The sequence below is a fragment of the Drosophila mojavensis genome, unplaced genomic scaffold, assembly GCF_018153725.1.
Source record: "Drosophila mojavensis isolate 15081-1352.22 unplaced genomic scaffold, ASM1815372v1 contig_16, whole genome shotgun sequence".
Classification (NCBI taxonomy): domain Eukaryota; kingdom Metazoa; phylum Arthropoda; class Insecta; order Diptera; family Drosophilidae; genus Drosophila; species Drosophila mojavensis.
The window spans coordinates 5,240,501-5,475,748 of NW_025318693.1; the positions used below are offsets into that span (position 1 = coordinate 5,240,501).

The 235,248-nt window shown below is 39.9% G+C and overlaps 31 protein-coding genes, 3 long non-coding RNA genes and 3 other non-coding genes across 57 annotated transcripts; 20 read left to right on the plus strand and 17 right to left on the minus strand.

Annotated features, from left to right (window-relative positions):
- Positions 1–5,591: 5,591 nt before the first annotated feature.
- Positions 5,592–8,301, plus strand: LOC6573359 (beta carbonic anhydrase 1). Of its 2 annotated transcripts, none has more exons than XM_044007322.1 (4): positions 5,592–5,675; positions 7,023–7,107; positions 7,183–7,370; positions 7,439–8,301. In XM_044007322.1, exons 1-4 carry the CDS (start codon positions 5,607–5,609, stop codon positions 7,838–7,840), a joined length of 744 nt encoding a protein of 247 aa, XP_043863257.1. In that variant the 5' UTR covers positions 5,592–5,606; the 3' UTR covers positions 7,841–8,301. The 2 variants fall into 2 exon arrangements, with proteins under 2 accessions (XP_043863257.1, XP_001999442.1); XM_001999406.4 differs by lacking the exon at positions 5,592–5,675 and adding an exon at positions 5,863–6,178 and having other exon boundaries at positions 7,439–8,154.
- LOC6573358 (ras-related GTP-binding protein A) lies at positions 8,010–9,550 on the minus strand. The gene is made up of 4 exons (XM_001999405.4): positions 9,442–9,550; positions 9,270–9,369; positions 8,825–9,209; positions 8,010–8,766 (listed from the first exon to the last, which is right to left on the minus strand). Exons 1-4 carry the CDS (start codon positions 9,451–9,453, stop codon positions 8,328–8,330), a joined length of 936 nt encoding a protein of 311 aa, XP_001999441.1. The 5' UTR covers positions 9,454–9,550; the 3' UTR covers positions 8,010–8,327.
- A 205-nt stretch (positions 9,551–9,755) lies between these two features.
- On the plus strand, positions 9,756–10,778 carry LOC26528159 (GILT-like protein 1). Its single transcript, XM_015166891.3, has 4 exons — positions 9,756–9,868; positions 9,924–10,055; positions 10,117–10,428; positions 10,497–10,778. The coding sequence occupies exons 1-4, from the start codon at positions 9,791–9,793 to the stop codon at positions 10,596–10,598; spliced, it is 624 nt and encodes a 207-aa protein (XP_015022377.1). The 5' UTR covers positions 9,756–9,790; the 3' UTR covers positions 10,599–10,778.
- A 1,505-nt stretch (positions 10,779–12,283) lies between these two features.
- LOC6573357 (GILT-like protein 1) lies at positions 12,284–13,472 on the plus strand. The gene is made up of 5 exons (XM_001999404.4): positions 12,284–12,590; positions 12,655–12,783; positions 12,847–13,008; positions 13,087–13,224; positions 13,293–13,472. Exons 1-5 carry the CDS (start codon positions 12,498–12,500, stop codon positions 13,395–13,397), a joined length of 627 nt encoding a protein of 208 aa, XP_001999440.1. The 5' UTR covers positions 12,284–12,497; the 3' UTR covers positions 13,398–13,472.
- Positions 13,473–15,160: 1,688 nt separating this feature from the next.
- LOC6573356 lies at positions 15,161–59,121 on the minus strand. Of its 2 annotated transcripts, none has more exons than XM_032728926.2 (5): positions 58,131–59,121; positions 36,995–37,028; positions 17,533–18,555; positions 17,164–17,465; positions 15,161–17,098 (listed from the first exon to the last, which is right to left on the minus strand). In XM_032728926.2, exons 3-5 carry the CDS (start codon positions 18,455–18,457, stop codon positions 15,647–15,649), a joined length of 2,679 nt encoding a protein of 892 aa, XP_032584817.1. In that variant the 5' UTR covers positions 18,458–18,555; positions 36,995–37,028; positions 58,131–59,121; the 3' UTR covers positions 15,161–15,646. The 2 variants fall into 2 exon arrangements, with proteins under 2 accessions (XP_032584817.1, XP_001999439.1); XM_001999403.4 differs by having other exon boundaries at positions 17,164–17,468.
- Positions 21,756–23,206, plus strand: LOC122756772. Its single transcript, XR_006356624.1, has 2 exons — positions 21,756–22,631; positions 22,697–23,206. It is a non-coding gene; the product is annotated as an uncharacterized LOC122756772 (long non-coding RNA).
- A 487-nt stretch (positions 59,122–59,608) lies between the features above and the next one.
- LOC116804872 lies at positions 59,609–60,042 on the minus strand. Its single transcript, XM_032733658.2, has 2 exons — positions 59,884–60,042; positions 59,609–59,805 (listed from the first exon to the last, which is right to left on the minus strand). The coding sequence occupies exons 1-2, from the start codon at positions 60,022–60,024 to the stop codon at positions 59,683–59,685; spliced, it is 264 nt and encodes an 87-aa protein (XP_032589549.1). The 5' UTR covers positions 60,025–60,042; the 3' UTR covers positions 59,609–59,682.
- Positions 60,043–61,622: 1,580 nt separating this feature from the next.
- Positions 61,623–63,090, plus strand: LOC6573354 (phenoloxidase-activating factor 2). Its single transcript, XM_032733874.2, has 4 exons — positions 61,623–61,779; positions 61,835–62,010; positions 62,079–62,335; positions 62,386–63,090. Exons 1-4 carry the CDS (start codon positions 61,638–61,640, stop codon positions 62,972–62,974), a joined length of 1,164 nt encoding a protein of 387 aa, XP_032589765.1. The 5' UTR covers positions 61,623–61,637; the 3' UTR covers positions 62,975–63,090.
- A 3,184-nt stretch (positions 63,091–66,274) lies between these two features.
- On the plus strand, positions 66,275–82,862 carry LOC122756850. 3 transcript variants are annotated; one of them, XR_006356705.1, is made up of 3 exons: positions 66,275–66,328; positions 66,930–67,466; positions 82,553–82,862. It is a non-coding gene; the product is annotated as an uncharacterized LOC122756850 (long non-coding RNA). The 3 variants fall into 3 exon arrangements; XR_006356706.1 differs by having other exon boundaries at positions 66,286–66,339; XR_006356704.1 differs by having other exon boundaries at positions 66,284–67,466.
- Positions 82,863–82,936: 74 nt separating this feature from the next.
- LOC6573353 lies at positions 82,937–89,978 on the plus strand. Its single transcript, XM_001999400.4, has 4 exons — positions 82,937–84,389; positions 84,468–84,710; positions 88,592–88,729; positions 88,803–89,978. Exons 1-4 carry the CDS (start codon positions 83,036–83,038, stop codon positions 89,081–89,083), a joined length of 2,016 nt encoding a protein of 671 aa, XP_001999436.3. The 5' UTR covers positions 82,937–83,035; the 3' UTR covers positions 89,084–89,978.
- Positions 84,866–91,091, minus strand: LOC6573352 (protein NASP homolog). The gene is made up of 5 exons (XM_001999399.4): positions 90,946–91,091; positions 86,542–86,866; positions 85,868–86,472; positions 85,532–85,809; positions 84,866–85,466 (listed from the first exon to the last, which is right to left on the minus strand). Exons 2-5 carry the CDS (start codon positions 86,841–86,843, stop codon positions 85,170–85,172), a joined length of 1,482 nt encoding a protein of 493 aa, XP_001999435.1. The 5' UTR covers positions 86,844–86,866; positions 90,946–91,091; the 3' UTR covers positions 84,866–85,169.
- Positions 91,092–91,376: 285 nt separating this feature from the next.
- LOC6573350 (dnaJ homolog subfamily C member 8) lies at positions 91,377–92,611 on the plus strand. 3 transcript variants are annotated; one of them, XM_015166890.3, is made up of 3 exons: positions 91,377–91,566; positions 91,801–92,051; positions 92,113–92,611. In XM_015166890.3, the coding sequence occupies exons 2-3, from the start codon at positions 91,944–91,946 to the stop codon at positions 92,485–92,487; spliced, it is 483 nt and encodes a 160-aa protein (XP_015022376.1). In that variant the 5' UTR covers positions 91,377–91,566; positions 91,801–91,943; the 3' UTR covers positions 92,488–92,611. The 3 variants fall into 3 exon arrangements, with proteins under 3 accessions (XP_015022376.1, XP_001999433.1, XP_043863473.1); XM_001999397.4 differs by having other exon boundaries at positions 91,378–91,566; positions 91,731–92,051; XM_044007538.1 differs by lacking the exon at positions 91,377–91,566 and adding an exon at positions 91,716–91,730.
- On the minus strand, positions 92,536–96,409 carry LOC6573349 (helicase SKI2W). The gene is made up of 3 exons (XM_001999396.4): positions 94,029–96,409; positions 92,902–93,969; positions 92,536–92,843 (listed from the first exon to the last, which is right to left on the minus strand). The coding sequence occupies exons 1-3, from the start codon at positions 96,339–96,341 to the stop codon at positions 92,640–92,642; spliced, it is 3,585 nt and encodes a 1,194-aa protein (XP_001999432.1). The 5' UTR covers positions 96,342–96,409; the 3' UTR covers positions 92,536–92,639.
- Positions 96,410–96,744: 335 nt separating this feature from the next.
- On the minus strand, positions 96,745–98,042 carry LOC6573348 (uncharacterized protein C11D3.03c). 4 transcript variants are annotated; one of them, XM_015166889.3, is made up of 3 exons: positions 97,788–98,042; positions 97,562–97,703; positions 96,745–97,495 (listed from the first exon to the last, which is right to left on the minus strand). In XM_015166889.3, the coding sequence occupies exons 1-3, from the start codon at positions 97,862–97,864 to the stop codon at positions 96,812–96,814; spliced, it is 903 nt and encodes a 300-aa protein (XP_015022375.1). In that variant the 5' UTR covers positions 97,865–98,042; the 3' UTR covers positions 96,745–96,811. The 4 variants fall into 4 exon arrangements, with proteins under 4 accessions (XP_015022375.1, XP_043863472.1, XP_043863471.1 ...); XM_044007537.1 differs by having other exon boundaries at positions 97,562–97,693; positions 97,788–97,806; XM_044007536.1 differs by having other exon boundaries at positions 97,784–97,798.
- Positions 98,043–98,135: 93 nt separating this feature from the next.
- LOC6573347 (nuclear pore complex protein Nup98-Nup96) lies at positions 98,136–105,463 on the minus strand. The gene is made up of 9 exons (XM_001999394.4): positions 104,846–105,463; positions 102,102–104,654; positions 101,512–102,036; positions 101,272–101,442; positions 100,952–101,139; positions 100,567–100,855; positions 99,485–100,496; positions 99,017–99,426; positions 98,136–98,955 (listed from the first exon to the last, which is right to left on the minus strand). The coding sequence occupies exons 1-9, from the start codon at positions 105,123–105,125 to the stop codon at positions 98,456–98,458; spliced, it is 5,928 nt and encodes a 1,975-aa protein (XP_001999430.1). The 5' UTR covers positions 105,126–105,463; the 3' UTR covers positions 98,136–98,455.
- Positions 105,464–105,732: 269 nt separating this feature from the next.
- Positions 105,733–127,732, plus strand: LOC6573346 (dedicator of cytokinesis protein 1). Of its 2 annotated transcripts, XM_015166887.3 has the most exons (17): positions 105,733–106,290; positions 114,194–114,305; positions 117,579–117,735; positions 117,801–118,070; positions 118,138–119,440; positions 119,512–119,800; positions 119,865–120,215; positions 120,288–120,462; positions 122,246–122,359; positions 122,987–123,830; positions 123,901–125,226; positions 125,289–125,520; positions 125,582–125,668; positions 125,872–125,950; positions 126,009–126,185; positions 126,255–126,399; positions 126,461–127,732. In XM_015166887.3, the coding sequence occupies exons 1-17, from the start codon at positions 106,245–106,247 to the stop codon at positions 126,787–126,789; spliced, it is 6,036 nt and encodes a 2,011-aa protein (XP_015022373.1). In that variant the 5' UTR covers positions 105,733–106,244; the 3' UTR covers positions 126,790–127,732. The 2 variants fall into 2 exon arrangements, with proteins under 2 accessions (XP_015022373.1, XP_001999429.2); XM_001999393.4 differs by lacking the exon at positions 122,246–122,359.
- A 90-nt stretch (positions 127,733–127,822) lies between these two features.
- On the minus strand, positions 127,823–145,607 carry LOC6573345 (shootin-1). 4 transcript variants are annotated; one of them, XM_001999392.4, is made up of 8 exons: positions 145,521–145,607; positions 134,924–135,130; positions 134,676–134,862; positions 134,308–134,605; positions 134,131–134,243; positions 133,872–134,061; positions 132,969–133,374; positions 127,823–128,327 (listed from the first exon to the last, which is right to left on the minus strand). In XM_001999392.4, exons 2-8 carry the CDS (start codon positions 135,108–135,110, stop codon positions 128,158–128,160), a joined length of 1,551 nt encoding a protein of 516 aa, XP_001999428.1. In that variant the 5' UTR covers positions 135,111–135,130; positions 145,521–145,607; the 3' UTR covers positions 127,823–128,157. The 4 variants fall into 4 exon arrangements, 3 of the variants coding, with proteins under 3 accessions (XP_001999428.1, XP_015022370.1, XP_015022371.1); XM_015166884.3 differs by lacking the exon at positions 145,521–145,607 and adding an exon at positions 135,200–136,126; XR_001449561.3 differs by lacking the exon at positions 132,969–133,374 and adding an exon at positions 133,572–133,767 and having other exon boundaries at positions 128,268–128,327.
- Positions 136,782–145,612, minus strand: LOC6573344 (eukaryotic translation initiation factor 4G). The gene is made up of 6 exons (XM_032727999.2): positions 145,521–145,612; positions 142,184–144,039; positions 141,671–141,889; positions 140,686–141,612; positions 139,481–140,616; positions 136,782–139,416 (listed from the first exon to the last, which is right to left on the minus strand). The coding sequence occupies exons 2-6, from the start codon at positions 144,018–144,020 to the stop codon at positions 137,113–137,115; spliced, it is 6,423 nt and encodes a 2,140-aa protein (XP_032583890.2). The 5' UTR covers positions 144,021–144,039; positions 145,521–145,612; the 3' UTR covers positions 136,782–137,112.
- A 2,985-nt stretch (positions 145,613–148,597) lies between these two features.
- Positions 148,598–173,787, plus strand: LOC6573341 (protein Skeletor, isoforms B/C). Of its 2 annotated transcripts, XM_015166882.3 has the most exons (14): positions 148,598–149,674; positions 160,703–160,779; positions 160,844–160,995; positions 169,295–169,406; positions 170,702–170,835; positions 170,911–170,995; positions 171,094–171,294; positions 171,504–171,524; positions 171,609–171,933; positions 171,991–172,205; positions 172,272–172,543; positions 172,611–172,741; positions 172,796–172,959; positions 173,026–173,787. In XM_015166882.3, the coding sequence occupies exons 1-14, from the start codon at positions 149,458–149,460 to the stop codon at positions 173,194–173,196; spliced, it is 2,277 nt and encodes a 758-aa protein (XP_015022368.1). In that variant the 5' UTR covers positions 148,598–149,457; the 3' UTR covers positions 173,197–173,787. The 2 variants fall into 2 exon arrangements, with proteins under 2 accessions (XP_015022368.1, XP_001999426.2); XM_001999390.4 differs by lacking the exon at positions 171,504–171,524.
- On the plus strand, positions 155,123–155,288 carry LOC6573343. The gene has a single exon (XR_047493.2). It is a non-coding gene; the product is annotated as a U1 spliceosomal RNA (small nuclear RNA).
- LOC6573342 lies at positions 158,001–158,166 on the plus strand. Its single transcript, XR_047492.2, has one exon. It is a non-coding gene; the product is annotated as a U1 spliceosomal RNA (small nuclear RNA).
- Positions 173,788–175,981: 2,194 nt separating the features above from the next.
- LOC6573340 (larval serum protein 1 beta chain) lies at positions 175,982–178,600 on the plus strand. Its single transcript, XM_001999389.4, has 2 exons — positions 175,982–176,264; positions 176,328–178,600. Exons 1-2 carry the CDS (start codon positions 176,055–176,057, stop codon positions 178,482–178,484), a joined length of 2,367 nt encoding a protein of 788 aa, XP_001999425.1. The 5' UTR covers positions 175,982–176,054; the 3' UTR covers positions 178,485–178,600.
- Positions 178,601–178,957: 357 nt separating this feature from the next.
- Positions 178,958–179,123, plus strand: LOC6573339. The gene has a single exon (XR_047491.2). It is a non-coding gene; the product is annotated as a U1 spliceosomal RNA (small nuclear RNA).
- A 1,169-nt stretch (positions 179,124–180,292) lies between these two features.
- On the plus strand, positions 180,293–183,003 carry LOC6573338 (terminal uridylyltransferase Tailor). The gene is made up of 9 exons (XM_001999388.4): positions 180,293–180,525; positions 180,899–181,000; positions 181,067–181,541; positions 181,604–181,828; positions 181,893–181,999; positions 182,059–182,194; positions 182,252–182,428; positions 182,506–182,707; positions 182,770–183,003. The coding sequence occupies exons 1-9, from the start codon at positions 180,433–180,435 to the stop codon at positions 182,945–182,947; spliced, it is 1,695 nt and encodes a 564-aa protein (XP_001999424.1). The 5' UTR covers positions 180,293–180,432; the 3' UTR covers positions 182,948–183,003.
- On the minus strand, positions 182,986–184,124 carry LOC6573337 (dephospho-CoA kinase). The gene is made up of 3 exons (XM_001999387.4): positions 183,907–184,124; positions 183,526–183,817; positions 182,986–183,453 (listed from the first exon to the last, which is right to left on the minus strand). Exons 1-3 carry the CDS (start codon positions 184,016–184,018, stop codon positions 183,147–183,149), a joined length of 711 nt encoding a protein of 236 aa, XP_001999423.1. The 5' UTR covers positions 184,019–184,124; the 3' UTR covers positions 182,986–183,146.
- Positions 184,125–184,222: 98 nt separating this feature from the next.
- On the plus strand, positions 184,223–186,522 carry LOC6573336 (THO complex subunit 4). Its single transcript, XM_001999386.4, has 4 exons — positions 184,223–184,658; positions 185,394–185,598; positions 185,665–185,862; positions 185,927–186,522. Exons 1-4 carry the CDS (start codon positions 184,386–184,388, stop codon positions 186,082–186,084), a joined length of 834 nt encoding a protein of 277 aa, XP_001999422.1. The 5' UTR covers positions 184,223–184,385; the 3' UTR covers positions 186,085–186,522.
- Positions 186,523–186,695: 173 nt separating this feature from the next.
- Positions 186,696–189,934, minus strand: LOC6573335 (jupiter microtubule associated homolog 1). Of its 2 annotated transcripts, none has more exons than XM_001999385.4 (2): positions 189,823–189,934; positions 186,696–187,612 (listed from the first exon to the last, which is right to left on the minus strand). In XM_001999385.4, exon 2 carries the CDS (start codon positions 187,588–187,590, stop codon positions 187,228–187,230), a length of 363 nt encoding a protein of 120 aa, XP_001999421.1. In that variant the 5' UTR covers positions 187,591–187,612; positions 189,823–189,934; the 3' UTR covers positions 186,696–187,227. The 2 variants fall into 2 exon arrangements, with proteins under 2 accessions (XP_001999421.1, XP_043863112.1); XM_044007177.1 differs by lacking the exon at positions 189,823–189,934 and adding an exon at positions 187,786–187,810.
- A 530-nt stretch (positions 189,935–190,464) lies between these two features.
- LOC6573334 (60S ribosomal protein L35a) lies at positions 190,465–191,530 on the minus strand. Its single transcript, XM_001999384.4, has 4 exons — positions 191,440–191,530; positions 190,923–191,156; positions 190,625–190,852; positions 190,465–190,556 (listed from the first exon to the last, which is right to left on the minus strand). Exons 2-4 carry the CDS (start codon positions 191,148–191,150, stop codon positions 190,533–190,535), a joined length of 480 nt encoding a protein of 159 aa, XP_001999420.1. The 5' UTR covers positions 191,151–191,156; positions 191,440–191,530; the 3' UTR covers positions 190,465–190,532.
- Positions 191,531–191,587: 57 nt separating this feature from the next.
- Positions 191,588–193,470, plus strand: LOC6573333 (polymerase delta-interacting protein 2). The gene is made up of 4 exons (XM_001999383.4): positions 191,588–191,961; positions 192,100–192,562; positions 192,633–192,974; positions 193,028–193,470. The coding sequence occupies exons 1-4, from the start codon at positions 191,852–191,854 to the stop codon at positions 193,364–193,366; spliced, it is 1,254 nt and encodes a 417-aa protein (XP_001999419.1). The 5' UTR covers positions 191,588–191,851; the 3' UTR covers positions 193,367–193,470.
- LOC6573332 (39S ribosomal protein L44, mitochondrial) lies at positions 193,387–194,566 on the minus strand. The gene is made up of 2 exons (XM_001999382.4): positions 194,425–194,566; positions 193,387–194,370 (listed from the first exon to the last, which is right to left on the minus strand). Exons 1-2 carry the CDS (start codon positions 194,489–194,491, stop codon positions 193,472–193,474), a joined length of 966 nt encoding a protein of 321 aa, XP_001999418.1. The 5' UTR covers positions 194,492–194,566; the 3' UTR covers positions 193,387–193,471.
- A 67-nt stretch (positions 194,567–194,633) lies between these two features.
- LOC6573331 (SWI/SNF-related matrix-associated actin-dependent regulator of chromatin subfamily B member 1) lies at positions 194,634–196,223 on the plus strand. Its single transcript, XM_001999381.4, has 2 exons — positions 194,634–195,036; positions 195,100–196,223. Exons 1-2 carry the CDS (start codon positions 194,765–194,767, stop codon positions 195,938–195,940), a joined length of 1,113 nt encoding a protein of 370 aa, XP_001999417.1. The 5' UTR covers positions 194,634–194,764; the 3' UTR covers positions 195,941–196,223.
- On the minus strand, positions 196,133–198,126 carry LOC6573330 (histone deacetylase 3). Its single transcript, XM_044007176.1, has 4 exons — positions 197,857–198,126; positions 197,550–197,770; positions 197,400–197,488; positions 196,133–197,341 (listed from the first exon to the last, which is right to left on the minus strand). The coding sequence occupies exons 2-4, from the start codon at positions 197,705–197,707 to the stop codon at positions 196,278–196,280; spliced, it is 1,311 nt and encodes a 436-aa protein (XP_043863111.1). The 5' UTR covers positions 197,708–197,770; positions 197,857–198,126; the 3' UTR covers positions 196,133–196,277.
- A 130-nt stretch (positions 198,127–198,256) lies between these two features.
- Positions 198,257–209,642, plus strand: LOC6573328 (biotin--protein ligase). Of its 4 annotated transcripts, none has more exons than XM_015166875.3 (12): positions 198,257–198,918; positions 198,975–199,309; positions 199,535–199,547; positions 199,764–200,647; positions 200,708–200,859; positions 201,749–201,905; positions 201,961–202,164; positions 202,225–202,410; positions 202,482–202,631; positions 202,699–202,842; positions 208,596–208,927; positions 208,987–209,642. In XM_015166875.3, the coding sequence occupies exons 1-12, from the start codon at positions 198,777–198,779 to the stop codon at positions 209,162–209,164; spliced, it is 2,877 nt and encodes a 958-aa protein (XP_015022361.1). In that variant the 5' UTR covers positions 198,257–198,776; the 3' UTR covers positions 209,165–209,642. The 4 variants fall into 4 exon arrangements, with proteins under 4 accessions (XP_015022361.1, XP_015022362.1, XP_015022363.1 ...); XM_015166876.3 differs by having other exon boundaries at positions 198,987–199,309; positions 199,535–199,691; XM_015166877.3 differs by having other exon boundaries at positions 198,258–198,918; positions 199,535–199,691.
- On the minus strand, positions 202,808–204,081 carry LOC122756760. Its single transcript, XR_006356609.1, has 2 exons — positions 203,399–204,081; positions 202,808–203,347 (listed from the first exon to the last, which is right to left on the minus strand). It is a non-coding gene; the product is annotated as an uncharacterized LOC122756760 (long non-coding RNA).
- LOC6573329 (kinase suppressor of Ras 2) lies at positions 204,524–208,253 on the minus strand. The gene has a single exon (XM_001999379.4). It carries the CDS (start codon positions 207,968–207,970, stop codon positions 204,959–204,961), a length of 3,012 nt encoding a protein of 1,003 aa, XP_001999415.1. The 5' UTR covers positions 207,971–208,253; the 3' UTR covers positions 204,524–204,958.
- Positions 209,643–209,728: 86 nt separating the features above from the next.
- LOC6573327 (SURP and G-patch domain-containing protein 1) lies at positions 209,729–213,847 on the plus strand. Of its 2 annotated transcripts, XM_001999377.4 has the most exons (7): positions 209,729–210,374; positions 210,434–211,182; positions 211,385–211,511; positions 212,359–212,816; positions 212,879–213,437; positions 213,492–213,621; positions 213,681–213,847. In XM_001999377.4, exons 1-7 carry the CDS (start codon positions 209,824–209,826, stop codon positions 213,705–213,707), a joined length of 2,601 nt encoding a protein of 866 aa, XP_001999413.2. In that variant the 5' UTR covers positions 209,729–209,823; the 3' UTR covers positions 213,708–213,847. The 2 variants fall into 2 exon arrangements, with proteins under 2 accessions (XP_001999413.2, XP_015022360.1); XM_015166874.3 differs by lacking the exons at positions 211,385–211,511; positions 212,879–213,437; positions 213,492–213,621; positions 213,681–213,847 and having other exon boundaries at positions 212,359–212,531.
- On the minus strand, positions 213,788–229,550 carry LOC6573326 (bumetanide-sensitive sodium-(potassium)-chloride cotransporter). Of its 2 annotated transcripts, none has more exons than XM_001999376.4 (10): positions 228,799–229,550; positions 224,063–224,153; positions 217,059–217,446; positions 216,765–216,998; positions 215,655–216,706; positions 215,352–215,593; positions 214,845–215,287; positions 214,669–214,780; positions 214,335–214,608; positions 213,788–214,261 (listed from the first exon to the last, which is right to left on the minus strand). In XM_001999376.4, exons 1-10 carry the CDS (start codon positions 229,068–229,070, stop codon positions 214,145–214,147), a joined length of 3,225 nt encoding a protein of 1,074 aa, XP_001999412.1. In that variant the 5' UTR covers positions 229,071–229,550; the 3' UTR covers positions 213,788–214,144. The 2 variants fall into 2 exon arrangements, with proteins under 2 accessions (XP_001999412.1, XP_043863110.1); XM_044007175.1 differs by lacking the exon at positions 228,799–229,550 and adding an exon at positions 224,228–224,299.
- Between the last annotated feature and the right edge of the window lie 5,698 nt (positions 229,551–235,248).

Below are 235,248 nucleotides of genomic sequence, written 5' to 3' on the forward strand. Positions count from 1 at the left end.
TGGTCGCGCTGCGGGTTGCTCTCTGACAACTGAAACTGAAACTGGGTCAATTTTATGTCACATGCAAAACATTGCCGCTTGATTTACGACTGCCAAGAAATGGACAGCCACTGCAACTGCAACAGCAACAGCAACAACAAGAACAACAAATGCCACTGCAACACATTGAGTTTGCGGATGCAAATACAACAAAGTCCAAGACAAAAAGAAAGAGAAAGACATCGAAGCAGTGATGCAGAGAGGCAGAGAGGAAGAGAGGAAGAGGCGACGCTGTCATCTTTTGTCATGGCCATAAAATGTCATTTTGAGCGTGTCTCGCTCTAAGGCGTGCTGGCCGACTGTTTCCACTTAACTGCGCTCGTCGCTGCCGTCGCATAGTCGTTGTTGTCGTAAACTCGCGCATTTCACTGTTTGCCGTCCTTTGACATGTCTGTCGATCTGCATGCCTACCTGGCATAGCCTGGCCCTGGCCCTGGACCCTGCCTCGGCCACCTAGCAGCAAGCGGATCAACCTTTGTCTTGCCTTCTATGGCAAATTATGCAAAAGCGCATTTTACTTAATGACCTTTCCACATCTTCGACCCTGTGCCCAGTCCGAAAGGGGTTCAGCGCTTCTTTCCAATATTTGTGGGCGTTTTGTTATACCAGGTTTATGGCCTAAAACACTTTTGCATCATCATCAGTGAGCCGAATCTGTTTGGGCGTTAATATACTCAATGCCTATCAGTTCTTGAGCATCCAGCAGGCAGAAAGGCAGGCAATCAGGCCGACAGCAGCCGCTGAGATCATGCGTAAGTAAATAACAGAGCCGCTTCAAATTGGGTCAGGGCACACCTCTTTATAGCTCCCGGCTCATTGACAGATCGCGCTGACTGCCCAGCCAGCCGGCCCAGCAGCACATTTACATCTACATCTCACATAACTCATAATAAGCAACGCCCACAAGCCAGATAAACACAAAATCTGGCCCGCATTGACGCGCCTCACAACATTTTCACGAGTCCACACCAACAGTTATAAAACAAGAAATGCTATGCAAACATAATAAACAAGAAACATAAATATAGAATGAGGTAAAATTCACATTGTTGGCGATTCAGAAATTGCAAATATTTAAAAACAATAGAAATGCTGTTTCAACTCTTATGGCTTGTCAAGTGGAAGAAAAAGATGAAAAAACAAAGAAAAGAAATATTCTTTTAAATATCTATATATAAAGATGATTTCAGTTTCTGTTACAGAAATGAATATATATTTTTCCATATTAAACAATTTATACAAATATTTATTTATATAAAAAACTTATACAAATATTTATACATATTAATTTATTATTTATAAAAATAAAAAACTTCGATTATTTTCATCGACTTTTATTTAAGCAAATTCAATTTTTTTTTTTTTTTAGATTTATGTGATGTGCATAAATCTAAAAACAAAACAAAATTTGTATAACTATCTAAATATAGTCATAACTGTACCTACTAATCTGTAGCATCTGCTGATTCGGAAAAAAAAATACTATAACAGTTATCCTATTAAGGCACAAAACAAAAGAAAAAACTATTAATTTAAACTATATGCATCGGCTTTCATTATTTCTCTAGCTTATTTCTAATGATTCCAAAATATATATACATGCTCAAGTCTTTATCATTTAAACTTATGTAGATTGGATACTGTATAATCATAGCTTAGCTTTAACTGTTTGCAACTCAATTAAGAATTTAAAAATTTCGTTTAAGTGTTAAGTATTCAAACGCAGTCGCCGATTGCTCTTAGGCGAATAAAGCGCGTTTTGGCCAACTGAATTGACATATTTAGGTTAAAGAGATGCGACTTAAGCCCACTTTTGATCTCATTTGCGTTGCAAAGAGAAAAAGCAACAACAACAACAGCAGCAGCAGCAACATAAACTGTTAGCATTCTGATTCACTTTCATGCGCAGCGCGATCGTCGATTCCGATTGTGATTGTGAGCTAAGCCGAAAGACGCATAAACAAATAAAAGTTACTCCAGGCACCAACACACACCCATACACATAGACACTCACACACAGGCACACACAAAGCCACACGCACAGAACGAAATGCAACAACAATTACAACAAAGCTGAGAATGAGATTTTATTTGCTTAACCAACGCTGTGAATATTTAATTTGCACACACACACACAAACAGGGACACACACAGACATACACACACCGCTTTAACGACGCTGCTGACCCACTTTTGAAGCAGAGGCAGCTTAAAAGCTGGCGGCAGAGAGCCATACAACGCTAATAAGAACAGCAATGCCGCCATTACGAATACAAATACCCTCATACATACGTATCAACACACACTCACACACATACAGCGAGGCAGCGCCAAAACGCGTTATTGTTGCTGTTGGTGCTATGTGCGTGCAGAGGAAAGATACTCACTAATTAACTCAACCAAAAGTCAGCCAAAAGAATCAACCAACTCATTTGCAAACTGTGTCTGTGCGAGTGAGAGCCACATAAGCCAAATGGCAGCCGTAGAAAGAGAGAGAGAGAGAGCGAGTAAGGCTGTGGTGAAAGGGCATGCGAGAGCAGCGTACAGGTAACACCCATATAAATTATGCTTAGGAAACCCCAAAAAGAAGTTGGCCAAAAAATACAATGACATCATTTCATCAATTCAGTTAGTGGGTTAGTTAGCTGGGAGCGAAAGACTAACACGAATCTTAAGAGATCTGATTACATGCATAACAAAGAAACGTTTTTCCACTGAAAAGAACTATTGTATAATTTATATATTATCTTGTTGCTTTTGAGTTTTTGATATCTTCGTTATACATACATATATAACCATATTTAAGGATGAGAGACTTAAATAACGTATAGATCTCTATATCATACAATTGTGAAGTATTTTTGAAATTAAGAACACAATATTTCATCTTACATGAAAAAAGGATATTTTTATAATTCGATTTTAAGAGCTGCACTTGATGAATCAATCGGTAAATCCCAGCGCACCTGCAATAAAATGATCATCTTGCTCATTCTTTTTCTCTCTGCCTCTCCCTCACTCTGTCCCTCTCAGAATTTCACAACACCTACACAATACTAATACGCACGCACCCATCACGCAGACTTGTGCATATGTTATCTACCTCATTTATTGTTCAACACTGTTAAGTAACCATCATCATCCAAGTTTTGTTTATGTTCGCTGCTTTGGCCCAAATTCTTGAAAGCTGACAGCAACCAAGACACCAACACAAACAGACGCACACACACACATGCACTAGAGTGAAAGGAGGAGTGCGAGGGGCTGCTGAGGGCCGAGTGGCAATTCCAGTTCCATTCCCATTCGTACTCTCCCGCTGTGCGCTGGCTATGTAAACTGCTGCGGTTCTTTTCTCGTTTCAGTTTCAGTCGTTGTTGTTGCTGTTGTTGTTCGGGTAATCATTGTCATGCTGGCGATTCTGTTTCATTATTTCGTACCCACGCTTTTGCCTTGGCTACTGCTGCCTCTTCCCTATCTGCTATATCTTCATTTTCTGATGATGATAATGATGATGACGATGATTCCACTTGATAGCAGTTGTAATGAGCTTTAGCATGAGCGTTAGTGTTCTGCCCGCCTGATCATCATCATAATCGTGATTTTCTCAAAAGATGCAGATGCTGGCACCATCGTCATCATTTGTTGGTCACGCTGCGGTTTTCTTTCCTTGCCCCCCTGGACAAATTTACTTTTTGTCTTCTTTCTTCTCTTCCTTCTTTCGTTTTCATTGCTTTTGCTTGTTTAACCAATATTTTGCCGCTCGATAATGAAAGGAAAGCAAAACAAGAGACGAGCCGAGCCAAGCCGAGCCGAGTGCCCCCAAAACAACAATACTTTATAATCATCAAGAGTGAATCTGCTTGGGCTTCGACTCGCCTTCGAGCTGGTGAAATGCTTACTATTATTGTTGTTGCCGTTGTTATTGTTGTTGCTGTTGCTGTTGCTGTTCTCCATCTCCGCAACTCCACTACAGCATTTTGTCGGAAACCCCCCGGGCTGTGGCAGCAACTTGAAATTTTGTTGGCTTTCATTCTGTTACGGGGGATTTCATAATATTTGCACTGGATGTGCGAATGCCTCTCTTACTCTTACAGGTGTGTAACCCACTTTCAGACTCCAAAAAGGCCTGAGAAAATTCTTAAATGGTTAATGAAAGATGCGACGCACGTTTCCAGGAAACGGCATCCACCCAGTATAATGAAATACTCACTCTCTACAAAGGGCGATCAATTACGAGCAACAACGGTCGACGTCCTATTATTAACAATATACATACAAACTTAAGCTTTCACCATTTTTTCTGTCTGCCTAAAAGTAGGCAATTCAATGGTGAAATATATGAATTGGATTGAGTTACATAAAAGAAAATATTTTTTTTTATTTTATTTTATTTTATTTTTTTTTTTATTAAATACGTTTGTAAATATTTTAGAATGGAGAAAATTGATATTTGAAATAAAAATATGTTGTTTTTTTTTTATAATTATTGACATTTTAGTAGTGGTTTAAAAATATGCTAAGATCAGATCCGAAAGGAAATATAAGATCATTTTCAATTGACGAATTCTATGTTTTTCACACATGTATTTGAAAGTATTATTGAATACTTAGTAAATCTTATCATTACCATTATATTATATCATTTATGCCACATATTAATCGTATAGATAAAATCATGTACCTAAACTGTAAATTGCTAATCGGCTCAGTTGAAAATCCCTTCATAGGGAAGACATTTCTAACTACCGATGATTATTGAAAACATATTTCTAGTTCCAGTTAATATTTGTAAATATTGCAACTGCTAACTAAGTTAGCCGGCGCGCCCAAATGGGCTGAATGAATAGTAAAAAAGCACACAAAGGGGTTACTAAACTACCCCGTATGGCTTTAATAAATCATCAAAAAAAAAAAACTTCCAGTTAAATAGAAATACATATCTATTTATAAACCATACATATTTACACGACTCTAGCTGAACTACACCCTGTTTTAATAAATATATAACTAAGTGATTACCCAATGACCTTGCATAGTCATTTTTGATTAAGCGTGCATACATACATATAGATGAGGAACAAAATCAAATCATCTAAGTTTCTATTAATGATAATGAAACGCACATCAGAAACCGTGTCCAGCGCTCAAGGAAGCCATAAAATAAACAACAGCAATCGTATCAGCTACACTGATAAGTGTCGCATATGTCGCATATGTAGTGTATTTGGGTGTTGTCTGTCTGGAAATTCGCTAGCTGCCTCTTCCCGATTCAATTATGCAATTGATTCGCTCATTTTTGCCTCAAGCTACAAAGTTACAGAGCAAATATTGCAGCATGTTGACACAAAAGAGGGCCGCGACGCGCCTCGACAGTGGCCCAGTTAAGGTGTGTTCTAGTTCTCGTTCTCCTTCTCTTTCTCTTTCTCTTTCTCGTTCTCGTTGCTGCAGACGCAATTTATCGCTGACGCGCGACGTCATCAGCCATATGCGAGCCCCTCAATTTTCTGATAGAAAAACGTGCAAAGGTCGCTCTCTGAGCGAGTGGAACAGCTATGATAGAGTAGAAAATGTGCTCACGTGCTCACGACGCAAAGATACGAAGAGAAGGCGGAGACACATTCAAGTGTAAAAATAAAGTATACCAAAGCATATAATATAATTACCTATATTTAATAATTATTTGTAATTTTACTAATATATCAAAATACATTAAAAACGGCGTTCACTGAATAGATAGCCTAAGCACTCATTCTAGTCGTGAGCGTAGTTTCCACTCGCCATGCGAACGCTCTCTGAGAGTCCAACTGGACTGTCAACATTGCCAACAGTCGCTGCTCTCTCGCCGCAGTCGTCGCGTGTTTTAGAAGCAACAATTCGATTTCAAATGCTCCGCCGACAGTTTTGGTTGGTGCTGCGACGCGATTCCAATTGGACTCGAACAGTTGAGCGCAACACATGTGAAATCATTTCCAAGTGGATTCAATAATAGTGCCAAAATTAGGACTGCTTATCAACTAGTTGGCGTAATTAGCATAAGTCGCACATCATGGAGCGCATTTTGAGAGGAATTATGCGTTATCGCAACACGACCCGAGAGCAAATGGTCAAGGAATTTCAAAAAGTTCGCGACCATCCAGAGGTGAGTGGCTGCACCTTCGAGAGCTCGCACAAAGCCCTTGCGGTCACTGAATTTGTTAATTTGTCATTGAGCGAGCTGTTTTTTAATTAGCTAAGCCAAATAATCATTTACTGAAGCATAACTGCGACTAGTGCGGCATGCGATTTCTTGTTGTTGTTAGTTGTGTGGGCAATTATCACAGTCTTTATGGCTTGACGAACCAAACTGAACTCCAGACACTTCGAGAGAAGCTCGTAGCACGCTTATCTCGCGTGCTGTTGCTTTGCCCCTCTCTCTCTCTATCTCTCTCACACACTCTCTGTGCATGTGTCATAAAAGGCATTTCAAAAATGCCTCAGCGTATGCCTGAGGGTCTTCTAGAGCTTACACTCTTGGAACAGGCATCATCCGCTCTCTTTCAGCCGCTCTCGCTCTCAGATCGTCCAGATTTTGGTAAACAAACAACAAAGGCTAACCGGTTGAGTTTACTCAAGTGCAAAATATTTATTTGTGTTTATTTTTAAACGTTTAACATGAGTGCTTTTACTTTTCCAAAATATTTTGTTAATTAATATAATTAATATAGATATTAACAAATAAAAAGCTTTCAGGCTCACTTTAAGTTACCTTGCAAATTGTTGAAGTATATCAGATTTTCGATGCCCTGCATGTTTACATTGTTTTCCATGAGAAAGAGAGAGAGACTGACTTTGACAATTTCATCATATCCCATCAAGCACTTTGGCTTATGTCCAAAAAATTGACACATTGACAACTTGAACACAAACTGCGTTACTAAATATACATATTTTATCCAATCTGAGCGCTCGATATCTGTTCTAATATTAAACGTTGCCCTTATCAGCCGAAGGCCGTGTTCTTCACCTGCATGGACAGTCGCATGATACCCACGAGATACACGGACACACACGTTGGCGACATGTTTGTGGGTGGGTACGACACACACATCGAATCACAACTAAACCAATATCTTTTCTGACACCTGCCCTCGTTCTCATGTTTAGTGCGAAACGCGGGAAATCTGATACCGCATGCCCAGCACTTCCAGGACGAGTACTTCAGCTGCGAGCCAGCGGCATTGGAGCTGGGGTGCGTTGTGAATGACATCAGGCACATCATTGTGTGTGGACATAGCGATTGCAAGGCCATGAATCTATTGTATCAACTGCGGGATCCCGACTTTGCGTCCAAGGTAAGCTTGGGTCCAACTTGTCGCAGAGAATTGGAAGGAATATCTGAATCTCCTTTTCAATATTCCAGCTAAATCGTCGACTGTCTCCACTGCGTTCCTGGATGTGCACGCACGCCAATTCCAGCCTGGAAAAGTTTCAGGAGTGGCGCGATGCGGGCATGAAGGATCCTCTCATATTCTCCTCGGAGACGCCGCTGCGCCGTTTCGTCGCCTATATAGACGAGGAGCAAAAGTTTGCCGTCGAGGACAAGCTATCACAGATTAACACACTGCAACAGATGTCGAACATTGCGTCATACGGATTTCTTAAAACACGCCTCGAATCCCACAATCTGCACATACACGCGCTTTGGTTCGATATTTATACTGGTGATATTTACTACTTTAGTCGCGGAGCCAAGCGATTCGTTGCCGTGGACGAGTCCAGCGTAGATCAGCTCTCTGCGGAGGTGAGACGGTTCTACTCCTAGATCGGCCAATGCGATTCTCAGCCAGCTGTGCCTTCGATTTATGTGTCTGTGATATGTGCAACGCGATGTTGGGTCTTATATACATAGTTGTTCCCTATTTGTTACTCGATATACATATTATGTATACGTGTTATTAGATGTGGCATTTATATGTATATATGAATATGTCTTATGGTTAGAAATTTGTATTTATAAATGTTTCTTTTTACATAGTTTGGTGTTTGTTCTTGTATACAACTTAAGGCCTAATGGTTTAGTGTATAAAGCGCTCTTATAAATGTAGGAAATATTAAGGCCCATACTCGTTCGCTGAACAAGAAGCCGCTCGCTATATATATATATATGTTTATATGTATATGCATGGTTTGGGAAGCATTTAGACTTTCGCTGTGCAACAATAAACCGTGTGCTTTCGTAACGGAAAACAGACAGTAACAGAAATGGTTTAACATTAAACTTAACGACAATCACACAATCCGACAGTCCATCAGTGGTACTTGTGGTTGTGGTGGTTCGTGCCAACGTTATTCGGATTCTCCAGCTCCTCAAAGTACTTGCGGGCATTGCGTATGTTGACAAGCGTCGCTTCCGAGGGCAGATTGGGGTCCGACATGACCACCATGATGTAAGTGTTGCTGGTGAAGGTATCGATGAAAGCGGCAAACGCATTGTTGCGCACCTCCATCGATTGGAACTTAGCCCCCAGCTTGGAGCAGCTCAGCTTAAACTGTTTAATGATGTTCGAAACCTTTTCGAACCGATGCGAATCCCGATTCTTTTTGCTCTGACAGTGTGAGATGACTAAAAAGGTTGCCTTCTCGAACAGCAGCACCTCGTCCGCCTCAATCACATTGGCAAAGTGGGTCAAAGAGTTCTCCAGGGCTGCTACATTAGGAATTAGCATCGTGACAATCGACGACCAAGCTCTGTGGAATTAAAGGTCGATGAGCCATTAATATTTCATGAATCTATATATTCACTTACTTGTACAGTGTTTCATCCCAAATGCTGGTGCGAAAGCACGTCACATTTCCTGGTTTCGATAAGCCTATGAGATCTCCCTCGCGCACCTTAAACACAAGATCACGCTGTTCTTCGGCAAGCAAATCCATTTTGTGTACTAGACAAAATATCTTGGCATCCGGCGAGTTGTGAAGCAGTGCTTCGAGACAACTTTGATAGTAGTGCACATCGCGCTCCAGCTCCTGACTCTCGACATCGAATACATAGATGAGAACCTCAACATTGCGGAAGATGTTGTCGGGCTGCTGCGTACAATATTGCTGCATGAAACTTTCCTGGCCGCCACAGTCCCACAGATTGAGAACCAGGTTGCCCAGAAATCGGACATGAGAGTGCTCCACATCGACTGCAGATGGTTAATTAATAAGTTACTAGTTTGGGTGATACGGTATAAGTACGTATTTACTTGTTGCTCCCAGGCGTGTCGTATCACGGGCAACGTAGTTGGCAAAAATGATGGACCGCATACTGGTCTTCCCTGAGCCGCTCTTGCCCATAAGTAGTACCTGTTTTGCATACAACAAAAACTTTAAATTTCTATTCGAATGCTATTTATACAAGTTTTGATATTTATTTACCTTTTTCTTCATGTTTTTGCTGTTTTCGCAGTTTGTTTTGTTAATGAAAAGGCTGGGTCCAATCAGAATAAAATGTTAATGTAAATTATGCTTATCGTTTATCGGATCGACAGATTGTGGCGGTCGGTCAATCTTTTCTTTTGCAACGGTGAAACAACAAATTTCAGTTTTCTTTGCTTGTTGTATAGTACTGTTTACACTCAATCAAAAGCTGCTTGCTATAAGATGGTTACGCCAATTTTGAAATTAATTTCATTTGATATGCAGTGCGCATCAATTAAATTCATTATAAAATCTAGTTGAAATTTGCATTTCATGATAGTTGTTAGTTGTTTGGATATCAGGTCACATGTTTAAATTATATCTTGCTCTAGCTCTGCTCCACATTTTGCACTGCAACGGTGAAATATGCCAGCGTTCAAAACAGGTGAGTTTGATAAAAGTTTATTTTGAGAGATTTCAAATGGGAATTTTTTAATCAGCCTTTGGAAATGATTGTTTTGTACGAGTCCCTCTGTCCTGATAGCAAAAATTATATCAACAACTTTTGGCCCGTTTACCGAAAATACCATCAGTGCATCAATCTAACGTTGGTGCCCTATGGCAAGGCCTCAGTAAGTTTACGTTACAAAAATCTTGGTAAATGTCCATTATTTAATTAATTTTCACGCTCAGCCGTCTAGCTCAGCCCCGTTTGGTCATACATGCCAACATGGCGATTCTGAGTGCTGGGGCAATCGAATGCAAGACTGCGCGATTCACTCCAACTTGAACCAATTCGATCAGATGAAATTTCTAAAGTGTCAAATGAAAGATTTTCAACTGACAGTGAAAAAGAATTTCACGTGCGCTCGGGCCTTAAATATCGAGGATCACGTAGAGCGCTGCATGCGCCCAAGCGGCAGAGGGAATCAACTGCAGACCCAATCTTCGATTATAACCAATCGATATAGCTTTAGCGAAATACCTGCCATTGTATACGATGGAGTGAGTATTCATTAGTAATTAGTTCTATGAGTGTATATCTATATTTATTTCTATATACATTTATACAGGTATTTTCTGTAAATCTGCAGCGGTCTTCTCGAATGAAAGTCAGCCAAACTCTATGCAACATAATGGTTAAAAAGAATCTTTTATTACCCGATGATTGTTAAACTTTATTCGGATTTTACGGCCATATTAATATATATATATTTTTTCTAATTAGCTAAAATAATGAAAAACAATCATAAATAAGTATAGAAAGTTGTTCACTTATCATCGGGTATTATAGGTTTCATATGAACCATTTTTTCTGAATTTATAAATAAAATGTTGTACCAATCGAACTTGAAGCAAAAGAACTAGTATATTTTTATACTCATTCACGAAAGTGAATCAGTATATTGGTTTTGTGCAATGTCCGTCTTGCTGTCCGTCCGTCTGTCCGTCTGTCCGTATGAACGCAATCTATTTCGGCGCTATTGAAGCTAGAGACTTGAAATTTGGAACACATACTCGTGTATATCTCCGATTTATAAAGTGTTAAAATTTTCCCGATCCGCCCACTAGGGGCGTGGCAAATCGGAAAATGCATTTTCCGATATACCAGAAATCATGTTTGTTGAAGAGCTAGAAAGCTGAAATTTGGTATGTAGGTCCGCGTTGACCACCCAAGATCACGAGCTATGGCGGATATATCTACGCCCATTGGGGGCGTGGCAAATCGGATAAAACTGTATCTCCTAAAGTTGTAAACCTAGAATGCTGAAATTTTGCACGTCAGCTAATGGCATGATTCTATAAAGTCTGAAGATAAATTATAAGTCTACGCCCATTGGGGGCGTGGCAAATCGGACCTGAAGATATAGTGATTTTTTAAATTCTCCTATATTTTGGACACTATTGATGGCAGAGACCTCAAATTTTGTATATATACTCGGACTTATCACCCAAGACCAAAAAGTTTTGTCGGATATATGTCCGCCCACAGGGGGCGTGGCAAACCGCAAAAGTTTATATCTCCTAAAGTATAATAGCTAGAAGCTTCAAATTTGGATAGTTGAGTTACTGGTAGCCTCCTCTATCGATTCCCTAAAAATAATTTTTACGCCTCTTTAGGGGCGTGGCATATCGAAAAATACCCTGTAATTTTCACATTTTTTGAGAGTAAGCATTCAAACTTTGCAGTTAGGGTACCGTTATCTCTTTCTAAAAACTGACCAAAAATGAGGTGTCTACGCCCAGTTGGGGCGTGGCAAATCGGAAAAACCTGTATATTCTACAGTATTAGAGCGAAACTTAACTACTAAATTGTTGATGGGATGTGAATGAGTATTCCGCAGTCGGTAACGCCCGACTGCAACGTTCTTACTTGTTTTAAATAAAATAACTTCTTTCAGAGCTCATGCTCGAAATTGAGGTGTTGTTACAGCATGGAAGTGGTTTATTATAAAGCTATCTACATGTATACCCTGTATTTTGTATAATTTGAGCTTTTAAAGATAAACTCTTTTCATAGCATCTACGAAATGGGTTAATGGTTAAAAAGAACTTGTTCATATTAACGGTCGCTTTCTGGGCTTTGAGCTTAACGTCTTTCGGAAATTAACAGTTCGAGGGGGCAATAGTATACGAATTGTGAATTAAATTAAGAACCTGATCCCATGTCCATTACCCAGTTAACACCTAAAGCTGTAACTGTGCGTCAAGATTTGATATTGGAGTTCCGAAATTAAAACAGAAATGTAAAAACCGGCTTGCAAGAGTCAGAGAGAAATAGAGAGAGACGTAGAGAGAATGAGCACGCTCATTGAGTCCCATTTTAACTGTTCACAGTCGTTGTCCAAATTAAATCCAAAAATCGACAAAACGTTCAGTCGCAGAACTGAAATCGAATTGAACGGACGTAAAAACTTGGCTCGAGGCATACGAAGGTGAAGGCGGCACAACGACTTTTCGATTCTGAAAGTGCATCGAAGGTCGATTCTCATCGATTGGGCGAAACGCATTACATATTCACATATATTTGCATACTGCATTTCGGAACAGAAATCTGAGTATATTTTGTGAATATGAATAAGCTAATCACTGCCTTCTGCATTTTTGCTGTGCTCAGCTGCAGCCTGGCCGAAGAAACTCTGCGTGAAAAGCGACAAGCTGAAAAGGTGAGTAGTTGTGGAAAATTTAGATTTCCATTTCAAATCTTTCTTCGACTTTTGCATTCTTTAGCTGCACGTAACTCTGCTGTATGAGTCGCTGTGCCCGGACAGCAGGAAATTCATGCATCAGCTGGGACCCGTGCACGAGGAGCTAAAAGACTATATTGACATTGAGCTGGTGCCATTCGGCAAGTCTTCGGTGAGTATGGAGGGATAAGGGTGAAGAGACAGGCAGCTGCTAATACGATCCTCTTCTCGACAGTCTGAGCAAAACGGCGCAATCTTCCACTGCCAGCACGGACCGGCGGAGTGCGAGGGGAATCGTCTGCAGAGCTGCGTCATCAGCAGCAGCAACGACCAGGCAGCGCAGGTGAAATTCGTCGTTTGCCAAATGTTTGCCTCGAATTATGCAAATGCCGATAAGGTGCGTATGCGCGGATAGTTTACCAAACAACGGAGTTTGCTTAACCAGTTAGCGACCTTCACTATTCGCAACTTTCAGTGTGCCAGCCAGGCCAACATCCGCACGGACGTGGAATACTGCATGAAGACCCCGACGGGCACCAAGCTCCAGCTCGATGCGGAGCTCATCACGAATCAGTATCGGCCCAGCTTTGTGCCCACCATTGTCTACAATCGGGTAAGTGAGCGCCATTGAGAAGTCTTAACTGGGTTTCACTCTGGATTACGCACTGGCCCCAACAACAGGTATTCAATCAGCAGCTGCAGGACCAGTCGCTGCGCAACTTCCGGGCCACCGTCTGCTATCTGCTCCGCCAGCAGATCCCGCTGCCAGCCACTGTCTGCCAATAAAACTCCAACTTCTTGTGTATTTATCTGTAATGGCCAGCAAGGCCTCACCAATAAATGTTGTAATAAACCATCAAACTGTCTGTAGAAGTCAGAGATATGTAACTGATAATCTGATTGATGATAAGTTGGTTGAGTATTACGTTTTAGGATGTAACTGCAAACGAGGAATGGAATATACCCATCGGAAATCACATAAGTACACTTTCAGTTTAGCTTTGATAATGAACCGAACTGTTAACTATTGACACTGCTTTTATAGACCAAGAAGCAGGGTGATTACAATCTCGCAAATTCTGGTTTGACACATCTTCAAGAATATTTACTTATATACCTCATGATATAAAAATCTTATACCTTTTATTTCCATTTTTAGTACGAACAAAAAGCTTCTCTCTTACTAATGTAATCTTAGAGAAACAACAATTAAAATCACACTTAGATGCTATAATTGTAGTCTTATACATAGACTCTATTTACATGATATATACACTATTTTAAACTTGCTTGGATACAGACTCCAGATCTCAGGTACGCTAAATTCATTGTACATTCACTTGGTGTAGAAAGCAGGCAAATAAATAAAACTAAACTAAAATAAATCAATTCAGCTTGTGCCTGGTATACACAAAATTAAGATATTAAAGTTGAGCTCTTCATAAGTGTGTTGTTGTTGTTGTTGTGTGGACTGGTATAAAGCCTGATAGAACTGCTGACACTGCTGCTGGATCGGGGCGACATATGAACATATGTATATATACGTAATATATATTACTTTACTTACCGAGTCAAGTGCTATATGTGTGTCTTGAACGGGAGATAAAGTTGTTGACAGTTCAAAGAGTTTAGAGTGGGTATAAAAATAATTGTTTTGACTTTGAAATGTGTCGTTAATACCAGCTAATTAAATTAAGTGAAATTTAAAATTTCGCTACTTTTATGGCGAAGCTTGGGGAAAGAATACATTTAGCTGTCCTTTCTAAATATGCAAACGTGATATACTAAAAAGTGTATCTGAATATTCAGAATCATCTAGCAGCAAGAATATTGGCCAAGGCTTTAGCTAAAGCATAGAGAAGAGAAGCATAGTAAGAGAACGAATATATATTTATATCAATTGAACCTACAATCTGATTGATGCACTTGGATATCATGAGTAAGATGAGGGAATATTGTAATAAAATGCTCGTATTAGTAATTTAAGAGGTGTGATCAATCCAATAAATTAACCTTGTAAGAAGTTTATTTTTGCTAAGAGATTTTGGTCATTCGGGTTTCTTTCCATTCAGTAAATGCGTGTTCGTTATCACAAGGGGTCGGTCGTCGATGGAGTCTTGTAGAAACTAATCATCGTTCGATTAGTACAGCTCGGAAAATTTGTATAAATTGACTATATTTGCGAGTGCTTAATTCCTTAGGTCGTAATTTTCAATTAATTCTAATCTCCAATAAATAAATCATTCAATAGAAGTAATGAAGTGAGCATTTGGCCTAACATTTACGTCGATTGGCTTAAAGCTAAACGATAAATCTAGGCAATTCAACACCCCAACAAATTCACAGCTTCGCAAAACTGGATCTCGATGCTCAAAAGCAGTCCAGTTAGTCAAATACCTGAATTTATTACATTCGAACCGAATTGAACTGGTTTACATGTTAACATTAACTTCGATTGCAATTAGCCTGGTTTTTGCAAAACGAAGCAAGATATCAAGACGTCAACTCTTTCGCAATCGTATAGGTATAAGAGGAAGACATTGGCAAAGTATTCGTTACTTTAGTTGCATATATTTCATAAGAATAATTTATATAGATAGGTAAGATACAATTCATGGATTACATATGTATATATATTACATGCAGTGCGTAGAGCGTCTACTTATTTACAAAGCAAAAAGAATATGTTCGCTAACGTGCCAGGAAGCCCGATGAAAGCAAACAAGTAAATGTGAAGTTGGGGGACCAAACAACAACAAAAAAAAAAGAAAAAAGAAAAGAGATAAGAAATTAAATAATCAATAATCAATATAATGATTTGTGCAAAAAAGCAACATTTACACAATAATATCGTTAGGTTATTTCTTTGTATGATGGACCAACAACAAATGACTTATGCGGTAAACAGCTTAACAGTTAACCTAGGACTACGACTACAATTCAATTCAATTTCTTGCACTTCTCTCTAGCCCCTGTGCTGACGCGTGCGCAGAAATAACAATGTGGAGAGCCCTGTTTAGAGCCACGTCGATCACTCAGACCGGTGTCCCCGTTCCCGCGGCCTGGCCGATGCTGAGCGAGCGCCGCGGCGCCGGCTTGGGCGGCAGCTGGGGCTTGACAGACGCCGCCATGGCGACGGCGCCAGCGATTGCCTGAACGCGCTCCTTCTCCTGGAACTCAACGTAGCCGCTCTCGTCACTGCACTCGGAGTCGTCATCCGAAACGCTGCCGGCATCCGCTGGCTGCTTCGGGTCCGCCTCTTCCAGGCAGCTGACTGACTCTGCGGGCTTCAGGGTGATGCTGCTGGAGCTGCTGTAGTTGGTGGCGTCGCTATTGTGGCGCAGCTGCTGACGGCGCTTCGACTCCTCCAGTCTTTGGTAGAGCAGCATCTGCTCAAGCACCTGCTGCTGCACGTTGCTGCCCTGAGGCTTGTTGTACTCCTCCTGGTTGGCATTGGTCACTGTGCTGGCCGTCTCGCAGCCACTGGAAATGGAGCCCTCGTCGCTGTCCGGACTCGCCAGGCACTGCTGGCCGCTAGCTGCCCCCATTGGCGCTATGCCACTAGCTGTCGTTGAGCTGGAGGCATTGGACGAGATGGAGGACTGCGGCTGGTGGCGATACTGAAGGCTGGTCTGGTCACTGTTCCGTTTGCGCATCGAGCTGCGGTGCAGCATTGTGAGCATGGCCGCCTGCCGAAAGTAATGATCGTCCGCATCGTCCAGGAAGTCCTCCTCGCCGTCGCTGCAGACGCCGCTGCGGCGCAGATGAACCACATCGTCGTGGTCAAAGTCCGCCTGCGGATCGGCACTGGGATCGCTGTTGATGGTGGGCAGCAAGCTGTGCGGTTCCGCCTCCTCCTCCTCCTCCTCATCCAGCTCCACGGGCTCCACCTGCAGCTCGCTCAGGCTGCCCATGCTCTGGCTGCTGTTCTTGTGCAGCTGCATGTCAAAGTAGGGCAGCAGCTCGTTGCTTAACGTCGTGTCGAACTTGAGCAGCTTCTCGAACTCGTCCGAGTCGGAGCCATCATTGCCAGCGGCGGCAGCCGGAGCCGTTAGACTGCTGGTGGTCGTGCTGTTTGCCGGCTCCGGGCTCTCCAGCATCGGCTCTATTTGATGAGAGCAGCAGCTGGCCGCCGCCTGGATTTTGCCTGTGCGCCGTATGGAATGACCGCGACGGCAGCGCCGCCTGCCCAGCGTCATGGCCGGGTACAGTGAGTCGCGCTGACAGCAGGGCATCATTTCGGGCTCATTGGTGTCCTCGATCTCGTCGCCCTCCTCCTCGCCGATGGCCTCCTCGATGGCCATCAGCTTGGGCGCCGACTTGGAGCGTTCCAGGGGCGGCCTGTAGTTGTTGCCGCCCACGCTCAGCATGATCTTCCGCTTGGGCAAGCTGGGATTGTCGTACACGGCATTCGCCAGGCTGAGACGCGCATTTTGTTTCAGAATTTTCTCGCGCTTAAATTCACGCAATGCGCTTTCCAGATTTTCCTGCAAGGTAAACAAAGGAGATGTTTCAGTAGGTGCAATCAGATATATATGAGATGTCCACTCACCCGCAGTGTGTCGCATATGTCCTGGGCAATCTTCTCCTTGCTGCAGAGCACTGCATGGCAGCGCAGCTCGTGCTTCAGCTTCCTGCCCTCGTGCCTATAGATCCAGCAGAAGACGCGCGGATAGTTCTTGGGCGCACAGCAGTAGGTGATGCGATTCGACCAGTACTCGGTGAGGCCGTGCTGCCGTGTGGTGGCCTTCAGCCCGGAGGCGCACACCTTCACCCGCATTATCACATCCGGCTTGGTGTGCTGGGTGTAGTTGCGCCACAGTGTGTTCAGTTGCTTCTCCACGCAGCCCTCGCCTGCTGAAGACAGTGGAGAATAAGTTAAATGCTTTACAGATATCAAAGTAGAGCTCTTGGTACTCACCCTTGGCCCAGCCGGTGAGCACGTTGCCCAGATAGGACACCTTGTACTCGGGATCCGGTGTGCTGATGTCCACACTGTGCGTGCGCTTCCACCAGAGCTTGCCGAGTCCACGGGTCAATGTGCGCATGGCCTTCGCGCTCAGCTGATCCTCGGCGCGTCCGACATGCTCCTGCCGGCTGCCGTACTGCAAGTCGCGCGAATCTGTGGTGAGAGTAACCACATTGGTCACCTGCACCGTCTCATCGTCGCCGGCAATGTCGCCATCCTCCTTGGACATGCGCTTGAATCGCTCCAGATACGGACGCTCCGGTCCGCTCCGACGCCGGCCGCTGAACGTATGGAACTTGCCGCTCGCCTCATTGGCCAGACGCTTCTGCTCCTCGCGCTCGAACTTGCGCGCGTTGTACGTGTTGCCCAGCAGCCGGGCAATGCTGCTGCTCTTCACAAACTTGTGCTGGCGCGGCGGTGTGCCGATTGGCACTGCCGGCGTGGGCGGCAGCAGCAGGCTGCCGCTGCCCGTTGGCTTCGGGGGCGTGGCGGCAGTGCCTTGGGCGGGAACTGGACTGCTGCTCGATGACTTGTTGGCCAAACTCTGCTTTTTGCTGCTGCCAAAGCTGAAGAGTGTGCGACGTTCCTTGGACTTTTTCAAGGTGTTGCTGTTGCAGTTGTTGTTGCTGATGTTGCTGTTGCTGTTGTTGTTGGTGACATTTGGTTCATTGTTTGGTGTGACTGTTGCTGTTGTGTTTGTGTTTGTTCCTTTGGCGCTGATCGCTACGCCACTGGCGCTGCGTAAATCCTCATATTCGTTGTTGTTAATATTGTTGTTGTTGTGTGTGGCGGCTATGAAGTCGACTTCATCGCGACTTTCCAGCGACTCGACGGTGGGTGTCATCGCTGTGCTGTTGTTGTTGCTATTGGTTGCCATGATGTGTGCTTCGTAGTAGTTGTTGTTGTTGTTATTGTGGTTAAAGCTGCTGCTGCTGCTGCTGCTCAATATCCGTTAGATTGTGACATGTTACAGAGCTGCAACGAAAAAGAAGAAGAAGATAAGCATTAGCATTGAGCAAACAGGATTTGTCCGAGCGCATCCACTTGACTACTCAAACTATTTATGCAATTCTTAAGTGGATTATAAATTCAGTACAGCTGACTTCTTTATATCAAGAAAGAGACAGAGATAGAGAAGGAGAGAGATAGGTGGAAAACGAGTTCAGTAAAGCTCTTCTAGTATTTTCTTTACGTGTTACCTTCCATATAAATCCACTTACAAGTTATATACACACATATACGCTTTAAGTTCAAGCTATTAACACATTTAAGCAGCTCTGTTAATACACCCCAAAGTAACTCACATTAATTAAAATTGTTTTGTCTGTAACTGAAATAAAAAAGTGTCAATTTTATTATAGTGCCTTAATTGCCGCATAATTAACATCTTAACTAGCAGCTAAGTTGTTGTTGTTGTTGTTGTTAAGTTTTACATCCATTGTTTCCATATGCCCTATACGAATGGGAAGTTGTAGTAAATGATAGACTTATATGTACAAATCTGAAACATACCTATATATCTTTTATATATAACTGACTTTGAGTCAACTAAGAGCTGGGAACTATAAGGTTAAAATAATACAATCTCTTTACCAATTTCTATATATACTATGTATTAATAGTTATTAGTTTAATAAACTCGAGCTTTGGGAAATAATTACTTCCGCTAATCTATGCTTGTAGAGCATCTTCTAGTTGGGTTCACCCAACTGCAATATTTTCCTAGTGATGCCAAACTGAACAGGTTGGAATGTAATAGACTGTTATAAGAGCTCAATATGCAAATATTTATGGTATTGCTGAACTAACTTGTTTTTCTCAAAGTGCTGTCCAGGTGTATGTGTGTGCATGTGTGAGTGTGTGTGTTTGTTTTGGTGTGTTTTCAGTTTCCTTTGTGCGTTGTTTTTTCACATTATTTGGCTAAAATTGAAGCTGAGAAACACTCAAAGGCGAAACTAGGCACTAGGCGAAACAAAGCCATTAGCTGCGCGTATTAAATGGCTAATTATAGAGCTAAAACAGATGACGTCTGTAGTCGACATAGTAGCCGGCTGATGTGTATTACAATTAGCCTTTAATTGCCTGGCAATTAGCTGTGCCGGCAGTGCAACTAAAGGGCTGCAGGAGACAGATGCCTGCCCATTCGAATTCTCTTAATTAAACTTGATTAATATTGCAATCTGAGATAATCGCGTTTTGGCACAATGATTCCGAATTTCGCATAATTGCTTGAATTGGCCACAAGACAGCCGCATGAATATTTCTGCACGGTTCTAGATTAAATTCGGGGCTATTAACTGGCTTAGATAAGGCAGCCGAAAAAAATAACAAAATAATATTGAAATAAACAAAAACAACTCGTGCAGTTATTTATAGACTGTGAGCTCATCATGTGACTGCAATCGGTTCTTGTATTATTAGTCTACGCACTTCAGGCCTGTTTACTGCTCTGGCTCGTGTGGTCAACTGCAATCTACAACTGCCGACAAAATCTATTATATTAAGAGCTCTATCTTATCTGGGAATTGTAATTGTGCCTTTGCAGTGATTTTATAAGCTATAAACAGCTTTAGCCAATTGCAGATACCCATTTGAAGATGTCTCGTGATTTAAGGCGAAGCGGTAAGTAATCTTAATTTGTTATTGAAAACATTTCATAAATGTAGTAGCTGGCAACAGCTGAAGTGCCAACACTTGACAGTTTAATTTTAGCCGCAAATATGCCGTAGATAATCACATGTAGATTTCATTTGAATTCCCTGTGCAAATCCAATTTACTTGTGGATAGAATTCAGGTCTTCTCTATATCAGACAGTCGCAATCTAGTCTGAACTTTAAATATATATTGCTTATTGAATTATAAAAGTTCAATAAGTCAATTATAACCTTTAGCCAGGCCAAAGATAAATGGCTCTGATAGAGCTCAACTCAACTGTCGCTAGCCAAGTCTGACTTAACAACAGGAAATGGCCAACGGCAACGGCAACGGCAACGTTAGTCGTGCTGCCAAGTTGTGTATGGTAATGCAACGACCTTGAAGTTGTGCAGGTGTTTCTGCTGTTGGCCAAGTCGATAAAAATTTTCGTTTTGTTTTGCTTTTTTCATATTTTATGACATTTGCCCAAAGGTCTGGTGCTTTCACTTTTGCCATAAGCTCGGACAGACCATTGTCAAATATGCGGGCGACCCACTCATTCATGAACATCTGCACACACACACACACACACACACACACACACACACACGCATACAGAGAAAGACAGACATATTTGAGAAAGCCCAGTAGTCGAGCTACTGAACCCAGACTTGAGCCCCCCTCAGGCCAATGACATCGTAGTTTTCACTCTGCAGGAAAGAAAAAATTACAATATCTACGTAATTTATGTACACGTTAAAACACGCTGGAAAAAGGCAAAGAAAGCGCGCTGAATTTGCAAGAAAAGCCCAACAAAAGTAAGTAATTATTTGGCTGCGACTGGGGACGCCCCAAGACCCTAGACCACTATCCATTATCCATTATCGCATATGGCTGCTGTTTGCTTTGTTTCCTACTTTTTTTCCGACCCGAGACCCATAAGTGCAAACCTTTTATTTAGCTATTTATTTATTTTGTGCGTGAGCGCGCAGCGAGTTAAAGACGCCAACTAAATAACAAAAATAACAAAAAGTAAAACACAAATGAATTGTGAATAAGCGACAATTTGTTTCGTCTTTAAGGTCTACACAAAATGCAAAAAAACGTAATCAGGAAGCGCTCGCCACTTGGACAGTTGCTTGTGCGCGTAATTTCAATTTGCTGACAGACAATAACAGGAGCGCACTTTGTAGTAGAGGTAAATGGCGCCCAAAGTGTGCGATTATATAAGTCTTAGGCTAGGCATAAATAGAAAGATTTTACATAAATATGCCACAATTTCGCATCAGGAAATGTTTGCCTACACGGAAGATGACGGATTTAGAAACTTGGTTCCTAGAACCTGTATGATAATATTTGAAATAGTGAGGGAAATGCATAAATTGAATTTGTCATAAAATCTCTTTCATATGAAAATAAATCCTTAACTGTTTTGAGATATAGAACTTGGATGTAATATAAAATCCATATCATATGAAAATAAATCGTGAAATCTACCAACATATTATTTTACTTGGATATACTGTATGATAATATTTATCTTAAAATCTATATCATTTTCATATGATGTTATGATCTCGAGAGATCATGAAAATGGATCCTGAAATCTAGCGAGACATCAAAGAACCTGAATGTAATTTATGACATATTGTAATGTTTTCCAACTGGAAATGCACAAATTGAATTTGCCATGAAATCTCTTTCAGCTCAAACATTTTGAGTACTAAAAAAGATTTTTAACTATTTAGTTTATATTCTAGTTGACCTTCAGTTGAAATATATTCAAAAGTAAGCGGTGCCCAGACTAATTAGAATTCAACGTCATCCATTTGTATGGAATGCCAATAAATCTTTAGCACATTGCGTCTAACAATGGGCATTGAAAACAATATTTATAGAATGGCTGACGCTTATAAATTTGAAATACTTTAGCTATTTTTGCCACCTTCGAGTATATGAAACTTTTTGCCACTAGACGAATGAAACAGATATCAAAATGATTGATCATCAGATCGTATAATTTGTAAGCGTTTTGAATTTATTTATTTGACTTTCAGCATCAGACAATGGGATAAGCCCAGGCAGTTCATCAACTAACTCCAAAAACAACGATATTACAGAAACAAAAACTGTAAATTTATGTGTTACTTTTCTCTTCTTCTTTTCTATAATGTAAAAACGTCGAGTCATTTATCAAAATGTATTTTGTGAACAAAATTTAACAGCTAAATTTGCGTTAGCCGCTGGCTATCAAGTGTTTCCCAGGCAGCTTAAAATGCAAAACCGCAATACACTAACTACAACAACAACAACAACAGCAACAGCAACACAGCATCAGCTGGCTACTTTTAGATACATATTTGTCTAAAGTCAAGTTCCATGGAGGCAAGCACTTGAGCCACGGAATTCTCAATGGGTAACAAGCCTTTGTGGATACTACAGAAATGCAATTTATTATTATACTGCAAAGATCTTGCTCAGGTGCAGCAATGCCTAAGCTGAGACTGAGACGGAGACTGGGGCTGGGGCCCCGACTTGGAAACTGTGTCAGCAGCAAATTGAAAAGTTGATTTACAATAAAGAAAAAAAAAATACAACTCAAATAATGTTTACTTGGTATAGGCCAAATTGAATTTAGCCATGGCTCCGCGTGTGGCTCCAAGCAGAGATGTACGTGTGCCTCTCTCTCTCTCGCTCTCTCACTTGCTGTGTGTGTCAGCTGTCGGGCTAAATAAATCGTAAACACCGATTCGCTGACCGAGACACGTCGAGAGACCTCAGTCTCAAAGAATGTCTCAAAATAAATAACTACGATGAAAAGCAGAATGGAAAAAATAAATAAAAATAAAAAGCGAACAAAAAATTGGACTCGCTGCTAAATTAAACAGTTTCGCAACTCAATTTGGTTTTTTGGACATGTGTGTCACGAGGTGCGACGCGAGGAGGACTAAAGCAAAGCAAAAAGACTGCGACTCAAAATCCCAATACGAATATCAACTTAAGGCGACTCGACGCAAGCGACTGTAAATAAACACAAAATAAACAAGCCAATAAAGTCGGCTGCAACTGACTGCAAGATACTCGTTTGGAGTGTATGTTGATGGAAAGATTGAATTGCTGAAATGAGAAGTAATTAAACAAAATCTTTGATCACTATTGAAATAATCTTACTCAAATAACGTTATGGAATATCACATAAACCAAATATACCCGCTCTTTATTATGCGAGCGAGTAGTGAAATGGAAAGGAAGTACGTGATAATGCATCGGAATGCATTTAATTAAGTTATTGAATACAATTCGCGGGATGTGGAATGAAATGCAAACACCATATAAAAATTAAGCTAGATCTTATCTTATGCATAGATAAGCCTTGGAAACCCACTGCACAATAGAGTTAGGCTAAGGCATACCCTGCGCCATAGATGACTGTGCACTATATAAAAAGAGGGTCATCCTACTACTAAGAACTGTGAGAAAGATTTGGTTAAATCGAGTCAACTCATAATAGAACATGTATATACGTTATAATGTAACAAAGGAAAAGAGATTTGTACAGGGTATTCACGAAAGATAGATCGTTGAAAATATTATTTTTTATTATTATTATTATAGTAGTCATCTAAACAACTCATAATTTAAATGACTTTAAATAAACTAAATAAGGTATATACCAAAGAAAAGCACTTTTACAGGGTACTCATAGCGGATAGATAGTCTCGAATATAAATATAGACAGCTCATCATATAACATTTAAGTACACTAAAAGTAGTATATACCAAAGAAAGAGACTTGCATTGGATATTCATAGTAGATAGAATAACAAGTAAGAAGGCTCCAGTCGAGACTGCTCGACTAGGAGATACCCTGAACCCTCCAAGCTGATATTAAAAAAATTAAAATTAAAATTAAGTAAACTCGTACTGCGTATGGTACACACGAGTATGCATGCCAAATTTCAGCTCTCTAGCTCTTATAACTTCTGAGATCGACGCACTCATATGGACGGACGGACGGATGGATGGACGGACAGACGGACAGGGCTATATCGACTCAGCTCGTCGCGCTGATCAAGAATATATATATTTTGTGGGGTCTGCCACGCCTCCTTCTGCCCGTTACATACTTTTTCACAAAACCATTATACCCTGATTTCCCATTTTCAATGGGCTATATATATTGTTTAGGAAAATCTCTTACCTAAGTAGGGTCGTCAGACAGCGAGAACCACTCAACGAAGGTTGAAAACATGTTGAATAATGCTAAATAATTTCATAGGCCTCATTCCCAAAAACAATTTTAGACATCTGATCATAGATTAACAATATAATTATGTAATGAGAAAAAATCAGGCCTCTCTCCCCATACAGACATGATGATGTTACCTCATTATATGCCACAATTTTACTCGAACAGGTAGCACGGCCCAGCCACATTCACATGATAATTGCATTTCCTCTCCCGGCTACTGCGAGAGTACGAATTGTATGCAGTGCTTTTAATATCTCGCTGATAAAATCATTGGCCTCCACACTTATCTCACCTGCACAATTGGCACGAACTGCCAAAGCTCATGTGACTTAACTGGCAATTAATTCCACGAATTCCAGGCAACCATAAAAAAAAAGTTAAAAGTGAACAAACGAGCGTTTTTATTGACAGGATTGAAGATATAATAAAAATGAGCTCTTTTTTTTTTCTTAACTACAGCAAATTCACAGCAATTATGCGGCGTAATTTCGTACGGGTTGGCTAGAATGAATCTGACGCCCAGAACTAAACAACGTCGGAGTAGATCGAGACGGAATTGTATAAAAGGCGCAGAATTGCTTTAGTGTCGGAGCCGACATAAGTAAATGTTTAATGTTTAGCATTTTGATGGGCTGCAGGCGGGGTCAGGGGAGGCGTCGGCGTCAGAGTCGGTTTAATGGGACTCTGGTTGAACTGACATGAAGTTCATTTTGTTTGTCTTTATGTTTGTCAGTTAATTGAGACAGCAGCAGGTTTTGGAATAATTTTTTTTTTTTTTTTTTTTTTTTTTTTTTTTTTTTTATTTGTAATTTTTAGTCTGCGTAATTTTGTTGCTTATAAAATTTCTTGCTCTTTTAATATAATTTTTTTGTAATTCGTTTTTGAAAGTAAATGCCTTGACATCATTTAGTCTCTCCGTATATTTTATAATTGGCATTTATATAGCTAATTTTTCGCATTGTATCATTATACGAATATATTTCTAAATGGCAGGGCTGCCTTAATTGCCAGAAACTTCATTGAAATGCTAAGCGACAGCTGAGCAGAATTTTTGATTTATCGCAAAGGTCTAACAACAATTGTGATGGACTTTGGCATATCCTGTACTGGACAATGAATTGCATACATATTATATATCTATAAATACATATTTAAAAATATTTTATTTAATTATTTATTGCTGCTATCTTAGATTGTTTTGCTTCGTTTTTCGAAATTCTCTCGCAATTATCATGGCAGAGCTTATCTGGCTCTTCTCTTCAGCTGAGCCATAAGTACACACGACTGTCTGAAAAGGCATTCGCATAGTATTTCAAAAGGCGAAGGCCCCAAAATAAATGTAAATATTTATGCATAAAAATTATTTAATTAAAGTGCCTTCAGGCAAACAATCGAATAAAAAGCAAATAACAATTAAAATTTATATATGTATGTGTACATATAAAATATATAAAATATCTAGAGGGAAAGTTAAGCTTGAATGCTTGACGTTTTTGTTATTTTTGGCCAATTATTTGACATTTTCAGTTATCTGTCTGTTATCTGAGGGCTTTTTGCTTTTATCATAGCAAAAAGATTCGCATATAAATTTCGAGTGTCTTATTGTACAAATCATTTCTCAACTACAACAATGGAACACTTGCAGGCATGTCAAATGACGAGTTTCACCAGCTCGAAAACGAACTCAACAAAAAATTGCTCTGGGAGGAGAGTGCTCGACTGCCAAATGCCCTGCTCACAAATCCAAAGTGGAGTCAAGAACTTACATAAGTTTTTACAATTATGAAAAGAGCCCTCGGCTGGATATGGGAAGATTGGTTTCTTTAGCCTTTGTTATACCCGTTTGAAGTGCCTAAATGGCTGTAGGGTATACAAATAACCTGGCATATTGTTTGTCATCAGTCTGAAAGGGTTTGTTGCGAATGACATGGGCAACAATTTATTAGCTAAAAACGCTACTAAGGGGGTTAATTGAGCAATAACAAAATGCAAAGCATACGTCGGCATTTAGTGTGCGATTGTAATGCAGCAGCAACAAAAACAACACTGGCAATAGCAACAACAAGACTTGCAGTTTCAACAAGAAAAATCCATACTGTAATGGGAAGTTGTTTGTGTTGCTGCTGCAAGCACCTAGCGGCTGGCTGCAACAATTGTTGCAGCATGACCATTGACATTTTGCAATTGCATTTGCTTTATATTAAATGAAATTTTCCGGCTGTTTTTTAATTAACCTCAGCAGTGCCTGCCTGGCGGCAGTAAAAGTTAATCCTCCCAGCTGAAAATACAATTATCGGCTTATATTACGAGCTGAGAAAGTGTTTTCGATTTCAGCCAGCCTCTTGGCTAATCTCGCTTTCAATCTGCGTGATCGCTGAATCGTTTGCCAATATCATGGTAAAAACTGGTTTTCATTCAATCCGGCTAGAGCCTAGAACTGAAAATCATTATTTAGTATAAGTCTAAACTGAAATGAAATTTTTCTATTTTAAATAAAACTCTAAACAGTGCAAAATTAATTTACAGTTGGCATTACTTGACGTATTCTCAATATTAGCAGGGTTTTACCCAACACACTCCACGCGATCTGTGGCAAGAGTCGTGATTAGTTTAACAAAAGATTAGGTCGCAACACACTTGAGCCTACAGTGCGTATGCGTGTTAAGTATTCAGAGAATTACGTTGGCCAAGTCAGTTGGCCTGCACATGGACACGTCCATTGACTGCTTTGGCATTCAAATCATGTGATTGTCTAATGATAAATGCCATAAATAAAAACCGACCAAGACCGAGAGAGCTGGAGTTAGACGGACACAACACGCCAACGATACCGACCTGATACCTAAGGCCGTATATACATACATACATGTATATTTCTTGGGGCTTTTGCGTTTGTTTCGTGGCAAGTGTTTGATTATTTAGTGCACAACTGCTAAATGGCAGGCAAATTGGGCAAATTATTAAAATTGGCACACACAGCGCAACGAATGGGAAAGACTGAAACAGGAAAGAGTTATAAATATCACACAGGCTGAATAAATAAATGTTTCGCTTCGCTTTATGGAGCACACAAATGTTAATTAAACGCTCAAATCAGATGCAATAAACATCAGAGGATGAGCTGGATTAGGGCGCCATTTACTCGCTTAGCTGGCTAACTGGAAAAATGTGGATTGCAACTTATATAATCCGATTGCCATATGATATATGAATTATTATTCTTTATGGCTCCAATAACTGATTGAATAACGGATCACGTTCGTCACGAAATTATTCACTATATAAATTTATATGATATTCTTCTTTTAGCTGCTTAAGAATTATTGAATTTGAAAAAAACTTTTAGCAGATGATTCGCCATAATTAATTACCCATTTATTATTATTATTATTATTATTAATAAATCTGTTTTTTTCGGATAAAAATATGGTAATAGGCGTGTTAATGCTTCTTAAGGTGCGGCATTTGTTTTACAACAATTATCATCAATTGATGATATCATTAAAGGGTATTTGCACAGTCCGCTTGCCATCATTATTATTTTTAGACATTCTGCTGAGGCATTCACTAAAGATGTAAATTTTTGGCGGAGAAACAAAACAATCGGCGTCATCGGAGTTAATAGAATATTATATTGTACCTAACACCTTTTTTTCAGATATGGGAAAAACACGTAGAGAAGCTTAATCAATTATTGCGAAAGCAATTTAAATAAAAGAATTTAATCAACTAGAAAAAAGCTTTGCTTGTCACATTTAATTTTATTAACATATAAATACTTAATTGAATTCATTTTAATTTATTAGTTAAGCTATTAAAATCTTTGTGTGTGTCATTTAGATAAGTTCCGATAATGAGTAATACTTTTGTTTGTTTCATTATTGAAAATTGTCAACGGTTCAATTATTTTACTACTTTATTTATTACTTGTTCTTTCCATAAGTTGTTCAGCTTACGTCAATTTCGATTTGCAAGTCAATAGTGTTTGTATAAAGTATATAATTTGATCGATCAACTGCCGCATCGATAGAAAGCTCTTTATGATATCGGGCCACATTTGGGCTCTATTTCGCTTGGGCGCTCAAAATTTACCGATATTTGTATTTTGTCAAGCAATTAACGCGCATTCGTTGAATTTCGTGTGAAAATTTTCCACTATCTGGCAAGTAGACAGGCAGGTATAGGGACTGGGTGAATTGAACAGGGTGGGGAGCTGCCTTTGCAAAGATCAAGAGTCAAATTCTTTGGGCAAGATAAACAGGCAGCCGACAGTCTCTGGCCCGCCTGCTTAGTCATAGCCAGCAAATTGGCCAACACACATGAGCCGAATCGAATTGAATCGACTGAGGCCCAAAGCTAAGCGCAACTGGTAGCAAGCCAGGCAGCGAGCCAGTGAGCCAGCCAGGCAGCGAGCCATTAAGTTGCAAAGTGCGCTTGCAACATGCCAAGAGAGCCAAAGCAAATCCAATGCAGCTCCAGCTGTGTTGATATCGCCATGTCAGTCCACTGGCCATTAGCCAAGGTTGTTGAGTTGGTAGCCGGGGCTACTTGCAATCGCCTGATATTTAGAATCGTCGACTCTGCCGCGATCAGCGAGCCAGCATTAATGCCCTCTTATGGATTGCGCAGACGCCAAAAAATTGGCAAACATATTGCCAACAAAAAAAAAAATCACATACCCATACATCTAAGTGTGGGCCTGAGTGTACATGTATGCATGTGTATACTAGTTAGTATATTCATAGTTATGAATGTGCTCTAAACATGCGCCCAGACACCAACAACAACAACTACAGACGCCAAGTAAATTGCTTGAGCCCAGCCCGTGTTTGTGTTTTTCCTCAGCCGTTTTTGTTTCTGTTTTCTGTGTGTACTTGTTACGTGAGAAAATTTTTGAAAAGTTTGGATTTTGTTTAGCTATCTGTTGCTGCTGCTGTTGCTGTTGCTGCCGTTGTGCGGGCCAGCTGCCAAAAAATGTGAAACTACTAACCGTTTTTATACCCTGAACCCATTTTCAATGGGAAATCAGGGTATAATGGTTTTGTTGAAATGTATGTAACAGGCAGAAGGAGGCGTGGCAGACCCCACAAAGTATATATATTCTTTATCAGGGTGACGAGCTGAGTTGATTTGGCCCTGTCCGTCTGTCTGTCCGTCTGTCCGTCTGTCCGTCCGTCCGTCTGTCCGTCTGTCCGTATGTATGAACGCGTCGATTTCAGAAGATATAAGAGCTAGAGACTTCAAATTTTTTTTAAAATGTTCGTAATTACAGCGCGCATATCAAGTTTATCATTAAAAATCGATAACTCATCCCGATCTTTTTTATCGATAAAAAACCTTATCGAAAACCAGTTATAAAATTATATCTTCTACACCTTTATTGCTAGAGTCTCCAAAATTTTAAAGTATGCCTATATGCAATTTATACAATTTCGGTTTTTGTTAAAATTTACCCCCCACCCTTAAATTCACCCCCTCACCCTCACTTTTGTAAAAAGCGTATTTCAAATACTAGAGACTTGTGCTTTGGCAATTACATGCATATCCATGTCATAATCATAATCTGAAAGTTTCATGAAGATCGTACGTCCACAAAAAAGTTATTAAGCAATTAAGTTCTCATAGTAAGCGCTCACTGCCGCCCATGCGTGTTTATGCTTGTGTGTGTATATGTATGTAATTGTTTGTGTATGTGTGTGTGTGTGTATGTTTGTATGTATGTGTGTATGTATGCCTGTGTGTGCGTGCGTGCGTGCGTGTGTGTGTGTGTGTGTGCGTGTTTCTTGTGTAAGCTGAAAGACGCGAAAAATTATTGAAATAGCTATTACTCCAAGGGTTCAGGGGATCTCGTAGTCGAGCAGTCTCGACTAGAGCTTTCTTACTTGTTTTTTTTTCGTTTTGTTTCGCTTCTTTTTAATTTTTTTGTTTGCAACTTTATGGCTTTGTTGGCCAGCATACGACGAGTGCGGTCGCAATATGGTCTCAGCTCTCTGGCCACTGCATTCGCCTGCCAAACAGAGCCCAACCACACGGTGACCATGTGGCCGGCCCAGGTGAAAACCTTGACGTAGCTCCAGCGAAGAGTGCTCTTGATTATCGAGAGAGCATAGCCTATGGACATTAGATCTATAACACTTCCGCATAGAGTGTCTAGCCTAAAATAACTCATTTGATTATGGATAATTATAGAAATTATCCATGGCGAATGTAATGTTACCATGGTGAATAAAATTTAGTCATTATCTAATATTAATATTTTATAGAATTTAAATTGAAACTGCCAAATCGACATTATAAAGTGGAAAAATGGGCTCACTAAATATCAATGATTTTTTTTTTCACTTCACATTTAATTTGAAGCCTTCCATTTAACTCTGCAAATTGGCAAATTTGCTTTTCAAACTTAACAAAAAATTAAAATAAAATAGGACATTATTATGATGACATTTAGAACGTTCAATTAATTTTTATAAAAGCTGTTGATGGTTCCATAAGTTTTCTTTATTACTTTGCTTTACAAAACGAGTTTTGTATATGAATACAGTAGAATCCGGTTATAACGACTCTGTTTATAGCGTTCGTCTGGTTATAGCGACGACAATGCGATGCCTTGAGTGGTCCCCACAAAATTATATAACCAGATTCTGCTGTAAACAACATAAAGTCAAGGCTTTAAGGGTCTAGAGTCAAATATCGATAGGATTTTAGCAATCCTCAAACAACATTTTTCAGATATAAAACAACTCTAGAGTGATATTCTACAAAGATTAGTTTTTATTACAATATTCAACTACATCCACTCGATTTTATAGCTTCTACAAATCTAGAAAACCTGTAATTCTAAATTGCAATCATTTATATTTATGATTATTACAGACTTTTGAATTATCATTAAAATGCTCAACATTTATTTAAATAAAAGTGTGAATTTACGTCTTGAATTACAATAATATTGTAATTTTCTCTTCCTTTACAAATTATTTTGCAAAATAATTTGTAAGCAATATATGTATTTTTAACAAATCGAAAACCAATTGAATTTTATTTTATTTGTTTTTTTTTTTTTTTTTGTGTTTCATTTGTGTTTCGCGCTGAAATGTGCATAAAATTTTGCATTGTAATTGCTGTGTGTGTGGCGCAAGGGGGGAGAGGAAAGGTATTCAATTCTCTTGGAGAGCGGCGAATCCATTGAGTTAGGCACAGTCCATTGAATTTCAATTACCGTACAAATTGCTTACAAATTTCAATTGCAATTCGATTCCAATTTCAATACCCAGTAAATGCATATCGGTGACTTTTGAGTTGAGCGCTCGATCGATGGCTGGCAGCGCACATGAAATTAATTTGAAGGAAATATTGCCAAACGAACTCACAAATCGCAATTCGCTTCAATAAATATTTTGCAACAATAAAATTTGTTCAAATGCCAAACGTGTAATTTTTTTTTTCTTTCAGATCTAAGATTTAATTTTCGCAAAACGTGTGAGTCGCATTAAGTTAATTCATAAAATTTATTTATTAGCCCATTCTAACAAATTACGCAAATAAAGCCAAATGCCCTGTCACACAGCTTGAAAAAAGGTGTTTGTGTGCTTTTTGAGCTGTTTGTTGTTCACTTTTCACGTTTTTATATTACTTCTATTTTTTATTTTTTTGTAGTGGGAACTTGTTTAGATTAACATGTATTCGTGCTGTTTTTTTTTTTTTTTTTGTTGTTTGTTTTTTATTTTTTTTATTTAATATATCTTCAAGTTGCTCAAATTGTTTGCAATAAATTCATCGGATTCTTTATTTTGGATTCGCTTGTTGATTCACGCGCTATGAGCCCAGTCGATGTTTTCACCCATGCCTAAATTGAATAACAAGTGAATAGCTTACTGCGTGGCAAGACTACGTGATACCCTGTAATTTGTTGCAAAACTCATGTTTGCAAAAAACATATGCTAAAACTTTAAATGAGAGACTTGAATGAAGTATGTTATTCGAATGCCTTAATATTCAAAAAGTTAAATCCAAATAATTTATACAAAACCCTCATTTAATGATTTGCTAAACGGAGACTCAAAATTGTCATAAAAATTTAAAATTTTAATTTCATATATTTTTTATAAATATTAAATATAAATTAGCTTGCACTTTGTATACAAAAATAATAAACCTTAACTAGTTGAAATGTTCTTGTAATTAGAAATTACTCAAAGCCTTATTCAACTTATTAGAATGATACAATCGAGTATTTTTCTATATACGCCGATCCAAGCACGCACCCAGCTGCACAGCACGCAAATTGGTGTCATGCATGTCAAACGTAATAAAGCATGCCAATGATTAGGCCTGGATGAAATGCGCAATTCCGCATGCAGCTTGTAGAATGTGCCAAAGTACAGGCCTCTTACATGGGCAAATTAGCGGCACGCTTCGATCTCGCAACTAATAAAAATTACATCAAGAGTGACACACACAACATCTAATCGATATGGGAGATTGACGAAGCTAAGGCCCACTCACATGATTATGCGAAACTATAGTAACTAAAAATAAATAACAAAAAACAACAACAAATAACAATTGCTCAAATTGTCGTTAGATTTTGTTTTTAGATTTCTTACTCCGTTCCGCACATTAAACAGCTTAAATATCGCCGCACGAGATGTCGCTTGCTGGCAATTTGTTGCCCACAAATTGTGAGTGCAATGGGTACAATGCACAGGCCCACAGACCCAATAGCCAAGCCCCAAGCTGCGTTTACTCTTCCTCCCCTCCCTCCGGTTTATTTTGGGCAATGAATGCCCCACACGCAACTCAAGAGACGCTTCTCTGAGAGAGAGTGAGAGAGAGAGAGGGGGCTCTATTTTCCTTATGGGTTATGTGTTGTCTCTGGTATGCCAGTTGCTCGTTAAGCCAATCACTTGTGCATGCAGTGCACTCGCAATAACTTTATTTAATTAAAATACCAAATATATTAGCTAAATAGTATGAACTTCTTTCTTAGTACTTTTCCAAGCTTTGCCTAACGACAAAAAGTAGCAAATAATAAAAACAAAAATAGCGTAAATTCCGCTCATTATACTCGCTAATAATTCATTGGCTTGTGAGCTGAGTGAGCGAAAAAATATAAATATAAATTCAAATTAATTATTACAAATTAACACAAAAAAAATCAAAAATAAAAACTTAGCGCACGCGTCCAGTGAATAAACATAAAATAAACAATCGCCACAACAACAAAATCCACAAACCTATCACCTGAAGCTGTTTCGCGGCTTTTGCTGTTTGTTGGCCAATCAAACGAAACGTGCCAAGCGCAGATACAGATACAGACACAGACACAACGACAGCAACAGATACAGATACAGATACAGATACGAATAGTGATAAAGATACAGGCAATGTCTACATTTTGTGCTGACGCACATTGGACGCAAATGTCGTGGCCTTTTATTAGAATTTTAAGCTGTGGCCCCCCTGCCGTCCCCCCTCACGCTTCCATCGTCGGCGACCTCTTGATAATTAACAAAGATTGCCAGCTACCGCAGCTGCCAAACAGCTTAGCGAATTCATAATTGTTACTCCCCGGCGCTATTTGGAGTTATTGCTAGACAGGTCCAAAGTTTGGCTTTGTGCCAAAACAATTTACAGATCTTTAGCTGCGCTCATGCCCGAGCTGAAGCCTGAACTTGAGCCCGCTTCGGTGTGGTCAACGCGCTGGCCGTATTCACTTTTACTACAAGAATTTGGACATCAACTCTCACTGTGCTCGAAATGACATGTCATATGGATTCAACTACGCGCTGGCTACGTGCCACAGCCAGGTGAAACCGTAACCATGTCCAAGACAATTTCAAATGATATGCCGTGCTCCAGCTGCGCAAGAGAAGAGAAATTTTAGAACTCTTTCTTAGCCATGGACAGCTATTTATCATTATAAGAGCTTCAAACTAATTGCGATTTGTTTTCATTGACCCAAAATTAGAGTATATTAATTATATTATATCTATGTATATGTATATCTATCGAAAACATCTACATAAAAGTCTTCGCAACATTTTGGCATTTATGCTTAGCTATAAATTTTCGATTTTAATTGAAAAACTTTACGTCATAAACTTAAAATGGAGCCAAGCAGAGGCTAGTCAACCAGTTAGGGTATTTTATATTCAATCTCTGACAGCTGACGACATTTTGAATTTTTATGCAGAGATCGCAAGAGTTATGGAACGCATTTGTCAACTAAATTTCGTTGGATTTTTGAAATGGCCGATTTATGGATGATATTTTATTATTTTATTATTCCAGTCAAGTTCAGAGTTCAACAGCAATATCCATATAGATAATATATTCTAACATATGCGAGTGTTGATTAACTAATTTGAATGAAACTGCGATAATTGATATCTAACGACAAGTTGAGTAGGTGCAAACTTTTGCAGATGCTAATCTAGAATAAATTGCAATCAATATTGAGAGAGCTACAGAACCAGTTCCATATATAATATTTTTTTATTTTTTTTTTGGCCAAACAACAACTACAGGTTCATTTTTCATAATAATCCCCATATCTCATCAACAGTCTGCAAAGTTAATTTGATTATCACTTTTAATAATGAAAGATTGAGTTCTTTAGAACACGTGATGAAAGCCAAACGAATACACACCGTTGCTCATTAGGCGAGGAAAGTGTGTAATAATCAGAATAACAACAACTATGATTTTAATTCAATTTGTATTCGCATATGGCGAAAAACAAAAGCAATTATATGCAATGCATGTGCAAATTTAAGCTATTGTTCAATTTCCGCTTTTTTTTTTTTTTTTTTGGTTGACATGAGCTAATCGGTCTTGATGATGCGAGATACCCGTACGAGTTGTGCAATAATTTCAGTGTTTGCTTACAGCTAAAGATTCATAGATGGGATTCAGGCAGGCAAATCGTTGGACTGACCTCAAATGCTACAAACGAAATATGCACTCATATTAAAGTCCAACTCACAAATTACCACAAATCATATACACATATATATTAGTAACTGGCTCGACAAATGCTAACGATTTGCATAAGCTCGAACTGAGAAGCGCCACTTCGAAAAAGCTGTGTGTAGCTGGCATTCGACCTCATTTGCCATGGAATCGCAGCCGATGCTGGCTGGGGTATTTGGCCAAATGATCATCGCGAAAAGGCATCGGAAACCAGTTAAAGGTTAGGGCCAGCGCTTAGTAGGCCAACACTTGTAGCCAGCAGGTGTGTGCAGCAATTAGCTGCATGGAGCCAACGGAATCTTTGGCTGCAATTAAAACGCACCAGCTCAAACAGCGAACAGCAAGCGAGCGTCAACATTTAAATGCCGCTTAGCTGTTAAAACTGTTGACCCGGCCGACACAAACAACAGTTGTGCGTTGGAACAGGTGCCAACACCTAATGACGCCCTATGGGAATATTGCACATTGATCGCCGCTCATTATATAAGAAATATGCCCCCAACCCATTCCATTGGGCCGGCTGCTGACCCACATTTAATATTCTGAACGTGCCTCTAACACTAATAGCCCCAGAGTTGCGAATGGAGTGCGTGAAAACCGTTACGCTGAGTTCGCCCAAGCAACTAAGAGATTAAACATTGTTTTTGTCCAGCACCTTGAGCTGTTCGTACATTACACATACGAGCATACAAAGGCGAAGAAGCCGACGCTTAAATGCCCTTGCAAAGGCAAGTGAACTAAACAATAGAAACTATAAACTAATAAAATGATATGGGACTACAGAGAAAACAAAATTGATAAGATTTTGTTTAAACATAACAAAGACAGAATTGCCAGACTTGGCAAACTTTAGATAAACAATACAGCTAAAAGTAAATGAACTCAGTTGCTCATGTTAGTTATATGACATAGCTAGAGATAAACTAACATAGCCGTATCATAACTCCGATAGAATTGCCAGAGTTGGCAGGCTTTAGACAAACAATACTACAATGAACTAGCTCCCTATGTAAGTTATATGAAATAGATATAAATTGTCGGGTTGTTTGCGAATGTATAAAAACTTAGACTTGGCAGACTTTGGATAAACAATTGAATGAAATCAACTCCTGATTTTAGCTATATTATATAGATATAATACTACATAGACGTATCATAAATTCGCGTTTCATTTTGAGGTATTTGGTGTATAAATACTCAAATAAAATAGCCAGACTTGGCAGATTCTAGATAAACAATTCTAGTTATGCGTAAATGAACTCAGCTCCTTCAGTTAGAGTTATATGATATAGATATAAATAGTCATAGAAGTATCATAAATTTATCTCATATTGTTTGCGAAATATTGACGTATTTGGTGTATAAAAACTCTTATGATGACAGTCGCAACTAAAAGCTTTTATCTGTCAATCTACATAATAACAAAATAAATCCCATTTTAGGTCTTCAAATTTAGTAACAAGAACTAATAGAGTATAAATAACATGCTTATAGAAATGTATAATAAATGGTATTGTAAAAAGTATTATAAAATATAATTAAATAATTACCAGGTAAATTGTTGTTGTGGCTATTGTTGCGTGTCTGCAAAGTAAATGAAAGAAAGAAAATCATATTAAAGTATTTATATTTTTTGTTGATTTTATTTTTGTTTTTTTGTGCTATGTTCGTGGAGCTCTTTTACATCAATAAACATTAGCATTAAAACATGCATTTTTTCGTATTATTATTGATAATAGCAATAAAAGTGTTTCACACGCGTATTAAATATACTAAATGTTCGCATTGATGCTGCGGGCCGCTTTCTCGAAATAGAAAATGAAAACACGTTGGGCTGAAATATTTCTACAATATCTGCAATTATGTGAAGATTTATGGAAAATGAAAATAACCAACAGCCATGGTACAGCTTGATGTTTTCGAAATCGGATAACAAATAAAACCAAGACTTGATCAAAATCAGCTGTGAGCAATTCAATTGGACGACGCGGCAGATGCGTCACAGCAGCCACATAAATACACAAACTGTATGTAGGTTGATTCTTCAGCCTCTTTCTGCTGTTTTTGTAGTTTTTGTTTTATTTTTTTCTTGCCGCCTGACCATCGAGGCGTCGAGGCATGAATCAAGCAATTGTTTGAGCTTTTATTGCGGCTCGCAGAAGAGATACAAATTCGTAACGCACTCGAGATACATTCTCGCAAGTATTTTTATGTTGTGGGCTTGGTAATTGGCTGGGCCAACAGCCGAAAAAAACGGGTTAGTAGCCGGCCCAGGTGAGTGTCAATGGCTGCGCTTAAGCACCGGCCTCTCATGCAAAGCGCATATCTGTCAGATAAACACAGATATAAATGGGCCCCAGTAAACTTGACTAATTGTTTGCGCCATGGCCGTGTCGGCTGCTGCGGCGTTTTGGCCAATATATTTACACGCAACAGCCAGCCAGCCAGCCAATCGGACAGAAAGTCGGAGAGACAGTCAGCACTAAAAGTCATTTTGGAAAGTTCTCGGCCTGACCTTATTTCCCAGCACAACACCCAGCGCACTTTAAGCTCCATTCGGAGCAGGCGACGATAAGGCAGACGACGATGACGATGCTTGGTAAATAAAGCAAAGTGTGGCTAATAAGCCACCGCAACAGAACAAAACAAAACAAGTAAGAAGGCTCCAGTCGAGACTGCTCGACTAGGAGATACCCTGAACCCTCCAAGCTGATATTCTAATCATTCTGCACTTCTCTTATGCACACATGCATACACATGCATCCAGACGCACACCTAAGCCTGCGCTCTGCTAACTGCGCAGTAAGCAGCGACTGCGCTTGGGCTGCGCTGCAGTGTGGGCAATATTATGAGAATTTATTTGTTGAATAATTTCTTTTGTAGACACACAATCTTAATGAAACTTTCAGAGTGTAATTATATGGTGAATATGTGTGTACATTCCAAAGCACAAGTCTCTAGTACTTGAAATGCGTTTTTTACAAATTGGGGGGCGAAGGGGGCGTGGTATCTAAAATCTGTAAATTACAAAATCTTTGTGTCCATTAACTCTATATACAAGGCAAATTTGAAATCTCCAGGTTTAAAAGTGTTCAAACTAGGCCGAAAAAACCAAGTCGATTTTTCGATTATTCTCGATAAAAAAGTTATCGGATGAGTTATCGAAAAAATAAAGCAAACTCGTACTGCCTATGGTATACACGAGTATGCATGCCAAATTTCAGCTCTCTAGCTCTTATATCTTCTGAGATCCTTTTGCTCATACGGACGGACGGACAGACGGACAGGGCTATATCGACTCAGCTCGTCGTCCTGATCAAGAATATATATACTTTATGGGGTCTGCGATGATTCCTTCTGCCTGTTACATACTTTTCACAAAACCATTATACCCTGATTTCCCATTTTCAATGGGTTCAGGGTATAACAAGTAAGAAGGCTCCAGTCGAGACTGCTCGACTAGGAGATACCCTGAACCCTCCAAGCTGATATTCTAATCATTCTGCATTTCTTCTATGTACACATACATACACATGCATCCACACGCACGCATAAGGCTGCGCTCTGCTAACTACGCTGCGGCTGCGCTTGGGCTGCGCTGCAATGTGGGCAATATTATGGGAATTTATTTGTTGAATAATTTCTTTTGTAGACATACAATCTTAATGAAACTTTCAGAGCGTAAGCATATGGTTAAAATGTGTGTACATTCCAAAGCACAAGTCTCTAGTACTTGAAATGCGTTTTTTACAAATTGGGGGCGAAGGGGGCGTGGTATCCAAAATCTGTAAATTACAAAATCTTTGTGTCCATTAACTCTATATACAACGCAAATTTGAAGATTTAAAGTGTTCAAATTAGGCTGAAAAAACCAAGTCGATTTTTCGATTATTCTCGATAAAAAAGTTATCGGATGAGTTATCGAAAAAATAAAGCAAACTTGTACTGCCTATGGTATACACGAGTATGCATGCCAAATTTCAGCTTTCTAGCTCTTATACCTTCTGAGATCCTTTTGCTCATACGGACGGACGGACGGACGGAGGGACGGACGGACGGACGGACGGACAGACGGACAGGGCTATATCGACTCAGCTCGTCGTCCTGATCAAGAATATATATACTTTATGGGGTCTGCGATGATTCCTTCTGCCTGTTACATACTTTTCACAAAACCATTATACCCTGATTTCCCATTTTCAATGGGTTCAGGGTATAAACAGCAGCAGCTGCAACAACAACTACAACAACAGCAACACTATGATGCCGCACTTTGCGGCAATTGTGTAAACAGCAGAACAGCAGAACAGCAACTACAAAATAAAATACAAACTAAGCAAACTCACTTTGCGCACAGTTAGTCAGCCAGTCTATATACTCACAGTACTCAGTTCAGAAAGCGCCATAACATTCAGGTTAATATGCATATGTTTTACACACTCTACAGAAACTAATTCAAGTGTAAGTGAAACAAAAAAAAACAAAAAAAAAACGATTAAGCACGTTAAAGTATACTGCGCAAACGACGCCATAATACTCGCTCACGATCATAAAATTAATAAATAATTGATATTTTACGATTCGCCATATAATTAATCTATCTATCTGTAAGGCAGGCCAAGATTCAACATTAGTCGGAGCTATTTTATATAGTATATATACGAAATATCATTGTCCAGAGACAATATTGCAAAAATACAGATAGGAGGATAGCAAAGCAAATATACGCTTTTCATATATTGAGCGAGTATTAAACAGAAATTAAAATATTCAAATTGACTTTGAAGTAAATATTAAATAATAAAAATATATATGCAATTTTTTTAAATTAATTTCGAATTAAATATTCATTATTTATCAGAAATATAGGATCAAAGTAAAATGCGGAAAATCTAATCAAAACATTATACCCCGACTTCTTATTTTCAATGGTTTCAGGGTATAAAAAGTAAGTCTTAAGGCCAGACTTAACATAGGAACTCGCACAACAAAAATATAGAAATTTCCTATATACAATCAAGTCAACAGGTTTTCAATTGGCTTTTGGTTTCATTTTCAATAATAAACAATGTGATTCCTTTGAACAGTGCCAGACAGACAAAACGTGGTAAAGATGATTTTTAAATAAATATTATACAATTTGAGTGGGGCTTTTGTTAAAGCCGATGGGTGCGTCGCACGAGGCAGAAGGCGAATCATCAGCGTTTATGCATAATTTTCGAATACTCGTGAGTGCATTGATTCACGAAACTCACTCAGAAAATATGTTATAAAGCCAAGAGCTCAATCAAGTTTATTAGCATATCTGGCAAGAATTCTATTCAAATGCGACAAATTGTTGAGAAAGTCGCGTGACGAAGACGAGATACCCTAATACGGCATTTGGGATGGATAGAATTTAGCATGTCAATTAGCTGTAGCTAATAAACAAATATTCGTAACTAATTGAATTCCAAATGTTACTCAATTTTTAATATTCTCCGTCTGTATGCAGAGTATATAAAAATCAAGCTTACAAAGAATTTCATTCACTCTCGAGTGTTTAGCGTAGGCTGTACCTGTAGCTACTTACATTCCTTTGTATCTGTCTCTGTCTCTGTATCTGTATCTGTTTATGTATCTACGCATAACTTCCAGCTGGGTAGTTGGCTGTCTGACTGCTCCAGCAAATGGCTCGTTGATAATTTATATGTGTCGTCCGGCCCCCACAATCAAGTTACCTCGCTCGCCTTTGTTTCTACACGCATTTTTATAGATAAACTGAGAACTGAGCACTGAGAACTGGGGAACTGGGAACTCCACCAGCAAAGAGCAGCCAATTCAGTACGCTTCATTTCCGTTCATGTTGCCCACATCTTTTGATTTTCGGTTAAGAGCCAGGTTCGGTCTGTGTTTATGTTTGTGTGTATCTGGCTGGCTTTACAGGCCACCTCACAATCTTACATATGTAATTGCAATTGCTGAGCGACTCACGACGCGACTTCGAGTCGCGCACCTTTTAATTTGTGCGGCATTCCGCAGCGCTCCCCTCTGCAGTGCCTTATTTTAATGTTGTGTAAAGTTCTAAGACCCCGACGAGAGCGCAACGGAAGTGCGTTCATTATTTTTAATGATTTTATTTAAGGAGCCGGAGCCATCGTCGAGTGAGTCCAACGAGCCTCGACTAACTACCTGCTGCTGCACTGCGGCATTGCGGCATTGCGGCACTGCTGCATGTCCCATGTCCCAAGGTTCCTTTGCCCGCCGCATTTGAATAGTTTTCCCAGGACAGGACAATCTTAGCACGCAAGCGGTCTATCCAGATGCTCAGCTCGGCATGTGGTGGGTTTTTCGTTTTGGGTTTTCTGTTATTTTTAGTGGACAGGAAATCGCATGGGTGTTATTCCTAGGGACCTCTCAAAATTCCGCCTCAGCCCCGGAGGCAATTAGTGACTGCGAGTTATCCAGCCAGTCATCGATGGCTGTTGGCCGTTTATGCAAAGTATTTCGCAGATAAGAATGGGCACTCAGACACGATTTGGACGTAAACAAAGCAGTCGATGGCTGTAAACAGATTAGCTATTTGCAGACATATGACTTCATTGATCCAACAATTTCACATGACAACACGTAGTTAGAATTGCGGTTTCTCTTCAGTCAAGTCTCTCTCCGTCCGTCTCTCTCTCTCTCTCTCTCTCTCGCACTCTTTGTTGACCCAGCCATGCCCTCTGATCAATTGAGAGCCCTTAAGCCAAGCCGCAAATTGAGTTTTCTATAATTAAAAGCTGTGTACCCACTGCAACTGCAACTGTTCATATTGACAATTAGCAGCGACTTGCGAGACTTGAGCTAATTTTAATAATTGAATGCAATGGAAAAGTCTACAAGTTGACGTTGGGGTCTACGGAACTGCGCTCTAGCTACGTACATACGTACGTATGTACGTCAGCGCATATATAAATTATATTTTGATGCATATTTGCGGCATCGCACATTGACATTCAGTCCGACTGTCAGTCAACTTTGACCGCAGCAAATGCACAGGCCGGATAACAATTGTTGAGTTCAACGCGATGCGCATGAACGTCCCTGACTGCCAAGAGCCCAATTGTGGTGCTCGGTGGGGTTGGGTGGGGCCATATGCTGCACTGCACTGAGTCGGGCTGAGCTGGGCTGGGCTGCCAAGCCACTCACAATTATAAGCACAAACAAAACAACAGAGCTACAAAACGTTGCATGACAAGACAACAACAACAACAATTGACAGTTGCATGTTTGCAGTTTTATTTCTTGAGATTTTTTTAATTCCGCTGACGTTTGACTCACGATATGGCCTGAGCGCGCTTTAGAGAGCTCCACAGCTGTATGAAGAGATCAGCTACTGGGACTTGATTGTTATGCATCGATTTACATATACAGAAAGCCGCAGCTCAAACTGATAGATGGATAGACAAAAGTCATTCAGTCAGTGATCATCATGATGATCATGAGCAGCAGCATCATCATCTAGTTAGCTGCTTCTTCATTTGAATCAATTTAACCTGATGCTGTGTGTGCATGGGCGTGTGTGTGTGAGTCAAGCCATATTCATAATCGTATTCATACTCGCATTCGTATTCGTTTTTGTTTTCGTTTTTGATTCCCCAGCTACTGCTGCAGTTGATTGATCATTGACTGTATGCCGCGCCTAAAGTCACAAAATTCCATGAATTTTATTATAAAATCAGCTTTTCATAAAGGTCTACGATGTCTACTACTCACACACACACACACGCACACACGCAACTCAACATCAAAGGTCAAAAACACCGCACACAAGAGAGACCATGTGAAACCAGTTCAACTCCAACTCCAACTCCAACTTCAACCCCAACTTCAACTTTAATCCGAATGCACTCCAATTTCGATTTCAGTTTTCATTCGGCCTGCAGGTTCTTCTAATTCCTGGATAGAGCAGTTTCTGGATTTGTGTGTGGCTAGGCTGTGTTATGTGTTAATACGTCAGCTGAAACAGGTCTGGGCTCGGCTTAGAATTGATGTGGCTGTCTAGACCTACAGAATTAACGGCCATTTTGATATTTCAGATAATGCTCTAACGCTTTGTTGGAAAATTTTAATTTATTTTCTGTTTCTTGTATTTTTTCAATGATGTTTTGTTTCTTGTTTTTGTGCTGTGGCATTCATGGAATCTTTGATGGAATTTGGTTGAGACCCTGCCTCGTTCTAAGCCTAATAGATGGCCAGACAGCAGAGTGTAAAGAGTCCACCACAGGCACCAATAGGCGTTAGTTTAATGGCAGCAACAGGCGCAAATGCAAATGTCAGGGCGCATCGTTAAAGCCGAAGCTAATGGCTGGCTCATATATCAGGCCATGATCATATATCAAACAGTGCATAGAGAAAGACAACACAAGCCGAGATGCTGGCACGCCCAGCCCGAAATGCAACGCCTATTTCAGATGTTCTCCCTGTGTGATTTATTCGCTATTTTTTCCACTGCATATTTAATGAGTAATAACTACACACACACTCACACAACCACACATATACATACACAGTGAGCCCACATTATGTAATAGTAGACAATGCTTTTGTATTTGCTCAACAATTACAAGAAAATTAGCTGAGCTGAAACACATGTAGATAGATACTCGAATACTATCTATACTACTATGCATATACAAAGCAAAAAATGCAATCGCCCACACGATCTTCGAGCTGTCCAAAGAAATGAAAATGGGAATAGACATGGGCATGGGCATGGGCATGGTATGGCAATGGAAATGGAAATGGAAATGAAAATGGAAATGTTTGCTGTTGTCGGTTGAGTGCAAGTGGGCAGAATGTTGACTCCAAGTTCGCCTTCATACACAAATATAACAATGAGAGAAACAAGAATGATGGCAATAATAATGACAATAGCAACAACAATGCAGTGCAGTAATAAGCAATAAATGTATATAAAGGTCAAGTTTAAGTGCCGACAATAGAGAGAGATAGATGTAGACAAATTGAAAGAGGCAGAGAGTGAGAGCGAGAGCGACTCACAACAGATAAATTAATATTACGTATACGCAAACATTGTGTGGGTGTTGTAAGTCGACGGATGCTCAAACACAGACGCCAACTGTGAATCGAATGTGGGCTACATTCGAGCAGAAAAAAAAAACAAGTTAAGTCCACACGCAAATACTCTTAGATGTAAACTGCGCAACGAATCGAGCCGAAATAGACAAGAAAAATATTAGAAAAGCCAAACAAACTACAAACTGGGCCAAATAGATCCACATGTAGGTATTTCGAGGTATTATCACAATATACATGGATATATATCAGTCACACTCTACATACATATATGCCTGAACATTTGTTTGAGCTGTTATCGCTTTAGCTATTTATCCGCTTTTAATTGCTGGCAAATGCAATCAGGCGTAAAGCCTATAAGTGTATGCTGTCCGCCCTTTTAATGCCAGGAGAGGTATAATAATATCATACCGAAAAAAAAAAACAATGAAAGCAATTTCATAACTGTAATCAGTGAACTACACAGTTCAGCGTGCGTATGTATGTGTGTGTATCCAACGAGTCGTAGATTGATTCATTCATTAAATTGTGACGCTGACTGCACAACAAAAAAGTTGTCTCCCGGGGGTTGGGACCCCCAGAGCTCGGCGACTCTTTGACTCAGCGAACCTTGACCAAGAGCAAGTGGCAATTAAAACTTGATGCCCGCCTGCGTGTGCGTGTGTCTTATGAAAGTGCCACGCCCACCACCAGATAACACACACATATGTCCATTAGAGAAGACATATATGAGTGAGTGTTAATTAAAATCAATTGATTCGACCCACTACGCTCGTCGTAGACGCTCCACTTAAAGCTCTTCACGAGTCTCATAATTCCAAATAAAAAACTCTAAAATTAGCCACTTTCCGGCTAAACTGATGAGCCGTGATTTCCATCAAGTCTATTTCTGATTACATTTGTGCAGCTAAAAATAACTGAAGCTCTAATGACTTGCCACGACAAAGACATACAGATGTACATATATAAATATACTGATAAACATAAGAACAAATAGACCAACTAAGGAGGGGGTGGTTCAATAACTTGTGACATTTGAGAGTGAAATAGGGTTACTGAAATATTTGTATAATCTTAGCTATATATTTATATATATTAAATATATTTTTTAAAATTCATTCAAATAAATAAAATAGCAACTTAATTATTAACAAAAAAATATATATATAATTAATTTGCAAAAAGGAAGTAGGAAGTTATATATGTATAAGAAAATTAATAATTATTATAATTAGACAAGTTCGAAGCTTGTTTTTCAATGCAGACAGAGTGGACAGGTAGGAAAGCAACTCTCCTTTAAGGCTTATTGATTTTTTGCTGTTTGTTTTTTTTTTGTTTCGTCATATTTGTACCTTTGAGCGCCCTTAACAAGCGGCAAATACTGCCAAGTAGGCATACAAAAGTCCTACGACAGTAATAACACTAATTTGCAGTAATTTATTCGAGTCGTTAACATTCGGGCCTTGCGTGTCGCGTGCATGTGATTAGCGATAATCTGACGATATATATGCATATATATATATATATATATATATATATATATATATATATGTATATACTATGTATATATATGTTTATATTATATATATTAGACGTTTATGGCTGCAAAAGTGGACAAACGCAATGCACTTGAGTTAATTCTTTAAAGCGATTTGCAAACACACTATCGAGTTTATATTGCGCAACAGATCAAGTCTAAAGTATCTCTGATGTAATAAATTCTAATATATGCGAACTGATTTTTTTTTCCATTTCATTTTTGCTCGTTTGCTATTATTTAGTATGCATCATTTGTCTAAGTCGCTGCGGGTTTCAGGTTTGTCTCCAAATGCCATGAGTCTCATGATAAGACTGGAAAAAACAAACGCAGATAGCATAACTGCCAGCTTTCGAGACTAGATAAACTGAAATTTATGCGCCAGACGAGCTTAACTGAATAATACTCCAAATAGTTTACGGTTCAAAGAAACAGACGATCATCAAATCAAGTTAAATAGATTTATGACAAATTTGTAGTTGTTATAATAAGCAACTAACTACCTTAGTTGGTGTAAAGTAAGCTAATACAGATTGACTTTTGGCTAACTTAACTTAAAATTTCTAGAACAATTTAATTAGCCTTTAAATAACTCATTTGCTTAAATGTAACTAATTCCATATATACTACGTTTCAAAATGGCCTCTGGAATGAACAAATTAATATTCAATGCACATTTATAACAGCAACAAAAGCAACAAAAACAGTGCACAAACAATCGCCAACAAAAATACTCGAAATGAGGCCTTTGTCCAGCTAAGAAACAGCAAAAACAACTTGAAAAACCTTCGTGAAAAATTATCCACGACGTACAGAGAGAAAAAAATAAAAATAAATAAAAAGTTGTTTAAGCACGAACTTACACGAAATTGTCTTATTGTTGTTGCTATTGCTTCTGTTGTAGTTGTTGTTGTTGTTGTTATTGCTATTTCTGCTTTTGGGCAACATTTCCATTCATATGGCCAGCAAATGCGTTAACGTTAACAACAATTGGTTTGCCCGCTAGCCAAGCGCGGCAGCTTGATTTTTGGTTTTTGGTTTTGTGCGCAAATCAATTGAAAGCGTCACGTAATCAGCGCAATCATTACGGCCCGTAAAAAAAATATACAAAATAACAACAACAACAGCAGCTTTGGCAAAAACGTCGCGTCTTCAAGCCGAACAACGTCTCAACTTGACAGCACCAAATCAAATAAATCAAGCGTCGCACCCAAAATAAAATAAAAAGTCCCCAACCAAAACTTGCAGTTCGACCAAGCGAACAAGTTGTCCTCACAAATTGCTCGAAATTAGCTAAAGAGAGTTGCATGTAAATGTGGTACAAGATACGCTATAAGGCATATCTTTAAGATGAAATGTGGTACGATCCGTAAAGAAAGTTTCAAAGGGAAATGTGTTCCAAAAAGGAGTGGAAAAATTGGAGAGGAATCACACCAACTGCTCAATACTTGATCATGACTTTTTTTAAATACCTTAAATAAAAGTCAAAGTTCACGAGACTATACAGAGATCAATAGTGATGAATTTATCTGATTTAGCTGAGTTATATATGACGAATTCTAGCTAAGTATCAGATAATTCTTCAAATTAAAATATCAAACTCTTATAGACAGTTTGTTTCTAATGGTTTCTCTAATATATATATTATACTTTCCAACTTCTATACACAAAGTGACCTTTCCACATACCAAACTAATTAGTATATGTTTATTTACAGTTCAGTTTTAGTTGTAGTCACTCTATGTTTCTGTTCACCTCTAACAGGTTTTTCTCTCAAGAATCGCATTCCAAAATGCGCATTAGTAATTGTGGAAGAATGCACATACGTGATCGATTAATCGGTAATCGATAGCCGTCTATACATCTTCATTAAATTGACGTTGTGCTTCATAGCATATCAGATCTTCGGTGTTACGCTTTACATTTGCGAGTTGCACAACTCTCACTTCACGTTGGTAAACTGCATAACTCAAAAATCGATCAGCTCGTTAGTTAACCAACAAATTAGTTAATTATTTAAATATGAGCAACGGGATTTTGAAACAATCAACTGGTTTGCCAAAAGAGCAAGGTAGCAGACTATCTTAGCTATTTCAGCTATTTCATGGCAGGAAATTCGTTAGCCGCCTACAGCAGCTAAATTTAAATGGAATTTAGTGAGCAACGATTAATCACTCACGGATAATAAATTTATAGTTTCAGAAGTCTCTGAAAACCTGATTGAATATCACTCAATGACAGTAAATTGGCAATAGCTTCTATATTTGACAAAAATGGAAGTACAAATAGCTTGAATTTTCTTTGTATTCAGTAGCTACAAAAAATAAATTAAATAAATAAACAAACAAAGCGAACAGAACAATATGCGAAAATTTACAAAAACGCACCATAACAAAAGCTTGGTACACAAGTTGACACAAATTCGTTTGGATTAAATGCAGAAAATACGAGAAAATTACAAAACGGACCAAGTGGAAATTTAGAAAATTTTAAATATACAAAATATAACAATTATAAACGGACTAAAAAACTGGTTTATTCAAATTAGACCCACATCTAACCACTCTTATACATTATCATAGAAGTATATATTCCAAATTTCTAGTTTAGCTACAGACAGATTTAGGTATAATAATGAAAGAGCTAAGAGCTGACAAACAATTTCAAGGCTTCACATTGCTAACCTACAAAAGCTGAACGTAAAAATAAACAGAACAGCATAAAAATCAGAAAAAAAAAAAATAAATAAATAAATTGAAAAGCAAAAAAATGTATGAAGCCAAACAGAAATCCGCAAACGGAAATACTTCAAAACAAAAACAAAAAAACTAAAGAGACAAAAAATAAACAACAACAAAATTTTGGGTTTGTTTGCTGTGCATTGTTGTTTCTGTTTTGGGTTTGCTTTTGTTTATGCCGTTGTCAATTTGCACTACTTGTTTAAACAAAAACAAAAAAGAGACGAATAATAAATAATAAATAATAATACAAAACCAAAAGCCATGCTCAAATGAAGAGCGACGCTAATTGAGAACGCGGCGAGTGCTCGAAATAGAGACACCTAAATAGTAGAATTTCAGGCAATCGAGATTTTGTATTGAGTTAAGAACTTCGAGCACCATGAATGCGATACCTAATAAACAATTGGATCTGTTTCGCGCATGCAGCTCGAAAGGTGTTTAAATAAACACTTTTGTCTGACAGCTGAGCAAATTGCTGTTTATGGGGTACGGGATTTCCAATTTTCCATACTCGCAGCTGATATATAAAGTGAGTTAGTTGATTTTAATAAGTTTTTGTAAATAAAGAAACTAAAATATATTAATATGAAAAATTAAGCTGAAAAACTTGTTTATTTACCGAGTATTTTAAAAATATTTATCAAACTCAGATCAAAAATAAAACAAAACCGCTAACATATGCTCTAGATATTATATAGCATTATTGATAATCATAAAATATTTTTAGTTATTATATTCATTTCACTGGAAATTATAGAAGCTATCGATAAATCGAACTCAACAAGAACAACGACTAAAATTCTAGTCTCTATACGGACTTGAGCATTGCCCCTGAACATGAATGTTTCATTTCCTAATTTCTATTTACTATAGCTTCGATCATTGCTGCTGAATATAGGGTATATTTGTATACCCTGAACCCATTGAAAATGGGAAATCAGGGTATAATGGTTTTGTGAAAAAGTATGTAACGGGCAGAAGGAGGCGTGGCAGACCCCACAAAGTATATATATTCTTGATCAGCGCGATGAGCTGAGTCGATATAGCCCTGTCCGTCCGTCCGTATGAGTGCGTCGATCTCAGAAGTTATAAGAGCTAGAAAGCTGAAATTTGGCATGCATACTCGTGTGTACCATACGCAGTACGAGTTTGCTTTATTTTTTCGATAATTCATCCGATAACTTTTTTATCGAGAATAATCGAAAAATCGGCATTGTTTTTTCAGCCTAATTTGAACATTTTTAGACCTGGAGTCTTCAAATTTGCGTTGTATATAAAGGTAATCGATACAAAGATTTTGTAATTTACAGATTTTTGATACCACGCCCCCTTTCCCCCCAATTTAAAAAAAACGCATTTCAAGTACTAGAGACTTGTGCTTTGGAATGTACACACATATTCACCATATGAATACGCTCTGAAAGTTTTATTAAGATCCTATGTCTACAAAAGAAATTATTCAACAAATAAATTCTCATAATATTGCCCACACTGCAGCGCAGCCCAAGCGCAGTCGCTGCTTACTGCGCAGTTAGCAGAGCGCAGGCTTATGCGTGCGTGTGAATGCATGTGTATGTATGTGTGCATAAAAGAAGTGCAGAATGATTAGAATATCAGCTTAGAGGGTTCAGGGTATCTCCTAGTCGAGCAGTCTCGACTGGAGCCTTCTTACTTTTTTTTTTTTTTTTTTTTTTTATATATATATTTTTATATATTCTAGTTCTCACATGCAAGAAATTTCTATTAAATGAATTCTTCAATTTTATTGCAATTAAGAGTGTGGCATTCCCGCATACCCAATCAATTAGGAATCAAGTGTTTCTATTTCTCTTAACATGCAATAGATCTATGATTTTACCCAACAACAATTGGGTTTTTCTTCACGAGTCGCACTCATCAATATTCATTGTCCGGCGTCTATCGAACTAAGTCGCTCAGTTAGTTCCTGCTGCACCCAGACAGCTAACTATTTGTGGAAGCATTTTAAATGTCTGGCTAAAAATCAATTGCACAATTTGCCACTTGATTTTCCTTTTTCAATAAAGCCCAAACACACGTAGCGAGCAGTTAACAGACGCCAATTGCCACATTAAAGCCCCATTAAAAGAGCATTGAAAAAACATTGTAGAAAATTCCACTGGCGCATCATAAGTCTTTAACCTTTAGATAATAACATGGAAAGCCAGATAAGAAAAAAAAGGTGTAGAAGAAGAAAAAGCAAGGAATAACAATATAGTATATAAGAAAAAAAAAAAAAAAAAAGAAAAACTCAGCGGAAATTGGTGTAAAACTTGTCTTTGATGCGACGCGCGCTGCCAACGCCAACGGCACTCGCTCTTGGTCCGGCATGGGATCGGCTCAGATCGGAGTGGAGTCTGCCTGCAGTTGCTCCCATTATAGTTGTTGTTGCTGCTGGTGTTGTTGTCGTTGTTGTTGCTGCTGTTGTTGCATAAAAAGCCAATAGCATTTTGTATCACATTGCAAGGCGTTGCTGTGGCAGTTGTTGTTGCTGTTGCTGTTGCCGCTGGTTTCAGGTTCCGATTCAAACCAAGCCAAAGCCACATTTGTGGTGGCAGCTTTTCACTTCCGAGAGTTGTTGCTGCTGAATGAAATGGAGTGACTCAGTGCAGCAAGTAAACTTGACTCCTTGAAATGAGTTCATACCGTTCATTTAACCCAACATTGGCCAACGGTTCGTCGTCGTGGTTGTTGTTGTTGGGAAAATATAAAACCAAAACAAGATGAAAAACTTTCATAATTACAGAAGCAAGCACTCTTCAAGCAGGCATTCAACTTTTTGCAGACACTGTGCAAATGTGCGAAGATTGGCTCTTGCGCCGTTGCTGCCAGTAAGGAGCTGATTATTTAATCGAAATGATTATGTTTGCCATCGGCGATTAAATGTAATCGTCAAACAACAACAACAACAACAACAGCAATAGAAATACCAATAGCAGCGGTAGCTATTCAAATTGCCCGCCTTCCCAGCTCGAATTTGTTGCACTTTGATTGCCTATAATTAGGCAGGAAACAACACAAGTCACAAGATCCCAACTGATATCAGCCAATCAAATGCAACAATTTCACTGAGATTAGCGCACACACTGGAGAGTGCATCAAAAACAATGACAGCATGCGACAATTTGTTGTTGTTTATCATTCACAATGCGAGTTCGACTTGATGGGCGAGCCGAGGCGGCAGCTGCTAGTTAAGTGAAATTACAGAGTTACGTTCCATGTGAAAAGTGCGTCATTGGCTTTGTTTATTGAAGCTCACATGACAATTTATCCAAAAGAAATGCCAAGCAAAGTGAAAACAAATATTTTCTGCTTTAGCTATAGTCAAATAAATCGAACTTTCTTTGTGGTATAAATATATAATTTTAATTCCGAATATTTAAATACATCAGATTTCAGTTTACACATATAAAATTTTGTATAAGTCTCAATTGAATCCAAGGTATGTGGCTTTGAGTCTTTTCTTTTGATATTTAATATCCAGTAAGAGTTCTCTAGTCAAAAATGTCCGACCAAGAGATACTGATACCTAGCGAACAGCTGTTACAATTATTCATTGGATATCATATGAAAAACGCTCTATTCGAAAATGCTGCAGTAGCAGTTGCAGTTTTCAACGAAACACATGCACAAATAATAGATTCCTCCATCTTAAATAATATGACACTAAAATTTATAGAGATTAATGAAATGAGAACAGACAACAAAGCAGAAATCATAATTCATATAAGAATGAATATTTAACATTGCAAATATCTAGCTTTGGTGGTTTACGAGTTCAGAAAGACAGTCTAATGAATATATCGACTTCGTGTAGTCCGTAACACTTCCTTCTGCCTTCTGTCTTATACATTTGCACAATCACAATATAACCTTTCAAATCAATGTCAATAGCTTTTAGACACAAATGGTCTTTAATAGTATTTGCTCACATAACAATTGCCATGCAATTTGCTAAAGCACCGATAATATAGCTTTTGATTTATTATGACCAGCAATTTATTTAGATATCTGGCTTAGGTAACCAACGAGATAGCATACCAGCTGATTATACACGACGTTAGCTGCGAGGCTGTGAATCTAAGTTCCAGCTATGCATGAGCTGAATCTTCGGCTATAAAAACTATTCCACACACATTCGTATTTATCTGCGCCTATATGCTGCTTATACTAAAAATTTACACACAAACTTAGTGCGAAAAGCATTTCATAAGAATCTCAACAGAACGGTGAGCCATAAAAAACTAAACTAACTAAATGTGAAATACAACAAAGCAGCCACAGTCGCAGTCGCAGTCGCAGTCGCAGTCGCAGTCGCAGCCGCAGATACTGGGCAAACGGTCAAGAATGCGTGCTGTTTTATAAGATAGAAACTCTGGTCTTGGTTAGGTGTTCTAAGCCAGCTGCCAAGCACTCGGATTGCACAGCCCGCAATGTAAATACGCTTATCGTGGGCGAGGCTTACGGCTCGCAGCTTACGGGCCAACAGTCCATTGTAATAGTCAGCTGTCAGCTGCCAGCTGCGAGCTGTAAAAAAAAGAAAAAAAAAAAACACCTTTTTATCGCTTTTTGGTGCTCAGCTTTCGTCGCTTGAGGTTTCACCTGAATATTGATAGCATTTTTTTTATTTCCAGTTAGAGTTTAGCACATGTTTTAATTGCGTTTCCAAATTGATTTTAAATGCTTTGACACGGTTCTATGGCCATAATAAATGGTCAAGAAATGAAATATTAATGACCAGCTTTAATATCTAAGCCATGAGGCATTTCAGTCAACATTCAATATTCACTCTACAATTAATTAAAGCAGCACGCAAAGCCACCTGTCCAAGCGACGTTCAAGTACTTAATTATCATTCCGAGTAAGACAGATACTCAATAATAAGGTCAAATTGGCTATTTTAACCAAATGCCTTGAATACGCAGCAATAAATGTTCGAAAATTAATTAAAACAAAACGAACATTATTCACTGCAGCTGTTGTTGCTGCTGCTTCTTCTTCCCTTTCTTCTTTTTCTACCTCTTATCTTTCGGCTACACCTTAAGAAAACAAAAACCCCTTTAAATGTGTCCAAATTATGCAAATATTTTTGGCTTTTTCTTTTTACTTTGCGACGCTTTGAATTTGTTTACAAAAAGTTGTTTTTGAAATATAAAAAATGTATATAAAAAGAAGACAAAGAAATCAAAAACAAGTTAAATAACTAAAACAAAAAAAAAAAACGTTAAAAAACTTGTATTTTTGTCGGCGCGCTTCGCTGCATGCAGATACGCAGATACTCGGATACATAGATACACAGAGATACATCCGAGCCGCTTACAGTAACGGCTAAAAAGCTCGCTGTTTATATCATTTTAACGGCATTCGTTGTATGCAAAGCACACTTGTATCTGCTAGATACAAATTGCAATCAGGTGTAAACACAAATGCGCCGACAAACGGCGACGCGTGTGCGCGTAACTTGAGATACAATCTAGTTGTATACACACTCCAGATGAGTGGCTGTGTGTGTGTGTGTGTGTGTGTGCATTTATTTATTATTGTTGTTGCTGTGCAGCTTATGGTATTTAAGTTTGAAGTAAAGCAGCGAAGCCAGCTACAAAGTATCTTAGAGATTGCAAATGAGCAGAGGGCAGAGCGTTCTCGAATTTCCTTGGCATTAGAACGTTTTGTATATGCCAGATACTTTCAGTTGTAATGCCACATGATTAAGTGCCATCTAAACAGCCTAAACCATCAGCATTATCTAAACAGTAGCCAAATCGCCCAGATAAGACACTTGTAAAGCAATTTATGTCTGCTGACAGTTACAACTGCGTAATTCTTAGTGTGACTCAATTATTTAATCAATTTCATTAGAGCTGCTTAAGGTGTAGTAACAACAATGATTCATCAACAGATGACCTTGTGCTTAATAAATAGTTTACAACAAATTAGAGGTGACAGCGTGAAAAGACTTGAACCATAATTAATCTGTTTTCGACTTGAATTGAAGCTGAATTGAAAATAAACAAATGTTCTCTGGGAGACTTTACAACAGCCGAGTCGGCAATCTGGACACAAACTGTAGAATAACTGTTTAACTGTACAAGTTACGACGAGGGCTATAATCAATATAAGATCCGCCCGGCTTCAAGTGCTCTTAGGCAGTGCCTAAAGGCAAGCCAATGACAATCTAGATCAGATCAGAACAGAACACCCATATGTATATAATCTTCCCCACATGAATGACTGTGAATGTAGAACATGATTTCTAGACGATTTCAGTCTACGTGCTGTCCAGTGCGTTGCGCTCCAATAAGCGCTGCCCAGTCAATTGCTCAACAACCCAGAGTGGATCTTGTGATTGTACATATACATATATATATATATATATATATATATATATATATATATATATATATATATATATGTATATGCATATCCATATTTATGTATCGCTACGTACGCATGCTTAGCCATTTGCAGCCACTTCCATTGCCAAAGGGAATAACTCTTCTCTCTCTATCTCTCTCTTCGCTTTGCAAAAACAACCTTGTGCCATTTGCCTTTTACATATATGTATGGGCATGCGATATATATCGAAAAGCCATAATTAAAATCGAAAAGTGTTGCCCCAAAAGCCAGCCAACTCTCAACTCGCAATTCAAAAACCCAAAACAAAAAACCAGAAAACGCGCGCTTGCGTTTTGCGCACCTGTTTTCAGAGCTAGCTGCCACGCCCCGCACCGCTCTGCACCGCAACGCCCTCGCTGCTGCAGTGCTCCCTTGTCAGTTGGCCTGTCCGGCCAGTTTTGCGTTTTATGAAACAATTACGAGTTCCAATCGCACACAACAACAACAACAACAACAACAAGAGCAACAAATCGAAACCAAACCAAAGCTAAACCGATTCGAGTTGAGTCGCATCGACTGAAGCCCCCGACGGCTGCCAATTCGTATCGAGCACCAAGTGGCCAACAAGCAGTTGGCCAACTTGGGCAACTTGGCCACGAACCAGTGGCACGCAGGCAGGCAGGCGGCAGCCGCTCGGGGGACCCATAGACAAAGTATTACTGCAACGTTGTTGTGGGGCAAGCCAATGCAATGTGCAGCCGCTGCACAGTGGTCACAGTGGGCACCATCCAAGACAAAACGTTGCTCAAATGCAGTAAATTCTGAGCGGGTTTTCGTGAATTCTCTTTGAGAATTCAAATTATAAGCAGATAAAAACTTGAAATAAAATTAAATGTATACATAAATGTTTAAATTTGCGTATATATTTTTATATTTTCATATTTTTATATACTTCTAGGACTTTGATAGGCGTTAACCTTATTTGAGCCTCGCATTATCTTTTGATTATATATATTTCGCTTACTGAAGCATAAAGTTTATATAATTATTGACTGTTTTTAATTAATAGTTATTAGCTTTGAGCAGCTACAACAGTTCCAATGGACTTAATCCGCCGTGAAAACAATTTTCCGGAAACTACTATTCACTCTACTCTAACAGCTATGTTAAAAAAAATATGTAGTAGGAAATCCTTTAAGGATTTCAAAGCTGTTTGTGTCATTGCGCTTGTACATCTGGTTTATGGCCACAGTGCCTGCAAATCGTATGCTGTCTGGCTTTTGGCCCGGTTTGCCTACGATTGGAGGAGCTTTGATCGACGATTGCTTCGATTCGATCGCCTTTTTAGCTCTGGCATAAAATTGCATTGTTGTTGTTATTGTTGTTGCTGTTGCTGTTGTTGTGCGCCATTAAGGCAACAACTGCTACACAGACAGTGTAAGCGAAACCTGTAGAATTTACAATTACAACAACAGCAGCAATAACAACAACAACAATATCTGGTAGCTGCGTCAATGCTTTTTGCTTGCTGGCGCATTTGCAATTGAAGCGTGGCTCAAAGTGAGCGTCATGTGTCTCCACCTCACCGCCTCGCCCAGCTCCACGGCACACCACTGTTGCCACACACACACACACACACACACACATACACATCGGTGCTCAACGTGTTTTTTATATAACTTTTTGCATAGTTTGCATCAAGTTGTTGTTGTTGTTGTTGTTGGTTTTCATAAAGTTGTTGTTGACGGCTTGGCTTAAAAATGCTGCTGCTGCTGCTATTTGTTTATTTCTGCAGGATTTTTTTTTTTTTTTGGTGGGAATATTTGGGCTATTGAAGTTGGAATTTTGTTTTCCAGTTTGTATTCATTTATGCAGCTAAGCATTTGAATGAATGGAGCAACTGCCATGAGTCATGCTTCAAATTCAATTGCAAACAAATTGCGGTTAGTTTTGGCTTAGCCGGAGTTACTAAGACGAAAGCGCAGCTAATATTAACTGTGCGATTAGCTGTGCGAAAAATGTTCAAGTTATGTGTATACAAAAAATTATTTTATACATCAACTGAATTTATATATTTAACGATCTTTTACATTTATATTTATTCTTTATACAAAATTTTAATTTTATATAAATTTTAAGAGCTCTAAGATATAACTATATTAACAATATAGACTGAAAACTAATATTTATCGATTCAGTGAAACTTTTAAATAAATTTTTAGAGCACTATTTGAAGCATAAATACCAAAATTAATTAAGCTTATCTTAAAGTCATATATTTGATTGTAACTTTAAAAGCCTACCAAATTTTAGATGCAATTACTAAGTGGATCTACTTACATTCCTTAACTAGCCGCATGGGTTTCTTTAACTTTTTAGGCAGAGTTTTTAATTAGTCTGATTTAATGTTAAACAATTACGCTTTACTTGTCCGCCTGTGAGCCGAGGAAATGGGTAACAGCTAAAGCTCTTTCTCTCATGACTTGCAGCGTGTTCCGCAATTGTGTTGAGCAATTTGCTGATTATCTCATAATCAGCTTCGCCTCGCCTTACACTCAATTTGAGGCGAGTTGAGCTTAATGAAGCTGCAAATCGGTTCGGCAATCAGCTTTTGGTTACATCAGCCCCAAACGAAAACAATAATAATAAACAAAACCCAACAACAACTACAACAACCACGACAATATGAAAAGCCACCAAATAAAAGCAGATACATGAAATAAATTTGATTTACAAGAGAAAACTCGATTGCATATCAAATTTGGAATTTGCTATCAAATTTGCGCAAATCCAATTCAATTTTGGCGCGCAATTCAGTGAAAGTTGAAATATTTTTTTGGTTCGCGCGGAGCCAGTTCAAATGTTGGTCAATGATCCATTGGGGGGGAAGTTAATGCCTTACAAAGATAAAAGACTCCGCGAGGGACATTCCACAAGACCAGGTAGAGAGATTAGAGCCAAACAATAAAAAATATTAAGGCTATTACTCACCAATTCGGACAACAAGTGGCTTCACGTTCCAGATAAGGGCGAACCTCTCGAAACTGGTTGGGAAATTGCTGTTACAATTATTTTGGGACCTTAATTCACTTTCGTTATACGCGCGGCAATTGATTTGTTTAACGATAAGGCGTTTGGGCATTAACCCTTATGCAAACATATTTTCAACGAATTTGGTATTATTATTTTATTTTCTATTTTTTGCTGTTATCCAATTTCCGCGCACAGCACAATTATTATTTCTAATTTCTTATTTCGTGTGAATCGGCTTTTTGTTTTCTTTGTGTATCGTCACACTTTTCACCACTTGCAATTGATTATTTCTTCTTTTTCTTTTTTCTTTTTCTGTTGGGATTTTTGTGTGTTTCCTTCTATTTCTATTTTCCAAGCAAAAGCAAACAAAAAACGAATACAAACTATAAGTGTGTGTGTGAGCAGTTTGCAACTGTGTGTGCGTGCGTTCTTCTTGTCTCACTCTAACCGGTTTTCGTTTATGTTTGTGTTTATGTTTTTGCTGTTTTTCTTCTGCGCAGGCGCGGCGGCTGCAAAATGTTGCAATTGCAGCAGCGGCCAAACAAATTGATAATTATTTAAACACTGTTTAAAAAATAGAATTCGTTTGGAAGTTAATATTCTCTAATATTACACATATACATGCACATACACACACACAAACACCGAAACGCACAGTGTTGCACAGGTTCAGGAATGCAGGCAAACAGGTGTCGATGTCGCGTTGTTTTGGCTTCTTCCTCTTCTTCTTGGCCTGCTTTGATTTTTTGTATTTTTTGCAGTTCGCGCTGGTTATTGTATCAGTCGTTTATTGGGGTGTATTCATTTCGTTGTTAGTATTGCAAAAACTTTCTCATGTTTTAGTTTAGAGTCATTAGTTAAAATGTATCTTAATTCTAACGTTTAGTTAGAAAACAAATATTAAGCACACGCGCTCCGCACGTCTTCACGATTTGACTTCTGAAGTGCAACTGTCATCGAAAACAAAAAACGGCTTAAGTCGATAGCACGATAGACGTTATGTATCGATTGGCTTTGAGCCTATTCGAGTGTGACCATAGCACAATAGCTGCCAACTTGTTCTATAGAAATTAACCTGTTTTTGTTTTCTAAGAATAAATGCAATGTTTTAAAATTTATGTTTATCTTTTTATGATGGTTAAATAGTTGCAATAATAAAAACTCCCTCTTGGCTAGTTCTACAATATGAATATATTTAGCTCCGCAGACAACGTTAAGTGAACTCTGTTCGTTGTGCAGCCAACTTCACCTGAGCTGAAATTTGCGCGCAGCCAACTTCACGCGCAGTCAAATTGCGCGCCAACATTTCTATTTAAGCAACAATTATGGTAGCATAGATTTGAATGAGTAATTGTTATTAAATGCGTTTGTTGCTTTTATGATATCAAATGCAGCTTTTAATAAATGTTTAAGTCAATTTTTTTATGCGGAACATATATGCAGGAATATTTTGATTTATTTATATTATTATATTTGTATAATTTATATTATTAGAGAATTAAATTCCCTACTAATAGGGGCGGAAACGTTCTTCTAGACTTTTAAATATTTGCTTTGGTGTCTCATCATCGTATCCTGGCTCTATCTTATCAGACTGCACAGAGGCCAAAACTATGAACTTGGCGTGAGGGTTCTGAAATAAGAGAAAACAAAGTCAAATAAAAAACTTAGCAAGTTTTTCTACAATGTTCAGCTAGAAAAAAAAACTCACATCCTTTGGATGATCGTCCCTCCATAGGTCAGCTGACTCCAAATAGGCACGCAAGAGCATACGCCAATGCCAAAAGTTCTCTGGGCCATGCAACTTTGGTATGGCCGAGAAGTCCAATAATACGTGACCACCGCTGAACATTTCGATTCGTAATATGAATCGAAGTTTTGACTAGGCAACCAACTAGAGTCGGTCGATAGGGCAAAAGCTTTGCATGCTAAACTTTCTTTATCTAAGCTTAAAATATTTAAATGTCTTACGGTTCCTTTTTTTTTATTTTTTGTTAAAATGTTTATCGAAGTGTTAAGCGTTTGTTAACAACAAAAGCAACAACAATAATAATAATAACAACTATTATACCAGTGCTCATGCTAGTGCATGTTTGCACAATTAAACCATTAAATTGTTAAAATCAAATCAAAAATTGTCACAGCCAACACACACAATGAAACAAAAAAAACAAAAAAAAAAAAAAGAAAAGCGACATGAAAATAATCACTATCAAATTTGTCAGCGCAATTTATTTATTATCCAATGACCGCATATCGAATACAGGCAGAGTTTTTTCACTCTTTTTGCTAGCCTCGCGGCTTTCGGGTGAGTGTACAAAATGTATTCGTTATTATGGATGGATGTTTGTTTATTTAATTTTCACACATACACAAACGCACGCATACTAATATACATGTGAATAGCTACCACTCTTATACACTATAAATAAATTTGAGTTCATCAGCTACTTTGTTATCTTTGGCTTAACAAATGTCTACAGTATATTTTAGTATATTTTCATACTAATTATTGCATTTAGAAACGTATGTATAAATTATATTTTTAATAATTTTTTTTTTAATTATAAATAATTGTATATTTAAATAAGTATTATATTAATTAATATAAAATTACCATTTCTAATAAAACTGAAGGTAAATAAAATTTAATAAAATTAAATTAAAAAAAAAAAAAAATACTTTTCTGCTGAATTATACAGGCTACTCAAGATTTATAGTAGCTCAGGTAATACAGTATTTGGAATATAATCTAAGTTCAAAAAGAATTTAAATCAGGGTTTTGAGATATTCGAACTTGAAAGCGCCTATATGCGGCCTATATGCGCCTATATGCGGCTATATTTGAGGTATATTCATATGAAATATATTTATGTATATATTATTTGAGTATATACATATGAAATATATTTATGTATATACATAGTTAAGTAACCATTTACTGTCTCTTCTAAATATTAAATAAATTATTTATCGTCATTTATCATCTAGACATCGCTTGTTCAATTAACTGATTCATAAGAACTGATAAGTTTTAAAGGGGAATTTCCCTTTTCAAGAACATAGAACACCATTTTAAAGTATAGTTTTTTTGCAATATACTAAACTATTTCATATCTATCCATATTAATGGATGTGGAGCCTTTGAAGGACCTATCAAATTTCGATTTTCATAAAATGTATTCGCCTGCATAAAACCATTAAGCAGAGTGTTTAAAGCATTCAAATGTCGCATTGATTATCTCTCATATTGTTGCTGTTCTTTATGATTGCGGTTGAAAGCGTTTAATATTTTTTGTTTTTTTTTTTTTTTTTGCGTTATGCAGCTCGGAAAATCCCTGAGCTGGGGCTAACTCAAAACTGAGGTCGTTTGGCTGGTAATTTATTTGCTGGACGTACGCTCGGATCGCCCTATATAGCCAGCTGGCATGTCACTTAACCAGGTTAGTTGCCATTGTATAGGCGATGAATGCACTACTCTCAACACTTGGCCTGCTGCTCCTCCAGCTGCTCGGTGACACTGGTGTGCACGGCTGGAGCTTTGGCTCCCTAACCGAGCAGAGCGCACCCCAGCCCAGCGATGCGGGCAATCTGTATAATCACACGCGTAAGTCGAAGCTGTCGAGTGGCATATGAAGCACTTCTGACTTGACCTCTTGCAGTGCTCGCGCGACAATTGATTGTTGGCACCTTGGTGCCGCCCATAACGAGCATAGTGACTCCCGGCACAAGTAATTGCCGTTGCGTGCCTGCTGGATCCTGTCCGAATCCGTTGCCCACGCCTCCGAATGACGGCAGTGGTCAGCTGGATATACGCATTGTGAATAATGGCGGAGTGGTGAGTTGCTTGACCAGGACGACTAGGTAATCCAGGGACCATCAGTCTTATCCGTGCTCTGCTTTCAGCCCACAGCCAGCTCCACAGCGGCTCCTTTGACCTGTAACTATGGGCTTGTGGCCTGCTGCCAGCCGGGCAACTATCAGTGCGGATTGCGTTTTCCACCTCCAGCAGGCTCGGCCCTGGCTAGTCCCGGGCAAGCCAGCTTCGGCGCGTATCCCTGGCAAGCGGCGCTGCTGACCACAGCAGACGTGTATCTGGGCGGTGGGGCGCTAATCACAGCACAACATGTGCTGACTGCTGCCCACAAGGTCTACAATTTGGCGTGAGTACTTGGTGGCCCACACTCCGCAGCTCGTCCTAATTCTCTGCCAGTTTGAACTCCTTTAAGGTGCGCCTGGGCGAATGGAATGCGGCGAGCATTAGTGAGCCCATACCGGCGCAGGACGTGCTCGTCTCTAATGTCTATGTGAATCCCGCTTTCAATCCCAACAATCTGCAAAACAATGTGGCCATATTGAAGCTGGCCACGCCCGTCTCCCTTACCAGCCGCTCCACCATTGGCACCATTTGCCTGCCCACAGTCAGCTTCGTGGGACAGCGCTGCTGGGTGGCTGGCTGGGGCAAGAATGACTTTGGACCCACGGGCGCATACCAGGCGGTTATGCGTCAGGTGGATGTGCCCCTAATACCGAATGCCAATTGCCAAACGGCACTGCAGTCCACGCGCCTCGGGCCGGCCTTTGCACTCAACCCCATCAGCTTCATCTGCGCCGGCGGCGAACCTGGCAAGGATGCGTGCACGGGCGATGGCGGCTCTCCCCTCGTCTGCACCAGCAATGGGCTCTGGTATGTGGTCGGCCTTGTCGCCTGGGGCATTGGCTGCGGGCAGGCTAACGTGCCCGGGGTCTACGTCAATGTTGGCGCCTATTTGCCCTGGATACAGTCGACGCTTTCATTGTAGGCCCAAAGGCTCCTCGCTGAGTCATCGATTGCTTTCGCTAGCTTGATTAGTAGATCCCATTATCATTAGACGTTAATCAATTATAATAAAACACTTATTTATCTCCATCGTTCGAATCGATGTGTATGTGTGTGTATATGATATTTTAGCCATTTTTCTTTAGATATAATCTGAGCAGTCAACCGATTTGTCATTCAATCAATCAGTCAGTATATATAGTTCTTAAAAGATTATTCAGGTGGAGACAGACGGTAGATAGAGATGACCCTGCCAGTAATAGGCCGGGAGATTCTTGCTCACATTTTCTCACATTCATGGGCTTAAGTTGTTAAGTTAAGAAAATTAACTTTGAGGAATACAAATTATTTGAAAAACTTTTACAAAGATACTTTCATAGTGTCATATATCAAAATATAATGAGGAACAAAAAACAATAATTCACAAATTTAAATTCCAACTCACGTGAGTTAAACAGATATTCCATGCAACTAAGCGTATTCATCGAGCAAAATTATTTTTAGTCGAATGCTTACAAACTTCAGAGCTGAGATCATACGGAAAATACTTAAGTACAGCTCATAATAGTTTACAACTTTTCTTACTTAAGTCTATGACTTTACTTAAGTGCAGTTTAGAGAGAGAGTGAATGAAATAGAGTGAGAGAGATGAAGAGAGTGAGAGAGAAAGATAGGGAGAGAAAAATAAGAGAGAAGTAGAGAGAGGAAATAAAGAGAGTGAGAAATAAATAGAGGAGTGATGACTTAAAAATATATTTTAAGCTTAAGAGCAAAATAACAATTTAGTGGGGAATGTCTGTTAAAGCTGGAAAACTTAATATAAACTCTATTTTCCTGTCTCTTATTCTGAGTGCATCATCTCAATGAATGCATTTAAACATTTAATCTGTCAATTGACTCAAATAATTATTCTGATTTATGATTGCTGACAGAATAATCTAATAACCATTTGCATTGAAAATAATTACTTTACTAAAAAAAGAATGTAAATTGTTAGATATTAGGTCAAAGCAATCATTATTAGATTTGATAAAATGGTAAAATGTTTTATAAAAATAAAATGATAAAAAGAAAAATTAACAATAATAGAATAGAAGAGTAATATCATTATGAATAATACTAATAACAAGTAAGAAGGCTCCAGTCGAGACTGCTCGACTAGGAGATACCCTGAACCCTCCAAGCTGATATTCTAATCAGTCTGGACTTCTTTTATGCACACATACATACACATGCACTTATAAGCACGTGCTCTGCTGACTGCGCAGTTAGCAGCGACTGCGCTTGGGCTGCGCTGCAATGTGGGCAATATTATGAGAATTTATTTGTTGAATAATTTCTTTTGTAGACATACGATCTTAATGAAACTTTCAGAGCGTAATCATATGGTTAAAATATGTGTACATTCCAAAGCACAAGTCTCTAGTACTTGAAATGCGTTTTTTACAAATTGGGGGAGAAGGGGGCGTGGTATCCAAAATCTGTAAATTACAAAATCTTTGTATCCATTAACTTTATATACAACCCAAATTTGAAGTTTCCAGGTCTAAAAGTGTTAAAATTATGCTGAAAAAACCATGTCGATTTTTCGATTATTCTCGATAAAAAAGTTATCGGACGAGTTATCGAAAAAATAAAGCAAACTTGTACTGCCTATGGTATACACGAGTATGCATGCCAAATTTCAGCTCTCTAGCTCTTATATCTTCTGAGATTCTTTTGCTCATACGGACGGACGGACGGACGGACGGACGGACGGACGGACGGACGGACGGACGGACGGACGGACAGACGGACAGGGCTATATCGACTCAGCTCGTCGTCCTGATCAAGAATATATATACTTTATGGGGTCTGCGATGATTCCTTCTGCCTGTTACATACTTTTCACAAAACCATTATACCCTGATTTCCCATTTTCAATGGGTTCAGGGTATAAAAAGAAAAATTAACAATAATAGAATAGAAGAGTAATATCATTATGAATAATACTAATAAAAATAATTATGGTAATAAGCGAACAATCGGACCCCTCATGAGCCTTATCTATATATTTCGCATGAATTGTACCCACATTTGGCTGTATTTTTAGACGCAACAGCTACAACAGGTTGCTTTCAGCATTGAGACATGTGTTACCATTGTAGTCGTTGTTGTTGTTGTTGTTGTCCTTGTTGTCGTTGTTGTCGTTGTTGTTGAGCACACACAAATGCAAATGCCAGGGAAAGAGCACGCACACAGACGCACTCACTCACACAGAACAATGCGATTTTTTACACAAGGGCGCCTCCTTTCACGCCCTGCCAACGGCGTCTGAGTCATAAACAAAGAGGACGCTCAACTTTGCTCATTTGCACCCAATGCCCTCGGGTGTACTAACCAAACCCCAGCTTCGACCCAGCCCCCAACCCCCATTACAACGCCCTCCAACTGCCAACTGCCAGCTGCAAACCTCCATCCAACACCGCCCGACCCTGTGTGGCACTCCATGCCCCATGCTCCATGCCAAAGATGATATGAAATTTAAATGAGTTCGCGTTTTGCAGTGCCAATTGCACAAGAATGTTTTTGGACGTTCACACTGGGCTTATAAGCAGCAATTGGCGTTACTTGGCGCTAAAAAATAGTTGCCTTCTCGTCTCAGATAGCGACCCGAACGCACGTGGACGTTAATGCACAACGGAAACCGGAAATTTCAATTGTCGCACTGGCCACAGCAAAAACTGAGTAAGCCGAAAACTGCAAGCGGCAAATGACAGGAAGCGACAAAACAAAACAGAAACAGAGAAACCGTTACCCAATCAAAGACAATCGTTCTGCATTGTGAACTGCTAAATACCCTACACTAGGTATAATAATAGCAGTGGTAGATGATTATACATAATTAATGGAGCTCCAAATACTAAATGTTTCGCATTAAAATTAAATATAAATATCTTTAAAATCATATATGAGATATATAATATTTAAAATACGCATATTATTTATATTTGATTCATTCTCTATTCATGTAGATTACAATATTCAAGTAAATCACATATTTATACCCCAATGAATAAAAACAAATAGTGCTGCAGCAGAGGACGAGACAGAAGGGATTTCATAATCTTATTTCAAAATTTAATTATTTACGTGTCTGGTTGCCCGTCTGCCCGTGCGATGCAGAAATGCGCATCGTTCAAGTGTATGAGAAAAAACTCACTCAAATGTAAATGTAACTCAACGAAAGCAAACGAGTCACGAGTCCTTCGGCTCCAAGTCGAGTCATTTGAATGGCTCGTGCTTCAGTCCGTCCTCGGCTCTCGTGCGCAACAGACGTCGCTTTCTGCAGGCGCATGTAAACAGATAGTTAATAACATTTCAAATAGCAATAATAATAGCAATACCAATAGCAATAGCAACAGCAACAACAAGCACAACAACCAATAACCAAAAGTGTCGGCTAGAAAGTTAGCCAAACGAAGCGAAAGCTAAGAATCTACTCAGTCGCATTTGCCGCGTGTGAGTGCCGAAAGCAAGTGAAAGTGAATTTAAGCGAGTGCCGTTGCATTTTTGCAGTGTTGTGTAATCGTCATTTTGGCTAGTGCTACAGTATGTGAAATCGATTAATTAGCAATCGACATCGCCAGCGACAGCCGTTGGTATTTTGATCGTGACCCGTTACTTTAATGGCATAGCATTAGTCAGCCTGTGTGTGCCAGTGTGCGTTGGTGTGTGCTTGCGTGTTCATGTGTGTTTGTGTGTGTGTGTGTGTTCAGTGTGACACACTTTGCTGTTGTTGTTATTGTGCTTTGCTTGTCTTGGCCATTGTTGTTGCTCTTTGTGTGCGCTGCGCCTTATTAAATGTCCTTGATGTCGTCGCTATGTCTGACTGCCACGCCCCCGCGACTCTTAACAAAAAAAACTTTATTAAATCAAACCGTTTGTGGCTATTCCAGTGACTACACAGTCGCACGAAATTATCGCAGACCAAATGAAATAAACGAAATATGGAAAATTCCTGCAAGTACAACTGTGGAACTATGGAAAAATAAGCAAGCATACATTTTGGGTGTTTACGTCATGTTTGTCTACGCTTAAAGGCGTTTGTATGCCAACAGCCCTATTCATATACATATATAAATTCGTATATATGCATATATGTTATATGTAGAAGTCTGTTCCGTATGTGCGCCTGTGTTTGTTGTGCCTGTCTTTGTGTTAGCCTTTGTATTGGTACTCGATTAGGCCTCGGTATATCACGTCACATGCCACTAGCCTGACAGTGAATCCAAAATTCTGAAGGCAGCCGCCTCATAAATGCATGCCAAGTACTATTTAATATTTATATAGATACCAGCATATTATCCCCAACTGTATAAACTGTACAAACTGTCCAAACTGTGTGTAAACTGTTTGCCTAATGCAAATTCAACAAGCTGCACCTACCATTTCCTCTAATAAGCCAACTCGCTGAGCTGTTTGTACAAATTTACGTAAGTGTTGACATCCATTTGCATTCATTACAGACTTACTGCCATACATACATATGTGAATGCGTGCTAAATAGATATATACATTCATACCCAATAATATATATACCCAATCGAAACCAGCTTGAATTGTCAAATGTTATATATTCATATTTATGCTTGAGATTATTCATTCGATACATATAACCAAACGAAAGAAAACACAAACTCCTAACACTTGCGCTTCAAAATTTCTTTTATTCATATGTTGGTATATAAATTAGAAAATATATATGTATGTGTATTGATTACAAATTAGATGCATGTTTTTTACTAATAATGGGAAAGGTAACTTTAAGATGCAGTTATACAAATTTTATTGAAATATTTATATTATTTGTTTGTTTTTTAGTCTTTGGAAATCATATGATAAATCTATTTTTATTAATTTGCTTTAAAAAAAATTGCGTGAAATATCGAAAATATACTAAATTTTATACCTTTTTTTTTGGGCGTTAGTTATACAAGAATGTATACAGTCGACTCTCGAATTATCAATGTTTGAAATATTAAATGTTTGAACTGTTAAAGAGATTCTATAGGGGACTGCATTTAGAATCAAAAGCATTTATAGTTTCGATCTATGACCAGATAGATTATATTATCTACTTTATCTAGTCGGTAAAGTTCTTATCAACATGTTCTGGGTAAGAAAAGTATGAATAATTTTCTAATTACTGTGATTTTTCAATTTATTGGCTACTTTATATAACTCATCGGAGTAGAATTTTAATCTTCTTAATCAACATAATCTATAATACATATTGACAATAAGGTACAGCAGTAATTTATTGAAACGCTGGCGTTCACTTAATTGCATTAAAGTAATTTCAGCAAAGTGCAGTTACTACGTATCTAGGACACAGAATCGAGTTTAGTTTTCGCTTTTCGCATTTCACATTTTGCATTTGAACTCCCAGTGAAGCTGTCAATTTTGATCAAAATTTGTCGTTTCCTGTCCGCCTCACACATGTCAATTGACAAATCCACTCAGAATCTGAGGTATGCAAATGACATTAGCTCGCGCAGTGCTCATCAAGTCTATAAATAAATGAGAAGGATATGGGCGGATAGTCTGACATTTGAGTAGACGATGACATTTTCCTGACATGCATGAGCATGTCCTTTATGTAAAAGTATGTCTCTGGCTGTCTGCGCGCGTGTATGTGTGTGTATGTGTGCATGTGTGTGTGTGTGTGTGTGTGTGTGTGTGAGAGAGAGAGTGACAGAGCGTGGATTACTCATTTCGCGTTTAATGCGTAAACATAATTTTACTTTCTCTAACGTTCTGCCGCAAATTCTAACCATCAACAGCCAGCCGCCAGCATCCGCCCTCCCGATGCGTGCGGCTGGAAGATACGAGACTCGTTATGTCACTCCGAATGGTATTCCGTAATCAGCTAAGCAAATGCGTCAACTGCATCCGGGCCAAGGAGGCAACAACTTAGTTACCCGATGCTGACATGCATGTTAATTTGCCTGGCAACCTGACACTGAACAATGCTTTTGTATTAGGCAGCGCGCATGCAGTGGATGCCCGTGAATGGAATCATTTCCACATAGAAAAGCAATGCAATCAGCAATACGAAACTCTATAAATTAAGTTTGCAGAAAAACTAGATAAATTAAATTAAATTTGCTTGCGGAAATTTTAAGGATCAACATTAATACTGGCGGACAAACTGATATATCAAGACAGAACAAAATTAATATTACATAATACATACAAATACAAATACAAATACATATATATTCTGTTCGTGTATTTAATGGCATACTACTAGATCATAAAATTACCGTTAAGTGTCCAAATCTAATCAATAATAAAAGTCCAAGCACTCAGCTCGCTTGTGCTAATCAAGTAAATACATGACGCATATAAACTCTTGCACGAGTTTATAGTTTACGAGGTCAGCCACGCCTCCTGCTGTCTTACACACTTACAGTGAATGCGGGCTATGTAAACAAAACAATAATGGGCTAAGTAAATGTACATGCTCCAAATATTAATATTTATAGTTTGGCATTTATTATTTATGTACCGCATAGCAGGGGAACAATGCGAACACGTTGTTTTTCCAGGTGCTCAAAGTATACAAAGTATTTTCTACCTTTTGCTATTTATCTAGCTATGTACATTGTGGCCATGTGCTACCGAAGATTTGTTATGCAGGTGATGCACTGCTGCAGACTTTTAATCTTATCCGTCTGTCAGATCCGCTTTATAAACGTGATGTTAAATCTCGGCGGTTTTTTATCTGGCACAACAATAGTTGGCACTGTCAGCAACGGCAGCACTAGAACAGCAGCAGTCCCAGACCCAGCATTGTACATGGGCGTCATCCTGGCCAACAGGATTGCATTCACGGCCCACGTTCCGTTCACCTGTCCACCTACATTTTCACCACCTGCCTGCACTCACAGCGCAAAGTTTTTGTCCCCAATGTGAATCGAATCATTTGACATGTGGCACGCGTGTCATGGACTTACACACACACACACACATAGATAGCAGGTGTGTGTGCTGGTGCGTGATACAAAGGCAGAGGCTGAGGCAGAGGCAGCTATCAGTTCACTCATTCAACCATACAGCCATACATCCGTCCATTCGTCCATTCATCGAATCGTTGCTGTTTGCTTTCAAATTTTTGCAATCGTTTTTGACATATGTCGCTAGCATTTCACATCAGACTCTTAGAATTTGGATAGCTTTTGCTATTAGAAAATTATTTCAAAAATTCCATCTCTTCTCCAATGCTTTGCAGGGTATCTCTGCTGTCGGTCATTACAATATACTGGCTGGTCCAGACCTGCATTTTCTTCATATTAGCTGCTATTGCCAATTAACTTAATTAAAGCTCATACTAAAAATAAATATAAAACTAAACAAAAAGCTTTACATTAATTAATTACGTTATTTTTTTTTTTTTTATATATTGACAGTAAACGAATTTTGTAAGTCAGCGCAGTAATTTCTTCAAGTGTACGCTCACATAAGATAATATTATGTAATGTATATAGAATTATGTGTGCTTATACATCCGACGACATTGCTTAAGGCAGTCATAAATTTGTTTTGGCTTAAGATTCCATTAAAGAAAACATTGCCTACTTTTAGGGTCCACGTGCTCAACGATTAAACATTGAAGCGCGCTCACACACATACATACATACATATATTGCGCCGTACAATTATTTATGAGAGCCGAGCCATTTATTCGTATGGACATTTTTCGACCGAAATTTCATGTGGAGCAGTTTTGATTTATTGCCCAATCTTGCCATTTGACATGACAACAATAACAATGAGACCTGAAACACCGCTGCAATTATGGAACGACAGCGTGGGCGGCATATTCTTGCTTTCCACGCTAAAAAATATTAAAGAATGTTGCGGTTTCACATATATATGGTATGTGTGTATCTCACTTACATTAGTGAACGAAATAAACCGCTGAGTTCACTTTAAAGGACTTTAAAACTAATGAGCGAAAAATCTAAAAAATTTGAGTAATAGCTCTTGGGGGTTAAAGTTGCTTATTTTTACAGATATAATATAAAAGTCGAAGCGCCTACAGACTCAAATCGCATAAGACAGCATTTAGATTTGAAATTTAGCGAGAACAGAAGGTTATAGTTGCTATATCTCCGCTAGCAAGTTATTCATTTTAAATTGTATCCTCTTCTGTTGGCTTCCCATTTGCTCCCAGCGGAATTGACAGATTAAGCTGTGTGTTAATTCACTAGCAGCCCGGCAGGCCAATCAGATTAATATATGTAAATAAAGTGACATAAATAGATGCGAATTGTTGCTTAAATGCGACTATCGCAATTCCCTTAAGTACATAGCTTTAATTTAAATATAAATTAATATATATATATACATATATATATATATATATATGTTTGCACATATGTATGTCTGCACATTACAGAAGATATTTGTAAATATTCGCATTCTTCTCCGAATTATTATTGCCAAGAGGACAAACAAATGAGGAAAGAACCCCCATTGGATTACTTTGGATAATGAAATGTCGACAAAGTTCAAACTGTTGTTGCCTGTTTAATGTTGCTGTTATTATGGTCAAAAGCTTTTAAATTAAGTCAAAAAAAATAAAAGAAGTAAAAATGTCGCTTGTTATACTAAAGTGACTGACTCTCTGTTCCTTGTCCTTAACTTAATTTGTAGCCAACGTTAGTCATCTTTGGCTGAATTTTCAAGATCTGCTTAAGGAGTGATTTCAATGCATCGAATGAAAAAATATTTTCGGGAATAGAAATTCTATTTTTTTTTTATTTTTATTTTTTTATTTTTATTTATTTTTATTTTTTTATTTTTATTTTTTTTTATTTTTATTTTTATATTATTTAAACAGGCTTTTTACTGCCTAATTGTCAGCTTAACAAGTTGAACATAAAGAGAAATTCTATGAAAACATATTTTAATGACACTCACTTATATTTTTTGCTCTTATCACTCACTCTTTTATGCTGTCATTCAGTTACTATCTCCACTCTCTCTCTTCTCTCTCTCTTCTCTCTCTCTCTCTTCTCTCTCTCTCTCTTCTCTCTCTTCTCTCTCTCTATCATCCTCTTTATTTTCGCCGATTTCTTTAAAATTTATTGCTATACATATAATCAGTTTCTCAGGTTTCCTTTGCCTTTGCCTTGAGCAGTAAATTTAACATCTGTCGATACAAAAAACAACCAAAAAGGGAAAACTGTAAAAAAAAAAAAAGAAAACCCTTAAGTAAATTAAGCAGATGTTTACCGACCCACGAAAATTCAAAGATTTTTTGGAACAGAATTTCGTGAGCCCGGTCTCATTAACGTCAGCTTCGGTAAGCTTCTCCACTTGCACCTCCCACAGTCGGCCATCCCATTGTTCTTTGGCGTAAGTTGAAATCTTTCTTTGCGCTTTTGTGTAAATGTTTTTAGTTTTGTTTTGTTGCGCTGCCTGTGTTTGCGAAACTTTTGGGCAACGCTCAATTGAAATTCACATTTCCAGATTGGCAGAGCCAAGTACTTTGAAATTCAATATGGCTTATAAACAACGTGTGCCAAGTATTGTAGAAGGAGTATATGGCAAATGCTTATATAGATTCCAACGAAATCTGCTTGAAAAATGAGCGCAAAGAAGGAATAAAGGACGAGCCCAAAGACTTGATAAATTGCGTTATTCGAGTCTAAGCAAAGACACGCAAGGCCAGATGTGTATATGTATATATATGTGTATATATATTATATACATACATATATATGTATATATATATATATCTCTTCTACTGCACATAAGCAAAGACAAACATGGCTTGAATCGTTATCTTAAGTGCTACAAGTGCTTGGCCAGCTGACTGGAATTGTTTTGTGCTTGACTCGAATTGATTTAGGTTTTCGTTACCAGCTGCTTTAACGCTTCATTGGCCAGGCAGACAGACAGACAGTCAAATGAACACACAGAGAGACAGACACTGACCAAACGCACTGAATCATGCAAACAAACAAACAAACAAACGCAGATCAAATCGAGAGTGCCCTTGGTAAAGGCGCTGATGATATCCAGCACAATGATTTGATTGACTTGATTGGTAATCAATAATATTGCATGATATGCCAAAATGAAATATCTATATCTAGTCTCATTATAGACAGACAGCGGAATTTTAGTACCAATTGATGATATAGATACATATATTTCATTTATGACTGACCTAATTGGAAATTGATATGTGACCCAATCGAATCTGAGTGCTAATTGTATTCGTGGCATATGTCTAATATACCCCAATTTCTGCTTATACTGGGTATAGCAAACAAACCAAACCAACAAGCGGTTACTTTATCGGGCCTTTCATACGCCCCGTTGTACGCGATTTTGTGAGTTGCAATTTCAATGATTCATTGATGTTTGCAATGCAATTGAAAATGTGAATTATTAGCCTACAGCCAATGGAGAAATGCTCGTAAATTCAACAACAATCATATTATTCAAAACTTACATAAGCATATAATATACACATATATAAATATATACATTTTCATTTCCATTCAGGTCAAAGTTCAGTCCTAATGCTTGCTCTGTGCTGTTTGGTTGATCGCCGTTCCAATTAAGCGCTTATTACGTATACGAGGGGTATACTTAGCTGCTAGCTGGTTAAGTGAGCATTGACGTCAGTGCCGCAATGGGAAAGACAGCTGCAACAAACGCAATTCAACACGCAATGCGATTGCCAAGTGATTTTCACATGATTTCCAGGCAAACAACGTGGCCAAAAATAGAAAATGACACAAGCTGCTGGCAATGTAAACTTGGTTGACACTTGGCTCCTGCTGCTGCTTCAGCTCCTGGAAGGAAACTTTCGCACTATTCAAACAGAATCGAGGACTCGGAAGCTCTCAGCAGCAGACGCAGTGCACCTAATGTCACCGAGTTTGGCATTTGACAGGAAGTCGACCTGTCCCATGGCTTCAACAAGTCGCAATTTATGCAAAATTATGCAGCCAGGCGTTCTAATTGTTGCTGTCTGCCAGGCTCACAACTCACAGCTCGCAATTGCAATGTTGATTTAGTTTATGGGCGCGCGACATGCAAAGGCCGATGGGGGCGGCCAACAGGGTCTCCGATCTGGGCAAAAGTCAATTTCAGTGGCGTCGTTTACCGCATTTCCGTAAAATCGATGGCTAAAGCCGAACTTCTGGCATTTGCTGCACAAAATAACGTAGCATTGCGTTTATTTTTTGTCCACTGGACTTTTTGCTGTTATTGGCTGCAAGGCAAAGTTATTGAGTTTTGCTATGTTTGCCTACACAGCGTATACGTGATATTTGTGCATGTAAAGCAAACTTGGGTTCAGCTGGCAAAGCAGCAGCTGTTCAAGTAGCTGAGTACCAGAGGAAAAACTTTTGGCTTAAATAAATGTTTATAAGTATATAACAATACCTAACTTTTCGTTTAAAGCTGGAACGAAATTTAAATAAATTCTAGAGAATTTTGCATTTCTACTCTGCTAATATATAAGCTGTAGTGCTCGGTTAGCCGCCTTCTACATGCGGATATTAAGATATAATTTCATTTAACAGAGCCATAAATATTAGCAAAGTGCGCAGCCATTTCGCAAATCGATTCAACTTGGCTGCGCTTGAAAACGGTTTAAGCAAATTGCTGCGTTAGATAAAAACAGACAACAAATGAGCTAGGAAATTGTTTTTTCCATGCCAACAGACAGATATGCAATCAGCACGGCAATACTATATATACTTATACTCAACCGATATCAGGCGAAACGTGCACCAGCTGGGAGATGTTTGAATATTAATGTGTTGCTCGTTCTATGAAAATGCAGTGCCATTCGTTTTAGCACCACAGACACACACACACACACACTTATATACGAATACATATGCTTGTAGCCTCTTCGGTGTGCATATGGAAACGTTTTGCTTTAAATAATATAATCCACGCAATTCGATTGCTGTCAACGTGTCGTATGCGCAATTTTGCGCAATAAAAAATTTGTTGATAACTGGCGAGCATTTGCATGTATAAGTGTGTGTGTGTGTGTATATATGTATATATGTGTATGTTTGTGTGTAATGTGATTTATATTTAACACATATTAGAAGGTCCTAAGTCAACTGCGAAATTGGCTCTGCCAAAGATTGGTCGATAATGTGACGAGCCCAGCAAAAAATTTAGCAAAATTCTGAAATTTTTGCTGCATCATTTGGCAGGGAGCTTAAATATTTATATTCAATTTGACATTTAGTAGCCTTGGGCTCTTAAATTTCAAATGCAGGCCAAAGAGAGCAACAGCAGGAGGCCTAATCCTTCTCAGAGCAAAGAAGCAAGACAAAGAAACAGCGGAAGCTGTCTGACAGCGGGGTCAGTTCCACTGCTCGGGGGCAGTGCTGACAATGCTGTCAGTGTCGCCAGTCGCTACCCAACCCCCCCCCTCCTCCTCCCCCATCCACCCTTCCAGCCGCTGCCTTGGCATATCTTGGCTATAGGCACAAAAATTTTCTTCTTCTTTTTTCAAATTGACCCGCTTAACAGACGCTTTGACATCATCGCTAGATACAAACAAACACACACAGACACACGAAATATCCATGTGATTCACAGTCAAGTATAGCTCTGCTATAAAGCAGGTGCATTCCCAAATGACATATGTCCTCTGCCCGGCTCGAAAATTTACCTAATGAACTACAAATCATTGCCAATCTGACTGCTTCATCAGCGGCACTTTGCTTAATTAGAAATGCATTTCAGGCTAATTATGCAATTACAAGAGGCTTGCCTCAAGTGTGACGTAAGATACGAAGAAAGGGTTATGATGACGGTATGAAGAATAAACTAAATATAATATTTATTAAATGTCTCTTTAAAGATGATATCAGCAAATGTTGTGCAGTGTATAAAAAAAAGGAAGAAGGCCACATTCCATTGCTATTCACTTTAAGTTGTTCCTCTCTTTTTTAGTTCCCAGCTTTGTTGTCCGTCAATGTGTCATCATAAAATTCTTATAGTCACATTCCCTATTAATATGCTTTAAGAGGGGGAAGACTATCGAGCGTCCGCCCCTTTGAGTTCGGATGCCATAAAAACGTTCATGCTGCCTGCGCATTAAGCAAAACTCTGGCAAACTTTACGACTTTAGATTCGGATTTGGCTTTGGCTTTGCCTTTGGCTTTGGCCTTGACGCTTGAGACTTTGCGTCCTGGTTTGCTTTTACGGAAGCAAACGGCAAATCGAAAACTAGGCGCCCATAGTTAAAAAACGCATAAATTCTTATGTAGGGCGCCAGTTAGTTATAAATAATCGAGAGAGACGAAGAGAGAGAAAGTGAGAGAGAGAGAGAAAGAGAGAGTGAGAGAGAGGGAGAGTGAAATAAAATAAGTGCACAAATGACGGCCTTGAATGTGTTTATTTTTGGCAGCGTTGCCCGAATTGCATTTCATGTTTCACATTGCGCATACGACGGGCTGTGCGCCCGCCAATCGGGCGGCGGAAGCACCACTGACAACTTCCATGACAGGCAGCTGGCCAAGAATTGTGTTAGCGCACAAGCGGCTGCTGCTGCTGCTGCTGCAGATCGACAATTACGAAACTCGAATACCCTTCAGATGGCGCTGCTCTCTAAGCCTGCAATTAGCTCGCAATTTGCGTCCTCACATTTTATTGCCGCCTCCTTTCGAGCAAGCTCGAGTGCAACCAATGGCCACTTAAATTTAATGGCCACCTTTTGCACCACTCGAGCTGCTGTGACACAGTTAGCACCACACACACACACACGCACTTAGAGAGGGAAAGGCATAGACACACCCACGCCAATGAAATTATTTTCTGTTGGCAGCAAATATCTATTATCTATATGTGTGTGAGTGCGTGTGTGTGTGTTCGTACAATAAACTGCTTTTATCTAGTTATTGCTGTTGTTTACTCTACTAGAGCCATTGCCATGAAAACACTTTTCATATTGTACAAATGTCTGTCTCCTCAACAGACAAACTATTTATTTAGGCCAAACATATACATATACATATATGTATTAGATTTTGCATGGAATATATTATTAAATATCGCATTTGCTGCAAATTTTATAAATTTAATGGTTAGACGCTTTTCTATACTACGTCGGACGATTGCTTTAAGCAACAATATGTACCTGCCTCTCCATCTGTCTCTCTTTCTGTCTGCCTAACAAGTGCAAGGGACTTAAGGGAATTTAAGTTGTCTAAATATGTATATTCAGCAGCATTCGTTTGGTATTTATATTAAGGTAGAACGTAGCTGGAGTGCTTGCAGCAGCAGAGAGTGTTCCCATTGGTCACTTAAGGCTCGACTGCAACGATCGTTACCTAAGGCCGGGCTCTACATTTGAGCACAACGTAGGGTTTGAATGATAGTCGCCCTATATAAAGGGCAGCAGCTGCAGCAGCTCTTCAGTCGTCCAGGCCTGTTGGGGGTCAGTTGTGCATTGCAATGAAATGAAGTGAAGTGAAATTTTTGGACGAAATACTTGAAGGAGGAAATACTTAGAAGAAATACTCAGAGGAACTACTGAGAATAATAGAATAAGAATTTCCTCTAAGTAATGGAAATTCTTAGAAGAAATACTCAGAAAAATTCTTGAAGAAAGCACCTAGAAGAAAATCTTGGAGGAAATACTTTGCGAATACTTAGAAGAAATACTTGGAGGAAACAGAGTATTTATTTTAAATAAATACAAGGCTAAATCGACTAAGCTCATCGTCTTGATCAAAAATATACATCTTTATGCAGTCAGCCAGGCCTTCTTCTATCTATTACATACATTTAACGAACCCGTTATACCGAAATTTCCCATTTTCAATGGGTTCAGTGTATAATAAAGGAAACTGGACAGTTAAACATTTTTCTTGTACATATATCATGAGGCGGTCACAACGACTTGTTTCTAATCGATAATAACAAAAAGTTAGCGGCTCTATGTTTATTATGACCTCTAAGTTCTATTACAATTTGACTCTTGCTAAGTTTTACCAAGTTGACGGAAGCAAAGGGCTGAAGCATTTAACGTACGATTTACATGCTATATTATTTATCACAGATTTCTTATTAAAGTTTTTAAATTATTTATATGCGAAATATGCATTCCAAGCTTTATCCCGATTAGTTTAAGTCTTAAGCACAACAACACGAGCAAGCCAAATATTTAACTGCAAGCGCATTTGAAGTATCATTCGCTTAGTACTAAAAACAGGCCCACTTCTATCCTAAAGATTCCCCTAGGCCAACTTATGCGCATAATTAACTGGAAATTGCATGAAATAAGTTTTAATTAACTTGGCAATTTGCAGGCAAGCCATTTTTTTGCGCTGCTTGAGAAACGGCTAGCAGACTAAATAAATAACTTGGCAACAACTTAGGCAGGCCTTGGAGCTTGCTCTCGCTCGGACGTGCAGTCAGATGAGGCAGCCTCTGCGAGTCGGTGCAAGAAAGTGCTGTCGAGGCGTATTAACAAAAACTTTCGTAGCTGCGGCGCCCGAAAGTAGGCAATGAATTTTACGCTTTCAAAATATAAATTTGCATTGCCTCATTTGCAATGCGACTGGGCAGGACAGCTATAGGACGAGTCATGGACGTGACTGGGGGCGCCTGAAGTAGTGACTTTGTCTGCCTCGACCAACTCATGATGACCCCTTTTGGGTGAAGCAGGAGGAGGAGGAGGAGGCGGAAAGGGCCAGCTGGGGCTGGTAAGCAGAAGAATAAAAATTGTTGGGCCGCCGTTAATTGTCAAGGCAACAACGTTGCCACGGCAACAACAACAGTAACACCAGCAACAACAACAGCAACAACAATAACAAATGCGCAATCAACTCGCCTGTCACTTGCATAAGTGTGTGTGTCTGTGAATAGGTGTCTGCGTATGTGTCTGTGTGTAATAAAGTGCCATTTTAATTACATGCATAAAATGTCGCAGTACTTGAAAAAAAAGAGAATATAAGGGAAGTTAAGTCTCCCGGCAATTGTTGCAACACATGTTGTTCAAAGTGGATGCAGCTGCAACGCCGCCAGGGGTTTAAAAACCAAACCATTATGTCGCTTTCAGAGCTTAACAAATAAATTGTGATTAATTTTGTAATAATCCAAAAAATTCATGACACATATTTTTTTAATACAAATAATTTGTTATATTTATTTTAGAGAATGACTCGTTAGTGTAAAGCAGACATTTTTTTATCAAATATCAGTTAGCTTTTTCACGCAGATTTTGCATTGATTATTTAATTAATATTGAGTCAATATTATTGACTCAAGTAATTTTTATATTGTGAACAAATATTTGTAAATTTTATATAATTCAATTATATATGTATCTGGTGCATTTCTCTGACTGTTTAGCAGCACAAAATGCAATGAGTAGCAGATGAATAACTATATAAAAAGGATAGACGGTTCATTATACAACTCAAATTCAAATTTAATAAAATTCTTATTTTTTCATAAGTATATCTGCTTATCACATTTAGATACTCGACACTTCAGTGATCAAATATAGATATTTCTGATATATATCTACATATTAATGATTCTATATTTGAAAGACTAGCTTGCAATAATGAAAATATTTAGCCGTAGCTAAACTTAAGAAAACTAATTTTGTGAGACAATTAGAAAGCCATTCTCAACTAGAGTAAAATAAAAGTCAATAAATTCTATAATTACTTAAATTTAATTGTGAATCTCATAACTGTTTTAGTTGTATAAGACTTTCTGGCATGGCATCTATGGTTTCGTTCTTGTGGAAAAGTTTTTATACCATTTTCTTATTAGAAGAGAAAATGTGTTAAGCTGCTCTCAACTTTTTCAACTCGAACCGGAGCAGGACAAAGTTCTCCTAGACTGCTTTAAGTATCCAATGCAACTATAAACTTTTGGGAACACACTCAAGCATACACCTAAACATCAGTGTGAGTGTGCTGGGTCCTGATTGTATTGCTGAGAGCTTGTGACATTGAAGTAACTTCAGGGCGGGCTTACTGGCGCCGCCTGATGACGCCTGATGCCCGTGGGCAAACTCTTCTGAGAACGACAATATTGACTATCGAATTTTAACCAACATCGAGGAACAAAACACAATTAACGGCGCCTCAATAACAGCTGCCGTTCATCCAGTAGCATGTGTGTTAATTAAAATCCTGTCAAGACTCCAATTAGCCTCTGGGTTGAAGACAGCGATGACAAAGCCACACTCCATCTATTGGCATATCAATTATGCACGCAACAGATTTGCATGCCGCTTTATTTTGTTTCCATTAAATATTTATCAAACTGTTCGAGCGGAGAGCTCTCACAGAGAGATATGTCCTGTAAAGACCTTTGCCGCAATCTACACGGAAAGTCACGTACAGAGCAGCCTAACGGGCCAGGACGACATTACCCACTTAGACTCCAGGCTCTCGTTGCAATCAGCAATAATTTATAACGTTATAAATAATAGAAACTGTTTTAAATATTCCACTCGAATGGTGCCAGCTGCAGGCTATGCCTTATATACCCAACTAAATAACAAAGACAATAAAATCTCATGTCAATTTGACAGATAAACAAGAACATAAACCGGTATCAAACGAGTGGACATAATTAATTCTCGTTTCATTTGGAAACATACAATAAAAAAGTAGTCTTACATGGCATTTATGCAAAGGCTGAAATTAAAGAAGTAGCCGATTGAGAAATACCCTGTACTGAGGAGGCAACTGCTATATTATACAAATCTCTTATGGTAATCTAGCTTTGATGTAGATTATACTTCAAATCAGATCTGCTTATAATTGTTGATTTAAAGAGCATATAAAAGGAAAAAAAAATAAGTGGTAAAGTACTTAATCTATGTCATCTACTAAGACAATCCTATTCTGTCGATCTGCACGCCTCTTGGTCCGTCCGTCTGTATTTTCGCCTGTTCGTCTATTTATCATTGCACTGATCTCGGTAAGTTTTAGAGGAGGATCGTACGTCATTCTATAATAATTTTATATTTCCATGAATCGATCAATTTGATTCCGCTGAATTTTATTAACTTTATCAAGTGTCTTAAATTAAAATTTAGATTAATATTATTTTCGAAAATAAGACGAAAAAGCCCTAGAAACCAACATTGATATGATTTATATCAGATATTGCTTTCGAGGGTTTTTCGTCTCATTTTCAAAAATAATATTAATCTACATTTTAATTTAATAATACAAATCGGATTGAAATGTTTAACATATGATTGGAGCGTCCTGGAACAATATTTGGGATCCGTTTATCTACTGAAAATCAAGTCTAAATAAAACAAAGTGCAAATATAAAATATGTATTAAAACCTTAGTTATTTGGTCTTTCGCGCACCGCAAATAGTTTCGTTTAGTTTAATGAAAAAAGTCAAGGAAACCGCAGTTGCGGCATTCCAGCTGCTGACCGCGGAATAAAGGAATGCAAATGGCATGCGGAATGCAGGGATGTGGCTATGATATACGGTTGGAGCGGATCTACTGCACCTGCTACATAAATGTGTGTGTGGCTAAGTAGATGGCGAAAATGAATGCTCCTACCCTTTTTTATGGCCTGGCCAAAATTTGAATTGCTGCAACGGTTGCAGCTAACCCACCTTCACTTGGCAGCCAGTCGGATTTCCGCTGGGCGTTGAGGTTGTGAGGCGGCCGTACAAAATGCAGCAAACATACTTTGGTCTCCAGCTGAGCCACAGGGCCGGACGGGGTCGGAACAGGTCGGGTTGGGGCGGTTCGGGCCGGTTCGGGTCGGCTCATGTCTGAGGAGCATTTGGAATTCCGAGTGTGAGCAGCATAAAATTGAATTAGTTTCGGGTCATTGTGCTTGGAATTGCAAATGCAATTATGCTTCGTATTATTCATATCGTAGACAGCGCATAAAAGCCGAAGGATAATGCAATTTACATGCCATAAGAGGGCGTTATTATCTTCATGTTACACATGAATCATTTTTGATTAGTTTGCAAGATTCTTTGGTATTCAAAGGGGCTAATCTATCTCTTCGTCTCTTCCTTGCAGTCTCTTGAAAATTCACTTTCGCATAATTTTATTTAAGTATTTTACAAAGATTTTTCATGTTCTTCTGTATGATTTTTGTTTAATTTTTAATTTAATTAAAAGGTATATTTTTTAGGAATATCTACTAGTCAGATTTTCTAGACTTCATTTTAAATAAACATTATTATTTCTAGATAATAACAGATAGATAACAACAAACAGTTCATAATTCATATTTAAATACATTTAGTCTTATCTTTTACTGATATCATTACCATAATGAATCCGTCTATGCATCCCATAATGAACTTAGTAAATGTTGCTTTGATTGTTCCATTGTTGCACGCAGTAATAAGTAGTAATAAAATTAATATTAGCGCTAATCGATCTATAAGTAATTACTAGTTTACTTTGTATTTCGACTTTTTATCTAACTCTCTCTATCTCTATCTATCTCAACTTCTTCAAAACTCATGTTGTACATTTGTTTTCTCTACTTCTTTTTTTAGAGCTTCAAGCTAAACCAAAAAAAAATTTGTATAACGTAGAGAGAAATCATCAGAAATCAAAAACCAAATAACCATAAGAAATAACCATAACAAAAACTGTATTGAAAAAAAAGCAAACAAACAAACCAAACATAACTGTAAATTGGTATATACAAACGAGCCTGTTGCAGCAAACAGTAAACAAACAAACAAACAAACAACAGCAATAACAAACGCCGCTAGTAGTTTCCTTTTGTGGCACAAGCGAAAATTACATTTTGCATAGTAGACTTTTAGGCGTCGCACTCAATTTAGTTGAAAAGCAACAACAGCTACAACAGATACAAGAACAACAAGAACAACAGCAACACCTCAATAGCATCCATCTGAACATCCAACATCAAGCAAGCAAGCCACAACCACAGCCACAACCACCACCAAACCACCACGAACCACATGAGCTTGAACAAGATCAAAAAGCGCGACAGCTCCGATTTATGACTGATGCGTGCCAAGGGCGCTGGCAGCGCTGTCGGCATCGGCGTTGGCGTTGGCGTTGGCGTCAGCGTTGGCAGCGGCAGTCGGTACAAGGTGACGGCCCGATGTGTGCCAGAAGTGAGCATCACATCGCCCACCAGTGTCAGCCAGCTCCAGCTGCAGCAGCTGCAGCAGCAACAACAACAACAACATGATGCACCCAACAAACACATAACGCTGCTGCGCAGCCGCTCACAGCCAACGTCTAACAGCATTTTCTCGCCAGGCTTAGGCTTGGCAGCGGGCGGCGTCACTCTGGTCGAGGAGGAGGACTTCAGTTTGATAACAGCGGAACCAGCCAGTGGCAGCGGCGCCAGCAAGAGCGTGCTGCAGCGCCAGCTGGCAACAACCAGCCAAGTAGACGAGCAGCAACAGCAGGAGCAGCAGCAGCTGGAGCAGGGGCAGCAGCAACTGCAGCAACAGCAGGCGCTTGGCGAGATTGAGGCGCCCAACGAGCTGACACCGCTGGTGGAGGAGCGGTGCGCCGCTGCCACTGCCACAAACGCTGTGGCATCTGCACAAAATCCAAGCACATCGAACACGACCAATCGGTACAGTCACAACTCGAAGACGACGCGCTCCTGGCCCGTCATCTACCGCAATCCGCATCACTGCGACTACGAGGCGCTCTACGTGCAGCAGCAATCGCCGACGCCGCCGCCGCCGGCACAGCAGTCGTCGCAATCCTTTAAGCAGAACTGTTACTCGAATCAGTTCAAGCAATCGATTGTCTACTCCAGCAGCAATGAGGATCTGCCGGGTGGGCCGGAGGTAGCGGATATTACGCCACGCCAGACCACATGTTACTACTTTGCGCCCAGCCGGCACAATAGCATTTATGAGCATCCCTCGTCCGTTGTTGGCGGCTCCTTGCAGTTCGACGCGGCCAGCAACGCAGCGACCACAGCAGCAGCAGCCGCTGCCGTCGAGAGCCTGAGGAGGAGCAACAGCATCCTGCTCAGACAGAACAGTTGCGCCAAGGTTATACAGCGCAGGGGAAGCGGCAGTGCCGGTGCCGCTGCCTTGGACACATCCACATCGCTTAGCTCACACATGGACGGAATGGGCATGGGCAGTGGAACCGGAGCCAGCGCCTGCTGCTCCAGCTGCTGCATGGGTCCCCCACCCGTGCTGTTTCTGTTCGTCACGCTGCTAATGACCACCAGCGCCACGGCCATGCTCTGCGCCGCCATAATGACTGACCACTGGGAGCACGTGACGTGGGATCGCACTAGTCTGGACCGTTACTCGAATCGGTCGGGTCTGCATCTGGAGTGGCTATTGGACGAGCAGGTGGCCATGCTCAAGCCAGACAAAAGAGGCAAGTCAGATAATTCGAAATTGAATTCCAATTAACATTCGTAAACTCTGATGAAATGCTTTATCAATTACTTTCCAGCTGACCACCGTTTCCGGCGCGACTCCGTTTTCCTGGTGCCCATGCACGGCGGCATCTGGACGCTGTGCATTGATCTGCCCATAGCGCAGCTGCAGGAGCTGCGCCGCAATCCGAAATTTCCGCGCGGTGCGCCGCCCTGTGTCAACTACCTGGCCGGATCGATGGAGAATGCGCGCGGCGAGGAGCAGCGCAACGATTGGCAGCACAGTGAGTCACAGGTCATCACACTGCAGCCCCATCTGAGTACGTATTGTGGCGCAATCCAGCCCCGGAGCCTAATTTCCAAACAGCTCTTACCTCTAGACTCACACACACTTTAATTTGAACACCTTTTTTTTTGGTGAATTAACAACTTTTTGTTTTGTGAGGCAATTTCGTTTTTATTATTAATTCAATCGTTTTGCTCTCGATCATTTTGTTTCTTTTAAATAGTATAAAAACATTATTTTATGTACGCACTTAGCACTAGTTGTGATTGTAATCTTACAGACTTATAGAAAATGGTTGTTGTGAACATCAAAAACAAATAGCATATTCTTAAATAGAACGAGGCTTGGGATAGAATAAGCTTGTGTGTGTGTGTGTTTACGTATATATGTGTGAGTTTTAAGTAGTTGATGTGTTGGTGTTGTTGTTTGTGTTTGTGTGTGTGTTTGTATTAGAGTGTGTCTACAGCTGGAATGTGCAGTCTTCGAGCGATGCCTAAACAGCAGCACGCTTGGCCGGCGAACAGAGAGCTTCGGCCTCCGAGCTGGGCTCCTCGGGCTTCTTGCGTTTGATCAGATGCGTGATATCTGTGGGCTTGGCCGAGCTGCTGCTGATAGCCGACGACGAGGCAGCCGACGTTGCAGCCGAAGAGGAACTTGATGGAGCTCCATTGGCAGCGGCGCCGCTACCAGCTGCTGTCGATGATGAGGCAGCTGAATCTCCACCGGCGTTGCTGCTGCTGCTCATTGGCTTTATGTAGCTGTCCAAGGCGGCGCGGACCTCAGCAATGGTCTGAAATGATTTAGTATTAGTATCGACTCTGCGTATGGTTAAAATCTTCCTGAATTGTGACTCACCTGCGCCTGTGTTTCTTCAATCTCCTGAATTTTGACCAGAATCTCCTGTCTAGTCTCTTCCAAGTCCAGCATGTTGTTCTTGTCACGCTCGGTGGGATTCTCCTTTTTCTTGATTTCGGCAATTTCCTCCTCGATAAGCACGCTGGAATTGCGCAAGGCACCGGCGCCCTCCTTGTTCTGCTGCTGCATGAGATGAGTTAGTCCGATCTTGTAGTGCAGCTCGGCCAGTGCACGGCGATTCCTATTAGGCAGCTCTGCATGTATCTTCAGCGCCTTATCTGCAAGTCGTACACAAGTTAATCACACATTCAACATTCTATTAGCTCAAACTATTACCGTAATCATCACGAGCAGCATCCAGAATACCATTCTCAAATTCAATATTGGCCAGTTCGGTTTGCACGTCAGCCAGGTAAGGCAAGCCGCTGAGACCCTGTCGCGAGAATATCTTGGCCGCCGCCTCGAGTATCTCCCAAGCCAACTGCAAGCTTCCGCTTACACCTTCGGCGTCCTCGTTGTCCTCCTCTGCCTGGTCCACATCCATGGACCCTGGCCCGCCGTTGCTGGTACTTGGAGCCACTTCACCATTGGAGGTGCTTGGACGCTCATCTTCGGCGTTAGATGCTGCAGAATTGCTATTGCTGCTGCTTACTTCATCGACTCCCGTAGGTGGCTTGGTGCCACTGGCAACATCTGACTTAGCCTGGTCGGCATCGCCTGTGGAGTCCGCCTCGTCGGCAGTACCTTCTTTAATGCTGTCCAGTTTTTTGCCTTTTGCATCACCATTTGCCTTAGCCACCGCTGGCTTCTCTCCATTGGCCTCGCCCTCTTCGTCTTCCTCTTCGTCCACATCCTCATCCTCATCATCATCGGCTGCCTCATCGGGCACATCGATTACTTTGTTCTCATCCAGTGCCATCGCAATCAACGCCTTTGCATAACTGCACGAAATAACGAGAGAATACATGTTGATTATTTCGATCTGATTGCTATATCATCGAACTACTCACAGTAGCAGTGGCTGTCCCAACTCGTCGGCCAGCTCACCGTAAACTTCCTCGTATAGCTGGCACACTTGACTCAGCTCATCGGCTGCCTCGTCGTAGCTCTTCACTAGAAAGTTACGGGATCCCAGACTGAACAGCTCCTTGCCCTTCAGGATTTTTTCGGCACGTATTTGCTCCGGATCTAAAGCACTTTCTGAAGGCTGCTTATCGGGCGTGGTGTCTGCAGCAACGGGCTCATTAGCTGTTTTCTCTGGCGCTGCATCGGCAGCACCGGCCGTGACAATTGCTTCTGCTTCAGCGGACATTTTAACGTTCCTAGTGAATTTAACTGTAATGGGATAGAAATATTATATGTGAATTTGTGTATGGCAAAATTTAAGTTGTATTATAAACATTTTTAAATATTGCATTTTTTGTTTTTTGTATTTTTGTAATGCATTTATAATCACAATTACATTCGCTTAAACACATAATAGTTTGGCGCCTAATCCAATTTGAGTCCTTAAGTAAATCCCTTGCTCCCACAACTGAAATCGAACAACTTTTGTAGAGATTGTGCCCTAGACGTCACTTTCGATGTATGTAGCGAGACCGAAGAGAACCGCAATTTAAAAAACAAAACAAACAACAATTTTATCCACACGTTTTACTCGTATTTTTCGCATTTCATATCACAGCCAAATAGCTAGCTTACTGTCCCGCCGCAGCTGTCACAGCACATACATATGTACACAAATTCATTTATCTGGCTCACTGATTCACACGCAGTGGCTTAAAGCGGCATCGCCTCACCTCACGCTGCCCGCACCTTTCACAAGTCATTAACACAAATCCCCAATCGAAAAGGATTCCGAAATTGTTGAAAATCCTTTTGAGTACATTAAGCAGAAAAAAACAAGCAAGCTCCAAACGGTTGTACCAGAACTCTAGATGACCTACAAGCAACAAGTTATATTGTGGAAATAGCTTGAAAAGAGAATTTATCGATGTTATTTATAATGATGTATTCATAGGGAACATCTCTCTTAAAAAACAGTGATTTTCAGCAACATTTCTTTAGATTCACAGTTTAAAACACAATCTAATTTCCAGCCTCTTCAAAATGTAAGTCTCCCAGAGCCAATAAAAGTCTGTTTGTGCTTGGTTACATACACTTCTATAACATCATGTTGCCTCGTATTAAATCACACACAATGGGTATAAAAGCCGAAAGAGCAACAACTAGCAGAAATGAGTACAATAAACGTCCGTGAATCCACCCAGGCAATGACATCAAATGCATATAGTAATTACCAGCAGTTCCTGGGTTTAATGCCAGACCATTGTCGATATCGAACCGCACACGTGTGTCCCCCGACCCCAATCAGCTCACCATGTTCGTTGAGTCGCCTTGCGCACGTATAAGAAAAAAAAGCAACAAAAAATGGGTCATCGTGTGGTTGGGGGCTTGGGTGTGCGCTGGATGGGTGGAGCTCACCCACTCCACCTCCTGCAAGCATTGTAAATCGCAATTGCCACTTTGGTTTTTGGACGAGTTAGTTCTAAAGGCTGCCGCGGTGGGCTTTTAATTGGCCCAGTTAGTGTAGCGCATGGAGTAATTGGTTTTATCAGTGTTTTGATTGCGAGTATTATGGGCTAGTTGAAATTAATGGCACGTGCCAGATGGATTTAAGGCTCTTGGGCGACATTGAAAAGCGAGCATATGGGGCGACATGAGCAAAAAGATAGAAATTGGTATATATCGAGTTAAGCCTAACGCTAATGAAATACTGCAAGATATAAAATATATATAAAAGATGTACATATATACAAATATATAAAAGGTTATACATTTGGTCATCAAAAATCATCCAACAATATCTAATATCTAACATAATCCCAAGCTTCTACATCCATAACACAATCGGCTTATACGTGTAGCTCTCGCTTTCGCTTTCGCTTAACAATTCATTCTTTATGTTTCGTTAATCTTTGTAAATGATATCAACTTGAATACATCAAAGTAAAAGCCACAACTAATTAAAATTTGTCTTGATTGAAAAAAAAAACACAGGAATGCAAAACCTGTCCATATCCTGCTCACTAGTCTGTCTCATCATACTGGGCAGCGCCGCATTGGTGGGCGCCTTTGGCGTGTGCCAGCGTCAAATAAGCGCCATCCTTATTACGGGCGTCATGTATCTGCTTGCTGGTGAGCTCAACCGGAAATCCGACGCCGGAATGGTATCCATTTGATATCAACTAATTTCCTTCTCTGTTCGCAGCTCTATTTGCGCTATTCACGCTGATGATAATTCACTTTAAGCGACAGCAGGGACGACCCATGCTGGACAGCGACTACGATGGCACCGTCGATGGCATTGTGGCCCGGCCGGGAGGTGTGGCCATTGTGGCCAAGCCGTTGCTGGGCGCTCGGGTATTTCTAACCTCGTGGAGCCTGGATCTGGGCTGGGGCGGCGTAGTGCTCTGCGCGATCACGTCAGTGCTGTGGATTCTGCTCTCGAAGATCATGCGCTATAACCCATTCTCGGCTCTTATGATTTAGCTAAACGCCCTGCCGCTCGGCGGCTACGGCAACTATGATAGCTACGATAGCTATAATGGCTATTATGGCAGCTACGGCAGCACCAACAGTAGCAGCAGCGGTGCTAGCGCCAGTTTCCTGCTGGCGGGCGCCTCAACGTCGACGCGGCATGCGGAGCACCGGGGCAAGGGCAAATACATACTCTGAACTGTCCCAGATCGCAACAAACAACTAAAACCTTGATCTTAACTCTCCTGCTTCCACACTGTATGTTTAACGGCTCATCATTTCGATTTGTTTTGAATGCGCGCCCTTTACTCAGTTGACAGTGTTGGAAAATGTACCAAAACGCGACAACCGCAACAAATCAATGCCTTGTTCTTATATTATATACGTATACTTATAAAACAAAACAAACTTTATCTGAAACTTATATTGTAAATCAAATTTACAACTATCTATCTCTATGTCTATATGAAACACTCGCAATTTTTGTATACATTATCTTTAAATACTTAGCTAATCTACACCAAAAAACTTTACACACGCACACACACACACAATTATAGGCCACAACTACATTTGTTATATAGATTTGAGATGGTTCGGGATTTATTTACAAACTCCCAAACTGGGCTTTTGCTTCTGAAACGCTTAACTAGTAAAAATTTCGCTTGCTTAGCAAATTTCTAGCATATTTCAAAAACTAAACTTACTGGGCCTTTTCAAAATTCTTGGCTATACTAGTTTGTGTGTTTCCAAATAGCATTAACCAATATATCAAACTAATACAACTATCAAAATATATAAATACTATTCATAGAGTGCTTTAAGCTATGGTTTACAAAACTTATTCTATTTGTATAGGTGCATCCACTTGGGAAAAAAAAAAAAAAAAACAAACAAACAAAGAAAACCAACAAGTGTATTTTTATGCAATTGCTTTGCCTTAAACAAAAAATTAAAAGACAAAACCTAATTATATTAATTAAAATTATTTAAAACAACATTAAAATTGTACAATTTTTATTTGGGACTCTGAAAATTGGGAAGACAATTACGATCGATCTATTTATAAAGCAGGCGACACATCTGCCGAATGTTTATTAAATTTTAAATGTTAAACAAAATATCAGGCAAGAAGCGATCGCAGGTTCATTAGCATTGAGCACGACTGTTGCTGCTGCGCTGCGTCTGCGGCTGCTTAAGCAAATATGTAAATGAACTCGCAAAATAAATTATATATCAAAATGAAAAAAGAAGTTAAAAAAGAGCCCGCCAAATTCAATAAGTTGCAACGAGGATCTGAGGATCTGGGTCAGGGGAGCGAGTCATACATAGCTCAACAGATAAAATGGCTCAAGTTGTTTTATTAGCACGCACTGCAAACAATTAAATACACACAGCTATATAAGCATGTACGTACGTATGCATGTATTTGTGTACATGTGTAAACGGCAAAGAGATCGAGATTACAAAACAACGCAAAAAAGTTCATTCACCTGTGTGAGTGCGTGCGTGTCTGTGTGTGTCTGTTTTTTTTTTTTTTTTTTTTTTTGTTTTGCGCGCATCGCAAAGCGCTTGTGTTTGCACGTGTGTGTGTGTGTGTGTGTGTGTGTGAGCCCGCCATTCGCCGCCTGCTACTGTCACACGCTGAAAGACACACACCGGTAACGCTAACGGACTTTTTTTAACCCAAAAAACTACAAAAACAATTCGCATCTTCGCAGACAACAAATGGAATTGCAACAATTTATAGCGATTTTGTACATTAGATTCGCGAATCCGAAAATTCGCATGGTCGACCTTACATGTGTGTGTGCCGCTATGCATGTTTCTTTAAGGCGCCTAAATAAGCAATATTTCACTTTATGAACACTTACCTGTAAGTGAAGAATCTTTAACAAAAAACAATTAACAAAATTTGCACAATTCGAGCACTTAAATTACGCTTATTTGCAAAAATTATATGAGTAAGCGCCGCGAAATGCTAAAGAAGATAGATGAATCGTCGCTTCTTTATCGATAACTAAGCAACGTTTATGGTCACACTGTGTACAACTTATCGATAGTAGCTCAAAACATACCAAATTATATCATTAATGAATGTTCAAAATGTTCTTTTATTTTAGTTTGTTTACTTTGATACTAAATTACAATTTAATTTAAGATACAAATTTGGTTTTCTCTATCGATACATTAAGGCCTGCCAGCGCGTCTTACTATCGGTAAACCAGTGTGCGCACACCAAATTCACTTAATCAAATCGACTTGCCTTCACGATTGAGTGTGTCTTTTAACAGTGATTATACAGCACTGAAATTGAAAAAAAAATTGTAAGCACTGGCTGTAGATTGTGCATTTTCTTAACAAAAAGCAAACGAAAAAGTATAAAAGGAATAAATTAAAGCGTAACTGAAACAAAAAAACACAAAATGTCCTCTTCGACGCCGAGAGATCAACCCTGCACTTCCAAAGAATCATTCGAGGACTTCTATTCCGAAGTAAGTTTCGTGATGCTATTCACTGCCGTGGGTTTGGCGGTGGCAAACCCAACGCCAACGCAAAAGCGAACGGCTATGGCAAAGGCTAATCAAAAGGCAGCACGAAAAAAAAAACAGAATTTTCTTATACACATAAATAAACGATTTTGTGACTATTTTCGCAGGTGAAAGAAATTGAAAAACGCGATTCAGTACTAACTCCTACTCAACAAATTGATCGTTTACTTCGTCCAGGTTCCACATACTTCAATCTTAATCCTTTCGAGGTGCTGCAGATTGATCCAGACGCCGAGGTGGCCGACATAAAAAAACGTTATCGTACCCTCTCCATACTGGTACATCCAGACAAGAATCCCGATAACCAGGAGCGCGCTCAAATGGCATTCGACATTGTTGCTCGTTCCTGGAAGATATTGGAAAACGACCTAACACGCAAAAAGTGCTTGGATGTGTACGAGGAAGCCAAGGGCCGTACAGATCATATGGTATGTCCATAGCATTCATTTCTGTTTTCAAAACGATTGTATGCGAACGAACGTTTTTTAGATTGCCGAAAAACGTAAAAAACTCAAAAAGGAAGGCAGATCCTTTGAGCAAATACCTGAAGACGATCCTGCTAAATATAAACACGCCATTTACGTAATGGTAATGAAACTCTTTGCTGACATGGAACGGCGAAGGCAAAAGCTTGATCAGCGGGACCAGGAGGAGCGCAAGCGAAAGCGCGAAACCGAAATCGAGGAAGAGGAACGCATCAAAGCGGATCGTGAGTGGCAGCAAAATTTTGAGGAATCTCGTCAAAGCCGTGTGAACAGCTGGCACGATTTTCAGTCCGGCGCTGGCAAATCGAAGAAAACAAAAAAGCAAAAGCATATGACCGGCATGATGGTGCCCCCAAAGTTTAAGCCTGAGACGCGATGAAATTTGTTTGCGACTGTCACCGTTAACCGCCCCATTATTTTACACATATTTTTACATTTTTATAAGTATCCTTTGGAGTTGTAATAATTGACATGATCATAATATGTAGTTTTAGGAAAACAAACATTTGTCTTTTATGTTTTCTTTTTTTTTTAGAGCTCCGTGTACAAACTGGCTGTGAATACAATATCCCGCTTTATGGCCGCCGAGGCCTCTTCCATTTTAGACTGCAAGCCGGGATTACCAATTCGAATGGCTGCAGTTTTAACATCCCGAAGTGTTTCGTCCAACTGCTGAATACATCTCACTATGATGCCTTCCTGTACCTCGGTTAATTTCATGATCTCAGCGAAAGGCTAAAAAATGCGATTTACGAGCTGGTAAACAATTGGAATCAATTTAGATAAATCTTACCTTGTTCTTGGCCCACTCGTAGACAACCTCGAGCAGACCAAAATTTAGATTATTTTCTGCCTCAACTGCCGCTTGACAGCGCTGTTCCTCGGCCAAGATGGTATCGTTGATTTGCTCGAACGCGGCAACACATTTCTTTAGTGGCTCTGGGATAACAGGTTCGCCCTGAATTTTGGCCTGAAACACCAGACCCGACAATAGTGCAGCTATTTCCGCCGGCTCCAGATCATTAAACATATTGCAGAGTATTAACTCTGTAATGAGCAGCTCATTTTGGCCCATTTCACAAGCCACCTTGCCCTTGAGTGTCACCTCGTTCTGGTCATCGATATAATTGAGGGCTCGCAACACCTGCAGCTTGTTGCAGTAATCCGGATAAAGGGTTAAATTCTTTGCCGAATTCTTGAAACGCAACTCCTCAATGCTAATCTCTAACATACGACGCTCGTACACCTTGGCGAACTCCTGTTCAAAGCCGGCAATATTGGTATGCGGCAGCACGTTGCCCACCTGGCGTGCCAGATGATCCACATAGTTCAGCATAGCTACTTCGGTTTCCGCATTTACGTTTATTTCCTTGGACATGTTGATGTATTTGATGCTGTCCGGATTGGCATTGTATGCTTCATTTAGCTGATGCAGCTCCGTGACGGCCTTGACGACTGTTGCGCTAGGCGGCGAATCCTTAAAGCGTTCCAACTGCCGTTGCTCCCAATTGCGTATTATGACATCAGCATCCACTTTAATTGTTGATTTTGTAATCGTTAGGATATCAACGGCTCTGATGTCTAGCACAGCGTGTCCTCCAATGCCCTCCGGATGGAAGAATTTGTGCTGTGGTGTCAATGAGAGGATTTTGTAGTAAAGCTCACCGCGATTTACGTTGTCGTAGTCGTTGTTCTTGAATTGATGGTCCAGCACTAACACCTTGTAGACGGTATCCTTGCCTAGCACGGACTTGACGTTAAGCAATATGGCCAGCTTATTGTAATGCTTGCCCTGAGTGATGACGATGATGCGTCCCACTTTCATTTCCTTTTGAATTTTCGGCTGAGTCAAAATGAATTTCTGTAAAGGGAGTCTCGCGGATTATTGGATATTTAACCATTCAATGCATCCTTACTAACCATAATGCGATGCTTCTCCTTCCAGTACTCAACGGACTTGTCATAGAAATAGATCAGTGGCTGAAGGTGCTCGCCAAGGTTGGGCAGATTAGCAAACTTTGCTTCGGCCAGCTGCAGCTGCTTCTGCTGTGTAGGTAGCTGCAATTTCTGATTGAACTCCTTGAAGCTGAACTGCATGATGTCCTCCACCTTGATGCTCTCGATGCGCAGACATGTCAGTATAACGGCATAACGGAGAATGAATTGCGACTGCAGCTTCTCGGGTAAGCCCAGAATCATAGGCCGCAGTTCCATTGACGGTGGCACTTGACCTTTGCATAGCAGGATGACGGTGCCATTCTCATCGTGGCCACGTCGTCCAGCACGTCCGGCCATTTGTATGTACTCGCCGGGTTTCAGGTTGCGCATTTCAGTGCCATCGAACTTCTTGTGCGAATCGAAGATGACTGTACGGGCCGGCATATTAACGCCCATGGCAAAAGTTTCGGTGGCAAAGAGCAGCTTGACGAGCCCGTTTTGGAAGAGCATCTCGACGATCTCCTTGAGGATTGGCAAAATGCCGCTATGATGGACTCCAATGCCACGCTCCAGCGAATCCTTAAGCGCCAGCACCTGTGGTATAGTGCGGTCAGGCGGCTTCAGCTTAGCCAGGCATTGGAGGAAGAACTTCTGCACTGAGCCCTTCTCCACTGCCGTATTGAGATCCACGGATTGCAGGGCAGCCACATTGGTGTCGCAGCGGTTGCGGGACAAAGTGAAGGCCACAACGGGCATCTTGTTGTTTCGCTTAAGGAAATCAATCAGTCCAATCCAAGTGCACTGATCCTGTTTGCTGCCCACGTAGTTTTTAGGACCGCCCGTCTTCGATTTGCTTTGCATTTCCTTCTTGCGCTCCACAGCCTTCTCGTAGTTGCCCTGTAGGAATCTACCCTGGGCATCAACCAGCAGAAAAATGTCATCACGACTCTTGCCGCCAGCGCCAGTGTAGAGATAATGCATCAATGGCACTGGACGCTTCAGCGTGCTTATGACATACACCTTGCGCTTCTTGGTGCTGCCTACCCAATCAGCCAGTTCCATGGTATTGGGCACTGTGGCACTGAGCATAATAATATTGACATGGTCTGGCAGTAGTATGATGACTTCCTCCCAGACGTGGCCGCGTTCCGGATTGTTAATATAGTGAACCTCATCGAAAATGACATATTCCAAGTCCCGTGTTATATCGCTGCCACAATAAAGCATGGAACGCAATATCTCGGTGGTCATAATGAGGCACGAGGCGGTAGGCTCGATTTGCAGATCACCCGTGATGAGTCCCACATCCTTGAATGTCTTGCGGAAGTCGCGATACTTTTGATTGGATAGCGCCTTGATGGGCGACGTGTAAATGGTTCGCGTCAGATCCCGCTTGGATAACGCAATGGCATACTCGGCCACCACGGTCTTGCCTGCAGATGTGTGCGCCGCCACGAACACATATTGACGTTCCTCCAGCTTAAGAATAGCCTGCTTTTGGAATACATCGAGCTCGAAGGGAAACTCCATGGCTGGACAGGGTATTTGCTCCTTGAAGTTGGTGATGGGCTGGCTGATGTCTACCATTTCTGCCCAGTCACTGCTGAATGTTTTCGTAGTAGTCGATATATTGAGGACGGGCTTCAGGTCTGCGTTCATAATATCATCATCGACGTCTTTGAACTCTGCTGGAAATTGAAGATCCCTCTGGGGCGCGTTTGTGCCGGCGGCCTCGCTGTCGCTTCGCGTTATTTGCAGCCACTGCTGTACGTCGAGGTCTTCCTCTAGATTCTCTAGCAAATCTACATTGCTGGCGGTGATGGTAGCCGTTTCCATAACTTTTTTCGTGTGCAATGAGAAGTCATGACCACTTGAAAAGCCCGGCGGCACGGTTAGCAGCTTTTCTCCCAGCTCAAAGCTATCCACATCGAATTTAGCAATCTGGGACTTCTGCTCTTTGGCATCGAAGCCGCCCGGCCAGAAAGGATAGTTCATGGGCGAGCCTCGCGTTATTTCTTCCAGCAGACCCGGTTCGCGCTGCATGGACATTGAATTATTGGCATTTGCCCCCACATCCTCCACATCCACCTCAACGAACTCGAGTATTTCGCCGGTAATCAAATCCCTACGTGGAATTAGTTTTGTACTTCCCGGGCATTTGGGAATGTGCAACAGGCGCATTTCATTCAATTTACGCGGCACTACATCGGGCACCGGATCATGAATGGATATATCCGGATTAAGTATGTAATTGCGAAGTTTTTCATGGTTGTCCTCGCCGCGAATCTCATGCATTATGGAGCGGTTTTAATATATTCTTCCAACATTGACAAACTAATCAGTGTTCAGTGCGACCATATAAATCTAATTAAATGTAATAAAATACCAAAGATAAAATACTAAATATGCGCTCGAAAATGATTTCTCGTCTTTCATCGTGTAAACATCGATTCCAATTTGAATTTATGTCTTAATGGAATGCAAAACACAAATACAAAATTCCAAGGAATTGGTATAGTATTTTTCTGATGAAATAAGAATCTTCTTTTGAATTTTGGTAAATCTGTTGCCCAAATTGTTTACAATATATAATAATTGTAGAGTAAAACTTCTCCATAAATGAAATCATTTTAAATAATAAATATAACTTAATAACACTGTACTTATATTATTCAGTTTACTGTTAATAAGAAGTAAATAATATTTGATTTTTTTTTATTCAATTACATTTCCAATGCAATATAACGATTTTCATTAGTTTCCAATCACTTTTTGCGAAATACCTCAACTTTCAATGGATGACATTTCTCGTCAGGCACTTGTATACCCACTGGGATGGAGACATCACCTTGGGGACAGGCACTTAGGGCCACCAACAGATTCATGTCGGCAACAAACTCAATGAAATCGCCCTTCTGGGCGGGGCTGGGCTTGCAGAAATACTGTTCGGTGTCTCTGGTGAAGCCAGTGCACATGAAAATATTCCATACATCGTGCACATCTTGCTCGGTCATGCCGCGCTCCTCCACCACAGCTTTGACGAGGGAGCTGTGACAGCTGCCCACACGCTCTTGCCCGGTGATCAGCTTGTAGGTGTAGTCGTCACATCGAGTGCCGATAACATCATGCAGTGCGCCGCCATCCTCATCGATGCCATATTGGGCAAGGGTGTCGAACACGAAGGTGGCCATTGGGCGCAGGTAGGGCAGGCAGCTCCACAATCTGTCGTACACCTTCAGATGGGCTGCGTGCAGCTGGCGCGTTTTTCCCGAATAGAAACGTTCTTGGCAATTGTCCAAGTTCCAGAAATTGACATCCCCCACCTGAGGGCCCTCGTGCACTGTTATGCGGCACAGATCACCTGTCTGCATGGTCCAGGTGCGCGCCTCCCGCTTGGGCACCACCAATGCCTCCACGAGCTCGCCAGTCAACGCTTCATAGCGCTTATTCTGAAAGGCAAGGAGACGATTCCCATTATTTACTTGACAAAATTCAATTCCAGCATACATATGTACATCGTATTCTTCTTTAGAAACAAGAGCGGAGGGCGGCTTGTCATAGCATATGATGGGCTGATGCTTGGCAAACTCGCGTAGCTTGTCTTGGCGTCCACACCAGGAATTCGGTTTGGATTCCGTCATGACCACCTGTAGAATTCTAAGCAATAGATTCCAACTAATTAGTAATTCTTTGAACGTATTTTCGTTACTATAACCCAAGTAACTAAAGTTGATTACAAACGCTGCAATCCTAACAAAAGTCCATCGACGACTTATCAGACAGTTAAAGGTATCAAGCACCGCAGGTACGATCCACATCTAATCGGGGCTTTCAAAAGCTTTATCTCGGCTGATACCGATGATCATCGCGCAGTTTTTATACAAAATATGCTAGAGCTGAGAAAAATCGACCCACAGCCAGTTTAATCGAACTAGTTTTTAGTTATTGACCAACAATGAAACCATTGAGCTTACAGTAAATAGCTGATTTTTTGTTTGTTTTGCTTATCAAAGCTGTTAAATTAACTTTAATCTTTACCGGTACATACATAATTCACTTTCAACTTTAACCGACTAAAACAAAGATCAATTTTATTGTTTATCAAAAATACGTAGTTATTAATTATTGACATCCTAGCAATTTTAAATGGTGAACAAATAACTAAGATTAAGTGATAGCATTTCTAGCTGAGGTTTGTAACGAAACGTAGCTTACTTTACACAAATTTTCCTTTTTCTTTTAAGTTATTTATATTTTTGTCATAACAGATAACTGCATGCGTATTTTTATATGTAAAACTATATATATATATATATTAACTCTAATTGAAATGGTTGGTAGGCTAAACTATATATCGTCTGTGTTTCAATTTTTCCAGGTTTATCTATCTATTAATAGGTCCATATTATTTAGCTTTGCATCAATATGCTCCCGTTGGTCCGGAGTGGCGCTGTTTCCGATTCCGTGAATGGTCGCTGGCTCTGTATCTTTTGCATCAGCTCGTCGAGCAGATTGTTCAGCTCTTTGGTGGAAAACTCTTGAGGCATGGGCAAACGCTCTAAAGCCATTCTTAATACAACACATGGCTCCAGTTCAGGACAAACTATGCACATGCCATTCACCAAGCAGCTCAAGCTCTTTGCTATTTCACTCTGGCAAAGACGATGCTTGGATGTGGGGCATGGCAGCAGACTGATACGTGAACAAATCTCACTGAGCTGCGGCTTCAGATTTTCCCAGCGCGCTTGTATATCCTCCACGCTGCTTACGTTGTGTATGTGCTTGAACTTTTCGTTGATATCAATGTAATCCAGAAATATCTGACCCTGATTTGTCCAGTTTGGTACTTTGACGGTGCTCTCCGTAGACTCAAACTGGCTCAGCAGATTGTACAAATACTCCAAATTACCTGCAATAAAAGTTTAGATTAATATAAGGAATAACAAATATAAAAAATATTTTAAAATTACTGTTTATCACGGCATCTGGTGCAATATATTGGAAGATGATTTCATGGGCTAACACCCAGTGCTTGGCCTTTAATAAATACTTTGCTTGCATGTGGCGCTGGCCTTTGGCACCAGCTTTTAATGCCTTTGCATAGTCCACCCAAGTTTCCGGCACACCTAATTGGTGGATGACAAACTGCTCCTCTTCGCTTAGTGCCGCATGGGCGTCTATGCTGACATGCTGTTGCAGTGTGTGCTGCACAGCGCGTTCACGCTGATTACGATCTTTGATATGCAATTGCACAAATACGGACCATTGCCACAAGCCCTCATTCTCTAGCTGGCTGGCAAAATCCACGTGAAACTGCGCCTCTGTCAAGGGGTTGCAATGTCTATAGCCTAGTGCTTCTAAGGTTTGCAGCAGCATCCAGCTACAAATAATGGACAAATTATTAACTATTTATTAAAACTACTATTAATAGAGCTTACCTCAGCCGAAAGTCCATTGGATCGGAGGTATGTGTAATTGGGTTCAATGTTTGCTCCAAGGAATGCTTACGCTTGGAGAAGAGCTGCAGCAGGTGGTAACGCAGATCATATACAGGATTCTTGCTCTTGTAGGGGGTGCCATTGTAGTTTGGTTTCGGCTCATGCGCGTAGAGTTCTTCGGCTTGGAAGGCCTTGTCGTACTCCAACAAGGCATCAGTTATTGTCGACGTGGGCGCAGTAAAGTACCATAGCTGTAACGCCAATACGTTTAGCCAGTTACCGTCCTCAAGCAGATTTATGGGACCATGCGAGGACATCATTAGTGGCACGCCTGCGGCCAACATGAACATCTTGATACGCTCCAGGCTTATGTATTTATCGGATTTGCTCTGTTGCCAAGCAAACAGTTGCTCCTCCATGAGTAGACGCACCACAGCCCCAGAGCTAAGCTGCGCCAGGATCAAAGCCAAGTTTGCATCATCGTATTTAAAAGCCAATTCACAAGCTTCGGTTACACGATGGCAGCTTAACAATTCTAGCATGTGCTCTAGGTAGCTATTGCTGCTGACCTTCTTTGATAACAGGTCTTTGCTAACCAACGTGTTTTCCAACCACTCCGAAAGCAGATTGCGCCGACACATGATCACATAATGTGAGTTGTCATCCCGTCCAATGAGCTCATCATGCTCTCCCCACAGTGCAAATAGAAGCGACCACACGGACACACCATAAGCAGCCATGGTGCTGGTATTGTTCAGCTTAATGGCTTCGGCCAGGTGCTTGGCAATCAGTTGTGTTCCATTGTTGGACTGCAGCCAAGGGCATCCGCTGCCTTCCACCTTGTTGAAGCTGCAATCTTCCAGTTGGACTATCAAGTGAGGTACAATGCTTTCGGCAAACTGAGTATACATATCCACCGTGTTGAACTTTATACGCTGTAGCACATTTGATGATAAATCATTAGAGGCTCGTGGCTGAAATACTAGCGCCGCGGGCAACATCTTGTTTTTGACTATAAAACAAAATATGTATTTGTACTTGAAAGAATCCTGGTTGTGAATAAAATATATCTGCGCACTCACCCTCATGAACGCTGCGTAGATTGTTAAACGTGTTGGGTATCATTAATGTGTTTTGTGGTCCAAAGCTGAGTTTGAAACTCCGTCCTTTGTAGAAGCCGAGATCGGCAATCCAGTGACTGTAGTGACCATATGCTATGGATCGAGTCAAGGGTACCACTGAGCCGAAGACCTTAATAGGTGCCACTTTGGGTTTTATAACAAAGTCGAATGGTTTGAGTTGGTTGCCCAAAGATGTTGCTGGAGTCTTCTTTTGGGCAGGCTTCACACTTTCAGCTACCACCGATGAAGCCTGCAAGGATAACCAAAAAACAATATTTACAAGTGAGAAATACGTATATTTATCATTTCTTTTATATTTGATATTATAATGCAATATCTGATTTACCTCCTCCGATTGGACGTCGCGAATTATACTGGTAACTGAAGCGGATGAGGAGACGGCCAAAAGTGGTGATTGTCGACCATAATCACTTGAGCTCTCCGATGCAGCCGGTTCCTTCCACAGATATGTGTCCTTGTTAAATAAATTGGGGGTGCGCTTCACCTGAGGTGGATTCAATTTTGGCTGTGCATCTTTTGAGGCAGAAACCAATTTTAGATGACAAAACACAAGAGATATAGTTTATTATCGAGGTCTCTTCTATCCATACATTGAGATTTAGATAGATAGATTGATAGATTGAGATCCTTGAAACGTATTCATACCTAATTCATCGTCGCTGCCTTGATCTTCTACAAACAGTGATGATTTCATCAACTGCATTTTGTGCGGTTGTTTGCCTACAATATCCTGGGCCAGAGCAGCTGTTGGACTAGGCACAGTACGTGGTGCATCAAACATAGTAAAATCTGCGCCGCTGCCGGCTTGAAAGAACTCTGGGGAATGGCAAACAAGAATACAATTTGAATGGCTATCGATCAGGAAACTATGATCCAGCTACTTACGCGTCTTATCCATCATTAGAAACTCCGCCGAGTTGTCCATGGGGCGAAAGCCGCTGGCAACGCCGGCGGCCAATGATTTTGGATCTATGTTGCGTGCGGCCTCTTCCGAGATCCGTTGGGCCTTGTGCTGCGAGGTCAAGCTCACTTTATCGGTGGAAGTGGCAACTATGCGTTGCGCATCCGTGGCTATTGTTTTGGCTTTTTTAGGATCCGTGGGCACATCGTCATCTTCATCGCTGTCGTTCAGACCGTACTTGGAGAAGTGTTTGACGCGGAACACCCAACTGCCTGTCTCTGGCCTATACTCAATGAAACGTGTTGAATTCTTATCACAGACGCGACGCAATTTGCCCTCCCAGTCGATTTCCAGCAAGCGCTGTGGATCCTTGATGGCTTCATGCTTGGTCTTGTCTAATGGCCACACCTGATCCAATGTAACCTGAGCTTCACGATTCAATCCATGGCCGATGGGTGGCTTATTGTCATCGTCCGGATATATTATGACCTCTTTGTTGCGAAAATGTACTATCGGAGCAAGGAAAGATGATTAAAATACTTTGCGTAACGTAAACAAGTAATCAAGCAATTACCAATCTCATCCAGATTGAGGCCGGCCACGTCAAGCTCTTTGCCAAAGTAAACGTTGCCGTAACCTTCGCGACCAATTGTAAAATTGGGCACCACGCAGGACCCATCCTCGGCCAGATACGACTTGAGGTCCTCCAGAGAAGGTATGGTATAGTAGCCCACACGGCGGAGCACAATACCCGTTGGGTGGGGCTCATAGTCAGCGTCAGTATTGATTTCTGCTTCGACAGTTGGCTCGACGGATAAGCGTTGCTCCGAATCGATGGAGCGTATGGACAGTGTAGTGTCATTACCATGCTCCGAGTTGAAAGTTTCCCGTCGCACAATGCTGCTGACCTGATCCTCAAAGGGATTCTCCGGAATTGTAGAGACAGAGAGACGTGTTGGCACTGCGCTTTTGTAGGTTTCAAGGGGTTTGCGTGGTACCAATTCTGTGAGGGTGCTATTTAAAGGTGCCTGATCTATGCCCGTCTGTAGATTGTGCTGGCGCACCTTTGCCAAGTTATTTGGATGCAACCACGACTCACGGCGGCTACTGTCCTGATCAGCTTTGTTTGCAGTTGGTGAGGTTTGACCATTTCCGGCTTGTGCCGGCTCGTTGGGTATGGCACCATTGAATGATTCACGTTGCGGACGCACTATACCCACTATTGGGGTGCCGTTGTTGCTGTTGCTGTTACTGTTGCCATGGCTCAGGGCCGCACTGTTATCCTCGCCTGTGGCAGAGCCCTGTGTCGCCGCTTTGGGCTTTATCACTAGCCGCTTGACGTTTGGTTTAAGATTGAAGCCTTCTACGCTGGCGTCAAACTCTTCCAGGCCTTCGAACATGGACTTGCGATTATTGGAGGTGCCCAGCGCCTTTACGCGAACGCTGGATGGACCGTCCTTATTTGTTACCTTGAACTGGTTATTGCTCATGTCCAGTACCGCCTGTTGAGCGGCGGGATTCGTGGCACGTGTGGCGTCCACGTCATCGTTACGCTTCAGATCCTTGAAAATTGGCGTATCACCGTATGGCGATGTCACCTTGGATAAAATCTGCTGATGTATAGGCACCATGACAACAGCAGGAGCGGCGCCCACTCCACCTAAGCCCGATAGACCAGTATTAGCGCCACCACCAAGCGTACCAAAACCGCCACCCAATGACGATCCAAAGCCACTTTGGTTGGTGTTGCCAAAGAGACCGCCTCCACCGGTAGCTGTGCCAGTGGCTCCGCCCAGGGTAGATGTGCCGCCGAAAAGTCCGCCGCCAGGCTTGCTAGCATTGCTGAACAGGGAACCGCCAGCGTTACCAGCATTAAAATTGAGCGGCGCCGACGAGGTGGATCCAAAGCCACCAAAGGCTGAGGTTGCTGGCTTGTTGAGATTTGAGTTGAACAAGCCGCCTCCGGTGCCCGCATTTGTGTTGCTCAACGAAAAGTTGCCGAAGCCTGTGTTTGCTGTGGAGCTGGCACCAAAGGCAGGCGCTGCAAAGCTCGTAGCCGGCTTGGATCCGAATAGGCCGCCGCCGCCAGCTGTGCTGGTTGCCGGCGCACCAAAGCCACCGAATCCGCTAGTCGGTTGCGACACCGAAGCACCCAGACCAAAGGCGGGTTTATTGGGATCATTTGCAGTGGTTGCTCCAAACAACGGCGTTGCCTGAGTGGTTGCGCCAGCGCTGCTTCCGAAACCACCGAAGCCAGTCGTGGTTTGTCCAAATGCCGGTGCTGAGCTCGTGGCGTTCGTCTGGCCAAACAGGCTTCCGGTCTGCCCAAAGCCCACAGGCTTGGCGCCAAACGGATTCGAAGCGTCCGTAGCTGTGGTACCAAAGCCTCCAGTCGTGGTAGCTCCGAACGGTTTCTGCAAGAAATTGTTCTGCTGGGCGGGTGCACCAAAGGCGCTGGTTGCTGCTGGCTGGCCAAAGGCCGAGGTGTTAAACAGGCTCTTATTCTCGGTGCCCGTCTGTCCGAACAAGCCAGTGCTGGGCTGTTGCTGGGCCGGTGAGCCGAAGAGTCCCGTGGCCGCGGGTTGCGTGCCGGTAGCAGGACTTCCAAAACCGAAACCACCCGGCGCACTGCCAGCCTGTGGACCTTTGCGAGAACTCAGATAGTCCTCTAGACGCAGTTCCTCCAGTGACTTCATCTCGTACTCTTTCATTGCGGTAATGCAGTGTTGTTTTGTATTCACATTGTTTGCCTGCCCACCCTTCATGAGCGTGTCCGTACCTATGGTGGGCTGGTACTTGGCCACTGAAGTGCCCGGATTGACACCGCCCGCCGCCCCCACAGCAACAGCTTGCGGTTGTCCGAATGCCGACGCAGCGCCACTGCCAAACACATTTGTCGTCGTTGGCGCCGCCTGACCAAAACCGCCAAAGCCCGAAGTGCTCGCAGCAGTCGCTTGCTGACCAAACAGTGGTTGGGCTGCCGGAGTTTGTCCAAAGCTGCTCAGGCCCAAAGTGGCGGGTTTTGCGGCGCCAAAGGCACTCGTCGCACCCTGCCCAAATAGCGAGGTGTTTGGAGCTGCTTGCGTGGAGCCAAATATGTTGGATGTTTGCGGAGCTTGTGAAAATGCTGGAATAAAATAAGAAATCATTAAAGGCATTAGTACTTGCTATGAAATTATTTAATACATATATATTGCATTAAATTATTTATAAGCAGAAAGGCTGCATATGTATGCATTTATTCTACGACTCTAGAGTCTCACATAATTCATTAGCAAGTCATCATAGCTCATTTAAAGGATATTATTCGTCTCTAACCTCCAAATGATGAGGGCGCTGTGGTGGTGCCGCCAAAAGCGCTGGTTGTCGTCGAGCTACCAAACAAGCCGCCAGGCTGTTGATTCGCTGCCGGTGTGGTGCCAAACATCGAGGGCTGCGTTGGTTGGGCGCCAAAAGCGGATGTGCCTCCAAACGCTGGGGTCGCTGGCTTCCCAAACGCCGATTGACCAAATGGCGTTGCAGCTGCGCTGTTGCTGAACGTTCCGAAGCCCGTGGTTCCGGTACCGGTGCCAAATGTGGGTTTAGCGCCGCCAAACATCTTGATCGATCTGCCGGCTAGCTATTGGTACACACAAACATACACTAAACACTAATAGCAAGTCGTCAAATAATTTCACAAAGGAGTGAAACACGAGCTCGGGTTGCGCAAATAATTATATGTTTATATATATGTATATGTATGTGTATGATTGTGAGTGCCTTTGTGTTGTTATTCGGGTGCGGCAAACTCGCAGAAGATCAAAGGGATAGTCGTTTAACAATAATAATGAAACTTTTATTATATTGAGCCCGCACAAAGTTATTTTGGAAGCACAAACACAGAAATGGCGCGCCGAATATTTTTCACGATGTCTTGTCTGGCGGAAAACAATGAGACCGTTCACAGGCACCGTCGAAGGTGTTTATATATACGAATTTATATGCTATGCAGCCCTCGTTTAGCAATGAAATAAAAATACCAACTTGAGCTAAAACATACTCTTACTGTGTATGTTAGCTTTAAATATAGTTAAATAACTTCATCATATTAAAAAATATATAAGACAAATGTCAATGCTTAGCCGAAAATATTTTTTATTATTAATACATTATTATTTTGTGATCATTGCGTTACGGTATTTTTATCGTTTCATACGGCTGGTCACATTGGCCCAGTAGAAGCCGAGCAACAGTTGAAATGAGTATCACGGTTGGTCCGCGCGGGGTTCATTCCGGTTAATTAATTAATTGTGAACGAAACAGCGAAGTGGAAATATGCCCGCTCGAGTGTGTATGCGTGTGAGTGCGGGAGCGTAAGAAGAGATTATGTTCGGCCAACTCCCAAAATGAGAACGTATTTAGGCGACTAATAAAGAAGTGCAAATAACATATTATTCAATGAAATATTAACACAGCAATATTATTGTGCAATAAATAAGAAAATAATACATGAAAGTCTCAATGTTTTCGGCTCTGATCAACTAAATCAGATTCAACTACGTGTTGCTTACATTCATGAGTGAACATTTATTGTTTTTGTTTTCTATACTCATATTTCGCGACGCGTTTGCTTTTTATTTTTTTCGCAAACGAAAGTATATACATATGTGTGCGTTCGAGTGTTTATTAGTGTGGTAAAAGTTAACAATAATAGTAACAACAGCAACAAGTATTCACAATGGCTGTATGGAGTGACTGCAATGCTAAGCAGTCATTTGGCATTGGTGAGTGTTAATTTAGAAAAAAGCAAAAACATTTTTAAGTTAATTTTTTTTTTTTTCGAACAAACAAAAACATTGTTTTTCTTTTAAAATTTCAACGCTGCAACAAAATTGTTTAAACAATGTGCTTAATTTAGTGCCTACCTTTTCCTAGAACAACAAACAGTTCATGCTGTGTGGGTGAGATGCGTGTTGTTCATTTCCAAAAAAAAAAAAGCAACAACAGAATATGAAGCTGCTTACAACAACAACTTACGCTCTCGTACTGTTCTTACCTTGCGGTTCAAGCATAAGTCTCTCTGGGTCTGGTTCCCCTGCTGCGATGCTACGGTAGTTTTGTTGTTGCTGTTGTTGTTGTGCTGCAGCACTCCCTTGCATTCGCCGGCCATGTGGTCGCTGTCAACATGCACCAGTCGCAGAGTTTTGTCTTCCTCTTCGCTCACATTAATTTCGTTTTTCTTTCAATCTCATCCCATTTTTTCCAGCCTCCATCGCATTTCTACGCTTCACTTTTCGACACAGACATAAATACACAGATTTTGCCTCTGTGTTGAGCACTCATGTAGCTGTAACCTGTTTTCTATCGCCTGGTTGCACTCACTCATACACACATGCACGCACACAGATGTAAGAGTGTGAGAGAACAAACATTCATTATTCATGCACAACCAATTCTAGCATATTCATTGGCAATGACCATGAAATGGCAATAGTAATATCTTTGAAATGCTCTCACCGACCTGTGTATACGTGTGAATTACTTTTCTTTTTTATATTAATTGTCGGCTCTTTTGTTTGTTGACCTTTTCAATGTTCAATAGCTAGGTAGAGAGCATACATACATGTGCATGTGTAGGTTTTTAAGTATATATACGTATGTTTATATGTGTATGTATTTACACATCACTCGCGCAATTCAATGTCTCGTAATGGAGTTATGGTTGTCCATTCAAAGCACTCATATTATTTGCTCTGAATATTTACACGTGTTTGGCCCCTGTCCGCGCTGCCTTCTTTTTCTACCTGTTTCAGTGTCGAAATTATATTAACAACTGTATGCGCCCAAAGCTCTCTGCCAGTGGGTGTGACAGTCATAAATTTAATCAAATTTTGCGACCTTTCGGTACCAAATATTATAAAGATACGTTAGATTACAAACGACATTGAGCTTAGTTTCATTTATCGCTCTCATAATGAACTGAACGCTCACACACACATATCCAAGTATATGTGCGAATATGTAGCAGTGCAAATTCAATGGAAAAACTCTGAACGTGCAAAAAAAAAATCCCATACACACATATTAACACAATTTAGTAATACTTTACCTAAGTTATCCTTGCTGCATTTGCTAGCCATGAAAATATGTCCATAAAAAATCACAAGCTCTTCGCTTATCACCAATAGTTTCTTGTTTTCTTATCTCTGTTTTAAATGTATATTTTAACGCTTGCGTCTTATACTTTAGACGCTCAGCAAATATGTGTGTATGTATGTAGGTATTTGTGTGTTTTTGTGTGTGTGTGCTGAGCAGTAGCAGCAACAACAATGCAACGCATTTCGAAATGCGATAAAAATGCGATTCGCTGTCCCACATTTGAGCAAATAATAGAAAAATTTCTTAAGCTTTTGTTTGTATTTATTCATTTATTTTGTTCATTTGTCATTTGATGCTTTGAAAAATAAAAAGAAAAAACAAACATCAATTTGAATGCAAAGCAGGAGAGCATAAGCTACCCCACTTGCCGCCCTCACTGACCCATGCGTGAGCACATGTGCACGCACACAGTAACAAAGCGCACACACCCACACACGTGCACTTCGCGGCTCTTACACTATCACTATTCTCTCTGGCCGTCCTTCTCTATGCGATGATTTGTGACATGCAGTCGCCGTCAGGCATTGGGCCTGCTACTTCAGTGTTCATTGGCATTAGTCGGGCGTCTGCTGCACCTGCGGCACTGAGTTACCTCCTGCTCACTTGCTCGCCCCATCTCTCTTCGTCGCCCGGTCTCCCTTGCTCCTTTTCCTATTTGCACTTGACTCAGCGCTTTATGCGCCTCTTTCTTTAGTTAGAGGGAGAGCACAGCGGAGTAGGTAGAAAAGCATTCTGCTTCTAAATTTGAATAGCAACTACAACAACAACAAGAAAACTACAAGAGCAAAGCAAACGTCAAACTTAATGAGGCTCTGAATAGAAAAGTAAGAGCATATAGAGAGAGGGAGAAGGGTTGAGTTGTGTTGAGCTAGAGTCGAATTGATGAGTTGCTCTGCCGTTGTTGGCTTTCGAATTTGGTTTTTCTATTTAATTAAAATTTTCTTGGTCGTTAACTTTTGTGGCGCGTGAAATGCCTTTTCATTTGCATAATTGAAAATGCTTTCCATTTTAGTCCAGCATCACTTTTTCCAACATGATACAGCAAACTTCAAAGCAGTTGAACTCCAGCAAATAATTTTTATGTATGTGTGTATGTTTGTAAACGCAATTAAGATATCTCTCATGTTACTGAATCTAAAGCTGTTGTCTAATTGTTGTTCATCCCCATCCGCCCATTGCTCTCAACGATTGAAGTTATCAACTGCAGCAGCATCAACAAAAAGAACTGGCTAACCGACTGCGTAATACTCGTTCGTATCAGACATATATATTATAAATCCAAAATTCATATATAAATGTCTAAGAAGAGAAAAGAATTTTATATTATAATATTTATTATTCACATTACATTGTAATATTATAAATTAAAAAATTTATATAAATATACAATATTTATTGGATTTAATAGAACACAACCAAAATTGTTTGTTCATGCTGAGAACGAGTATGAATGGACCTCCTCCACATCTCCATCTATCTGCATGAGCATAACCCTAGGCAATTGTGCAAACACTACTTAAAGCTATCTACATCCAGTGCCACTTCTCCAATATCTGTCGTAAGCCAATCCAATCTGGGCTTTCCATTTCGTAATTCAAATTGAAATTTAATTGCAGACATTGCCATTCCCCAGAACCCCTCCTGCTATACGATTTGATTGCTCTATAAATTGCCAATGTCAAAAGATTGTCGTATCTTTTTGTTGTAAATTGACATTTTCCAATCGTGGAAAGCAAAATTGCTTGTAATTAAGCATAAATTGTAAGGATTGTTTTTTCTTTCTGTCTTTTACTTCGAATTACATCTAAGTAGAAAGTAATGGAGCGCCAGTCTTAAACGGGCTTTGTGTCCAAATCGGCTGAGTCATCCAAAAATTACTCGAAAAAGTCAGTTGAAATCGGTTTCGTTTTATTGAACTTCTAGTGTTGCGATCTCGCGGTCAAAGTCCACGTTCCTCAGCTCAAAACAGATTACTATATGACTCACAGATGATATACTTATGTATCTATCCTTGTTGCTTGCATTATAATGGAACAAACTATAGAGTGATATTGCTACAATGTTAAGAAATATTTTTATTTATGCATTTTATATTTAATTACGCATTTATTGAGATATGTATTTTTGTTATATTTGATTGACTTTAAATACTGTAAATCCTAGAAATAGGCTTAGAGACGTTTTTTATTACGATCGGATGTAGGCATTACAGATTGTTCCACCGGAAAAAGCTAAAACATTCAGTACATTAAAATAAGTAAGTTACTATGGCTATAAAACTGGAATCCACACTACTTAGAATTATGTACTCTATATTTTTGACCTAAATGGGTCAAGTTTTTGTTTACATCTTCACATTGTCAGTTTTTACGACTCGCTGGTGTTATCAACAATTTTTATTTCTTTTTCTTTACCGTGTCTAATTTTTCGAGTAATTTTTGTGGGGTTCACGAGCGCGCAGCGCCATTAACTGTAACTGTCAACTGTCCATAAAATCTTATCTACAAATAGGGTTTGTTCTTTTCTCTTTTGTCTTACTGTCTAACCGTGCGTATATTTTGTTTGTTTAAGTTTTGCAAAATAGCAGAATGAAAAAGAAAAACAAATGATAGAAGAGAACACAATGGAATTTCAGTTTCGACAAGCCCATAAAAAGTAATTCGTTGAGAACTGAGAGCGCTACCCGAAACAATCTAATATACTATATACATATGTACATATGTATCTATCCATATACATGCTCACGTGTATGTATAAAAAAAAGGGGCTATTATTAGCCAGACAAGCTACGACTTAACCGTTTGAGATCCATTAGAATTGACCCTCAAAAGTTAAGTCATGTATACGCATGCTTACATGCATGTGTATACATAGGTATGTATGTATGTACATACATGTTTGTGTATACTATATATTCTTTTTAGCCATAGCTGAGCTCACAGCTTACAATACGGAGCGCCAAGAACAAATGAACTTAGAAAACACGCTGACTTAATGCGCCATAACAAAAAAAAAAAAACAACAACAACAGCAGCAGCTATAACTAAAACCAAACAGAATCAGAGATGGGCAACAGTCACAGCGTATCTTGAGAATACGCTCAACTAGTGATGAGCAGTAGTCTGAGAACGAATGATCCAAGGGGAGAACAAACACAGTTAGAGATGACACAATCAATTAGCTTAGGGAATACAAATAGCTAATAAAAGCCAAATTAGTGATGAGCAGCCACCACTGAATAAATAAACAACCAGCAGAGTATCGGAATATTTCGTAAATATATAAATGTTATTCGCATGGAAATATAAATTTCGTTTTCACATTACTTTTTCTATATATTTGGCCAGCACATAAATATATTAAAGTAAATTTAGGAAAAATCGTTTCATGTGAAAAGAGTTCCGGAAAATACCAATTTATAAAGAGAAAATCATCAATATTATTCGCACGCTTTCTTTGAATAATTATTGACTATTAAAAATTAAATCAGCGTTTGCGTTTATGACTTGAATGATTTTTACAGATTCAGACTTTGTATGCTCGAAATCAGTTTTTCTTAGCAGAACTTTATAAAGGTCTTTAAATAGTATATGCAATTAGCTATTACCATAAGTTTTCAAACTATTACAGAATCCAATTAAGTTTTTTGCGTAGTTTAGAACTGGTTCATCAATGAATCCCTATTGATTGGAGAATTGTTAAAAGCGTTAACTATGTATGTATATATGTATATGCACAACAAACAATCGCAATTATGATCGTTGGGAGTCGGAAACAGTCGTGCACTATCACTCGTGCTTGAGGTGTGCTATTGTGCTTATCTGCTTATATACTTATTTATTTATATATGTATATGCATGCATGTATGTATACATGTATATAAACTGCCAAACCGCGTGCCATATAAACCTGAATATCCAAATGAGCTGAGCCAAGCCGCTGCCGCGGTCGCTGTTGTCGTTGAGGCGTCCAGTCACGATTGTGTTTGCATGTATGTGTGTCTGTGGCCTGTCAGCGGGAAGATGACGAAGCGTCGTTGCTTTTACTTGTTGGCAATTTGTTGTTATTGTTATTATGATGATGATTGTTTTGCTTCATTTGCTAGGCAACATTGGCAGCAGCTCGAACCGATCTCTGTTTGCATTCGACCCTCGGCACAGGCACACAATGTGCACGTGCTGCCCCGCCTTGGCCACAAGAAGGAGCGGCTGTGGGTGGCGGGGTAAAACTGCATCCGGCAGCTAACAATGACTCCTATACGATTCTAGCCACTGTTGCTGCTTGTGCCGCACAATTTGTCCACAGTGTGGACTGGAATGGTACTCCTTGCCGTCTACCTGGCTTTTACCTGGCTGATGGGCTGTCCGTGTGTATGTGTGTGTGTGTGTGCAGCGTACCCTTTCTTCTCACACCATTCAGCCGTGACTTGGCCAGTTGCCTCGTTTATTTATAGCCTCAGCGGTTGCATTTCATTATTCACGATTGTTTCCGTTAGCCCAACAATTTCCCGATAGTTATTGGTTGCATGCATTGAGCCATAGTTTCAATCGCTTCTGCCTTATCGCGTGCATCCCAAGGGAAATGAGTTTAATTTAATATGCCCCTTCACAGTCAGTGTTATGGAGCAAGGTGTGTCCCACGCCCGATGACTGATTGCCCGATCGGCATCCGAGTCGTCGTCTTCGTCATCAACATCGTCATGAATCACTCGCCATTTCTCAGAAATCGACTGCCATATGCACTGACGCTTAAGAACTTTTCTTTAAAGCATAATCACTTGGTTCATTGTAATATAATACATAGTGAGTTGAAATATCAGCAATTTCCTTATTGCTTAACTAATGCGTTACTTTTGCATTACTTTTGCTAAATGAGCATAACATCGCATTTACACTCACGCGCTTTGCACGGAAGACTAGACTAAAGCAAAAACAAAAATGCAAAATAAAAAAACAGAAAAAAAGTGGTTCGCATGAGACTCGCTAAGCTCGACTGGTTTTTGCAATTGACCCACTCCGGGCTTAACTTTCCATGCAATTGGGCAGATAATGAAAATCTTTCTCACTCTCCAACAAATGCGAAGTAAAGCAAACAAGTAAGAGTGCTCCGCTGGGGAGGGCTCGACATTGAAATACCCTGGTATTATGTAGAGCATTTGAGATGAACTACGTTTAATATATATTTAATGTATTCTACGGATTCTTTTTGAAAATATTTGGTTGAGTTAGTATTTTTAGATCTAATAATATTAGGGTTCTAGTTAAATAATCAATTCTTATTCAATCAATTAAGAAATCGGTTCATCAAAAATTTGACTGCACTTAAATTTGCCGAGGTTATCATCCCTGATTATTATATATAATCTCTATAACAAATTTATTGATATAAAATTTGCTATCTATATAAATATATACATATAAATGTTCATTTATATTGGTGCAATGATATGATATTAGTAGGTAGTACTCGATATGACATGATTATCAGAAAATTCGATTGACTGGAGAATAACTTACCTTTAAAATACAATATTTTCTTACTGAATATGTAACGGTTTTTTCATGTTTACTACAGTTCTATATACCTGTATATGTTTATGTTTACAAAGTATAAAAAAAAGAGATACCTTTGCAAATTGTTGCCACTTATCGTTGTTGTTGTAGTTTTATGTGTTGTGGAGGTCGTTCTCGCTGGTTATGCTCGCTCAACAGCCGCGGGGATCGCACATCGGTCATTGGACCGGGACGGTGGCAACGGCGACAAAGCCATCACCAGCACCACCCGGGCTGTGTTACGCGATGTTGTTGCTATTGCTGTTGCTGTTGCTTTTGGGTCCGCCTGCAGCTGCGGCATAATTGTATCCATATAAATGCAAGTTTATATATATTATATGCGTATATGTAGTTGTATATGTTGTTATCGGGCGAGGAAGTGATGACGATGTCGCCAGCGACTTGGCTGTACGTCAGACTGTGAATGCGGCTTTGCTCGATCTGTCATCTCCTTTCGCCTCCCACCCGACTTCTGCAGTGACTGCGTCTGGGCATTGCATTTCTTCATTTCTCTGAGCTGTAATCTGAAGTGCGTCATTTAACTAGAAGTTTATCAGCTTTGACTTCGGTTTTTTAGGAAGCGTATAGTTAGATAAATCTCACGTAGAACGGCGGCTTTGCATCACTATCAGCAGACCCATCCGCCGGGCACGGTTTCCGATTTCCATCAGAGGGAACTCATACGTATATAGTATAAAAGTATATAGATGCTAATATTTGTGCTAACTAGGTAATTGATAACCCTCACCCCAAAAACGCTTCATCGAGAGATTTACCTAATGCCAGCTCGGTGCTTGCCTGAGCTTTAATTCGACAGAGCTTGATTTTGCCAGTTCACTGCTCAGTTTCGCATAGCTGTTGAATCGCAACAGGTGATTTCGGTGTACAAAATGAAACAAAACGAAAAGCTAGAATACAATTTATATTCATCAATTTATTTAATATATGATTTCCCTTTACTTTATATTATTTGCAGCCAAATGTAATTTTGACCAGGAGAGGAAGCCACACCGCTTGAACCTGGATGTGGGCGATGCTGTCATAATACTGAAGGAGACCACACACTGGTATTACGGCTACAAGCAAAAGTACGTAAACTGATTATGTAAATTGATTTTCTTCTAATCGAACATTTGCATCTGCACTTTCACTTTGCCCATATTAATCTAATGAATATTCACACGTGTCTATCGGCGGCATTTGGCGTGCTACCTTTGTGTATAACGGCACAGACCAAATTACTTATACAGTTGTAATTGAGGAAGCGATTTGTCAAGTTGATGATGTCTGCGTCCACTGCGAAACTTAAAGGGAAATCTCTTTCAAAAGTCCAGCGCCAAATGTGGTGCAATTACATGATTCTTTATTGGACTCCTTATCATAAATTAATATTTGCTCTGAATACTAAAACACTTGAGCGATAACAGCTTTTACATTCAGTTATATTATCATTTATCAACTATTCGATTACGACATTTTGTAATTGTGGACAAATATTTAATAAGATTGGAGATCTTTTAAAATTCGCACCATTTTTTCAAAAATATAAAGTAAAAATTAACTTGTTCGTTAATTATAATTGTGCTTTCATTTTAGTATAAAACTCCCATTGACATCACGCCAGGTTCAGATTCCAGCAAAATATTTTGATATTTAAATTCTCAGTGATTCATAGCTTCAATGCAAAGTTTCCCATTATATCTACAATTACAATTGTGTGAACTAAAATGCAATACGATCAAAGAACGTAAGGATGCAGATTTGAAATATAATTTGAAATATAATAGTATGTATAAATATGTATATACTCCGTCAACATATAAATTCCCTAAATTTGAATTAGAATGAGCACTTTGAAATACCAAATAGATAGAGAATAGTATTACGTATTAGAGAATAAGTATTATTTCTGTACGTCCGAGTATATTATGGTTTATATTTATTGCGGGGCAGAGTATTTAAACCTCTGTGGCTTTCGTCTTTCTTCGTCTCTCTGTTTCTCCCTCTCTTTGTATTCAAACAACAATCATAATAATTGAAATAAAAACCCAGTTTTGTGGGAGCAGAAAACGGAAATGAGACCGGAATTATTCACATGCATAAATCAGGTAACCAGCTGTTAGCCAAGTCGTTGCCCATTTAGAGTATTGTTTACTGAATCAATCAGTTGGAATCTGTGCCAAGTTGCCCAATATACATACAAAGCATACAAACAAGATGCATTCCTAGTTTAACCCTATTCCAGGCGAAAACAGATGCGGCCATGTGGCAGAAACATTCATAGGAATTTCAAAAATATCTCTCAGATAAAATGTTTGTATGTATGTATGTGTCCGATCCGATTGACCCTTTTGCTATGATGGGTTTTCTTAAATATTGGTTTACTGTGTTTTTCCGTTCTCTGTTTTCATTCTCGAATGGGTGGGAGAGGTTCGTAGAGTGTTGTATTTTTTATTTATCTATGGTGTCTACGATTGGACGTTCGCTTGAGTCAGCTCCGATGCGCCTTATCGTTGAAAACGAGCGAAGAAACAACGGTTGAGATACAGTAGCCACAAGAATCTATAACAGCAACAACAACAGCAACAGTATCATGATTGTCTAGCTGACCTTTTTCATATTTCTGCTGACCCATAACCCAGACCCAGAGCCAGAGCCAGACAAGGCGAATGGGTGAAGTACAATTAATGATAGTAAACAAATACTGCTGTAAGTACAGTGAAGCCCATGAAACTCAATTGGAGGCATATCTCGCAATTACCAAAGTAAATACCCATTAATAATCCAATGACCAAAGATCAATTGGGAAATTAATTTTGCTTTAGAATTTTCCATGTCTGTAGCTGTTCGTTTGCGCAGGTTTTCACTGTAGCTGCTACACTTAAGAATGTTGAGCGATAAAAAAAACTGGTGCTGTGAGTGTGAGGCATTTAAAAAGAAATTCAATGCGTCGTGTGATAACCTCTTGGGTCCGAAATTCGTATTTGTTTTTGTTTGCCAGCGATTGTTTATTTTTACATATATGGAAATATCAATTTTAATTGTGCATTTTCTCACGATTTTCAAACGATAAGCAATACAAAATTCTCAGCCGCCTGCCTGACCAATCAATTGAGGCAGTCGGTGTCCAATAGCGAAGGTCAGATCAAATCCAATACCTGGCAATCGAAGTTCAATGAAATCATTTGTCACACACAGTTGCAGCAACAGCAAAGCGTCGGTTAACTATCGGTTAAATATGCTCGCAGGCCCACTGATTGATGGGCTACCGAGTGCTCTGCAGTTGCCTCTGGCAATTAAGGCGGCCACCCCGCATGTCAAATGCTGAATTGAGCCAAATTGAAGCATTCCATTTCATTTGCGAGTGTCACACTTTGAGCGCACTTCCTCTGCCCCGAGGGCATCCCAAACAATGGCAGTCACAGACGCAGACGCAGCCATAGCCATAGCCATAGCCACGCAGCTTCACTCGAGGGTTCGTTCGGTTTGAGTTGGGTAATTCATCAGCGTTGACGATGAATTGTGTCATTCTGCAGTTATGAGCATAACTTATATTTATGCCTATAGAGGATGTACATGCGTATGTACATACATATATACACATATGAATACAAAGAATATTTATGCGAGGGCTACTCTTACAGTAGCCAAGTGGGGTGCTATAAACATATCATACGTATAAGTAAGCAAATGTATATATATATATATATATATATATATATATATATATATATATATATATATATATATATATATATATATATATATGCATATATTCAAACAACATTAATATAGCTAATATCATTCGTTACGATTGTAAACATTACATAAAATTTATATTGACAGAGAAAATGAAGCAAATTGAAATGGTTTATTATTGATTATTAAATTAATACAAATTATTTAATTTAATTTAATGTCAGATAAACTAAATATTACTTTTGAAATTAAAAATAATATAACTACAATATGCAAAGCAAAAAGAAAAAAAAAAAAACAAATCCTTAACGAAAAATAATAATATCTCAATATTAAATATTGAAACACTTTTAGGTAAAAGTAACCAATTCGTTTTAATTATTCTCACTCAAACTAAAATTACTCAGATACTTTGGGGTATTAAAATAAGAAACAAATATAAATTTAAAATGATTTCAGCTGAAATTTGCAATTAATATCACATAAACCTTTCGCAGTTGCCCAATTTATTTGGAATTGGAATTTCTATATACATTTTTATATGTATTTATATTATATATACATATTTTGTAATTGTCAGGGCATAAGTTTTTGATGATTTAGCCACCATATGCAGGCCACATTTTCATATTGTCTTTGTTTTGTTTCTGTTTCCGCTGCAGAGAGAAGCAAACACGCGGCATCTTCCCTAAGAGCTATGTGCATCTGTGTGAGTACATCATTGTCAATGGCGAGTACTGTATACAGCGCACCGACATCGTCGAGGAGATCACCAAAGTGATGCTGGAGTGGGGCGTCATTGCCAAAAGATACTTTTTGGTAAGTTTAAGATTTGTGAATGCAGCTGGAAACTGACTAACTTTGTTTATGGTTTTCGCCGACAGACCACAAATCCTGATTTTCAGAAGATTCGACGTAAAATGAACGAACTGAATAATAATAGAGCCGCCTTGATATCCGGCAATCTGCCGCTCGACGAGATGCGCAAGGTCAAGCTGCAGGCAACGGCTCAGATCGATACAGGCAACAGGCTGTTGGGTCTGGACATGGTCGTGCGCGACGAGAGCGGCGATATACTGGACACCAATTCCATTTGCAGCACCGAGCTATACGAAAAGCATGTGTACGCCGTGCAGCGAATCGAAAAGGCCAATGTAAGTTCAGGGATTCGTTTATAATTAGTTGAAGCTCTCTAATTTGATTGAAATTATCCTTATATAGCGCTTGTCGAGTGACCACGAGACGCAGCGTACCCACAACAAATACTCACACAACATACTGCTGCATGTGAATGCGTTTGTATGCAAATTCCAAGAGGACTCGGATCTGCTATTTACGCTCTTCAATGGCGACACCCACAAGCCCATCAGCGAGAACTATGTGGTGAAGTGGTCCCGCACCGGGGTTGCCAGAGACATCGATCAGTTCGATAACAATCGCGTATTGTTTACCGATCTCAGCCGTAACGATCTGAGCATCTCGAAAATGTATCTGGTGTGCTATGCCATACGCATCGGCTCTATGGAGATGAAGGACTCGATGGAATCGAAACGCACCAGCATGAATATTGCAAACAGTGTCCTGACGGCGGCCAGCAGAAAGCATTCGCAGTTGTCGGTCAATTCGAACGGCTCCTCTGGCAGCACCAGCGAGTACATGATGCGTCGGCCCTTTGGTGTCGCCTGCAAGGATCTAACGCCTATCATAAGCAAGCCGGAGGAATTTCGGGGCAATCTCGACCTGCCGTTCATCATGTGCGAGAAGGACACACTGGATGGCACGCTGCGCAAGCTGATTGCCAACAAGGACATTGGCAAAATCGAATCCAAAATGGCTGTAACATTTGAGGTGTTGCGCGGCGACATTAAGCAGATCAAGGAGGACTTTCCACGGCTCGTGCACACCAATGTGCCCGTGGCGCGCAAAATGGGCTTCCCGGAGGTTATACTGCCGGGCGACGTGCGCAACGATCTCTATTTGACCATTTGCAGCGGCGAATTCGCGCGCATTGCCAAAACGTCCGAGAAGAACGTGGAAGTGACCGTATGCGTCGCCAACGAACAGGGCCAGCTGGTGCCTGGCGTAATGAGCATTGGCGCCGGCCATCCGCCCATCGATGAGTACAAATCGGTGGTGTACTACCACGACGACAAGCCCAAGTGGCAGGAGACGTTCAAGATACACGTGCCAATCGAGGAGTTCAAGCAATGCCACTTGCGCTTCACACTCAAGCATCGCAGCAGCAACGAGCAAAAGGATCGCTCCGAGAAGCCGTTCGGCCTGTCCTATGTGCGTCTCATGCAGGCCAATGGCACCACCATACCACAGGGGCAGCATGTGCTTGCTGTCTACAAGATTGATCACAAGAAGTACGACAAGACCATGGGCAACAGTTACATGGAGCTGCCAGCCACCACAGCTGAGCTGATGGGCGCCAAGCCATCAATAGCTGGTCTAAGTCTCTTGCCCAAGGATCAATTCACTATCGATGTCAATCTTTGCAGCACTAAGCTGACGCAGAGCGGTAAGATTATTCCGTTTAGCAGAAAGGTGCTCAATAACTGATTTTTTTAAATATTCCATATGGTATTGCAGTAAGCCTCTTGGGGCTGTTGCATTGGTCGGCGCATAAGGAGAGGTTGGAGCAGTCGCTAAACGCTTTATCTGCGGTACCCGGCGAGGAGGTAGTCAAGTTTCTGCAAGACATACTCGATGCCTTGTTCAACATCCTGGTGGAGAACGATAATCCCGAGAAATACGATCAGTTGGTCTTTATGAGCATCATTCATCTCATTGAAACGGTGTCCGATCTAAAGTACCAGCACTTTTTAACCGTTCTGGATGTCTACATCAACGAGAGTTTTTCCGCTACGTTGGCCTATACGTAAGTGCAGACCTCATATTGGGTGACGGCAGTAATTATATAGATAATATTTCGTATTCTGTAGGAAACTAATGGATGTGCTGCAGCGCAATATAAGAGATGCCATTACACCGAGCGAGAAATCTGCCGATGGCATTGAGCACGAGGAGAGCCCCGCAGTGCGGCGTCTTTATAAGACCACGCGCTATCTGCACTATGTGATGAAGTTTGTCATAAGATCGCGTGTTCTATATGCGGCGATGAATTGTAATAACGATTACGTGGACTTTGCTACGCGTCTGCAGGAACTGCTCAAAATGTTCATCGATATGATCGGCTGTCCCAGCAATCTGCTCAAGTCGGAGGGAGCGTTGTTAAAGAATTTGCATATTATAGCCACGGATCTGATGGAGGTCTTCGATCATGTGCATCTCAGGCAAGTTAAGAGTGTGTTTGCCGATCGCCTGAAAATATTATATTATTATATATTTATTGGTTATACGCACAGCATTTCGATAGTGGATATCTTGAAGAAGTTCCCGCCACGTCGTCTCACACAGTCCAAAATGGGCTGCATTAAGGACTTTGTGGACACGAAACTGTTCAGCTCGCCCACCTGCCGTGCTATCCTGTTGCCGGTGTTCTGCAAGCACATCAAAGATCATCTCGAAAGCAAGGAGGAGGTATGTTTTATGCCTGTCAATGCATTGCTTGCACCGCTAATTAATCATCGGGAATTGCATATTGTTTTTAATTGAATGCATCATTATAATATATATGTTCGCGAAATGGCCTCTTAAGTGCAAAACTGAAACTCAAAATTAAAACATAACCCACCACATGCTCAAGCCAAATGATCAAAAGTAACTAATTATAATTAACTGCAAATGCTCAGCGCTAATTCGTTCAGTGACGTAATTAAACTGATATTTAAAAACATTTTCAAACACACTTAATCGCTCAATTGTCCTCGCCATGCCGCTTTATGATAAAACAAGATGTAAAAACAAGATTACTTTGCGAAGAGCTTTGCTACTTCTTCAATTTATCTCGATGTTGAATGCCATCTAATGCATCAGATCATTAGGTCACAAAATTTTTGACATGTGAGCTGGATTAATTTTGCTTAGTTTCAACTTAGATATTTGTCAATGTTTAAGCATATGTGTTAGTATATATTTATCTGTAGCTTTTGATATGATATGTTAGTTTAGTCTGTAGCATGTTGCATCCATGTGTGTTTCTTATAGTCTTGCAGAGCGCTCTATGATTTGAGCATAAAACCTATCTAATTGAATACTTGTATTTATATCTTGATCTATATTTCCAAAGATGTTTTGATTTGATCTTACACATCTGTTATTTATTTTTAAATGATTTTGCTCCGAGTCTAAGACAAGATTATTATATTGCATAGGTGCCAAAAGCTCTGCAAGAGTATGTAGTATTCGGCCTGCCGAAGATACATATATATTTTCTGGTTTTTTATTTAAGTACTGCACCCGATTGAATTTAATGTTTTCTGTTTGTTATGTGTTTGTGTTTGTTGTCAAGTGTCCTAGTCGTAAGCACTCTCTTAAGTAGCCGCACATCAATGCCAAAACACTTCATATCTGAACTATCTATAATATATATGTGTGTTTTATCTAAACTATAAGTATGTTAGTACTTGTACTATGTACCACATCACAGTGACATCCATATATATGTAGTGTTATTTAGTTAGTGGTCAATTTGTGTATTTTAGCGTAAAATTCTCTCGATCATCGACGTCGTTTCTCGTTTAGTTATTACATTTAGGAATTATACATATGTGTTTATACATACATACATCATGATCGTGCAAGATATCTGTTTGGCCTAGAAGTTAGTTGAGGGCTCGTACAAGTTATGATGTCATTAATATAATGAATTGCACTTACTTATGGCAATTTATTAAAGCAGCACACATACATACATACACATTCATACATATTCCATATACCGCACCCATACGATTACGATTACGCACCTTACTAGATCAAAATGGTTCTAGCTGCACATTATGCATACATATCATTGTATGCGTAAAGATTTCACATACACACCCACACCTACACACACCCACATATGCACATGCACACGCACCATATATAATGCGAATGTATGTATGTATGCACATCTGAAACGCCCGTCTACTATATATGTATGTACATCGATCGCTCTTTAATTCTCTCTCTACTCTCTTTGTCACACTTCATTTGTCTGTAATATCTTTGGCTTTATGATTTTAATCGTATTATTTTGAATTACACTTAGAAATGCCTTGAACTCATGATCAACAACTAAATGTTTCTCAATATATCTCCCATGTCTCTACCATATGCGTGTATCGAAACCAAATCGTGGTTTTTGGTTGTTGCTATTGTTGCCGTTGCTCTTCTTGTTGTTGTTGGTTCACTATCATAACTTGTGTTATACAAATAGGGTGACTCGAAAACCGATATCTGGCAGCAAGAAAAGAATCTTTCGAAAGCCGCTAAAGTGCTCGGACAAAAAAAATCCCACCTGCACACTCGTGATACGACTGCCAATAAAAAGGTAAAAATAAATCAACACAGAAAAGACAAAAAAGAATAAAAACACAAAATGAAATCTATCAACCAAATTGCACATCAAATACAAATCAGGCCTATGTAACGCACGTTCAAATCAGCGCATCAGCTGCCCTATCAATAAATTTATATATTGTTTTATTCTAAGTTTAAGTTATGTTTAGCTTCTTTTATGCCATTTTGCATTGTCGGTGATTTGCGCACTTTACACTCGATGGCTTTTAGTTGTAAGCTTTTTTATTTTGCCAGTGTGCGAGTTTTTACACACATACATAAATACACACACAAAGGCGCGCACACAGAGCTCCTGCGTCTCTGGTGTGTCGCTGCAATTTGGGTGTTTTGAGAGCTCACAAATACTAGTGCACCGCTCGTGTATTGGTGTACGCCAAGTTTGTTTACGTTAATGCAGCCCTCAATGTTTCCTTTTTAACTTAATTTAAAAGCGTTTTTGTGTTATTTCCTATTTTAATGAACTAATTTAAATTTAATTCTTATGTGAATCATAGCCAGGTCAACAGCTGCGAGCTTTTTGATACAATTAATTATTTTCAGCTGTCTCTGCATGAAACTAAATAAGAATGCAAACTAATATTTCAACTCTTGTCGCTAGATCGCTGAATGCATCAACATAATGAACAACATTCTGAAGTTGATCTATCGGCCGGACGTGGGACCCACACATAATGACGTGCGCGACATTATGATTATATTGCTGCGTCCGGTAATGAAGGCGGCGCACTCGCTGGATCGGGATACTGGCGTGGTGGGCCAGTTCTTTGCCATTATGCTGGGCATACTGCAGCGCCTGGATGCGCAGCACTACAAGTACTTTGTCAACGATCTGCATCAGCATGGTGAACTGAAGGACTTTGTCATCGAGATTTTGCTCGTCTTCGAGGAGCTGGTCTCTCCGCATCAGAAGCCCGTGTTCCCGCGTGACTGGATGGACATGATCATGCACCAGAATACGGTCATACTCGGCGCATTGCAGCAATTGAGCATGGTCATCACGGACTACTTTCTGTGCCCGGTGTTTGACAAACAAATCTGGTCAAACTTCTTCCAATGCTCGATTGCGTTCCTGGTGCAATCGCCGCTGCAGCTGAACGACTTTAATGACAACAAGCGGCAGATAGTTTTCGCCCGATATCGGGACATACGCAAGGATACGGCCAAGGAGATACGCAAGATGTGGTTCCAGCTGGGCAAGCACAAGCCCAAATTCGTGCCGCAATTGGTTGAGCCCATATTGGAGATGAGCATGATACCCGAAACTGACCTCCGACGCGAGACAATACCCATTTTCTTTGATATGATGCAGTGCGAGTATTACAGCTCACGCTTGGAGTTGGAGAGCTACGGCGACACCAAGAATAACAATGCCCACTACAAGGGTAACTTTTCCGAGTTCAAGACCGCAATGATCGAAAAGTTGGACATTCTGATAGGCGCGGGTAAGTGCTGAGCTTGAACACATTTGTAAGCCTTTCCATAACTCTTCCTCATTCCGATCTTCTTTCTCAGGCAAGGGCGATACAGAGTATAAGGAGCTGTTCAAAACGATCATGCTGGAGTACTGTTCCGCCCACAGCACGCTCAATGTGGACGGCACCAGCTTTGTGAACATGGTGACAAAGCTGATGGATAAGCTGCTCGAGTATCGCTGCATCATACAGGACGAGAGCAAGGAGAATCGCATGGCCTGTACGTTCTCGCTGCTGCAGTTTTACTCGGAGGTGGATCTCAAGGAGATGTACATACGCTACGTGTACAAGCTGTGCGCCCTGCACATGGAATTCGATAACTATACGGAGGCGGCATTTACGCTTAAGCTGCATATGGATCTACTGCACTGGACCGATGCAGAATTGTCGCCCCAGTTGCGCAGCTATCGCCATATCAGTTGCCGAACCCATCGGGAGCTAAAGGAGGCCCTCTACTTTGAGATCATGGAGTACTTCGATAGGGGCAAGCAGTGGGAGTGCGCAATTACTATGTGCAAAATACTGGCTCAGCAGTACGAGGAGGAGGTCTATGATTACATTAAGCTGGCGGAGCTGCTGAAGCGAATGGCTCAGTTCTTTGAGAAGATAGTCAAGGAGCTGCGCCACACCTCCGAGTACTTCCGTGTGTGTTTCTATGGGCTCGGCTTTCCACGTCTATTGCAGAACAAAGTGTATATCTTTCGGGGCAAGGAGTACGAACGTCATAGCGACTTTTGCTCCCGTATGCTGGTGCAACATCCACAGGCAGAGCTTATGCAAACGCTGGAGGCGCCGGGAGAGGATATAACCAACAGCGATGGCCAATACATACAGGTCAATAAGGTGGAGCCGATAATGGACGCTGCCTTTTCCAAGTTTAACGATAAGATCATCTCCAATGAGATTGTCAAGTACTTTACATTCAACAATGTGCAAAAGTTTCAATTCTCGCGCCCATTCCGCGACAGCTCTGGCGGTGGAAACATGGACGATGTACGCAATCTTTGGTTGGAGCGAACCGAACTCATTACACAGTATCCACTGCCTGGAATTTTGCGCTGGTTTCCCGTTGTTGATACGCATACGTTTAAAATTTCACCAATTAAGCGTGCCGTGGAGATTATGAAAGAGACCAATAAGGATATTAGACAGTTGGTCATACTGCATCAACACGATTCCAGTCTCCACATAAACCCGCTGAGCATGAAACTAAATGGCATTGTGGATCCTGCCGTTATGGGCGGCTTTGCCAAATACGAGGAAGCATTCCTCACAGACGAGTATTTACTGCAGCATCCGGACGACAAAGATCTGGTTGAGGAACTAAAGGAACTGATCGCAATGCAAATACCTCTACTGCAGTGTGGTATGTTTCCTAAATAAATATTTTTTTAGAAGTGTACATCTAATTATATTGTCAATCTTCAGCTATTCGACTGCATCGGCAAAAGGCGCCGGAGAGCTTAAAGGCGCTGCAGGATCACTTGGAGGTTTGCTTTGCGGATATGCAGCATCACGTGGAATCGCGCTATGGACGCAAATCGTGTGATTTGCAAGTGGAGAGAGATTCGGTGATAATGCGACGCACGAGCTCTTTTCTGCCCGCAATCTTCGACGGTAGCAACAATCGACTGTCGGAGACCAGCATGGGCTCTTCAGAGTAAGTCCCAAAGCTAATGAATTAATGGGTAAATCAATGCTAATCTTTGACACAATTGCAGCAGCGGTTTGTCGAAGTCAACCTTCCTGCCGCGGCCGCCCACAAGTTCCATCAAGTCCACTCTGGCCAGCTTAAGCTTTAACACCAGGTGAGCTACATATAATTAAGAATATGCTACCTTAACTAATACTAACTTTAATACTTCTTTTTAACACACTTTAAATTTGCTCGCTGGACTTTAGTTTGAGACTTTAAGTTCTTTTCTTTTGGTTTTATTTTATTTTGATGCATGTTTGGTTTATTTGTTTTACTTTTGCTTACATTTGTTGCTTATTGTCCACGCTTACATAGACCTAGCCTGGGACACACGCCTAGCACCAAAGGCAACAAGAACAAGGAGAAGCCGGCCAAACGGCGCTCTATGAAAAAGGTAACTAAACTCTTGCTTAATATAAGTGCATCAGTTATATAACAGTGTATTCTTGCAGGATCGTGATGTATTAAGTCTGCCGGTCGCCAATAGCCAGTGGTATACGCCGCCACTGACGACCATAACCTCAACGCCTGAGAAAGAAATCAACACCTCTATCAATTCACTGGCAAGCGCCTCGAATAGCTCTTTATGCGGACCGAAAACACCCGATCCTCGCGTACTCACAGAAGAGGTAAGAGACGTTAGTCAACCACTCATATTTACCGTTTCTGCTAACGATGCTAACGTCACATTCAAATAGTTGACACCCAAGCGACCACTGCGCTCTGAAAAAGAAAAGGAACGCCGTCTCTCGCGACCAGTCAGCATTCCAACGCCATCAGCTAGCATTAAAAACTTTACGGACATACGATCCCTCTCCGAGAGCAGCAATCGCAATTCAGTTGGTAAGCGCCATATGGAAATTCACTTTTGAATTGTTTATTATTCTCTATATAAACTTTATAGAAACGACCGATTCCACGTCGGAGGAGGACATACGACCACCACCCTTGCCCGCCAAGACACGTGATTCCACGGATTTTAGCAGCCTAACCCACAGTCTAGACTGGAACCCCAACGGCTATACTATGCTAAACGTACTGAACAGCAGTACTTGCACCAACAGCAGCATCAGCATGAGCACTACTACAATGACAAAGACCAGTATTACAAACGCCACGTATGAGTATGTGGAGGCGACAAATTTCGGTTTGCCTAGCATAAGCGATGCTAGCAAACCACGTCCTCCGACTCCACCGCCAAAACCATCGCGTCACAGTAAACACATTCCATAGACAAACGCATAGGAGTCGCAGCTGCTGCTGCCAGTGCTGCGCCATAGATGAAACGAAAAGATGAGCAAAGGAGCGAAATCCGTTGTCAACGAGCAAGCATCGAGTGCCAAATATTTCTGTGTTAGTAACATGCATATACATATATAAAGAATCGAGCAAAATCAACACACAACAATAGCCTCACATGACCGACTACCAAATACTAATGGCATCAGTGTCTTAACGAAACGATCGCACTAAATTTAAGATAAATGTTTTGAAGGCGCTTGGTAAGCCCAATCGTATTTAATGTTAAATGTTGCAATGATATTATGTTGAACATGTCATCATTTCTATCTAAGTCGATAGTCTATTTATGTAAAAGATAAATCTATGTTTCTTTTAATTTGTTTTCGAACAAAATGCAATACGCACACAAATGCTGCTTGTCTTCCACAAGTTTGTATTCTGCTATACAAAATCAAATCGTTTACACTATTGTTGTAATAATATTTTAAGCGTTTATATTTAATTTTAAGTTCTAATCAGATTTGAAAACAACTTCTTGAGTTTCTTATGCAAACAAGTGCCACACAATCTATAACAAAAAGTTTGTCAATTTAAAGCACAAAATGCGTTGAAAATCTAATTTCAGTGCAGGCAATACAAAATCATTGAACATGTTGTTAACAATTAGCCAAATTTTTATAAACGAATAAAGAAAATATATTTACACGCATATTTTATAGTAGCCATAAAGTCAATTTGAAATACGTAAATTTTACTCGTGTACTTTTCACAATGAACAAATAACTTTTTAATATTGTTATAAGCTATACATGAATGTTTTTGATATATACACTTACAACTAGCTGTAGGAAGAACTTTGTGTAATTTTATGTAATTTTCGATCTGTGCATCGGCCAAAGATTAAGTAATAATAAAGTATAATTAAGCCTGAAAAGTCTCTAAACATTTATTTGGATCAGATATTCAGAGCGCATTGCAGACGGACTTGGAGCAAACACATACGCACGGAAATGAAACAAAATAATTTGTTAATTTGTTATATTTGGTTATAAAACTTTATTCAAAATATTTCGTTGGGTTGAATTGTATATTGAGCATAAATTACAATAATTATTAGTAGATGAACACATTATAAAAAAGTCGAAAAAATACATGTTAGGTTTTAGGACTGATGGGCACTTTGATTTAGGCAAAGAAAATGGCTTTTTTTTTTTTTTTTTTTTCAAAGAGAAGGCACAATTAGTGAGTTAAATAGGAGAGGCTAATAAATAAATATTCAAATGCACGGAATGTTTCGTTGTTAAAGCAAAGCGTAGACTTTAAATTTGAGACCAAAGTAAAAGAGATAGGAAGAGAGTCTTATAATGTTGTATTCAGATCGACACAAATCTTTGAGTTGCGATTCTGCTTCTGGCTTATCTCGAGTACTTGGAACATCTCCTTCAGAGCTTCGCTCGTTTTGGTTTTTCGACGATTGCGGCGCAGCGTCACACGTCCAGATTTGAATTCGCGCACTATAGCGTCAAGACCTGCAAGATGATAAACAAAATTAGAGCATACTATAATATTGAGACGTGAAGTCAGCTAGTGAAGTTAAAATTGACATGCGGTTAGCTTATTAGATTGATAATAACCTTTGCCCAACGAAAAGACAGAAATTACCTTTGGCGCAGCTAGCAGGCAACTTAAGGGAGCTAAGGTTTTTAAATTGAGGATTTTGATGCTGTGGCAAATATACATAAATCACGACAGCATTGCCAATTGGCAACAACAACAACAGCAAGAGCAAAAAGGATGAAAAGGGGTCGGAACTAAGCCCACGCATTCAACAACTGTCAGCGACAACAAATGAAGTGGCTCACATTGCGTATGCGACTTGTTGTACCCAAAACGAAGTCAATGGAAATGTATGGTCTCTTGGTATGCGTGTGTGTGTGTGTGTATGGGAGGGTGTCTGGATGTATGTTTGTGTCTGCTTATAAGAAAGTGGCGCAATAAAACACGGAAATATAAAACGCATAAATAATAATAATAATAATAATAATAAGCCATAGCAGGACAACAACAATAACTGCGGAAACAACAATGAAGGTGTCAGACTCTGACTTGAGTTGGCTTGGCTGGGCTTGGAATGCGGCACCGTCGCTCGGTCTGTTGTTCAGTTTACTCGTAAAAATAATAAATGGCATAGTCCTCGCCTTCATCGAATTTGATACGCTGGCGACGGTCGAGCGTTGGATAACATAAAGCGCAGTAAACTGTGACTGAAACATGTAAACGCCTGACGGTTGCTTAAATCTAAAGCTGTCGCATAGACGACGGCCACAAGTCATTGGCAACACGCTTCCTTTTTGCGCTTTTGCTCTCTCTCTCTCTCTCTCTCACTTTCTCTCTAGAACTGCCCCAGTGAATGTTGCCAGGGCACTGGCCAGGAAGCCAGCTAATAGCGTGCAGCCAGCTTCCCAGCTCTGGGTTCAGCACGCAGAACAAATTTAAATCAATTCAGGTCGCAGGCATAATGTATACACATATACGTAGATGCTGCTCTGGTTCTATGTCAAAGTCAATTAATTTACACTAGCGGAAATTGGCCTAAGTGCTGCTCCTTGGAACTAAAGAGAGAGAGAGAGAGAGAGAGAGAGAGCCTGCAATAATGATCTAAAACAGAAAAGTGACTGATACAAGGCCAACCATTGCCATTGCTGATGCTTCAAGCTCAAGGATTGCCATGGCAATCTACCGCAGGATGGCTTGCTTATGCACAAACACAAACACACACACAGTGAAACATGTACAGGTTGGCTTCGCTGGCAAGCGACAACAATATTGTCGGAAACTTATTCGCTCAGTTCTCTTCATTTGTTTTTGTGCCGAGTGTGATGACGACGCAGAGCGATGCTGCTGCTGTTGTTGCTGTTGCTGTAGCTGCCCATGACGAGAACGAGCGCCAGGACACGAATGCCAGCACGCTGGCTAGCTGTAAACTTGCTGCTCACTTCGCTGCCAGCTCACACGCTTCAAGAGCTTCAAGTGACGCGCGCGCGTTTTTCGCAACCATCGCACGGCGTTTATCGGCCAGTTTGAGCACACACGGCATATAGATTGTTACGGCTGTAGCGACGTGTTTTAATAGTTCGCGCCTCGCACAATATGAATCCTGATTGATTTCAATATGTGCTCGTTACGCATACGCCGCGTTGTGCGCGCGCCAAAAAGCAACAACAACGGCAACGACAACTGCTGCGACAATAGCAATTGCAGCAACCGGAAACGGATGTGCTTAGTGCGACAGTGCGATAGTGCGACACTGCGACAGTGTGCGAGAGGCTGTTGTAATTGAGTAAGCTCGTAAGTCAATCATTGAGTGTGTTTCTGTTCTTGTCCTGGAGCTATGCAACATTAATGGGCGCTATTACAGTTATGAGCATGGGGCCTAAGCTCCATTGAAACTCGCAGCAGGCTTATACAGGTGTTTATAGATGTTGTTGTTATATTTTCCTCTGACTTAACTAATAGTCAACCTTGCCTTGGTTGACTACACTAAATTAATTCTCCGTCTGAAATTCAAACATTTTCCCTGGAAGGCAACTAAAGTCTTTTTATTTATTACGGGTCGATAGTTTACGTTTATCAATGCATATTTACTACATGTATTTTCAACCAGATATGTATATACATCTATTCTCATGCCTTTCACACTCACACTCGCGCACTCAAACATACACACACACAATCAGCCTTTCACTGACAGACATTTTTTTCTATTACATGCAACATGGTTTTTTTATATACCCTGAATCCATTGAAAATCGCAAAAGAAGGGCATATTAGTATAGTGAAAATTTATGCAGCAATATATATAGTGTAGTCGTATATAGTAAATGTATGATTGATCTTTATCTAAGTCCACTTTGTCAGAATGATTATGATTTCTGCTTGGCATACACAAATTTGAAATATTTCCAATTAAGTACCTTTATTTCTATTATTAAGTTTATTTTATGGTAAATAAACAGCCAAGCTCGAATTTATGTGGGTAAAAGGAACGTGGAGCAATACCACTACAGGATTTACACAATATTAAGGGTATCGCCTAGTCAGACACTCCCCATACAGAACTTTCAGTTGTTTCATATAGATATGAGTGCGTGCGCTTAGTTGTGTGTGTATGTGTGTGTGTGTGTGATAAAACCCTTTCTACCCTACAACCAGTTGATTTCATTTTGATGATGTTTACATGGCCTGTACGCCTGTTGATGTTGTGGTTGCAGTGCGTCATCTCGTGGTACATAATTTCAGGTATAATGGCAACAGTATCATAAAAACCGTATTTATGTGAAAATTTGCATCCGCGCTATAGCACAATTTCTCAATATTAATTGTGAGTAACCCAGAGAGCAAACTAGATATACCTTTAAAATTAAACTTTGATGCTTTAAAAGTTGTTTTATACATCAACTTTAAATGATTTGAAGTTTTTACACTTAAATTTAATATTAGTAAATTCTGAATAATTAATAAAATTAATAATAATTGATGCTGTTAATTAGCTTCAAGCAGAACAAGTTCTGCAACTAGTAAGGCTTTGACTCAGCCGAACTGACTTTATCCTGGCTTAGCCTTGAAATAAATCTCGTCAGAGGCAATTGCCGGCCTCAGCTTGAGCTCAAACTCAGACCTAAACTGAAATCAATATCGAGCAATTGTTTCAAGGCACAAAAACGGAAATTAAATGCCAAAGATGTCCTACAAGTACAATAGGAAAATGAGCAGCAGCAACAAAAAGAGCAAACAAATATATATGTATACCCAAACACCCACACACATATAAATATACTGCGTAAAATATGGCGGTTTCACATTGATTGGCCAAAAAGAAATTCAGCTTCCGACCGAACGCTTTCTACCGTGTCCGGGCGTGTAAAGCCGTCGCTAATTAGATTTTTACAGGCGTACGACAACCAAACACACACACACACACACAATTACACTGTGTGTTCGTATGTGTCTGTACATGGCGGCTGCAGGTAAACTGCGGTCTGCCGTGGAAAACTTAATTAAGAAATTGCTCCTGTTGCATCAAGTCCCAGCCAAAGTGGGCAACACTGAGCACGGCATGGAGTGGCATGGTTGCTTGCAACGTACCATTGCCAGCGGTCGGTGTGACAGCGCATAGGAGAGAGAAAAAAAAAATAACAGCAGCAACAACAACAACAGCCGCATGGGCAGTGGAAAAACGCACAAAATCAATTATCAACATAAATGGGAAGGACAGATTGCGTGGAACAAAACTGACAACTGACAACTGACAGCAACAAGTTGACGACGAGGAGGGGATTTGCATTTTGCATGCGAGTGCTTTCAGTAGGGATTAGGTACAGTTGCTGCCAGCCTATCGACTGTGGCAGATGGTGGGTCTGGCTGGCCAATATATCATTATTTCTAGTTTAGTTGTATGAGTTTAAATACTCTAACAATTAGTTAGTCAGTTTCAGCTAAAAGCTATGTTCCACCAGGTCTCCTTTTATTAAGTTCAAATGAAACAATTCATTCATTCTAGTAAATAAACATTAACAAAATCATTTGGCAGTTAAAATACATTTTTGTAAGTTTCTATGAGCATCATGGTTTGTGGATATTCAGCCAACTAATTTTTCGCCCGAATTCAAATAGAATTTTCTATGCTCACGCTTTGCCGTGCGACTTGAAGCAAAAATGGCAAATGGAAGAATGAAAACTTTATAAAACTTAAATCTTGTTACGAAATTGCCAATATGAGGTGCGAAGCAAGCCAAGAAGTCACAAAAAATTGACGCACGCATACGTGATGTTACGTATGTGTATACAGATTGTGTATACGTCCGGAAGACGGAGAGACAGGCACACACACGCATACAGTTGTTGGTGAATCCATAAAAAGTCCTGCCAATGTATACAGAAGTGAGCCCTTCGGTACGTAAAAGGGTTTATGGCATAAGATATTCCAGGCAAAAAGTAAAAGTTCTCTTCAGAGCACGACCTTTTGTTGCATTTGCTGGCATTCTGTGGGAAAAGGTGACAACCACACACACACACACACACACGCACACAGACAGACACCGACCCAGTCGACTCCTACTGTATGAAGTGGGCCACTGGATTATGGGAATGTTGATAGCTGTATCACATACCTGTTGTCGCCTGCACCTGTACCTGTTGCTTGACGCTGTCGATAATCTTATCGGCGAGGCCTTTGTGCAAATTATGCGTGGCAATGTGCTGACTGAAGCTGCCAGTCGCCCCATCCCCACCAGCAGCATCAGACGGACCCCCAGCCATCGCTGCAGTATAGAGCACTTTGGCGGGCATAGGCGGGGGCGGGGGCGGTGGCGGTGGTGGTGGTGCTGACGGAGGTGCTGCAACTCTAGCCGATGTTGCGTGCTTTTCTGCTTGCTGATAGCGCACCAATTGCTCCTCGGCCAGGTCGGCGCGTGTTAGGGCCCGATGCAGCTGCTCCTCGAGTATTTCCAACTTAAGTTGTAATTTTTTTAGTTCATCGTTAGTAGTTTTTGCAATAGCCGCATCCATTAGGGTTTTCTACGTAAATGAGAGCGGGGGCGGGGACGGCAGAGCAGAGCCAAAGGTAACGAAAATTAGTAGAACAAACATTAGTTTCGACGCGTACGTTGCGTGTTAGTGCAGACAGCAATATGCACATATTTATTATAGACAGACAAAGAGAGAGAAAGATGCAGAATTATGGCGGAAGCGTAATGCAAGCGAGCTGCGCTTACGTTTTGCTCGGACTCCATCACCAAGAACTCGGAAGGTAACAACTTAAACCCAGTTGGAAACATTCCATGCAAATGTTGTATTATTATATTTAATATTATTATGTGTTGGTAAAATTAAATATCGTTGTGCCAAAAATCAGTTGCTCTTGAATATGCTCGACAACGGCTTGAATATGTCAAACACGCTACGTGTTTGCTATTGAATAGTTGGGTAGATAGAGGGATAGATCGAATAGATAGAGAGTTGAACCGTCACCAAGTAGACTAGAATATCAATACAATTGAACACTCTTCGCTTACCATTTCCACGATACGTTCGTTGTGCTCGCGCGCCTGATGTTGCACCTGGTCCGTGATCTGCTCGAACTCGACCTGCGACTGCAACGATGTAGGCGAAGGTGTTGCCCCCGGCTGTCCATCGGGAATATCGTGCATCTTAGCAGTTAGTTCATCATTTCGCTGTTTCAATCTAATCAAGGCGGCCTCCATTCTGCAAATATTTCCATCGAATGATCATTTTATTGAATTATCACTGTGATCCCATTCAAGATTCGCTTACTTTTGACTCGTCTCCACGCTCTCCTTCATGTTGTCGGTCAAGAGTTTGGCCACTTTGGTCAAATTTCCGTTCTCGGTGCGCAGCGTATCGTTCTCCTCCTCGAGTAGGTGTTGCTAAGCAGGCGAAGCAGGTGAAATGTTAGCTTTAGCGACTGCTTGGACCACCTGGTCTACTCACGTGCTCCACTAGTTCTGCTATCTTCTCATTGGCTTCATATAGCTGCAGCTCTACGGCGTTGGTGGCATGTTTGAGCGTTAAGAATTCGGACACTAGACGCTCTACCTGACCATTGGTAATGGGCACATCCTGGTTTGCATCAACATCGACCAGACTGTCCAAGTCGTTAGCAACGTCACCGCTATCCTGTTGCAGGATCTTCAACAGCTTGCGCCTTAGCTCCACTGAGCCGACCACTGAGGCACCACCCTGGTGTCCCACTTGCTTTTCGCGCATGTGATCCAATTCGGTAGAGAGACTGTTAATGGGCATCAAAGAATTTTGGATATTTGCTCTTCAGTTTACTCAATGGTTAAGGCTTGGCTCACTTGTTTATTTGATCGACCTTCATCTTGTGCAGCTTGTCGAGCGCATTGCGCTCGTTGAGTGTTTTATTGAACTTGACAGTGAGGTCCTTGATGTCTGACTCGAATTTGGCTTGCTGCTGCTGCAGCAGCTCCAATTGACCACATAGTTTTTCGTGTTGCGCCTGCTGCTCCTCCTGCGTGGTTTTGTCTATAGATATTAAATTAGATAGATACATATATCTATAAAATAGTGGGGCTGTCTAATTTACGCGATTCAATTTCAAGTTTGAGCGCTTTGTTCTCTTCCTTTAGCGCAATGTTATCCTCCAGCAGTGTAAACATATCATGTTCCGGATCCTGTTCATTGTAATCCGGCTCCTTCACGCGACTTCGACTGCGTGTCTTGGCCTCCTGCGTACGAAACTTGGCCACTGGGATGCGTCCACGTCGTTCCATGATAGCCTAGTACCTAGTATCTGAGAGATCGGGAAGAGAAGATTAGAAATTAGTGCAGTTCTCGTTGAATGTGTCTTAAATCTGCTTACGCTCGCAATTTAAAGCCTTAAGCTAAACTTCTTAAGTTAGATGCGATATGGAACTTAAATGCTGCCATCACCATGAATTCTTTGACTGCGAGTGAGTGAATGTGCTATGTAAATGTGAATGAGAAGGGAGTTTGTGGTTGTCCTTTAGGGTGGCCCCACATTGAAACGACTTTCAATTTTATTTCTTTTTTTTTTTTTTTTTTTTTTTTCATTTATTGTTATTTTTTGTTTATAATTGATGCCAGTTTATAGAGGTCCCCCTGTTCGGCCCCTTGCTTAAGGTCTTTATTATTTGAAAATTGTTTCTATTATTTTTTTTTAGTTTTTAGTTTTAAATTGAATTTGTTATTAATTTATTTTTAATTTTTTTGTTTTTGCTTCCTTGCTAAAAAATGCTCACAGTTTTGTTTTCCCAATTTATCCCAGAATTTGGCTACACATTTGAAATGCTTGCAAATATGCTAAGAATGCTAGAAGTTGTCAAAATTTACTTAGCTTGGCTTTAAACTATTCGCATTTCAGTGCAGAAGCGCTTCGACAATTCCTTAACTAATATTTTCTTCATTTAATTTGTTTACATTCGTATTTCGTATTTCATGCTAAATAATTTACTTTTATTTACTTTTGTATTTAATTTATTTTATTTGATTTCGCTTGTATTTTGCATTCTTCATTCTTTACCACTTTCAGTGTTTAAATCAGAAATCAAAATATTAACATAAAAAAAAATATATATATTGAGCTGTGAAATTCTTTTACTATTGAAGTATTAATTTTTTAAATTAATTTTTATCTTCTTTCATTCTTCTTTATACTTACAAAAATAACTAATTCAAGGCGGCTTAGAGCTCTTGGTTTTTGCTTTTCATTATTTTTTCTTTTCTTTTTTTCAGTTGTGAATATATAAATATAGTTTTTCAATTTGGTTTGAATTGCTAGATATTTTTTTCTGTTTCTTTTAAATTATATTTTATGTATTTTTTCTTTCTTCTTACAACTAATTTTAAATTTTATCTTTGGATAATCTTTTTTGTCATGCATACTAAATACATACATACTTTACATGTCTTTTTTTTTTTGTACCTAAACTTAAATTCTTTAATATATAAGTAATTATATAATTTTGTATACATGTATTTTGAGTCTAAGCCTCGAAATCTGTTTTCTTTTATATATTTAAAGATATTTTTTCTGAAGGATCTGCTACCGAATTTGAGCATTTTGCTTGAAGAAAGCACTTAAATCAAATTTCGAAATAAATAGTTTTTTTTATAAGAATATAAAATTAAAGAAACAATGCAAATTCATAAATTTTTGTACTGAAAGGTAAAAAATTGCTATTTGTTGGGCTTAAACAAAAGAATAGTTAGCTAATCATACAGATCCACTGTGAGATTTTTTACTTTTTCTTGAAGGAAATGTAGGTAAATTAAATACTGTCGAGTTTTCTATTCAGATAAATCATAGATGCAATATATACATATATATAGATACATGTGAGTATACATATATGTACATATTTTTAATATATGTACCCTGTCTTATAAACATATATATATATTATATAAATTTGATTTTGAGATTTGTTATTTTTTGTTTGCCGCCGAAATTCCATTTGCGTTTTTGTTTAATTTATGCTTTTTGTTTATTGCAATAGTTTATAATATTCGCTGTTGTCATTTGTTTGTTTGTTTTCTTTGCAATGTTCTGTGTTTTCTGTTTCTGTTTGTATGTGTTATGGATTATAGATGTGTATGTATATACGACCGCGCATGGTGTATGATTGAAGGGCCCAAGGGCGCTGTTTCAATTGTCATATACATAAATATGGATATTGTTTATTCATTTTGCCTGCGATTTGCTTCGATGTTGATGTTGTTGTTGTTATTGTTCCTGCATTGATTGTGGGACTGTTACATTTCCTCAATGAAAGCACGCAATTTGTCCATTAGTGCTCTCGGATAGTGCTCAAATTCCTGCTTGAACCACTTCTCAAAAGTGTCTCGGGATATTACCTCGCAATCGTAGAGCACACTCCAAGCGCTACAGATTGCCTCACCCGCAGCCATCTCATCGTCCAGCTCGAGGCTAAAGTGCTCCTGCAGTGCGTCGACTGTCTCCTCAATGCATGCCATCTCGTGCGTCTCTTGGGCATCAATGCAGAGGCGCAATAGTGGAGTGCAATCCCGCCTGAAGCTGTCCACATTCAACTGCAATTGCAGTTTATTCTTGTTTGTGTTATGGTTGTTGTTGTTGTTGTTCTTTTTGGTTGATTCATTGATTAAAGCGAAGTCGCAGCAGAGGAATTTGGTCAGGTGGCGCACAAAACTCGCATTTATATGCACATTGGTATTGATATAGTCAATGGCGGTGTCACTAGACAGCCGCAGCAGGTAGCTTATCCGCTCCACATGCTCCGCCTGGGTGCGTGTAACCTTTTGCCGCTGCATGCCAACTGTCGCTGTGCTGTTGGGCTCCAGAAATTGAAAGCTATTCGATTGCAAAAAGTCACGATACTTGCGAGCATCGCTCCAAAACAGCTGGCCTCGATCCAGCTTGTTGTCTATATGCCATAGCTTGTGTGTGTATACGGCGCCAAATTCTTGCACAAAGTAGCTGACAAAAGCGCGTACAAAACGTTCAGTGAACTGCGGATCCTCCAGCCAGCGCGGCTGCCAAATGTCCTTCAACTCGAGTCCACCTTCATGCATAATGGGTCCGAGAAACTCAAACACATAGGTCCAGCCATTGGGTACGTCCACCAGTAGATCGGGAAACTCCTCGCCGAAGCGGCTGTACGCCAGGTCAAAAACGGATTTGCCAAAAATCTCTTGTTGCATTAGATAGGAAATCGCATTTGCGCATGCCAAACGGTGCTGTCGCTTCACCTCCGCACGATGCACATAATCCATCAGGATGTAGTGTATGATGGCCACGGCCGCCTGCTGCTTGACGTTCGAATTACGCCAAATGTAGAGCACCTCTGGTTGCCATTCGCGGGTGCTGAGCACCTCTTCGACGAGCTTTGTGAGCATCTCCTGGCACTGTTTCGCATCAAACTCAGTTTTCGGGGTGGCCGGCTCTGAAGTCTGACTTCTGTTGGCTACTGTCGGCACGCCCACCTGTGCAGCCGGTTGCTGCTGATAGGGCGGATAGGTAAAGGAGCTCGTCGACGGCAAGCGCTTAAGTAAAGTGGGCTGTGCAGCTGGCGCAGCACTAACTGGACGATTGCTAGCATTGCGCCACTGATAATGTGAGGAATTGCCCAGCTTGGCGGTTGCAGTGTCGTCGTTGTTGCTGCTGCTGAAGCGCAGCTTATTGGGATCTATGCTGAGAGATTGGTTTTCATGCTGTTGAGTTTTGGGCAGCTTTTGCATAAAGTAATTGCCGCCGTCATTGTAACCATGATGATGGTGATGTTGCTTCTGCTGTTGATACTGGTAGTTGGACTGTTGCTGCTGCTGTTGGGGCAAATGACTGCCGCGCACGCTGTGCTGCTGCTGCTGCTGTGTTTTGGGTTCTTCGTGTTGCTTGTGACGCTGTCGACTGCCAGAGGTCGAGTGAGCGGTCACTGGCTGATCCCAGTTGCGTGAGCGCAAGTCCAGCACGTCCTGCATCATGAATCGCACACGGCTGCTTATTTTAATATTAAACTGATGCTGTCGACTGCCGGTGCTGCCGCCACGTGAACGCTGAACTATGTCCTGTATTCGGCGAAAGATCTTCTCGATGCGAGCACCGCTCTGGTATTGCTCGGGCGGGCCGGCTTCGAGCAGATGGCCAACAGTGGTCAGTAACTTACACATATACTCCAGCTTCTCCTCACAGCCATGTTCAAGCAGCGATTCGACGCAGTGCAGCACACGATCGCTGGTAAGTGATTGCAGCTTGAAAAGTTCACCTATGAAGCGCACAGTGCCCCAGGCTCGACGCCTGAACTGATATTCAAGGTCTTCCATTTCAGCCCGCAGTTCAATTTTCTTGGCCGTATCTTGGCACGCATTGATGCGCTCTTGCGTGGGCTGCAACTTTTTGGCTTTGGCATTGGCATCATTTACGTTCGATTCGAACTCGTGTTGAATGCGGGTTATTAACGAGCTGGTGAACAGAGATTTGTTCTCTGCCTTAATCTCATGGAACAGCACCTTGCAAAAGCGTGCATATGTAGGTGCGAAATTGGGCTCACTGATGGTCTTCTCGAAAATAAGCAGCATAACCTGTTAACAAGACATTTGAACTCAGTTATTAGAGGAATATTTCAAGTAAGAATTCGTTCCTTACATTTGTCATTTTGCGTTGAGTATCCATATTGATGCTGGACATTGCTTTGAGCAGCACCTCAAAGTTATCAGGAGTCAACTTATTGAGTATGCCACGAACTTTCTTCAGTACCACATCCATGTCGTCATCTTGGTCTGGCTCTGTTGTGTTGAACATTGACATACGACGCAGTGTCTCCGGCTGCCAGGCATTCTCGCACTCTGACAATTTAATCTCTTCCTTAAGCGATAGCTGCACACGTATTATATCCATATGTCGCTGATTGGAGCTACTCATTCCACCAGGTCCAGAGCTAATACCGCTCGAGTTGCCGGTCATTGGCTGATGTCCTTCATGATGCTTCTTATTCGGTCCATGGCCATGACCACGTCCGCGTTTACCTGTCCCATATTCCAACGATTCGTGCGCGTGCTGATACGGCTGTCCATGCGGATTGTGTCCGTGATGGTGTTGCTGCTGCTGCTGCTGCCCTTGTCGTGACACGAACAATTGTGAAATACAATCGCCTTTCTGGCAGGGAACTAGCGGAGGCTTCCGCGAATCGCTGAGCTTCGACAGCTCGCGCAGCTCATCAATGTTGTATCTTATGAACTTGCTGACACTAGCACTCTTTGAAGATGACGCCGACACTTTTCCAGCTGCTGCCCTTTGAAGGGATCCAGATGCTTTGCTCGTCTGATGCATGGGGGAGCTCTTTTTAATGGGTGGCTCAATCTTTTGGATGTTGCTCTTAGGCGCACAATCCACATTATCCTCAGACATTGTACTTTGAGAGCTGGTAACCTCAATTGGCTGTGAGCTGGACCAGGTGGAGCTGCATATGAAACTGGAATTATCAGCGGGCGCCTCCTCATTAAAGTCACCAAACTTCAATTCGCCCACATTGTTATCAACGCACTTGGCATTATTATCGTTCAGTTCGCCGTCAGCATTACTCTCAGTTATCTTGTCGGCTGGAGCAGGATCGCTTATCATGTCCGTATCGTCACACATGGAACTGCTGCTGTTTAAAAATTCTAGCTGTGTATCTGCTGGACTGGGTGCATCATCAAAACTCTTTTGAAGAAACTTTGCCACAATGTCCTCGTTGGCCATGTGTTTGTCCAGCTGTTGGGTCGAATCATCTTTATAGTCTGCTGAAATAATAATGGACGGGTAATTAGTTAAAATTGGACGTAATTAAAAATTTGATTATGTTGACTTACTTTTGTGTTCACTAGCAGCTGCATCGTTGTTGTTGTTATTGTTGTTGCTCGAATGCTGCTGCTGGTGCTGTTGCTGCTCTTTGGGTTTCTTGTCTCTTACGCTAGAACTTAAGCTAGAATTATTATTAGTTGCACTAAGCTTATCAGTCATCGTTGACGCCGCTTTGTCCTGCATTGCGGACGCGACTGCGGCTGTCGCTTTAGTTGTTGTCACAAATGTCATGATGGTGTCGGCGCCACCTGCAGCCTTGTTGTTGTTATTATTGCCGTTGCCGTTGCTCTTGGAGCTGTTTGTGGCGCCACTTCTGTTATTATTATTATTGTGGTTAGTGTTGTTGGCCGCGCTACCGCTGCCGCTGGTGCCGGCGCCGGCGCCGCTGCTGGCCGCTGTGGCGCTGCTTGTGATGTTCGCTGATGCCTTTTGCTTTTTCTTTTCCTGCTCCTTACGCTTTTGTGCCTTTCGCTGACTCTTCTTGTTTGATGGTACGGCCGCAGCAGGTGTTACCGGAGTGTATGCAGCTGGGCGGGCAGGACTTGGGCTTACCGCTCGGCGCATGCCTGATCCTCCCGCTGTTCCTGTGGCGCCGCCAACTTGCTTCGGCTGTTGCACCGATTGCGCCTTCTGCTGGTGCGTGGGCGTCGAAGTCGCTGAGGATGAAGTCGACGGCTGTTCCCCTTTTGCTTGCGACTGCTGGTTGTACGGCCCAGATATTCTTGGCTTTATCGTCTTTGTAGGACTCGACGGACTCGCATCGGATCCCAAGCTGACGTTCATTGCCTTTGGTGGATTCTGCAAGAGTGGTTGCTGCTGCGGCTGTTGTTGAGGAGCTGGATTATGTTTTATGCTTGTTAAAATGCTTATGCTCTTGTTGCTGCAGGTTGCTGCTTCGGCCACAGCATTGGCTATAGACGTAGGCGTGGCTGTGTCTGCAAAATATTTCGGCAATTAAACAAATACTCAAAATCAATTGATATATATACTAACTTTGTTTGTTCGCTGACTTGGGGCGCTGTTTCTTAGCCGTCGGTTCCTTGAACATCACTGGGGCGTTGGAACTGGCAGATGGAGCTGGAGCTGCTGCTGTTGATGCCGTTGATGCCGTTGATGCTGTTGATGCTGTTGCAGCTGCAGGCGGCAAATCGTCGTAATTTGCGTTTATGTTGCCGCAAGTTGACTGAGTTGCATTTTCCGAGGTGTTGTCCACTATAAATAAAATATTGACAATATTTTCAAATTACTAATTTAGAGCATTGTAGAGTAGTGAACATTTAAAAGTCGATTGGAACTAGCTTTGCAGACTGGAAACAAAAACATTTATGTTATTTATGTTTTCAAATGATCAATCAATTAAAAGTTAGCATTTCACTATTCATTTGATGAATCTAATAATCATATAAAATTTGGAGCTTTAAGTTATTTTGAAATTTTGTTTAGCCAATTTCCAGGCTACACATACTACAAACATCCTTCAATCGATTTTAAACTTGTTTATCTTACCGTCATTCAACTGCCAAAAGCTGAGGTGTTCGTCCGGATTGCCCGAGTGGGCCAGTATGTCCTTGACAATGACGCTGACTTTGTCTTCATCAGTCAGTGGGAGGGCTGCAGCTGCAGCTGAGTGGGTGGTGCTATGTGGTTGCAATGCTTTATCCGTTTGCATTTGATGATCCACCATGACGCCGGTAATTAGTTGAGTAGAGGACCCTGAATCTGAGATGCCGGACAATTGGTATTGGGGCAGGCTGCTCTCGCTTCCCGTGCTGGATGTCAGTGTGCAGTTCGAGTCTTTCTTGATGAACACCGATGACTTGGGGTCCAACACATTCTCTTTAGTGTCTGGATGTATGATGGGTATGGCATGCCGGCGCTCCTTCACCTTGTCATTCCCAGCCAGCTGGGAGGCCGTTGTCAGCGAGGTCGGCGGAAAGCCTGCAGCCACACCAGCAACAGCAGCCACAGCAGTGGGAGCTGTGCCCTGCAAATGTGGTGGATAAGTGTGCAGCCCGGTTGCGGGAGCCGTTGGAGCTGCGGTCATGCCTGCAGCCGCTAGCATCGGAGCTGTCGTCAGGTTGGTCTGCGGTACTATCGGTATATTATATGCCGGCGGAATATGAAACGCTGCTGTTCCGTTGAGTGGCGTGCTTCGCGGATTCAGAATGGGCGCAACAGCGGCCGCTGGAGCGTTGTTAACCAGTGTGGGACGCGGTTGAGGCGCTGCCGTGGGCACCGCATAGGTATAATAGGGCTGCTGGGGTGGCGTCGAGCGTTGACCACCGCGAATATTCGCACGGTGTGCGCCGTTGCCCCCTCCTCCGCCCACCACATTATTGTTGCTGTTGTTATTCAGCGGCGCTGGCGGCAACGTCTGGGGATAGTAGGTTAGCGTCTGCTGTGGGCCTGCATTGGGGGCGGGCCCGGCGCTCACGACGTGCTGCTGCCCAGGCGGCAGCTGTTGTTTTTGTTGACCTGTTGCCGCATAGAAGGTGCCAGAGGGCGCTGCCGAGCCTCCATTTGGGGCATACGTTATAGGCTGTGCGCCAATCAGTCCGGGATGATTTAAGGGCAAGAATGTTGCCGAAATGTAGGTGGTGCCAGCCCCAGGCCCATTGGCGCCTGGGGGCGCGATCAGACCAGCTGATGGCGTAAAGGTTGGCGGCAGCGCCGGATTGCTGAGGGCACACACCAGGCTTGTATTGCTGCTGACTGGCGTAAGGACGCCATTCGCATGCGCGTGACCATGACCATGGTTGTGATGGTTATGGCCATGGGCATGCCCCAGCGAACTATTGCTGGCGGCGCCACTCAGTTGAAGAGCGGCGCCACCGCTGCTGCCATTACTGCTGCTGCTGGACGAGTGCTGCGGGTGGCTCACATACGACAATGCCGGTGGCTGTTGGTTTGAATAGAAGAAAATCGGCGGTTGGTGTATATGATGTTGCTGCTGCTGCTGTTGCTGCTGCTGCTGAAGATGTTGCTGCTGTTGTTGCTGTTGATGCTGCTGTTGCTGCTGCTGCAGTTGTTGATGTTGCTGCTGCGGTAGAGGATGGTGGTGATGATGAAGATTACCTAGATTCGAGACGCCGCTCTGCTGCGGTACAAACACTGCGTGTGCCGCCTGCTGCTGCTGCTGCTGCTCCTGTTGCTGATGTAGATGGGAAACGCGCGCCTGTTGCTGCTGTTGGGGCGGCTGTTGCTGCGACTGGTTTTGATGATGGTGGTGCGAATGTGAGTGGCCGTGTGACGTCTGGTGGTGCTGGGTCTGGTGGCTGTGGTTCTGCTGGTGTGTTGACTGTGGTCTGTTTCCCTTCCCACCCCCTCCCGTTGGCATGAACATAGGAGGACCTTCGTTGGATCTAAACAGAGGCATGCGTGACCCACACACACACAGATAGTGTGATTGATTGTGTGTGCGTGTGCGTGTGTTACGCAGTCCAACAGATAGAGAGATAGAGAAAGAGAGGGAGAGAGGAGCACACGATCATGTGGGGACAACCACAAATATCGTTTGCGCCATGGAGCAGAACAAAATGTACAAAATTTAATTGTTAGTAAGATGAAAATGGGAAATAATGAAAAGCATTAAGATAAAAGCCATAGGTCATCAAATGTGGTGAATGATCGTTCGAAATTTAAGCAAACAAGCGCATGCAAATTATTGAAAATATAGAAAAAAAAACTTACAACTAAGAAACTCAAATAATAAAGGATAAATACATTTAAAATGTAAATCTTATAGTAATGATTGGCGATGATGCAATGCCAGAAAATTTGAAAAGCATTTATAATAATTTATTAGTTATGTCTAATTTGTAGTCTTCTGCCAATTAGCGAGTGCTTACTGTACCTATCGCTTTCACAGGTTAACCAAAGACCAAGAGACAATAAGATTAATCGAGTTCTTTCAACGCAATTGTTTTCAATTGCAGTGAAACCAATCAATACTAATTTTGCAAACTGAATTGGAATTTAAAATAGCATCAAATGATTTTTATAAATATTGTAGAAATATGTACATATATGCTATAAAGAAGAAAAATCAACAGAGAGGTAGCACAAAAGGTAGCATTTACTCTTGAAATTTTGCAATTAATTGAGCTTATGCATTAGCATGATGTCACGTATGGGCGTGTGATATAGGAAAATACACATACACGCACACACATAAATACATACAGCTGTTGGGGCCCACACAGTTATCGGTTGCTTTTATCAAAATTTATCGCACACCATTGCAAAATATAGCCACCACATAATACAGTAAATAAATAAATAAAAGAGAGCTAACCGTTATGATGACACACGGAGAACAACAACAGGTGGCGCTCTTAGTCAGCGGTTTGTCAAACAGCAACCACTATATACATATGTACATACCACTAAATATGCCAGCAAAAGCAAAAACAAAAACCGTTTGGCGTGGGAAGCTCAGTTACTGTACGAGCGCGTTTCCCCATCTTCAGCAGAGGATGCGAGCAATAACTGGCACAAATGGCCGCTGAACTGGCTTTCGCAGGCATCTCTCGGATATTTTTTTGTGGAAAGCAAACCTGTTTTTGTTTCTGAACAACAGTAACTATACTATTTTCATTGCGTGTCTGCATGTTAGCAAAGAAAAACCGAATTGAAAACCCGTTTGAGCAAAGTTTCGCACTTGTCTTTGTTTGTAAACAAAAACCAGTTGCGGCCCCAATGTGTGGGAGTCTGATTGGAGTTTGGTTCTGATTGGCGATAGGAATTTCTAGCACATTACAATATAGGGACTGGGAGCATCACAATAGCCAAATACACTAATTTCTCAACTTAAATTATTTAAAAAATGGGTGTATTTACTTACCGCTTCCTGCGCTATGTTTATCGCTGCTGTTTCGCACCACCGTTTACGACGTTTCTGCCGCCAACTACAGTTGCCTTTGCTCCTTTTTCTTTTATTGTTTTCTGTTGTGGCTGCTGCTTTCTACAGGCTCGTTGTCGTTGCAATTGTTTTAGTTTTCGCTTTTGCTGTTACCGTTGCCGTTGCCGTTGCAGAGCCCCTCGAGGGCGCAAAACAAAGCGACGTGCGTTTGTCTCTTGCTTAGAGAGTAGTGTTCCACGATGCCTTCTCAATTATTTACTTCGGCTCTGGGACTCCAATTTGCCGTAGTACGCAGACTCTAATGATAATTCAACTCTTTCTCGAATTTGTTTCGCTTTGTTTATAATTTTGCGAGCTGCCGAAGTGCAGACTCAGGACTTTTTAATGTGACGAAAATTTATGCGTTTTATTTTTATATATATATTTTTATGTAGCCGCGTTTGATTTTATTTATTTATTTTTCTTTTTTTTTTATTTGTTTTCTTGAATTATAAACTTTTTGCATGTATAATTAACAAAATGCAAATGTTAACGCACATCGACATTTAAGTGGACGAAAAACGAGCACGCACATATATACGTTCAAAATATAGAAATAAGTACTGCTAAAATTTCACGGTAATTTTCTCTATAATTAAAAGAAAAAGATAAACGTTTGTTATAATTTTGCATGTACAATTTGGTCAATTCATGGAACTGTTAGGCATAGCTTGCTATATTGTTTTCGATAGAATTTGTTTTCTTCTGTCTCACACATACACACATATATTCACACAAATCATATATACATAGACAAGCACACACACAAAGAAATTTTCGTCGAGGCGTTGGTTTTTTTTCTTTTCTTTTTTTTTGCCTTTGATGCGTTTGCTTCTCGACTGTCGGGCGGTCGGTTAGTTGGCTGGTTGGTGGTACTTACCCGCCGCCCAAAGCTGCTACACACAGGCACACATCATAAAATGAACGAAAATGAAAAAATTGGGTTCCACGTGGGGAAAACGCCGAATAGGTACCCGCGGAGTGTCTTTACATTAGTTCATTGTTTTGTCTGTCTTTTGTTTACAGTTTTGTTTAATCTGTATATCTTTCTATTACAAATAATTTTGTAAAATTTAAAAGCACTACAGAAACACGTCCGCTCTTGGTAGCTGCACTAACAGAATGTTATCGATTATGTCGATTGTGAGTCGTATAACATATGTTTTTGGCATCATAAAGCTAACAGTCGCCGACCTGTTGTTAACAGAAAGCTTACTGTTAATCTGTCTTCAATCTCTAATCATTCAACATGGTTTGTGCTTTAATTAAATAATTAAACACATAAATGTATAAAATGTAAACAGTATAAGATTCCCATTTTTTTAATATATTACTGCTTTAAGTTGGCTGTAAATTCATTAATTTATTTATTTTTTAAACAAAGATAATTTATAACAGAAATTAGACTATCGATTCTTGATAAATATTTAAATATTTTAAGCGTTTCAAAATTTTTAATTACAAATATATAAGTAAATATACATATATTTTTGACATTGATGTAAAGTATAAATAAATAACTGGTTTAAACTTGAAAGCATTATTGTAAATAATATTTCGATAGTATCGATACTTGTAATGAACGAATGATGAAAGTTACTCGTTTTCAAATTGTCGTTAAGAGATTGCGTGATTGCAGACCAAGCAATCGAAAGCTGGTTGTTATAGCACTCCCACGTGCCATTTAGCTAAAATGTCAAGTTGATTTTATAAAAAAAAAGTTTTTTACTTTTTTTATTGTTTTGTTTCTGGCAATGACTTTCAGCATTCTCATTATCATTTGAATTATAGCTGTTCTTTATCAGACAAATTTGCAAAGTCCACTTCTACTTAAACTGTATATTGTCCTTTTATTTATGTGGATATGTACTAAATGCCGGTATATACAAATGTGAAATGTATATATATATATATATATACATATCATATATATATACATATCTGCGTTATTTTTATATACTTGATATATGCGCATGTCCATTTTTGCTGCTTCCAATGCGTAGTAAGCACCCTGTATGGCCTTGATGGAGCTGAGAACTGGAATGCTTACAGTATTTACGCGCCCAATTCTTTGGGGTCATAGTAAAAATTGTCTGTCCCCATATCGGCATTTTACCGGATATGCCGGCAGAAGCGCCATTGCTGTTCGTCCTCCATTTTGTATATACATATGTATATATGTTAGTCTGTATACATCTTATATATAAAAATCCCCGGTCCGCGCTGTCACAGGCTGTGTCGCATTTCTGGCCGGTCTAGTTGAATGTTTTTTTATCAGTTGAATTGCATTGCTAGTTTTTTTGAGTTGCCCTGCTATCGGAATGTCAGAAACTCTACTTATTGCAATTTAAAATAACCCTATTACCAAAGCTTACAACCGCAAACGCAAATATGTAAAGTTAGGAAAGTAACCACAAGAAACACAAACATCAAGCCACATACAAACTTTGGAGCTTCGTATATTATTTACATTGAATGTCCTTAGCAAAATATTGTTTATATTGGAACAAAGAACGTTTACCTATGAACTTTTAAATATAACGACATTTTCAAGCGCCATCTATATGTGACCACTTGCTCATTTCTAGTGTGACCAACATATCGACTGTTGCGAATGATAATAATTATTTGTTAAAATTTATTTTTCTCATTATAGGCTGACATTAGTGGATAAAACGTCTGAAAAACATTGAAGTACTTAGTTAAATAATCAAATAATCAAAACATTTGCAATATTATCAAGCATGCGCGTTTTCTCTGAGTGTAAAAAATACTAAGCACATAAAAATCCTAAAAAAATACCAAAAGCCACAGCAAAGCAGCTTAGCGCCTATTGGAATTTACGCGGCACTCAGTCTGAGGCCGAAGCTTGTTCCTGACGCGCGTTTTACGAGCCGCGGCGTTCAAATCGCTATTTTCCGTTTCATTATTTCCCTCACACACATATTTAAAGTTTTAAAGAAATTACAGCAAAACAACTAACAAAAATTAAAAGCCCATTTGTTTAAAATAAAAAAAATTAAATACTTTCGTTCACTTGATTACAAGATTTATAATTTAAAAACTGTGAAATGAACGAAGCAAAATAAAAAATCGAACGTTATAAACGTTCTCTTGCAATGGGCATAGCCCAATTAAAAACATTTTCTTTTTTTTATACATATACTTTAAATAAATATAACAAAACGAATAAAAGTAACAAAAATCATATATGAATAAGTTAAATAGTTCATTTAATATTCGAAATCATAAACAAAGTGAAATATGTGCAATAATTTAGAAAAATTTCTATAAGAAATTTAATAAGCTACAGCAAAACTTAATCAATATCAATGTAGTTAGTGAAATAAAAAATAAAAAAAAAATAATAATAATAGTAATAATAAACGAAGACAATAGAAATCTCAAACACTTTGTAGACCAATCATACAATTGGAGCCAAGCATTAAAAAGATTGAATCAATATAAAGACTTTTTAATACATTGAATTGGATACGAATCACATCAAATCATTTACCGCCAACTCGAACAAATCTCAACGCCCACCAAGTCACAGAGAGAGAGAGAGAGAGAGAGAGAGAGAGGGAGAAAAAGAGAGAGAGGGAAAAGGTACGGAGAGAGAGAGAGAGAGCAAGTGATAACAGCTTACAAAAACGGAATTAATTTGAATTAAAGCAGAGCCCACCTGAAATTCAAACCCAATACAACCTGCCAAAATTATTTATATCCAAAATTACGCCCACGGAAGCGCATGTCCAGAGTCAATAACAATAACAGCAGCAGCCAATTTCGTCGGAATATTTGTTTTTTAACTTCTGGTCGCATTGGAAAAAAATAAAGAAATATTATTGAAAAAAAAAAAAAAACCAGAGCTTTCAGCATGGAACAGTCTTCAGTGTGGATAAAAACGCGTCGTCAGGAACAAACTGAATCAGCAGCAGCAGCAGCAACAACAATTGCAACAATGTCTAGATCCAGGATAACAACATACGCAACGGCAACACAAGGATTAAACAGCATTTGGTCGCAGCTCTATGCTTTTGTTGTTGTTGTTGTTGTAGCTCTTTCACTGCTGCTAAATTGCCAGGTCTGTCAAGGTGAGTAACACATTCTATTTATACATACATATGTACATATCTATGTTTCTTTGTGTGTGTGGGTGTGCGTGAGCTTATGGGTGGATGTATTTTAATAACTGAATGCAAGCTGTAAGTACTTGTAGTCAGAGATTAAGAAGAAAGGAAAATGATTTTAGTCGCTTAGTGAACAAATACATATTTCATATTTTTAGCTCAGCTGGCAGACTCAATGAGAGTCTAGACAATATTTGAAGAGTCTCGAAATTCAACTGTTGAATATAATTGAAACATTGACAACATAAAAACAATTATCCATCAGCTCAGCGCACCTCAGTTCAGGTTCTTCAGCTCTTCAAAATTGGCCAAGTGCAATTAAAGCAGCCGCCGTCGAGTGTTAGTTCCACAAAATTATGAACACCCAAACCTTAACAATTTCTACCCTGCGTTTGGAAAAAATAATGATGCGTCATTTCCATAGCTAACTATTATAAAGTTTTTTTTTTTTAACAACTGTGTGTACTCTGTGAGAATTATTATTGTGTCTACAATTATTACACAGGTCAACAAAATTAAAGAACCAACCCGTACTTTTCTGAGAGAGCCTTCAGGGCATATGCATATCCGAATCTGAAAATAGAATAGTCCCATTGCTTCATTATGGATATTCAAATTTTTGGCTAATAAATTCTGTTGGCTAGTGTATCATTAATATCTTCAAATATTCATTAAATTCATGGTTTCTCCAAATTGATTATGTCTGAGAACATTATTATAAAAAGGCAAAAACATCGTTTGCAAAAAAGTTACACGAAATGTTTTTTTTTTTTATTTTGTATATAATTTTATATAATCTTAGATGGATGTGTTTAAATTCAGATTTGAAATGTGGTTGACTGTTAAGGTGTTCCGATTCATAAGCAAGTATTATGAGCTTGAATCAAGTACTTTTACTTTTTTTTTTGCCTTTCATTGCACAGAGCCAACTCAGTGAATAGATGTAATTTTTTTATAAAGTAAAAGCCAGTTTAAAGTTTTTATAATTAGGTATAACGAACGGAATTCATCCAACAAATATATTGCATGCCCGCTGAGCTTTATATATATATACATTGTCTCGCTGTGACAAGATTTCCATTTTTACGTGAATTTAGCATTTATAAGTAAAGATTGTAAATGTTAAGTTGGAGCTCAAAGAATAGCCATTGTTTCGGAACACAAGTAATACATGGGCTTTGGCCAGTAAATTATCATAATTAACACCCATTTAACGGGGGCTCGGGTGAAGGTAATTTCGGTTCATTGAACCGTTGGCATCATTGGGCTGGTCACGCTATTGGTCGCTTCGATGCCCTTTTCTGTTGGGCTTTTAACCATTATCTATGTAAATATGTAACTGCTATAACGTGAATCCAAAACTTCATTTCGATTTCATAATACATATGCATATAAATCTAACTAATCGGCTTTTATGTCTCTGCACACATACTGTATCACATAGATAGTTGTAAAATTCTTATATACACATATATATAGTATTCTTGCTGGAATTTGAATTATATGTAAACAAATTTTGAAAGAGATGTGAACTAATCTGAATGATGTATGTGAATCCAAAAGTTTGTCTAACTTTCGAACTTTAGCAAAAACTAATATACATATATGAATATAAATTATATTTTATATCATAATATACTTCTTATATTTAAGAGAATAATACTGATATAATAATAATACTGCAACAGCAATATATATCAGATCAATAGATCTAGTTTACTCTACATATTGAATATTGAAATATATCAGCTTATTAATATCCAGCTAAATTTTTAAAACTAGTAAAAAATTAAAAATTCCACTTTAGTATTGTGTTTGACGGATCCGCTTGATATTGCCCGACATTGATATTGGCCTTTCGCAACAGTTTTTCTACTAAGAGATCATTTCTAGTTTTAGATTGAATAATTTATTGGTTCTTGTGTGATTCCTACAGGTTCCATTTGCGAACCATTGCTGAAGCTTTGGGCCTATATATTTTAGCTGTAAGCATTATTTATGTCCGAAAATTATTCTTAGCATTCGCGTTCGAATTTGAATTATGCTAATCACTCCGATAAGACATTAGAGAGGCCAATGAACCGAAACAAGCTAAATCATTCATATCGGTGCGAATAAGAGCTGATGGCGTTTGTTTCCTTTTCAGAAATAACGAAATGTGAGTACTGTCAGCAAGCGAATCGAGTGATATGGAAAACTGGTTGACGATTGTCTGCTCATACTTGGCACACAATTCCCACAAGCACACACACGCACACACATACACACAGACACTTACCGAAAACTTGGCCCAAAAGTAAGACAGCAAAAGTTGGTTGCGGCTGCCAAGCGGCGCACAAACAGAAGTGACTCGGCAGCTGGGTCAGTCAGCCCATATGCCGCTTACGTAATACAAGTCTTTTTAAACAGTGAGAGAGAGAGAGAGAGAGATAGAAAAACAAAATATATATATAAATACGAGCTCGAAACTGTTTAAAAAAATGAAAAGCGCAGTCGCAGTCCGCAGTTGCTCTGGCTGAGGCTGAGCCGAGCTGAGGCTGAGGCTGAGCTCAACCGCATTGGCATGCAGTTGTTCATCTTGGCGGCTAATTAACATGCAGCAAATATTCGCAAAAAAAACGAAAGTGCGTATATAGAATTACGTAGCGAAGTTATACATACATATATGTATATACGTATATAATATATAGCAGCAGCAGGCGTGCTTAGTGTGTACAATGACAATATTGAGTACCGGCTTGTCAAGTGCTCAGCTGAAATAGTTTGCAGTGCTCATGAATTGATAAATGGCGAATGTCTGCTCAACTGCCTTAGACTTTCAAATTCAAAATTTATATTGAGATTGCTCAAGTTGCTTTAGTACTCGTTCGCCTAGTCAGGTGAATGTAATCAGGGCTGGCAGCTCAACAAATAGCTCAATAAATTCCCAAGCTCGGTGAAAGAAACAAACGATTTAAGTATGAATTAAAAACCTATATACCTACATATATATATACATTATTTCTATAATATTGTATTTATTATGTTAATTGGTATACTCTTGGGAGTTTTTACTGTAGCGCTAAACATAACCATGCCATGCTCAACATATAATAATAATAATAACAGTTCTTGATAAATTTATAAAAAAATAATTCATAAAAAATAATATATACAAAATAATAATAATATATTAATAAATATTTAAATATTCAATGCTCTTAATTGGAATTAATCAAATAAACATAATTCAACTGACAGTAAATTATTTTATTTCAAAATAAGCTGCATATCTTTAGGCTGAGGTAAAAACTGCTTTCTACGATTTGAGTGACTTAGTACTGTTGATATGCCCAACAATGATATCGGAAAATAGATCTGAAAGCATTTGGGTATTCTGCCAGTCTACACATTATGTTGGAGCTTATTGCTTAGTATCTATAATTCAGTAATTATGAAATACTCTGAAAACGAAGCCTTTGCTCCCTACATAAATTAACATAGATAAATACAGCAGATTAAATTTCTATTCATATGATTACTCACTCTTGCAACAGTTATTAACTTTAGCTTGCAACAAAGTTGTGATTGCACTTTGCTTTGAGTCCATCAGACAAAAGATGTGGAAATCAATAGCAATATTAATTACAATTAGCTAAGGTTATTCTATTGTTGTAGTCGGACAATTGAAATTTTAAGCTCGTCTTGATAGTTTCTATACATCACAAGCTGTTGCCTTGAGTATCACTCGACAGCTCCAATTGAACAGTCGGCGTTGCAAACTGATTAAAATAGCCCGTTGCTGGTTTACATGAATGGCACATAGAAAATTGTTATTTTTGGATAAGATTGGGACACTACCAAAAGTGGCATTGAAATGGCGCTGACAGGCTTATCGGGTATTTGCAGTCAACGGCGTTTAACAAACGATGGCCATAAAACTAAGCGCGCTAACTTCCAGCATCCAATGTAATCTAATTCGCACCAGCCACTCACCCAGCCAGCGTGAGCGTGAATGTGGAAGCTTGGGGCGCGGGTCGGTGGATGCTGTGGGTCTGCGAATGTATCACTTTTCACGTGTGTAGTTCTAATGCCGCGCAGATTGTCGAGCAATTTGCAGAGATTAAATTAGCTGAAGCGTGCGCTGCCAACCAAGAAGCAATTTCTGTTTTTTTTTTTCGGGTTTCTACTCTTGTTGTTGTTGTTGTTGTGTTGTTGTTGCGAGTGTTGCTTCTGGTAGCCGTGAATGCTATATGCCGGTGCCTGTGGTTGCATACGAAACCACCACCGAAACAGACGGCGTGCAGAACCGAGGCAGCGATGTCTGCGCAACTTTTGTGTGGGTGTTAATGCGCCACGCCCCTGCCCTCATCTCACCAGAGCCCGACTCAGCTGTGCCCGAGCCCAAAGCATTATACGCCCTCTCTGCCTCTCGCCTCTCGCCGCCGCCGTCTCTTTCTATCGCATTCTATGTGATATTGCCGCGCAAAATTTCTAATCTGCTCTCTGGATTTACGAATTGTTCAGCTTTCTGCTACGCAAGTTTTAGCTTCCAACTCCCAACTCCCAGCTCTCGACTCTCAGAGGCTGAGCGGACTCCCCGTCGACCGCTGTGAAACTTTGTGCACATATTTGAGTTTCATTTCGTTTGTGGTTTGGTTTTTAGGCAACATGAAGTCATAAAATTGAAATAAATATAAATGCGAGCTACGCTGACTTTGCACTGAGCAGTCCCGCCCCTTTCTCAAACACTGGGGGGGAACGGGCGATTGGCGTGTAGCTTACAAATCTCCCACGAGTGTTGGCTTACCAAAAAACAATTCAAGCTCAAATCCGGAAAGAAACAAATGATATGTTTGGGACCAAAGATTAAATATTGTGGCATTGTGAAGTGGAATTCTCACAAGGGAAGATATATAAGCAAGTAGTAATCGGATCAAAAATAAAACTAGGCTAGCCGGAAGTGAAAACTACTCATGAAAATCATCTTTATAATAAATGTGTTCAGTCCTCACAAGTTCAGTGAGGTTTGGCCCTAATTTTATGTATATAAATGTGTTGTTAAAGTACTATATCTGATTGTACCGTTTCTACATTTAATAAACCAAATAATAATATAAAAAATAAACAAATAAATAAATAAATGTGTATTTTTTGCTCTGATTATAAATTCATATATGTATGTATGCAAGAGACAAAACAGAAATTGAATTGTAATTAATTACAAAACTGTCTTCCTTAGAGGCTCGGCAGCAATCCCGCACTTTTCCACATAGGAAGTCTTCACAATTCTACCTGAGTTGACCCATTCTTACAGCTCACACAGTTAAATCTGTAGTATATCTAAGGGAGTTTAATTGCCAACACAAACGTAATTCCCAACCAGTTTTGACAATGTTAACATGGAAACCCCAGGCTAGAGATGAGTTAGGCATACTTACCTGGCGTAGAGGTTAACCGTGATCACGAAGGCGGTTCCTCCGGAGTGAGGCTTGGTCATTGCACTTTCGGCTGAGTTGACCTCTGCGATTATTCCTAATGTGAATAACTCGTGCGTGTAATTTTTGGTAGCCGGGAATGGCGTTCGCGCCGTCCCGACATATATGAATATATATAATTGTTGAAACTGTTAATGATAGTACGATTATCATAGTATTAGCATAGAAGAATGGTCCAATGATATTAGCTACATTTGGCTAAAAGAAAAATACCGGAATAGATGATTCATTGAGTTATAAAAGAAATTTAAGTAAGATGGCGCGAGTCAGAAACAATTTGAATCAATTTTTTTATTTATCAAAAGTCTGTTGAAATTATTAATTTTGTTTGTTTGTGTTGTCTCTGTTAAGCTCCTACATAATTCTTTAAGTTATTTTCTGTATAAATTGCTTCAAAAAGCATTTCCTCTTATAATTTCCTCCAAGTATTTTCTTTAGTCTTTAATGCTTCGCTGAAGGGTCGCTTCACTCTTTATCTTTACTGCACGCACTTTCACTCAAACTCTCCAAGTGGCGCTCAAATGGTCAGCCAGTCAGGTGAGGGTTCGTTGCAGTCTAGCGTTAAGTAACCAATGAGAGCACTCTAGCCTCGTTTTACTTAAATATAAATACTAAATTAATACTGTTGCATACATATAAGCAACTTAAATGGTTTTCTATAGTTCTTTTTCCGTCCCTAGCTTTTCTTAGGCAGTTACTCAGAGAGACAGACTGTGAGATGGATAGGGAGACATGCAGAGAGAGAGACAGTTCTTCAAACAAATATACAGACAAACAAATACGCATAATTAAATCGGATTGTCTCATTACGCTGTATAAGAATATATATGCTTTTTAAAGGAAATGTTGATATAATATGTTAATATTTATAATAATTAAATGGCAGACACTGCAGTTTAGCACTATCGCTCTGTATACTCTTCTTCTATTTCTGGCTATTCCACTTTCAGATAAGCTAGATCTAACCTGAAATAGACTAAACTGGCAACACTGCTCTTAAAGCAACTTAGCTGTTGATGCTCTCAGTTTCTTTGAATTGTAAAGTTAATCAACTAATTTAGTTATGTATGCTCGTCCTTCTTAGTAGTTTTGTATGAAAACTATTGTTTAGTATTAAATCTTTCGGCTTGACTTCATAAAGTTCTACTGCGAAAGCTGTATATATGCTCCGTTTTGTAAAGGGCTATTTTCAAATTAAATTATATTTTATTTCATTAAATTATGATTGAGTTGTATTCATTCATAGCTTTGTCTATACAAAATATAATTATTAAACATAGGACACATGTTTTCATTATTCTATTAGTATACATCTATTATGTAATGAAACTTGCATATAATCCATTGTAATGAAACTGAAATCTTATACTCGTATATAAGAGTCTTTTTACACATTGATAGTACAATCAATCTCGGTTTTATATATTTGTACCCAAAATATGAGTTGGCATATATTCCATATCTTGTATAATTTACGAAACAGCTAAAAACTCTTTTATAAAATTAATTTCTGTTCGTGCTAAATCGATTATATCAATCATGATGATTTATTAGTAGATGATGGTAATTGTAACATAAATAAACACTGAGCTGTCTCCGAATAACTGACATTGGCTATAGTTGAGCTAGCCGATTCATCGATCAATAGCAGCCGCAGAGATGCAGCCTCCAGTCGAAGGCAATCCTAAGCTAACCCAGAGCCGTTGAAGCGATTTTATTTGATTCTCTTCATTAGCTGTTTTCCTTTATCCTTGCCTTTTGCGCGCTTTCTTATTTATCATCATTTATTTAAGCGATTCTCTGCTGTGTGGCACGCCTTTAAGCCCGTTCCCGAAGAAAGGAGTCCGAAAATTGTCGCTGTCAGATTACGGTGCAATATTGCTTCCAGTTGCCATATCCTGCTGCCTTTCCGCCTAAACTCACGCCGTAGTCGACCTCGTCAGGGAAAACGGAGACGACGAGGACGTGCGACCCCCTTTTTTTGGCTTTGACACAAGCAACAATTTACTCGGTTTCAGGTTAAAGTCATATCGTTAGCATTAACGCTTTTTGATTTTTATTGAGTCAGCTAAATTTTATTCGATTTGCCATCCATACACATGCACAAAACACAAATACTTGTACACACACAGACTCACACACACACACACACACTCACTCTTGGCACGCATCCCCCGTGACGGCAGGGCTGAGCAGCACAGCATAGACAACAACACGCGTGGGGGAGGAATATTTTCGAGCTTTAATGATGTTGGGCGACCAACCAATGAACCCGCGGGCTTGTCAAGCATTTTGGCTTGGGCAGTGGTGCAAGCGACGGTGCGGAGCTGCTGGGGTAACCTGTTTTCCGAGAGTCTATTTGGGAAGTAAATGAAAATTTGATTTGGAATTTCGTGTGCGTGGTGCGTCGTGCGCTATTCGTATAGATCCCCTCTGCACGATAATGCTGATGAGGACGTCAAAGTCGAAGATGGGCATGTGATAAAATAAATTACGGGCAGATTAGTGCGAATTTAATTATCATTTGTTCCTTTGATGTAGCTCTGGGTAAATAAATAGAATAAATACCGTGCATAAAGATTATTGGAAGCAGTTCCCGCCGTGGCATTTATAACCTCATTATCTCTGGCCCTCGGTTTTCGGCAAGGAAATTGCAATAAATATCCTGCATTATAATTTGCTCAAGGCATACATACATAGAGAGTGTCATTGAAAGTATTGCCTACTTTGCAGGTTGTATCAATGCAATTTGTAATTCTCAAACGGTTCTAGCAGCTCAGCAATGGAAACCCCAGCCCAGAGTCGAATTAGGCATACTTACCTGGCGCAGAGGTAAACCGTGATCACGAAGGCGGTTCCTCCGGAGTGAGGCTTGGTCATTGCACATTCGGCTGAGTTGACCTCTGCGATTATTCCTAATGTGAATAACTCGTGCGTGTAATTTTTGGTAGCCGGGAATGGCGTTCGCGCCGTCCCGACATATATTGATAAATACGATCTCATATTTGCGGCATCTGGTTCATTCGACATCGACTGTTTTTTTAGTCCGAAACTCAGCTCGACCGTCGTAAATACGAGTATAAGGTGGTTTCCTTAAATCGGCTTAGCTTTGCTTAAATGGTCTGCTCTATGTGGTGTGTGCCGGTTGCCTGTGGTTACGGCTTTCAGTGCGCTATCTCCGTGGATATTATCGCCATCGTCGTCGTCGTCATGTTGGATTTGATGACAGTTGCGAGAAGACGCACTTGCTTGCCGATGCAGATGTAGATGAGGGTGTGTGGGTGTGGCCAGAGTTTTCCAAAATGCCCAACCCTTTGACCAGCTTTGCTTATTGTTGCAGACGGCAGACGGGTTATGCATGGTTCTCTGCTTGCTACTCCCCTTTGAGGAACGTAATACCCTTGGCAACCAGTTAATTTATAGAGCTTAAACTGCCTGATGAAAGATGCAAATGCTCAACGATTTTTTGCAATTGGGATATGCAGGAGATGCTCTCGGCTTAAGTGTGATTTTTGTTATGGCAGCCCGAAACGAAAGTTTTCCTGCTCGAAATTCAGTCGCCCTTTAAATTTTGGTTTGTTCAAAAATCTGGCTCACAGTCAGTAAAAACTCATTCTTGCCTGGCAACGTGCCACCTCATATACCATATCAGCTGTGGAACATCTTATCTCAATATCAATCGCAATGATGAAATATCTATCAAGAGACAGTCGCAGTCGAGACACTCAGTCAGTCAAGGAGAAAGATAGACATGGCCAGTTGACTATTATTTGCTCGGCATGCTGTAACTGTGGCTGTAGCTTTATCTGCCCTCTTGGCGCTGTCAATGCCCATCCGTTCCTAACGGCTGCCGAACATTATTAACAACAACAACAATAGTTGCGCCGTCCAAGCCCTAGGCTAGAGCCAGGCAACCGCCCGCCGCCAGCCCTTTATGAGTGTTTCAATGAGAGCGAGTGTAGAGATGAAGACAGGCAGAGCAAGAGCTTCTACATCATCATCAACAACAACAACAACATCAACGTCAACGTGCTCGTCATCACATTGTATAAATATCCTCGAGCACGTATATTTCATGGAGACACGTGCTGCATGTTTGCGCGGGCCGGTCCAAGCCGTCAGAGGAGATTAATGTACGCATTAGTAGATTTAATGCATATTACGCAGAGCGCACGTCGTCCTCGTCCTCGTCATAGCCCTCGTCCTAGTTGGTGTTTATGTTGTTGCGATTGCCATTTGAATGGGTATTCCTATTGCCATTGCTATTGCTATTGCCATTGGTAGTGACGTTGGCGTTGTCTTGGCTACCATCGTCGCTTTTGTCATCGATACAATTGAGACATTCTGGGGAATACCCTGGCATTCAATTGTTCAGCCAACCCTTGTCCCTGTTACCGAGAGCCATTAAAATCTGTGCAAGCTGTAGTCACCTGGCTGTGGCACTTCGAATACCCTTATACCCTTGGCCGTAGCTCGTCTATTCTCATTCACCAAGTTGTGTGATAAATATCAAAGAGTATTTCACTGTCAGCGTGGATATTATGTTGTGCTGTTTTATATTACTGCGCCGGTTCTCAGAATCTCAGTTAAATGAGTTTCTAAGTAACATAGCTGCAGCTTAAACTTGCAGCAAGTACATAAAGGAAGTACTTATTATCCTTGCGACTTGAGTGAAGCCCTGAGGATATACTTCTATGCGAGTTTGAGCTCTCAATTAGTTCTGCATATCGCTTTACACACAATTATAAATTTCTAAATGAAGTTTGGCGTGCAGTTGCATATTTGGCTATAATTCCCGGCCCAATTCCTCCCTCAACATTAGCATTGAATTTCAATATATTTCATGGCTTTCAATCAATTTCAAGGCGAAGTCACAGCGGGGTAGCTACAACTCCCAATGGACCTGTCAAGAGTTTTGCAAACAGAGTCGAGGTCTGCCATCATCAACCACATCATCAGCATCAGCATCATCATCATCATCGTCATCATCATCATCATCATCATCTGCCGCATCAGCATCATTTTCATAGCTGTTCTCACAAGCTGCTTTATTTTAAGCAAATAATCGTCCTTTGAAGGTAAGAAACGGGCAGCCAGCGCAGCGCAGGACAGGACAGAACAGGACCTGCGATGGATGATCTGAAATGCGAATCCAACTGATGCTGAAGTTGTAACAGAAACAGAAACAGAACCAGAAACTTTCTGCAACGTGCACATTTTTTGTGGCAAACTTTTGGAAAGTAGATTAATTTGTAAAGCAGCTAACGCTTTTTGTTGGTGCCTGACGCATTTCAAGAGACTGCGGATTATGAATATAAAACTACAGCTTCCTTCCTTTGACTACAAGTAACTGTAGCCTGTATCTGTAACTGAGTGAATAGTTGTATATATCTGTTTATTTGTGTGTGTGTGTGTGTCTTTATATGCAAAAACTAAAACATAAAAGTTACTTAATTTTTGCCAAAGTTGCCAACTAACTGTTTTTTGATAATCATTCATATCTTGGTCTTTTTAGGAGCAGGACGAGCACCACCGGAACCCTACTATGGCCGCTACATTGGACAGTTTACGAACTTTGCTCATGGCATTAAGGTAGGCGGACTGACTGCACGGCTTCCACAATAGAAATTAGAGTTTCGTATGGTATTTTTTGCAGGGCTCCATTTATGCCGTGGACGAGTCAACGCTGTTTGTTAAATCCTTTGCCTATGATGGCACCGGACCGGATGCCTTCTTCTGGGTGGGCAAAACGGCTAGACCATCGCCCGAGGGCTATATAATACCCTATCCGGAGGAATATACCGGCTCGTATGTATCGCTGATGCTTCTGCAATGCACTGAGATTTGGTGGAATCTTGTGGGGTTTCAGCATGGGGCGACATTTCTGACGGCGTCCACTCGAGCGCAACGGGCCATTTCCTAACACTCGGCGTCTGCATATGCATATACATGTGTGTGTGTGTGTGTGGGATAGAGTGTGTGTATATGTGGGTGCGTGCTATATATCCTTGCAGATTTTACGTTACGCACGCCTGACAATGAAACCACTTTTAAAAATTAAAAAACATTTTTCATCTTGGCTGCCATTTGCGAAGTCGCTTTCGTTCCGTTCGCTTAATGCTTTATTATTGTTGTTATTGCTGCTGTTGTTGTTGTTGTTGTTGTTGTTGTTGTTGTTGTTGGTGTTGTCGCTTCGTTGCCTCCTAATGCGAAAAACTCATTTATTTCTTTACATTAGATCTGCGGTCATATGTATGTATTGTGTTTGGCGAGCCTGTGTGTATGAATATATGTATGTGTATGTGTGTGCTCGTAAGCTTGTGGCATTGGCAACAGCCCACAACAAGACCAAACAATGAAAGCCGCTGCCGCAAGTGCAGGCGAGCGAGAGGGGTAGCGAAGTGAGTGTGAAAGAGATAGATAGAGAGAGAGAGAGAAAGAAACTAAGAAAAGAACGAGTACATTTTAGCCGCATTCTGTTGGTATTTACTTGTAGTCCGCCCAGGCACAAGGTTATGCGTATTTTACTTACCTTGCTTTTTGCTCAGCGCCTTCATCATCCTGCTTAGCGAATGCCAGAATTGCCGGCTACTTGAACTGCACTAAGCCGCGCTGAGCTGCTCGGCTGCTGAGCTTGCTCCGAGCCGCATACTGACGCAGCGCACACAATTTGACGCCATTTGATGCCTGCTTAAGCATTGGGCACTTGGGGGCGCCTCAGTTTTTTTTATTTATTTATTTTTATTTTTTTTATTTTTATCATTATCATTTAGATATCAGTCTTATGCTCTTTGCGAAAATAATCGCCCTTTATCACATGCCAAGGTAAAGGTAAAGTACCAACACTTGTCACTGACATTCAGTCAGGTGCCTTAACAGTATTTATAGCTGGCATACCTCAGCATCGCTTTCCTGTCAGACCCCGCTCCGAAAGAAAATCTGATGTTGAACTGCCTTAAAATAACAATCATTGTGTACAAAAAATACATACATACTGACATATTTGCATGCGCATGCACGAAAAGTACTTTAGATCCATTCAATCCATTGAATATAGCCGACCAAGTGTGTTCAACTGGCAGGAGGAAGCCTGTATGACCTCATAATGGATATATATTTATATATTCTATCAGTTTATTTCTCGGTGTAAGCGATGCACAAATACTATATAAGAGAGGGCGACAGATCAAATATGGTTATATAGATATTCTAAAATATAGATGAATTATATAATAATATTAATATACATATATTTATCTAAAGAAGACTCAAGATTATTTTTAGAAACAATTTAAGCTAAAAAACTAAACAGAGATGCTTAAAAATTTAATTTAATATTGTATAAATTTATGTTATATAGAAAATATGGAGCAGATTTATAAAACACTGATCGCTGCTCAGGGAATCCTCTAGTCGCGTTTGAGCTTTCCCACTTCCATTCAATTACAAATATTAATATTATAAATAAACAAGTTTTCTGCGAACTTTGTGGGCAACTTATAATGTGCTATACAGTTTTAAGAATCTTACATATTTTTTATTAGACCTTCGAGCTTCCTCTGTCGCATATTGTGCTATAAACTTACATAAATACGTACACCTGCAATGAAATGTTAGCATCTATCAAGTAGCTTATTGACGACTGTGTGTGGCCCTGTATGTGTGCAAGCTTCTGTGTACAACGAACAATGCTGGAGCAGCAGCTTGGTATGTGACTCAAGGTATCTCCGTGTGATGCCGTGTCCCAGCTGGAGCACTCTCTCTTGTTGTTCATGTGCTTTCAACACACTGCGCAGAGGGAGTGGAAGTACTCCACTTAGTTATTCTTTTGTACTTGTGTGATGACACCTTTCTATTAGTATAATAATATTGTGTCAAAGCAAAGGTGTTCATGGAAATTACATCATAAAAAAATGAATTTTAAACGCATATATTTTTTATTGGTTTTTAAATGCCAGAAATAAAGCCATCATAATAAAAATTTAGAAATACAGATTGAGAGCAGAAAGTGCAGAGAAAATAATGTTTTGCTATGAAAGTTGACATTTTATGCTTTAGAATTGATTAAAAATTTAATATCAACTGCAATTCGAAAATTCAATATTGAATTGAGCTGAATTTTAGTTTCAGCTTGCAAAGGACGTCACATTCTCCCTTCTTCACTCTTGTCTTTAACCGTAATCTATGTATATAAATTGTAAATTATAAATATATTGACAATTTGAGAAAAAATATTAAGCCGATTCGCGAACTAAGAGATTTCTTGACAGATTTCCAATATTTTCATATGATATTCTGTTTTTATCCATAAAAAGAAAAGAAGTAAAATCAGTTTTCAGCATTTTGTTTTCATTTGCTGCTTTTGAAACGCTTTTTTTTACATCCGGCTTAGACCTTACTCCTGCCCTTGCGATTGTCACGCGGTTTGTGTTCCTGCTTGATGATGTGCACGGGCATGGGAGTGGGTATGCAGCCCATCTCTTCCTCACTCCGGCCTGCTGAAAGTAAAAACCCTGTGGTCCCCACCCGTCGTCAGCTTCATATTGTAATCGACTTTAATGCGTTTCATTGTTGATGCCACGTGCCGAGCTTTATTAGTTCAATGTATAACACTGGCATGCCTCATCCTCATGACACCGTCTCAAAAGCATATCGCGGCAGCACTACTGAACGTGTGTGAGTACATATATACATGTGTGTGTGTGTGTGTGTGTGTGTATCTGTGTATAAATATGGGGTGGCACCGTAGTTCCTGGCCGGAACGAGACGCGCCGCGGCAACGATTGCACGCTTTTACGCTTTCAGACACACACATTACCCATGCCACATGCCAGATGCACCTTCTTCTGTGTGTGTGTGTGTGTGTGGGGTGGCAGGTGGGCGCAAATGATTGCTGTATTATGTGGCGCCGTTACTAAGTGCTAACCATAGCATACATTTGGGCGAACTAATTGCGCGCATTTATTGTGTGTAATCATTTAGAAGCTTATTTGTATTTATAGATGCATGCATATCTTAATATATATGTAGAATAGAGAGTGACAGAGAGAGAGAGAGAGAGAGAGAGACTGAATAAGAGAGAAAAACTGACAAAGATGCTTTGCTGATGCTTCTGAGCTGAAGACGAGCAAGAGACTTCCTCCTCGACTATGATTTGGGCCTGGACTTGAACGGCTGCCAATCAGCTCTAATTATATAATACAGCCTTTAGTTGAGGAGCTGCTGACAGCGCTGCTCGCTTCCTTTTATAATCAAATGTGAGTGTGAGTATGAGTGTGTGTGTATGTCTCTCTCTTTCTCTCTCTCTCTCTCTGTCGCTATTTCTCTCTCTCTCTGTTGCTCTTTCTCTCGCTCTGTGTGTCACAATGGATGCATCAAGCATAAGTAATTAAATTAGAATTTTTTGAGAAGCATAAAAGCTGCTGTGACGCGCTTTTGATTAACGCCCCATTGCCATGACGACGCCCGTCGGCTGTTGCTCATTTGCTCATTTGCATTTCCAGCAAATTGTACAATGGCCAATGCAATTCCACCCTACTCCACGCTGCGCCCTCCACCCTATACCCTCCATCTCTCCTCGCGACTCTTCGCTGTTGATGAAGCTGATACTGATTTATGCTGATCTCATTAAAATGTGTTGCATGCAAAGTGGCAAAACGAAGTTTTTAGTTTTTATGCCCATTGTGAAGCGCTGCCAATGCAAAATTGTCAGCAGCCAGGGCCCATCATTTATTGTGTTAGCGTTAATCAACGTTGACAAAGCAGCGGCAACGCGCGAAAATGCCTCTTGCTGCTTCTGCCGACGGCTGCTGCTCGCCTTTAATGCCCTTAACTTAATTAATCAACAGCGTGAAAAACCCGTATTCAGCCCGGGAAACAACTCGATGACGCCAACAGCGACAAAACAGGCAAATGCCTCAAGTAGTTCCGCCTGTTGCTGGCACTTTTTCGCTCTGGCACCTTTAAAAGTGGCAAATCCTGTAGCTGAAATTTGAAGAAACTTAAGAAAGGGAGACAGAGAAAGTTAAATAAAAGAAATTCACTCCATATCAGATTCAAGAATATCCGCAATCTGAAATTTTGTGAATATCAAATTTATTTCATTAGTATTTAAATAAATTTTAAAACAATAATAAATTATGAGTAAAGTGTATTGAAATGAAGATATTTTAGAAGAATCTTAATCGACATCAAATTATAATTCAGTCTTCATTATTAGTAAATTTAATATTTAATAAAAGTTACTAAAAATGTAGGGATGGTGTATAGAATAGAATTTCCCAGCTGGTTAAAGACACTGAGATGTTTTGTTTGTAGTTTGACCCCTACTTTTTTAGGCCTTTTTTAACCACCTGCAGAAAATGTGTAATCCATGAAAAACATTGAGAATATTTGAAATTTGAATCATAATCTTGAAATATCATAAAATTCTTCTCTTATAATGACAATTTATTTATATTTATGTATATACAAATAATATATTCGTCACAATTATTGAGTATACAAATGTGTGTTTAATGTAATTATGTAATTGACATTGCAATTCAACAGAGTATTGAGATATAACTATTGAATGCAACTTAAACAACCGTAGAAAACTTCCGACAACTATGATTAATTTAACAACTTTAAGACCAAGCGGTCTTCCTCTAGTTCTTCTCAACTCTACGTTTCGTATCAGTGTTGCCATCCTGATAGGACTGTCCAAGCAGGACGCTCAATGAGCCTCGTCATGCAACTTCCCACACTTAGACGCATTTATTATTTCATAATAATGATATTGCATAAGGAACATTGTACAGAGTAGCTATGGGGGGTATCCAAGAGGCGTGACCAATAAAACATTCCACGAATTCCGCCCTTACGACACATTTTGTACTCGCAGACAAATTTAATTGAGTGGTCGTTGCCCGGGACTCATCTGGCTGGTGCTGATGCTGTTTGTGACGTGGATGGAGTGCAGCATCACCGCCGAAAATTAAACATTCATAATAATTTGTAAAATAGATGGGTGTATCTCCGTATACATATATATACAAACAAACATATATACATATATACGTACATAAGTCTGATGTTCGTTTGGGGGCGGATGATTGAGCCATGCTGGATGGGGGCACTGTGTGACGGTTGTCGATTGCCGTCTGCTGAGTTTGCTCGTTTCATTGCCTGGATGGTGGGCCAGACGCGATAGCTGTGCCTTTCCGCAACGCAAGCAAATGTGAAACGTCAGCCAGCTAGCAAAGGCAAAAGGCACAAGGCAAAAGGCACAAGCTAAAAGAACTCAAAGAACAGAAACAAAAATATGGCAGAGCAACAAGTTGAAGCATTCAACGTAAATTGTGAACGCAGTCAAGTCAATAACTAGTGATTGACACACTGAACTCTGTTCTCGTTTTGCAATAGCTCTGCTCTTTGGTTTTTGGTTGCTAGACAAACAAACATGGCTGTTGCGGGATGCCTGCAGGACACAGGACGCAGGACAGAGGACACACTCACAGGCTTTCAAACTAATTGGGCGAAAGTTCGTCTCTCTCTCTCTCTCTCTCTCTCTCTCTCTCTCTATGTATGTGGGTGCGTGTGTCTGTGTAGGACCATCGAAAACAAATAACAATAGGAAAATCGATAAATCCTTATGGATTTGTGTGCTGAGTGCATCAATGTATCTGAATCTTGAGCCCGCACAGCACAGCAGCCGTAGTCAGTAGCAAAAGCAGACCCGTAACTCAAATAAAGTGCGATACAAACAGACGTATTTGCAATGCGAAAACCAAAGTCAAAGGCAAATAGCACTCCGGGGGAGGCAGAATGTGAGGCTGCCTGACAGCCGGGCGAAATCAAAATGAATCTGTCTCACAGCTAAACAGATACACACATTCGTCGCACTGTTGACATAGAACCATTCAATTTATTTTGGGCTCATTAAAGGTCAACACGGCGCCCAACCCTCAGCCCGAATGTCCTCTCGAGGGTGTAAATTAAGTGCTTAGCCGTGTCCAATGTTTAATGTCGATTGCGGCCTGTCTGACACTTGTTACGCAGCGCACAAAACTGACGAATTGACTGACTGACTAACTGACAGCCGTTGCCGCCCTCACTTGCTATTTGCTGTCACTGAACTTAGCACATGACGGATTACTTATATGGAATATAATAATCAGCGGAAACACAAAAAGTCAATTGTAAATTATAACAAAGATGAGTTGTGTGATCCGAACAGGCACTGATTAGCCTGTATATTTTTAAATTAATTAATTTAATTATTATTACATATATTACAATCAAGTTGAGAGTGGCATGAGCATTAAATATATGAGATGTCAATAGCTTATAAATTATTATACGAATAAAAAGATAACTGCCCTGTGGAATCAACACTGGTAGAATGTTATCATGATACTCTTCCATTTCTCTATCACCACATAAACTAAAATCAAGTGTAATCCGTACTTGTCAAATATGCAAGCTTCCCCTCGAGATAACATATAGAAAGTCTGTCTTATATTATAATATTTTATATAGTAAGCCTCTTAACAAAAACTTCAATGTTTTATATTCGCCTATATTAGATATCTGATCGGAATAGCATGTCATGTAAATCGTATATCCTTATCAGTTCATATAAAACATATAATATTTTGCGAACATATGTAAAACCTTTAGTTTGACAGATAATATCGACTGCACATAAAAATTACAAAACAAATTCCCTGCTACGTTTAGTGTATTAGAACGAGTAGCATAGTAACAGAATACTCGATCTAGCCCAAAACTCAAAGCCAGATCCACTTTCCGATTTCGGAAAAATCTTAGGTATAAGAGTTTATATTTCATAATTAGAAATATTCGTATGCTCACATTCAGGTAAAATTCGTTCTTTATATGAATTTTTAATAATCCAGCTATGTAATTAAGTTTTGCAAGTTTCCAAGTTGGCTTCAGTTTATGGGCATAATTGTGTTTATATGTACATTTGGTAAATGTGTAGCAGCTATAGAGCTCTGTGCGCAGGCAAACACAGAACATGCAGGATTATTGGGGTGTGGGTGGGAGCATTGTGACATGGCTCGCATCGTTGCATTGGCCATAAATCTTCATCATAGTCAGCAAATGCAGCAAAAGGACCACCAGAAAAGAAAAAAAAAAAAAACAGCATCAATGCTATGATACTCTGTAACCAGCTCAAAGGTATTTAAGGAGCCACAAAATAAGACATGTAAAAGTCTGTAAAAATATAAAAATGTGTATATTTTTCTCAATACTCATATGAAAAGGAATTGATAATAAATGAGCTCCCTTTTTCAATGGGTATAAAAATACCCATTTTGCTAAGAGCATATTCCATATTAAAATATATTTTTCTGCACAAAACTGTGTGAAACGATAAATTTGCTCCAATTCTGTCTGTGTGCAAAGCAAGTAATATGAAATGATTTTCAAATTGTAATATCTTGTGGTTTATTGATTCAATTGATCAAAGTAGAAAGAGATAACATGAAATGCTTGCACTTGGATATTGAATATATTAATTGGCTGTGCACTCGCTTGTAGCAAATTACTGAAAAAGATGACGCGAAGAACAGAGAGAGATAGAGAGAGCGATAGAGAGAGAGAGAGAGAGAGAGAGAGAGAGATAGGCGGGGAAGATAGGGTTTACTACAATGCCATAGACAGCCCATATACATGGTTGACATTGTGGAATTTTCCGGGTGGTTTTGCTTTAATTTTAATGACACTGCAACTACAAGCACTCGTCAATATTGACAGGGCAAATTGGAGGCGTGCTCTGTTGTCCATTATTGGATCAAAGACCAGCCTTGAGGCCACAGGACTGCATTCAGTGGCAGTGGGCAGCCGGACAAGCGGACAAGCGGACAGGCAAGCTGGCAGAACATTGTCCTGATAGCTGCGCACTTTTAATAAGCGCTGTGTAAGCTCAGTTCACACTGAATCGAGATGGACCGATGTATGGACGTAAATGGATGGGTTGGATATATGCGAAGTGCTTCTTAGGTGGATTTTGAACGACTTTATTGGTGCACTTCGAACAAAGCCCCCGCTTTATTGACTAACTACTGTTTCTTTCTCTTTTCATGGCGGCCCGCAGTGATCCGCCCGTTCTGCAGGCGCACAACAATACGGACATCATACTGCGTTTACCCATGGGCAAAAGGATTAAGGACATTCGATGGCTCTCGGTATGGTGCAGACGCTTTACGGTAAGTCCTTCCATTTTGCCGCTTTTCTTGGATGCTCGAAACGGCACGCGCCGTCCGAATAGATTTATGTGTGTTGTTAGTGCGGACCAAGACCATTTTGTAATTACATTTTTGTAATTTAACTGCAGCTGGATAAAGGCTTTTCCCTCCCATCCCCCGCCCTGTTCGTCTTTCGCCTGTGTGCATTACGCTCATCCAGAGCAAAGTTGCAAGCATCGATTTACTCTTGCGTTTTTTTTCCTTCATTTTTTTCATTTTGTTATTTTATTTTATTTTTTGATTTTTTTCTGGATGCTGCTCCTGAATGTGGGTCAGTTTTGTTAGCCAAGTGGAAAGTTTGTTTTCATTAGACTTTTTAGATTTGTAATTACATTTTTGCATAGACAAATGCGCATCCGAAAGCCAAGAGTCCGACCGCTCCCCATTTCATGCAGCCCCAATCCATGTGCCGGGATACACACACAAGAGTAAAATTCCTTTTCGAGCTGAAATGGAACTCACTTCTGTTTAAGCTCAGCAAATAAAAATGCATTTAAATTTCAAAATAAAGTTTTGCAAGCTATGTGAACTCTTTCAGCTTCACTTTTCTGGGGGTTGGAGTTGGTCATTGGGCGTTGGGCGTTGGGGCGTGGAGTTGGGGCTGACGTTGTGTGTGACCGGGTGGAGCTGTGACAGCCAAAGATGGCCGCCATGGTAAAATAAATTACAGCAGACATTTTTGATTAACTCAAGTGGTTGCATATATGTATGTACATACACATAAATAGGCACACATACTAGCAAACACTCTAGCGTATACACATACCAGTACAGAGAAGCACCATACAGGGTGTCGAGTTGTTACTGTTTTAAATACATATACGTACACGTATACGTGTGTCTGTTTGCGCCCTTGTGGCTGTATTTGTGTTACGCACACTCTCTGTTTCTCCGCTTCCATTGACTGACAGCCAAAAAGTTCTTGGGGGCTGACACACACACACACACACACACACAAACACACACAAACACCTACACACTAGCGCATGCTGCTCAGATTGGGGGTTTGTTCGCTTCTGTGTATTTGTGTGGTTTTATGGAGTTCTGCGCGCGCATACCTATTTTTTGGGGGGTCCTCACAAGCCCAATTCAATGTATATAAAGCTTTTATATACAAATATTTTGGTATACAACAACAGCAAGGTAAAAACTGAATTTAATCCGACCCTACAAATACACTAATTACTGTATGCGCTTTCTCAATTCATTCCATCTATTTATGTTTACGTTTTTGTCTGATTTTCCTTGTGTTTCAGGTCGATTTCGGTGAAGTCTTCATACCGCCGGGTTTAGATGTGCCCAAGCCTCGAGTACTGCCAGAGTTTAGACGCTTGGCCCACGGACTTCGCTCCAGCAACATAAGCGTTCTGGACGCCAAAACCTTTTATATGTGAGCTTAATCTGTAGAAAGTCTAGTCCCCTTTGTTATCAGATTAGTATATTCTCGGTATCGTTCATTTTTCAGTCCCAATCTGCACTATGATGGCGCCGGACCCGATGCCTATTTCTGGGTGGGCAATGGCAGCGAACCGAATATTATGGGCATTAAGGTATGTACTAGGGGTTTAATATAGAAATGTTGCATATGAAGTATAGAATTAATGTGTTTTATAAACATATATATTTATCACAATATTTGATGATTTAGGTACCCAATGAGGTAGGATCATTGGACCCGTTGCGTGGCTACCAGGGCGAGGATATCGAGATTCAATTGCCCGGCAGTTTGACCGTTTACGACATTGATTGGCTGGCGGTATGGTGCGTGGAGTACAGACACAACTTTGGACATGTCTTCATACCCAAAGACCTGGATGTGCCGCCTGCATTGGGCCAGACGAAAATTACGGTAGGTGGCAAGTAGCCTAAATCAGCAATTGAATTGAAAACACACACATATACATACATATATGTATATCACACACATGCATATATATTTACATATGTTAGCCAATCGCACATTTGCACTAACACTAACACAAACCTGTATTTAATCATATACTCGTTCCCACACAACTCATAATTGTATATCTCTTTAACCCATTCGCGCCGCATTAGCCATCATGGTGGTATTCACCCGTAAGTACTAGCCCTGGCCACACGCATGCTGCAAGTCCTTTTGGGGAATCTCTTAAACTTATTTCTCCTTTCTGCTGTTTTTAGACAACAACAACACCGCGGCCCGTCTACTCCAATTGTCGTGAGATTCTGCCGAATAAGCTGCAGGTTAAGTGGGAGCTCCAGGGCGAATACGTGCAGATCGAACTATTCGGACGCATCAGCGAGGATCAGTATATGGCCTTCGGTCTATCCGGAGCCAACGGGCGCCCACAAATGGCCCAGTCCGACGTTGTGGTGGCTTTCTACGATTCGAACGCTCGAGTGTTCCGCGCTGAAGACTATTTTATCTCCGATCTATCCCAGTGCGACGGCCAACGTGGCGTCTGTCCGGATGAGCGACTTGGCGCACGCAACAACGTGGTTGTGGGTATGTAACCTTCCCTAATTGCCTTTGCGCAAGTTGACTCAGATTTCGCATATGCAGTTAGTGGAGATCGCAAAGGCGGCGTCACCAGCATTCGCTACAAGCGCCTGCTGCAGACCAATGAAGCCATCTACGACATGCCCATACCCATCGATCGCGAGGTGTCGATCATTGCGGCCGTAGGACCACTCAATGCCCGCAAGGAGGCCAACGCCCACTCGCACACTGCCAGCGATCACAATCCCGACGACATTCGCATCAACTTCTCGAAGCGGGTGAGCTGCAACTAAATCTACAATAAATCAAAGTCGCTTAACTCTCTGATTTACCTCTGCTTGCAGAACGATCACTCGTGTAAGAACTCGCTGTATGATATCAAGGACGAGAGCGGCCCCAAACCGTGGCCTACGCTCAAGATCAAAGGGGAGCAGAGGTTCCGCGCTAGCATTGGAGCCACAGGGGGCAAGCGTGGATATACAGCGATTACGGGCATACCTTCATGGGGCATTGCCTGGTACATCAACGATCTTCTGATTCCCGAAATAACTGTGGAACGTGGCTTGACCTATGAGTTCATAATCGAAGGCGGCAACGATCCTGCACAGCCAGCCAGGCAAGTTCCAATTATATACTTAACTTTGGCATAGTAATAATATCATCTGTCATGTAATTCTCAATAGATATCATCCATTTTACATCACGGACTCACCAGAGGGTGGTCTGGGCCAAAAGACTGGACTAGAGGCCCGCAAGCAGAAGGCCTATGCGGGAGTTGAATACGATGAAGACGGCAATGCGATACCCACTGGCGGTAAGTGAATCCCCAATAAATCGTTGAGACCATCTTAACTCGATACTCTTTCAGTGGGTCGATATTGCGAATGGGAGCATCGAACTGTAGATCGTTCAGCTGAATTCGATAACTTTGAGCAGTTCAAGAGCACACTGGTCTTCAAGTGTGAGGATGGTGAGCCAGGCTATATGAACTGGACGGTGCCTATGGATGCGCCTGACACACTATATTATCAGGTAAACCCACTTGTTCACAATAAACAGAACTCTCTGTATAGCTATGAGTATCATTCCGTATTTCAGTGCTTTACCCACAATAATCTGGGCTGGAGGATAAACGTGGTGGATGCCGGCGCAAGCACAGCATCTACGACACTTCAGCTCGAACGGAACCAATTGTTCTTCTACATGATGTTAACCGTCTTCAGCCTGGTTGTTACAAGATCTAGATTGACAAATTGTTTGCTGGCTTGACAGCCAGATTGTCAGTAAACTGCTGTTTAGGGGTGTTTCAAGATCTTTTGTTAGACAAGGTGATTGCTTTGAGCATATCTAGAATACTCTATCTACATATCCTGAACCATGTTGAAAGTCTTTCTTAAACGATAATATAATTTCATCAACTATTTAAATATAAAATTCAACGATCGCCAAAAAAAAAAACAAGGATCTTGAAACATTGAGAAGAATAACAATGCAACCAGGCTAATATCATCTGAGAAAAACATATCTTCATCATAATTATTAAGGTGTAAAACTGTTGAAAACTATAGTACGTGGGTGTGTGTAAATGGCAGAGGTGCATACTTACTGCACCTAGTGTAGCTGTAGGTATACAGGTAGTAATCGCAGAAATACATGCAGTAAGGCCAATGGATCGTGCTTAGGATTGAACGAATGGATGCGCAGAGGAAACTCTTTGTATATTTACGTATATTGAACTCTACTTTTTTACGTGTCTGCAATGGGAATACGAAACTTACTTATACACTTACATTTAAAGTAAAACTTGTAATTTTTCTAGAAAAAACTACTACTTATACACATACACGCATACATATATATATATAGAGTAATATATATATATATATATATACATACATACATATATATACATACATATATATACATACATACATATATATGTATATCTATATATATATATACAAAGCGGTTCTATGTAAATGTAAACCGACAATAAAAACGCGACACTATGACAATAAATGACAATAAATGTGCGCAAAACAATTAATTGGGCCGAAGCTTTGGCTCGATTATTATTGTACAATAAGGAATTAATAATGTTAAGAGTTTGCTAACACGAGAGATATGACAATAAAAGTACTTCATATATTAATCTCAATAACAACAATTGAAAAAGAAAGAAAAAACTTACATATATAACTTTACACATTTTAAATGTAATACTGAAAGAAAACAATACTTACATATATTTAAATATGATACTATGTTATGGAATGATGTTTATTTTTATTGCTACTAACTACTGTGGTGCTTCATGTAATAATATTATTGACAATATTCGGGAGTGTTGAATAATGATGGGAATTCATCGAAAGGATTCCAAGTTTTGTTATCAAATGTTTTTCTTATAACTTTTTTAAACTCTTTGACTAATTAATGTTTTTTATAAATAAACATATACATAACTTCGGTTCGTTGCAATTATTAAAATTAATGCATAATGTAAATGATCATCTTAACTTCGTGACAATAAACAAATGTCGGATATTAAATGCTAATTGTCAACAAATCACTTGACGATTGTTGAATACGTGTATCAAAATGGAATATTAGACAATATAAAAGTATTGCAATTAAGTAATGTTTGTACTTAATACCTTTTTGGTAGGTGTACGTCTAGTTTGGGCATGGGTTTGTTATACACAAAAATAAAGAAAATAAGAATATATACTATATATATATATATATAAATAAATTGTATATACTAAAGATATATACTAAATATATCTAGTTCTCGAGTCTTTATAAAAAAGAAAATATCTTTTGAGTACAAAAAGTACTTAAAAACTATTTCTAACTTTTGTTTGATGTTTTTCTTTATACCCAATTTATGTAACATTATTTTCAACTATTTTGCATTAAAATTGAAATAAATAGCGAAAGCAAAGCAACAGAGCCATCAAATTATTAGAGATTTTGATAACAACATTTGAGATTTACGTATATTTATATACAGAGGAATAGGATTACGACCTGGGGCTCGATTGAGTTTGTAAGGCAATTGAATATTTATATAGATTATTTTTCTGCTAAGCGCACAAAAAAGTCCAAAAAAAGAAAAAGAAGACGAAAACTACAAAAAAATATAAATAAAAATGAACTCAATTTATAAATACATTTTCATATAGTATTGAATTAATCTACATGAATATAATATCAATATACATACTTATGACTTGCAATGAATAATCCAAATACATACAAACATTTCTATACAATATACATATGAATATGTACATATTTATGTATATACATATTTATGTATGTCTATAGAAGAATTTTCATGTCGATTATAAATTACACAGCTCATTCTGAACTTAAGTAAAATTAGATAGCAACGATTTTCTGCAAAAAAAAAAAAAAAAAAAAAAAAAAAAAAACAAAAAACAAATTCAAAATAAAAAGCAAACTTTCATAATCTTGCATTGAAGTCTCGAAACATAATTAATTAATATGCATGCAAGAACTATTCCATTTTAAACGGTATTAAGCCTCAGACAATAATATACAATATGTAAATCCATTGTAAGTGGAATTAAAAGGCAAAAATCAAAATCACTTGAACAACCTGCTTCGATAGAGGCGAGCCCTTAAAACAAAAACTAAGTGGTAGACAATTGAAACATTGATGTCAATAAGCAGCTTCAACAAAGTTTAATTCAAAACTGCTACAAAACATATTCTAGAAATAAACTTGAAAATAAAAACTAAAAGAAATTAAAACCGAAACAAAGAGACTTGCATTCAATTTTATTCCAATTAGAACAGATGCCAGACTTGATTGTTGTTGCTTTAATCAAATTGCTTGCAATTATCGCATGGCAACTGAGCGATTGATAAGATGCGCCAGATGCGCAGCAATTTCGACAAGAGCTGCTAGAGGCACCTGCGATACACTATGAACCTTCACCCACATGGATTCTTTTAGAATTTGGGAGCTGCGTCAGCGTCTGCGTCTGTTTTCTTGGCTATATAAGCCATGGGCTGGGTGCCGAAAAGCAACAGTCTTTAGGTATTGGATTCCAGTTGTGTGTCTAATCCGGAGCAGTTAAGCAGGACATTTCAACATGAAAATTGCTATTGCATTGTTGGCCTGTTTGGGTCTGGTCGCTGCGGCCAGTTTCCATCAGACGCACGAGGTGAAGATCGCTGACAAAGAATTTTTGGAGAAACAGAAGTTTTTGTTCGAGATCGTCTACCGTGTGGAGGATCCTCTGATGTTCGAAGAGTACATCAAGAAAGGCGAGAAGTTCTACTTTGAGCAGTCCTACTATACTGTAAGTAAATCAATTATCCTTCTAATTCACCGTTTTTAACCTTGTTCAACTACCGGGGAACAGAAATATGACAAGTACATGATGAAGTTCTATGAAGGCTACAAGGCTCATTCGCTGCTGCCCAAGGGCGAATTCTTCGGTGAGCTGGTCAAGACTCACGCCATGCAGGCACGCGGTCTCTTCAACTTCTTCTACTATGCCAAGGACTTCGAGACCTTCATGCACAACGTGTGCTGGGCTCGCATGCATGTCAATGAAGGCATGTTTGTCTATGCTCTGACTTTGGCCGTCATCCACCGTCCGGACTTCCATGGCCTGATTCTGCCCTCCATCTACGAGATCTTCCCACAGTACTTCTTCAACAGCAAATTCGTATACGAGGCCGAGAAATTCGACTATGAAATGTGGACCAAGATGAACATGTACGAGAAGGAGTACATGGATGTCTACTACAAGGATTACAAGAATACAAATATGTACCAGAACAACGACTACATGTACATGAAGGACTGGAAGATGTGGCAGTGGTGGAAACTGATGGGTTTGGGCGAACGCTTTTACAGTGAGAACAAGTTCATCCTCCGTGAGAACATCTACGAGTTCAACCAGGACACCAAATGGCAACAGATGATGAAGGATCTGAAGGTCTGGTATATGCCAGTCGACTACAGTCGCGATCTTAACATGTACAACGAGGAATCCAAACTGTCCTACTTCACCGAAGATTTGGGCTGGAACGCATACTGGTACTACCTGAACTTGGACTACTCCTTCTTCTTGGATGGCAACACCTTCGGCCTGAAGAACGATCGTCGTGGTGAGCTGTGGCTGTACACCGTCCACCAACTGCTCTCCCGCTACTACATGGAGCGTCTGTCTCATGGCTATGGCGAAATTCCCGAGTTCTCATGGTACAGCCAGATCGAGATGGGCTACGATCCTCAGCTGATCTACTACAACGGCATTGGCTACAGCTACCGCAAGAACTACTACGAGCTGGAGACCTACGGCAACTTCGAGATGCTGGACAAGATCACCGGCTTCATGACGCGTGTGCAAAATATTATTGACATGGGCTATTATAAGACCGCTGATGGACACATGATCGATCTACGCAAACCCGAATCCGTTGAGTACATTGGCAATATGATGCAGGGTAATATTGACAGCATGGACAAGATGTTCTACCAGTTCTGGTACATGTTTGCCCATATGTACTTCGCCGATGCCGACTACTACCAGATGGAGGTGTACCCCAACGTGATGCTCAACTTCGAGACCATGATGCGTGATCCCATGTACTACATGTTCTACAAGTCGATCGCCCAGATCTACTTCAAGTTCATGCACTATCTGCCCAAATACACCAAGGAACAATTGATGATGCCCGGCGTCAATCTGAAGAATGTGGAAGTCAGCGAGCTGGTTACCTACTTCGATCTGGTTGACTTCGATGTGACCAACCTGATGAACGACAAGATGGTGTTCCATGACGGCAAGTTCGTTTGGGATAAGTCGCTATACGCTCGCCAGATGCGCCTTAACCATAAGCCCTTCACCTACACCTACACTATTGAGTCCGACAAACCCGAGAAGGTTGTTCTGCGTGCATTCATTGGACCCAAATTCGACGAGTTCGGCCGCATGATTTCGCTCACAGAGAACCGCATGAACTTCATGGAAATCGATGAGTTCTACTACGAACTGAAGGCTGGCACCAACATGATTACCCGCAAGTCCAACGACTTCTACTGGACCGTCAAGGATCGCACCACCTACAGCGAACTCTACTACTACGTAATGATGGCCTTCGATGGCAAATACGATTTCCCTCTGGACATCAGCGAGGCTCACTGCGGTTTCCCAGACCGCCTCATCTTGCCCATGGGCTGGAAGAAGGGCATGCCTATGCAAATGTTCTTTATGGTTATGCCATACAGCGCACCCGCTAAACACGAACAGTTCTCCACCTTCGACTACACCTACTCTTGCGGCATTGGATCCGGCGCCCGCTTCATCGACGATATGCCTTTCGGATATCCCTTCGATCGCGAGATCGATGAGTACGAATTCTATGTGCCCAACATGTACTTCAAGGATGTTCCCATCTACCACATTGACACAATGGAGCCGTACTACAAATACAAGGGCTATACCAACTATGGTCAATTCGACTATACTTTCTTCCGTGACTACTACACCAAGTACTTCAAGCACTAAAGTAAATCAAGGACGAAATATAGAGGCACTTTTGATAATGACTACCGAATTCATATGTGGAAATGATTTCAAGAGTTAGATTGTAAGCTGAGCAAAAAGTGAATAAACTTTCGAAAGACACAAGCAAATGCATTTTCTTTTCAAATTTTCTATTGAGATGCAATTTATGAAATCCGTAGAAATACAAAATATTGGTAAATATTCTACTTATCTTTTACCCTTTAGGAATGAACCAATGAAAAATTTAAATATTCACATATCTGCGGTAAAATATTATTTGCAAACCTTTTTCATAAAATTCGGCAGAGTAAATAGTTATCTGTGTTCACTAATATACCAATTCAACTCACCACCACACCTATGAAATTGTGTTGCATACTTTGAGGAGCTATATTTCATGAAAATGTTCTTGCAATTCTCATGCAGTTCTAGCAGCCAAAACATGGTATGCCAAAGTAAGAGTAGAGAAAAGCATACTTACCTGGCGTAGAGGTTAACCGTGATCACGAAGGCGGTTCCTCCGGAGTGAGGCTTGGTCATTGCACTTTCGGCTGAGTTGACCTCTGCGATTATTCCTAATGTGAATAACTCGTGCGTGTAATTTTTGGTAGCCGGGAATGGCGTTCGCGCCGTCCCGACATAAATAAATAAATCGAAAAAGTGGCGCGATAGACGTTTATTGGTATTATTGTATTGTTGAGTAAAATGGGACTCGCGGATTTATTGGAGTGAAAATTAAAACCATTTTGTAAATATTATTATCAATATTCTTGCTTGACTTAAATTTCTGCAAAGTGGATTTTTCACGTGATGGGCGTACAAAAATAAAACATAGTAAACATGTTTTGACTGTGCTTCGGGTTCCTATTATTTAGCTTTGATTTTATTAGATTAACCAAACCTGGCTAAAAATACTCATCACATCTGTTTTTGACAACGGGTAAGGATAGAATCTGGACAGAAATATTGCCAGCTCTGCATCTTTGTAAGGTAAACTTTTTTCAGAAATTTTGTAGTGTCGGCAAAATTTTTAGCAAATTCGAAATATCAGAATCTTTAGTGGGTGTTCGAATTTTCTGAAAAATGGCGCAAATATGTTTGATGTTTGTACATTTTGCCACTGACCAAAGTTCTTTGGTCAGTGATTTTGCGCTATGCATTCACATTCGGCCTGCAGGCTGCAGTTCTTCCACCGTGAAAATAGTTTGCACATAAATTTCCCAAATGGTGTAGCTATTGCATGTTTTTTTTTTTTCTACGTAAGCACTTAATAACTTAAACGGCAATAAGCCTTTTGGTTATCAGTCATTCTTGCGTAGCCAGTGGTTACTAACCACGTTTATTTTTACGGAATCAATTTTATTTATACAGATGTATAATTTTTTAAACAAGAGGTGCAGTGCAAAATATCGATAAAAAAAATATATGGGGTTACCACTTTTCCATAATTTTTGTATCGATGTTGGCAAAATGAGAAAGAGAAAAAGTCATACATTTCCAAATTAGAACAAGATTTCCCTATTCCCGCCATTTATAAATTTATTCCGAAATTGATAGTGAAGCCAGATTTGACGGGACAAAGCGAAACTGCCAACAATAAAATTGGTTTTAAACAACATACAAAATAAAGAACAAATGTAAGAAATGAAATAATAGTTTGAAAAAAAATATTCAGAATTTCTGAAAAGCAAGGTTCCCGCTTTTTTTTATATTCTTCCCGCAATCGGTTTTAAAAAAATTCTGATTTGACGTGAAATAAGCTGGAATGACGTCTGTGATTTGTACCTGACAACCCTGCTAAGCAAATATAAATATATAAGCATGAGTTGATATACATATGTATGTCGCTACATATGTATATTTTACTGGTGCGGATTCATGTGCGTTTTAAAACGTACTTCTTTCGTTTGTGATTTTCGTTGGAACTTGGATTACTCTCAAACTTAAAATGAACACCTGGTTTAATAAAGCTATCTACGATAATGCTGAGCGATTATACTATGAGGCCATAGATGCAGGCAAACTAGAACGCGAAATTGGTGTGAGTTAACTTAAACAAAAGCTTTTTTGCGCAAGACGAGCAGCTTTATGTTGAATCAAAGAATTTGTGTGATAACACAGCAAATAATATAAATAACGCTTTGGTCTCCAGCTTTATTGTATAATTAAACTTTGTGAATTTAAAATGAAGTCATTTACTCACGTATATACATACGTATGTACATAGGTGCATGTAAATATGTACTAGCATATGTAAATGTGCCCACTGGCGCTTTTATAGTTGTGTTTAGTGCTTAGTGGTTTAGCTTTAACCGGCAAACTTTTTTGTGGGTGGCAACACTAGGCGAATCAGCTGTTGCTGCGTTCTTCTTTGTTTAAACATTTAATTTTGTGATTTTTTGAAAATTGAACAGAAAAACACCGGCATCGTTCCCATTATCACTGTGACAAAAAAGAGCAAAAAACGTAGGGCGATGGCCGAAAACCAACAGCAACAACAAAATAAGTTATTATATGTGAGTATACGGGATTAAATTGTCTTGAGCCCAAGTGACAAAAGAAAAAATTCCTTTGAATTGTAGTTGAATCCCCTGACATTGGAAGCGAACTTCTTTTTGGAAACATTAGATGAAGTTAATCGCCAAAATGAACTTCAACTAGATCCACATTTGACGCATCTACTGGAGCGCATTGTCGTTGGTATTGAAACATTTTTAGACAAGAAGCCTACGTACATAGTACCCAAGACAGCGCAACAGGTCTCCCAAGAGCATCCAAATCCAACATCAGATGCTGGCGGACTAACCTTTGTGCCGCCCAATGAGTTACTGAAAATCAAGAGAACATTTAACTGTACCGCTTGCACGCACCGCATCGTCGGCACAACAATTAACAAAGCAGTGGTACATCTGGCTGAACAACATCCAAATCCGAATCCGAATCCTCATTCTACACAAAATGGCAACGTTAATGAACAGCGCCCGATGACTATGAAGCAAGAGAAAAAACGAGCAGAGGTGGAAGCACGCACCAAGTTGAATGTAAATCTGCCGAAGAGTAAGTAATAAATAGTTATAAATTAACATGCTTTTAACTATTTTATTTTTGTTTCTCTTCAGAGGTTAAGGCCCTGGCACTGGATGATATGAGTGACATGATCCGCGATAAGTATCAGGTTGCGGATAAGCTGAAAGTAATGCCCCAGTATGATGAGATTGAGGAGGATTTATGTAGGCTAATAGCGCCCGCGTTTGCTAACGATCCAGTTCGAATATATAAATTTGGTTCACGGATAACTGGCATTGGAACCCGCTCCTCAGATTTGGATGTATTCATAGACATTGGTTTGTATATAATGATGAGTTCCAAAAGTGATTGTTTAATTATAAAACTAAACTTTTAAAACAGGAAACAGTTTTCACCTATTCGAGCATCGAGCTGGCAAGAATACCATTGCCAAGCTTCGGGTACTGCGGGGATTGTTCGTAGACAGCGACGACTGGCGTATAATTAATGTAGAGATTTCATCTTTAATTTTATAAAGACTGTTAATTTTTGTCCCTTTGTTAATTAGGTAATCGAACAAGCGCGTGTGCCCATAATTAAAACGTGCCATCTATCATCTGGCATTGAGTGTGATATATGTTTAAATAGCTTGGGTTTTTGCAACACAACCTTACTCAAATATATATTCGAGACGCAGCCATTAGGTAAGTTATTTAGATATTTAAAAAAAAAATAATATTCGATCGAATTTATTTTTGCAGCCCAGTATATGTGCATTTTCTTAAAAACCTGGCTTGAGCGCTGCAGGTTGACAGAACAAATAACCACATATAGCATGGCCCTGATGGTTATCTATTACTTACAAATCAGACAGCTACTGCCATCGATTGCATTACTACAGCAGGGGGAATCAATGTCTACAAAGCAGTTTGTAGGACGTGAGTGCTGTCGCTGCTGATAATAACGATTAATAATTAGCTGTACTGTCCCCTTTTTACGTTTCGATTGCTTGCAGCTTGGATTACGAACTTTCAACAGAAGTCACTCAGTGAATTGGGAATGCAGCAGATAGAGGTAACAATCCCCGTACTCAAAGAATATTTAAAGGATTTTTTAAAGTTCTATGCAACATTCAACTATGAACGGAATATGGTTTGCCCATATTTTGGCAAGAAACATATACTTATTTCGCGCATAGAAAAGGAAATGCCGAAAAGGTAAATAGATTCTGATTAATAAATATAAAATTAGTCGCTGACTGATTAAGTTTTCCATTTAGGTATGTTGATTATGCAAATCAAAATCCAGAGTGCGCATTACAACTTCGGAAGCCAATGGTTGTTCAAGATCCGATACAATTAAATCATAATGTAACAAAGGCGGTGACGAAATATGCATTACAAAAATTGATTGATTACTGCGAGCAAACAGCGTCGTTACTTTATAGTAGTGTATAAACCTTTTTCATAAAATCATTCAAATTATTAAATGCTAATTGCCGTGATAGAATCAAGCAGAGTCGTATTTATTTAAAACCTTTGGTATTGCGACATTTTATTACATAGTTGTGTGACTTTGTGAACATTATAAAAACAAATAGAAATACATAAATATTAATAATGAACACACAATTACGAACACACATAGTACAAACATTCAAAAGCGCCAGGACTTAGGCCACAGATCAAATGTTGCACTTAGGAAAACAATTGTAAATACTATTATCAAGATGGCCCCAAGAAGTGAGAAGCGATTGTACCAATGCTGTTTGCTCTCCTGCATCATGGTATAAATGCGCATGGCAGCTTCCTCCGTGGCAAGTATGCTGCCATTGTTATCAACAACGAAATGTGACTTCTCACACTTTTTCTCTAGCGGCATTTGCGACTCGATCCGATTAACCGCCTCCGTTTCGGACAGTTCATTGCGTGCCAACAATCGTTGCAGCTGTTTTTCCGAGTCACTGCATTTCAATAAATATGTGTTATGTATCATTAAATATACATGTATGCAAATAAGTAATTGCTAGGCCTACCAGGACACAGTCACGATTTTGTGTATAAAATCCATAAGGATGCCTGTCTCAAAGAGTAATGGCAAGTCCAAAACGATCCAAGCATGACCAGACATAAATAGTTTGAATACACGCCAAAAGATAGTGCGATGTATTACGGGATGCGTAATCTGATTCAGTTTCCCACGCAATTCCTTATTCTCAAAGATCATTCGTCCTAGTACGGCCCGATTTAATTCTTTGCTGGGCAGCAATACTTCGTCACCAAAGGTGGCACGAATCTTTTGCCAGCATGGCTGACCCGGTTCTACAACTGTGAGAGCGTCACGTATTGTTAATTAAAGCTGAGGTACGCTAATTGAGCGGTCAATTACAACATCCCGTAAGAGATGTATGACTTACTCTCCCTAGCTATTTTATCCGCATCAATGACTGGAATGCCTTGGCGCTCAAAGACTTTAGTGACGGTACTTTTCCCCGTAGCTATTCCACCAGTTACAGCCACAATAAACATATCGAAGCAAAAGAAATAAATATTTTGGAATGTTTTACAGCCTTTTCAGTTATTGTTGACAGTTGTGTAAATTTTCGTCTTGTAATCGGTTTAAGGTTGTGAACTTATCGATTTGCTAAAAAGTTACGTCAGACGTTTTCCAACACTGAGAACCATATATTTTTAATGTTACACAGCACGTTTTTTCATTGAAAAGTCAGCCATCTTTAAATTTAATACATTTTCGTTCTCGTGCGTCGTTTTCATCAGTTGGCGAAATTTTCACCCGTTCGTGTTAAAAAGTTGTTCGCAGCGCGCATTAAATATCAGTTTCAGAAACTTTTAAGGATCTCTTTAGCATCTGAAAACAAAACATCAAATAAGAAAAATGGTGGATAAAATTGAAATGAGTTTGGATGATATCATTAAGTCAACGCGCTCACAGAAAAAACCGCAGGGTGGTCGCGGTGGGCCGGGTGGAGCTCGCCGGCCTGCCGGTCAACAGCGTTTTGGTACTGGAGGATCACGTCGTGGAGGCGGACCGGGAGCCGGCTCCCCACGTAAAGCGGGCCCCGCTAGTGGTGCCGGCGGTGTGCTCAAAGGTCGCCGCGGTGGTGGTGGCGGCGGTAGTGGCGTCATACAGAAGCCTCGGCTCGTACGGGTAATTGAACGTTACGTTTTGTCATGTAGAGAGCCAAAAAGCAGCACAATATCCATGCACATGCATAAAAAGGACAGCCCAAGTTGGAAACTCATGATTCTTAGCCAATTTCACATAAAATGATTATAAACAAACACAGATATTATAAAATATGCTAACAGCTGCACATACACGGATACAAAATGGCCACCGTATGCAGAATAAACGGTATCTGCACCGTTATTTGTACCATGTACCATGTGGACAGACAGCTGCAAAATGGCGGCTTCTAGTGGGCAAAAAAAGATTTGAAAAAATATTAACAAACAAAAACAATTCACTACCGAACTGTTTGGTTGTGTTATGGATGACGCGGCAACATCAGAGCTAGAGCTACACAACACAATTGCGTCGAAATCGAATTCATTTACATATGTATTTAAAAGTTTTACAGCACAACATTTCGTTTGAGGATTTCGCGCTTGTTGCGTTTTTTTTTTTTCTTTGTAATCCCCGTTTATAACACGTTTAATATTTTTTTACGCTTGCCAAACCAAGCAAAAAGTGGCAGTCAATCAATGTACATTCATGCATATTTAGTGTTTCTGCATTGCTTCGATGGCGTCCTCTTGATGTGGCTAGGATACAACAACTGCTGCTGCTGCTACTACATCTCCCACATATTTGATCAGAAACTTCTCCCCACGCGTTCCGTTCGAATCAACCAACAAATCTTCTACCTAATCCCCCCTTTAGGGTGATGTAAACAGCGCTTGGAAACATGATATGTACGATGGTCCAAAACGAAATAGTAGTGCTGGCAACAGTACAGGGCCAACACGTTTGATAGTCGGCAATTTGGACTATGGAGTTTCAAATACGGACATTAAGGAGCTGTTCAATGACTTTGGACCGATGAAGAAAGCTGCCGTGCACTATGATCGGTCAGGTCGCTCGTTGGGTAAGACAATGCGTACACATTATCTTTAGACTGTTTTACATAATATGTATGTATAATTTCGTATAGGCACCGCTGATGTTATATTCGAGCGTCGCTCTGATGCCCTTAAAGCAATCAAGCAGTATCATGGTGTACCCTTGGACGGTCGTCCCATGACCATTCAACTTGCCGTATCAGATGTTGCCGCACTTACACGTCCAGTGCCCTCCGATGATGTGAAACGTCGTGTGGGCAACGCCGCAGGATCGCAATTTAAACGTGGTGGTATGTACGACTAAAGAAAAAAGGAATTTCTTCCATATCACGAATTTATGATATTTAATTTCAGGCGGCCAGGCAGGTGGCGGACCACGTCGTGGTAGTTTCCGACGCCCAGCTGGTGCAAAACCAGCTGCTGGCGGCCAACGTCGCGAGAGGAAAGCTGCTCCAACTGCTGAAGAACTAGATGCTGAATTAGATTCGTATATTAATGACATGAAGATCTAATTAGATTTAGTCTGAACACTTAGCCTAAACACACAACATTGGACTTAATATTATGGTTCAACAACAAGAACAATTCAACGAACCGAACTTGTTCGAGAACAGCTTTAGTCATAATATCTTGCATAATTTTTCATTTAAATTATTCATAACGCTGTTTGGGTTCGCGCATTAAATGATTTGTTGTTAAATATCTCGATGTGGCGCCCTTCTAGTTAATAATTCATAAATACATACTGATTGATGTATTTATTCGTAAACTAATTTTACTTCATAAAAACACATTGACACAACGGTCATAATAATTGTATAATCAGGTATGATAAATATTAGATATAATACGAAAACTCAAGATAAATCACTGTATAATTTGAATGTATGTCTTCGAATGTACGTGCCACTAGAATAAAGCATTTCAGACCCTGACAAATATATACAAAAGACAAATGTGCATTTTAACTGCGATCTTTAGACCAATATTGCTCGGACATAAATTATACAGCAGCTAAGGGTGGATGACATGGACAAGATTTTTTATTTAATAGATCAAAGTTGATTTTTGGTATTATCTTACCTTACACATTCTGAGCCAGAATATAAGAAAACAATTTAAATTTTAAATGTTAATTTTAATTATTTTTATTTTTTTGCAATAATACATATGTGTAATTATAAACGAATTTAGAACAAATTTTGCAGACTGTTTCAAATTTCAATTGGACACTTAAGTACAAATGCAAATTTTGGTTCGATTCTCTAATGTATGTACGTACGTTAGAGTTGTTTCTTTTATCGGGGCGGATTCGCGAGTCACTTAAAGTTTTAACAATCGTGTATGTCGACTTAAATAGTTTGCTTAGTAGAACAAAAATAAAACGAAGAAATGAAAATTAGAGAGCGGGATTAAGTTCTGCAATCAAATCGCAGTATCTTTTAAACATTTTGCATAATATCCAATTTGGAATTTAAATATGAATGCATAAGCTATTTATGTATATATTAAGCGATTTATATTTATAGATGTATAATGGGATTGAGGATGCCTTGGTGTGTGTGTTTGTGTATGAAAGTGTATGCATATGCGTGAGTGTGTAAGAGCGTCAATAAATGCGTAACCACACATGTAAACTATTTTGCTGGGTTTCTCTACCAGAAACCGCCCGATGAGTAACCACCGGGAGGAACACGTCCGCGCGGCTGATCATTTGTCGCCTTGTTGCCATTGGTACTGGGCGTCTCTTTGGGCGGGCTGGCAGGTGCTGGTTTTGGCTCCTCCTTTTGATTGGCTGCCTCATCACGTAGCTTTTCCACTACTTTGTTTGCATCGGTTGAGCCAATGCAGGCATTTAAATTGGAAGAGTTTTGCTGATTGAACTTCGGGCGTGGTGCATTCACTGAAATTTCAGGCTCCGAAAAGATGTTCGTATGTCCGCCACCTGGGGGTTTGAGTACACGGCTGGAAGGACGAGCACTGGTACTCAAGCCAATTTTCAGTTCGGTAGATGTCATAATAACTGTTTATAAGTATTAGCTGAAATCGCACAAAAAAATTAAAATATATTACCAATACGAAGATAAACATTGGTTGATTTCTTTTTTAAAGCTAGCAAATAGCAAATTTTTTTAATTTCAAATAATGAGAGATACTTTCTAGAGAGACTGTAAATGCGAACTCATTTATCTAGTATGTCCAAATGTACATACAGAATACGAAACCGTCACGCCTCTTACAAAAGCTTAAAAATAATGTAGTAACAATGATGACTGGCGTCGGCCAACTGAACCATGGGGGAAAATGCCAGAATAGAGAGAAACGTTTAACAACTGATGCGGACAACAGCAGAATGGAACATTCGCAGTAGCATTCCCCCTCACGCCCTTCCTTCTACTCATTTCCTCACTACTACAGACACACAGACGAGCCATTCACATTTATATAGAAACATACATACATAATTTTATCTCTATTTTGAGCGCTAGCTTTTTTTTTTTTTTTTTTTGTTGCACTTTCCCGTTAACTATAATTGCGGGCCTGCAAACCGCGCACTTTCTCATCGTTCGTAATTTGAGTTTTTGGATTTTATTATTTTGATATTAAGCTAATGCATATTGTGCGCGGAAAAGGGCCTTCAATAAAAGGAATTTAGTTGCCTGAGACGCAACTTGAAGACTCTCCAGTTGCTCTCAATTTTTCATTCAATGTTGTCAAGTTTTTGGCAAGTGCTTGCCTCAGCAAAGAGTCAGTCTAGGCAGGGGGGATTGAGGTCAATGTGGGGCCACAATATGCGAAGAGATTTGCGAGTGTTGTAAAACGCGGGTTGTGATGCGTCATGCTTTGTGGGAGGTAACAAGCATGGATGAATTTTCCCCCGGGGGTGCATACACACAACCACAAATATGTTGAGGAATGGATGTTTGTATGTACAGAGAGACAGACAGGCAAAATGTGTAGGTATGTATGGAAGTGAGTAGAACAAAGCGAAGTGAATGACCGATTAATACAAAAAGTCAAAGATCTCAAAATAACAGACTTCAATCTTTTCCAATAACTAGCACTATAACAAATCGTGAATAAAATGATTTTGATAATTATTGATGCGTCAACTTATACTTTCTGTTCACGTCGACCAGCCCTACTCAGCTACAGGTAACTCATACAAATGCTTTTACTGTTGTTATTATTATTTATAGCGGCTGTATCAGTATATGTGTATGTATTTACGTTGAAATTATGAGTAATGAACGGTGCGCAATCTGGATAAAACTTGAAATTGGACGTTCGCCGGTTTGATTCGAGCCTCATAGGCTTTTGTGTTACGATTTTGTTATTGTTTCGAAGCCTTTGTTTATTGCCTAATGACAAGACGCAAGCAGACGTCGAAATAAATATGGATAAAATACATTAAAACAGACATGGTCATGTGTCGTATATTCAATGGCTATTGAAGTTTTATAACAAAAAGTGACGACCAACCTATATTTATTTACCACTTAATCTAATGAGCACAGGCAAACAAAAAAGTGACCCAAAGCAGCATCGACCATTTCCACAAAATGCAAAAAAAAAAAAAAATAAATAAATAAATAAATTATGAACTCACACGCTGACACAATTTAAGTCATACGTACACATATATGTACATGCACATGTTTGTATGTATGCCTTGTTTAGCGAGTTCTAAAAGTTCGGTTAAAACTGCCTGTAGCTAGTTTTTAGAGATATTAAGTTCGAAGCGTGTAGCCGCTCGCCTAAAAAGCAAAATGCAAACATGGCTACTAAAGCAGCCAACTGCCCATTTTGGCTGGGTATGGTAAATGGAGCCTCATCGAGAATATCGGGAGAATGGGATGTGCTGCGTTATTTTTATGCTCAAAATACATATGTATGTATGTATGTACAAATAGCTGTGCTAAATAAAACTTAAGAGCAGCTGCACTTGATAATACATGTACATATTAATATACCTATATGTATGTGTATACACACACTAACACGATATTGGCTATCGCAAAAGCCTTTCATCATTATCAATAGCATCATCGTCAACAAGATGCATACATATGCATGTATGTATATGTATGCAGTTAGTTCGGTTATGCTATAAATTCCATGACACAAGAGTATGACGATGATGAAGTTAGTTGTCTTGTGGAAAATTATTGATTTTGTTTAGAGCCGCATTCCACAAGTTTATGCTAATCATTGCTTTAATGATTTACACTATGAAATGTGTTGCTTACCTTTTGTATTTATTCAGAAAAATGTGCCTTGTTACTCCGTATGTATAAATTAACTAGTAATGCACACTGAAAAACGACGCCACCTTCTCAAATGAACGGTTTATTTAAAATGGACTACAACAGTGTGGCCGTAGGAGCTAACCCAAATATGACAAATAACTTAAATACTAGACATATTTGCTAACATAACCGGTAGCAGCTTTCTGTTAACCGATTGAGAAAACAATTTCATAATTTTAATAGAAGTATTTGAGTAAAAATTAAAATTTATAAATACAGATATATTTTCAATAAATTTTAGTTATAAGAGGTATAACTACGCAAAATTCCAGTATTAAAAAACAAGCTAACTTTATAATAAATATCAACTGGAACCTAGTAAATAACGAAAACAATTTTAAACATTAAACTGGCTACTTTATTGTAAAAAGAATCAGCTGATAAGCTATCGATAGCTTCGATTACTTTAACATGAATATCGAAAAAAAGGGCAATTATTTAAATTGTAAGGAGTGATTGAACTTGGCTTATTAGCCTGATTATAAAAGAGGCTTATCCCATTGACTTTTTTCCCCCGCACCCAAATAGAGAAGATACTAGTTTACGTTATCAACAAAATAATTAAAATTCTGTTGCTTGTAATTAAATTTAAATTGTTTCATTTATTATAGAAAACGGATTTCGCAGGTCATTTAAAGTTATTAATTAACTTAGATCCTTGATGGGTACAGCATCTAAAAAGAAAGGTGCATAAGTTAAAATTCAAACCACTTTAACAACACTCAAATTATTTGTTACTTACAATGCGAATGCGGTGTCCCATGGCATGACCAGGCAAATTCCTGTTGAAGCGTGCACGCACGGATCCAGTGTTGCCGTGGATGCGGGTAACCTTGCCCCAAACAGCGCGGACACGAGTCTTGCGCTCAGGATGCTGAGGTACACACTTCTTGGTCTGCGCTTTGTAGACATACACGCAGCGCTTGCCAACATAGAATTGGCCGTGTTCCTTGCGACGAGCACCCTCAATCTGCAATACATATTTAAATAATCTTAGTTACAAATTTATATGTATTATAGACAAAACGATATAAGCTTACCTTAAGGATAGCATGGTTCTCGTGCTGGTTCCTCAAACCGCGCTTGTAGCCGGTGAAGACAGCCTTTGCGAACAGACGGCCATGACGTTTGTATTTCTTGGTCGACACTTTCGTCTCAGTGGCGACAGCCTTCTCTGCCTTTGGGGCCTTAGCGGCCTTTGGCGCTTTAGCTGCTTTGGGTGCCTTTGCGGCCTTAGACGCAGCGGGCTTAGCTTGTGTGTCAGCCATAGTTCACTAAAAATATTCACGAAAAAGAAATTTAAGTTAAAACATTGCGTAAAAATCGGATATTATTCAAATTGATTTTTGACATTTGTTTTGATTGCGAGACTTATGGGACACTTGGGGTTTAGCCATAAACATCACAACGGTTACACTTTGTAAGGGCAAATAAAATATTTAGTGACACAATACACATATTGATCTATGCAAAGTCACAATAATTTTTAGATTTAATTGTAATATTCCTGTATATTTTGATATTTTATAATGCATAGCATAAAATCCGCGTACGTACCGGAAATCTATCAAATGGCGAAAGAGGGAGACGATGACAGTTCTGTCAAACAGAGGTGCATTTCAGCTGTTTTCAATATCATATATCGATAGTATGCAGGGCTGCATAGAAACCAGAATAAAATATATATATATATATATATCGAACTGACTTGGAAAATAAGTCAAAAAATAAAAACAAAACTAAATATTATAATAACAATGTTTCTCGTTAGACAAAATTAAGAAAGTTATAAAATTAACTAGCACATGTACCTACTTCAATCTTTTATGTACTGCAAATACGTTGTAACACCATAACTGGCCATCTTCCCGCTATTGAGTTGCATAAAAGCTGGTCTAAGAAACGTTCAGGGCAATAACGGGCTGCTGTTGCTGCTGCTGCACTTACTAAATATTGCAATTGACAACAAATGGGTTTACTGCTTCACTTCTGCAAGTTGGAAAAGCGCTGGCAATTGCTGCAAAGATGTGATATTATATTCAAACGCCATATGAAAAAGCAGGCAGTTAGTCCAACCAAGTAAGAGATTATTTTTTTATTTTGAAAATATATATTTGTTGTGTTGTGGTTAAGGGGTTTGGGTAGTGAACAGACTGTACAACGCCAGCAAACAAAAAGAAACGTTGCATAATTAAATTCTCTTATATACAATGCTAGACTTGCCGAGGTTGGACGCCTGTTGGAGGCAAAAGAAGGCAAGTACGATACCGGTCAACTGTTCTTGCACCGTATCTTTGGGTATCGCGGAGTGATACTCTTCCCATGGACGGCACGCGTATATGATCGTGATTTACACAATCCTAGAAAGCCGACAACGACGACCACAACAGCAACGGCAACAGCAACGCCTACTGCATGCACTACAGAGGCTTCACCACTTAGATTTAACGAAGGCAGTGGCGATAGCAGTGGGACAGTAGGAGCTACACAGAGTGATGATGCTCCCACTGCATGGAATACAACCAATACGGCTACCGACCCGCAGAGTACCCAAAGTATGGGTACCGCAAAACCAGCTACTAACGCCAACGCGAGTAGCTCTGTCGATGCCAAAGAGGTCAAAGGCAAAACGCAAACGTTTTATCAGGTGCTCATTGATACTAGGGACTGTCCCTACATTGTGAGTAATTTGTATTTATACATGTGTTTTTCATAGACATTAAATAATTAATATCGAATCGTTATTTTAGCGCGCTCAGACCGAGGCTGTCACTTTTTTGGGGAATCAGGACTCGAATCGCAGCCTGTACGCTATTCCTGGGCTAGATTACGTTGCGCACGATGACATTATGCCATATAGCTCAACTGATAAGCATCCTTTGCAACACGAACTGTTTGATAAGTTTTTATCTTATGCTCCGGATGCTGAACCACCATTTGTGGGCCAGGATACTCTGAAGGCGTGGCAGGAAAAGAATCACCCGTGGTTGGATATGAGTGATGTACACAAAGAGACAACTGAAAATGTTCGCATAACAGTTATACCATTTTATATGGGATGCCGCGAAACCCCAGCATCTTCGGTTTATTGGGTGAGTATTAAAGTATACCTAGTTTGTTCATAATTGAAACTGTACTGCTTCAGTGGAGATATTGCATACGGCTGGAAAATCTTGGTGAACTTAGTGTACAACTGCGTGAACGGCATTGGCGCATCTTTTCACTCTCTGGCACTCTGGAGACGGTACGCGGGCGCGGTGTTGTTGGCCAAGAGCCCATCCTCAGTCCTCGACTTCCGGCGTTTCAATACAGTAGTCACGTAAGCTTGCAGGCGCCAAGCGGTCATATGTGGGGAACGTTTCGTCTAGAACGTGAGGATGGGTATGCTTTCGACTGCAAGATACCGCCCTTCTCTCTGGAGTCTAAACCAGATGATGTGAGCACGCCTCCGGTTGGTACACCCACAAACGACGATGTGGATTAATGAATTTTAATAGACAATGGTTATTATTACAACTCAATATTATTTGACCATTCAGGAAGTACATGTGTTTAGGGCAAATAAAAAAATTTATTAGCAATTCCTAATCTAACCCAGCCTCACATTTTTGGTCTCCAGTTGTATTTGAAAGTCAAATGGGCGCCGATTCTCATGCATGTCAAAGAGTGTTAGCAATGCACATATAGCGGCCGTCTCTGTAGCCGTCTGAACATTCTCACCAAATCCCTTGCCCAGCAGCTGGCGATCTGCATAAATACCGACTTGGAAAGCAGCCAGAAGTGTGTTTTTGCCACAGTCACCTAATAAACGGGGCTCCGGCTCACCCAATTTCCGTTGGTTGCAGATTTCGCTTAGCAGCTCCAATGGTTGTTCAGGAGTCCATATATCTAACAAATCCTTTTGATTCAGTTGTGTGCAAATAAAGTCACGCACAAACAGAAATGCGCGATCCACACCACTTGAATCCGCTAAGGCACCAATGATAGCCTGTAGTGTTTCGGCAAGCGTCTCGCTGTTTGGTGGATACTCAGTGGAGAAGATAAGTTCTTTGGTGCCTAGATGCATGGATACATGCGCAAGCGTTTCAGTGCTTAACAGGTACGAGGTAATCGCCTTTTGTCCAGCTGGTGGCAATTTGGGGAGTGAATGCTGCAAATAGGCCTCTACGTAAGCCCTAGTTATATGTGCGCCTTTAGCTTTTAGTTGTTTGTTGTCGCTTATTTGCAAATCAGCCTCTGCAATCCCAAGCTTCCGCTGGCGCTCCTGCTCCTGGTTCGCATAGGCTTGTTGTGTGAATGCTATCTGGAGAATCGGCAACTGAAATTCCTCATTCAATCTCTTGCCAAATGCAAATAGCTCTGAGCGATAGTTCCATTCAAGAAATCCAGAGCGCGGCTCTGGTTTTTGTGGCCCTTGCTTTTTAACGCGATGCGCAAGCTCACGTAACGTTGGCGAGACCCAGCGTTTGAAGTTTCGCCGTGTTTGAACTGTTAAAAAAATAGTAATTAATGTATGAACTGAGTTACTTATTTATGACATACCTGTACCGGCAGTGTTAATAGGCTTTGTAAGCGCTATTATACTGAAAACACTGCGTAATAAGGACATCGTTGACTTATAATATTAAAAATATTCACTCAGTGTTTCGGTACATATGGATAACAGTATTGCCACCCCAAGTTATTTTTGATAAACATTTTTCGATAATTTTTTAATTGCAGCCCTTAATATTGTAAAAAGCTGGTCACCTTAACGACGCCATGTCGCTGTTTGCATGAAAATTTTTATATGTGAGACTTGTGGAAATAAATTAATTGATAAAATATATCTAAAATTCGAATAAATCGAGTACAGAGCATTAGTAGACTACATAGTTAAAAGATGGCGCTGCAGACATATGGTGATAAGCCTGTGGCATTCCAACTGGAAGAGGGCGGCGAATACTATTATGTGGGCTCGGAGGTGGGCAACTATATGCGGCACTTCCGTGGTATCCTTTATAAAAAGTACCCAGGAATGACACGTATTGTTCTTTCCAATGAGGAAAGAAAGCGTCTCGCCGATTCCGGCCTTAGCTCACACATTTTGGCCAGTTCGGTGTCTCTGCTCCGGGCTGTAGAAGTTGATGATATTATGGCCGGCAATGATGAGAAGTGTGTTCAATATCTCTAATATCAATTTTACTTGTATATAACTAAATAATTTTGAATTTTTAGATATCGTGCAGTTTCTGTAAATACCTCGGATACTCCAGTACCACGGGAGAGCAAATCTAAGAAGCAGCCACAATATGTTCCAACCATGCCCAATTCAAGCCACCTTGACGCAGTGCCTCAGGCAACGCCAATAAATCGCAATCGGGTGCACACTAAAAAGGTACGCACATTTCCTATGTGCTTTGACGACACAGATCCAACAGCGAGTCTGGAGAATGCAGCACAGAAGGAGTGTTTAGTGCCCATACGTTTGGATATGGAATTGGAGGGACAAAAGCTTCGTGATACTTTCACATGGAACAAAAATGAGAGCATGATAACACCTGAACAGTTCGCCGAAGTTCTGTGCGATGATCTCGACTTGAATCCCCTGCCATTTGTTCCAGCCATTGCTCAGGCCATACGGCAGCAAATCGAAGCGTTCCCTAACGACCCGCCCATACTGGAAGAAAGCTGCGATCAGCGCGTTATAGTTAAGCTAAATATTCATGTGGGAAACACATCACTTGTTGATCAGGTCGAATGGGATATGTCGGAGAAGAACAACAATCCCGAAGAGTTCGCCATCAAATTGTGCGCAGAATTAGGTCTGGGTGGTGAATTCGTTACAGCTATTGCATATAGTATACGGGGTCAATTGTCCTGGCATTGTCGTACATATGCATTTAGTGAGGCTCCATTATCCACCATCGATGTACCCTTCCGAAATCCCAGCGATGCGGATGCATGGGCACCATTCCTAGAGACGCTAACTGATGCCGAAATGGAAAAGAAAATACGTGACCAGGACAGAAATACGCGACGCATGCGACGATTGGCTAATACAACAACAGGCTGGTAATCGAGGGTTCGTTTCAGTAACGCACTTATTTGTGAATGTTTTAAGTGGATAAGCTCCAATAATAGTGATTATAAATAAATCATATATAATCAGCTCTGGATACTGAAACTTATAAGGGAAGTCGCAAGAATTAAATGTATTCAGTTAATTATCTTAAACTAATTTATAATCACTATTAAACATACGTGTGAATTGTTGCATCGTAAAACTGAATTCACCGAATTTAGTCGGCAATATATTTATATATATATAAATAATAAATACATGTCTATTTTAAAGCCAACAATGGCCATTCTGTTCATTCATTTCTTTTTGTATTAAATAATAGAATATTTTATTAACTTTCCATTGAGTCGGGTTTGTCCTGATCATGTTCGCCATCGTAAAACTCATTCTTTGCCTCAACCATTTTATCCTCATCCGCCTGTGACATGCGCACATCAGGGTCCGTTTCCTCTTTCATACGCAGCTCCTCGAAATCAACGTCTCGGGGTGTTTGCACCATTTGCACACTTGGCGAGTTCTGACACATTTTCAGGTTTTCATATACATGCTTTACGATCAGCTCCATATATTGTTTAGAATTTGCGTTGTCCTGCCGTGAATTTACATCCGGATGTAATGTGAAATCTGGCGCAAAGAAATCATAGTACTCCGTTGGAGGCAAATCGTTGGAAATCTCCTGATCGACAAGAAGCGACGTTTCGTGCGTCCAGCATCGTGCAACGTTTCGTAAAGTGTAACCGCCGCCGCCCACAACTAATGTGGGCACATTTAGCGTTCTGACGAACTTCACGCACTCTCCATGGCCACGAGTACTAAGCGAGAAACATCCGAGACGATCTCCAGCCAAGGAATCGGCGCCGCATTGCAGCACAATTGCTGTAGGCCGATAGAATTCCATAATCGCTGAAATTATTGGTTTGAACACTTGAAAATAGCTGTGATCATCAATTCCCTCTTTGAGAGGAACATTAACGCTGTAATAACGACCAGACTCGGCGCCAATCTCATACATATCCCCAGTGCCCGGAAAGAAGTAATTGCCATATTTGTGAAAGGATGCTGTCATCACGCGATCCGTTAAATAGAATGCTTCCTGTACTCCATCGCCATGATGCACATCAATGTCGATGTAGAGAACTCGCGGATTATATTTCAGCAGCTCTAGTATGCCAATTACAATATCGTTGACGTAGCAGAAACCCGAGGCCTCGAATTTCTTGGCATGATGCAGACCACCAGACCAATTGATACATATGTCGCTGTGGTTGTGGTTTAGTTTCTGTGCGCCCTCGAGGGAGGCGCCTGTGTACATGGCGCAAAAGTCAAAAAGTCCATCGAAGACGGGACAGTCCTCACCCACGCTAAAGTGAGCCAAATACTTAGTATAGGCAACGGCTGTAAGTACATTAAAATATATTGATATGCGATTCCTAATCGTAGGATTTTCACTTACAATTGCATTGAATATTCTGTGGAGTAACCTGCTGGAGGTAGGCGATGTATTCGTCACTATGAAACCGCAGCATATCCTGTGCACTAGCTCTGCAACGGGTAAAAAATACAGAACTTAACAATAATAATTAATAGAATAACAATTACTTACTTGTATGGTCTGTAGATTTTCATCTTTTTGTGCAAGCCGTAGTTCATGACCAGGCTGTGAGTGACGGCTAAGCGTTGCGGCTTCATTGGATGCCCCGCTCCATAGTGGAAATTCCCCACATCGGCATTGTAAAAGTATGAAACTCGTCTATCACTCATCCTTATAGCACCTACAAGCTAATCTCTGTCCAGTGCGACTCCCAATATGGGCAGTATATTGTTCTTTGCATATAGTACAATCAGCAGTACAGCCACGATAAATAAAAGTCGTCGTGTTGTAGTTAGCTCGTTCAAGCCAAATAACATACCGTTGCTCCAAAATCCTTATTATTTATTATGTTTTTAGTTCAGGTAAAGCTGCATTATCAAACTGTTTAAGGTAGTTTGTGGCGAAGTTTCTATTTCACTTCATTATTATACTAATATTTATTTAACAGAAGTAATACTTTTGTTCACATAGGTTCTGCACTAGTTTTTTCCTAGCAGTTTTATTTCGAAAATATTCTTGATTGTTCTTTTTACGCGTGTTTTTTATGTGTTGCTTTTTGATGTTCATTCGCTTGTTAACTTAACACAGTATAAAAATGTTATTAACATGGATACCGATAGCAATCACATATCGATAATATGTGTTGTCTTATTGATAGGCATCGATTTAAATCGGGGCTTGAACACGAATGAAAATCAGCAACATTTTTAAACAAGCATGTAATGCTTAAAAACCTTTATTAAACAACATAATTTTTTTTATTTAATCTGATATATACAACAAAAAAATTAAAAAACAAAACATGAGAACAAATTCTAATATTATAGCAAACTAACTATAGATTTAAATTGTTAAAATATCCAATTGGAAATATTTTGTTTAAGTTCTGTTAAATTAAGCAGCTGATTATAAAACGTGTTACTGTGAATGGCACATATTCTTATCTATCGCTTTGATAAGCATAAAAGCGTCCTCTGGAATCTGCGTGTGCAGTAATCAACAATAAATGTCATGGCATAGCAGAATATGAAAACTGTGTCAAACCGTTGCTAGGGAAGCGCGTAAAAGACAGTGCGCTCCAGAAGTGATAAAAGCAAATCTAATTTGCTTACATTACGAAACCGCAAATTGATTTTATTGCAAGAGGACCTATATATTAGATAGTGTAGCTGTGTCAAGCAGTGCATGGTGATACTTAAAATCTAAAGCTTCGTGACCGCTGCCCCCATTTTGTCCAAGATGTTAACCCTCTATTACGTGAGCGCCACTTTGGTGCAGTCCTGGCGTATTCAAAGGGCCTGCAACAAAATTGCTGAGCAATTAGCGCAGTCATCAAGCGTAGCGTTTTATGCACTTCAATCTGGCAGAGACGACGGTTTCGGTAAGCGCAATACACTTAATTTCATCTCGATTTAATATGGCCCTTCACTAAAATAGATCCCACAATAGCCAGCTCGGAGCTGTGCTGTAATCGGAACGTGGCTAAGGTAACGGATATACTGTGGTTGCATGGTAACCAGCATGGTTGCTGCCTGCGTCCACTGCAATCAGTGCAAATTACGCCATGGATTAGCTTTCCATCAGCCCCGAGTTTGCTACCGTTCGCCTATGCTGCGGACACTGCTACCCCCGCAGTAACTCCAACAGAAATCGAACCTCAACCCAGAATAAGTCTGTCCCCGGACACGGCGCAACATCTACAATTGTTGATCGAGGCCAATATTGACTTGCAGCAGCGGGAAGCCAGCACACAAAGCTGTGTACCGGTGCAGGTGAGTCTTTGCGCAGTTACCTAAGCAGTTTGTATAAGACTTAAAAGTGTTCTAAGCCTGCTGGACTAAGTGCCTAGAGAGGAGTGTTGCGTGTGCATGCTCAATAAAAATATTGCGTCATTTGAGCTATTTTCACTAGAGTGTATAGATGTGTGTTAATGCAGATGTGGCTTACCAATTTTCTTTTCATGCTTTACGTGATTCAACCTTCTAAAAAATCGACAGCTGGAAAATTACGGTAAGCTAATTGCATGGAAAATAGATTCCCACCTGGCGGTGCTCATCGAGACGGATATTGAGCACTTCACAAAACTATTGATAATGACATTTTTACAAAATAATTTATACATTAATGATCAGCTGCCACTAATGAGGATTGAGTGTAAGCGCACTAGCTGATTGAATTTTAAACATACAAAGAAGTATTAATATTAATTACCGTCAACATTTGCAGCTGTGCAGCGCGAGGGTGAACCACAGCCTTTTCAGCTGCTGGCTAATCATCTGAAGCGCCAATCCCGTAAGGCGGCCGAACTCAGTGCGGAGGGCTGGCAAAAGCATCTGGAGGATCTGCGTGCACTCGGCGTATTGGCTCATCAGGCTACTGAGTTCGAGCAGCAGAAGAACCGCAATGAATTGAAGCCTAGTACTCCCAAGCAGGAGCCCTTGCTGCAACGACAGGAGCAGTCGCCCGTGGCAGCCCAAGCCAGCCTTAAGGCAGTGGCTATAGTAGAGCCCACCACCAAGACACCGTCTCCTGCCAAGCCAACCCAGCTGAAGCAGCCGACGCCAGTTGAACATCTTCTAAGCAAGCCTAGTGATTTCGAAAAAGGGACTGCCACGACGAAGACTGACAAATCATCAACCAACACCAGGGAAATGGAAAAGTCCCCAGGAGTTCAGGACAATGCAGGCACGCCCGTCGCAAAAGCATCTACTCCGAGCAGAAGTTTTGTGGCTGTGAAGCCAAGTTCGCCACCGTCCGAAACTCCATCCGCCACCCGACCACGACCCATTTTGCGTCGTAATAAAAATAGCCTGGGTGAAAGTAAACCGCTAAATGTACTTGTCTACTCGGACAGCGCCAGTGCCCGTGATTCGGCAATGGTTACACTGCGTCAAATCCTGGAGCCAGACGTGTATACCATATATGCGCTAACACCACAGCAAGCGGCACAGAAACACTGGCTAGAGCAGACGGCGCTACTGGTGGTCTGCGGCTCTGTGGCTCCGTCTATTGGCCAGATATTAGTCGACTACTTTCTGCACGGTGGCAAGGTCTTAAGTCTCTGTTCGGATATCTTACATTTTATATTACCCAATTATCGCACTGCAGAGGTAAGCCCTTTAATTTCGCTAATAGAAAATCAATACTTCAAATTTATTTGTCTGTTCCAGGTTCGCGAGCACGAATTGGTTCAGTTTTCCTACGACAAATGGCAACGGGTGAAGATGATGCACCACATTTTTTGCTACCAGCCTTCTCCGGTTAAGAAAAACTTCTCCACCGACAGCGAGGAGTCGTCGGTCCAATCGCATTCACGTAAATCGTAAGTGGAGTTGCATACTGTAAATAGCATACACTGAAAACATTTCCACACATTAAATAATCACTCATGATATAAATTGAAATTTCAATGTACTTCCACAAATTGAAATTTAATACATACGCATTAAAGTTTATCACGCGCAACTGCCGATATAAATATATGTACATATAGATTGCTTGTTGTTAGCTTTGATCTTTAATTAGAATGCATGTTATACACGATTATACAATATATTCTGGCAGCCAAATCAAGTTGTTGCATACTTGCAGGCGCCCGTAACATGAAGTGAAATCACCGCCAGAATTTATTTTTTTTAAATATATGTATATTTTTGGAACTAAATGTTGTGACTCGAATAGCTGAACTAACATAATTAACTACAATCTTTTACTAATTCAAATCTATTTTGTGTTTCTCAAACCTTTCATGCTGAAATTGGCGCTATTTTTGTATATTATTTAACAACCGAATCGTTGATATTCATATTGTATATTCATATGTTTGATTATATGTATTTTATTTATACCTATGTATTTATTTAAAAACTTGTAACTAATATATTTTCCTCTACCACTTTTAACTACAATTAAAATGATATTTTCGTTTTAATTTTGATTATTTAAATGTGCCAAAATTTCTTTAAATTTTCATTCAATTCTGTTGTGTGTGCTCCCATTCTCTTCCTTGCGTGTGATTTTTCTCTCTTTCTCTCTTTTTTACTCTGTGATCGTGTGTGTGTGTGTATGTGCTATATGTGTCCATTGCTATTATCCTACTTACCATTAACCAAAAATCAAAATGAAACGATAATACTCGCAACAACAACATATAACAAAATACAAACCAAAAAAAAAAAAAAAAATCAAAATACGAAACGAACGCCGCTTAGAGCTCTAGTATGTCCAAGGTCCATGGATTTGAAGGATTTGACCGGTCAGACACACCAGCTGGAAGTCAAAGTGTTGGGCACTGAGGAGACCTGGAATACACCTAGTCTGATGTTGGCTAAAAGCTTGCAAAGTGGCGGCAAAGCCATCTTTTCTCAGGTTTGTACGAAATAGTTGGAAACTCTCAGTGATAAAGACCGATTATTATTGGCAGGTTCACTTGGAGACTAATCCCAACGAGTTTGAGTTTGATGAAGTCAAGTTTGCAATCTTAAAGCAAAGCGAACGTATACGTATCGAAATCTTTACGGACCTGTTACGCAAGTACCTGGAAGTGCAGGTGCGAGGTACCGACTCTGAAGGTGCTGCGTCTGCCGCAGTTGTCTTCAAACATGCCTATTTCTTGGGTCGTCATGAGGTGAGGTGTTGCCTATAGCTGTGTTTAGCTGTGTCCTGCTGACCATTTCGCTATTTGCAGTCCAAGTTTGAGCTGCTGGAGAAATTGCGTCCACGTTGCAGCAGCAATGACAACGTCATAATAATGCCCAAATTATCAATTAAGTTCTGTGGCAAAGATGACAAGCCGCCGGCCGCAAACGCAAATGTATTACCCATTCTGATACATTCCTGTCCAGATGATTTTTCCACAGTCGATTACTTTGATGTGGGTGTTAACTCGTATACAAAATAAATTTGCATAGATACATATTTTTAATATTTTACTTACAATTGCAGAATCTGAAAACGGAGCATATTGGACGCTTGGTCATCTATGCGCCAGTCTTGAGTAGCTCAATGCATGTCATCAACGACATGGAGCTAGTGCATGGCATTGCTGTGCTGCCGGTTCAACAGACAGCGGGGGTCGGTCGCAGCGGTAATCAGGTAATTAATCTAATTTATCTGCGAACATGAAAATTGTTTTAAAATATATTCTTTTCCGCTTAACTAGTGGCTGAGTCCTTTGGGATGCGCAATGTTCTCTACACAGCTGCACATCGACATGGACTCGCCCTTGGGCACACGCCTGCCGTTGGTACAGCATCTGATTGGTGCTGCAGTTGTGAATACTCTTCGAGGTCATAAGCTATATAGGGTAAGTGCTGATATAATATAAAAGTGGACGCCTTATGAGGAGGATATAGACTTAGGGATGGTATCACAAAAGACGATAGAGTTAGCAATGAATCGTACTTTATTGAATATTCTTATATCAATTCGAATATTTATTGCTTCAATGAGGTGTCTTTAATGCCGATGCGCAAAGCTAGTGGTACATACACGATTAGTGATACATTCCAATACTCTGAATCCACTGATTATATATGCCAGTATATTAATCTTGAACTATGAGGATTTGACAACAATATTTTTCGCTTTTTGAGGTATATTATTTCAAGCCATCGCTAAAGGCGATTATTTCAGAATTGGATATCATTATTTTGAAAATTCTTTAAAGCATTTAAGTTATAATTGCTTCAAAAAGATTTTCAATACAATCTTTAAAGCTTGTAAATTTATTATATATATATACAAAATAAGAATGCTTCTTTATAGTCTTCATACCCCGAAACCCCTAAAACGAGTAAAAAGTTGGGCAACTGCATCAAATAGTAGTATTGACTCAGACTCAATTAAGCTCAGATACATACATATTAGAGTATAAAAGACCTGGAAAAACTAAACAGGGTACCGACTTTTGAAGAGAAAAACTATTTGTTGGTGGTTCAACATACAGTTCCAGAAACTTCGGATGGCCAAGTCTATATATAAACCAAAGGGTTTCCATTGTGAAATTAAGATACAATTTTATATTATTCCACTACAATGGCAGCACGTTCATTCATATATTAGTTGCGTTACATGTGATGTATTTCCAATATTTTGATCTAAAAAGTGGAGTAGTCTGATTATGAATGTAGCGTAAATGGTGGATTGAAAAATGTCGATTTATGAATGTCTTCAGCCTTAGAGTATTGTGTAATGTTATGTATGAAGAGATTCGTACATAATTGAATAATTTTATTTGTATTAATTTGGTAAGAAAATTATATAAGAATCGTTTCACTCTGGGTTCAGGGTTAAAGTCTAGCTTAGTCGGTAACAGCCGACTTGAGAACTCTTAAATATTTTGTACATTTTTAAAGTTTTTAGTTGCTTTCGGTTTTAATCGAAATTGGTCCAAAAACAATTAAAGTTTTTTCACCACATTTTTCTTGTTCTTTCTAATTTCAATCAAAACTGAAATGAGTTGGTTAAACTTTATGAAATTTACAAACATTAAAATCAAATGGAAATATATGCATCTAATTTGTGATATTGCATTATTTTTAGCTAATTGATTTGTTTGAATAAATTTAAGTTTTGTATTTATAGTTTATTTTGACATTTTTTTTGTTGTTGTATATTTTGCATTAAATTTGTTTGCTATATACATTTTACAATACACGCTTTTTAATATATTAGTTAATATATAGTTATATATGTATACACATTTATATATATATAGAACTTTGCTTATACATAATTAACAATTTTAAAATTGCTCACCTGATTTATGTTTACATTTCGATTTGCCACAGTGCTTGCTTTTCATTAATGTAGGTAATTTGTAATTTTCTATGCCTATTTAACGCATTCTGATTTGCTTGTTGTTCTTTAACGTTTAAACATTGTCTTTTAATTAAACATTTGTTTGCAATTCGTAATTGTAATTAAATTTAAAATTATTTTACAATGTATATATGTAAATTGCTATAATTTGAATGAACATATACGTATATGTTTGCATTCATATACATATGTGTTGTGTTTTGCTTTGTTTTTTAATGTATATTTACAGTTATCGTTTTTATAACACATGCACTTTGAACTTTTCTTTGCGAGTCTTAGAGAGGCTGAGGAAGTGAGCTTTGCTCTCGGCAATCTCTCTCTTCCCCCTTTTATCGGAGAGCAGGTTTCATTTGACATTTCGCACGCACGACAATTACAGTTAGAGTTACACATGCGTATGAGTGGGGGTATCTGTGTTTAAAAACATTCAAATATATATATATATATATATACATATACTATATCAAATATATATATATATATATATATATATATATCGTGAAATTGTGCTAATTTGAAACAGTGTGTGCGTGTGCCTGCTTACATACATAACATTTATGTGTGTGTATAGAAATGTATAAGTGTATATAGTAGGCTGGTTAGAACACAGACTCCGCTGAGCGTGAAAGGTTAACGGGATGCGAGGGACTGCGCGCCAAACGCTTCTTTGGCAAATGCTCCAATAGGGAGAGTAGGCGTGCAAAATCTGGCCTATGCTCCTTTTCGTAGGTCCAGCACAGCATCAACAGATCCTTGACATCGCGACCAGATTGTAAATTGGCCAGCGATTGCTTCATGCCTCGCCCCACCTGCCAAATGATTGACTCTGCCGGTTGATCCTTGAACGTGAACTCGCCGCAAATAAGCTCGTACCAAACGGTCCCAAAAGAGTACACATCAGAATAGGACGTGAATTCTAAGCACTCACCAGCCGGTTTTCTGGGCAGCAGCGCTCGTATCAGTTCCGGGGCCAAGTAGCACAGCCAATTTTGTGGAACTCCCAGCCCCATATCACAGTACAGCAGCTTGGTGGAGCTGAAGAGGCCAAAGTCCGTGATGATCACCTTGCCGTTTTCAATGAAGATGTTCTTGGTGCGCAGATCCTTGTGTATTATATCCCTAGCATGCAAGTAGCCCATTCCCTGCGCAATCTGTTGGGCAATCAGCAGCGTGCGGTTCATTGCGAATTTTTCCCGTCGCTGATGTATGTAAGTGTAGAGCGTGTTGCCCTTGCACAATGATGTGACAATGGCCAAATACGGCGGATTCATGCAGGCTCCCATGAACAGTACCAGGTTCTCGTGCCGCGTCTTCTTGAAATTCGCCACCTCGTTGCGAAATGATTCCAGCATGTGTTCGTCCTGTAGATAGTCTTCATTGAGTAACTTCACAGCGACATCACCATGCCACAAGGCTCGATGCACAGTGCCGAAGCGTCCTTGCCCAATGCGCTCCATCAAGTGCAGATCACCATAAGGTATATCCCATTCCTTTAATGATATAGAGTTTTGGCGCCACTGGCCCGAGTCTCCATCTTCAGTTGAGTCTAAGCGCACAGGCGTGCGATCCGAGTCCGTGCTGGCGCTCCCTGACAGCGACACCGTCTTATCACTATCGTTCGACTTATGGGTGTCCGTGTACTCGCTAGTGAAGGGCGTGCGCTTGTCCACACCCGCATTGCTCAGTTTGCGGGGAAAGAAGCTGTCGCTGTTCACCAGGCTGGCCGTATAGGTGGCCGTGCTTCCACTGCTCAAATTCGACGCTTGCGAAGCAGCCGAATGGGTTGAGGCTTGACTGCCAGTCAGGGAGTGGATCAGACCATTGGAGCTGCTGCTGCTGTTGTTATTAGTGCTGGTGCTGTTGCTGCTGTTGGCGGAGCTGCTGTTGTTGTTTCCGTTGGTCAGGGGCTCTCCTGTGCTCATATGGGGCTGCGACTCATTGGATATCAACGTTTGGGCTGCACTCGGATTGCTATTGCAGGCATTGATGCTAGTAATAGTCACGTTCGGGAAATTGAATTGACTCTGCTGACCCTGTTGTCCACTCGCTGTTCCACCAGCAGGTGCAGGCTTCTGCTGACAGGCACTGGGCGTGCCTAATTGTTGTTGCTGCTGCTGCTGCTGAAATAGTGCTGGACTGCTGGGCGTGGAACTGGTGCAGCTTGAGCTTGGTGAGCTGCTGTCTCCATGCTGTAGCTGCGGCTGCTGCAATTGCGGCTTGCCTAGCGTATTCTTTTTTGGCACTGGTGACATTTTGCTGCCGCTGTGCTGGGATGGATCCCATCTACCGCCCACTTGAGTTTGGCGAAATTCGTGAATATATTCAGGCGGAAGACCACATGAGGGCGGCACATGCGGGGCGCAGGATTTGTGGCAAATATATTTGCAGTCAGTGCACTTTAGCCAATGGCTCAACATCTGTTTTTGGCATAGTTTGCAGGTGGCGCGTATGCCGAACCAATAGCTAAAGCGATGTTTAATGGTATGACCCATGCCCACGTGTGCCACACCTGGCGAGGGCGGCACTAGCAACACATTAGAGCTGCCGATGCTGCTAGAGTCTACAAAATTGTCTGAGCTGCTGGCCGAGCTATGGCTGTCGGGGCTGGGATCTGTGGGCAAGCGGTTACGTGGCGGCCTTGGTGGCTGCTCCGTTATTCCTACATCCGAAGCGCTGCTGTTATGCATTAGTAGCGTTTGATGCTTCTTGGCGGGAGGTGGCGTGCCAGCAGCTGTCGCGGTACTAAAGCTGCGCAAAGGAGTTCCGCTGGCGGATACCGTGCCGGAGGCGGGTGTGAACGGCGAGTTGGGTGGCGAGGGAGTTAATGTTAAAGTCATCTGTGAGCCAGTAAGTGGTTGCTGCTCGCTGCGAGAATTCGACGCCGAGCTGCTACTAGCTTTTGGCTTACTATTTCCGTGATGCTGATGTTGTCGATGATGTGTGCGAGGCGAGGCGCTGTTCAGTCCGAGGCCAATGTTGCCAATGCTACCGCGATGCATGTGATGAGGATGAGGTCGATCCCATGAGTCCCAGTGCCATTGCTCCGGATCAGAATTTGGCGCAACTGCTCCGCTGCTCTCTAGTGTTTCCATACATTTCCGGAGATTATGCATCGCTTTAGTCAGACGACGCACTTCTTCATCAAGCTGGCTACCAGGATTGTGGGCAAGCATTTGTTTCAGTTCTTCGTCGCTCAGCTGCAACGTTTGCTCCAGTGTAGTGTACCGCGATAGACATGCATTCAAAGATTCCGGACTGAGACCCACAACTCGCAACCACTGACGCAATTCGTTCCCTGTGGCTTGGTGATGCGGGAGCAGCCCGTTAGCGGGTATACGCTCATTTAACCTTGCTTTGGTTAGGAGCAGCTCGGAGAAGTAGCGTACTAGCTTTGATTCTAGACACCGTATCTCCTGTTGCGTTAGCGTTGCACTCGTAGCACATTGTGTCCGCAAGCCCTCCAGATGGTTAGCCGAGAGATCAATCATATCCTGTATGATAATTAGATTGCTTTCGCTTGCATTCGTCGTTGTATTGTTGTTACTGCTGCTGCTGCTTTTGTTGCTGCTGACTGGCGTCGCAGTCAGCTGGGCGGCGGCGCTGCTGCTCATTTTGTTGTGAACCGCCCGCCCCTTGCAGCAGCACAAACTGATTGATTTTTTCAGATGCACTCACAAATCATTTGTTTGCACCACTTTGATGCACATTCCCTCACTTTGATTGGTTTGTCTCTTTTACTGAAATCACACACGAGCAATCCCGCGAAATGTAAACCTCAAGAAAGATTCTGAAATGCGGAAAACGCGATAAGTTTAGTAGTTTTTAGAAGGTAGACAGAACGGGTGCCGTGTTGTCGCCTGCACGCACGAAATTTCTCTACACCCAAGTAGTAGAGCTGCGTAACTATCGTCGATGGTATCGCCGTTATTCTTGTGTAGTTCAATATATCGATACACTTTTATCCCAATATATCGCTGATTGCTCCACTACAAAGTCGTTTTTATGTTAAAGAGATTTTTAATTCGTTTGGAATCATGTAGTCTTATGTAATTATGAACATAATCTCATTTTTTTATTTATTTATTTTATTTATAAAAAAATTCTTATTGACTAGCCCTAATGATCATTGATATTTCAGAATTAGTCAACAAAATCTTATTTTATTATATACATATGTAAATAAATTACATTAAGATTAGTTAAATATTGTAAATAATGTATTACTTTTTATTGAAGGTACTCGATATTGCTTTGAAATGGCCTAATGATATTATAGCCAATGGAAATAATAAAATTGGTGGACTTGTCGTAAATACTACACTATTGGGCTCCCAGGCAGTTGTTAATGTTGGCTGCGGAATTAATTTAAACAATTCAAAGCCAACGTTGTGTATTAACGATTTAATAAATGAGTATAATGTGCGAGTCCCTAACGCTAAATTACCATTACTGAAATATGAGCAGTTTATTGCAATGATTTTTAATGAAATGGAAAGAATATTGGCAGAAGTACAAAACGGAAAATTTGAAAATTTCTACTCTTTGTATTATGATCTTTGGTTGCATAGGTAATTGAATTGCTTAAAAATGTGTAACAATTTTAATTATATTTTCTTTCTACTTTTAGTGAGCAAAGCATTAATATTTGTCTGCAAAACGAACAACAAAAGGAAGCCAAAATTATTGGCATTGATAATGTTGGTTTCTTAAAAGTTAAATTGGCGAATGATACGATTGAGACTGTTCAACCCGATGGTAACAGTTTTGATATGTTGAAAGGATTGATAGTACCTAAATACAATTAAAAAATTCATTATGGGAATTTATATAAAATACAAATTATTTATTCCTTAAATCTTTTGTGTCAGGTATATATACTATATATGAACTAACTGTTTGAAATTTTAGGCGCATTTAGAGACTTATTATTAATTATAACTATTTATATATTTACAATTCTCTTCACTTAAAGTGAACATTTAGTCAAAACATATAATTATATAGCTTAAATTAATACACTGCCAATGTTAAGTGTTTTCATAAATATTTCAAGTTATCGTAATTCGAAAATATGATCAAAACAAGTTATTTGCCATAATTTAAAAATATTTGTGTCTTAAATCTTGAAATTGTTCATAACTTTTACCCGTTATAAATGCGAAAAATTACTACTTCCCTATAACATTATATGTGTTAACTCAAATATTGAATTTAATAAAATTATACAAATCCAAGCAGTCTATATAAATATGAAAATAAACCTCGACTGCTAAGAATTCAGTATTTTGTGCTGTTATCATTTTCGGAACAATTGGTATTTTTAATGTCGCTGGTCACATTGCTGATAACAGGGTGACCACTCACGTTTTTTTTTATACATGCATAGTTTTTACTTGCAGTGAATAAAAGTACCAAAAAGTTTTATATAAGCGCCCCGGATAAAAGGAAGATTAAACATTAAAGAATGGCGCAACGTAATCATCGTGTAGATCGTTTTGCGCAAATGAGCAAGCAAGAGGAAATAATTGCCAAAAAACGCCAGGAAATACTTGAGAAGCAGCGTACAGCGCAGCTGGCAAAGGCCGTGGCTGCTGCTCAGACATTGGCTGCACAGTTAAAAACCATTGAGACGGCAACGCCGGTAGTGGAACCAGAAGAACAGGAGCAGGAGGAGGAGCAAGAACCATCAACGCAGACGTTACCCGTAACTCTAGCGCTTGCTGATGATGGAAGTGCGTTGGATGTAGATAATGGTGATCAGGTGGGATCGGCGGCAAGGGCTAAGTGCGATGATGGTATGGCCAAAACGCTGAACAGTTTTACGAGCAAGACGGGCAAAATTTCGTTTAGTCTTAAACGTCAACAGCTGCCGCAGCCAAGTGTTGAACAGCCGCCACCTAAAGTGAAAAATACATTTTGCAATGATGGTTCTTTTCTGGAGAACTTTAAGAAAATACTTGAGAAACATGATCAACCAAAACCGCCTACTATGGTGGCTCCTGTTACAAAGCCAAGGTAAGGACTTTTGTCTTTCAATTGCACCGATTCTTTGACACTTTACCCTTATTTAACAGTGAGGAGAACAATACGGTCGACACTCACAGCACCGAGAATAATAGTCCGCAACAGTCGATGGAGCTGGCGGTTAGTACAATAGCCACGAGTGCAGCTGCAGCAGTGATAGCTACTTCTATGGCTAACAGCATGACTATGGCTGGCTCCGGGCACAATCATTTAGCATTTAGCATGCCAGGGACGCCTACAACTATGCCGCAGGCTGTGCAACCACCACCGCCACCGCCGTTTGCATTCAACCCCACGATGTTGGCACAAGGACCGCCACAGATGACGATGCCAGCTTTTTTCCATGGACACCATCATCTGCCTATGCAGTTGCATCCAGCTGCTGTGGCCCCACCGCCGCCGCCACCACCGCCACAACTTCCTATTGCGTTGGCCAATTTGACGCCAATCTATATGCAATTGGGACCAACGCAGATGCCGTCCGACGCAGCGATGCATCAATTGAATGCCATACCGGCACCCAAAGACTTTGACTTGAATGCTATACCAAAGCCGCAGATTAATCTCGAGGCCATACAGATGCCTAATGTCACACAGGTGGATCAAATGGGTTTACTGCCGGAGCATGTCACGGCTAATCCACCTCCACCGCCTCCGCCGCCCATGCAGCCAAAGGAACAAGCATTGCAGCAACCACAACTGGAGCAAAATGAACAGCAGCAGCAGCACAATCAACATCAACAACAGCAGCAGCAACAAGAACAGCAGATGCAGCAGCAAATGTCGCCGCCAGCCCAAGGTGTGTATCTGTAGTTTGTCAATAGCTTTGTCTGTTCTTTTTTTTGCAAAAATTCCTGCAGTAACCCATCCATTAATCAATTCCCTCTATCTACCTAAATCCTATCCCAATTGAAATATCCTAAATTCTCCCAACATCTGAATTAATTTCATTTAATATATTTTATGAATCGTTGTGCACGATTTTAAAGCAATTTATGTAGTTTTTTCAGAAACATGCATACAATTGCCAACGTGCATAGAAAACCTTATCGCACTGGTCGCCGAAAATGGTGAAGATTACGAAGATAAAATACGTTTGCATAGAAGCGAATTGCATCCGGCATTGTGGTAAATCAGCTGCACATTATCATGCGCAGGGCACCTTAACTAATAACAGAGTAAAAGTGGGGCAGATTTTTTAATTTTGGACGGAATAACTAAATATTTAAGAGAAAGCATTAAGTAGCTTCGGTTTGCCGAACATGTAATATCCTTGCAGATGATTCCACTCATTTTCATCTAAAATTTTAGTATTTGTCCGCTGTTGTTAAGTAATGTGAATGTTATAGTTAACTAACCTGACCCGTTACATATAACTCGAACGTTGTCTTAGTTCAGGCTATAAATAGGTTCTATTGTATTCTATGCATGAATTATTTTATTAGTTAGTAATAATAGTCTGCAAGGTTATAGAATTAACAGTGAGATTCAGGTCATTTTAGAATCAGAACTGGACACACTTACGCCTAGACTCATCTAATAGCTTCCGGGACAATTTAGTTTAGTTCTCTAATATTAATTAATGAGCTTCAATTTAGCTAACATTTCATATTGTTACATTTTGTACTGCAGATAATTATTTGAATAGAGATAGTTTAATAGAATTATGTTCTTTGCCCAATTTGATCATATGGAAGGCATAGTATAGTCCAAGTGCCGTTTGATGGTATTGAACAACGGATTAGACTTGGAATGAGATTAGGTCGCACGCATCACCCACTTGTCACACACTGGCCGTATGTTGCCCGTCGCCATTCCACTGGAGGAGTAAGCTGAAGGATTCTATAAAATCACACTACTAAACGGGCTCCAAAAAAAAAAAAAAAACAGTTACTCATATAATGTTTTTGTATACTGAACGCAATTGGGCATTATTCATTGTACGTTTCACTTCTTCTTTAAAATTTTAAAATAGGTTTCTTTATGATAAGAACTGCGAACAATATCGAAACTATCGCGGCCAACTGCTCGACTACGAACGCCAGCGCGGCGAGCGAGAGCGGGAGCGGGCCGAACAGCAGCTAAGCAAGGTGCAACAACAACAGAAAGATCGACAGCAGCAGGAGGAACACAACAGCAATTCGGCAGCAGATAAATATGATCCGGAATCGGCAATTACTGCTGATTTTGATTCCGATGATGAGTATATGCGTGGCATGATGGATCGCAATCGGGACAATATCAAGCGTCGCATCGAGTGCCGCAACGAGCTGAGTGATGAGGAGCGCAGAGAGAGAGAGGAGGAAGCGGCAATGACCACAGCTGGTGCTCTGAATAATTTGGATCAGGATGATAGAGAGACACAGCGGCAGCGCCGTAAGCGAGAACGCAAAAGTCGCTGGGGCGAAAAGGAAGCGTTGCCAACCGGCTCAGGTGAGTAAATTATCAGCTGCTCCTACATAATATAGAATAACTTTAAAAATGCTCTATTTTAGGTACACCTACTAGCTTTGGGAACCAGAACAAGCCCATGCTGACTACTATCACGCGTAATGATCCGGCATTGCTGCAGTACGCTCGTCTTAACTATGGCTCCACACAGTTGTCTGAGGACCAGTGGAAGCAATGCGAAGAGCATTACAAAGTCAATTTGTTATACCAGGACATGATGCGTAAGCGTCAAGAGATCGATCGCCTAGCACGAGGCGGTAAGTTTAAATACGAATACGACTCCGATGAGGACATCGAGGGTGGCACCTGGGAGCATAAATTGCGTACAGCTGAAATGGAAGCCACTCACTTGTGGGCCAATGCACTTACCAAACAGAGCGAGGGGAAGCATCACATTGGTGATTTCCTACCTCCCGAGGAACTAAAGAAGTTCATGGAGCAGTACGAAGCAAAGAAAAGTAACAGACAGCCGGATTTAAGTGACTACAAGGAGTACAAATTAAAGGAAGATAACATTGGATTTCAAATGCTGCAAAAGCTCGGCTGGAAAGAGGGTCAAGGCCTGGGCCAAGACGGTGCCGGCATTGTAGATCCAGTTAACAAGTACGATATTTTCAAATCCTTTATCCTGTTATTGGCTAAACTAGGTATTTTCAGGGCGCCACAACGTGACGGCAACCAGGGTCTGGGCGTTGGAAGTGTAGCACAGCCTGAAGATTGCGACAACGAGTATGATGCATACCGAAAGCGAATGATGTTGGCATACCGTTTCCGCCCGAATCCTTTGGTAAATTGAAAAGTGCACAGTGATCGAAATATCCGCTGTAATGAACTTTTCTCTTTCAGAATAATCCACGTCGTGCCTATTACTAGCGACTACGCATATAAGCAATATCTGATGCTTTATATTAATTAAGATTTACTATCTGAGCCCATTTATATTCGATCACATATAAGGAGCGTTTATAAAGTTAATATTTATTAAGTAGTATGTTACTGCTGACCACAATGAATATTTGCTGAAGTTCTTCTTCTGGATTAGATGCCACAATTTGTAGTTGTGCTTATTGTTACGCATTATATTTATATAATATACATAAACAGTATAGTTCGTAATCAACTTATAAGCTATGGATGCTATAATAATGTGTGCTTTAGGGACTATCAAGTTGTTTAAGGTTCTTGGGAGGTTTGTAGCAGTTGCTTCGTTATATATATAGGTATATATTCTGTAGTTGGCTACGCGGAACTTGAACGCCTAAACGCTAATAATACTAAATTGTACTCGAACTGGAAACGTTGACTTAACCTTAAGAGTAGAGCGTTAGCACCGGCGTCTGGTTGCCGCGCGCCAATACCACTGGGCATTTGATATCTGACGTCAGCATTTCCAGCCACGACATATAGAGTGGTGCTGAGATCGCCTCCTGCAATAGATGTATTGATATTTATATAGAGTATAAGATTGAATTGCAACAGAGTTTGGATTTGGGTACTCACCTTTCGCGGCATTGGCAGGGACATGACCACCAGTGAAGCGTTCGATGAGTGCTTCACGACTAGCTCATGGATGCGCAGCTGTCGCTGCGTTTTCTCGGCCATGCTGTGCAGCTCTTCGTCAGTGATGCCGAATTCGTTGCGGGGGCTGCGACGGAAGGGATCGATGAGTCGTTTGTGCTTGAGCATTGTGTCATGACGCGGCTGATCCTGAACGCCCTTGAGCATGACAAGCTCTGAGTATTTGATACGGAATTTGGTCAGCAAACTGGCCATGCTACAAGTTAATAATGTAAAGAGTTAAATTTCCAGTTAGATGTGGACCTGCGAATCGTACCTCTTCTCCTCCTGCTCCTCGTCCTTGCCATGACACATGGTAAACACGCGCAACTTGCAGTTCTGCCAATGCGAACGCATCGAGATGATGTAGGGCAGCAAAATCGTTAGACCTGGCAATAAGGAAACGCATCCATCAAAATCTAATTTTCCCCATTGTGTGTCATGTGGACTCACCGCCGTCGTCGTACAGCCAGAAGACATCGATGGTGCCCTTGGGTTGCTTTCGTGTAAATATGTTCATGGCGTCCAGCACAGTCTGGGGCACCTCGGAGCCACCTTTGGTGTGGTAGGTAATGGACGCGGCATCTGAATTGTTGATTTTGTAGCTGCGGGAGCCGCGCTGCATATTGGGCAAGGGCGGTTCTTGTGGCATGGTGTAAGAGTTTTGTGGACTGGCGCTATCCATGTTGGCCAGATTCAAGTTCGAATCTATGTGTAGCAGCTCCGAGGCTGCGTTCGCGGCGGTCAACAATTCGTTGGCAAAGCCTTGTCCATTGGCTGTATTCAAGTGGCCCATGCCATTGTCGGGCATCACTACTTTCGGGGTTAGCTCCGAGAAGTCCAGGCCATTCGGCAGTCGAAGCACTGCCACGCCCATGCGCTGCGAAAAGGCGTTGCTGCAGGTGATAAAACGATTCGCATGAGCAACTGCAATGTGGGAGATGTTTTTTGGTTACTCACTGCAATATGGCAAAGTAGCTTTCCACCTCCTCCTTGCGGCAATGATTCCAGTCCGGCTTATAGCCCACCAGCACAATGTTTGGTGCCATTTTTCCAAAGCCTGTGGACTTGATCATGGCATTGATGCCGTCCTCGATGCTGAAGCCGTCGATCACATTGTAAAACGCTTTGATTTTGCGCGCGTCCAAATACTTTTGTCCGTCCTTGACCAGAGTCTGGCGATTCTTGTAGCCCACACGCACCTGCATAGCAATAATATATCGATCCATTTGCTTATATATATATTACAAAATATGCATTTACCGGTATAATGTTGCCCACGAACATAAGCGAGTTGTTCTTGGTCAGCAGAAAGCCAAAGTCGACGAGTGGCGGACGCGACTTTGGATCTCCAGAAAGCACTAACACTTGGGGATGATAGTTCTTCACGTGGTCCGATACGTTTTGCAGACGATGCACGGCCATTAGAGCAGCCTTGTATTGTTGGGCCTGTGTGGTGGATCCCCAATTGGCATCCGGTTTGCGATACATGACCACCAAATACAGGGCAAAGATAATGCCAAAGGTTATAATGGCGGCCACATAATTGATGAGGAACATTATCACCACACACATCGCAAACCCGATTAAACTAAGCCATGCGTTGTAGTACTTAAAAGTGGGACGCCAGCCCAGGGGCTTGACGACGGCCGCGTGGAATGTGCAGAAGTTGATGAGCGCGTAGGAGGCTAGGTAGAAGGTGGAAATGAGCGGGGCGATCAGATTTAGCTCGCCAATTAGCAGAAAGCCCGTGGAGATGAAGAAGGTCAGCACATAGCCGCGATAGGGCTCTCCATGTTTGCCATAGGGCTTTGAGAAGAAAATCAATCCTGGATAGATCTGATCGATGCCCAAAGCCTGGACCAGACGCGGCACCGACAGCAGATTCGTCAGCGCCGTGCTCAGCGTTGCCGCAAAGCAGCCGGCGTAGATGAGTGGCCCCCAGAGCGACATCTCCTGCATCATCTCATAGGAGTTGAAGAGGCCCCAGCTGCAGTTGCCGGACAGCATGCAGGGCAGTTCCGATGGCACAATCGTGCCGTTCACCAAGTCCTCGGGAAAGCCGGAGGCATCGCGAACTGCAGCACCGCCAGCGAACAAGGTAAACAGTACATAGGAGGTCATCGAAACGAGTAGGGCCCAGAAGGTGCCCTTTGGTATGGCTGCACCGGCATCTTTTAGGTCGCCACAGATGTTGGCTCCCGCCTGAATGCCAGTTACGCTCGGAAAGAAGATGGCAAAGACGCTGAAGAAGTCGTGGTTGACGCCTTCTGCATAGCGATAATCGGAGCCAAAGTTCTCTTTGAATGTGGACCCTATTGAGGCAGAACGTTAGAAACAAATTCTGAAATACTTTATCCAAGCTAAACGTACAAGAAAATCCCACAAATCCCCTTGATATTTGCTTCTCATCACCACGGGGTCCGATCGCAGAGCCAATCAGAAAATTGATTATGGCCAGGATAATGGTGAAGATGAGGAAATTCTGCGCCTTGGTCTCCCATTCCATACCAACGCAACAGATCAAGATCAATACTAGTATCGTAACTGAGCCCACAATACGGATGTCATTGATGCCATTGTCGACGATAATTAAGCCGTTGCTCTCTGCAAGATTCAATGGCAGTTTAGTCCGATTGCTTAGTGAGCTCCCTCAAGGATACTTACTCAGCAGTAGATTTAGCGATTCACAGAAACCGATTGTATTCATCGAAGCTGAAACCGCGTTAGCGAAGGCAAAAACAACTCCGACGGAGGCGCCAAATTCGGGGCCGAGCGAGCGGGATATGATGAAGTAAACACCACCGCCCTTCACCTCCCCGTTGGTACTAATGGCCGACAAGGAGAGGGTGGTTATAACGCAGACAATCGACGAAACGGCAATAATAATTAACGTCCACAAAATGCCGGCCTCGGCGACCACCCAACTGAGACGCAAGAAGAGCATGACGCCCCAAATGTTGAGTAGGCACGGTATGAGTACGCCGACAATCCATCCCAGCTTGATATGACCACCAGTTGGTTCCGGTTCCGCCGCATCTGGTATGTTAATGGTCTATAGACGATGGAATAGATAAAGAGAGAGAGGAAAAAAAAACGCAATTTAGCAATATGGCAAATGCTTTGCTCTTGGATAAATGTAATTGTATAACAAAATTATAAAAAAATATATATACATATATATGATTATATATAAGATCATTATTTTGTATTTATACAGAATTCCATATTAACAGCTTTCCTTTCTAGAAAAACAAACATTTTATACTTGTTTTCAATTAACATCTTGCTAAATCATTATATCTATTTATGTACCCTAGTTCATTTTTTTTTATGTTTTTCACTGTGTATCACGTCATTATTTATAGTTTTATCTTAATGTCTTCTTATATATTTTATCTTATTTCTATTCTAAAAATCCGCATATGGGTTAATTACTGCTCTATGCATAGCCGTTAGACTCGCCAACTTTCAATTAACATCTTGTCAAGTCATTGGATGTGAAAACAATCACATAATCCATTTGATTTGGTTTTTATAGTTACGCTAAAAATCGTACATCTGCAAAGTGGGAGCTGAGCAAACCTCAACAAACGACTTTTCAAAAGTACCACATGAAATTATTATGGATCTGTGCTAATTGAGTCCTCAATTTGCCATGCTAAAAGAGTAATCGGTCCAATTAGAGTTTTGCCAATTGCCCAATTCCAATTCATTTATAGAGTATAGAGTGCTTTACAATGATCATCTAAAATAATTAAATATAATTGGATATTTCATAGAATTACATGTGAGCTGTCCAGAAGGTAATCGACAGAAATGGAAATGGATATTATTTTTGATGTCAATACTTGTCCAAAGGCTTTTCATACTGGCAGCTAAATTGCATTGCAAATAACTAAAACTTTGTATTATATACAAAATATTTTAAAAGTTAATGAAACGAAATTTGTTTATTCAACCTAAACTCAACCCACTAATTAGCTTTAATAAAAGTCAGAAGATAAAAACAAATGGAAATGGAAGAAAACATTGTTTATCATTTGAGTTCTAATTCAATAACAAATACAATTTCGGCTAAGTGACGAGGTATCTCTCGAAGTCCATTTACAATAGTGGCAAATTAATTCATTTCGATTGATTCACTTTCGTTATTTATTTCGGCAGAATTATTTGCGGTTTATGTGACATCTTATTGGAGTGAGTCGTGGCAGCAGACAGGCGAAGGGAGGGACACGCTGATCATCCACTTTGTTGTTGGCTAACATAATTGAATGTTTTTTAAAATGTGAGCATTGGCTCTTTGCCGAGGGTCGGCCGGGTGGGCATGGAGCGAGGCGGAACGCAGCGAAATGGGCGGGTCCTTCTACGGGACTAGCAAGCATATTGGCATTGTGTGACATCGAAGGATATGTCTACACACCCCTTCAGGACAGCTAGTTACTCAGCTCAGCTCGTTCAGCTCAGCTTGGGGCAGCTCCTGGCACTAGCTGCTGGCTGCTGGCTCCAGTTCCCAGTGGGTGGCCCCTGTTGATTGTTTACACATTTTTGGCGGCGCTGGGCGGCGGGTAGCCAGACACGTAGACAGACAGACAGACAGATATACAGACATGCATACATACATATAGGCGCATACGCACCTCACACACAGGACCACGCAAACACACCCACTATTAGCTGGTTATACATCCACACACACACATACACAGACAAGCCAGGGAGCTGGCGACTGTGTTGTTTGTATGACGCCCGCCCGGGTAATTTAATTTAGTTTAGTTAAAGGCGCATTTCTTTTGCCATTTGCCCAAGCGTGGAATTTTTTTTTTTTCGCACAGAAGCCACGCGCACACACGGAATCGGAATTGGAAATTGGCATTGCAATTGGAATTTGAATAGCGTCTTATGGGATATCCCACACAACTATGTATATGGAGTGCGTCTGAAGGTGGCAGCCAGCCAATATCTGATTGAGGGCTTCATTTGAAGTATGTATGCGAGAAAGAACCTCATAGACGGCTATAGTTTAAAGACTTAGCTCTAGATGCAGCTTAGGTACAAAATACTAAACAAAATATGAATCGTATTAAATAAGAATAGGATTCCTTAAATAAAATCACCTATGACAGCTGCCCAAGCACTGACTTGATTTGACTCATACGGCGAACAGGTATGACGCAGTTGTTTACGCCATATTGCAATATGTTCGCTTATTAAAATTTGATTGCTGAATATACAAGATGCACAAGACGAAAGGTATTCATACAGTTGTGCTACCTTTAATTTAAGGAAACTCGCATTAAGCTATAGAAGCCTAGGTGTAAGGCGAGAACAATGAAAATATTGTTGTTTTGCCATGGTTAAATGAATCGAGAAACGCGCTAAATAAACACAAGCAGCAGCAGCAGCAGCAACGGCAACGGCAGCGGCAGCAGCGGAATCCCATAAAGGAATCGATAAATGTTGTATAAATAGCAGAGTCTTTTGATATGAATTGCAAATTGGAATTGGAATTATTACAATGCCCGGCAAGTGCAGCAGAAAAGCGCATTTCGAATAGAAAACTGTTTTCAGTTGCAGTTGCTGGTCGTTGGATACTCCTCCTGCTGCTGTTGTTGTTCCCATTGATGATGTAAACACAAATACGAAATACGAAATGCGAAATGCGAAATGCTCATACGCAGCGTGGTACGACACGAAACTATTTTTGAATAGCCACCGAAGCACTTTAATTGTATATTCCAGCTGTATGTATATATGTATGTACATACATGTATTATTTGTAGCTGCTCTGTTATATATGAAGACTAAGTACTGAAACCTGTTGGGTGTCAATTGTATATAAACCCTTCTTGCATTGCCTAAAGCTTTTCAAGAGTTCAGTGTTCCTTTCTTGTATAAACTATTTATTATTCTTTTTGCTAACAGCTCTTTAATTTTAGACTTTGTTTAATGGTTTATTAAGATTTCGGAATTTACTTGCTACATAAATAATATCAAATCATTTTTCCTAATTGGATATATGTGTATATATCTATATGTACATATGTTATCGATTGAAACCCTAATAATATGTGGTTATAAAATGTTTTGCATATATTGTAGATAGGGCAGTACTTTATATTATTGTATTTTGGGTACCGCCCCAACTCCATCCATATATACTTTATTTGAAAGCTGCGCAGTTATCGGATCATGTGCTTCTGCATTCGTTGTGTAGGTTTTGTTTTGTTTGTTTTATATTATCTGATCGTTGTCTTGAAGAGACATTTATATCTTAATAGCTGAGCATTTAGTGATAATTGTTAATTTAAAAAAAATCGATTGATAATGTCACGGGATAGGGCCAAACAATGACAAATTAATTTCAATTCAAGTGTTATTAAAAACGTGTCAAAAACTGCCGAGAACTGGTATGATTACTTTTTGGCAGTTTTTCCTGTTGATCTGATAGGTTTTTAATTTAGTGAAAACTGATTGAAAACAATTTTTCAAGTGAGTGCTTATCGGGCTGACAAGCTGTCAACATTTTTAATGCGCATACACATAGACGTGTTCCCTGTTTTGGGGGTTGGCAACGGGCAACATCAGCTTTAATGTCCCTCTCCATTATGGCATTGATAGCTCGTTTGCTCGCTGACAATTGATCGAACAACAGCGCCATCTGTCGCCAGCCGCTGTCAATTTTAATGATGCGCTCTGTGCATTTTATCACACTTGTTGTTAGCTGACGACGACTCAATGTCGCATCGGGCAATGCGTTCCACCGGCTGTCACTACAGTTCTCCTCGCTGCCGCTAGGGGGCGTGGATAGCTAAGACAATATACATAGCTGTGGCACTGTGTGCACCTTTGCAGCACTCTTGTTGACAATTAATTTGGCTTCAAGGCTGTCAATGGTATCATCTTTCAAGACACATGCCACAGCTAGCTCCCATATGCACAGGAATATGCACTCAGAGCACCCTCTTGTTTAGTATGCAAATTAAAGCAACCTTTTCCAACTGTCACTAAACTTTTAAGTGTAATTTAGCTCTATGCTTACTCATATCAGAGATTTATTTTACAGCTAACCTAGCTGTCATCGAAAGGCAAAATTGAAAACTAATAAGAAACTAATAAGTTTTTGAACTGAACAGCGAAAAATTGATTTACAGACGTCCCTTTTATCTGTTATATTTATATGCAATTACTTTATTAAGTTCGTAATAAAAAAAAATTGTGCTAACTGATAGAAAATCAGTTTTCAATAAATGGACATTCTAGGGCTTAATATCATACATTAGCATAGATTTGCAGTTTTACAATTGTTGAAAAGTACAATAAATTAACAGAAATGGATTCTGAAAAGTCTATATATACCTACTATATATGCACTAATAATCAATTTTATGTTAAGTATTTTTCCTATAGCTTTCAGCTAAAATCTTATCTCCAGTAAAAATATTAATTCATTTTAATCTAAAGTCTGTTTCATATATATATATTGGCCAATTTTAAAGCATTTTTACTAAGAAGTGTCTATATATACATATATATATATATATATATATATATATATATATATATATATATATATATATATATATGTATATATATATATATATTGAAATTTTGATAAGTTGTAAAAATTTCCATCAACAGTTCCGTTTTAACAAAAAATAAATAATGAGAAAACCATTTAGCCTAAGGGGTTCTATATTAAAAAGGATATATACTTTTTGACTAATTAACTAGAGTAGATGTGATTAAAAATCGTAATTTGAGACTATAACTATAAACCAACCCAAGATTTAGTGATAGGAAAATGTTTTCATTTGGTAATGAATTCATTACGAATACGTTTTCAATCTGGCTTTCATCATTTACTATTCATTACTTAATAGACATCTGTTATTTGAACATGTGCTGGAGTCTGTTGTATTTTGTTTGTATACATATAGTTTAAGTGAAGTTCGTTATCTGCTGTAATAATTGTCATTTGAGCTGGCATGCAGCTCACGCATACACACGCACACACACACATACACATACATTGTAAGCTGCCTAGCCAATTATAGTTTATGCGACTATTTCATTGGTATTCCCTTAATGAGCGTCCGGCGCTGTAATGCAATTTTTACGATATCTCTCATACGCCACATTGGCGCTGTCCCACAACTCAGCACGGTAGCCAGCAGCCGGAGCAGTCGGAGCAGCCGGAATTAATTAAACAATATGCGAGAAATTTGCTTGGGTTGGGTGTGGTGGGTGGCGAATTGAGTTTTTGCTTGTAGTGGATCACACCACCGAGTGCAGGTCACAATAGACGCATAAAATTTACTGCCTTGATGGCGATAAGCATAAAAAAACTAGAGCTCTGACTAAGTATCTCGAGGGTTTTTTAACCTCCGCTATTCTTAATTGATTGATAAGGCGTCTCAGGGCTGCTCTTGGCAAAGGTAAAAACACAACCCTCGCACTCGCACACACACACACACACACACATACACACTTCGATAATACTCCACCACTGGCGACGTCATTGGGTCGAATTGTTAACACGCCCAAATCAGTTGACTCTCAGATAAGTTGAATAAACAACATTACGTATACGTCATGGAAAACGTATGGGAAACGCGAATTGAAAATTGTTCAAGTCAATAAAATAAGCATTCGTGTTAATAAATGATGTACATAGCACTCATCAAATACGCAGCGTCGATTTGCTACCCTATACTAATGAGGCCATTAGTAGGTGAGCAAAAATGTGTGAACAATTGAAAGAGATTATTCTTCAGCCATTACCTAAAGAGATTGATTTTGATTAATGCCAAAATGTGTTCAGATTTCAATATATTACAGACTACCATAGTATTTATGCGTTTATCAAAGGGTATTGCTCTAGTCTAGCATGCTCACTGTAGTTCTCTTTGTACACATTGCTAGTCAGCTGCCAGCATATGCTTATTTGAATTCTGTACAATTTTGATTTCTGACCGAGTTCACTTTCGACCTTATACATATATGTACTCGCGTGTGTTTTATGATTTTTAGATTTGGGCGTCCTAAGATTTGGTTTGTTTATTGCCGAAGCACTTGAAATGTTTTCAAATACACATAAACAGATGCAGATGAGCAGCAGGCAGCATTCAGTACAGAGATCATGTGGATGCTTTAGCACTAAAGGGCTATACAATCTTTAGCAAAATCAGCACATGGATTCCAAATCAAAATTAAACGTGACGTCGAATCAATTTTGAATATTACAAATATGCAAGAAATGTAAAATGCGAAATGTTTAAGGAATGTTGTGACTAGCGGAAGAATACTTATTATTATTTATTTATTTATTATTCACTTGTAGCATTGAAACAAAGATATTTAAATGTAATTTAATTTACTATGGAGAGTACATATTGTACAAGCCAAAATTCTTTTGTTGACTTTTCATTATTAAACCTTTAGCTTGAGGTAGTTCATATGATATTATTTTTATTGTAAAGAATATCTGGACGTTTGTCTACTATCTAGGAAAGTGAAAATGCACACTTAGATAAATTTAAATTCTGCTTCAAAATTCAAAATTCGAAACACTTTAACTTTAAGCACTTTGTATATTCCATCTAAAGATATAGTTGTTTCAGCGTGGTGTTAATGTTTGTCAGTGTGAATTTATTAGAGTCGAGACTTACCTGATCTACCTCGCCTTGAAGTTCGCCGATTGAGGGTCGCTTCAAGTTTCGCATAGAGATGCGATAGTTATCCAAGCGCGGAAGCGTTTCCCTGTAACAATAGAAAACCAAACGTAAATTTCGATCGATTGTCGGTGTAATTGGATTATGAATAGATAATCATACTGATGAAACGGCATCCGAAATAATATCGACTCGGGCAGCATGAATATAGCCCGCCGCTTGCGAAGCGCAAATACCAACTAGAGAGACGCAAGCAAATATGTGCGATGAAAATGCCAAAATAAGAAACAAAAAAGTAGAAATATAAAACAAAACGCAGAAAATTATAATAAAACACGCAGAAACGAGAACAGCGAATTGGTCAAGGTGCCCAAGGGGAAGGCCACGGTTGGAGAAATGCTCATAAGTTGATGAAAAATCGCCCTAGCTTCTATCTTTGTTTTTTATTTCATCTCTTTTCGCTCTACTTCATGTTCCTATTGATCTGTGGCCGTCTGGCTCGGCAGCGAAAATGACTTCGCCCACTGACACAACCAGACTCTTTCAATTATTTGATTATGTATGTATATTTACTTATGGCAAAAAGAAAACAGAAACAGCCATTCGAATGGCAAAGATAATTTAACTGCTTCAGATAGCCAACATTTTAGTATACTAAAGTAGAGAAGGAACTGCAATAAAAGCGAAACACAAAAGGCAGATCAAATGGATCTAGAACTTGACTGAATGGAGGTCAACAGAAAGAGGCTCTTTGTATTATTTCTTTTAACAACAAATTGAGTGGTTCAATTGGGATGGTCCGACTAAGAGATATTCTACAATGACTATTATTTGAATTAAACTAAATATATCCAATGCCCCATGTACTACGCTTAATAATACTTTCATAATACCATATATATAACGCCAGCTGACAAACTACCTTAGGTGTGTTTCTGAATAATGCTAATAGTATACTTTGATTGAGATTTGAGAGACTAGAAATTAAAAAAAACTAGAAATTTTCAATATACTTATCAAGCTATATCTAGGCTGTATGAAGCTGCACAGCGATTCTTAGAGATTCTCAACTATATTTCTATAAACGAAAATAAGTTCCTAATTGCTAATATTTGATTTTTCTGAGGGCAACATTTTTTTGTTGCATACTTTTTGCAGACATTTTTTTATAGACACAAAATTTTACATAAAGAGATAAATATTTGTATATCCAAACTCTTAAACTAGTTTTTGTGGGTCTCAATGAGGAATTAATTTACATCTATTTAGGAATATTTTTCGTGATGACTTTACGATCGACATTAATCATTGTCTAGACATTATACTGCTCTCCAAGCTATTTACATTGGTAAATAATACATTTTTAAATGAGTTTTCTATAATCACATCTGTCCATAATTGACGGATGTAGAGGTGTCTGTCTGCCGCTATTATAACAATTCTTATATGATCGATAAATGTAGCCAATAATTTGTAAGGTACAGAATTTATTTCTGGTTATTCATTTTGATTTCTTAATTTTCAATTCAAATAGCAGACATCGAGAGTGACAGCAGCAACGCATCCAAACGATACACAATAAACAATTCTCGTTGCATTTTCTAACTGTATGTCATCTGTACGTGTGTGAGTGTGCGAATGTGTGCGTACATTGATCTATTGGCTGCGTAGCGGTTTCGTTGAGATTTAGCTAGTATGATTTAGTTGAACAATTGATGAAGAAATGAAAAAGAAGACAAACTCAGCCACAGAGTGAGCTCCACACTCGATTCGTCCGTCCCGCTGTCCCGCTGTCCATCTGGTTCGCTCAATTGAGTTCGTTTACTGCTACTCACTGGGCTATGATATCACATACAGCAGTCTTGGAAACTGCCAACGACTAATTTGTTGTTGGCACACACAAGTCAGCAGCACGTGAACCCATCAACAACTCCCAAACGACATCAATGCAGACCCATCTTGCTGAGAGTTATGTGGGCTACAAAATGATTGGCTTTTTCTCCAGTTAAATATGCATAGACTGGCATATCAATACAAGGTGGCAGTGTTAACCGAGTTGAGTGACTTTGAGAACTAGTTGCCAATTCAGTTATCCAGCTTCGCTCTTAAATTAGTTTTTTTTTTTGTTTTTTGTTTATTGTTGCTTTTGCATCGACTCGTCTCGACTTGTTTGCCCAGTGCAAAAAGTTTTCAAAATTGAATTTACGTTCACATTTCATTTAGACAATTGAATGCTTACATAAATTTATTTTTTTTTTTTTGACGGCTTCTTGGCATGTTTTTAATTGAATTTAATTCGCAGTTTCTTCACGTTTTTTAAAACATACGGCAATCGCTATACCAATGGAATATTTGCGCTAATTTGTTTATTTGTTTAAACTGATCTTGGCCCGAGAGTTGAATTGTTGACCTGTCGTGTGCTTACAATTTCTTCGTTTTAATGTTGACCATGACTAATAGACCTCCAAAATTTCCAAATATACTGAATGAGTGTGTAAAATGAACTAAACTAAGTAAAATGCGGAAGAGATTGAAGTCAAAGATATACAGCTGGGATATACGGTAATCATTCACAAATATTTTAACAATACCCAAAAAAAAAAAAAAAAAAAAAAAAAAAAACAATATTACTGCACTTTTCCTCCTTTTATATTCTCTTTTTAATTTCACTTTTTTTGCTTGTCCTCTCCTAATTACTATTTATTTATAATCATAGCTCTTATGTGTAGGTTCAACTTTTCTACTCTTTTCTTCCGTCTTCTTCTTTTCTTTTGACAACTCGAATTATAAATCAAACCAGAAGCAATGCCGCCGTAGACCTATAAACATATAAATCGCATGCGTCACAATTAAAAACCCGAAAATAGTGATCCGAATATTTGCAAATTTACAGAGTAGATACGTAGATACGTATTTTAGTTTTAACCTGTTCCTCGTAGAAACTACAGCAAATACTTAGCGTTTTTAGTGGCTCACCTCCACAAGCCATAGGTAAACCTGAATAATCGCTGTTTATTCTCACATGCCTTAATCTTTCATCTCTAATTTTAGCGAGTCAAACTCTCTATAATTACCAAGTCTATTTTAAAATTATCTCTCTAATGTTGCATTTTCAATTTTTTTTTTTTTTTTTTTTTAACAAAAATGTAGGAAGCCAGGCCAGGAATCACGTGTAAATGAGTTTCGAGACTATTTAAATTTTATTTCGCAAACTGCGGCTTTTTGTCAAAAACAATGGAAGTCATTTATATTATTGGCAAATAAATTAGCAATCTTTATTGGAAGTTTTACAAATAAAAATAAAAATTTCCTTTCCACGGTTGCTTAATTTGTCTCATTTTATACATTTTATATGTGTGATGAAGCAATTTACTTAATTTAAATAATTTTCGCATTTTTTGTGGTTGCTACGTTTCGTTTAAGTCAGTTTTTGTGCTCTGTCCAAATACCCTATACAATTTTCAAAATATTACAAAATATAAATATAGATTTTATGAGGGGGAAAATATCTAATTAAATCTTATTATCTTTGACACTCGAAATTTATTGGGTATCTATAAGTCGGATCCTCTTGACCAGAGCAATTTTCAAGCCAATTATTTGGCAATGTCATAGCGTATTGTGCGATTGTACATTTATAAACCAAATGTTAACAAGTCTATGGAAGGGGAAAACTAGCAAAAAGGTTTCAGCCCGGTGTAACCGAATGCTTAATACTCTTGACGGGTTAAACACAATTAGGTTTTCACGATCTGAGACCGAGATTAGATGTAGCAAAGTTTTCCCAGTTTAGAAAATAATTCCACCAATTTAGAATATAGAACTTGCATATACCTAAACATAATCCAATAAACTCCTTTGAATTCTTGAACGAGCACATAATTAGATTGCATGCAATTAATATGCATGTTAATGCATTGATTGAATAATTAACTTTTTAATGGCATTACTGACAGCTATATGATAATATTATCTTTACTGAATCACGCACGCTCGGTGATAATTGATTAAAGTCGACAATTCTAAGAAGAAAATCCAAATATAATCACTTAACGTTTATCAGACGTACATTTTAGCACATTCTAGCCACATGCTATATATATAAATATATATATAAATATACAAATATATATATATATATATATATATATATACAAATATATATATGTCCATGTGTATTATTGATATAAATGGAATCAAGGAACGAATTTAGCACAAAATGTAACAAATAATAAAATATCAATAAACTGTTAAGGTTGTTGAAATTGTTACACACAATTCGCACATTGGAAATGGAATAATATTTTTAAACCAAATAATTTGTTTAAAAAAAAAGAACTCATAAATAAATTACTTTTCATTAACGCTATTGAAAATAGCTTAAATATAATTAGTTAGCTAATTAACGGCGCATTTTTCTACCTATAATTATAAACAGTACTCAAACTAAATTCAACAAAAAAATATACTTAGCTTAAATGGATGAGCTTATGTTCATAAAATTACTTGGACGAGAAATCATGTATACATGTTTTTCTACACGAAGAAATTTTTCAACAAAATATTTCTGACACGGCGCATTAAATCAGAGATTCCAAAACAGTTTTCAGACATTACAAATTGGCAAATGCAATCAAGATTTTAAATGAAAATCCATTAATTTAGTATATTTGTATATTACATACATATATTGTATTGTAATTTTGTATTATTATTGTTGTTATGTCACTCACTTTGTTAGCTGTGCCAGGCTGAACTTGCGTTCGGCATCGGATTTGCGCAGGAATTGGCTAAAGCCGCGAAAGGACAAACGCGATGTCCGACGACTTTCGCCGCCGTCTGCTACTTTGGGCTGCAGATGGTTGTCGTGGGCGGGGCCACTGGCGGGCCCATTTGGTGGATGCTCCGCATTGGCTGCGCTGCCGCCGCCCCCGGTCTCGGCGTCGAAAGCGGCATTAACATTCGCACAGCCATTAACCTTTGAGATCTGAAAGCGATCTGCCATTGTTATGAATTGCTGTTGCTGTCGCTGTTACTGCTGATGATTCAACTTGAATTTTGCTTATATATTTTTGGGAACTTTATTGTATTCAGCTGCTTGTTTTAGCACTGATAACTGTTATTGCACTATACCAGATTATTGTTATTCAGCGCACTCATTTGCATTGCATTAGATGGCCGAGTAGGACATTTTAAAGTGACGAAAAGGAGTGGTCAGCTCTAATCGGTCGTTGAACATTAACTGGCTGACTGATGTGCACACGACGAAGTTTCAACAGCGTTTAATAACAAATCGAAAATGTTGGCATATATTTAACGCGTAGCATTCAAACTTAAAGTTAATATGAATGGCGGGGAAATACGTATCGGTTGATTTGACGTTATTTAGCACTTTGCGTATGTCGGCTAACGAAATGCTGTACGCGCCGGTTACAGCTTACGACTTCACGCGCTGGCTGTCGCACGTCGTTTGAGCATTGTCAAGTGTTTGCCGTTGGATTATTATGCTTTTTTTGATTATGGACACCATTCAGACTGTGTGCTGCTATGGCTTTCGCTTGATTACCAATCAAATACGTATAGCGTAAGAATAAGCGCAGTGCGCCAGTGTGTGAGAGTGAGTGTGGTGAGTTTCCAACAAGTGTGTTTTTTTTTTGTTTGCGCTAAGCAAAATTTCAACACACGTGCTTTCATGTGAGTACAGTAGCAGTGTTGGTTTCGCTCTCTGTTAAGAATATGCAGCAGAAGCAGCAACAGTAAAAACAAAGTGAAATAAAGAAAATATTACATTTAGACATTTACATTAACGGCAATTGTTGGCAGTGTGACCAGAAGTTAGTAATTACTTGCACGCTTGTGGGGCAGGACTTGTTGGCAACTGTGTCCTGGTATATTTGTGGTATTTTAGGCGCGCTGCTAATAATACTAATTGCAACATTTGCTAATTTTATTTATTTATTTTTATTTTTATTTATTTTTTATTTATTAATACTTTTCTCTATGAGTTGCTATAGCACCTATTAACTTGTTTTTTTTTTTTTTTTTTTTTTTTAACAATGTGAAGCTGAAATCGCACCAGCACTATCATAACATCTCTACTACTCAGAAAACAACAACAGCAGTAGCCTCAACAGCAACAACAACCAAAACAACCACAATCTGGCCAAAGAGCGTAGCGAAAACCCCTTTAATCGAATTAAAGTCGGATTTATCTGGTTTGATTGGCTGGCAACAAGTTGCCAGCTGAGCTAATAAGCAGTTAAACTTTAAATAAAAACGAAACAAGGCACAAGAGCAAAGAGTTTCTACTGCTGGTTAAGTATATGAAAGTCACTCTTCGTCTTATTGTTCCAGTCAAACGATCGAAGCCGACCAAGACCAACCGACGAATCGTCTGGTCGCACAGAGCAAAATTCTCGTTCTCGTGCCAACCATATTGTTTTACTGCGCCAACTTCAGCTGGCTAATACTGTTGGCCAAATCTTGTGCACTCACTCTACTTCTCTTCATTTGTTTGTGGTTTTGTTTTGTTTTATAGTTTGTTGTATTGGGACACTCTCTTTTGAATATTCTGAAATTTTTAAAACAACTTTGTTCTAGCCCTATTGTTAGTATTATAACTAGTTTTAATTACGAGTTTATTTTTAGGTCATTTGATGGCATTAGGTTAACGAACCAAAATGGTTAGACAGAACGTCTCCACTAAAGACACCGAACAGATCTTATTATAATTAAGATATTTGTAAAAGTAAATTAGACTAGAAGTGATTATGCTAATCGGTTCCCATTGCAATGCAGAGCATTCAAAAATTACTCATACGCAGCGTAATACAATTAGTAATTATTATTATGTGAATAATTATTATTGTTATTAATATTTTTATCTCATTACCTTTTTATTGTTGTATAATTACATATAATTACACCTATCTTGGACTTAATATACAATAATTAACTAAAAGTGATTAGCGGGCTTATCAAGAATCATAAATGTTTTTTAATAAATTAATAAAAATTTATTACTCATGTGTGATTCTCATAAATATATATACATATATGTGAATATCCAAATGTGTGCCCGTATTTACGATGTATTTTTCACATTTATTTGGCGCTTGTTTGGGCAAATTTCGCATGCCAATTATTAATAGTTTACACATTGTTTATAATTTTCACATTTCGATACGATTTCAATTTCTGTTTGTGTCTGCAACAGAAGAATTACTATACAGATTGTTTGTGGCATAGTTTCGTAAAGCTCATATGTTTACCCCTAGCAGCAAGGCATATGTAATTATATCTATATATATATATATATGTATACATATTACATTATATACGAGTGGTTTGTTGTTTGTTAGCGTTGGCATAACTGAATTGTTGCCCCATTCGCTCATTAATTCTTATTCGACAAATTTTCTTTAATTCAACGGGATCTCATAAAATTTGAATTACTTTAATAATTGTGATTAGCTTTGCTTTTTCCCAGTAGTAAATGCTTAATTGTAGTACAATATTTTTGAATATGTATGCATAGGTGTTATCTTGAATGAATATTATTTTCTACATTTTATAATATTTCTTGTTATTATTCATTAAAGAAATTTAATATTGCTTTACAAGATATTACAAGTTATTTTATCTCTCTCATACAACTGTTTGTTGTTTGTTTATATCAATATGTAGTTAGTTGTTAGCTTTATAACGTTTGCCTATTTTATTGAGATAAAGATTTGTGTTTAGACATGTGCCCAAAGCTACTAAATGAAATTTAACAAACAACAAACAACAAATGTAAATACAGCTTAAGTAGCTATAACAAATAAACACATTCTCACACACATATTTTTTGGGATAGGTCATACTTGAGGAGCAGAGGCAGCTCTTTTAGCTTTTATTGAAGTTGACCTTCTGTGAAAATCAAGGTAAGCCTAACCAAACTGAACCTGTTGCAAGCAGTTTAATTGTCACTTACTGATTAGCACCTGATGACAGGCTTGAGTGCGAGTGCTAGTGCGAGGCAATTTGTAGCTTTTTTTTTTTTTTTGAAGCCACGTGGGCTGCCGTATCTAGCTAGCCAAGGGTTAAGTTCGTCTAATTAATAGAGCCAACAGTTCGCGAAACAAACAAATTGATTATCTTACAGCGCAAATGAAATGTTTAGTTGACAAGTCGATCGAACTGTATATGTCTATTGGCTAATTGGTGAACTTGTAAGAATACCTATATCTCTATTTTGCCATAGCCAATAAATATTAAGCATTTCATTAATAAGGAATCCGGTGTGCTTCGGTTTTAATATCAGTTTGGGGGTCGCGAGCTCGCTTAGTGGCCAAAGTCGGCATTTGTCAATTAGCTGCGGCTATTCGGACTACGCTTACGCATATGGAATACAAAAACAATTACAAACATTATTTCACACTCGATTATTAATTGAATTAACTGCTTTATACCACTTTAAAAAGGTTTCACTTTGGCGCATCCGCACAGATCGACAAGTATCTAGATACAATCGCTTCCACAGAGAACGGAGCCTTTGTCATTTCAATTATTAATGTTTGTCGCCGGCGCGAAGAGATCGAGATAATATTAATTGAATTCCTTGCCAGCAGAATGGATCGATGTTAATATATCAATTTATCTATCTGAAGCCACTTAGTAGACCCATGAAGATCTGTAGTCTCTCTGTTAATGAGTTATATAAACAATAACAGAGATAATAACAGTTGCGTCTAGGTCTAAAATATAGTGAAATGTGAAATGTGCGGCCAAAACTTGCTATATGATAGCTCGAAATTCTTTAAGAGATTAATTATATTCCTTAAGTTACTGATCCATTTGCTATGTAGCTCATGTCTTATATTTCCCGATGGATTATGTATTATTAAGGAATAAATTCTTAAAATTTGCCTTAAGGATCTGCGTATTATCGTTTAAATGTTATGAGAAAAATAAGTATATAAAATTTTAGTTTTTAATATTGGAAAATCAGAATAAAAATTTTCAGCACTTAATTCGTGTAAGTAAATTAATTATTTGTAGCTTAGAATTTAGAATATTGCTGATCAATGCAGGCGGCTGCTGCTGTTTCACACACAAACGCATTTCAATCTGGACTTTGATTGGGCACCTGTGATGGGGATTTTTTTTGTGTTCTGTGCTCCAACACAGTTAAATCATTGTGAGTTAAATACCCTGTATGTATTGCCAAAGTTGCACAAGAGACAGTAGCTACGTTTCCTGCAAGTATATGAAATGGTCAAAAGCAGTGTTACACAATCTATATCTACTAATTCGGGATTCTTAAAAAGTGTTGTTCGACAATAAATATGGAATATTTATTCTCGCATATTAAATGCAATGAATTAAGAAATATTTTTAATAATCCATTACATTTGCATTGTAATGGTTTTCATAATTTTGGGGTATATAATAATGATAAGCTAGCGATTCTATTGTTAGATAGAAAGTAAATACATATAATTTAATATGTAGGGTAATTCCTAGTCGAGCACCCTTCGAGTAGTGCAGATTCACTTGATTTTTGTTTTTGCAAGCCAGATAACGAAGCATCACCCAGTCATTAAGGGGTCCGATTCGAACCGCTTTGGTGCAGTTACAACTTGATCAGCGCCGACTCGTCTGGACGGCTATTCAGTTGGCCGACTGCTTGGCTGGTTGCCTGGCAGTTATTGTTTTTGTTGTTGTGTCTGCCTGACTGCCGTGCGGCAAGTGTGACAATTAATAAGCTAAATAGTAATGCATATAATATGTGTAAATTACAAAACACTATGAATAATCCATTGTTTAATTGTATTAATTATATAATTGAATATTTTTAGACAAGTTTATTATTCGCACAAAACCAATGAATTTACTCAACTGTGGGATACAACTTCTTTCCTTCTGTTGAATCTGTATCATGAACAAATCTGTCGGGAAGTAAATAGAGAGCTTTTTATCCTTCTTTCTTTATTGAGACAGTTTAATACAAAATGTTCAACTTCAATTTTTCCTATAACAGATCCATTTCCCCTAATAAACTAGTCAGCTGATTAAAGAATTATATTCGAAATTTAACGAATTTGAACATCTCAGGATTGGAGTATAACAAAGTCGATAAATAACACTCTCAATATTTTATTGAAATGACCTGTTTCTTTCAGTCCAGATGATTTAGGTTCTGCACTGCCTCCTTTATTGCAGACTTTCTCTAGAATTTTTTCCTTTTCGTTTTACTTAAATCTTGCTAAATGGGTCAACCTTTCTAACTTAACGGTAAAGTCAGCTTTCTTCGCATCAGTTATTTATTGATCATTAAGGCTCATACAAATAGAGGTTTACTTTGCTAAAGAAGTGTTTCATTAATATTAATATTGGGCTTACGGTCTCGAATTTGAAGGACTCTTGAATTAAATTACCTGTGCCGTGTATAATAATCGAGTATAATCGATAAGAGGTGAACTAACTAAATCTGGTGTAGACTGTGTCATTGCCAAGGGTGTTGTTGTTATCGAGATAGCGGTACCTTACCTTTGATATTGATTATACTCTTATCATTCAATTACTTGTATACTGTCTTATCCCAAACTTGATTTTTTCGCTTACCTTGTATTTTATGTAACAGCCAAAAGCACATGAATTATATACGTTTTTCAGCAGGACAAACGGGCGGAGAGGCGGTCGAAATACAGACAGAATGATAAGGTAAGTCCACGCTTAGTCTGACAGTTGGTAAGATCTACATATAGGCAGACAGAAATACAACGCCCTTTATTGTTACCTTTTTTTCACAGTGTGTATAAACAGAAATCTACAGACCTAAGACTGTAATAATAGACAGTAGAATTAATTTTACGTACTTGGGTTCCTTTTCAAAAAATACAAACAAAAACTTGTTTTAAATTAATATTTTTATCTAGTATAAAGTGCATATTTATAAAAATCTTGTATACTTATTTGAATATAGGATGCTCAACTGAATATATGTAAATGCAAATGTTTTATGTTCTTTAGACTCTTAAGAACTATATATACATATACCTATATGAATATATCTTTAAATATTTTTCAATAAATCAAACACAAATGCATGAAGCCATCAATCATCATTATTGCCAAGGCGGAAAATATTCATTTAGCTTGTCAGTCATTAATTGGAATGCTCGGATTTGAATAAATGT

What these genes read in the sequence shown, in the direction of transcription:
- LOC6573359 (XM_001999406.4), top strand. Translation starts at nt 6,086, where the DNA reads ATGGAGCGCATTTTGAGAGGAATTATGCGTTATCGCAACACGACCCGA. An exon ending in AAGTTCGCGACCATCCAGAG is followed by an intron (nt 6,179 to 7,022) that starts GTGAGTGGCTGC and finishes TGCCCTTATCAG; the next exon opens with CCGAAGGCCGTGTTCTTCAC. An exon ending in CGTTGGCGACATGTTTGTGG is followed by an intron (nt 7,108 to 7,182) that starts GTGGGTACGACA and finishes TCTCATGTTTAG; the next exon opens with TGCGAAACGCGGGAAATCTG.
- LOC6573358 (XM_001999405.4), bottom strand. An exon ending in GACACGCCTGGGAGCAACAA is followed by an intron (nt 9,210 to 9,269) that starts GTAAATACGTAC and finishes AACCATCTGCAG; the next exon opens with TCGATGTGGAGCACTCTCAT. An exon ending in TGGGATGAAACACTGTACAA is followed by an intron (nt 8,767 to 8,824) that starts GTAAGTGAATAT and finishes TTAATTCCACAG; the next exon opens with AGCTTGGTCGTCGATTGTCA.
- LOC26528159 (XM_015166891.3), top strand. Translation starts at nt 9,791, where the DNA reads ATGTTTAAATTATATCTTGCTCTAGCTCTGCTCCACATTTTGCACTGC. An exon ending in TATGCCAGCGTTCAAAACAG is followed by an intron (nt 9,869 to 9,923) that starts GTGAGTTTGATA and finishes TTTTTTAATCAG; the next exon opens with CCTTTGGAAATGATTGTTTT. An exon ending in CTGCCATTGTATACGATGGA is followed by an intron (nt 10,429 to 10,496) that starts GTGAGTATTCAT and finishes ACATTTATACAG; the next exon opens with GTATTTTCTGTAAATCTGCA.
- LOC6573357 (XM_001999404.4), top strand. Translation starts at nt 12,498, where the DNA reads ATGAATAAGCTAATCACTGCCTTCTGCATTTTTGCTGTGCTCAGCTGC. An exon ending in AAAAGCGACAAGCTGAAAAG is followed by an intron (nt 12,591 to 12,654) that starts GTGAGTAGTTGT and finishes TGCATTCTTTAG; the next exon opens with CTGCACGTAACTCTGCTGTA. An exon ending in TGCCATTCGGCAAGTCTTCG is followed by an intron (nt 12,784 to 12,846) that starts GTGAGTATGGAG and finishes TCTTCTCGACAG; the next exon opens with TCTGAGCAAAACGGCGCAAT.
- LOC6573356 (XM_001999403.4), bottom strand. Translation starts at nt 18,457, where the DNA reads ATGGCAACCAATAGCAACAACAACAGCACAGCGATGACACCCACCGTC. An exon ending in GCTCACCGGCTGGGCCAAGG is followed by an intron (nt 17,469 to 17,532) that starts GTGAGTACCAAG and finishes CACTGTCTTCAG; the next exon opens with CAGGCGAGGGCTGCGTGGAG. An exon ending in ACATATGCGACACACTGCGG is followed by an intron (nt 17,099 to 17,163) that starts GTGAGTGGACAT and finishes TTTACCTTGCAG; the next exon opens with GAAAATCTGGAAAGCGCATT.
- LOC116804872 (XM_032733658.2), bottom strand. Translation starts at nt 60,024, where the DNA reads ATGTTCAGCGGTGGTCACGTATTATTGGACTTCTCGGCCATACCAAAG. An exon ending in GGGACGATCATCCAAAGGAT is followed by an intron (nt 59,806 to 59,883) that starts GTGAGTTTTTTT and finishes CTCTTATTTCAG; the next exon opens with AACCCTCACGCCAAGTTCAT.
- LOC6573354 (XM_032733874.2), top strand. Translation starts at nt 61,638, where the DNA reads ATGAATGCACTACTCTCAACACTTGGCCTGCTGCTCCTCCAGCTGCTC. An exon ending in TTGTGAATAATGGCGGAGTG is followed by an intron (nt 62,011 to 62,078) that starts GTGAGTTGCTTG and finishes CTCTGCTTTCAG; the next exon opens with CCCACAGCCAGCTCCACAGC. An exon ending in CACAAGGTCTACAATTTGGC is followed by an intron (nt 62,336 to 62,385) that starts GTGAGTACTTGG and finishes ATTCTCTGCCAG; the next exon opens with TTTGAACTCCTTTAAGGTGC.
- LOC6573353 (XM_001999400.4), top strand. Translation starts at nt 83,036, where the DNA reads ATGCGTGCCAAGGGCGCTGGCAGCGCTGTCGGCATCGGCGTTGGCGTT. An exon ending in GCTCAAGCCAGACAAAAGAG is followed by an intron (nt 84,390 to 84,467) that starts GCAAGTCAGATA and finishes ATTACTTTCCAG; the next exon opens with CTGACCACCGTTTCCGGCGC. An exon ending in CGTCATGTATCTGCTTGCTG is followed by an intron (nt 88,730 to 88,802) that starts GTGAGCTCAACC and finishes CTCTGTTCGCAG; the next exon opens with CTCTATTTGCGCTATTCACG.
- LOC6573352 (XM_001999399.4), bottom strand. Translation starts at nt 86,843, where the DNA reads ATGTCCGCTGAAGCAGAAGCAATTGTCACGGCCGGTGCTGCCGATGCA. An exon ending in TGCTGCTCGTGATGATTACG is followed by an intron (nt 85,810 to 85,867) that starts GTAATAGTTTGA and finishes TACGACTTGCAG; the next exon opens with ATAAGGCGCTGAAGATACAT. An exon ending in TTGAAGAAACACAGGCGCAG is followed by an intron (nt 85,467 to 85,531) that starts GTGAGTCACAAT and finishes AAATCATTTCAG; the next exon opens with ACCATTGCTGAGGTCCGCGC.
- LOC6573350 (XM_001999397.4), top strand. Translation starts at nt 91,498, where the DNA reads ATGTCCTCTTCGACGCCGAGAGATCAACCCTGCACTTCCAAAGAATCA. An exon ending in TCGAGGACTTCTATTCCGAA is followed by an intron (nt 91,567 to 91,730) that starts GTAAGTTTCGTG and finishes CTATTTTCGCAG; the next exon opens with GTGAAAGAAATTGAAAAACG. An exon ending in AGGGCCGTACAGATCATATG is followed by an intron (nt 92,052 to 92,112) that starts GTATGTCCATAG and finishes AACGTTTTTTAG; the next exon opens with ATTGCCGAAAAACGTAAAAA.
- LOC6573349 (XM_001999396.4), bottom strand. Translation starts at nt 96,341, where the DNA reads ATGCATGAGATTCGCGGCGAGGACAACCATGAAAAACTTCGCAATTAC. An exon ending in AGGAGAAGCATCGCATTATG is followed by an intron (nt 93,970 to 94,028) that starts GTTAGTAAGGAT and finishes CTCCCTTTACAG; the next exon opens with AAATTCATTTTGACTCAGCC. An exon ending in ACGAGTGGGCCAAGAACAAG is followed by an intron (nt 92,844 to 92,901) that starts GTAAGATTTATC and finishes CGCATTTTTTAG; the next exon opens with CCTTTCGCTGAGATCATGAA.
- LOC6573348 (XM_001999395.4), bottom strand. Translation starts at nt 97,864, where the DNA reads ATGTGGATCGTACCTGCGGTGCTTGATACCTTTAACTGTCTGATAAGT. An exon ending in TTTCTAAAGAAGAATACGAT is followed by an intron (nt 97,496 to 97,561) that starts GTACATATGTAT and finishes CTTGCCTTTCAG; the next exon opens with AATAAGCGCTATGAAGCGTT.
- LOC6573347 (XM_001999394.4), bottom strand. Translation starts at nt 105,125, where the DNA reads ATGTTTGGCGGCGCTAAACCCACATTTGGCACCGGTACCGGAACCACG. An exon ending in CCTCAATCTGGATGAGATTG is followed by an intron (nt 102,037 to 102,101) that starts GTAATTGCTTGA and finishes TTGCTCCGATAG; the next exon opens with TACATTTTCGCAACAAAGAG. An exon ending in TCTACGCAGCGTTCATGAGG is followed by an intron (nt 100,497 to 100,566) that starts GTGAGTGCGCAG and finishes TTTGTTTTATAG; the next exon opens with TCAAAAACAAGATGTTGCCC.
- LOC6573346 (XM_015166887.3), top strand. Translation starts at nt 106,245, where the DNA reads ATGGCTGTATGGAGTGACTGCAATGCTAAGCAGTCATTTGGCATTG. An exon ending in AGCGAATCGAAAAGGCCAAT is followed by an intron (nt 118,071 to 118,137) that starts GTAAGTTCAGGG and finishes ATCCTTATATAG; the next exon opens with CGCTTGTCGAGTGACCACGA. An exon ending in CACTAAGCTGACGCAGAGCG is followed by an intron (nt 119,441 to 119,511) that starts GTAAGATTATTC and finishes ATGGTATTGCAG; the next exon opens with TAAGCCTCTTGGGGCTGTTG.
- LOC6573345 (XM_001999392.4), bottom strand. Translation starts at nt 135,110, where the DNA reads ATGGAACGACGTGGACGCATCCCAGTGGCCAAGTTTCGTACGCAGGAG. An exon ending in TAGCAGAACTAGTGGAGCAC is followed by an intron (nt 134,244 to 134,307) that starts GTGAGTAGACCA and finishes TCGCCTGCTTAG; the next exon opens with CAACACCTACTCGAGGAGGA. An exon ending in AGCGTGGAGACGAGTCAAAA is followed by an intron (nt 134,062 to 134,130) that starts GTAAGCGAATCT and finishes AAATATTTGCAG; the next exon opens with AATGGAGGCCGCCTTGATTA.
- LOC6573344 (XM_032727999.2), bottom strand. Translation starts at nt 144,020, where the DNA reads ATGTTCATGCCAACGGGAGGGGGTGGGAAGGGAAACAGACCACAGTCA. An exon ending in CTTTTGGCAGTTGAATGACG is followed by an intron (nt 141,890 to 142,183) that starts GTAAGATAAACA and finishes TTTTATTTATAG; the next exon opens with TGGACAACACCTCGGAAAAT. An exon ending in CAAGTCAGCGAACAAACAAA is followed by an intron (nt 141,613 to 141,670) that starts GTTAGTATATAT and finishes AATATTTTGCAG; the next exon opens with ACACAGCCACGCCTACGTCT.
- LOC6573341 (XM_015166882.3), top strand. Translation starts at nt 149,458, where the DNA reads ATGGAACAGTCTTCAGTGTGGATAAAAACGCGTCGTCAGGAACAAACT. An exon ending in TATGGTGCAGACGCTTTACG is followed by an intron (nt 169,407 to 170,701) that starts GTAAGTCCTTCC and finishes CTTGTGTTTCAG; the next exon opens with GTCGATTTCGGTGAAGTCTT. An exon ending in CTGACACACTATATTATCAG is followed by an intron (nt 172,960 to 173,025) that starts GTAAACCCACTT and finishes TCCGTATTTCAG; the next exon opens with TGCTTTACCCACAATAATCT.
- LOC6573340 (XM_001999389.4), top strand. Translation starts at nt 176,055, where the DNA reads ATGAAAATTGCTATTGCATTGTTGGCCTGTTTGGGTCTGGTCGCTGCG. An exon ending in TTGAGCAGTCCTACTATACT is followed by an intron (nt 176,265 to 176,327) that starts GTAAGTAAATCA and finishes ACCGGGGAACAG; the next exon opens with AAATATGACAAGTACATGAT.
- LOC6573338 (XM_001999388.4), top strand. Translation starts at nt 180,433, where the DNA reads ATGAACACCTGGTTTAATAAAGCTATCTACGATAATGCTGAGCGATTA. An exon ending in AACTAGAACGCGAAATTGGT is followed by an intron (nt 180,526 to 180,898) that starts GTGAGTTAACTT and finishes AAAATTGAACAG; the next exon opens with AAAAACACCGGCATCGTTCC. An exon ending in TACAAAGCAGTTTGTAGGAC is followed by an intron (nt 182,429 to 182,505) that starts GTGAGTGCTGTC and finishes GATTGCTTGCAG; the next exon opens with CTTGGATTACGAACTTTCAA.
- LOC6573337 (XM_001999387.4), bottom strand. Translation starts at nt 184,018, where the DNA reads ATGTTTATTGTGGCTGTAACTGGTGGAATAGCTACGGGGAAAAGTACC. An exon ending in GGATAAAATAGCTAGGGAGA is followed by an intron (nt 183,818 to 183,906) that starts GTAAGTCATACA and finishes ACGCTCTCACAG; the next exon opens with TTGTAGAACCGGGTCAGCCA. An exon ending in AAAATCGTGACTGTGTCCTG is followed by an intron (nt 183,454 to 183,525) that starts GTAGGCCTAGCA and finishes ATTGAAATGCAG; the next exon opens with TGACTCGGAAAAACAGCTGC.
- LOC6573336 (XM_001999386.4), top strand. Translation starts at nt 184,386, where the DNA reads ATGGTGGATAAAATTGAAATGAGTTTGGATGATATCATTAAGTCAACG. An exon ending in AGAAGCCTCGGCTCGTACGG is followed by an intron (nt 184,659 to 185,393) that starts GTAATTGAACGT and finishes TCCCCCCTTTAG; the next exon opens with GGTGATGTAAACAGCGCTTG. An exon ending in ATCGCAATTTAAACGTGGTG is followed by an intron (nt 185,863 to 185,926) that starts GTATGTACGACT and finishes ATTTAATTTCAG; the next exon opens with GCGGCCAGGCAGGTGGCGGA.
- LOC6573335 (XM_001999385.4), bottom strand. Translation starts at nt 187,590, where the DNA reads ATGACATCTACCGAACTGAAAATTGGCTTGAGTACCAGTGCTCGTCCT.
- LOC6573334 (XM_001999384.4), bottom strand. Translation starts at nt 191,150, where the DNA reads ATGGCTGACACACAAGCTAAGCCCGCTGCGTCTAAGGCCGCAAAGGCA. An exon ending in AGAACCATGCTATCCTTAAG is followed by an intron (nt 190,853 to 190,922) that starts GTAAGCTTATAT and finishes TATGTATTGCAG; the next exon opens with ATTGAGGGTGCTCGTCGCAA. An exon ending in TGGGACACCGCATTCGCATT is followed by an intron (nt 190,557 to 190,624) that starts GTAAGTAACAAA and finishes CTTTCTTTTTAG; the next exon opens with ATGCTGTACCCATCAAGGAT.
- LOC6573333 (XM_001999383.4), top strand. Translation starts at nt 191,852, where the DNA reads ATGGGTTTACTGCTTCACTTCTGCAAGTTGGAAAAGCGCTGGCAATTG. An exon ending in CAGGCAGTTAGTCCAACCAA is followed by an intron (nt 191,962 to 192,099) that starts GTAAGAGATTAT and finishes ATACAATGCTAG; the next exon opens with ACTTGCCGAGGTTGGACGCC. An exon ending in CTAGGGACTGTCCCTACATT is followed by an intron (nt 192,563 to 192,632) that starts GTGAGTAATTTG and finishes TCGTTATTTTAG; the next exon opens with CGCGCTCAGACCGAGGCTGT.
- LOC6573332 (XM_001999382.4), bottom strand. Translation starts at nt 194,491, where the DNA reads ATGTCCTTATTACGCAGTGTTTTCAGTATAATAGCGCTTACAAAGCCT. An exon ending in TATTAACACTGCCGGTACAG is followed by an intron (nt 194,371 to 194,424) that starts GTATGTCATAAA and finishes TTTTTTTAACAG; the next exon opens with TTCAAACACGGCGAAACTTC.
- LOC6573331 (XM_001999381.4), top strand. Translation starts at nt 194,765, where the DNA reads ATGGCGCTGCAGACATATGGTGATAAGCCTGTGGCATTCCAACTGGAA. An exon ending in ATGGCCGGCAATGATGAGAA is followed by an intron (nt 195,037 to 195,099) that starts GTGTGTTCAATA and finishes TTGAATTTTTAG; the next exon opens with ATATCGTGCAGTTTCTGTAA.
- LOC6573330 (XM_044007176.1), bottom strand. Translation starts at nt 197,707, where the DNA reads ATGAGTGATAGACGAGTTTCATACTTTTACAATGCCGATGTGGGGAAT. An exon ending in AAAATCTACAGACCATACAA is followed by an intron (nt 197,489 to 197,549) that starts GTAAGTAATTGT and finishes TACCCGTTGCAG; the next exon opens with AGCTAGTGCACAGGATATGC. An exon ending in ACAGAATATTCAATGCAATT is followed by an intron (nt 197,342 to 197,399) that starts GTAAGTGAAAAT and finishes ATGTACTTACAG; the next exon opens with CCGTTGCCTATACTAAGTAT.
- LOC6573328 (XM_015166877.3), top strand. Translation starts at nt 198,777, where the DNA reads ATGTTAACCCTCTATTACGTGAGCGCCACTTTGGTGCAGTCCTGGCGT. An exon ending in GCCACTAATGAGGATTGAGT is followed by an intron (nt 199,692 to 199,763) that starts GTAAGCGCACTA and finishes CAACATTTGCAG; the next exon opens with CTGTGCAGCGCGAGGGTGAA. An exon ending in GCAAAGCCATCTTTTCTCAG is followed by an intron (nt 201,906 to 201,960) that starts GTTTGTACGAAA and finishes TATTATTGGCAG; the next exon opens with GTTCACTTGGAGACTAATCC.
- LOC6573329 (XM_001999379.4), bottom strand. Translation starts at nt 207,970, where the DNA reads ATGAGCAGCAGCGCCGCCGCCCAGCTGACTGCGACGCCAGTCAGCAGC.
- LOC6573327 (XM_001999377.4), top strand. Translation starts at nt 209,824, where the DNA reads ATGGCGCAACGTAATCATCGTGTAGATCGTTTTGCGCAAATGAGCAAG. An exon ending in AATGTCGCCGCCAGCCCAAG is followed by an intron (nt 211,183 to 211,384) that starts GTGTGTATCTGT and finishes CAATTTATGTAG; the next exon opens with TTTTTTCAGAAACATGCATA. An exon ending in GTTTCCGCCCGAATCCTTTG is followed by an intron (nt 213,622 to 213,680) that starts GTAAATTGAAAA and finishes TTTCTCTTTCAG; the next exon opens with AATAATCCACGTCGTGCCTA.
- LOC6573326 (XM_001999376.4), bottom strand. Translation starts at nt 229,070, where the DNA reads ATGGCAGATCGCTTTCAGATCTCAAAGGTTAATGGCTGTGCGAATGTT. An exon ending in CTGGCTGTACGACGACGGCG is followed by an intron (nt 214,781 to 214,844) that starts GTGAGTCCACAT and finishes CCTTATTGCCAG; the next exon opens with GTCTAACGATTTTGCTGCCC. An exon ending in CCCTGCCAATGCCGCGAAAG is followed by an intron (nt 214,262 to 214,334) that starts GTGAGTACCCAA and finishes CATCTATTGCAG; the next exon opens with GAGGCGATCTCAGCACCACT.